Source organism: Mesoplodon densirostris, chromosome 1, assembly GCF_025265405.1.
Source record: "Mesoplodon densirostris isolate mMesDen1 chromosome 1, mMesDen1 primary haplotype, whole genome shotgun sequence".
Taxonomy (NCBI): domain Eukaryota; kingdom Metazoa; phylum Chordata; class Mammalia; order Artiodactyla; family Ziphiidae; genus Mesoplodon; species Mesoplodon densirostris.
The window spans coordinates 223730604-223971786 of record NC_082661.1 but is presented as its reverse complement, the minus strand read 5'-3'; the positions used below and the strand labels follow the sequence as shown (position 1 = coordinate 223971786).

Here is a 241183-nt window from a genome sequence, read left to right as displayed (position 1 = left end):
AGTTTTCTTATTTAACCTCATTGTCATCCTTGCTCCATATGAATCACAGTCATCATCCTTCGTTGCCTTTGTTATGGACACAGGATTCTCACTGCTCTCCTCACCTACAGTCACCCATGCAGGCCCTGGCAGTTTCTGATGTGTACTTTCAATTTCTTTCTAAAACAATGAGAAATTTAAGTGACAAATTTGAGATCACTTATAGGATTCAAATGCAACATAAATTATATCTACTTTAAAAGAGTGACCTTCCAGGGAAGCTAACCCACGGGTGGCAGGGACCTTTCTCACCTTCTCTTAACAGAGTGATGGCCTTGTCAAGAGTTCTGGGTTCTGTACTAGGCATCACTTAGTTGTGTGAGAAGTTCACCAGTCAGAGGCAGTGAGCATTTCTTTTTTAAATGGTTTATTTAGTTTCTAGGCTAGAAGTTCCCAAGTTTTTCACAGCCCATATTGTCTTTTTACCCATCTTGACTGAAGTGGAAGGAGGATTTTTTTTCAGTTGTGGTAATTGATATGATGGGGTTGAGTAGCAAGTTATGCTCACATTTAACACTGGTATAAATGAAATATAGTAATGTGTCATTTTCTGTAGCTGGTAGTTTATTTTCAGCTCTACCAAGAATGGGCTAATGCATATGTACAGAAAAGAAGATGTATGTTTGGTGATATGTACACAGGGAACAGATAGATGCTCATAGCTGATAAAATGGCTGTGAAAACTTATAAGGTACCTTTTCATTTTTCACTTCTTTCTGGCATTGTCTACATGCAGGCATTGAGCACATTTTTGTTCTCTCATAATTCCAATATGGTTGTGCAACTATCAAGCTTCAAACCACGTTCCATGTGAATATGATAGGACATAGAGGTTTTGATTCGAAGCCACTCCTTTTTGATTTGGGGAACACAGTCCTCCCCTGATCTTCTCTCTCCGTATCATTGGTCAGACTTCTATCACATGGCCATTCTAAGGAAAGGCACAAGCAAACATGTGAGAAGATAGTTGTGAATGGCTGATGTTACCTGAACTCTTTCACAGAGCCTGACCCAAAGGATATTACAAATGGCTAAAATGTTTGAATTCAGGATTGTGTGGCTGGTGCCCAAAGGAGTGCTTTGTAGGGGACTTCGGCTTCATTTGGGCCAATTCCCTTTCTCTGTTGTGTGTGAGTCCTGATATCACCCCTTGAAGGGTCATCAACTGACAGGAGAAGTTATGAATGATATTGATGATGATGACGATGACTTGCATTTCTTTGAACTTGTTAAGAATAAAATAGTTTCTAGTATAATTGTCCCAGAAAACTGTGTTTATGTTAAAATGCTTTTTGTTTTATTTTATAAAATAGGCAGGGAAGTGACTAAGTGGGTTAAAAGAATATGAACTCTGGAAGTTAAGTTTCTGTTAGGCGGGCTTAGGAAAGACAGTGAGGGAAATACCCCAGAGACAGGGAGAGCAGGGCAGGGAGCCAGCACCTTCCCCAGCCCCGCCCAGATCCACCCCCTCGGGAGGCCAGTCCCCACCCTGGGTCCTCCCCTCCCTGCACAGGTTACGGGAGATCAGTGTTGGGTTGGCTGCTCCTCCCACGTCTCAGGGGAAGATGCTCACATTTTGCTGAAACCCTAAAGCAGGTGTGTGAGAGCAAAGACCTGTATGTTTTAGAGTTCTTTTTTTTTTAATTGAAGTGTAGTTGATTTACAGTGTCGTCTTAATTTCTCATTAAATCCTGCACTTCATGAGCCATCCCATCCAGCACGCTGCTTCCATTCCTGTAGATACAGTATTTGGTCAAGTTCAAAACTGTAAATAAACGTGTATGTTGTGAAATGATTACCACATTCAAGCGAATGAACATATCTGTCATCTCATTTTTTGCATCTTTTTCTGGTGAGAACACTTCAGATACACTCTCTTAGCAAATCTCAAGTATAATATACCCTATAACTGGCTGTTTCACCAGGCTGTACTTAGAGCTCCAGACTTCATTCATCCTGCATAACCGAATTTTTGTACCATTTCCCCAACGTCTCCCATCTCCCCCACAGCAAGTTCCAGAAAGTCAAGATTCAGCTCTGTCTTATGAGTTAGTCTTTAGTAGATTCCACATATAATTGAGATAATACAGTATCTTCCTTTCTGTGTTGGCTTGTTCCCCTTAGCATAATGGCCTTCAGGTTCATTCATGTTGTCCCAAATGGAAGGATGTGCTTTTTTTAAAAGGCTGAAAAATATTCATTTGTATATATCACATTTTCTTTATCTATTTATGCTACACACCAGGGAAACAATAATAGGACTGTACCTCAAATTTCCAGATGCCTAAATTAAATACAAAAACAAAAATTGGTAACATCAAATTTTAGTGAGAATGGGAAGGAATTAAAATTACCATGTATTGCTGATGGGAATATAAAAAATACATCCAGTTAGGAAAACTGATTGGCTTTTACTTATAAACTTAAAACTTTACCATATTTGAAAAAAAAGTGAAAATATACATAAAACAATGAAAACTCTCTGAACTTCTAAGATACCCTTCCTTTCTATATTCCTCCAGCCATCTATAGGTAGCTTCTAGTGTAGGCAAACATTTTTTAGAAAAGCAATGATAGGGGACTTACCTGGTGGTGCAGTGATTAAGAATCCGCCTGCTGGGCCTCCCTGGTGGCGCAGTGGTTGAGAGTCCGCCTGCCGATGCAGGGGATACGGGTTCGTGCCCCGGTCTGGGAGGATCCCATATGCCGCGGAGCGGCTGGGCCCGTGAGCCATGGCCGCTGGGCCTGCGCGTCCGGAGCCTGTGCTCCGCAATGGGAGAGGCCACAACAGTGAGAGGCCCGCATACCGCAAAAAAAAAAAAAAAAAAAAGAATCCGCCTGCCAATGCAGGGGACATGGGTTTGAGCCCTGGTCCGGGAAGATCCTCCATGCCGCGGAGCAACTAAGCCCGTGCGCCACAACTACTGAGCCCACGTGCCACAATTACTGAAGCCCGTGCGCCTAGAGCCTGTGCTCCGCAACAAGAGAAGCCACGGCAATGAGAAGCCCATGCACCACTACAAAGAGTACTCCTACTCGCCACAACTAGAGAAAGCCCGCGTGCAGCAACGAAGACCCAAGGCAGCCAAAAATAAATAAATTAATTTAAAAAAATCAATGATAGGGAAACAGAAGAAGAGACAGAAAGGTGAGTCCCAGTATCTACATCCTCATGGTTATTATGAGATTCTTAGTGCCCAAATCCCAGGGTTTTATAAAGATTAACTCCAATAATAGCTGTGAAGTTTCCAAAACACTGCACTGTAACCTACTTGTAAACACACAGTAGATGCTCAGTACATTGCACTAGTGACTGTATACATGCTGGGTTCCGAATAGAGATTTACTCAGGTGTTGCAGCCTTTATTAGCCTTCTGTAAACCTTAAAGTGCCAGCCAAACATGTGATCCTTCCAAACCATGATGGTGGTCTTTGGTGGAACCAACAGTCGTTGTCTTGAGATAAGGTGGTTGGGGTTAGGGGCTGAGGTGTGGTGTGCCTGCTTTCTCTCGTGCTACTAAAAACAGGTCTGGGGGAGCAGCATCAGCACAAAGATAAAACCTGACAAAGATGCCAAGTCATGTGCCCCACTCCAAACCTGCAGAATCACAAATCTTGCATCGGCGCTGGAATGCTTTATGCATATTAAAGTTTGGGAGGAAAGATTTACATAAGTGCTTTATCACTCTAGGCTTACAATGAAGATGATGTGGTGAGTTCTAATTACTATCACCTGTGACTTCCTTCGCAGATTCTGCCTGAGAGCACATTTAAAAAAATATGAAATGTAGTTCACCTACAATATTATATTTGATTCTGATGTACAACATAGTTTTAGGTGAACAGCAAAATTTATATAGATTACAAATAAATCTGTGTTTTTGTTTTGGTTTTTTGCGGTACGAGGGCCTCTCACTGTTGTGGCCTCTCCTGGCTCCGGACCCGCAGGCTCAGTGGCCATGGCTCACGGGCCCAGCCGCTCCGCGGCATGTGGGATCTTCCCAGACCAGGGCACGAACCCGTGTCCCCTGCATCGGCAGGCGGACTCTCAACCACTGCGTCACCAGGGAAGCCCTCAAATGTAGTTTTTTACACATGGAAATTGCATAGCAAGGAGGATATACTTGGAACTGATGATGTTACATCTGGAGGTAAAATTTTATTGCTTCTGGGGGGTGGTTAATGAATGGACATTTTTACTTGATTTTATTGTTTAAATATTTTATAATTTCGTATTTTATAATGTTTATTATTTCATACTTAAATTTGTTCCTATGCCTAGTAGTTTTCTATCACTGCTATAACGTATGACCACACAATTAGTAGTTTCAAAAACACTCTACACTTCATAAGTTAGAAATCCAGTGGTCTTGGCTGGTCTTTCTGTTTAGGGTCTTACAAGGTCAAATATCAGGGTTGCATGAGGCATAGGATCTTATCTGCAGCTTCCAGGGGAGTGTCCACTTCCAGGACCATTCAGGTGCTAGGCAGAATCCACTTCATTCTGGTGGTGTCCATGTGACCCCTCCATGGTCATACCTGCATCTGGTTTCCCTAAAGGAGAGAAGAAGTATTGTGTCATTGCTTTCCTCATTTGCTTTTCTAATCCTTTACTGTGTGTTCAGTTGAAGGGATCATCGCACGTATTTTATGTAAGTAAGGTTATTACCTCAAGGTCTCAAACTAGAAACTATTCACAAGTAGGTTATGATTTGAATGCAAATCATGGAATTAGTGAAGAGCAGAAAGAATCAGTGACCCTCCATCCACCCACTGCACCTACCATCCCCCCACCTCCATCCCTTGACTCCATCATCCTCTGTTCCTCACTGTGACCTCAGTCTCTCCGCCTGTGTGACCTTTAGATATCTCTAGAACTAAGTCTTCCCCTTCTAGGCTTCTTTATTGCCCTCCCACGTCCATCCTGTGCATTTTCGACCTCCATCCCCATGAAAACTCTATCCCCCAGGATTCCAGGCTCTCAGCCCAACCTTCCTTCCCTTTATGGCTCCCAAGCCTTTTATCCTTCGTATCCTCCTTCTCCCTTGCCCTTTATCCTCCCCTCATTCCAATGACTTCAGCCCATATCTCGTGTCCTGTATGTCTAATGCCCTCAGAGGATCCAGTCATCAGTTATCAAATGTCCTTAGTTTCCTCATGACCCTGCACCCATTTTCCCCAACCCTATAATTCCTGACTCTGCAATTTCCTCTGCAATTTTCTGGAATAGTTTGAGAAGAATAGGTGTAAACTGTTGTCTAAATGTTCGGCAGAATTCATTTGTGAGGCCATCTGCTCCTGGACTTTTGTTCATTGGAAAATTCTTTTTTTTTTTATAACTGATTCAATTTGATTACTGGTAATTCATCTGATTATATTTTCTATTTCTTCCTCATTCGGTCTTGGGAGATTGTACATTTCTAGGAATTTGTCCATTTCTTCTAGGTTGTCCATTTTATTAGCATATAATTGTTCATAGCAGTCACATTCTCATTGGTACTTCTCGGTGTCATTTGTACATTCCCCTTTTTCATAAATGATTTTATTGATTTGGGCGCTCTCTTTTTTTGTTCGTTTTTATGAGTCTGGCTAAATTTTGTTTATCTTTTCAAAGAACCAGCTCTTAGTTTCATTGGTCTTTTCTATTGATTTTTTTTTAAGGTATGAACATTTTAAAATTAATTAATTAATTTTTATTTTTGGTTGTGTTGGGTCTTCATTGCTGCATGCAGGTTTTCTTTAGTTGTGCCTAGCAGGGGCTACTCTTCATTGCAGTGCGTGGTCTTCTCATTGTGGTGGCTTTTCTTGTTGTGGAGCACGGGCTTTAGGTGTGCAGGCTCAGTAGCTGTGGCCCGTGGGCTCTAGAGCATAGGCTCAGTAGTTGTGGCGCACGGGCTTAGTTGCTCCGTGGCATGTGGGATCTTCCTGGACGAGGGCTCGAATCTGTGTCTCCTGCACTGGCAGGCGGATTTTTAACCACTGCGCCACCAGGGAAGCCCTCTGTTGATTTTTAGTCTCTATTTTACTTAGTTCTGTTCTAATCTTTATGATTTAAAAAAAATTTTTACTAACTGAGCTTTGTTCTTCTTTTTCTAGCTCCTCTGGGTGGAAGGTTAGGTTGTACAGTTCAGATTTTTCTTGGTTCCTATGATAAGTTTGTATCATTGTAAACTTCTCCTTTAGAACTGCTTTTGTTGCATCCTGTAGGTACGGATTGTGTTTTCACTTTCACTTGTCTCTAGGTATTTTTTTTTTCCTCTTTGATTTCTTCAGTGATCCATTGGTTGTTTAGTAGCATATTGTTTAGCCTCTACGTGTTTGTGGGGGGTTTTTCAGTTATTTTCTTATAGTCAGTTTGTAGTTTCATAGCACTGTGTTTGGAAAATATACCTGATATGATTTCAATTTTCTTAAATTTACTGAGGGTTGTTTTGAGGCCTAGCATGTGATCTATCCTGGAGAAAGTTCCATGTACACTTGAAAAGGAAGTGTATTCTGATGCTTTTGGAAGGAATGTGCCACATACGTATATCTCCATCCATCTGGTCTAATGTGTCATTTAAGGCCAGAGTTTCCTTATTGATTTTCTGCCTGGATGACCTGTTCATTGTTATAAGTGGAGTTTTAAAGTTCCCTATTTTTATTGTGTTACTGTCAATTTCTCTCTTTATGTCAGTTAATATTTTCTTTATGTGTTTACGTGCTCCTATATTGGGTGCATCAATACTTACAGTTGTTATATCTTCTTCTTTTATTGATCACTTGATCATTATGCAGTGTCCTTCTTTATCTCTTGTAACAGTCCTTATTTTAAATCTAATTTGTCTGGGAGTTCCCTAGTGGTCCAGTGGCTAGGACTTGGCTTTCACTGCCATGGCCTGGGTTCAATCCCTGGTCAGTTGGGGAACTAAGATCCCACAAGCTTTGCAGCCAAAAAAAAAAAAAACCAGGCTCTTTTAAAAATCACTAAAATCTTGAAGACATTGGTATGTGGAGCATGAAACACTTATTGGGGTATACTAAAAGATCTGAAAAACTAAAACTGGAACTACCGTATGACCCAGTGATTCCACTCCTGGGTGTATATCCAAAAATACCCCCAAAACACTATTTCAAAAAGATGTACCCCAATGTTCATAGCAGTACTATTTACAATTGCCATGATATAAGAGCAACCTCAGTGTCCATGAACAGATGAATGGATAAAGAAGATGTGGTGTGTGTATGTATGTATGTGTATATATATATATATATATATATATATATATATATATATATATATACACATACATACACACAGTAAGTCCCCTACATACAATCCTTCAAGTTTCAAAGATGCGAACATGCATCTCGTTTCAGAAAGGAACCGGAACCTGTGCCATCAATGTCAGGAGCGAGTGAAATTGCCGCTTGCCCTCCGTCTCCTGTTGCTGACGATCCTTCAGCTCTACCATCTCCCACCTCCCTCCCTCCTCCAGTCAGTAACTCTTCCTGCCTGTTCACTTGATGCCAACCCCTGATGCCAGCTGTTGTACTGTACTACTGTACTTTCCAAGGTACTGTACTGTAAGATTAAAAATGTTTTATTTTTTGTGTTTGTTTTTTATGTGTTTTTATGAAAAGTATTATAAACCTATTACAGTGCAGTACTATATAGCTATTGTGTTCGTTGGGTACCTAGGCTAACTTTGCTGGACTTACAAACAAATTGGACTTACAAACGTGCTCTTGGAACAGAATTTGTTTGTCTGTAGGGGCTTACTATATATACAACACCATGCTACTCAGCTATGAAAAAATAAAATTTTGCCATTTGCAGCAACATGGTTGGACTTGGAGGACATTATGCTAAGTGAAATAAGTCAGAGAAAGGAAAATACTGTATGATATGATTTATATGTGGAATCTAAAAAATACAACAAACTAGTGAATATAACAAAAAAGAAGTAAGCTCCCAGATACAGAGAACAAACTAGTGGTTACCAGTGGGGAGGTGGGAGGGGCACTGTAGAGGTTGGGGAGAGGGAAGTAGAAACTTTTGGGTGTAGAACAGGCTCAAGTATGTATTGTACAACATGGGGGAAATAGCCAATATTTTATAATGAATGTAAATGGAAAGTAACCTTTAAAAATTATATTAAAAATTGAAAAAATTTTTAAAATAAAATAAAGTTTTCCAAAGATTCAGTATTCTCAAAGAATATTCGAAAAGTAGATATGCATTTCTCTAATTTTTACCTTAATGAATGCACTTTAAAGATGTGAGAAAGTATAAATACGTGACGGGGGTGGGGGGAGAACTGTGGTACCACAATTTATAACACACACACATAGACACACGCAATCAACAAAACATTCTGATCTGTTGATGCAGTTATAATGTGCTTTATTAACATAGATCACGACATCCTTTGTGAATCATCAAATATGCATTCATGGCATCATTTTCAAAGGCTTCTTCAACACAAAATGTTAATCCAGCCTCCACTGCTGCCCTTGATTTGTTTTCAGAGATTTGTTTTCAATCTGTGATGCAAACAACTCCGTGCTCTGAATCTTTTGGGGCATGGAGTCTCAGCTCCCCTGAGGACAGGTGGTCATGCCCTCCTCCCGAGTACTTCTGCTGGTCAAGTGGGCCCTGAGAGGAGAGGGGGCTAAAGGACCTGAGGACTACAGGTATCTTTGGGTAGATTTCTAAGGGCCACCCTCACACAACCCTAAACCCACCATGTGATTCCCACCAACCCAGCAGCGTGTTCCCTAGGCAACAGCAAGGCCATACCTATTCCAGAAGGAGCTCAGCCCCTAGGAATCAGGCCCAGGGAAACTACACTTTTGGAAGTTCTTACCCCAAACCTTCACGCTACTCAGTGGTCTCAGGTGTGCTGTGCCAGATAGCTCTAGCTCAGTGCTACTGAATACAGTTCTGACAGAGTAACATCGGCACCAACAGAAAGCTTGTTACAGATGTCATTTCATGAGCCTCACAGGAGAATCATCATTAAGAGTGGGGCCTGGGTTCCCCCCAAATTTGTAAGCACTTTAAAGCTTTGGAAGAAATGTTTGCTACGTGGCTCCCATGCAGTTTCTCATTAGTATTACATGATGCGTATTTAGCAATAACATCACCTGTGCCCTCCCCACAGAGTCTATTGATCTGGGTGGGAGCATCTGCGTTGTTTTAACTCCAGGTGATTCTAAGGTGAGGCCCGGTTTAAGCACGAGGGCTGCTTGGGTACCTTGATGAGAGTTGCTTCCAGTCTTTGGTCCTTTGGCCTCTGGGGAGGTATCGGTGTCTGCTCAAATGGGATTGGAAGGGGCAGGGCTGTGTGGCCCCCTTGCTCTGTGCTGTAGCAGGGTTTCTGGGCATCTGTGTGAGGGGAGAGCACGTGTAGACAGGAAAGAAAAAGCTCACAGTTTGGTCTCCACGCAGGAGCTCCTTGTTCCTGAATCTCTCTTTTTCTGAAGGTTGGCATTTCAGCGTTTCAAGGCCTTTTGCCCGTGGGTATGGTGGGAACAGGTGAAGGAGCTGTGCTGATGCCGTTGAAGGCATATTCTCAAGATGCTGATGTGATTCCTCAACATGATATCAATGAGAAAATGACCAAGAGCAGGAGGAAGAAGAGGACGAAGTGGCAGTTTCTCAGGTAAATGTCCTGTCCTGGGTCAGAGGCTGTGTCTGCTTTTCCTCCTGAAATCTCATGGATTGGGAACCTGCAAACCTTTCATTTTCTACTTCTGACATTCCTCCCTAGCAAGGTTGTTTTCAACTACTTGTGTTTTTTCCTTCTTATGATCGTCAAAGTCAGCTCTTCAGGGTATTTCTCCCCTGTGTTCCAGAGCCTTTTCCCCATTGTCTGCATCCAGGCTCCCTATAGAGCACAGAGAATTCTCACCATGAATTAATAAACTTCAACTATCGAAATTCCTGTTCCTTTTGTGAAAGATCAACGTGGGAAGGCATTAGTATCCAAACTTCCCTATGGGATAATTTCAGACGTTGAGATATTAGTGAAGAAAGGGAAATGGAAGGATTAATGTACATCTGAATGCAACATCAACTTATCACAACAGGATTAAGAAAATGCACTTTTAAATGGGATGGCATTAGTGGTCCCGATAACTCAAAGTTCTGAAAAAGAAAGTAATTAGGAGAGATTTATAAAGACTATTTAAATACAGCATTAGAGTCAGAACATGGGAGGTGTATGTGGACTGAAATTTGCTTAAAACTGACATTTTTTTCATGATAGATTCAGATTATGATTTTCTTATATATTTTGCCCAGAACACCAAGGCAGTGATAATGTTTTGTGTGCTTCAGTCACCTGATAATTATTTGTCCCATTACACCTGATATTCACTGGTTCAGGTGCTTTCTGCAAGATTCCTTTGCTATGAAGCTCATATGTTTCTTGTATCTTTAGTAGGGATTTGGTGTGATTCACTGAGAAATGTGCATAAGCCATCATGGTAGATCTGGAAACTTGAATTTCTTCTTAGTTTTCCTTTGCTTGTAGCTTGCTTTGAAAAATAAACCTTAATAAACCTTTGTTTATTAAAGACATTGGTTTTTCAAGTGGAGTCTGTAGTCAGTCAAGCCTTGCTCTTGTAAGTTTCCATTATAGTACACACTCATGCAACAGATATATGGTTCTTTATCACTTCTTTGTATTTTGAAAAAAGTTTACAAGAATCATCTTATTAATGTATGCTCAGTTGTGTTAAATTTCTGAAATATAGCCCAACTCAAATGATAAATATTTTCAGACATCAAAGATTCAGAACCAATAGCTCTAACTTATTGTATATCGTTGAGTGTATGTCTCCCCAAGTGAGTTTATAAAATACGAAGTGTATCATCCACAAATAGATTGGTAAAATTTACCCATTTAAAAATAATTAGTATTAATTCTTCTTTAAAAGTCTGGTAGGATTCACCAGTGAAGCCATCTAGTCCTGGTATTTTCTTGTTGGGAGGTTTTTGAGAACTTATTCAATGTCCTTAATAGTAATTTTGTCTGTTTGCGATTGTTTTATTTCTTTGTGATTCAGTCTTTTTATTTTGTATTTTTTAACTTTTTCTTTGGCCCATTGATTCCTTAGGATCGTGTTTAATTTCCACATATTTGTATATTTTCCAGACTCTGTCCTGTTGCTTATTTCTGGTTTCTTACCATTGGGTTGAAAAAATACTTAGTAAGTGAAGTAAATCAGAAAGAGAAAGACATATCATATGTTATCTCTTATGTGGAATCTAAAATATGACACAAATGAACTTATCTATGAAACAGAAACAGAATCACGGACATAGAGAACTGACTGGTGGTTGCAAAGGGGGAGGGGTATGTGGGGCAGATGGAGTGGGAGGTTGGATTTAGCAGATGTAAGATTTTATATATAGAATAGATAAAACAACAAGGTCCTACTGTATAGCACAGAGAACTATATTCAGTATCGTATGATAAACCATAATGGAAAAGAATATTAAAAATATAAAAATATTAAGAATGTATGTATGTGTGTGTGTGTGTATATATATATATATATATATATATATATATATGTAACTGAATCCCTAAAAAAATACTTAATATGATATCAGTCTTCTTAAATTTGCTAAGAGTTGTTTAGTGACCCATCACATGATCTGTCCTGGAGAATGTTCAATGTGCAGTTGAGAATAATACGTATTCTGCTACTGTTAGATGAACTGCTCTGTTTTTGTCTGTTAAGTCCATTTTGTCTAATGTATAGTTCAAGGTCAGTACTTGCTTACTGATATTCTTTCTGGATGACCAGTTCATTGTTGAAAGTTGGGTATTAAGAATCCCTACACTTTTTTTTGTACTGTCTGTTTCTCTCTTCAATCTGTTAGTATTTGCTTAATACATTAAGGTCCTCCACTGTTGGGTGCATATTTATTTGAGTGTTGTCTTCTTGATGAATTGACAACATAATCATTATATAATGACCTTAAATTTTTTCTTGTTGCAGCTTTTGCCTTAAAGTCTATTTTGTCTGGTATTTTGTCTGGTGTAACTCTAGCTACCACTGCTTTCTTTTGGTTTCCACATGTATGGAATATCTTCTACTAAAGCTTCACTTTGAGCCAATATGTGTTTTTAACACTGAAGTGAGTCTCTGATAGGCACCATACAATTTGATCTTGTATTTTTAACTATCTAGCCACTCTATGACTTTTGACTAGAGAATTTAATATATCTATGTTTATAGTAATTATTGATAGGTAAGGACTTACCAAGGCCATCTTATTGTTTCCTGGATGTTTTGTTGTTTCTTCTTCCTTTTTTCCTCTTTGGTGCCTTTCTTTGTGAATTAGTGATACTCTGTAGTGGTATGTGATGATTTCCTTCTCTTTATATTTTCTGAATCTACTGTAGGTTTTTGCTTTGTGATTCCAAGAGGCTCACGGAAAACGTCTTGTAGATACAACAGTCTATTTTATGTTGATAACAATTTAACTTCCATCAGATACAAAAAATCTACTCTTTTACTCCCGTCCGTGAATTTTTGTATATGGTATTACAATTTACCTCTTTGTATACTGTCTACACATTAAAATTATTATAGCTGCACTTATTTTTAATAATCTAATTCTTTAACCTTTATATACTAAATTTAAGTGTTTAACACGCCACCATATCACACTATTAAAGTATTCTTACCTAACTATATACTTACAAGTCTATTGTGTATCCTCATATGTTTTCATGGTCCTATTTAGTGTCCTTCTATTTTAGCTTGACGAACTCTTTTACAATTTCTTCTAAGACAGATCTAGTGATGATGAACTCCCTCAGCTTTTGTTTTTTGAAAAGAGTTTTTAATCTCTTCATTTAAGGAGGATAGTTATGATGGATAGAATATTCTTGGTTGGCAGGGGTTTTTTTATTTGTTTTTTTAATTGAGCAATTTGAAAATATCATCCCACTCTCTCCTGGCCTGTGAGGTTTCTGCTGAGAAATCAAATTTTAATCTTATGAAGGTTCTCTTGTAAGTTATAAGCCTCTCTCCTCCTGATGCTTTTAAGATTCTTTGTTTTTGATAGTTGACAATTTTACTAAAATGTGTTTTGGAGAAGAATTTTTTTTATTTTGAGTTAAGTTTGTCTAGTACCCTATGAGCTTCATGAACTTAGATATCCAAATCTATTCCCTGACTTGGAAAGTTCTCAGCCACTATTTATTTAAATAAGCCTTCTGTCTATATCTTTTCCTTCTAAGACTCCATAATTTACAGGATGCTTCTTTTGATGGTATCTATAGATCACATAGTCATTCTTCACTCTTTTTATCTTTGCTGTCCTCTGAGTGTATACTTTCAACTTACTGTCTGCTAACTCATGGAAAATTTCTTCTGCTTGATCTGTTTTGATATTGATGATGCTTATTGCATTTTTTTCTTGTAATATATTGAACACATAATATTATTTGAATTTAAGGTATACAGCATGGTGATTTGATACATTTACATATTATACTATGATTGCCATTGTAGCAATATTTATCACCTCTGTCATGTTACATAATAATTATTTCTTTTTTTAAAATTTTTATTGTAGTATAGTTGCTTTACAATGTTGTGTTAGTTTCTGCTGTACAGCAAAGTGAATCAGCTATACGTATACATATATCCCCTCCTTTTGGGGTTTCCTTCCCATTTAGGTCACCACAGAGCATTGAGTAGAGTTCCCTGTTCTATACAGTAGGTTCTCATTAGTTATCTATTTTATACATAGTAGTGTATATATGTCAATCCCAATCTCCCAATTCATTCCACCCCCCCTTTTTCCCCTGTAGTGTCCATACATTTGTTCTCCAAGTCTGTGTCTCCATTTCTGCTTTGCAAACCAGTTCATCTGTACCATTTTTCTAGGTTCCACATATATGTGTTAATATACCATATTTGTTTTTCTCTTTCTGACTTACTTCACTCTGTATGACTATCTCTGGGTCCATTCACGTCTCTGCAAATGGCAAAATTTCATTCCGTCTTATGGCTGAGTAATATTCCATTGTATATACGTACCAGGCCTTCTTTATCTATCCCTCTGTTGATGGACATTTAGGTTGCTTCCATGTCCTGGCTACTTTAAATAGTGCTGCAATGAACATTGGAGTGCATGTATCTTTTTTAATTATAGTTTTCTCAGGGTGTATGCCCAGGAGTGGGATTACTATGTCATATGGTAGTTCTATTTTTAGTTTTTTAAGGAACCTCCATACTGTTCTCCATAATGACTGTATCAATTTACATTCCCACCAACAGTGTGAGAGGGTTCTCTTTTCTCCACACCCTCTCCAACATTTATTGTTTGTAGATTTGTTTGTTTGTTTTGGCTGTGCTGGGTCTTCCTTGTGGCATGCGGGCTCTTCTTTGCAGTGAGTGGGCTCTCTAGTTGTAGCATGCAGGCTCTAGAGCAGGGGTCCCCAACCCCCAGGCTGCACTGATCCACAGCCTGTTAGGAACCAGGCTGCACAGCAAGAGGTGAGCAGCGGGCAAGCAAGCAAAGCTTCATCTGCTGCTCCCCATTGTTCCCCATCACTCGCATTACCACCAGAACCATCCCCCCCTCCCCCCGTCCATGGAAAAATTGTCTTCCACAAAACCACTCCCTTGTGCGAAAAAGGTTGGGGACTGCTGCTCTAGAGCACGAGTGCTCAGTAGTTGTGCTGCGTAGGCTTAGTTGTGGTATGTGGGATCTTAGTTCCTCAACCAGGGATTGAACCCGGCCCCCTGCATTGGGAGCATGGAGTCTTAACCACCGAACCACCAGGGAAGTCTCTGTTTGTAGATTTTTTTGTTGATGGCCATTCTGACCGGTGTGAGGTAATAGCTCATTGTAGTTTTGATTTGCATTTCTCTAATAATTAGTGATGTTGAGCATCTTTTCATGTGCCTCTTGGCCATCTGTATGTCTTGGGAGAAATGTCTATTTAGGTCTTCCATCCATTTTTTGATTGGGTTGTTAGTTTTTTTTGCTATTGAGCTGCATGAGCTGTTTGTATATTTTGGAGATTAATCCCTTGCCAGTTGCTTTGCAAATATTTTCTCCCATTCTGAGGGTTGTCTTTTCATCTTGTTTATGGTTTCCTTTGCTGTGCAAAAGCTTTTAAGTTTCATTAGGTCCCATTTTTAAATTTTTGCTTTTATTTTCATTATGAGGTGGGTCAAAAAAGATCTTGCTGCAATTTATGTCAAAGAGTGTTCTGCCTATGTTTTCCTCTGAGAGTTTTATAGTGTCTGACCTTACATTTAGGTCTTTACTTTTTTTTTTTTTTTAATTTGGCTGCACTGGGTCTTAGTTGCTGCATGTGGGATCTTCATTATGGCATGAGGGATCTTCATTGCATCATGTGGGATCTTTAGTTGCGACATGCAGGATATTTAGTTGCGGCATGTGGGATCTTTAGTTGTGACATTCGGTCTCTTAGTTGTGTCATGCAGGATCTAGTTCCTTGACCCGTAATCGAACCCAGGGCCCCTGTATCGGGAATGCAGGTTCTTAACCACTGGACTGCCAGGGAAGTCCCTTACATTTAGGTCTTTAATCCATTTTGAGTTTATTTTTGTGTATGGTGTTAGGGAGTGTTCTAATTTCATTATTTTACATGTAGCTGTCCAGTTTTCCCAGCACTCCTTATTGAAGAGGCTATCATTTCCATTGTATATTCTTGCCTGCTCTGTCATAGATTAGGTGACCACAGGTGTGTGGGTTTACCTCTGGGCTTCCTATCCTGTTCCATTGATCTATATTTCTGTTTTTGTGCCCATACCATACTGTCTTGATTACTGTAGCTTTGTAGTATAATCTGAAGTCAGGGAGCCTGATTCCTTCAGCTCCATTTTTCTTTCTCAAGATTGCTTCTGTGGGGACTTCCCTGGTGGCACAGTGGTTAAGAATCCACCTGCCACTGCAGGGGATACGGGTTCGAGCCCTGGTCTGGGAAGATCCCACATGCTGTGGAGCAACTAAGCCCATGTGCCACAACTACTGAGCCTGCTCTCTAGAGCCCCTGAGCCACAACTACTGAAGCCTCAGTGCATAGAACCTGTGCTCCACAACAGGAGAAGCCACTGCAATGAGAAGCCTGCACACCACAATGAAGAGTAGCCCCTGCTTGCCACAACTAGAAAAAGCCCACACACAGCAACGAAGACCCAACACAGCCAAAAATAAATAAATAAATTAATTAAAAGAAAAGATTGCTTTGGATATTTGGGGTCTTTTGTGTTTCCATACAAATTGTAAAATTTTTTGTTCTGATTCTGTGGAAAATGCCATTGGTAATTTGATAAGGATTACATTGAATCTGTAGATTGCTTTGTGTGGTATAGTCATTTTCACAATATTGATTCTTCCAATCCAAGAACATGGTATATCTCTCCATATATTTTTATCATCTTTGATTTCTTTCATCAGTATATTATAGTTTTCTGAGTACAGGTCTTTTGCCTCCTCAGGTAGGTTTATTCCTAGGTATTTTATTCTTTTTGTTGCAATGGTAAATGGGATTGTTTCCTTAATTTCTGTTTCTGATCTTTCATTGTTAGTGTATAGGAATGCAAGAGATTTCTGTGTATTGATTTTGTATCCTGCAACTTTACCAAATTCATTGATCAGCTCTACTAGTTTTCTGGTGGCATCTTTAGGATTTTCTATGTATAGTATCTTGTCATCTGCAAACAGTGACAGTTTTACTTCTTCTTTGCCATTTTGGATTCCTTTTATTTCTTTTTCTTCTCTGATTGCTAGGACTCCCAAAACTATGTTGAATAATAGCAGAGAGTAGACATCCTTGTCTTATTCCTGATCTTAGAGGAAATGCTTTCAGTGTTTCACCATTGAGAATGATGTTTGCTGTGGGTTTGTCATATATGGCCTTTATTATGTTGAGGTAGGTTCCCTCTGTGCCCACTTTCTGGAGAGTTTCTATCATAAATGGGTGTTGAATTTTGGCAAAAGCTTTTTCTGCATCTATTGAGATGATCATATGGTTTTTATTCTTCAGTTTGTTAATATGATGTATCACATAGATTGATTGATTTGCATATATTGAAGAATCCTTGCATCCCTGGGATAAATCCCACTTGATTGTGGTATATGATCATTTTAATGTGTTGTTGGATTCTGTTTGCTAGTATTTTGTTGAGGATTTTTGCATTTGTGTTCATCAGTGACATCGCTCTGTAATTTTCTTTTCTTGTAGTATCTTTGTCTGGTTTTGGTATCAGGGTGATGGTGGCCTCGTAGAATGAGCTTGGTAGTGTTCCTCCCTCTGCGATTTTTGGATGAGTTTGAGAAAGATGGGTGTTAGCTCTTCTCTAAATGTTTGATAGAATTCGCCTGTGAAGCCATCTGGTCCCGGACTTTTGTTTGCTAGAAGATTTTAAATTGCTGTTTGAATTTCATTACTTGTGATTGGTCTGTTCATATTTTCTATTCTTCCTGGTTCAGTCTTGGAAGGTTGTACCTTTCTAAGAATTTGTTCATTTCTTCCAGGTTGTCCATTTTATTGGCATATAGTTGCTTATAGTAGTCTCTTGTGATCCTTTGTATTTCTGCAGTGTCAGTTGTAACTTCTTTTTCATTTCTACTTTTATTGATTTGAGTCCTCTCCCAGTTTTTCTTGATGAGTCTGGCTAGAGGTTTATCAATTTTGTTTATCTTCTCAAGAACCAGCTTTTAGTTTCATTGATCTGTGGTATTGTTTTCTTTGTTTCTGTTTCATTTATTTCTGCTTTGATTTTTATGATTTCTTTCCTTCTACTAGCTTTGGGTTTTTGTTTGTTCTTCTTTCTCTAGTTGCTTTTGGTGTAAGGTTAGGCTGTTTATTTGAGATTTATCTTGTTTCTTGAGGTAGGATTGTATTGCTTTACACTTCCTTCTTAGAACTGCTTTTGCTGCATCCCATAGGTTTTGAGTCATCATGTTTTCGTTGTCATTTGTTTCTAGGTATTTTCTGATTTCCTCTTTGATTTCTTCAATGATCTCTTGGTTGTTTAGTAGCATATTGTTTAGCCTCCATGTGTTTTGTTTTTCATAGTTCTTTTTTCTTTTTTCCTGAAATACATTTCTAACTCATAGTGTTGTGGTCACAAAAGATGCTTGATACTATTTCAATTTTCTAATCATTGTTTCTTTATTGTGGTTGGAAAAATTAAGATCTAGTCTATTAGTAAATTAGTTAAAAGTTTGTACCCTTAAACATCTCTCTTACTCCCCACATCTCAGCCCCCTGATAACCAACATTCTTATGAGTTTGGCTTTTTTTTTTTTTTGGATTTTACGTACCAGTGATATCAGGTAGTATTTGTCTTTCTCTTTTTGATTTATCTCAGCATAATGTACCCAAGGCCATCAATGTTGAGAATGGTAGAATTTCCTTCTTTCTAATGGTTTAATAATATTCATTGTGTGTATGTATATATAGATAAATATATAGATGTAAATATCACATCTTTCTTATCCATTCATCTGTTGATAAGAACCTAGGTTGATTCCATATCTTGGCTATTGTGGGTAATGTCGCAGTAAATATGGGAGTGCATATATCTTTTCAAGTTAGTGCTTTTATTTTCTTTGAATAAATACCAGAAAGTGGAATTGCTGAATCATATAATAGATCTATTTTTACTTTTTTGAGAAACCTTCATATTGTTTTCCATAGTGGCTGCAAAAATTATATCCCCACTAACAGTTCCCATGTTCCCTTTTGTCCACATCCTCACCAATGCTTATCTCTTGTCTTTTTGATGATAGCCGTTCTAACGGGTGTAAGATAATGTTTTATTGTGGTTTTGATTTGCATTGTACTGATGATTACTCATGTTGAGCACATTTTCATATGTCTATTGGCCATTTGTATGTCTTTTTTGGAAAAACAAAATCTATTTCCTTTACCCATCTGTACGTTGGATTATTTGGTATCTTGTGGCATTTTATGAGGTTTTCTAAATGTACTTTGATTGTATGCCCCTTTATTGAATATATAGTTTGCATTTTTTCCCATTTGGTAGGTTGACTTTTCATTTTGTTCATTGTTTATTTTGTTGCACAGAAGCTTTTAAGTTTGATTTATTCTCAGTTGTTGATTTCTGCTTTTGTTGTTTGTGCTTTTAGTGTCATATCCAAAAAAAAAAAAAAAAGTCACATCATCAAAACCAATGTGGAGGAGTTTCTTACCTTTTCTTTTAGGACTTTTATGGTATCAAGTCTTAGGTTCAAGTCTTTGATCCATCCTGTGTTAATTATTGTGAGTTGTTTTATATAGGGGTCCAATTTTATTTTTGCTTACATTTATCCAGGTTTTCCAACACCATCTATGGAAGACACTAATATTTCCCCATGGTTGTTCTTGGTTACCTTGTCAAAAATTAGTTAGTGGTGTTCAATGTAGAGACTTTTCACCAACTTTACTAAATTTATTACTAAGTATCGTATTATTTTTGATGCTATTGTAAATCAGATAGTTTATTTTTTCAGATGTTTTACTACTTGTGTGTAGAAATACAACTGATGATGTATGTTGATTTTATATTCAGCAATTTTACCTACTTTGTTGATTAGTTACAACATTTTGGGACTCCTTTGGATTTTTTATATACAAAATCATACCATCTTCAATGAGAATTTTCTTCCTTTCTGATTTGGGTGCCTTTCTTTGTCTTTCCTGATTGCCCCAGCTAATACTTCCAGTACTATATTGAATAAGAGTGATTCAGTGGACATCACTGTCTTGTTCTTGTTCTTAGAAGAATAGCTTTTACCTTATTACCATCAAGTATGATGTTAGCTGTGGGCTTGTTATGTATGGCCTTAATTATGTGGAGGTATGTTCCCCCTATACTCAATCTGTTCAGAGTTTTTAATCATAAAAGAATTGCATTTTGTCCAGTACTTTTTCAGCATCTACTGAAATGATCATGTGATTTTTATTTTTACTCTATTAATGTGGTGTATCCTACATATTTGTTTGTGTACCATTGAATCATTTGTTTGTGTACCATTTAACTATTCTTATATCCCAGTGATAAATCCCATTTGGTCCCAGTGGATAATCCCTTTCAGGTATTGTTGAATTTGATTTGCTCATATTTTGTTCAGAATTTTTACATCTATATTAATCAGTTTTATTGGCCTCCAGTTTTCTTTTCTTGTAGAGTCTTTATCTGGCTTTGGTGTCCTGGAAATCCTTGCCTCATAGAACAAGTTTGGAAGTATTCCTTAGTCTTTCATTTTATGGAAGAGTTTGAGAATTACTGGTGTTAATTCTTCATAGGTTTGGTAGAATTCACCAATAAATTCATCTGGTCCTTGAGTTTTCTGTGTTGGGAGCTTTTTTGATTACTGATTCAATCCCTTATCATTGGTCTGTTCAGATTTTCTTTTTTTTTTTTAACATCTTTACTGGAGTATAATAGCTTTACATTGTTATTCACATTTTCTATTTCTTCCAGATTCAGTCTTTGTACGTAGTGGGTTTCTAGGAAGTATCAGTTTCTTCCTGAGTATCTAATTTGTTGGCATACAATTGTTCATAGTATTCTCTTATCATCCTATGTATTTCTGTAGTATGAGTTGTAATGTCTCCTCTCTCATTTCTAATTTTGAGTCTTCTATTTTCCTAGTCTAGCTAAAAGTTTGAAAATTTTGTTTTTGAAAATCCAGCCTTTAGTTTATTGATCCTTTCTATTGATTTTCTTGTATATGTTTTATTTATTTCCACTCTAGTCTTTATGATATCCTAACCTCTGCCAACTTTGGAATAAATTTCTTTTTCTACTTCCTTGAGGTGTAGAGTTAGATGGAGAGATTTCTAATTTCTTGTCGTATGCACTCATCACTATAAACTTTCCTCTTTGAACTTCTTTTGCAGCATCCAATAGGTTTTGGTATGTTGTGTTTCCATTTTCATTGGTTTTGAGATTTTTTTTTTTTTCGGTACATGGGCCTCTCACTGTCATGGCCTCTCCCGCTGTGGAGCACAGGCTCCGGATGCGCAGGCTCAGTGGCCATGGCTCACGGACCCAGCTGCTCCGCGGCATGTGGGATCCTCCCAGACCGGGGCACGAACCCGCGTCCCCTGCATCGGCAGGCGGATTCTCAACCACTGCGCCACCAGGGAAGCCCTGGTTTTGAGATTTAAAAAAAATTCTCTTGGCTTTCTTTTTTGACCCACTGATTTTTCAGAAGTGTACTGTTTAGTTTCCACATATTTTTAGATTTTCCATATATGCTCTTGTTGATTTCTAGTTTTATATCATTGTGTTCAGATATTTGGTATAATTTTGATCTTCTTAAATTTGCTAAGACATGTTTGTGTCCTATCATATGATCTTTCCTGGAGTATGTTTCATGTGCACCTGAGAACAAGTTGTTGGATAGAATGTTCTGTATATGCCTGTTAAGTCCATTTGATGTAAGGTATAGACCAGTGTTTTCTTGTTGATTTACTCTATGGGTGATCTATCCATTGCTGAGAGGGTATTGAAGTCCCCTACTATTATTGTATTGTCTATTTCTTTCTTCAGATCTGTCTTTGCTTAATATATTTAGGTGCTTTGATGTTAGGTGTGTATATATTTACAACTGTTATATCTTCTTGATATATCGACACTTGTGTCATTATATAATGACCTTTCTTGTGTCTTGTTATGGTTTTTGGCTTAAAGTCTGTTTTGTCTGATGTAAGTATGGCTACCTCCACATTATTTGTCTTCCACTTGCATGGAATATAATCATCCATCTCTTTACCTTGACCCTAAGTGCGTCTTTAAAGCTTAGGGGACTTCCCCTGGAAATGAGGGGATTTCCCTGGTGGTGAAGTGGTTAAGAATCCGTCTGCCAATGCAGGGGACACGGGTTTGAGCCCTGGTCCAGGAAGATCCCACATGCCGCAGAGCTACTAAGCCCATAAGCCACAAATATTGAAGCCCGTGCACCTAGAGCCCGTGCTCCACAACAAGAGAAGCCACTGCAATGAGAAGCCTGTACACTGCAGTGAAGAGTAGCCCCCACTCACCACAACTAGAGAAAGTCACGCAGCAATGAAGACCCAATGCAGACAAAAAATAAACAAATAATTTTTTTTTAAGCTGAAATGAGTGTCTTATATGCAGAATATAATTGGGCCTTATATTTTTTTTATCCAGCCAGCCGCTCTATGGCTTTGATTTGTGAATGCAATCCATTTACATTTAAAGTGATTTTTGATATGTAAGGACTTATTACTGCCATCTTATTAATTACTTTCCGATTGTTTTGTAACTCCATTGTTTCTTTTTCCTCTCTGTGTCTGTCTACCTTTGTAAATTGGTGGTTTACCATGTCAGTATGCTGTGTTTAATTTTTTAATGTTTGTGATTCTACTAAAGATCTTTGCTTTGTGGTTACCATGAGGCATACATAAAACATTTCATAGTTAAAACAGTACATTTTATGCTAATAGCAACTTATCTTTGTACGCCTATAAGTGTTTCATTCTTTTATTCTTCTCCTTTCATATTTTTATGTCATGATGTACTTCATTTTATCTGCATATTTGTTAAAACACTATCATAGCTATAAATTTTTCTATTAATTTTTTCATTTCATTCATTTCAGCTCCAGACTTTTTTTTGGTTCTTTTTTTACAATTTTTGTCTGTTGTATTTTTCTTTTCTTCATGTTTTTTCTGATTCCATTGAATTGTCTTTCTGTCTTTCCTTGTAGTTCACTGAGCTTTCTTATAACAGTTTTTTCATTATTTATTAGGTAGATTGTAGATTTCTAAGTCTTTGGGATTGATAACTGAAAGACTGGCAATCTTTTAATGTCATTAGATTACTTTCATTTTTTAAAAATATTCTTGGGGGTTTCTTCTGCTATTTTCACTTCTGAAGTAGTAGCCACCTCCTCCAGCATTTACTAATTGTCTTCACGAGAGAAACACTTTCTGTCAGCCCTCTAGAGATTCTGAGGCTTTCTCAGACCTTTATGGATAAACCTGTTTCATGGTTCCTATCACATCTTTGGCAGAATTCTTGAGCTTATATGCTGTCTTTTGACCTTGCAACACAATAGGCTGGGTACTGACAGCCCCTCTTTTCTTCTCCTAAGGGTGGTGCTAATACAGAAATTTATGGTCTATCTCTGGCCTGCAGATGTGAGCCATCTACCTGTGTGTGTTCTCAAGCTGTGTGCCAAATCTTACCCTCAGTGCCTTGATTGGGACCACACATGCTGAACTGACCACAGTGTGAGGATTTGTGTTGGTACAATTTACAGAGGACCAAGGGTGCCCATTGGCTAGTTGGGAGGATCTATGGGTGAGGCGTCCCTATTGGCTCATGGATGGGCTTTTTGATGGAGTCTGTAATACAGCTAGTAGACTCTGCAGCACATTAATGCCTTACCAGAATCCTATCTGCAACGTCTTCCCAACCCCCAGTCATGCAGCTCATGATTCAGCACTCTGGAAGGGGCAAGAAAATAACAGGCCTTTTTGGCAGCATCCCACACAGTTGGAGAAGCTTCATGCTCACTCATATGCTTTCACTTGCCCCTGCAGGGGAAATCATGGGCCAGGAAGATCTCTCTTGGCCCTAAATTGTGCAATCTTGGTGGAGGCATGATATTGGTAAAGTGAAACTATTCCCTTTACTTTGTCCAATGTATCCAAACTCATATATATATAAATATGTATTATTTTTTCCCCTTCCAACATTGCGCTAGTACTTCTCTACTAGAAACCTGGATATCCACAAAGCCTCTTTTATTCATGAGTGATGGATTAAAATAGTATTTTCCGGGTTCCCCTGGGCTTTATCCAAGAGTAGCCAGTTAACAGATGACCGCCAAGTCCAGAGCTGGGACTGAGGTCTCTATGCCTATTACCCTGTACACAGATGGATGAGATTCCTCCTGGTCCCCTTGATGTATGGTGCTGTATTCTATACCTCCCACAAAGACACTTGTCTGTGAATGAAGCCAAGTTGTTGTTGAAGGGGGACATGAGGCACATGTTATTCAAACTTAATGCTGAGGGAGCTCCTCCCTGAAATATATTCAAGTCAAATTGGGTAACTCAACCTGAGCTTCCTTTACTTTGCTTTTATCTTTTCATTGGTCTTGAGACCTCAACCAGGAGGCCATCTGGAGTCTTCCTCACTCAGGGAAGAAATCGAGAGAGAGAGAGAGAGAAGCTTCCCTGAGACAGATTCTCACATGGAAAAATGATTCGGTTCTTTGCCCCTCCTAATACAATCCCATTCTCTAATGAAACCACCCTCACTTTCTTGACCCAGGTCAGAGTTTCTTCCCATGTTGGATAAAGACCAAAACAAGTCAGGGAACTGTTATCCTTGCTCTTCACCTGTAGGAGTTCTCAGACTTTGCCTCACATCATTGTTACTTGGAAAACATTTTAAAATTCCCATGCCTAGGACTTAAAAGGATTCAGTAAAGTAGTATTTCTGGGCATCAGTATTTTTTAAAGATCGCCATGTTATTCAAATTTGCTGTCAAAGTGAGAATAAGGACACTTGCCCTACATACTAAAAAAAAAAAAAAAATGCATGTGAGTCACCTGAAAATATTGTTAAAATGCTGTTTCTGTTTCAGGAGCCCTGAGTTATGCCTAAAAGTCTGAAATCTAAACACAGTTCAGGGACGTAGACTACACTGAGACTACTAAGGTCCTCTTTTATACTCAAGTAAATAAAACTTGGTGACAAAAGGAAAAAAAAACCTTACAAGAGATGACTGGAAGTGAAAATATCTGTACAATATATCACATTGGGAGGATCTCATTATCATGAAGAAACTAAATATCATTTTCAATGATTTTTAATAACCAAAATTTACAAGATGAAGACCATATCCTCCATTATGGTTTTAAGTAGGACTTTCCCTCCTAGACAAAACTTCTACGTTCAGGAAAGCCTCAGCTTAAAAAATGCAGACCTTTTCATCCCTACATAGGTGTCTATTTTATCCAGTTTCCCAAATTCCACTCACTTGCACACTGAAGACAAATCAATGTTAATTAATAGCTTCCTACTGACATTATAACTTAATATTTTCCTATGTGTTGACTCAGTTTCTTATTAATTTACTAATATTTTCCTTTATTTTGCTTTCAGTTATATTGAGATATAATTGACATACAGTACTGTAGAAATGGTGGGTGTACAGCATAATGACATATTGTAAAATGATTAGCAAACAATTAAAATTTTTAAAAATTTACTAAATACTTCATATGACAGTTTGGTAACCTCCATTTAAAACATAAGTTAAATTTACACAATTCATAACATTACATGAAATGGGCTGTGCAAGTCTCAATATTATCTGGTGTTCTGAAATTTGTACATAAACCACAGCTGGGGAAGTGCTAATTCATGAGACAAATTCTGCTCCTTTCTTCTTTCTTTTACTCTAGTAGTCGCCTCTGAGCCGTGTTAGCCTGGAGGCTGAGTCTTCCGTGCCTTGGGGCACGGCGGGTCAGTCCCCTCAGAGGAGACCAGAAGGTCCTCCTGGAGAACATGGACTGGGACATGGGTCAGTATCACCCAGGTTCCTCTAAGAGGTGAAACATCTGACTTGTAGGAGAAGGCTTCTTAGGAGGATGAAATGAAAGGTGTTCTGAACCTGGGGCCCTCCCCGCATCCCTTGTCCCATCATGAAGACAATTCTGAGGGGTTGGTCTGGAACATGCATAGATGGTGGAGGTTGGGGGACAGTGCAGGCCTGGATTGAGCTCAGGTGAGGTGAGTTCCGTAGAGGCTGGGAGTCAATGCTTAGCATTGGGGCAGGTGTCCTTATGGTCATTTGGTGTGCCTGTGTGAATCCAAGTCCAGTTGTACTGGGAAGAGGATAAAGGCTGTGGATAATTCCACAGATCAGGTCTCTGAGTATCCTCAGAGGATAAAAGGGACCCGAGTCTTACTTTTTTGTGAGGAGGGAGTAGGTAGGAGGGGAAGATCTAGCAAAATTGGATGGAGACCCAGGCAGATCTCTTGCCTGCTGCCTGAGTTTGGAGTCCTGATCACATTTATGTTTGACATTCTCTGGTCTGCACGTTGAGTCTACACTTCAGTGCTTTGTGGTTGGTGACATGGTCCAGACCAAATGTCTTGGTGGCTAGCTAGGGAACATCATAGGAGAAGCTCCCAGGCCTGTTGTCTGTCAGCTTGGCAATGATGTTTGAGCATTGGCCAATGTGCTTGGGTGAGGTTGTGAGGTTTAACGATATCCTCATCCTGTCCTTTAACTGGTCCACACGTTGAGAGCAAAGAGCTCAGTACAGAGCTCTTGATGTAAGGCTGTGCATGGCAGATGGCCCTCATATCAAGTGTCTTGAGTGATGGATGACCTGTGAAAACAAGTTCCTTGACAAATTTTTTAGTGACTGTGTGCACATTAATTGGCTTGGAAGGATGTGGGAGAAGACACCACAAATACAAAGTATATTTGAATTGCCTCTCAATCAAGAGAAAAAATAGAAGCAACCAATTGAAAATATTTGGAACCTATGAAATTAAATTTCACAGTAAAAGAATTAAAAATGATCATTTTACATATGAAGAGGACACAAGCTCAATGATGGTCAGGGGAAAATACATTACAATGCCAATGTTGTAATAGTTTTTCCCCCCATTATATTGGAAACGTAAAGTGCCTTTGTAGTGTCTCTTGTCAACATCAGTGGAAACAAGCCCCTTGATATACTCTTGCAGGTGGTATACATGACTAACGTCCTTTTTAAGTCAGTTTGTCCCCTCTTTTGCTTCCTCAAGTTCTTGGTTTTAGGGGTGCTGTGGGGCTGAAGTTTGTGTGATGACCTTGATATTTCTTGTGTCCTTGGGCCTCTGGTCAGTCTCCTTCAGGCATTGATCATTTGATTTCCTGAAGTAGAAGAAAAAAGGCAAAAAAAATCATATAGAGATTGAATCAAGATGGTGGAATAGAAGGACACAGTGTTCATCTCCTCCCATGAATATGTCAGAAAAAATCTGCATGTGGAACAGTCCTCACAGAATACCTACCGAACGCTAGCCGAAGATCTCAGACACCCAGAAGTGCAAGAAAGGTCTCCATGTAATGAGATAGGATGAAAGAAAAAAAGAAGAAAACCTGCACCCCTGGGAGGAAGCTGTGAAAGAGGAAAGGTTCCCTCACCCTGGGAAGCCCCTTCACCAGTGAGGAGATCATCTGGGGCAGAAAAGGAGCTTCAGAGGGTTGGAGGAGAGCACAGCAGCCAGTTTGCAGCAGACAAAACAGAGACCTGCACAGAGGATCTGTGCTACCTTGTGCAGTTCCCAGCCCAAGAAGTGTGCCTACTGGTATGTGGGGTGGGGCTGGGTGTTAAAACGGGGGCTTCAGAGGAAAAACCAGGGGAGAGGACTGGGGTTGGCTGCATGGAGACAGCCTGAAGGGGCTGGAGTGTGGTACTGGCCCAACCTGGGTGTATGCAGAAGAAGCACAGGCCGGCCATAGACGCAAAACACCATTGTTGAGGGGCGGGTGAAGGGAGGGGCAGAGCTGCTATAGCAGCCTCCTTCTTGGTGCCACCTCTATGAGCTCTGGGAGCTCACAAGCAACTCTTATGAAAGTGGCTATTGAGGGAACATATCTCAACATACTAAAAGCTGTTTCTGACAAACCTACAGCCTATATGATACATAATGGTGAAAAGCACTTAGCCTTCTGGAACACAGACAAGGATGCCCACTCTCACCACTTTAAGTCAACATAATATTGGAAGTCTATCTGTACCAATCAGATAAGAAAGAGAAAGAAAATGTATCCAAATTGTGAGGGAAGAGGTAAAATTGTCATTATATGCAGATGACATGATACTATATATAGAAAACCCTAAAGACTCCACATACGAGCTACTAGAACTGATAAACAGATTCAGCAAGGTAGCAGGATACAAGATTAACGTACAGAAATCAGTTGCATGTGTTTATGTTAAAAATGAAATATCAGAAAGGAAATGGAAAAAAACAATCCCTTTTAAAATTGCATCCAAAAAACTAAAATACTTAGGAATAAACCTGACCAAGATAGTGAAAGACTTGTATGCTGAGAACTATAAAACATTAATAAAGGAAAGTGAAGATGACTCAAAGAAATGGAAAGATATCCCATTGGACTGGAATTATTAATATTGATAAAATGGCCATAGTACCCAAAGCAATCTACAGATTTAATGCCAACCCTATCAAATCACCCATGACATTTTCTACAGAACTAGAATAATTCTAAAATTTATATGGAACTACAAATGACCCAGAATTGCAAAAGCAATCCTGAGGAAAAAGAACAAAGCAGGAGGCATAACCCTTCCAGACTTCAGACAATACTACAAAAGCTACAGTAATCAAAACAGCATGGTATTGGCACAGAAACAGACATATGAATCAATGAAACAGAGCCCAGAAATAAACCCACACACCAATTGTCAATTAATCTTTGACAAAGGAGGCAAGAATATACAATGGAGAAAAGACAGTCTCTTCAGTAAGTGGTGTTGGGAATGTTGAACAGCTGCATGTAAATCATTGAAGTTAGAACACATCCTCACACCATGCACAAAAATAAACTCAAAATGGCTTAAAGACTTAATATATAACACATAACACCATAAAACTTGTAGAAGAGAACATAGGCAAAACATTCTCTGACATAAATCATACCAACATTTTTTTATGTCAGTCTCCCAAGGCAATAGAAATAAAAGCAAAAGTAAACAAATGGGGCCTATTCAAACTTACAAGTTTTTGCACAGCAAAGGAAACCGTAAAAAAAATGAAAAGACAACCTACTGAATGGGAGAAACTATTTGCAGATGATGCAACCAACAAGGGCTTAACTTCCAAAATATACAAACAGCTCATACAACTCAATCACACACACAAAAAAAATTAAAAAAAATGGGCAGAAGACCTAAATAAACATATCCCCAAAGAAGACATACAGATGGCCAAAAGGCACATGGAAAGATGCTCACCATCACTAATTATTAGATAAATGCAAATCAAAACTGCAATGAGGTATCACCTTAAACTGGTCAGAATGGCCATCATTAAAAAAGTCTACAAATAATAAATGATGGAGAGGGTGTGGAGAAAAGGGAACCCTTCTACAGTTGGTGGGAATGTAAATTGGTGCAGCCACTATGGAAAACAGTATAGAGGTTCCTCAAAAAACTAAAAGTATAGTTGCCATATGATCCAGCCATCCCTCTCCTGGACATATATCTGGAGAAAACTATAATTCGAAAAGATGGATCTCCTGGGTGGAGGGCTAGATAGTCTGGTGGGACAATCCTTCATCCCATCATCAGTGCCTGCAACCTCTGCTCCTTCACCTACTCCTGCTGTGGTCAGCAGTGGTCTGAATGACCTATTTGACCTCTCCATGAGGATAGGCATGGTTCCTGGTGGATATGTGGCTCCAAAGACTGTCTGGCTGCCTGCAGTAAAGGCTAAAGGCTTGGAGATTTCGGGAATATTTACTCACCGCCAAGGGCACATCTATAGGGAAATGACCTTCACCAACAAAGCTCTGCAGCACATGACAGACTTTGCAATTCAGTTTAACAATCATAGGTTTGGTGTCATCCCCAGCACTCCTCTGGCCATCCCTACACCACTGATACCAAACCAGAGCATTGATGGCTCCCTGCCTCTCAACATCTTGGGCCCATTCATGAAGACAGAACCTCTGAACAACCTGCAGGTGGCTGTGAAAAACAACACTGATGTCTTCTTCAGCTGCCTCATCCCACTCAACGTGCTTTTTGGTAGAAGACAGCAAAATGGAGTGCCAGGTCTTCCTTGCAACATGGATATTCCCAATGAAAATGAACTTCAGTTTCAGATTAAGGGATGTCATTTAAATGCTGACACTGTTTTCAGCAAGTTGCAAAATAACAATGTTGATACTATTGCCAAGATGAATGTGGAAGGGCAGGACATTCTGTATCAATCCCTGAAGCTCACTAATGGCATTTGGATTTTGGCCAAGCTCTGTAGCCCAGCCAGGAAACCCCAGTTACACGCTGTCACTAAGTGCAGAGCTCCTGACGTCTCCCAGTACATCTTTCAGGTCTACAACAGCGTTTTGAAAAACTAATAGACTGGTCCGGTGCCCTCCAGCTACCGTCATTGGTGCAAGCCAAGAACTCTTAACTGGAAGAAATTGTATTGCCATGTACAATCTGAAGCCAAAAATACTGAGGTCAAGCACCAAGGTAGTGACTAGTCTAATCTGTACTAACATTAGGGCACAATCTGTTGGATAGTTTTAGCTTCTTGTGAACATTTGTAACCACTGCTTCAATCACTTCCCACCTCTTGCCACCTGCTGCTATATGTCCTTACTTGTGGGCTTCTCCATCCTGTGCCAGTGGCTGGCATTTTTGACTGTCATTTGATATTTTGTAATCAAGAGCTCACTTCAAAGGCAGAAAAAGACAAATATTAAAGCAAAGCAAAGTGTCATTGAAAATAAAATCAGGTTATTTGTTGTTTTTTTCCTACTCAGTTGTTTGAGCATATTATGTATTTATATATTAGATATGTTTTTCAAATATTTCTTCCCATTTTGTAGGTACACTCTTCTCTCTGTAAATTGTTTCCTTTGCTGTTCAAACCTTTATAGTTTTTTTAAAAATAATTTCCCTGGAAACTATGCAATCTTTTTTTTTAAATTAATTTATTTTATTTATTTATTTTTGGCTGCATTGGGTCTTCGTTGCTGGGCACAGGCTTTCTCTAGCTGCGGCGAGCAGGGGCTTCTCACTGCGGTGGCTTCTCTTGCTGTGGAGCACAGGCTCTAGGCACACGGGCTTCAGTAGCTGCAGTGTGTGGGCTCAGAAGTTGTGGCTCGCGGGCTCTAGAGCACAGGCTCAGTAGTTGTGGCTCACATGCTTAGTTGCTCCGTAGCATGTGGGATCTTCCCAGCCCAGTGCTCAAACCCGTGTCCCCTGCATTGGCAGGTGGATTTTTTTTTAACATCTTTATTGGAGTATAATTGCTTTACAGTGGTGTGTTAGTTTCTGCTTTATAACAAAGTGAATCAGCTATACATATACATATATCCCCATATCTCCTCCCTCTTGTGTCTCCCTCCCACCCACCCTATCCCATCCCTCTAGGTGGACACAAAGCACCGAGCTGATCTCCCTGTGTTATGTGGCTGCTTCCCACTAGCTATCTGTTTTACATTTGGTAGTGTATATATGTCCATGCCACTCTCTCACTTCATCCCAGCTTACCCTTCCTCCTCCTCATGTCCTCAAGTCCGTTCTCTATGTCTGCATCTTTACTCCTATCCTGCCCCTAGGTTCTTCAGAATGTTGTTTTTTTAGATTCCATATATATATGTTAGCATATGGTATTTGTTTTTCTCTTTCTGACTTACTTCACTCTGTATGACAGACTCTAGGTCCATCCACCTCACTGCAAATAACTCAATTTCGTTTCTTTTTATGGCTGAGTAATATTCCATTGTATATATGTGCCACATCTTCTTCATCCAGTCATCTGTTGGTGGACACTTAGGTTGCTTCCATGTGGCAGGAGGATTCTTAACCACTGAGCCACCAGGGAAGTCCAAACCTTTATAGTTTAATGCAATCTATTTTTTTTTTTTTTTTTTGCGGTACGCGGGCCTCTCACTGTTGTGGCCTCTCCCGTTGCGGAGCACAGGCTGCGGACGCACAGGCCCAGCAGCCATGGCTCACGGGCCCAGCCGCTCCACTGCACGTGGGATCTTCCCGGACCAGGGCACGAACCTGTGTCCCCTGCATCGGCAGGCGGACTCTCAACCACTGCGCCACCAGGGAAGCCCAATGCAATCTATTATTCAATTTTCTTTTTTTTGCTTTTGTTGCCTGTGTTTTTGGGGTCATATCCAAAAATACATTGCCCATACATAGCACTGTAAAGAAGTTTTTTTCCCCTATATCTTCTTCTATTAATTTTACAGTTTCAGATCTTATATTTAATTCTCTAAACCACTTTGAATTAATTTTTGTATATAGTGTGAGATATGGGTCTAATTTCTTCCCTATGCTTGTGAATATTCAGTTTCCCACTAAATTACTGAAGAGAGGATCATTTCCTCATTGTATATTCCCAGCACTTTTGTCAAAGATCAATGGGTTGTAAATATGTGGATTTATTTCTGAGGTCTGTATTGCGTTCTGTTGTTCTATATGTCTGTTTTTATACTACTACCATACTGCTTTGATTATTGTGCTTTGTAGTATGGTTAGAAATTATGAAGCATGATGCCTTCAGCTTTGCTCTTTGTGCTCAAGATTGCTTTGGATATTTTGGGTCTTTTAAGGTTCCATATGAATTTTAAGATTTCTTTTTCAAATAGAAAAATTTCTTTTTCAAATAGAAAAATTTCAAATAGAAAAATTCTGGGGAAAATGTCTTCAGAATTTTGACATGAATTTTATTAACTCTGTAGATTGCTTTGGATAGTATGGACATTTTAACAGTATTAATTTATTCAATCCATTAACATGGGCGATCTTTCCACTTTTTTGCATCTTCTTCAAATTCTTTCATCAATATTTTATAGTTTTCAGTGTACGGGTCTTTCACATTCTTGGTTAACTTTATTCATAAGTATTTTATTCTTTTGGGTGCTACTGTAAATGGGACTTGTTTAACCTTTTCTGATGGTTTCTGTTGTTAGTGTATAGAGCCACAAATGATTTTTGTATGTTGATTTTGTATCCTGCAGCTTTATTTATTAGTTTGAACAGTTTTTTGGAGGTGGCATGTTTAGGGTTTTGTAGATATAAAAACATGTCATCTGCAAACAGAGAGAATTTAGCTTTAATTTTATGATTAGGATTTACTTTCTTTACTTTTCTTGCCTACTTGTTCTGGTTAGGAATTCCAGTTCTATGTTGAATAGAAGAGGCAAGAATAGGTAACCATGTCTTGGTCCAAAACTTAGAAGAAATGCTTTCATGATTCATAATTCAATATACTGTTAGCTTTGGCTTGTCATATGACTTTTAATGTGTTGAGGTATATTCCTTCTATAACTAATTTCTTGACAGTAATTTTCATGAAATGAAGTTGGATTTTGTCAAATAATTTTTCTGTATCTATTAATATGACCATATTTTCCCTTTATTCTCTTAATGTGATGTAACACATTTATTGATTTGCATATATTGAGCCATCCTGCATCCGGGCATAAATCCCACTTGATCATGGTGAATGATCCTTTTAATGTGCTGTTGAACTTAATTTGCCAGTATTTTGAGTATATTTCATCTATGTTTTTCAGGGATATTGATCCATACTTTTCTCCTAATGCCCTCATCTGGTTTTGATATTGGAGTAATGCCTCATAAGATGGTTTGAAAGTGTTCCCTTCTCTTTAAATTTTTGGAAGTATTTAAGAAGTCTTCGCTTTAATTTCTCTTTAAATATTTGGCATAATTCACCAGTAAAACCACCTGGTCCTGGGATTTTATTTATTGAGAGGTTTTTCAGTACTGTTTCATTCTCTTTACTCATTACTGGTCTGTTCATATGTTCTATTTCTTAACTACTTAGTCTTGGTAGGTTGTATGATTCTAGGAGTTTGTCCATTTTTTTCTATGTAATTCAAGTTGTTTGCATATGATTGTTAATACTTAGTAGTCTCTTATAGTCCTTTGTATTTCTGTGGCATCAGTGTAATGGCTTTATATATATATATTATGTATGTATATATATTCTCTCTTTTTCTTAGTTATTCTAACAGTTTGTCAATTTTATCTTTTCCCAAAAAAACTCCTTAATATTATTATCTTTCTACTATATATATGGTCTTTATTACTTTATTTTTATTTATTTATTTATTTTTTGCGGTACGCGGGCCTCTCACTGTCGTGGCCTCTCCCATTGCGGAGCACAGGCTCCGGACGCGCAAGCTCAGCGGCCATGGCTCACGGACCCAGCCGCTCTGCGGCATGTGGGATCTTCCCGGACCAGGGCACAAACCCGTGTCCCCCGCATCGGCAGGCGGACTCTCAACCACTGCGCCACCAGGGAAGCCCTATTACTTTAAAAAAAAAAATTATTGGAGTATAGTTCATTTACAATGTTGTGTTAGTTTCATGTGTACAGTAAAGTGAATCAGTTATACATATATATATATATATTCTTTTTAATATTCTTTTCCCATATAGGTCATTACAGAATAACGAGTAGAGTTCCCTGTGCTATGCAGTAGGTCCTTCTATTACTTTTATAACTGCTAATCCTTATTATTTATTTCATTCTGCCAATATTGGGCTTAGTTTGTTCTTTTTATAGTTCCTCTTGTTGTAAAGTTAGGTTCTTTAGTTGAGATTTTTTTTCAGAGACAAAAGATTTTATTACTTATGGCACAGCAAGCATGAGCATAATATTGTATTGGGTCTCCCTCCCCCACCAGTTCCAACAGGGATGACACAGAGGGATCCAGTTGGGTGTTCTGTGTACTCAGTTGTGTTACATTGATGAACTCCACTGAGTTTGAGGACTCCATTGCTTTTAAAATGAGAGGTTAGCAAGCTTACTCCTTGTCTGAGGTAGACACATTACCTCACTCCTCAAGACTGTTTGTTACAAACACACTCCCAAGAAATGGCTCAGTTAAAATGCTGTCAGGCATGCATTCCTTTTCTTTTTTTTTTAAATTGAAGAATAGTTGACATACAATAGTATGTTAGTTTTGGATGTACAACATAATGATTCAGCATTTAAGTTTATTACAAAATAATCACCATGATGAGTTTAGTAACCACCTGTCCCCATCCACAGTGATTGCAGTATCATGAACCATATTCTTTATTCTGTATATTAAATTCTTGTCAATTTTTACTTTATAACTGGACTTTTGTACTTATTATGCCCCTTCACCTGTCTTGTCCAACACCCACTCACCTCCCCTCTTGCAACCACCAATTTTTTAACTCTGTCTGTAAGACTGGTTTTGTTGTGTTTGTTTTGTTTTTAGATTACACATATAAGTGAGATCATATGGTATTTGTCTTTTTCTATGTGACTTACTTCACTTAACATAATACTCTCTAAGTCCATTCATGTTGTCGCAAATGGCAAGATTTCATCTTTTTATGACTGAGTAATATGTATAATAATATATGTATCTATATGTGTGTATGTATATGTGTGTATGTGTATATGTGTATCTATGTGTGTACATAGATATGTATAGGTGTACATAAATATGTATATGTGTGTATATATATGTATTTCACTTTTTTATCAGTTTATCATTGAACATTTAGGTTGCTACCATACATTGGCTATTGTAAGTTATGTTGCAATGAACATAGTGCATATATATATATATGAACAATGTGCATATATCTCTTTAAATTAGTTTTTTGCTTGGTTTTGTTTTCTTTGGATAAATAACCAAGAGTGGAATTCCTAAATCATATGGTAGCTTTATTTTTTTTTAAGTTTTCAGAGCCCTCCATAATGTTTTCAATAGTGGCTGCACTGATTTACATTCTTAGCAACAATGCAGGTGAGTTTTTTCTCCATATCCTCAGCAACACTTAATTGTTGTCATATTGATGATAGCCATTCTGACAACTGTAAGGTGATATCTTGTTGTGGTTTTGATTTGTGTTACCCTGATGATTAGTGATGTTGAGCATGTTTCCATGTGCCCTTTGGCCATCTTTTTTTTTTTTCTTGCAAAATGTGTATTCAGCTCCTCTACCCAATTATTATTATTATTATTATTATTATTATTATTATTATTATTATTATTATTATTATTGCGGTATGTGGGCCTCTCACTGCTGTGGCCTCTCCCGTTGCGGAGCACAGGCTCCAGACGCGCAGGCTCAGTGGCCATGGCTCGCGGGCCCAGCTGCTCCGCGGCATGTGGGATCTTCCTGGACCGGGGCACAAACCCGTGTCCCCTGCATCAGCAGGCAGACTCTCAACCACTGTGCCACCAGGGAAGCCCTATTCTTCTTAATATTGAATTTCAGCTTCATACCTTGTGGTTGGAAAAGTTACTTGATACGATTTCAGTCTTCTTGGATTTTTGAAGACTTCTTTTGTGGCTTAACATTTGATCTATCCTAGGAAATGTTCTATATGTACTTAAGAAGAATGGAAATTTTGCTGCTGTGAGTGGCATGTATTATATATGTCTGTTAGGTTCACTTGATATCAAGTGTGTGTTCAAGTTCAATGTTTTCTGATTGATAATCTGTCCGGATGATCTATACAGTGTTGAAAGTTGGATATTGACATTTCTTACCATTATTTCATTTCTGCACATTTTCCCCTTTATATGTATTAATATTTTCTTTATATGTTTAGAGGCTCCAATGCTGGATACATACATATTTATAATTGTCATAATTTCTTGATGAATTAATCACTTTATCATTATATGATAACCTTTGTTTCTGTGAGAGGTTTGACTTAAAGTCTTTTTTGCCTGATAATAGACTAGTCAGGTAATTGTCATTTGCATGAAATATCTTTTTTCCAGTCATTCAGTTTTATCCTACGTATGGCCTTAAAGTTCACACGAATCTCTTGTACACAGTATATAATTGATTTTTTTTAATCCACTCAGCCACTGTATGGATTTTTTAAATTGAAGTATAGTTGATTTACAATATTACATTAGTCTCAGGGGTATAACATATTGATTTAATATTTTTATAGATTATGCTCCATTTAAAGATATTACAAAATAATGGCTATATTTCCCTGGGTTGTACAATATATCCTAATTTGTTTATTTTCTACATAGGGATATTGGATTAAGAGAAACAAACTACTAACATTCCCTCCCCCCTTCACTCTCCCCACCAGTAACCACTAATTCTCTGAGTCTATTCCTATTTTGTTGTATACATTGTTTTCTTGCATTTCTTAGATTCAACATACAAGGGAGAACATAGAGCATTTGTCTCTAACTTATTTCACTAGATATAATACATTCTAGGCCCATCCATGTTGTTGCAAGTGACAGAATTTGATTCTATTTAATGGCTGAGTAATAGTCTATTGTGTATACATCTTCTTTACCCATTCATCTGTTGATAGACATTTAGTTTGCTTCCATATTGTGGCAATTGGAAATAATGCTACTATGAACATTGGGGTGCATGTATCCTGTCAGATTGGTGTTTTCATTTTCTTTGGACAAATACCCAGCAGTGTAATTGTTGGCAAATATGATAGTTCTAGTTTTTTCAGGACCTCCATATTGTTTTCATAATGGGTGTACCAATTTACAATCCTACCAACAGTGTACTAGGGTTCCCTTTTCTCCATATCCTCAATAACATTTGTTATTTGTAGACTTTTGGATAATAGCCATTTTGACAGGTGTGACGTGATGTCTCGTGGGTTTCTTTTTTTGCCATTCAATAAAATTTTGTTTACAAAAGAAGATGGTGGGCTGGATGTGATCTGACGGTTTAGTGTGCTAATGCCTGGTACAGATTAATTTGAGGAGAATAAATACCTTTACCATGTTAATTATTACTTATTTTTTCAGGTTGACATTTAATGACCTGTAATAGATTTTTAAAATTTTTTCCTGAAAGGATATTTGAAGTCTGTGAGTCTCTTTCTGTTTTGTAAATTAGTTCATTTCTATCATTTTTTAGATGCCACATAAAAGTGATATCGTATGATATTTGTCTTTCTCTATCTGACTTAGTATTATCATCTCTAGTTCCATCCACGTTACTGCAAATGGCATTATTTCATTATTTTTTTATGGCTGAGTAATATTCAGCTGTCTGTATGTACCACTTCTTTAGCCATTCATCTGTCAATGGACACTTTGGTTGATTCCATGTCTTGGCTATTGTAAATAGTGCTGCAGTGAACGTTGGGGACCATGTGTCTTTTCGAATTCTGGTTTTCTCCCGATATACACCCAGGAGTGGGACTGCCAGATCATATACTAGCTCTATTTTTAGTTTTTTAAGGAACCTCCATACTCTTCTTGGTAGTGGCTGTTACCAGGTTACATTCCACTAACAGCATAGGAAGGTACCCTTTTCTCCAGGTCCTCTGCAGCATTTTTTGTTTGTAGACTTTTTGATGATGGCCATTCTGACTGGTGGGAGATGATAACTCGTTGTAGTTTTGATTTGCGTGTCTCTAATAATTAGTGATGTTGAACATCTTTTCATGTGCTTTTTTAAAAAAAAAAACAGTGTGAGTAAAATTTACCTCATGAAATTGGCCTCCTGAAAGTCTGCCCTGTTTTGAATTGTTTTTCCATTACCTACCCCAGGACATTTATTGGGGGCCCCTGTCATTTACAACCCTGAAGTCTTTGTGAATATTAAAGGACCCAAAAACACTGGTTTTAAACTTGCTGTTACAGTAAATGGCCACAAGGTGGAAGGATTTCTTCATACCCAACTCTGGTTCCTGGGGCACAAGGACCACAGTGAAACTTGAGTTCCTGGGTTATAAAATAGAGTGGAATGTGCCAGAAAAAAACACCCCAAATCTTGTCTCATTACTTCTTGTTTTTTTATATATTTAGTTTTTATTTTTATTGGAGTAAAGTTTATTTACAATGCTGTGTTTTGTAGATGTACAGCAAGTTGATTCAGTTATACATATACATATATCCATTCTTTTTCAGATTGTGTACCCATATAGGATATTACAGTGTTGAGCAGAGTTCCCTGATCTATAGTTAGTCCCTGGTAATTATCTATTTGATTTGTATTAGTGTGTATATGTTAATCCCAACCTCCTAATTTATTCCTTCCCCCCACCAGTCCGCTTTGTTAACTGTAAGTTTGTTTTCTAAGTCTTTGAGTCTGCTTCTCTTTTGCAAATTAGTTCCTTTTTTATCACTTACTAGATTCCACCTATAAGTGATATCATATGATATTTGTCTTTCTCTGACTTCACTTCGTATGATCATCTCTAGGTTGACCCGTGTTGCTGCAAATGGCAGTATTTCATTATTTTTTTATGGCTGAATAATATTCTATTGTGCCCATGCGCCACTTCTTCTTTAGCCATTCATCTGTTGATGAACATTTTGGTTGCTTCCATGTCTTGGCTATTGTAAATAGTGTCGCAGTGAAAGTCGGGGAGCAAGTGTCTTTTCAAATTCTGGTTTTCTCTGGCTATATGCGCAGGAGTGGGACTGCCAGATCATAGGTAGCTCAATTTTTAGCTTGTTAAGGAACCTCCATAGTGGCTGTGACCAGTTTACCTTCCCACCAACAGCATAGGAGGTTCCCTATCCAGCATTTATTGTTTGCAGACTTTTTGATGATGGCCATTCTGACAGGTGCAATGTGATACCTCCTTGTAGTTTTGACGTACATGTCTCTCATAATTAGTGATGTTTAGCGTCTTTGAACTTTTTTTTAACAGTGTGAGTAATATTTACCTGTTGAAATTGGCTTCCTCAAAGTCTGTCCTCTTTTGAATTGATTTTCGATTGCCTACGCCAAGACATTTCTTCCGGGCAAGTTCATTTACAGCCCCACAGTACTTGTGAGTATTACATGCCCAGAAGCGCCGGTTTTAACTTGCTGTTATAGAAAACGGCCACAAGGCGGCAGCATTTCTTCATGACCAACTCTGGTTACTCAGGCAACCAGAGCTTTAGTGGGATTCATGTTCCTGGGTTGTAAATTAGAGTCAACTATACCAGAACAAACACCCAAAAGCTTGCGTCTCATTACTTATTTTTTAATTTTAATTTTTATTTTTTGTTGGACTAATGTTGATTTACAATGTTGTGTTCCTTGTAGGTGAACATCAACTTCTTCAGTTCTACATATATATATGTCTATTCATTTTTTTTTTTTTTTTTTTGCTGTACGCGGGCCTCTCACTGTTGTGGCCTCTCCCGTTGCGGAGCACAGGCTCCGGACGCGCAGGCTCAGCGGCCATGGCTCACGGGCCCAGCCGCTCCGCGGCATATGGGATCCTCCCAGACCGGGGCACGAACCCGTATCCCCTGCATCGGCAGGCGGACTCTCAACCACTGCGCCACCAGGGAGGCCCATGTCTATTCATTTTTGAATTCTTATCCCACATAGGTTTTTACAGAATGTTGAGCAGAGTTCCCTGTGCTATACAGCAGTTCTTTTTGATTACCTATTTTATATGTCTTAGTATGTATATTTAATCCCAACCACCTAATTTATCCCTTTACCCCACCTTTCTTCTTTGGTAAACATAAATATGTTTTCAAAGTCTGTGATCTGTCTTTTGTAAATCAGCTCATTGGTATTAATTTTTAGATTCCACCTATAAGTGATATCATATGATATCTGTCTTTCTCTATCTGACTTACTTCACACAGATGGACCTAGGGATGATTATACTATGTTGCTGCAAATGGCATTATTTCAGTCTATTTTATGGCTGAGTAATATTCTATAGTCTTTATGTACCACTTCTTTATTGATTCATCTGTCGATGGACATTTTGGTTTTTTCCATGCCTTGGCTGTTGTAACTAGTGTGGCAGTGAACGTTGGGGTGCATGTTTTTCGAATTCTGGTTTTCTCCAGGTATACGCCCAGGAGTGGGACTGCCGGATCATATGGTAGCTCTATTTTTAGCTTGTTAAGGAACCTTCATACTGTTCTCCACAGTGGCTGTGACCAGTTTACAGTCCCACCAACAGTGTAGGAGGCTTGCCTTTTCTCCACACCCTTGCCAGCATTTACAGTACGTAGACATTTTGATGGTGGTCATTCTGGCTGGCGCAAGGTGATACCTCGTTGAGATTTCAATTTGCGTGTCTCTAATGATTAGCTATGTGGAAGAAATTTTCACATGCTTTTTTTTTTTTTTTAAATGGTGAGAGTAAAATTTACCTATTGAAATTGGCATCTTGAAAGGCTGCCCTCTTTGACTTCTTTTTCAATTACCTACCCCAGGACATTTCTTGAGGGCAGGTGTCATTATAGCCCTGGAGTGCTTGTGAGTATGAAGTGCCCAAATGACCTGGTTTTTAACTTGCTGTTAAAGAAAATGACCACAGCGTGGTGGAAGGATTTCTTCATGCCCAACACTGGTTACTGGGGCAACCAGAGCCTTAGTTGCACTCCTCTGTGCGTTGTAAATTACAGGGGAATTAACCAGAACATACACCCAAATGCCTGTGATAATCGCTTCTTGTTTTTTTTAAATTTAATTTTTGTTTTTTTCCTGGAGTAAAGTTTAATTACAATGTTGTGATTTGTAGGTGTACAGCAAGTTGATTCAGTTATACATATACATTTATCTATTCTTTTTCGGATTCTGTTTCCAATAGGTTAGTAAAGAGTATCGAGTAGAATTCCCTGAACTATACAGTTGGTCCCTGTTGATTAGCTATTTCATTTGTATTAGTGTGTTTACGTACATCTCAACCTCCTAATTTATCCCTTCCCCCCAACATTCTCCTTTGGTAACCATAAGTTGTTTTTCTAAATCTGTGTCTGTTTCTCTTTTACAAATTAGTTCCTTGGTATCACTTATTTGATTCCACTACTAAGTGATATCATATGACGTTTTTTTGTCTCTATGTGACTTACTTCACTTAGTGTGATCATCTCTAGGTCTATCCACGTTGCTGCTAATGGCATTATTTCATTCTTTTTTATGGTGAATAATATTCATTTGTCTCTATGTACCACTTCTTCTTTATCGATTCATCTGTTGATGGACATTTTGGTTGATTCCATGCCTTGGCTGTTGTAACTAGTGTGGCAGTGAACGTTGGGGTGCATGTTTGTTTTTCAAATTCTGGTTTTCTCCTGATACACGCCCAGGAGTGGGACTGCCGGATCATATGGTAGTTCTATTTTTAGCTTGTTAAGGAACCGCCATACTGTTCTCCCTAGTGGCTGTGACCCGTTTACATTCCCACCAACAGTGTAGGAGGGCTCCCTTTTCTCCACTCCCTCGCTAGCATTTACAGTTTGTAGACTTTTTGGTGATGGCATTCTAGCTGGTGCAGGGTGATACCTCTTTGTAGTTTTGATTTGCACATCTCTAATAACTAACTTTGAGTCTGTTTCTCTCTTGAAATTAGTTCATTGGTATCACTTTCTAGAGTCCACCTATAAGGGATATCATATGATATTTGTCTTGCTTTGTTTGACTTACTTCACTTAGTATGATCGTCTGAGATCCATCTGTATTGCTGCAAATGGCATGATTTCCTTCATTTTTATGGCTGAATAATATTCTGTTGTGTCTGTGTACCAGTTCTTCTCTATCCATTCATCTGTTGATGGACATTTTGGTTGATTCCATGTCTTGGCTATTGTAAATAGTGCTACAGTGAATGTTGGGGTGAAAGTTTTTCAAATTCTGGTTTTTGCCGTTTATATGCCCAGGTGCGGGACAATGGAATGTTCTCAGCCATTAAAAAAAAATGAAATAATGCCAGTTGAAGCAACACGGGCAGACTTAGGGGTGATCATACTAAGTGAAGTAAGTCAGAAAGGAAAGAGAAATATTACATGATGTGACTTAAGGGTGGAAACCAGACATTAATACAAAGGAACCAATTTACAAAACATAAACAGCCTCACAGGCTTAGAAAACAAACGTATGGATACCAAAGTGGAAAGGTGGTGGAAAGGGACAAATGAGGTATAGCATGTTCCCCATAATATATGTGAAATCGATAATCCACAAAGACCTACTGTATGCCACAGGAAACGCTACCCAACACTCTTTAATAAACTATGTGGGAAAATAATCAGAAAGAAAAACAAGATATATTTCTATGTAACACTGAATCAACTTGCTGAACACCTAAAACAACACAACATTGTTAATCAATCTACTCCAATATAAAATAAAACAAATTAAAAAACGAAATGCCTCCTACGTCCCTCTCAGGCCTTGGTGACCTGCGCTTGTGTCGCATCTCTAGACTCTCAGCCGGCTTGGGTCCCAAGGATGGACTGACCTGGGACAGAGGGACCTGGGACAAAGGGACCTGGGAAGGATGGTGCAGCAAATGAGCCCTCCTTGGACCTGTAGTGCCTAGTCCCGACTGCATGGGACCACAATCTCCAGATCCAGGTGGGCACTCCTACCCCTAAACCAAGCCCAGTGCCCCCAAAGGACGGTGGACTCTCTGGGCTGGAAGAGCTCTGAAAAGTCAGCTGGTCTCCAGATCTCCTGCTGGTGAGTTTCCCGCCTCTAGCCTCCTCCCTTACAGTCTCCCCACCTCCAGAGGACAGCTCCCTCTGCAGTATGGTGTCCCAAGGGTTGGAATTTCCCCGGGGGTGAAGTGTAAGGGCAAAGAATTAATGAGACGCAACCTCTTAGGTTGTTTTTCTTTCTCTCTTTTTTTTTTCTTTTTCTTTTTCTTTTTCTTTTTTTTTTTTTTTTTTTTTGGCCACGTGGCATGGGCAATCCAATTTCCCAGACCAGAAATTGAATCCGAGTCCCTATACTGGAAGATCAGAATGTTAACCACTGGACCGCCAGGGACGTCTCCTTGGTTGATTGTTCAGCCCCATACCACTCGAATTTACACCCAGAAATACAACTTTCTCTCAGGTTCTTGTTGCGAGAATAACCAGCTTTGGGGATGAAGAAATCCTGCCACCTTGTGGCCAATACCGCAACGACAGCTTTAAAACCAGGGCTTATGAGCACTTGATAGTCACAAAGCCTGGGGGGCTGTAAATGACACCTGCCCTCAAGAAATGTCCTTGGGTAGGAAATGGAAAAAGAATTTAAAACTCTGACGACCGTGAAGAAGCCAATTTAAAGAGGTAACTTGTACACACACCAATAAAAAAAAAAAAGCACAAGTCAAGGTGCTCAGCATCCCTACTTATCAGAGAAATGGATATCAAAACTACAAGGAGGTATCACCTCGGACCAATCACAACGGCCATCATCAAAAAGTCTACAAACAATAAGATCCGGAGAGAGCATGGAGAAAAGGGAACCTGCCTACGCTGCTGGTGGAAATGGGAACTGGTAACTGCCACGTTAAACAACAGTATGGAGGTTCCTGAAAAAATTAATAATAAAGAGACCAGATGATCCAGCAATCCCACTCCTTTGGAGATATCCAGAGAAAACCAACATTCGAAAACACCCACGTACCCCAACGGCCATAGCATCCGTATGTTCAATGGCCAAGACATGGAAGCAAAGAAAATGTTCACAGACCAATGAATGGACAAAGAAGATGGAGTACATATAGACAATGGAATATTGCTCAGCCATAAAAATTGAAATAATGCCACTTGCAGCAACACGGATGGACTTAGAAGTGATCATACTAAGTGAAGTAAGTCAGAAAGGAAAGAAAAATATCACATGATATCACTTATAGGTCTAATTCAAACACTGATACAAAGGAATCAATTTATAAAACAAATCCGGCTCATAGACTTAGAAAACAAACATGTGTTCACCAAAGGGGAAAGGTAGCAGAAAGGGACAAATGAGAAGGTGGGATAAGCATATATGCCGGAATAGATATGAAATTAATGATCAACCAGAACCTACTGTTTAGCACAGGGAACTCTACCCAACACTCTTTAATAACCTATATTGAGAAGAACAGGAAAAAAGAACATATATATGTCTATGTGCAACTGAATCAACCTGTTGAACACCTAAAACAACACAATATGATAAATCAACTAAATTGCAATATAAAATAAAAACTAAATTTAAAACAATGCCTCGTGTGTTCCCCTCAGGCCTCAGTGACCCGGGCTGCTGTGCCATCCCTAGAAGATGAGCCGGCTTGGGTCCCAAGGCTGGACTGACCTGGGACAGAGGGACCTGGGAAGGATGGTGCAGCAACTGAGCCCTCCTTGGACCTGTAGTGCCTGGTCCCCACTGCATGGGACCACCATCTCCAGATCCAGGTGGGCACTCCTACCCCTAACGAAGCCCCATCCCCCCCAAAGGACGGTGGACTCTCTGGGCTGGAAGAGCTCTGAAAAGTTACCTGGTCTCCAGGTCTCCTGCTGGTAAGGTTCCCACCTCAAGCCTCCTTCCTTACAGTGTCCCCACCTCCAGAGGACAGCTCCCTCTGCAGAGTGGTTTTCCAGGAGTTGGGATTTGTCTGGGGGCGAAGCGTGAGGTTGAAGTAATGAGACAGAACTATTTGGTGGTTCGTTTTTTTTTTTTCTTTTTGAACTCCATGTCCTTCTATTCCACTGTCTTGTTTCAATGTGTATATGATTTTTTTTGCCTTTTTTCTTCTACTTCAGGAAATCAAGTTATCAATGCCTGAAGGAGATTGACCAGAGATGGAAGGACATAGCAAATTTCCAGATCATCAGACAGACATCAGCATCACAGAACCCCTAAAGTCCAGAACGTGTAGAAGCAAAAGAGGGGACAACCTGCCTCAAAAGGGACATTAGTCATGTACACTCCCTGCAAGAGTACATCAAAGGGCTTGTTTCCACTGATGTTGACAAGAGACACTACAAAGGCACTTTACGTTTTCTATATAAGAGAAGAAAAATTATTACCTTGGCTTTGTAATTTATTTCCCCCGACCATCACTGAGGTTGGGTGCCTCTTCATATGTAAAATGATCATTTTTCTTTTACAGTGAAATTTAATTTCATAGGTTCCAAATATTTATGTTTGCTTCTATTTTTTTCTCTTGATTGAGAGGCAATTAAAATATACTTTATATTTGTGGTGTCTTCTCCCACATCCTTCCAAGCCAATTACTGTGCACACAGTCACTAAAAAATTTGTCAAGGAACTTGTTTTCACAGGTCATCCATCACTCAAGACACTTGATATGAGGGCCATCTGCCATGCACAGCCTTACATCAAGAGCTCTGTACTGAGCTCTTTGCTCTCAACTTGTGGACCAGTTAAAGAACAGGATGAGGATATCATTATTACCTCACAACCTCACCCAAGCCCACTGGTCAATGCTCAAACATCATTGCCAAGCTGACAAACAACAGGCCTGGGAGCTTCTCCTATGATGTTCCCCAGCTTGCCACCAAGACATTTGGTCTGGACCATGTCACCAACCACAGAGCACTGAAGTGTAGACTCAATGTGCAGACCAGAGAATGTCAAACACAAATGTGATCAGGACTCCAAACTCAGGCAGCAGGCAAGAGATCTGCCTGGGTCTCCATCCTGTTTTGCTAGATCTTCCCCTCCTACCTACCCCCTCCTCACAAAAAAGTAAGACTCAGGTCCCTTTTATCCTCTGAGGATACTCAGAGAACTGATCTGTGGAATTATCCACAGCCTTTATCCTCTTCCCAGTACAACTGGACTTGGATTCACACAGGCACACCAAATGACCATAAGGACACCTGCCCCAATGCTAAGCATTGACTCCCAGCCTCTACACAACTCACCTCACCTAAGCTCAATCCAGGCCTGCACTGTCCCCCAACCTCCACCATCTATGCATGTTCCAGACCAACCCCTCAGAATTGTCTTCATGATGGGACAAGGGATGTGGGGAGGGCCCCAGGTTCAGAACACCTTTCATTTCATCCTCCTAAGAAGCCTTCTCCTACAAGTCAGATGTTTCACCTCTTAGAGGAACCTGGGTGATACTGACCCATGTCCCAGTCCATGTTCTCCAGGAGGACCTTCTGGTCTCCTCTGAGGGGAGTGACCCGCCGTGCCCCAAGGCACGGAAGACTCAGCCTCCAGGCTAACACGGCTCAGAGGCGACTACTGGAGTAAAAGAAAGAAGAAAGCAGAATTTGTCTCATGAATTAGCACTTCCCCAGCTGTGGTTTATGTACAAATTTCAGAACACCAGATAATATTGAGACTTGCACAGCCCATTTCTTGTAATGTTATGAATTGTGTAAATTTAACTTATGTTTTAAATGGAGGTTACCAAACTGTCATATGAAGTATTTAGTAAATTTTTAAAAATTTTAATTGTTTGCTAATCATTTTACAATATGTCATTATGCTGTGCACCCACCATTTCTACAGTACTGTATGTCAATTATATCTCAATAGAACTGAAAGCAAAATAAAGGAAAATATTAGTAAATTAATAAGAAACTGAGTCAACACATAGGAAAATATTAAGTTATAATGTCAGTAGGAAGCTATTAATTAACATTGATTTGTCTTCAGTGTGCAAGTGACTGGAATTTGGGAAACTGGATAAAATAGACACCTATGTAGGGATGAAAAGGTCTGCATATTTTAAGCTGAGGCTTTCCTGAACGTAGAAGTTTTGTCTACGAGGGAGAGTCCTACTTAAAACCATAATGGAGGATATGGTCTTCATCTTGTAAATTTTGGTTATTAAAAATCATTGGAGGGCTTCCCTGGTGGCGCAGTGGTTGAGAGTCCGCCTGCCAATGCAGGGGACACGGGTTCGTGCCCCGGTTTGGGAGGATCCCGCATGCCGCGGAGTGGCTGGGTCCGTGGGCCATGGCCGCTGAGCCTGCGTGTCCGAAAAAAAAAAAAAAAAAAAAAAAAAAAAAAAAAAATCATTGGAAATGATATTTAGTTTCTTCATGATAATGAGATCCTCCCAATGTGATATATTGTACAGATATTTTCACTTCCAGTCATCTCTTGTAAGGTTTTTTTTTCTTTTGTCACCAAGTTTTATTTACTTGAGTATAAAAGAGGACCTTAGTAGTCTCAGTGTAGTCTACGTCCCTGAACTGTGTTTAGATTTCAGACTTTTAGGCATAACTCAGGGCTCCTGAAACAGAAACAGCATTTTAACAATATTTTCAGGTGACTCACATGCATTTTTTTTTTTTTTTACTATGTAGGGCAAGTGTCCTTATTCTCACTTTGACAGCAAATTTGAATAACATGGTGATCTTTAAAAAATACTGATGCCCAGAAACTACTTTACTGAATCCTTTTAAGTCCTAGGCATGGGAATTTTAAAATGTTTTCCAAGTAACAATGATGTGAGGCAAAGTCTGAGAACTCCTACAGGTGAAGAGCAAGGATAACTGTTCCCTGTCTTTTTCTGGTCATTTTCCAGCATGGGAAGAAACTCTGAACTGGGTCAAGAAAGTGTGGGTCATTTTATAGAGAATGGGATGCTATTAGGAGGGGCAAAGAACTGAATCATTTTTCCATGTGAGAATCTATCTCAGGGAAGCTTCTCCCTCTCTCTCTCGCTCTCGCTCGCTCGCTCTCGGATTTCTTCTCTTAGTGAGGAAGACTCCAGATGGCCTCCTGGTTGAGGTCTCAAGACCAATGAAAAGATAAAAGCAAAGTAAAGGAAGCTCACGTTGAGTTACCCAACTTGACTTGAATATATTTCAGGGAGGAGTTCCCTCAGCATTAAGTTTGAATAACATGTGCCTCATGTCCCCCTTCAACAACAACTTGGCTTCATTCACAGACAAGTGTCTTTGTGCGAGGTGTAGAATACAGCACCATACATCAAGGGGACCAGGAGGAATCTCACCCATCCGTGCACAGGGTAATAGGCATAGAGACCTCAGTCCCAGCTCTGGACTTGGCGGTCATCTGTTAACTGGCTCCTCTTGGATAAAGCCCAGGGGCACCTGGAAAATACTATTTTAATCCATCACTCATGAATAAAAGAGGTTTTGTGGATATGCAGGTTTCTAGTAGAGAAGTACTAGCACAATGTTGGAGAAAAAAAATGTATGAGTTTGGATGCATTGGACAAAGTAAAGGGAATAGTTTCACTTTACCAACATCATGCCTCCACCAAGATTACAATTTAGGGCCAAGAGAGATCTTCCTGGCCCATGATTTCCCCTGCAGGGGCAAGTGAAAGCATGTGAGTGAGCATGAAGCTTCTCCGACTGTGTGGGATGCTGCCATAAAAGGCCTGTTATTTTCTTGCCCCTCCCAGAGTGCTGAATCATGAGCTGCATGACTGGGGGTGGGGAAGACGTAGCAGATAGGATTCTGGTAAGGCATTAATGTGCTGCAGAGTCTACTAGCTGTATTACAGACTCCATCAAAAAGCCCATCCATGAGCCAATAGGGACGCCTCACCCATAGATCCTCCCAACTGGCCAATGGGCACCCTTGGTCCTCTGTAAATTGTACCAACACAAATCCTCACACTGTGGTCAGTTCAGCATGTATGCTCCCAACTAAAGTACTGAGGGCAAGCTTTGGCACAGAGTTTGAGAACACACACAGAAAGCTGGCTCACATCTGCAGGCCAGAGACAGACCATAAATTTCTGTATTAGCACCACCCTTAGGAGAATAAAAGAGGGGCTGTCAGCACCCAGACTATTGTGTTGCAAGATCAAAAGATGGCCTATAAGCTTAAGAATTCTGCCATGCGAATTCCCTGGCAGTCCAATGCTTAGGACTCTGTGCTTTCACTGCTAAGGCTGTGGGTTCATTCCCTGGTCAGGGAACTAAGATCCCTCGAGTTGTGAAAAGCAGCAAAAAAAAAAAAAAAAAAAAAAAAAAAAGACAGAAAAAGAATTCTGCCAAAAGCTGTAACAAGAAGCATGAAACAGGTTTATCCATAAAGGTTTGAGAAAGCCTCAGGATCTCTAATTCTAGAGGGCTGACAGAAGGTGTTTCTCTCCTGCAGACAATTAGTAAAAGCTGGAGCAGTTGGCTGCTACTTCAGAAGTGAAGATATCAGCACAAAACTGCAGGAACATTAAAAGAAAAAAATCAAAGTAATCTAACACCACTAAAGGATTACGAAAATCTTCGAGTTATCAATCCCAAATACTTAGAAATCTGCAATCTACCTAATAAATAATTTAAAAATATTGTTATAAGAAACCTCACTGACCTACAAGGAAAGACAGAAAAAAAAAATTCAATGAAATCAGAAAAAACATGAAGAAAAGAAAAATATAACAGACAAAAATTGTAAAAACAAAACCAAAAAACATCCTGGAGCTGAAATAAATGAAATGAAAAATGCAATAGAAAAATCTATAGTTACAATAGCTTTTTAACAAATATGCAGAATAAAATGAAGTATATTGTAACATAAAAAATATAACAGGAGAAGAATAAAAGAATGGAACTTTTATAGGCATACAAAGATAAGTTTCTGTTAGCATAAAATGGACTTTTTAAACTATGAGATGTTTTATGAATGCCTCATGGTAATCACAAAGCAAAAATCTTTAGTAGAATCACAAACATTAAGAAAGGAAACACAGCAACATGGTAAAGCACCAATTTACAAAGGTAGACACAGAGGGGAAAAGGAAACAATGGAGTTACAAAAAAATCAGAAAGCAATTAATAAGATGGCAGTAATAAGTCCTTACATATCAAAAATCACTCTAAATGTAAATGGATTGAATTCACAAATCAAAGCTATAGAGTGGCTGGCTGGCTAAAAATGTATAGGGCCCAATTATGTTCTTTATATAAGACATTAATTTCAGCTTTAAAGGCACACATAGGCTCAAGGTAAAGAGATGGATGATGATATTCCATGCAAGTAGAAGCCAAATAATGTGGAGCTAGCCATACTCATATCAGACAAAACAGACTTTAAGCCAAAAACAATGACAAGACACAAAGAAGGTCATTTTATAATGATACAAGGGTCAATAAATCAAGAAGCTATAAATATACACAGCCAACATCAGAGTACCTAAATATATTAAGCAAATACAGATCTGAAGGGAAAAATAGACAATATATTAATAGTAGGGGACTTCAATACTCCACTCTCAGCGATGGATAGATCATGCATATAGTAAATCAACAAGAAAACACTGGTCTATATACTACATCAAATGGACTTCACAGGCGTATATAGAACATTACATCCAACAACTTATGCTCAAGTGCACATGGAACATACTCCAGGATAGATCATATGATAGGACACAAACATGTCTTAGCAAATTTAAGAAGATCAAAATTATACCAACTATGTGGACACAATGATAGAAAACTAGAAATCAACAAGACAATATCTGGAAAATCTACAAATATGTGAAAACTAAACAGCACACTTCCAAAAAATAAAGTAGGTCAAAAAAGAAAGCCAAAGGAAATTTTTTTAAAATCTCAAAACCAGGGCTTCCCTGGTGGCACAGTGGTTGAGAGTCTGCCTGCCAATGCAGGGGACACGGGTTCGTGCCTCGGTCCAGGAAGATCCCACATGCCACGGAGCGGCTGGGCCTGTGAGCCATGGCCACTGAGCCTGCGCGTCCAGAGCCTGTGCTCCGCCATGGGAGAGGCCACAACAGTGAGAGGCCCGCATAGCGCAAAAAAAAAAAAATCTTAAAACCAATGAAAATGGAAACAACTTACCAAAACCTATTGGATGCTGCAAAAGCAGTTCATCAAGGAAAGTTTATAGTGATAAGTGCATACGACAAGAAATTAGAAAGCTCTCAAACATCTAACTCTACACCTCAAGGAAGTAGAAAAAGAAGAAATTTATTCCCACGTTGGCAGAGGGAAGGATATCACAAAGACTAGAGTGGAAATAAATAAATCATATACAAGAAAATCAATAGAAAGGATCAACAAACTAAAAGCTGGATTTTCAAAAATATAAAATTCACAAACTTTTAGCTAGACTAGGAGAATAGAGAGAAGACACAAAATTAGAAATGAAAGAGCAGACACTACAACTGATACTACAGAAATACATAGGATCACAAGAGACTATTATGAACAATTGTATGCCAAAAAATTAGATACTAAGGAAGAAACTGATACTTCCTAGAAATTCACTACCTACAAAGACTGAATCAGGAAGAAATAGAAAATCTGAACAGACCAATAACAAGGGATTGAATCAGCAATCAAAAAATTCCCAACACAGAAAACTCAAGGACCAGATGACTTTATTGGTGAATTCTATCAAACCTATTAAGAAGAATTAATGCCAATGATTCTCAAAATTTCCAAAAAATTGAAGAGAAAGGAATACTTCTATGAGGCCAGCATTTCCATGACACCAAAGCCAGACAATGAGTCTACAAGAAAACTAGAGGCCAATAAAACTGATTAATATAGATGCAAAACTTCTGAACAAAATGTTAGCAAATTCAACAATACATTAAAAGGAGTATACACTGGGGCCAAGTGGGATTTATCACTGAGAGGTAAGAATGGTTCAACATACACAAATAAATATGTGGGGTACACCACATTAATAGAGTAAAAATAAAAATCATAATCATTTCAATAGATGCCAAAAAAGCATTGGACAAAATGCAGTTCTTTTATGATGAAAAACTCTGAATAGATTGATTATAGGGGGAACACACCTCCACATAATTAAGGCCATACAAAACAAGCCCACAGCTAACATCATACTTGATGGTAAAAAGGTAAAAGCTATTCTGCCAAGATCAAGAACCAGACAGTGATGCCCACTTAATCACTCCTATTCAGTATAGTACTGGAAGTATTAGCTGGGGCAATCAGGAAAGACAAAGAAAGGCACCCAAATCAGAAAGGAAGAACAAAAATTCTCATTATTTGAAGTTGGTATGATTTTGTATATAAAAAAATCCCAAGGAATCCCAAAATGTTGTAACTAATCAACAAAGTAGGTAAAACTGCAGTATATAAAATCAACATACATCATCAGTTGTATTTCTACACACAAGTAGTGAAACATCTGAAAAAATAAACTAATTTACAATAGCATCAAAAATAAGATACTTAGGAAAAAAGTTAACAAAGTTGGTGAAAAGTCTCTACTTATGAACACTATAAGACATTGATAAAATAAACTGAAGACACTAACAAATGGGAAGATAGCCTATGTTCATTGATCAGAGGAATTTCTAAGATTGAAAAGTACTTATCTCAATGCCTGCCATTGGTAGATTCAAATAAATCTCTTTTAAAAATCCAATGGTCCATCCACCTCACTACAAATAACTCAATTTTGTTTCTTTTTATGGCTAAGTAATATTCCATTGTATGTATGTGCCACATCTTCTTTATCCAGTCATCTGTCGATGGACACTTAGGTTGCTTCCATGTCCTGGCTATTGTAAATAGAGCTACAGTCAGAAAGAGAAAAACAAATACCATATGCTAACACATATATATGGAATCTTAAAAAAAAATGGTTCTGAAGAACCTAGGGGCAGGTATTTATCCTGTTGTGGTATTTATCCATCAACAGATGAATGGATAAGAAAGATGTGATAGCTATACCTATATATACATACACGCAATGAATATTATTCAGCCATTAGAAAGAAGGAAATTCTACCATTTTTTACTTTGATGTACCTTGGGTAAATTATGCTGAGATAAGTCAAAAAGAGAAAGACAAATACTATGTGATATCATTTATATGTAAAATAAAATTTTTTAAAAAGCCAAACTCATAAAAACAAAGAGTAGAATGTTGGTTACCAGGGCCTGAGGTGTGGGGAATAGGAGAGATGTTGTTTAAGGGTACAAACATTAACTAATAGTAAATAATTCTTAAAGATCTGATGTATAGTGAACATAAACAATGGTATCATATTATGATCAAACTTGCTAATAGACCAGATCTTAATTTTTCCAAACACAATAAGGAAATAATGATTATGTGACACGATAGCGGTGATAACTACTGCTACAATGGCAATCATAGTATAATATGTAAATGTATTAAATCACCATGCTGTACACCTTAAATTCAAATAATATTATATGTTCAATATATTACAAGAAAAATAGAAGAAACACAATAAGCATCATCAATATCTAACCAGATCAAGAGGGCTTCCCTGGTGGTGCAGTGGTTAAGAATCCGCCTGCCAAGGCAGGGGACACGGGTTCGAGCCCTAGTCCAGGAAGATCCCACATGCTGCGGAGCAACTAAGCCCGTGTGCCACAACTGCTGAGCCTGTCCTCTAGAGCCCACGAGCCACAACTACTGAAGCCCACGCACCTAGAGCCCGTGCTCTGCAACAAGAGAAGCCACCGCAATGAGAAGCCCGCGCACTGCAACGAAGAGTAGCCCCTGCTCGCCGCAACTAGAGAAAAGCCCGCGCGTGACAGTGAAGACCCAATGCAGCCAAAGATAAATGGATAAATTTGAAAATAAACAGATCAAGCAGAAGAAATTTTCTGTGAGTTAGAAGACAGTAAGTTGAAAATATACACTCAGAGGAGAGCAAAGATAAAAAGAGTTGGGCTTCCCAGGTGGCGCAGTGGTTGAGAGTCTGCCTGCCAATGCAGGGGACACGGGTTCGTGCCCTGGTCTGGGAAGATCCCGCATGCCGCGGAGCGGCTGGGCCCGTGAGCCATGGCCGCTGAGCCTGCGCGTCCAGAGCCTGTGCTCCGCAACAGGAGAGGCCACAGCAGTGAGAGGCCTGCGTACTGCAAAAAAAAAAAGGACACCAAATACTACCATGAAAATACACCACCGCAGAGTTGTAAATGTAAGTACACAGTTAAGGTAAGAATACTTTAATAATGTGATATGGTGGTGTGTTAACCAGTTAACTTTAGTATAAAGGTTAAAAGATGAGATTATTAAAATAACTGCAGGTATAAAAATTTTAATGTATAAACAATATTCAAAGAGGTAAATTGTAATACCATATACAAAAATTCACAGAGGGGAGTAAAAGAGTAGGTATTTTTGGATGTGATGGAAGTTAAATTGTTATCAATATAAAATAGACTGTTGTATCTATAAGACATTTTCTGTGAGCCTCATGGAACCACAAAGCAAAAACCTACAGTAGATTCAGAAAATATAAAGAGAAGGAAATCATAACATACCACTGCAGAGTATCACTAATTCACAAAGAAAGGCAACAAAAGAGGAAAAAAGGAACAAGAAACAACAAAGCATCCAGGAAACAATAAGATGGCCTTGGTAAGTCCTTACCTATCAATAATTACTGTAATCATAAATATATTAAATTCTCTAGTCAAAAGTCATAGAGTGGCTAGATAGATAAAAATACAAGATCAGCCTATATGGGAAAAGAATCTTTAAAAAAAGTGGATATATGTATATGAATAACTGATTCACTTTGCTGTACACCTGAAACTAACACAACATTGTAAATCAACTATACTCCATAAAATTTAGGAAAAAAAAATACAAGATCAAACTATATACTGCCTATCAGAGACTCACTTCAGTGTAAAAAACACAAATTAGGCTCAGAGTGAAGCTTTAGAACAAGATATTCCATACAAGTGGAAACCAAAAGAAAGCAGTGGTAGCTAGAGTTACACCAGACAAAACACCAGACAAAATAGACTTTAAGGCAAAAGCTGCAACAAGAAAAAATTTAAGGTCATTATATAATGATTATGTTGTTAATTCATCAAGAAGACAACACTCAAATAAATATGCACCCAACAGTGGAGGACCTTAATGTATTAAGCAAATACTAACAGATTGAAGAGAGAAATAGACAATACAAAAACAGTGTAGGGGTCCTTAATACCCACCATTCAACAATGAATATCTATATCTACAGAAGTATTGAACTTGAATAATACATTAGACCAAATGGACTTAACAGACAAAAACAGAACAGTCCATCCAACAGCAGCAGAATACATGTTCTTCTCTACTGCACATTGAACATTCTCTAGGACAGATCATGTGATGGGTCACTAAACAACTCTTAGCAAATTTAAGAAGACTGATATCATACTAAGCATTTTTTTTAGTGATTCAGTTATATATACATATATATATATATACACATTCTTTTTTTAATATTTTTATATTTTTTAATATTCTTTTCCATTATGGTTTATCATACGATACTGAATATAGTTCTCTGTGCTATACAGTTGGACCTTGTTGCTTTATCCATTCTATATATAAAATCTTACATCTGCTAAATCCAACCTCCCACTCCATCTGTCCCACAAACCCCTCCCCCTTGGCAACCGCCTGTGAGTTCTCTATGTTTGTGATTCTGTTTCTGTTTCATAGATAGGTTCATTTATGTCATATTTTAGATTCCACATAGAAGTAATATCATATAGTATTTGCCTTCCTCTTTCTGACTTACTTCACTTACATAGTATTTTTCAACCACAATGGTAAGAAACCAGAAATGAACAACAGGACAGAGTCTGGAAAATTTACAAATATATGGAAATTAAACATTAAGAATCAGTGAGGGCTTCCCTCACAACAGTGAGAGGCCCGCATACTGAAAAATAAAAATAAAAAAAATAAAGAGACTGAATAATGAAGAAAGAAAACAATCTCAACAGACCAAATTACTGTTAAGGAGTTCTCAAAAACCTCCCAACAAAAAAATATCAAGACTAGACGGCTTCACTGGTGAATTCTACCAAACTTTTAAAGAAGAATTAATATGAATTACTTTTAACTGGATAAATCTTATGAATCTATTTGTGGATGATACAATTTGCATTTTATAAATACACTAGGGGAGACACAATGATATAAAGGATGTTAGAGCTATTGGTTCTGAATCTTTGACGTCTTTGAAGATATTTATCATTTGAGTTGGGCTATGTTTCAGAAATTTAACACAACTGAGCATACGTTAATAATATGGTCCTTGTAAACCTTTTGGAAAATGCAAAGAAGTGATAAAGAACCGTATGTCTGTTGCGTGAGTGTGGAGTATCATGGAAACTTACAAGAACAAGCCTTGACTGATTACAGACTCCACTTGAAAAACCAATATCATTAATAAACAAAGATGGCAATGTTCACTTTCTAAAGCAAACTACAAGCAAAGGAAAACTAAAAAGAAATGGGAGTTTCAAGGTTTACCATGATGGTTTATGCACATTTTTCAGTGAGTCACACCAAACCCTTACTAAAGATAAAACATATAAACTTCATAGAGGAAGCTTGCAGAAAGTACCAGGTAAACATCAGGTGTAATGGGACAAATGATTATCAGGTGACTGAAGCACACAAAACATTATCACTGCCTTGGTGTTCTGGGCAAAATACATAAGAAAATCATAATCTGAATCTATCATGAAAAAAATGTCAGTTTTAAGCAAATTTCAGTCCACATACACCTCCCATGTTCTGACTCTAATACTGTATTTAAATAGTCTTTATAAATCTCTCCTAATTACTTTCCTTTTCAGAACTTTGAGTTATCGGGACCACTAATACCATCCCATTTAAAAGTGCATTTTCTTAATCCTGTTGTGATAAGTTGATGTTGCATTCAGATGTACATTAATCCTTCCATTTCCCTTTCTTCACTAATATCTCAACGTCTGAAATTATCCCATAGGGAAGTTTGGATACTAATGCCTTCCCACGTTGATCTTTCACAAAAGGAACAGGAATTTCGATAGTTGAAGTTTATTAATTCATGGTGAGAATTCTCTGTGCTCTATAGGGAGCCTGGATGCAGACAAGGGGGAAAAGGCTCTGGAACACAGGGGAGAAATACCCTGAAGAGCTGACTTTGACGATCATAAGAAGGAAAAACACAAGTAGTTGAAAACAACCTTGCTAGGGAGGAACGTCAGAAGTAGAAAATGAAAGGTTTGCAGGTTCCCAATCCATGAGATTTCAGGAGGAAAAGCAGACACAGCCTCTGACCCAGGGCAGGACATTTACCTGAGAAACTGCCACTTGGTCCTCTTCTTCCTCCTGCTCTTGGTCATTTTCTCATTGATATCATGTTGAGGAATCACATCAGCATCTTGAGAATATGCCTTCAACGGCATCAGCACAGCTCCTTCACCTGTTCCCACCATACCCACGGGCAAAAGGCCTTGAAACGCTGAAATGCCAACCTTCAGAAAAAGAGAGATTCAGGAACAAGGAGCTCCTGCGTGGAGACCAAACTGTGAGCTTTTTCTTTCCTGTCTACACGTGCTCTCCCCTCACACAGATGCCCAGAAACCCTGCTACAGCACAGAGCAAGGGGGCCACACAGCCCTGCCCCTTCCAATCCCATGTAGAGCAGACACCGATACCTCCCCAGAGGCCAAAGGACCAAAGACTGGAAGCAACTCTCATCAAGGTACCCAAGCAGCCCTTGTGCTTAAACCGGGCCTCACCTTAGAATCACCTGGAGTTAAAACAACGCAGATGCTCCCACCCAGATCAATAGACTCTGTGGGGAGGGCACAGGTGATGTTATTGCTAAATACGCATCATGTAATACTAATGAGAAACTGCATGGGAGCCACGTAGCAAACATTTCTTCCAAAGCTTTAAAGTGCTTACAAATTTGGAGGGAACCCAGGCCCCACTCTTAATGATGATTCTCCTGTGAGGCTCATGAAATGACACCTGTAATAAGCTTTCTGTTGGTGCCGATGTTACTCTGTCAGACCCGTATTCAGTAGCACTGAGCTAGGGCTATCTGGCATAGCACACCTGAGACCACTGAGTAGCGTGAAGGTTTGGGGTAAGAACTTCCAAAAGTGTAGTTTCCCTGGGCCTGATTCCTAGGGGCTGAGCTCCTTCTGGAATAGGTATGGCCTTGCTGTTGCCTAGGGGACATGCTGCTGGGTTGGTGGGAATCACATGGTGGGTTTAGGGTTGTGTGAGGGTGGCCCTTAGAAATCTACCCAAAGATACCCGTAGTCCTCAGGTCCTTTAGCCCCCTCTCCTCTCAGGGCCCACTTGACCAGCAGAAGTACTCGGGAGGAGGGCATGACCACCTGTCCTCAGGGGAGCTGAGACTCCATGCCCCAAAAGATTCAGAGCACGGAGTTGTTTGCATCACAGATTGAAAACAAATCTCTGAAAACAAATCAAGGGCAGCAGTGGAGGCTGGATTAACATTTTGTGTTGAAGAAGCCTTTGAAAATGATGCCATGAATGCATATTTGATGATTCACAAAGGATGTCGTGATCTATGTTAACAAAGCACATTATAACTGAATCAACAGATCAGAATTTTTTGTTGATTGTGTGTGTGTCTATATGTGTGTGTTATAAATTGTGGTGCCACAGTTTGTTCTCCCCCCACCCCCGTCACATATTTATACTTTCTCACATCTTTAAAGTGCATTCATTAAGGTAAAAATTAGAGAAATGCATATCCATTTTTCAAATATTCTTTGAGAATATTGAATCTTTTAAATTTTTTATTTTATTTTAAAAATTTTTTAATCCAATTTTTAAAGGTTACTTTCCATTTACATTCATTATAAAATATTGGCTATTTCCCCATGTTGTACAATACATCCTTGAGCCTGTCCTGCACCCAAGAGTTTCTACCTCCCTCTCCCCAACCCCTATAGTACCACTCCTACCTCCCCACTGGTTTGTTCTCTGCATCTGTGAGTCTGATTTTTTTTTTATTGTTATATTCACTAGTTTGTTGCATTTTTAGATTCCACATATAAGTGATATTATACAGTATTTTCCTTTCTCTGTCTGACTTATTTCACTTAGCATAATGTCCTCCAAGTCCATCCATGTTGCTGCAAATGGCAAAATTTCATATTTTCATAGCTGAGTAACATTTTTTTTATATCTATATATACACACACCACCTGTTCTTTATCCATTCATTGGTTGATGGACCCTGAGGTTGCTCTTATATCATGGCAATTGTAAATAGTGCTGCTATGAACATTGGTGTACATGTATCTTTTTGCAAGAGTGTTTGGGGTATTTTTGGATATCTACCCAGGAGTGGAATCACTGGGTCATATGGTAGTTCCATTTTCAGTTTTTCAAATCTTTTAGTATATCCCAATAAGTGTTTCATGCTCCACATACCAATGTTTTTAACCTTTAGTGATTTTTTAAATTGCCTTTTTTTTTTTTTTGGCTGTTCAGTTTGCGGGATCTCAGTTCCCCAGTCAGGGACTGAACCTGGGCTGGCAGTGAAATCCGAGTCCTAACCACTGGACCACCAGGGAACTTCCAGACAAATTAGAGTTTAAAATAAGGAGTGTTACAAGAGATAAAGAAGGACACTACATAATGATCAAGGGATCAATCCAAGAAGAAGATATCACAATGGTAAGTATTTATGCACCCAATATAGGAGCACATAAATAGATAAAGCAAATATTAATTGACATACAGGGAGAAATTGACAGTAACACAATAAAAGTAGGGAACTTTAAAACCCCACTTATAACAATGAACAAGTCATCCAGACAGAAGATCAATAAGGAAACTCTGGCCTTAAATGACACATTAGACCAGATGGATGGAGATATATATATATGGGGGGGGGCACATTCCATGCAAAATCATCAGAATACACTTCCTTTTCAAGTGCACATGGAAATTTCTCCAGGATAGATTACATGCTAGACCTCAAAACAACTCTCAGTAAATTTAAGAAAATTGAAATCATATCAAGTATATTTTCCAAACACAGTGCTATGAGACTACAAATTGACTATAAGAAAATAACTGCAAAAACCCCCACAAACACGTAGAGGCTAAACAATATGCTACTAAACAACCAATGGATCACTGAAGAAACCAAAGAGGAAATTAAAAAGTACCTGGAGACACATGAAAATGAAAACACAATAATCCAAATCTACAGGACGCAGCAAAAGCAGTTCTAAAGGGGAAGTTTACAGTGATACAAACTTATCATAGGAAACAAGAAAAATCTCAACTATACAATCTAACCTTACACCCAAAGGAGCTAGAAAAAGAACAAAGCTCAAAGTTAGTAAAAAATGTTTTTTAAAAAAATCATAAAGATTAGAACAGAAATAAATAAAATAGAGACTAAAAATCAATAGAAAAGATCAATGAAACTAAGAGCTGGTTCTTTGGAAAGGTAAATAAAATTTAGTCAGACTCATAAAAAAAAAAAAAACAGAGAGGGCCCAAATCAATAAATTCAGATATGAAAAAGGGAAGGTACAAATGACTCCGAGAAGTACCAATGAGAATGAGGCTACTATGAACAATTATATGCTAATAAAATGGACAACCTAGAAGAAATGGACAAATTCCTAGAAATGCACAATCTCCCAAGACTGAAAGAGGAAGAAATATAGAAAATATAATTAGATGAATTACCAATAATGAAATTGAATGAGTTATTAAAAAAAAAAAGAAAAACTTCCAGCAAACAGAAGTCCAGAAGCAGATGGCATCACAAATGAATTCTGCCGAACATTTAGACAACAGTTTACACCTATTCTTCTCAAACTATTCCAGAAAATGGCAGAGGAAATTGCAGAGTCAGGAATTATAGGGTTGGGGAAAATGGGTGCAGGGTCATGAGGAAACTAAGGACATTTGATAACTGACGACTGGATCCTCTGAGGGCATTAGACATACAGGGCACGAGATATGGGCTGAAGTCATTGGAATGAGGGGAGGATAAAGGGCAAGGGAGAAGGAGGATATGAAGGATAAAAGGCTTGGGAGCCATAAAGGGAAGCAAGGTTGGGCTGAGAGCCTGGAATCCTGGGGGATAGAGTTTTCATGGGGATGGAGGTCGAAAATGCACAGGATGGACGTGGGAGGGCAATAAAGAAGCCTAGAAGGGGAAGACTTAGTTCTAGAGATATCTAAAGGTCACACAGGTGGAGAGACTGAGGTCACAGTGAGGAACAGAACATGATGGAGTCAAGGGATGGAGGTGGGGGGATGGTAGGTGCAGTGGGTGGATGGAGGGTCACTGATTCTTTCTCCTCTTCACTAATTCCATGATTTGCATTCAAATCATAACCTACTTGTGAATAGTTTCTAGTTTGAGACCTCGAGGTAATAACCTTACTTACGTAAAATACGTGCGATGATCCCTTCAACCGAACACACAGTAAAGGATTAGAGAAGCAAATGAGGAAAGCAATGACACAATACTTCTTCTCTCCTTTAGGGACACCGGATGCAGGTGTGACCATGGAGGGGTCACATGGACATCACCAGAATGAAGTGGATTCTGCCTAGCACCTGAATGGTCCTGGAAGTGGATTTTCCCCTGGAAGCTGCAGATAAGATCCTATGCCTCATACAACCCTGATATTTGACCTTGTAAGACCCTAAACAGAAAGACCAGCCAAGACCACTGGATTTCTAACGTATGAAGTGTAGAGTGTTTTTGAAACTACTAATTGTGTGGTCATACGTTATAGCAGTGATAGAAAACTACTAGGCATAGGAACAAATTTAAGTATGAAATAATAAACATTATAAAATACGAAATTATAAAATATTTAAACAATAAAATCAAGTAAAAATGTCCATTCATTAACCACCCCCCAGAAGCAATAAAATTTTATCTCCAGATATAACATCATCAGTTCCAAGTATATGCTCCTTGCTATGCAATTTCCAAGTGTAAAAACCATCTGAGTGTGTATAATACACATCTGCACGTACACAAACAATAAAATATTATGTACATGGTTCAATATTGACATACATATTGTCAAATCAAACTTCCTGTCAATCAAATTGCCTTCCTTAACCAATGACATATGAAGGTGATATTTTCACACAAGTAGAAATGGATTTCCCGCATTCCCAAACACACAACATCATGCTCCATGGTAATTATGAATAAACAGGCTTTACTGAAACACTCCCTATTTATACATGTACATGGTTACACGTATTTTTCTCCTGCTGTCACAGAATGTGGATCTTTGATTTCTACACATGTGGCTTATCTGGGTGGTTCTGGGACATGAAACTGTTGCACCAACATGGCTGTGCATTTCCACATTAGGTGGACAATTGCTAAATTACCTTGAAAATGGATGAAAAGTATAATATCCCACCTACTGCATTTCCAGTGTTCAAGTAATTAAACAAGGAGGCCATTAGGCTGAGGTGACTCTCATGCTTTGGTGGCCTATTGAAGCAAAACTTAATCCAGAGTCGAGGCACATTAATCTGAGAAAATAAATTAAGAACAATCAACCACACACAGCCAACGAGGCTTTCCAACACCAAGATGACTGGTTAAGATACAATCAACTATTACCCTTGCTTTGATTTGGTATCTTCTCTAGAAAAGCCTCTCCCCTAGTGTCTGCAGATAAATTGCTGCAAACCACCTATGATTTGAGGCTGCTGGAACTGAATAGAGGTATGCTCAAATTAACCCTTGAAAATTGGAATGTGCATAAATTAATACTTTAACACACAGCGCCCCATTTCATTTTGAGCACTTTCCTCACCTAGTCCCTAAACAACTCACTGGGGTGCAGCGCAGCCTGAGGACTCGGTGTGAAGCCCCTCCCCACTTCTCCCTGCCCGCACTCACTCATGTTGGCAGCACACCAGCACAGCTAGGCCCTCACTTGACCAGACTTCACCCTTGATAGTTAACACCACACCACCTGCGCTGTCAGAGTCTGCCACCACGTGCTGAGCAGGGCACAGAGGACTTCTGGCACACACCAGCCCCTCCCAGGGCCAAAACACCCAGTCACAGGCTCCTGCCTTCACCAGCCAGGGGCTCAAGATCACCAGTCTTAAATCCCATTTTGATGAGGCCCACACACCTCAGTTCGCAGTCCAGGCAAGCTGGTACCACAGTGTGTAGCACAGACCAGTTCTCCCTCTGCCCTGTGCTGTGACCCCCGGGGTTTGTGCCGTTGTTGTTGTTTTGTTTGTTGTTTTGGCCGCACCGCACGGCACACGGAACTTCCGCGACCAGGGATCGAACCCGGGCCCCTACAGTGGAAGCGAGGAGTCTTAACCACTAGACCACCAGGCACATCCACCCCTGGGTTTTTGACAACCCTTCCCTTTTTTTGCCTTTTCTTTAACCCAAACTTTCACTCAGGCACACACAGGGAATGCAGGGGAAACTCATAAGGCCTTGGGTCTAGTACTTCTAACAATGCATATGACCCAAGAGCAGTCTGGAATCAGGCCCTGGCCACCCAGAATCGCCCTGAGAAATACAAACGCAAAAGGCACCCACCAGTCCCACCTCTAGAGCAGCCCATCTGATGCCGCAGATTCCCGTTACATACTTCAGGCTTAACATTGCGGGCACAGCTCTGCCGCTCCAGAATTTCCATCCAGAATATAGTCCCTCTTCCAAAATCACACTTGCAGAGCTTAATAGGAAATGTCAACTCAGATTCCGTTTAAAATGACCACTTAAACAACCAAAAAAAAACAAAAAACAAAAAGTCCTGCAATGGTTCCGCCCGCATTCCTCTGTCATCCTTTTCAGAGCAGCTCAGAGACCAGAGTTCCTGGGAACGCTGCCACATTTGTGAATGGATCTGGCATTCACAGCTTTTGATGCTCAGACTCAGAAAAAGGAGAGCAAAGAACTTGAAATGTGGTGGGTGGATTTTATCTTTATCATCTGGATAATGAAAGAGAAGAGACGATAACCTCTACTCCCAGGAAGGCACGCCCGACATCTAAATCCTCCTGGGAAAGATGAACATAGAATACCCAGTTCCCAGCAGATGACAGTCACCTCTCACAGTGGGAGGATCTTAGCACAGTGTCTTGAACACAGTGCGTCCTCTCCTACCTGTGAACCTGCAGTAGGTCCTCATGACACATTCCTTTCAAGAACGGATACATGTTGTTTCCCCATCATAGTCTTGTTCAGACCCCACTGCTTCCTCTAGTCCCCGCTCAATTTGAAAGTGGTGAGCAGAGAATGTCATCTTTTCCGAAGTTGTTAGTGGTCTTCCCTGGGAACAAGCAGTGTTTGTGTTCGGTTAGGGTGGTTGTGTATACGGCACTCAGGCGCCCTTCTCGATTTCTCTAGATTGATGCTGCCGGAAATGAGGTCTGGGGGAAGCAACTTCAGTGGCCACTCAAACTGCAAATTCATGACCTTCATCCAGACTTGGAGAGTCGTAATATCTGAGTGGGGGGCCCCAGTGTCTGTTTTTAAAGGGATCCCTAATTGATTTGTAGAGACAGGAAATTCTGATGAGCAATGTTCACCAAAGTCATTTTCAGCCTTGACTCCCCTTTGGGATCATTCATGTATTTTTTTAGAACTGCCATCCCCTGTGTCCCACCCCCATAGATTCTGTCAGTTGGTCTTCGACGGGGCCCAAGATCAATGCTATCTTAATGAAGTGGCCCAGGTTATTCTATCGTGAGGCCAGGGTAAACGCTGTGAGGCTCCCAGGTTTATTTCTGAGGACCTAGTACAGGGTCTGGTCCATGGGGAAACCTGCTCTACATAGATTTGAATCTCACATTCCCAATGTTGTAGTGGAACGTGTAGGTGTCTCTAGCAGACAAGTGCTTCCAGAAATAAGGAAGGAGAAACTCACATAAACTCCATAAGAGAACTCTGTATGTGCACAGATTTTCCCAGGCCCCCATAAGCAATGGAAGAAGCGTCAGAACATACAGACCCCCACTGGCCATGGGGAGGCCTTTGGCTCTCACTCTGATTGCCATGGAAGATCACTGGAGCAAAAGGAAAATCCTTAGAGGATTTAGGAGCATGATACGAGTGGAGCAGGTCAGGTACCCCTGTGACAGCAAGAGACAGAACCTAGGCTTCTCAACATAATTTCCATTGAAGCAGAACTTCCCAAACAACATTTTAAAGCCCAGCTTCCCCCTCCACCTTTGGACATCACCCCTGCAATATCTGCTTTATTCATTCCCACCTACCTGGGTGTGTGACAGTTGTCTCCTCTTCTTTACATCTCAGGGCTCTTTCCTTTGTCCCCAAAAGGCGACCAGGTTCAGCTTAGAGACAGCAAGACCTGTTTATTAAAAAAGGAACATGACTCATCCCAGGGATTCTACAATTTCCCATCCAGTCCTGTGTTCAGTAGAGAAGATAGGACATTATAAGTTATAGAAAATTATTTCACCAAATAGTTTCCTGACAGCCCCTTTAAAACACTTAGGAAGCATTTCTAATTTGCAGATCCTTAATTCTACTTCCAAGTACTACTCAATCAAAAATAAGGAATGGATATCCGATTTTAAGATGTGGGCAACAATATCTTATTTCATTTTAAATATCTAGAATGATTACTGATCTAAAGTGAAAGATGTGGATCAACTCAAGAAGTGAGAAGGACAAGATGAAACACTGTGAAGGTTTTTTTTGCAGCAGCAAACCTCTATTTCCTTGAAATGACTTCATTTCTCATTTGTACTGATTATATTATAGCATTTGAGGAGACTTGCACATACACTATAGGACTCCTGTTTTCTTTTCCTGGAGATGCAAAAAGCAATAAACAAGAGAAGAACTGTGACATGACTGTGGAACGAAATGGAAATTTACAGAACATTCATTAACAAAAGCCTGAACAAAGGTGAACCTTCACTTTGCAAAGTCACTTACCAGTAAAGGGAAATGAAGTAGACAGGAGGAGTATTCACGAGATGGTGGTTTATGCAACTCTCAGTAACTCCCTCCAAGACCCTATTAAGGATAATTGGAAAATTAGTAACTTTTCAGTCCAGGAATCTGGCAGATAGCCCCTGAATCAAGCGAGCAAAATTAGCATCAGCTGTAATGGGACAAATTGGTATCAGCTGACCAATGCACACGGACTAAGGAAAAGGATTCTTTTCTCTCCACCTCCAAGGAGCTGAGCAGAGGGTCCTCCTCTGATGCCTCCTCTTCCTTCCATGACCTCACAACAGCCCTATAGAAATCCCCAAAGTGATACAGAGGTGTTGCTTCTTCATCTTCTGCCGCCAGACAGGGCCAGGCTGGATAGGAATGCATCACTGTGTCTTAGCTTAGACCACACCCAGGTGGATAATCCAAATCCGTGTGTCCAAGGCTCTGAGCCTAGGATATCCCATGGTATCCTAACCCAAAGTCCTAACATAATGAAGTGAGTAAAGAATGTGGATTTGGAACTGAACCTGAGTCCTGGCTTGTGCACTTCCTAGGTGTGGGATCTTGGGTAAGTGAGGTCATATCTCCAAGTCTCGTGTGCCTCAGCTGTGAGATGGGGCAATGACCCCTGCCCACAGGGGTCAGAAGAATTGGATGAGTGAGTCGAGGCCCTGGCAAGTGACGTCTGGACAGCACCAGTCAGCATGACAAATGTCTGTGATGTACTGGTTTGGGGACCTCCTGAAAGGAGGAGGCTGACCCCTGCCAGCCTCTAGGATAACTGGGGATGGCCAGTGAGGGTCCTCTGCAGCCGCGATACACGCTCTGCTTATGCTCTCGGGAGCCTGTTGTGCAGTCTCTGTCCCCCTCCTCCTTTGGGATCTGCTCCTGGACAGGGAAGGAATCTGATGCCACACAGGCTCTGGGTGGGTCCAGAGGGCTTTTCTCCAAACCAAGTGCATGAGCTTCATCGAGTGACCTCATCACTGTCACTTAGGCTCTGAGGAGGTTATTTTTGTTCACTCTTGGTTCCAGGCTGGTGTCTGAATAGAGGCGTTGTTTTCACGGAGTCCAAGCTCACGCTGCTCACGACAGGCCGATGAATCAGGGACGAGGTGTTGAGGCAAGGAAAGCCGGCAGACCGAGAAGACGGCAGACTAGTGTCTCTGAAAAACCATCTTATCAGGGTTTGGATGCCAGTTTCTTTTACAGCACAGAGACGGGGAGGAGATGAGGAAGTGAAGTAAAAAGGCCATAACGTTTGCAAATATCCTCTGGAATGGCCAGCCTCCATGAGGGCATGTGTTAATTTCTTCTTTCTTGCAACCATCCACAGGTGGGCGGGGTCAGATTGTCTCCCTGTGAGCCGAACAGAGGCACTTTAGTTTACCCTTCAGGCAGAGGGACAGGGTTCCCCGGAGGCAGGCCATTGTGTATGATTACAATAACAAAAGCGACAAATCGCAAAGGTTAAAGTCAGAGAAACAGATGGAACATGGAGTCCTGATCTAGCTCTTGTCTGTTATACGGTGAGGGTGAGCCTGCTTCCCATCATGAGGATGACGCCCAGGAGACATTGTACTGGACAATAACACTGTTTTCTCATTCCTGTCTCTGCAGAGTAACCGAACAGTACACAGGATCCAGGAGTTCATGGGGTACCACGTGAATGGTGATATGGACCAGGCCCCCAATTCTCATAACTACGTGTTTATGCCCGAGGCTACCGCAGGGCCAGCGTGGAAGGCTGATCTTGGAGATTTCTTGGGAATGGAGATCTTGGAGGGGCGGCTCAAGACCGAGATCCGGCTGTACTTCTAAAGCTGAGGTCCGTCCCTCTGGTTGTGTGCAGTGCACAGCAGATGCTCGCAGCAGGTGAAAGGGGAAATGAGGGTCCATCTCTGCTCCAGACACGCAGCTCCTGGACCTCTGCTTGGCACACGGTCCTTCCTCAATGAAACTTCGATGAAGAAATGAGTTGCTCCAGTCTCTGCAGTCCTGGCTGTCCTTGCCTGTGCTGTGTCACCTTGGTGGTATCTAGTGTGGTGCCCCAAGGACAATGGTGCTTCAAGGACAAAGGACGACCCGGCCTGAAAAACTTTCAGCGTTACACCCCCTCCTGGACTCTTTTTTTTTTTTGCGGTCCGCGGGCCTCTCACTGTCGTGGCCTCTCCCGTTGCGGAGCACAGGCTCCGGACGCGCAGGCTCAGCGGCCATGGCTCACGGGCCCAGCCGCTCCACGGCATGTGGGATCCTCCCGGACTGGGGCACGAACCCGTGTCCCCTGCATCGGCAGGCGGACTCTCAACCACTGCGCCACCAGGGAGGCCCACCCTCCTGGACTCTTAATCGTCTACAGAGGGAAGCCCGCAGCAGGGTGTCCGGTAGGGCCTCCTGGTGGGGCACACAGCTGCCAGGAACCAACTAGTCATTTTGCCGCAGCCCCTGCGGCCCCTTATCTGCCCCCTTACGCCCTGAGCATCTCAAAGGCAGGACTAACTGTGCCTCAGCCACGCTGCTGTTCCCAGAGACCCACCAGGGCTGGCACACTCCAAAGTAAGTGTCTGCAGAATGAGAAGAAGGAGGAAAAGGCAGAGGCAGCGGCCAAATACCACCTTTGTACCTGATAAAGTGGGTGTTGCAGACTGGCTCTATCCTGCAGCCCGGTGGCTTCCTAACACTGACCTCTAGCACCTCACTCCGCCTGTCACAGAAGCGGGGGGCCTCCCCTGCAGCAGTGGAGCCTTCCCTACAGACCTGTGTGTGTGGCCAAGCCCAGTGAGAGCACATCTCATGGAAGCAGCTTGTACCAAAGAGGAGGAGAAAGGGGCTGGGTCAAACAAGTCCTTCCTCCTAGAGAGAAGTGAGCTGGGGCCTGCTAAGGGGAGCAGCGGTGGATGGCATGAGGGTCCCTGCCTCCCCAGACCATTATAATCCCAGTTACAGCATCCTCCCCCTCCTCACCATAATCATCTCCACCACCTGCATCACCATCATCATCCTTTTCAGGATGCCAGAAAGCCTGGCCTGTTTCTAGACCTGCACTCCTTAGCCACCTTGCTAGGAAGGCAGAGAACAGATTTGGCAAACCTCTTATGCTGCTGTAACAAGCGGCCCAACTCATGATCCTAACACAGCACAAGGTCACTTTGCCCCTAGGCCATGTATCCAGTGGAGGTCGGCAGAGAGGCCCTTCTCATTTGGTCACCAGGGACCCAGCAGATGGACGCTGTATTTCAACACATGCTTCCTCATCTCAGAGGCAGGAAAAAGCTTCCGTGGGACAAGACACAACACCTTTGTTCATGGTGGCTTGGCCTCAGGGTTCAGAGGCCACACCACCCTTCACAGGGGCCCAGGCAGAGAGAATATTCCAGAGAACTGGCAGGTTGGAGGACAGGACCAATGATGACCACAGCAGTGAAGCAGGACAAAGACCTTCCAGACCTCGGAATCGGCCGCTGTGTGGGTGCTGGGGGACGCTACCATGGGCTGGACCTGGGCTGAATCCCCCCTCGTCCTTCTGTTGCACAGCAGCTGTGTGTCCTGGGACAAGAGCCTGCCCGTCTCTGAGCCTTAGTTCTCTTGTCTGTCAAGTGGGGGCCATGTTAGCTGCTTCCTAGGGAGGTTGAGGATGTGGAATGGAGGTGAGTGTAAAGTGCCTGGCACAGACAGGGGTCCTCACTGCCACCTTCCTCCTGTCCCTAAGGCCATCAAGACGAGGCCAAGGCAGACGCCCGCTGTGTCCTGCTGCGGCTCCACCACCTGTAAGAGGTGGGCGAGAATCCAGTCCTGTCTGAGCCTGTGACGCTGAGCAGGTAACCTGCCCCACGCCGTGTGCTACCCCGAGATCACTGAATCAGGCCCCGAGGGCACATGCACGCTGCGTGAGGCAAAGCCCAAGTGTGATAGTCCTGACACACAGACACCACCGTGGCAACGAGATGCTTCAGGACAGTCGTGAAAAGGAACGAGTTTCGGTCTCTGGGGGGCCTGAGGGCACCCCTCTTCCTCCCTCTTCATGGTCTTCTGGATTTTTCGGTTAGTACAACATGCATGTATTTTGTTTGTTTCTCATTTATTCCTGTGGCAAATCTTTTTACACGACACAAATGGTATGTGGGTGATCAAAAACAAAAACAAAAAAACCCACAGACTTCCTAGTGGGTGATCCGTCACACAGTCCAGGGGGCGAGTCTGGGCATCTCCTCTGGGCATCCAGGGCCTCCTGAGCTGTGGGCCTCAGTCTCATCACCTATAAATGGGGAGGTGAGAGTCTTGGCCCGCAGGGATGCTGAGAGGCTCAGGTGGGATGATGTCCACACAGGTGCTGGCACCGAGGGGGCTGACGGATGTCATCGCCCCAGACCCTGACCCTTGTCCTCCCTCCCTTCCTGGCCCGGACATCGCCCTCTGACCACCGGTAACAGGTGAGGCTCTTGCTGCCCAGCCTGACCACGCCCTTTCCCCAGATGATATGTGGAGACACCTCATTTCTCCCCTGTTTGCCTTCTTTGTGAGCCTATGAGCTCTTTATTCATCTCTTGTTTACAGAGAATTTCTGTAAATCTCCCTGTTGTTGCTTTGGACTCATTGACACCTGTGTCCTCAATGGAATCTGGGAGAATCCTAGTAACCCAACCCAGAGGCTTCCCTGTGGTGCCTTCCCGATGCCCCCCTTTCACAGTTCTCACCACCACGGAGGCAGGTGGGGAGACGTTCTCTTTCCTCACCGGATCCCAACCCGCTGTCATCAGGGAGCAGTCACCTTCATCTTCCCACCTGGGCTTCATCAGTGCACTGGCTTTATTTCTTTCTCCTTGTCACCTCTTGCTCACAAGCTGGCACTGGCCTCACGAGATGTAAAGGCAGAAGGGGAGAGGGGAGCAGCACACAGAGCCTTGACCTCCGCGCTTTCTCCTTCCACCAGCACAGGGAAGCTCCTGGAGAACAATCCCCAGCCCTCCGATCAGCAGACTGACCTTTCCTTACCAGGGCCAGAGTGGTTCACCTGCTTCCCCTCTCTGCCCATTTCACAGATGAAGAAACTGAGCCTGGGTGAAATCAACATGACTGTCAGAGGGAGGCAACAGAGCATTGTACAAAGACTGTGGAAACGGGGCACGCTTGGATTTCCCTTTCGAGCCGTGGGTCATTAAGAGATGTCCTTTCCCTTCCATGCCTCAGTTTCTCTATGTGTCCAGTGCAGCTGGGGGGTGGGGGGGTGCAGGATGTGTGCCTCCTCATTGTAGAGAATACTCTGCACACACCCGGGCACATCATGGCCCTTCCTAAAGTGGCAAGTCTTCAGGCTCCAAGTCCAGCGCATCCTGCATCCCGCCCACTGCCCTGACATAGGGGTGAGGAGTGCCCTGGTGGTGGGTGGATGGTGGCTCTCACTGTGTGCCTGTCAGACTTGAATCATGCAGCTCAGCCGAGCATCAAGCCAGAGTCTTGCTGCCAGGTTTTATTTGTTGGGGGCTGTGCTTGGCACTGCAGGACAGCCTTGTCCTCATCTGTTTCAGGCAGCCCCTCATCTGTGGGTGGCCGGGTCGATTTTCCACCAGGATGGTATGGCAGGGCTGCCGCGAACGTGGGACAGAGAGATCTTGTCCAACAGGAGGGGTGGACGGTGACACGCACGGACAGACCTGCTCTTTGCCTGGGGCTTGTAGACCCATCACCTGGGTCTCTGCCTCGTCGTCACATGGCATTCTCCCTGGGTCTCAAATCTCCTTCTCCTTCCTCTTGTAACGACCTCACCCCAAGATCCGTAACTTAATTACCTCTCACAGATCTCCTTCACAGGTTTCAGGGTTTGGCCCGAATGCATCTTTTTGGAGGGCCGCCACTGACCCTGCAGGAGGATCCGACACCAGCTGCCAGTCTCCCCGTTCGGCTTAAGACTGCACAGCTGGCTCAGAGCTGGGGCCTGAGCCAGGTCTCGAAGATTTGGGAGTCCCGGCTCCTTTCCACTCCCATCAGCCACCTCCTTAGCCTAAGGAAAGGGCATGTGATGTGCTGGGAAAGAAGCCGGGCAAAGGGCTGTGGGAGGGTGTCTGTAGGGGGATCTGTGCTGAGCTAAAGCTGGAGGCGCCTCCGGAACACCCAGAGGAGGGCGGCGCCTGGGACAGTCGGTGTACCAGAGCCCAGCCTGCAGGGCCGGAGTGACAGGGAGCCTTGGGCAGTCTGCGGGCTGAGGGCAGGGCCGAGGGCTGATCAGGACTTTCCATCCAGGTGCTCCAGGTGAGGGGAGACGCCTGGGGGAGACAGGCTGCAGCGGAGATAGGAAGCCAGGGAGCATGAGGCAAGGCTGAATTCCAGGGTCGGGGCGAGGTCAGCAGCTGAGGTGCCCTCCAGGGAGGGAGGGAGGACAGGCTGGCGAGGCCCAGGTTTGTTCTGGGCAGGTTAAGTCCATGCCCGTTGGCTGTAGGTTTAGGAGGGAGTGGAAGACCAGGGGCCAATAAATCACCTGTTTGCCAGGCTTGGAGCCAATTAAATGGCAGACACAAAAAGGGGGCAGACGGGACATCAAAATAGCAGCCTTGGGCCTCCCTGGTGGCGCAGTGGTTGAGAGTCCGCCTGCCGATGCAGGGGATACGGGTTCGTGCCCCGGTCTGGGAGGATCCCATATGCCGCGGAGCGGCTGGGCCCGTGAGCCATGGCCGCTGGGCCTGCACATCCGGAGCCTGTGCTCCGCAACGGGAGAGGCCACAACAGTGAGAGGCCCACATAACGCAAAAAGGAAAAAAAAAAAAAAAAAAAAATAGCAGCCTTGTGACCAAGGAAACTGACAATGGAAAATGTGGTTTATGTCTGAGGACAAGCGGCTCCCCAGACTGAGCCCCAGAATGGGCCGGACTCACCCCAAGCCCGGGCAGCCCTGGACCGCAGGCATCCCCACTGTGCCGGGACCCCCAGGGCAGGGAGGGCCAGAGGCGCCGTCGTGCCAGGAGCGCAGCAACTGCGATCCGAACACCGTCTGCCTGGTTTTCACACCCACGTCTTTTCCCTCCTTCCCAAACCAGGGATGCCTGCTGAAATGACAAAGGAAGGCAGGGAGCATAGGGAGGGATGCGTCTCTGCAGGAGGACTTCCCAGGTAGCCTGCGAGGTAACACCTCCTCTCTCCTACTTCCTAGTGATGCAGAACCTGTTTCCTCGTCTGCTAAATGGGGATGATATGTACTCAGAGACTGGTCGTAACAGCAGCGCCTAACACATAAGCAGGGCTTTCTATGTGCTGGTGTTTTCCCTCGTCACATGTACTCTTCACATGATCCCTGGGAAGTAGTCACTCTCGTTACCATGTCACGGAAGAGACGGCGAGATTCAGAGAGGTTAAGTAAGTTGCCCGGGCTCACCCAGCTGCCAGGTTGCCTAGCCTGGCTTTGGATGACATGACATGGGCTGCTTCTAGGGTACCTGCTGCGTGGAGATCAGGTGAGCTGTGTTTGCGGCATGGTGCCTGTCACACAGGGCAGGTGCCCGGCAGTGGTCCCTGGGGGTGGGCGTCATCAGGGAGGGCCAATCCCACCCCCGACCCAGAGGGTCTGCCCACCTGCCAGGTGAGCCACCTGGTGGCCTTGCTGGGGAGGAGGGTGGGTATCCACATGGTGCTCTCTTTCTGGCCGCCAGGTCCTGGTGAAGGGGAAAGCCCACCAGGTCGTTTTCCGGGAGTGGGGGGAACTGTGGAGGAACCAGCTGCGGCAGAGCTTTTTAAAGAAAACTGTGCTTATCTATAAATAGCCCCTGACTCGCTCCAAGTTGCTGACGCCTGTGGGATGGCGAGATAGGTAGCGCCCTGCCTGTGCACTGCGCACCACGACTGTTGGGTGACTGTACAGTGGAAGGGAACCCGGGCCCGTCTGGGGCAGGATCTCATGAACCAGAGACATCTTCCACGGAAACTCAAGGGCCAGCAATGTCGCCAGAGGTTCCTTTTGTCCCGTAAGGACTTCTACAAACAGGATCACCTATTATCACCATCGTGTCATAAAAGAAACACTCTGTTAATGCCCAAAAAAGAAGAAACTGCATAATCTTAGAATGAAGGGCCGGTCAGGAAATTGAGTACATGTTTTAATGGAAAATTCAGCGCAGGGTCCTAGCTGTTCTGATTTTAGCAGAAGCTGATGAAAACAGTGATGGACCACACGTGCCCCTGGGGCCTGGTGGTGGGGAGTCCCAGACCCTAAAGCTTTGAGGTGCTGACCACACCTGGGGCGGAAGGGTGGACAGGTGGACAGATGGCCCGAGATCGGGAGGCTGGGCATTATGCTGGGTCCCGTGGGTGTGGGGTGAAGAGGATAACTAGCCCCCCTCTGAGATGCAGCTGGCGTATCTGCAAGTAGGGATGCTGACTCCCACCTCGCAGGCTGGTACTGAGAGTAAGACAAGGCAATGGATGAGAATTTGCAGTAGCTCTGTTGTCCGGACAAGAAGTCCTTGTCATGATCCTCTTTGCAGGTTGCACAGTTAGGGTGGTCCTGGGGCCCCTGGAGTTGCCTGGGTCAGGGTTCTGGGGATGCACTGGAGTTAGTGGGCAGCTGGGAGCAAGCAGAAGTGTGGCCTTAGGAGGCCTGCCAGAAAAAGAAATTACCAATGCTGATATGAGTTGAATGGAGTCCCCTCAAAATATATGTTGAAGTCCTAACCCCTGGTGCCTTGGAATGTGACCTCATTTTTATTTATTTCTTTCTTTATTGGCTGTGTTGGGTCTTCGTTGCTGCACGCAGGCTTTCCCTAGTTGCGGCGAGCGGGGGCTCCTCTTCGTGTGGTGCGCAGGCTTCTCGTTGCGGTGGCTTCTCTTGTTGCAGAGCACGGGCTCTAGGCGCCCGGGCTTCAGTAGTTGCGGTACGTGAGCTCTGTAGTTGTGGCTTACAGGCTCTAGAGCGCAGGCTCAGTAGTTGTGGCGCACGGGCTTCGTTGCTCCGCGGCGTGTGGGATCTTCCCGGACCAGGGCTTGAACCCGTGTCCCCTGCATCGGCAGGTGGATTCTTAACGACTCTGCCACCAGGGAAGCCCCGTGACCTCATTTTGTAATATAGGGTCCTTGCATATATAATTCGTTAAGATGCAGTCATACTGGATTAGGGTGAGCCCCGATCCCATAGGACTGGTGTCCTGGTAAGAACAGACACGCATGCAGACGGCCATGTGACAACAGAGCCAGCAGCCGCAGTGCTGCAGCTACAAGTCGAGGAAGCCAGGGGTGGCCAAGGGGCAGAGGCCACGAAGGACCCCCCGACACCTCTACTTCAGACTGCCAGCCTCTAGAATTTCGTGGCAGTACTCCGTTACGGCAGCCTTGGAAACTGACACAAATGCCTAACGCAGGTAGGGCACAGGGTGGGAGCTTGATAAATGTTTGCTGAAGGAATGATGTTTATTGAGTGCCTGTTGTATAGCAGGCAAGGAGCTGAGGATTTGCCGAGAGCTGAACTTTCCCGTGTGTTTACTCCGTGCCGTGTGCTCCTGTGAGCACGATAGGGTACTCATTCGTTGATGCACAGGACAATGCTTTGAGGAGAGTACTACTGCTGTTCTCATTTTATGCAGGAGAAAACCAAGACACGGAGTGACAAGCCACTTGCTAGGGTCCTGTAAGGTGCTCTAAGTCCAGAGCCCTGGCTGGTCAGCACTGCAATACTGCCCCCCTGCTGATGGCACGGTATACAGTAGGTGCTCAATAGATGCTGACTACCCCCTACATGTTCACTGCTTTTCCCCAGCTGTGCTGAGAAGGTTCTGGGATTCTATGACAGTCCTGGGTTTTTAAACAAGAGAAGGATTTTCTTTCCTACCTCAGGCTGCCAGAGCCTCTGGTTTGCTGGTTGAGATACACTGAATAAGGGCTGATTCGATTCTCTCTTTAAAATTGTCACTTCCTCCAAGAGGCCTTCCCTGACCAGCCCTCATCTCTATTAGCACCCTGTTGTAGATTGAATTATGTCCCCCCAAAAAGATATGTGAAGGTCCTAACCCCTGGTATCTGTGAATATGACCTAATTTGGAAATAGGGTCTTTGCCAATGCAAGCAAATTAAGAAAAGGTCATGTTAGATTAGGGTGGGCCCTAATGTGACATGATGGGTGTCCTTATAAGAAGAGGCACAGAGGGCTTCCCTGGTGGCACACTGGTTAAGGACCCACCTGGCAATGCAGGGGACACGGGTTCGATCCCTGGTCCAGGAAGATCCCACATGCTGCGGAGCAACTAATCCTGTGCGCCACAACTACTGAGCCTGAGCTCTAGAACCGGTGAGCCACAACCCCTGAAGCCCGGGCACCTAGAGCCCATGCTCTGCAACAAGAGAAGCCACCACAATGAGAAGCCTGTGCACTGCAACAAAGAATAGCCCCTGCTCGCCGCAACTAGAGGAAGCCAGCGTGCAGCAACAAAGACCCAATACAGCCAAAACAAATATATAAATAAGTAAAATAAATAAATAAAAAGAAGGAGAAGAGGCACAGAGATACACAAGGAAAACGCCATGTAATGAAGGAAGCAGAGATTATGGTGATGCATTTACGAGCCAAGGAATGCCAAGGATTGCTAATCAGCACCAGAGCTAGAGGGAGGCCTGGAAGAGACCTTCCCTGGGCCTCCAGAGAGAGTGTAGCCCTGCGAGCACCTTGATTTCACACTTCCGGCCTCTAGAACTAAGAGAGGCCCTATTTCTCTTGTTTTAAGCCGCCCAGTTTGTTATACTTTGTTCCAGCAGCCCCAGGAAATGAACATATACCCCAAGCTTTGCCACCAGCTGACTGCACTCCTCCTCTTCTAAACTCCCCGCCACGTTCTTCCAGCATGTTCTAGAACTCAGGTATCTGAACTTCCCCCATTTAAGAGTTCAGATGACATGACCATTCTCCCCTCTGTGCATTACATCTCTGTGTATGCAGGGCAAGGAGGTGCAGTTCTAGAAACATCAAGGGCGCTGGAGTCAGCCAGTAGCGGATTAAATGCTCAGCTCTGCCCCTTACCGAGCTAAGAACTTGGGCCCACCGGGCAACACCTCAAGCCTCCTCTTCCAGAAAAGTGGCCACGATGGCACTGCCTTGAGAGATGGGAGGACGAAGTGGGACAGATGTGCGAACACCTGGAGAGTACCTGATTCTACCTGGTCCTCAACAAACGTTTCTTGAATTGAAATGAATACAATAAGAACCCCCCAGTGGGGCGGTTCATTCAATAGATGAAATTAAATTTCTGTTAATATCATAGGCTCACAAAATTGAAAAGATTAATTGCACAATAGTTTCACCTGCAGTTTAGATACATGGGAAAAGAATAACAATTATACCAGGTTTTGTACTTTCTAAAAAGAAAAAAATGTCAAAGGGAGGTAAGTTATTTTTTCCCTCCATAAAATTAATTCACTGCTCATTAACATGGCTCTGCTTTTGTATTCTTCAGCTTCCTAAATATAAAAGGCCTGATTCATACACCCCATTTGAACACTTTTAGAAAGCCTCAAAATTAGTGTTGATTTAATTTATTTTCACCAGAGATTTGCAAAATATTTGCCTATTTTGAACCGTAGGTGATTCATTCGGGGAGAGAATAGGTGGTGTCTGCAGAGCGGGTGCTCCCCGATGCACAAAACCGAGCAAGCGGGGAGGAGATGGGGGTTGGCAGGGACCCTTCCCCAGCCACCCGCCTCTAGGTGCACCCTTCCCGCCCCGCCAGGGGCTTCTCCTGTGTGCAACCTTCCCCTGAGTCTGCATCACCCAGAGAAGAAAGCTGAAGCTCCCTGGCTTGGTTGGGATGCCCTTCGTGAACTAGCCCAGGCTTGTCACACAAGGCACCTGTCCCCTCATGCTCACCTGCCTCACTCCAGCCCGCCACCTAGTGGCTCAGGGCCGCACAAACAGGCATCCGTCTGCGCAGCCTGGTTACCAAAGCCCCTCCCTCCAAGTTCCTGTGGAGCCTCCCATTTCCTAGGAAGGCATTCATTTGCTCACCCCTCACCCTCCTTCCCAGCTCGGGAGGGTTCCTCTGGGCTGACACAGCCTCCCCTCTTCCTGCTGCTCCACAGCTCCTGGAAGGCAAAAACCCTTCGGACAGACCCCATCCCAATCCAGTGCCTGTTCGTCCCATTGAATTGAAAAACAAGGCCTAGGGCTTTCCTAGTGGCGCAGTGGTTGGGAGTCCGCCTGCCGATGCAGGGGATACGGGTTCGTGCCCCGGTCTGGGAGGATCCCACATGCCACGGAGCGGCTGGGCCCGTGAGCCATGGCCGCTGAGCCTGTGCGTCCGGAGCCTGTGCTCCGCAACGGGAGAGGCCACAGCGGTGAGAGGCCTGCGTACCGCAAAAACAAACAAACAAACAAACAAAAAACCAAGGCCTCCAGTAACACAATCAATTCATTAATATCTGAGGTCCTCGAAATTGAGCATATTTTTGAGTGGAAGTTTCTTAAATGTTTGTGAATGAATGAATGAGTTAGTGGGTGAGTGACTGAATCAGGTGTTCTCCTTTGGAAGATTTTTCTAGCCCTAAGATGTAATCAAATTATATTAGCTGCAGCAAGTCTTTTTAAAACCCTCACATTGAGAGCAAATTTAATTATATGATTTTAAAAATTCCCCAAGACGCAATAAAGTGCAGTGAAGTCCTTTCCATAACCCTGATATGACCAGCTAATGCTGTTAAATCAGAATTTTATAAGTGTGGTTATATTGGATCTGATTTCACTGAATTTTATCATAAGATGATACATTTGTTTTGAACCGAATGGAATGGAACTGAAATCTACAGTTCTTAGGCACTTACCATTCGTCAAGCATCAGGCTGGGCACTTTTATATACATTCCATCATTGTATGGAACGCTGGGCCCAGGTGATGCTTCATCCTGAGTGTTTTCTTCATTAGTCATCACCACCATCCTCAGCAGCAGCATCCCCATCATTACCAACATCACCATCATCACCTGCACCACCATCATTACCAACATCACCATCATCACTAGCATTATCACCACCACCATTACCTGTCACCACCATAATCAACACCCATACACCTCACACACACCCCATAAAACAGACACAGTTATTATCTCAATTTTTAATAGATGAGGAAACTACTATTAGGATAAACTCAGGGATTTTCTCAAATACCCAGCTCATGAGTGAAAGAGCTGAAAATCAAATCAGATGCTTAGTCTCATTCATTCATTCAGCAAACACTCTCTGAGAGGGTCTCCTAGTATCAGGCACCAATCCAGGGGCTGAGAGGTACAGAGCTAAGAAGACAGAGGCAGATTTACATTCCACAGTGCACATGTATGTGTGTGTTGGGGCCGATGCCTGTGTGTGCCTGCATGTGCATGTATGTGTATGTGCCTGCCTTCAAGCAAGCATGGGTGTGTACATCCGAGCGAGGCAAAGACATAGACAATGAAGAAGTAAACAAATAAACGAACAAAGACAATTTCAGAGAGATACAAGTGCTGTGATTCAATTAAAGCAGGGTGACACGACAAAGGTGACGGGGCGGGGCTACTTGAGACTGGCTGGTCAGGGAATACCTGTGTAGGTGACATTTGAATGGAGACTGGAAAGACAAGAAGGGGTTGATCTGTTGGTGGAATTCCAGGGAGAGGGAAGAGCAAGTGTCAAAACCCCACACCAGCCACAAGCCAGCCATGTTCGGAAGAGAAAGAGGCTAGTGAGTCTCCAGGGTCCTGAGCAGGGGAGAGAGTGGGGAGGAAGCCTGGGATGAGGGGCAAGGCCAGGCCCTGTGGGTAAGGGGTGGAGTTTGGGTTTATTCTGTGTGCAGTGGGAAGGGTTTTAAGTAGGTCAATGGCATGGTCTTTCTTGTGTGTTAAAAGGCCATTCATGCTGCTGTGTAGACAGAATTGAAGGAGAGCAGGATTAAAGATGGGGAGACCAGTCTGAAGGAGCCTGTGGTCATCCAGGCAAGAGACGGTCGTTGTCCAGACTGTGGTGATGACCATGGAAGTGGGGGAATAGAAGCATTTGAGATCCATTGGGGAAACGGAGTCAACAAGAAAAACTGATCAGTTAGACACGGGGGTGCAAGAAAGAAGGCTAAAGACCCTGATGAGAGCGAACACTTACCCAGGCCAGACGCCGTTCAGGTGTGCTGTTGGAATAGAAGAAAAGAGAAGGAAGGTATCGCTGTTGGCACTGTGGAAACCACAGGAGGAACTGAGGCATGGAGAGCTCAGCTCACACAGGTAGAAGGGAGCAGAGACAGATTCCAGGGCGGGTGGAAAAGTGAGTGCAGGGTAGCCTTGTTCACACCTGATGGCTGTGAGTTCCTGGCAGAGGTGACTTCATCAGATCAGAGGTCGGCGGGTCCCTTGAATGCAATTGGAATTTGTGTGGTTGGATTTCTGGGTAGATTTACTGAACGTGCCATTTCCTCTGGTGTAAAGGTTTATCTCCCATTTACTTATGCCACAGTCTGAATTGGGTTTTTTTCATTGCACTCACTGATTTCTAAATGACATTTCAACGTTCCCTCTTGAATATCTCTTGTGTTTTCAGCTCACAAATCCTTGACACACTGCTCTAGCCCTGTCTTTGGATTGTTACGGGAAAAACAGAGATGCAGACTAAGTCACCGTCTCTCAAGAAGGTCTCCTGTTTGAACCCTTTGTTTTCAAAGTTAGAGTGTTGCAGCTTTGTAATTGTCCTTTCTCAACCACAGGAAGCCCAGTTTCACCTAGCTTCCTGTCTGAAAAGTTCGAGGTGTTTTCAACATTGTGGTTAAAACAATGGTTGGATTATCCTTCTTAAGAATTGAATACTACATTGTCATTGTTTTCACACCCTGACGTTCACTCTACCTTTGAGTCAGGTCTTTCAGTGTCATTGAATTTTCAGAGCTGAAATGTACTTCAGCAACTATGATCAACCCTACCTTGTGATAGATGAGGAAACTGTGTTCTAAGCAAGGAAAGTGATTTGCCCAGAGAATGAGGGCTGATCTTGAACAGGACCAGTTTAGGATAGGACATGGGGAGTGGGATAGATGGGCCTTACTTAGTGTATCAGGTAGATATCACTGTGTAACAAACCACCCCAGAATCTAGAGGTTGAAAACAACAACCATTTATTTGTTCATGATTCTGCAATCTGGGCAGGTCTCAGCTGGGTGATTCTTCTGCTGGTCAACCTGGGGTTGCTCAGTGACCTCCAGCAGTCATGTGGATGCTGACTGGGATTCAAGATAACCCCAGCCAGGATGGTTAGAACAGCTGGAGGCAGACTGGGCTGCTCTCTTTCCAAGGGAGAGTCCAGCAAGGCAGCCAGCCCTCTTTGTATGGTGGCTCAGAGATGAAAAATGGCAGAGATGATACCTTCAAGGCCTCATGAGTCACCCTGGGCTACTTCTTCCTCTTCCTATTGGCCAAGGCAAGGTACAGGCCAGCGCAGATTCAAATAGAGGGGAAATGAACTCCACCTCTTGGCAGAAGGAGTGGCAAAGCCACAGTACAACAGGACATGCAGAGTGGGAGTGCTCCTTCAAAACCTTCTGCAGCTAAAACAAGCAGGTGGCCTGAGAGTTGGTCCCAAATGAGGCAAGCTCAGAGAAATTCAATGCCTTCTAGCCTTTAGTAGAACATAGTTCAGCCCTCCTGTGAAACTGTTACAACATCAACATTTGCTCCCAGCCTTGGTGTCCCAAAGTTGTACATGGTCAGAGATAGAAAGGTCCCCAGCATCAGCCATGCCGGTGTGCTTTACGTTACAGCTGAGGAAACTGAGGCCCAGGCCTTGTCCCTGAGCTTCTTGGCTTCCATCCCCATCTGTGGTGACTTGATAGTGTCTTAGATGTCTACACCAGGCATTGTAATCTTAAATGACCACAGTGGAACTCTTTTTTTTTTTTTTTTTTTTCGGTATGCAGGCCTCTCACTGTTGTGGCCTCTCCCATTGCGGAGCACAGGCTCCGGACGTGCAGGCTCAGCAGCCATGGCTCACGGGACGAGCTGCTCCGCGGTTTGTGGGATCTTCCCAGACCGGGGCACGAACCCGTGTCCCCTGCATCGGCAGGCGGACTCTCAACCACTGCGCCACCAGGGAAGCCCCACAGTGGAACTCTTGATTCTTCTGCCCAGCCCTCTTTCTCACCAGCATCCCCTCTCCCCTGGCTGGTCTTTTCCTCAGGCCCCAGACCTCAAGCCCCAGACTCAGGAGTCCACCTTGGTCCTCTTCTTTCTTCTCCTACATCCAGCTCACCAGCAGGTTTATCAGCCCAACCACTGGAATATGTTCTGAATCAGTCCACACCTTCCGTCTTCATTGACATCGGCACCTCTTGTCTGAACAAATTCAGCATTCTCCTAATCTGTCTGTCATGCATGGTCCACACAAGAGCCAGCATGGTCTGTTGAAAATGTGAATCCGATCATGAGAAACATTTAGAATGAAGTTCAAGTCCTTACCACAGTCTGCCAGGCCCTCTGACCTGACCTCCTCCCCTCCTCCCGCCTCTTTTCCTATTTCTCTCATGCCCACTCACTGTGTGCTGGGAACCCTGGCCTCCTCTCTCTTCCTCGAGTCTCCCAGCTCTTTCCTGTCTATGGTAGAGTCTCCAGGATGGCCACCATCAGCTCTTCTCTCCCTGAACGTAGGGCTGCTCCTTGCATCAGATGTGGAGCCTGGTTCCATCTCCTGGAACCTGAGCTGGCTGTGGTGTCTTCCTTAGCATCAGTCCCTGCAGTGGAAATGATGTTCTAGGACTTCTGAAGCTGCATCATAAGAAGCCATGTAGCTTCTGTCTGGGTGTTTCAAGTTTGCTCTTGAGATGTCCACCCTGGGGGAAACTGGCCATCATGCTGTGAGAATCTCAAGCCTCATGGAGAGGCCATGTGTGGGTGCTCTTGTCGACCAGCCCAGCTGAACTCCCAGCTGACAACCAGCATCAACCACCAGGCATGGGAAAGTGCCATCCTGGACATCTGGCCACACCAAGCCTTCACATGGCTGCAGCCCCAGCTTCTCTCTGCAGCCTTCATGAGGAAAGTCAAGAGGAGCAGCTCGGCTAAGCCCAGTCAGTCTAAGAACCAGGGAAGGTGAAAAGACACTGCTATTTAAGGAAGAGTTTGTTATGCAACAGCAGCTGACTGGAACACTTACCCAAGGTCTTCCCTTTTCTGTCTCCATGTCTGAAAATTCTTTCCTCAGATCTTTCACAATTGACCCCTTCTCCTCAATCATCTCTTCAAAGGTCACTTCTCAAAGGCCTCATCAGTTCTGTGTGCTGGTTGCCTCAGTAGCTGCCTTGTGCTCTTAGTTCGTGGGAACAGGATCTGGTGTGGACATTGGTGGAGCTGTGTTACAGGTGGGGTTTTTGTCAGCGGCTTGTCTTCTGCCTAAATGCCAAAGTCATAACACAGAGATCCATGTCAACATCTGAAATAAAAAAAATTTATTAAGGTATAATTTCATGCAGTAAAGTGTATCCTGAGCATACAATTTGATGAGTTTTGACAAATGTGTAACCTTTACCCAAATCAGCTATTGGACACCCCATCACCTCAAAAAGATCCCTGGCTCCCCTGTCCAGTCAACTGTCCTGTTCTTGAGACTTCGGTTGTTATTACTTTAAATTTCCTCCTCTGTTCTTCAGATTGGGTAAATTCTATCGACCTCTCTCCAAGTTCACTGAGTTTTTCTTCTCGGATTTGTACTGCTTTTAGTACATCTAGTGAATTTTTTATTCCAGGTGCAATATTTTTCAGATCTAGATTTCCCATTTAGTTCATTTAGTAGTTTCTATTTTTCTGCTGAGATTATCTTTTAATTCACTAAGAACTTATTTTCCTTTACATCCTCGAGCACAGTGATAACAACTCTTTTAAAATTATCAGCTGCAAATTCCAACATTTGAGGTTAGTCCCAGTTGATTCCTATGTTTCTTCTTAGGTCAAGTGATTTTGGTTTGTACCCTGAACTTTGTGAGCAAAACGTTGTAGACACTCTGGATTCTATTATGTTACACCTAAGAGTGTTGTCTTTTTTGGTTTTATAGATAGTTAACTTCTGAATTCAAACAGTAAATGTGTCCCTTGCAGAGCGGAGCAGCTAAGATCTCAGTTTAGTTCTTCTAAGCTTGTCAGAGCTGTTTGGTATCTGCCCTGTGAAGCTGCCTTCTCCTGCAGGGAGGAGGGGGGAAACACTGGGAGACCCAGAAGAGGGACTGGACAGGTGTAGGGGCCAAGGGGCCAAGGGGCTGGGGAGGAAGGAAGGGAGGGCCCTGTGCCCGTGTGACAGGGGAAGCTCCAGGGCTCACTGGTTCCAGTGCTGAGAAGCTCTGAAGGCAGGAGTGTCATTCTGACGTGGAAAGAAGCACTCTGCCCCATTCGTCCTCTCCCCAGAAATCCACCACACCCCACTCTGCTCATCCCACTGCTCAGGCAGCCCTTCAGATCAGAAAGGACAGAGATGGTCCCTAGCCATCTCCTTTCCAGACCAAATCCCTCTTGATTTCTGGTTTAGATTTAGGGGCACCTGCTACAATACCATCCCCGTGAAGATAGATAATGAGGTCCCTCCCAGGATGGGGAAAGATGACAAAAGTAACCAAGGCTCAGGGAAGAGACCTTTCCCTTGTTGGTAACTGTTGGAGACACCTTGTGTCCCCCCACTGGCCCTCGCACAGCCTGGGAGCATCTTGGGCTCCACAGGTGACTCTTGCACAAGAGAATGAGCCATCTGCTTGGGTGGCTTCTGCTGCCCTGGTTCCCCAGGCTCTGCACAGTCATGTGCTCCTCCGCCTTGGAACGAACACTGAGGGTGTCACCTCTCACAGCCCCCCTGGCAAACTGCTGTCCCTCGTTAATATTCCACAGCACACCCAGTGAACATTTCCACCTCACTTTTTTAAAAAATCCTTGGCACTTTTAGTTTCTATTTTTATATTTTTAAAATTAAGAATTATTTGACACCTACAAATAGATATACCATAATGCTGTGTAGATCATGGAGCAGAACAGTAAGTAAGAACAGCTGTGGGGCTTCCCTGGTGGCACAGTGGTTGGGAATCCGACTGCCAGTGCAGGGGACACGGGTTCAAGCCCTGGTCCGGGAAGATCCCACATGCTGCGGAGCAACTAAGCATGTGCACCGCGACTATCGAGCCCGCGTGCCACAACTGGTGAAGACCGTGTGCCTAGAGCCCGTGCTCCGCAACAAGAGAAGCCACCGCAATGAGAAGCCCGCGCACCGCAACGAAGAGTAGCCCCCGCTCGCCACAGCTACAGAAAGCCTGCGTGCAGCAACGAAGACCCAACATAGCCAAAAATAAATAAATTAAATAAATTAAAAAAATAATAATAATAATAAAATTAAATTAAAACAGCTGTGAACCCTACCCTGAGCCTAGAACATACTGTTCTATGTGCTCCTTCCTGCCCAAACCCTCCCCCTCCCCCTCCACAAAAGTAACCACTCTCCTGAATGGTATCTCTATCATCACCTTGTTTCTTTACAGTTTCATCACAAAGCTGTAGCCCTAAACCATCTAGTGCTTAGCTGAGCCTGGCTTTTTTTTTTTTTTTTTTTTTTTTTGCGGTTCGCGGGCCTCTCACTGTTGTGGCCTCTCCCGTTGAGGAGCACAGGCTCCGGACGCGCAGGCTCAGTGGCCATGGCTCACAGGCCCAGCCGCTCTGCGGCATGTGGGATCTTCCCGGACCGGGGCACGAACCCGTGACCCCTGCATCGGCAGGCGGACTCTCAACCACTGCGCCACCAGGGAAGCCCAAGGAATGAGAGGTCTTTGAAGGCAGGGACCAGGCCTTAGTCCTCTCTGCCTGTAGAGGTCTAGCATGAGGGATGTGCTCTGTAACTGTTTGTTGAATGACTGAGTGATTGAACGAACAAATGAGTGAATGCAGGACAGACGTCATTGTGAGGGTACCCAGGGGAGGGACTGCACATCCATACCGATCCACCCAGGGTGCCATGTGGACAGGCTATTTGGGGACCTGCAGTAAGGACCGTGTGTCCAGACACTCTGCAGGGTCGATCCAGGTCCCCTGGTTGCATGAAGTGGAAGCATGCGGGCTGGACAGACAGTCCTGGTCCCATTCCTGGGCAATGGCCAGAGTTCAGAGAAAGCACAAAAGATCCCTGCTGCAAAATCAGACAGGGCATAAGATAGTTTAAAAATATACCAACCCGGGCGCTCTATGAAGCCAGTGGTGGAGAGGTGGGTGCAGAAGAGGCATGGGGGCAAATGAACATGTTTGGGTTTAAAAAAAGCCGAAGCATCTAACAGCCGGGGAGGTTGGCTTTAACATTCCAGCATGTTCTGTTGATTTATGGCTGTTGCTAGGTAACAGAGTACACTGAGGCGGGTGTGATTTTCAAGCTGCAGCTCCTGACCAAAGAAAAAACCATTAATCGGGCTGGGGGCTGGGAGAGAGTGTAAATGCAGCCCAGAGGACAGGAACGGTTAGCAGCAATTAGAGCAAAGCCAAGGGTATCCAACCCTCCATGTCTGCAATCCTTCCCGGGTGCCTTCAGCTGCGAGGGTGGAGAGCCAGTTGCTGACATGGCTTCTCCTTCAGACACCAGCGTGAATTTCTCTCTTATTTTGCAGTAAATCGATTTAGTACGTGTCCGATTTCTAACACAGCACTGCTAGTGTGCAAAACGTATGAAGTGTGTCATCTTGATGGTCAGGATTCATTGTCTTCACTTAGGTTACAGAGGGCTCCAGCCTCTCAACAGCTCTGTTCACTTTCTGAGCACTCACTGATACTTCTGTGTACCCTGCTGGGGTTCCAGGGTGAATGAGACAAAAGTCTCCACCTGGTGAAGCTGACATTCGGAGTAGGGGTTGGGGGGAACAGATACTAAATAATAGTCACACTTAACAAGCAAAGTGTATTTTATGCTACAAAGTAAAAAAAGCAAAGCCAAGTAAAGGGGTCCAGGAGTAGGGGTGAGTGTCTTGGTGGAGGTTGCAGTCGTAAATAGGAGAATCCTGGTTGGTCTCGTTGAGAAAATATTTGAGCAAAGTCTTAAAGAAAGTGAGAGACTAAGCCTTGGAGATAAAGGAAGAACAAGCCAGGTGAAGGGATAATCCAGCAGGTGCAAAGGCCCTGAGGCAGGTTGGAGAAACAGCAGGGAGGCCAGTGTGTCTAGAGTGGAGTGAGGTGGGAGGAGTGGGGAGAGGGAAGCAGATCAAGTGGGGTTCTCAGGCCACTGGGGGGACATCGTGGCAGGAAGAGGGGGGCACTTGGTGGGGAGGGGAAACCGCAGTTCACTGGACCATTCTGCCAGGTCCTGTGCTGGGGGTTTGTGCACCTGAGAGGGGTGAGACTCACTTATCTAGTTCATGGACAAGCAGGCTGAGGCCCCTGGGGAAGGGCCAGCAGGAGGTCCAAGCTGCTGAGTGGCGGAGACTGAATCTGGGCCTTTACCTGCTGGCTCCTTCCCTGCCTTTTCCTCCCACAAACTCCTACTTATTCTTCAATCCGCAGCTCAAATGTTCACTCCCTCTGAAGCTTTTGCTGAGCCCATCTGCACTCCTTGTGTCTGGTGTCTCTGCAGCCCCAGGACCTGCCCCCCGACCCCACTTATATGAGGGCTTCGGATCCCTCTTCTGGACCACGGGCCCTCCAGGGCCTGTCCCCAGGCTGATTTACACCTGGTCCCCAGAGCTCACTCAGCAAGTGGTTATTGAACAAATGAATGGAGGGAAGGGGACAGGGAGAGAGGGAGCAGGTAGAGAGGGTGGATGGACGTGTGCGGAGCAGCCTGTGAGAGAGAGAGAGAGAGAGAGACAAGTGACGTACGGGGCAGAGGGCGGTTAGCTGGGAGGACCGTACACTGCAGTTCGTGTCTCGCCCACACTCACACGCTCTTTGCAGGCCCATGTGTGTCCCGTGACTCCAGGATTCCATCTTGCAGATGGCAGGTGCTGGTCCCAGTCCTGGGGAACTGGGCTATATCCCATGATACATACATATGTACATACATACATACATCTTCACTGTGTACACTGGTAGCTGCCCCTGGGCCCCTGGTACAGACCCCTGCATGCCCCCCTTGTCTCTCTACCCCACCCCTATCACCAGTACAGGGACTTCCCAGGGGCCTGGAGGAAGCTGGGCTGAAGGACAGGACAACACGGCCTCCAAGAAGCTGGGATGCGCCTTCTGGGGTCTCAGCCCAGCTCCAGCTCCTCTGGCTGCATCCTCTGTGACTCAGAGCCCCCTTCAGTCTCTGCTGGGAGGGGGGATTGCAGCAAATGTGTAGGACTTGGCACCTGGACGATGGTGACCGTGGGGAAGTAGGAGAAGAAGGAACTCTACCTTTGTTCATTCATTCATTTGTTCATTCATTCACTCAGTCACCCTCTCAGAAACTACTGCGCACTTACTATGGCCTAGTACTGTTTTAGCTGTGAAGCCCTGTGCTCATGAAGTGTATGTTCTAGAGACACAGATGGAGAGTGAATAAACAAACAAGGAAATGATATTAGGTCAACTATGTTATTCTAAATGATCACATAATGCTAAGTGCTGTGAGAAGAATGGAGCAGGGAAGGAATCAGAGAGTGACAGAGTTGCCATTTGCAATGGCGTCACATCCAGGAAGGCCTATCTGAGAAGGGGATATTTGAACAAGGACCAGAGGAAGAGAAGGAGCCTAGGGAGAGCCTGAATCTGCCCGGGGAACTCATGGCTGTGTGGACGCTCCACTTCCTCAGCTGCACAGAGGCTCCCGTGACACCCACCTGGTCAATTGCCAGCAAAGCACCCAGCGCCATGCCTGGCACACAGTAGGTGCTCATCATACGGCAGAAAGGACCGCTGTGAGAGCCTCCAGTTCTGGGAGGCTCTTATCCCTCTGGATCCCTGGGTGGGAGCGGCTCATGCAGCGCCCCAGCCTCAGCGACCACTCGGTGCTCCTCTCATGCTGGTCCCAGGTCAGAATCCCGAGCCCGAAATCCAGTCCCAGATCCGGGGCCCATGCCCTGCACACAGGCCTCCCTGCCGCGGGGGCCCGTCTTGCTCCTTGTGTCCATGTTTCAGAGTCTCCCAAATGCACTGGGCCCTCTCGGTGATGTGGCTGAGTGTGAGGTCCTGGCAATCAGAGCCTGGAAAGCATGTGGGTGCAGGCAGTCTACCTGGGAGGGGATCCCAGGGCTCATCGCTTGCTCCCTGCTGTGGGGAAAGGGGGCTCCGGTCCACTGAGATGTGGAAGGAAGGTTCTGGAACGGATCCCTGAAGGAGAGGGGTAGCAGCAGTTCTCCAGGGACTCTTCTTCCAAATAAGTCGGGGTGCTCAGGTGGCACTGACTCCCCGCACTCCAGGCTGCGTGGGCTCAAGACCCAGGGGTGTCAGTGAAGGCCTGGGAGCAGAACTCAGCAGGACGCCAGAGTGCTAGAGGGGACCTGGCAGCTGGGCGAGTCGGAGCCTGGCCAATGGTCCACCGCAGCTGCGGCTAGAACCAGAGGACGGCTGAGGCTGTCGTGGTGTCTTTCCCAGCCCCAGTCTCATTCTTCAGCACCACGACCCTGGGCAGGCCAAAGGTGGGACCTCCCTGGCCTCAGGGACTAGTCCAGGAGTGGGCAGGTGTCCAGGCTGGGGTCTGTGACTGCAGAGAGTGGGGACGGCTTTCCTGCTCCAGCAGAGATGCTGTGAGATGTGAGCTGCTGCTAGCCGTGGTCTCCCCACACCCAGAGAAGTCTGCCTGTAGCAGGTGGAGAACGAAGCCAGCCCCTGGGAGAAACAGAGAGGAGAGGCACATGAGGTCCGATGAAGTTCAAGCTCCAGGGGCCATGTGTCCCCCAGGTTGGGTCTGCTTTCTGAAGCTTGGATTCATGTCCCCTTTTTGCTAAGCCAGTTTGGACCGCCTTTCTGTCACTTGCAACCCGAGGGTGCTGGCCAACGCTTCCCATCATCCCTGGCACCATTGGGCTCTCAAGGACCCTAGTTCTCAGGCTCTGTAGCAAGGCTAGTAGGTAGATCCCAGCCACAGTGACAGATCCCCCAACTCCAGCCCTGCTCCGTGACAGGCCCAGCTGCCCTCCTGTATGAATCAGTTGCCTCTGCCTTGGATCTCCAAGGCCCTCTGGGTTCTGACAGCCCCATTGGACTTGCCTCTCTGGTTCCCTGAGGGATGCTTGGGATGGTCCTGCCACCCAGCATGGCCCCTGGCTTGACCCACCAAGACATCTGAGCCGGCCCTGCACCATCGGCCCATGGCAAAAACTTTGGGGGGCAGCCTGCACCACTCCTTATGGGAGCCACTGTGGTGGGAGGGAAAGAGAGGGGCTGGTCATCTGCATTGCCGACAGGCTTCCCCAATCAACCATTTGTTCATTAATCCATCCAACAAGTACTGCATAAGCTTCTACTTCCTGCCAGGCACCGGGGGTGGGGGTGGGGGGGGGGATGGGGCGTGGTAGGTGGGTGGGAACACAGCACTGAACACACAAGCAAAAGTCCCTGCAACCGTGGAGCTGACATTCTCCAAGGCTGAAATGGGGGAAGCAGGGGAAACAAACAACACTAAGATAAGTTGTTAAAAGATATGTTATGTTAGTGATAATTACTAAAGAGTTAAAAAGTAAAGCAGAGAAGGGGGTATGAAATGATGGGGCTAAGCCTGCAATTCTAGATGGGGTGGTACCCGTTTTTTTAGCATAGGGAGAGGTTGGAACCCAGTGCTAGAGCCAGGCTGCCGGGCTTCACCTCCCATCTGCTGCTCATGAGTGATCTGACAGAGATTACTCAACTGCTCTAAGCCTCAATTTTCCCATCTGTGAAATGGAGATACTAATAATGCCTACCCATTGAGGTGTTGGAGGTGGAGTGAAGTAATGCATTTAGAGCATTTGCACAGTGCATGCCATGTGAGTGGTTCCCCAATCTTACCTTCTCTTCGTGGCCTGAGATGTGTAGATTCCCTCATGCTCTGTGTCCAGGAATGTTACGCTCAGCAGCAGTGAGCAGCATGGTCCTCATTTTTGAGGTTTAAATGCTAATGTGTTCTGTGATCATCTGGATGGCTCTCGTCCATCTGTCCATCTGGTTCCCCGTGAATCTGTCCCTCGAGTTCACTTGAGACCTTGAAGTCAGGAATGTGTGTTAGTCATTGGTCTCTGCTCCAATGTCCATTGCAGGCCTGATACTTAATGGTGATCAATAATTTCTAATTAAATTAATGGATGGTGAATAAATGCTGTAAGGACTCAGCAATGACTTCAAGCATTGAAGTAATCAATGAAGGCTTCATGGAAGAAGTGTCATGAGAGGGTGGCTTGGAACTGCCAGTGGGAAAGAAGAACCCCGTCTCACTGTGGAAGGCTGGGTCCTGCAGTCTCCCCTTGAAAGATGAATATGTGTCCCCAGATGAGGGTCTGGCTCTGGGCTGCTGCACCGATCTCCTGGGAGCCCGCCCTCAGGAGACTTGGAGTCTTCTTCCCTGGTACCGCCAGGCCTGGGTGAGACATGGGGCTGAGCATGGGACCTTCAGGACCCTCTCGCAATGTCTGGTCAGAGGGGTGGCCGAGTGGAGGCTGCACACTCAGCTGGCAGTGCTGTGAATTATTGATCACCAGAGAGTAATGTATAGGCAAGGTCATTTCCCTCCTAGGCCAAACTGCTCCATCGTGCTTAATTGCCTGTTTTCCAAATTTCCCTAGGGCTGGCCTGGTGTGTGGATTAGTTCTGTGCCCATTTATTTTGCTTGAATCCAGTCTGTGGGGTAAAACGGGATGCCGTCCATTTCTCTTTGGTATTAAGTTTGAAAGCTGTGGATGGGATTAATTCGGGTGCTTAAATGGGGGGAGGGACTCTTGATTTACCTGGTACTGCAAAGAGGTGTTGCTCTGAGCACCCCATCCCCTGAAGGCTTGACTTCCTTGTTTGAGTGGTGGGCTGGCAGAATCTGAGAAATGAGGGGCAATCTACACTCCCTGAGCACCTGTGATATACCAGGCTCTATGTATATCAGCTGCTTTAATCCTCACTGAGATATCCAGATAAAATAAATATAATACACCAAAGTGGGGAACCAGATGAAGAAACGGGTTTTCAAAGAAAAATGTTAAGAGCGGGTTGCAAGGATTCTTCCACCCCTTCCTGACAGGGTAGGGTGGTGGGTAATGACGGGAAGTCATGAGGAGTGTTGCTCTGGAGGGGGCTGTGCTGAGGCTCCTATCACTGCTAAGTGGGAGGAAGAGGAGGTACCTGCCCATTCTCTGTAGCCAAGTGTGGATGGATGACTCAAAGCTTAAAATGTACCTGATGGGTTTCCAGCCAAGAAAGAATAACAGGGACCAGATTTACCTTCCCTCCCCAAACAACTGAAAAACAAGATAAAACATCGGAAACAGTGGTTTTCAAGAGACTGGACAACAGGCAGTAAAGGACAGTGATCACTGAGAAATGAAAACACACAAGGAGAGCCCATGATTGCTCCAGTTTATGCCTTGAGAGTTTCCTGGCCATGTGTCAGGGAGACATTGTCCAAGCTGAGTCTGGTAAAATCCCCAAGCTGAGGAAACTGGGCTGAGATTCTGGGGAAATCAAGGAAGCTAGAGTACCCAGGGCAGAATAATGTAGAGGAGAGAGCTACAAAGAGAGTTCTAGAGGTATGAAGAGGTCCAGCATGAGCACTCAGCTCAGAACTGTTCAGCCCATACACGGGAGGAAAGAACCAAAGTCAGGGAAAGAACCACCCAAAAGGACCAGAGGGAACAGCGTTTCGAGCACACACAGATTTGGGAAGAGTGCCTGCTGGAAAAATTCACATTTCACAGGGCATTGGGCAGCCTTCTCAGGCAAGTCTTGGAGAATAATTTGTCCCAGATTGAGAACTGGTCCAAATGTGCTTAGCAAATCACCAAAGTAAGACTTGAAAGGATCAAACTGTTTCTGAGTTAACAACAAGCCAGAAAAAAGCTCAAGAATAGCTATAGAACTACAGACATACCCAGCATCCCACAAGGTAAAAGTCTGACATTCAGTAAAAAAATTACCTATAATGGAAAAGAATCTAAAAAAGAATATATATATATACACACACATATATATATATGAATCACTTTGCTATACACCTAAAACTAGCACAACATTGTAAATCAACTATATTTCAAAAAAAATTGTTTTCAAAATTAAAAAAATAAAAGACAGAAAACAATGTAAAAATTACCAGCCACGCCAAGAAGCAGGAAAATATAACCCATAATGAGGAGAAAAGTCAGTAAGCTGAAGCTGATCCAGAATTGACACAGATGTTAGAATCAGCAGACAAAGATGCCAAACCAGTCATTATAACTCTATTCCATTTGTTCAAAAAGTTACAGGAAAGATGGAACATACAATAAATATAGGTTGGATATAAAAAATATTTGGTTTAGGATATAAAAAATCCTAAACCAAACTATTGCAGATGAAAACTACAATGTCTAAGATGCAAAACACAACAGATGGGATTAACAGCAGGGTAGACATTGCAGAAGAACAGATTAGTTAACTTGAAGACAGCAACAGAAACTATCCAAAAAGAAACATAGTGAATAAAAAAACAAAAATAATAATTTAAAAGAGAGACAGAGCCTTGGTGAGCTGTGAGACAACTTCAAGATGCTTAACATATGGAGTCCCTGAAATAGTGAACAGGGAGGAATAGAAAAATATCTGAAGAAATAATGACCAAAAACTTTCCAAGTTTGATGAAAACTATACACTTACAAATACAAGAGTGTCAATGAACCCAAGCACAACAAAAATGAAGAAAACCCACACTAAGACATATTATAAGTAAATTGCTCAACATCAATAATAAAGATAAAATCTTAAAAGTAGCTGGAAAGGATGGGGGTGGGGAAAAGAACATGTTACATACAGAGGAACATAGATAAGGATTACAGTAGATTTCTTGTAGAAAACAATGCAAGTGAGAAGGCAGTGGAGCAACATCTCTAAAGTACTGAATAAGAAAAAATATGTACTGTCAACCTAGAGTCCATATCCAGAAAAAAAAAGTCGTTCAAGAATAAAAGCAAAATAAAGGCTTCTCACGCCTATGAAAACTAAAAGAATTCACCTCTACTAGATCCTAAATATAATATGTTAAAGGATGTCCTTCAAACAGAAGGAAAGTGATACTAGATAAAATATGGATATACACAAAGGATTGAAGAGCATTACCATCAGACGTGGTAACTGCACAAGTAAATATATAGTATTTTCCCTTATTATTTTAGTCTCTTTAAAATATAATTGGCTCTTGAAACAAAAATAATGACAACAGAGTGTGTGGTTTATACAGCACAACGTGTCACAATCTGTGATATGTCACTAAAATAATACTTAGAGGGAAATTTATAGCACTAAACATCTATATTGGAAAAAAAGAAAGTTCTCAAATCAATTATCCTAGGCTCCACCTTAAAAAACTAGTAAAAAAGAGCAACTTAAACCCAAAGTAAGAAGAAGAAAGGAAATCATAAGGATCAGAAGAGAAATTAACAAAATATAGAACAAAAATAATAGGGAAAATTCATGAAGTCAAAAGCTGTTTCTTTGAGCTTTTGTATCAATAAAATTGACAAACCTCTTGCCAGACTTACGAGGACAACAAGAGAGAAGACAGTATTACCAGTAGCAGGAATGAGAGGGTGACATCGCTACAGATCCTACAGATATTAAAAGAATAATAAGGGAATATTATGAACACCTTTTTGCTAATAAATTCAGTGACTTAGATGGAATGGATAAATTCATTGAGAGACAAACTACCAAAGCTTACTGTAGAAGAAGATATCCTGAGTAGTCCTATAAGTATTAAAAGAAATTGAATTGATAATTTAGAACCTTTCCACAAAGAAAACTCCAGGCCCAGTCACTGATGACTTCTATGAAATATTTAATGAGTAAATAATGCCAATACTACACAATCTCTTCCAGAAGATTGAAGAAAGGGGAACCCTTCCCAAATCACTCTGTGAGGCAGCCTGACCCTGGTATCAAAACCAGACAAGGACATTTTGAGAAAAGAAAACTACAAACCAATATCAATATCCCTCATGAACATCAACACGAAAATTCTTCACAAATCTAATCCAATAACAGGGGAAAATGATAATACATCATGACTGAGTGGGTTTATCCCAGGCGTGCCAGCTGGGTTTAACATTTGAAAATTGATCAATGTAATTCATCATATTAACAATAAAAAATCCAAACTTTACAATCATCTAAACAGACACACAAAAAGCATTTGGCAGTACCCAACCTCTATTCCTGATTTAAAAAAAAAAATCTCTCAACAAACTACAAATAGAAGTGAACTTCCTTAATTTGATAAAGAACATCTCTGAAAAACCCACAGACTTAATGGTCTTAAATATGGAATACTTTCCCACAAGACAGGGGACAAGGCAAGGACAGCCACTTGTACCATGACTATTCAACATTGTACTAGAGGTTAGAGTCAGTGCAATAAGGCAAGAAAGAGAAATAAAAGGCATTCAGATTAGAAAGAAGGAAGTAAAACTGCCTTTATTCACAGATGACATGATTGTCTAAGTAAAAATCCAATGAGATCTACAAAAAACTACCAGAATTAATAATAAATTTAACAAATTTGCAGGATATAAGATCAATCAGTCTAAAATTTAAAGATATCACTTACAATATGAAGTATGGAGAAATAAATCTAACAGATGTGAAAAACCTATGCACTGAAAATTATAAAACACGAGATAAATTAAAGAAAACCTAAATAAAGAGAAAGTGTTCTATCGGTTGGAAGACTCAATATTGCTAACATCTCAATGCTCCTCAAGTTGATCTATAGACTCAACACAGTGCAAATTAAATCTCAGTAAGCTTTTTTTTTAAACTGACAAACTGATTCTAGAATTCACATGGAAATGCAAAGGATCTAAGATAGTCAAAACAACTTTGAAAGAAAAGAACAAATTTGGAAGACTAATATGATCTAATTTCAAGAACTTATTATAAAGTTTCAGTAATTGATATTGGTATTGGTTGTATTATGTCAAGGTAAACAAATAGATCAATGGAACAGAATAGAGAACCCAGAAATAGACCCACACATTTATGGCAGCTGATACAGCTGAAAGTTTCAGTAATTGATATTGGTATTGGTTGTATTATGTCAAGGTAAACAAATAGATCAATGGAACAGAATAGAGAACCCAGAAATAGACCCACACATTTATGGCAGCTGATACAGCTGATTTCGAACAAAAATAAAAAGGTAGTTCAGTGGAGAATAAACAGACAATTGGTGCTAAAACAATTGTGTGTGTGTAAAAGTGAACTTCTATACTTCAAAAAAAATGAAACTTGTCTCGCATCATACACAAGAATTAATTCAAAATGAACCATAGACCAAAACGGAAAACCCAAACCTATAAAATTTCTAGGAAAAATTAACAGACTTTTCTTAAAAAAACAGATTGCAAATATTTTAGGCTGGTGGACATTATGGCCTCCATTGCAACTATACAACTCTGCAATTATGGTGCGAAAGTGGCCATAGAAAATGCATAAATGAATGAGTATGGCTACGTGTCAGTAAAACTTTATGACTATGTTGAGTCCACTCTGGGAACGCAAGAATGGTTTAAAGATAAACCATTAATTTAACTCACTCCGTTAATAGGTTAAAAGGAAAAAGCCAGATAATCATATCAATAGATACAGCAAAACAAAGTAACTAGCCAAACAAAAACACCCCACATTAGACAAATTTTGATAGTAGTTCTTGATAAGCTCTCCCAGAAAACTAGGAAGGGTGAGAAAGAGCACCTGTCAAAACCCAACAGCAAACATTTTTTCATGTGGAAATGTAAAAGCATTGCTAGACCAAAGACAAAGATGCCTTCTGTCACCACTGCTATTCAACTCTACCTTATACTGGAACCAACTGAGCCAGACATAAAATGGGGAAAGATTGGCAAGAAAAGGTCCAAATTGTCTTTAATTGCAGACATGATTGTCTACATAGAAAATCCAAGGTAATCTCTCAAACTATTTAAAACCATATAACAGTTCAACATAACTGCTGGGTACAAGACAGCACGCTAAAGTCAATAGCATTTCTCCTGAACAGGAATACAATTTAGAACATATAAGAGAGGCAAACTCCATTCACAAAGGCAGTAAAATCTATAGGGTACCTAAGATGAAATCTAAGAACAGATGTACAAGCCCTATATGGAAGCAGTATAGCAGCACGGGTCAGAGAAGAGCCTCCAACTCAGAATGCCTGGTTCTACATTATAGCCCTACTGCTAATTGGCTTGGGTAAATTACTTGACCACTCTCTGCCTCAGTTTCCCCATTTGTAAAGGGAGACAATAATATGTACCTCTCTGGGAAGATTAACTGAGTTAAATATAAGCATTTAGAAGAGTAATTGGCACATATAAATATATAAATGTTTGCTATTATTGTTGGGAAGAAAATTACAACACAATTGAACATGAAGGAATATCTGAATAAATATAGAGATAGATCATGCCCATGGATGGGACAATTCTGCATTAGAAAAATATCATTTCCCCCTGGTTAAATTTATAAATTCTTTGCTGTTTCAATGAAAATGACAACGGGCTTTTTAATGGGATCTGATCAACTGAAAATTTATATAGGAAAGCAAAGGTCCAAGAATAGTCAAGACAATTTTGAGAAAAACAAAGACTATACCATTTGATCTACTTGATACTGACTTATTATAAAACTATAATATCTAAGGCACATGGGCCAAATAAAAAGACCAATGGAATAGAATAGAGAGTTCAGAAATAGACCCACACCTATACAGGAACTTGGTATAGACGAGAGCTGGCATTATAATCAGAGGGAGAAAGATGGATTAGTCAATAAATGATTTGGATATTAGGTACTTCATGTGGAAAAAAAGTGTATAATTAGATCCCTACCTCACCCCAAACAGACCATTATGCTATAGATGGGCTAAATGTAAATATAAAAGAAAGACATTCTATAGCTCACCTTCATAACTCAGCAGGTAGAGAAGTATTTACTGAAGAGGACACAAAAGGCAAAATACTTAAAAGAAAATATTGATAAACTTCACTACATCAAAATCAGCAACTTCTGAAGGAAAACAATACCTTAAACAAATTTAAGAGAAAAGCAACAAATTAGAAGAGAATGTTTGCAACACACATGATGAGACAGAGGATAGGTAGTAAAATTATATAAGAAGCTCCAGGAAATCAGTAAGAAAAAAGCCAAAGGGGCAAGGGAAGATCAGGCAGTTCTTAGAAGAGGAAATGGAGATTCTCAGCCTCACTAGTAATCAGGAAATGCAAATTAGACAACCATCACCTATCAGCTCACCCACCAACTTGAGGTGCATTTACTCAGTTTCAAGTGCTGCTCAAAATTCGATACACTGCTGTAGGAGTGTAAATTGTTTCTTGCTGTGGTAACATGTAGGAAGTTAAATATATACATATACCATAACCCTGCCTCCAGGTGTCCATGGTTGTTATGAGGAACCAGGTAAAATGATGTCACTGTATTGTCGTTTGAAATTCCTACAGGTTGGAAACAACCTAAATATCCATCCAAGTGGGTGGAGAGGATGGGAGAAATAATAAATTAATTGCCGTCACTGCTCATAAGTGTTTAACAACCTACTATCTAAGGGAAAAAGCCTGAATCTGTAGCATTTGCTGATTTCCGGGCTGTAAATAACTCCCACCAGGGCTGATTCCTAGTTACCACCATGACATCACTGAACACAGAGTCTGGAAGAGAAACACACAATCCGTTCCTGCAAGAAGGTTCTTGGGGCAGGCTCCGGCACACCATTGTTTGTTTTCTCCTAGCATTCGAGATCAATAAAGAAACTAGGTAGAGCTGAAAAAATAAGGCTTAGAGAAAAAGCAATTTGCAATATGGTGCGATCAATGTGATAATGTTTGTATAAATGTTAAAATTACACAAAATGATATAATGCATGTACATGTGTTAAAGAACAGAGCATGGATGAGAAGAAAACATAAATTTGGGGGCGGAATTTGGAAAGAGAATGGGAGGATTAAGACTAGGAAGGGATGCAAAAGAGCTTCAATATCTCTAATTTTATTTCTTACATTAAAAGATTCTGACATATTAGATGTCAGAATCTCTCTTTTTTTTTTTTTGGATGCATTGGGTGTTCGTCGTTCTGCGCAGGCTTTCTCTAGTTGTGGCAAGCGGGGGCTACTCTTTGTTGTGGTGCGCAGACTTCTCATTGTGGTGGCTTCTTTTGTTGCAGAGCATGGGCTCTAGGACGCACAGGCTTCAGTAGTTGTGGTGCGCGGGCTCAGTAGTTGTGGCTCACGGACTCTAGATTGCAGGCTCAGTAGTTGTGGCGCACGGGCTTAGTTGCTCCGCAGCATGTGGGATCTTCCCAGACCAGGGCTCGAACCCGTGTCTCCTGCATTGGCAGGTGGATTCTTAACCACTGCACCACCAGGGAAGCCCAGATGTCAGAATCTTAATACTGATTCCTTTGAATTGATATTCAAAAGGTGGGGGATTGTAATAATATACTCTAGTCTCTGTTTATTTATATCTCATTAAAATAAATACAATACAAAAAATAAAGTATGATCATGATTGTGTAAAAACAAAACTCTGTCTCGAAAGGCCCCAGAATCAGACACTCCAACAGGTTTTCGGTAATTATGTTTGGATTCAGGACGACACTCTTTCTCTTTTCCTTTCTTTCCACATTTTCTGTCATGAGTGTTACTTTTGCAGTGGCAGAAAATCACTAAACTTTGTGTGGCAAGATGACAGCCCTGGGTCCTTCCCTGGTGACATCGCTCTTTGATGGGTCGTAGCACATTTCAGCGTTCTTAGACATTCTCTATCCAGAGGCACTGTGACCTAGGCTAACGTGGGTGGCTGGGTTTTTGTCTAGCCTTTCACTGGAGAAAAATCCATCTGGGTACTGCTTCAGGCCACCTCTCCAGGGAAAACAGATAGTTCCCAGTGGCGAAAAGAACCAAGAGACCACCCTGAACTCCCTGTGGGACCTGGGTAGTCACAGAGGGGAAAGGTGGCAGAGAGGTAGTTTCATTAGTACCAGCAAGTATGGGCTTGACTGTACAAGATTTGTATTCCCACAGACCTGGGTACATCTCAGCTCGGCCACTTACTAGTGGGTGACTTCGGAAGTGACTGGGTGCCTGTTTATTCATTTATAAAATGAGTACTGTTGTAGATTCTGCTATAGTGCAAAATATTTGTAGTCCCTCCTTGGGGGAGGATTGTACTTATATGTGCCATTGAGGTCATGTGGTCATGTGACCGATCGTGTCCCTCCCTGCCCTTTGAACTCATGAGTCGTGGTTATGTGACTTACTTGGGCCAATGAAGTTGTAAGAGTGAGCTCATTACACTCATCTCTTGTTCACCTCTATCATGACCCCAGCAATGCCCAAATGTGGGGCTGCTTGGTCAGCCTGGCTCCCAGAGTAAGGATGCCAACGATCAGAGCTGCAGCCAACTTGTGATGGGTATGTGGCATGAGTGAGAAGTAGATTCTATAAGGCACTGCCTTTCCAAGGGTCATGCCTTGCTGCAATACAACCTAGTCCATTCTGGCTGATACAGAGTCCTCATGTTTTTTTTTTGGGGGGGGGGCGGTTTGCGGTACACGGGCCTCTCACTGTTGTGGCCTCTCCCGTTGCGGAGCACAGGCTCCGGACGCGCAGCCTCAGCGGCCATGGCTCACGGGCCCAGCCGCTCCACGGCATGTGGGATCTTCCCGGACCGGGACACGAACCCGTGTCCCTTGCATCGGCAGGCGGACTCTCAACCACTGCGCCACCAGGGAAGCCCCCAGAGTCCTCATGTTCTGAAGACAGCACGAGATAACACCTGTAAAGTGTTTAACTACAACCAGCTGGCCTACAGGGGTGGAGCCGTCGGGATAAGTGAGGTTATGTTACAGTAGCAAATAACCCACAAATCTCAGTGACCAAACACAGCACATGTTTATTTCTCACTCACACTACACATTTAATGTGGTCCCTGTTCTTTGTAATCATTCAAAGGCAAAGCCATGATCAAGATAAAGATCATGGCTTTATCTTGACATTTGCTTTTTCAAGACCCTAAGTCAGGAGGAAAAAAAAAATCTGGCAAACCACACTCAGGCTTTTAAAGTTCTAACTCAGAAGAGACACCAGTCACTTTCTTTACATTTCGCCACACCTTCTTATGACTATGCCTAATTTTTGAGGGGACAGGAAGTGCAAATCTATCCAGTACACAGGAGGAGGTGGGAAGCAGGACATGTGAGGTCAGCACGAAGACCTCCCTGTGGCCATTCGATGAATGGTAGCTGCTGTTAGAGTTACTGTTCGTGATGACATTTAGGTTGATTCCAAATGGAGACCAATGGATGTGGGAATGGCATTCTAGGTAGGGGACAAGCATGTGCAAATGCACAGAGTCTTGAAAGGGCCAGGCTTGATCAGAAAATTGCAGAACAGGTCGAGCATATAGGGAATTGGCTAGAGATGCAGTTTGGGACCACATTACAAAGACCTTAGAATTTAGACTTTAGCGTGTAGAAGCTGGGAGCCTTGAAACATTTTAAGCAGGAAAGTGAACAGTCAGCTTTCAGTCCACATGAGGGAGGGGTGACCCCCTGAATGCTGGTGGGGCGGTGAGGCCGGCATGAGAAGGGGGAGGGCTTGGGAGCTCTGACAGCAAGTCAGCAGGACTGAAAGATGGACAGGCTGTGAAGGCGTAAGGGTGAGGGGTCGAGGAGGACTCCAGCTCATCCTGAGTGGGAAGGAGGGCGAGGGCCAGTCTCGGTTTCTGGAGAGGATGCCCAGTGCAGTGCTGGAGGTGGTGAGTAGCTAAAATCACAGACAACGGTAATATCTTGTTTGACAAGGTTGTGGAGCAACAGGAACTCCCTTACATTATCTCTTTGGTAAATTCTTTGATATCAGTTACTAAAGCTCCACATTCACAGATCCCAACATCTGGCAATTTCCTAATGAGCATAATCGCCCAACGGAAGTAAGTCCAGGCAGACCTTTATTCATCATAACCTCCAACTGAAAACAAGCTAAGCCCCCATCACAAGGAGGGTACATTGCAGTGTATCTGTACAATGGAATACTATAAAACAGTGGAAAATGAATAAACTACAGCTGCATGGATATAATAATGAGTGAAACTCAGAAACAGAATGTTGAGCAGAAGAAACCAGATAGAAAAACATTCCCACTCTATGATCCTACACAAAGACACCCACCAGCAAAATGATAGTGTTAGAAGTCGAGATGGGGATTATCTTTGGGGTGGAGAGAGTGGGTCGTGAGGGAGGCCTTATGAGGATGGCAGTGGCCTCTTTTCCTGATGTAGGTGGTAGTTACACAATTTCACTTTCTCAGAGAGGTCCTCTCCACTCACCCTTTATAAAATAGACTCCGCCATCCATCTCCATCCCTGCACCCTGCTTTCTCTTCTCACTCATCATGACCCCCATGTTATACGTTCACATTGTCTTGTTGACCTCGCCCCACTAATAGGTCAACCCCATGGGAGCAGAGAGTTTGGTCTGTTCTGTTCTCATTACCCCTGTGCTGGAAACGGGCCTGCACATAGTAGATGCTCAACAAATAGTCATCGTCAATGAAAGACAAGGGAGGAGGCCGTACAGAGAGAGAGGTTGGGGTCAGGAGAACAGAGGGGCAGGATGTGCCGAGGGGCAGGGATGCCTACAGATATAGGAGAGGAAGCAGTGGATGGCATGAGGTTGAGTGGGGTGGAGGTGGGCGCGAGCAGGAGGATGAGGGAGGGGCCTTGGCTCTGACGTAGGGGTGCTTCAGGAGAATGGAAGAGACAGTCCAGAGGAGCCCTGAGGGAGTCAGAGGAGACTGCATGGGGGTGCAAGGGGCTGAAGCTGAGCCTTGGGGCCCAGCAAGGTTCAAGACCACCAACTCCCGGGTCCCCAGCCTGGCTTACAGGCTGACGAAAGGGGTGGATCCTTGTGTTTGGTCAGGGCAAGGCCCTTTTCACTGTGATCCAGGGCATCCTGGAAGACAGGGTGGGTATTTCAGCGGGACTGACAGATGGGGAGGCTGGGGGTGAGGGGGTCTCCGCAAGATCAGAGAGGCGAGGGTCAGCACGATGATGATAATGGCTAACATTCCAGAGCCCCAATGAGGCCAGGTCCCTGCTAAGCATGAACTGGGCACACCAGCCCTGTGATCACGTCCATTTAACTGGCAAGGCAGTGCTTGCCTAGGGCCCCTTCACTGTTAGGACTTGAACCCAAACTGTCCAGTTTCCAGTATCTGAGGTTGCAACCACTTGCTATATGAGCTGGAGAGGTGAGTGGGGAACAGAGAGTGGGATGCTGAGTTCTGTTGTTAGGTGCGGGGCACTTGAGCAGATCAGGCTGGTGGGTGATGAGAACTGGATGTCAGCCTCTTTCATGTCCTGAGGGTCCTTGCATTTACCTGGTCTTTGAACTGGATCTGCACGCCTGTGCTATGAGGTGGACGTTGTGAGAAAGCTGAGGTGGGCACAGGTGCGGGACCTGCCCCGGGTCACTCAGCAACCAGGTGGTGGCGCTGGCAGGACCCCAGGCCCTTCCTGGGTCCTGCCCTTTCACTTATGCCCTCCAGGGTGCTGGGGCGGGGGTGGGGGGGTGGGGGAACCTTTCACCTCCTTATAGGTTCATTCTGGGCATTTCTACGGAATAAAAGCTCATATCTAGCTTCAGAAACTCCCTCTCACCTCCCAGCAAGAAACCTCAGGTGGCTTCCACCTTCCCCAGTCTCTCCCATAACCCCATCCTCCTACCCCAGCCCCTTCTGGACTCTCCTGTCCCCACTGCAGTTTGGGGAGATGCCTGGAGTCCCCAGAAAGCCAGTTGAGAAGAGGAAAGCATCACAGAATTGCAGGAGTGAGAGATACCAGCGGCACCTCCCTCCTGTGGCTTGAACCACCCCCCAATCTCAGGCCAAGGGCCCCTTCAGCTTTGCTACCCCTTGGAGGCAGTCTGCACCTTTCCTACTCTCCCTTTCCAAACTGGTTTTGCTGAGCACCTAGGAAGGCCTCCTGGTGTGTGTGGGGGGGCGGGGGGGGTGTTATCCATACCCAACACCTCTGACACACCCATTGGGGGCTGGGCTCCCTGCAGGGCGCTCAGTTCATCAGGCATAGGGGTCAGCTTGGAGGAGGTGGCAGCTCGCCAGAAGAGGGAACAAATAGCTTTTGAGCGCCTGCTCTATGTGAAGCACTGTGTAGGATGCGAGGGGGGGGCGGGTACACTTATGACTAAGGGAAGGGAGGGGGTAGGTTCCTGCCTGGCAGAGGGAGGAGGGACCCGCACTTCTCAGCCTGTTTTTGGAGCATACCCAGCACTGTTCCTCCACTTTATCTCACCAGTAAGTAGAGAGGTGAGCATGAGAAGAGATCTCGGCGCTCTGCCTGGAGGAGGCCTACTACCTCCAGCCATCTCATCCAGAGTTTTGCCTTCTTTGTAGGGTGCTGATTCTCCCCGCCCGCCCCCCCCAGTCCGCCCCCTAGCTTCTTCCCACGGGTCCAGTTTTGCGCTCAGGAGGTTCCTGGGAATGCGTCTGCCTACCCTCTTTTACCAATGGACGGGGGCTCTTGTCCCTACTCCCCACCCCGGTCTTCCGCGGCTGTGAAGTCTCCCATTCTCCAGATGCGCCTTCAGCCGCGCCCCGCTCCCTTCCCTGTTCTTCTGGTCGCCGCGGCCCTCGGCCTTGTGAGGCTGCCCACCTGTCCTCCCCTTTTCTAATCTCCCCACCCATGGGCCGTCTCTTACACAACTGGAGTACCTGGGCACGCAAAGTGACCCTCATAAGGCTCAGCTGACCGTGTGCCCCCCAAGCTGGCCATCTCCTTCCTCCCTCCCCCGCTGGCAGACCCAGGGACCAAAGGTGCCCACCCGCGAGGCCGGGAGCGCGGAGACGCAGCCTTTGCCGGGGCGCCGCCGCACCTGCAGGGTGCCGGGCTGCCCGCGCGCGCGGCGGGCTGAGCGGGCCGTGGGGGCGGAGGAGCGGGCGGCGCGAGGGAGGGGCCTGCGACAGTGGCGGCGGCGGCGGCGGCCCCAGCCCTAGCAGCCTGGCTCGGCCTCGGCTCGGTCGGCGCAGCGCCGCGCGCGTCCCCTCCCGCCGCCGCCGCCGCCGCCGCCGCAGCCAGGCGCACAGGCACCAGGCCTCCGCCGCCGGGCGCACCGACGCAGCGCGCACCGCCGGCCGGGATGCGCTCCCGGGCCCCGGCCCGCCCCCACCCGCGGCCGCCGCCCGCCCGCCGCGCTCAAGCCTGACCGCGGCGCCCGTCCCGGCCGCCCTCGCCCGTCCCCGGCTGCCCCCGGTCGCGATGCCCGCCCCCCGGGGCCCCGGTGGCCCGCGCCCCTGCTAGGCTGCGGCGGCATGGCCCGCGCGCCCGGCGCGACCTCTGCGGATTGCATCGGTGTGCGGCGGCGGGGCATGCCCAGGGCACCGGGCACGGCCTTCAATGGGCGAGGACACGGACACGCGGAAAATTAACCACAGCTTCCTGCGGGACCACAGCTATGTGACTGAAGGTAACGTACGTGTTGTCTGAGGCCCCCTCCGGCCGGCCGCGGCGTGGGGATGCCGTCGCACCGAATGCCCTCCGAAGGTTTGGACCGCGCGCTGTGTGTCGTGTCCCCCCACCCTACCCTACCCTACCCCGCCCCGGGTCCGGGAGGGAGGGAGCCCGAGGGCGCCGGCCTCCGCTGCCCCGCAGCCCGAGAGCGCAGCGCCCTCCTCCGCGCCGCCCTCCGGCAGGCAGCTTTCCGCCCCCAGGCCTGGTGGCATCCTGAAGCGGCCCTGGCCCTCATTTTTAAAAAGGCCACCTCTGCGGCTAATCTGGTGAAGAAATACCGGGGAAATTTAGTGGCTTAGAATACTGGGTTTGCCCTGCCCAGAGCCCGCAGAATTTTCTAGGCTGCCCACTCCCTGGAGACGAAGTGGGACCCGGGGTGGGGGTGGGGGGGAAATCCATAGCCAGATTCCCCTAGAGGCTCGCGGTCTTCGGCCCCTCCCTGTGCCTCCAGAAGCAGGGCCCCTTAGTGGGTGGGAGAAGGTGTCTGGTTTGGGGTTCATCTTTTATTCCTGGCGAGTTGAACTAAGACAGGAACAGCTGGCCCTAAACTGTCAGAATTTTCCCCCAAAGTGGGACATGCCACCCCAAACAGGCCCTGCATTTGAAATCCCCTAAATTGGCCCTACAGCCCAAGCCCAACCGCCACTCCGAGGCTGGTGGGATCTCGAGGGTCAGCGGCCCTCTCTTATAAGCCTGTAACTTCCAAGGGTCTCTCTGCTCCACCTTGCCCAGGGAACGGTGGGGACAGCTCCCGGGCCGCAGCCGGGGGCCCGCGGAGTGGAGCCTCCATTGAGGATGGGGAGAGCTAGCCGCGGGGTGTCAGCATGCAGCGGTGGGGACACTTGTGCTGGAGACCTTCCCGGGTTAAGGGGCCGTCTGTACCTTCCCTGGGGGCTGCTGGACTGGCTGCAGAAGTGTTTGTGGGTTTTTAGCAAGAGGTCCCCTGGTGGGTGCCTCGGTGGGAGGGGCCCTGGGCATTGCGTGCCGCGGGACTGGTGCGCGTGGGAGCCTGTGTCAGGAACCCGTGTGGGCTCGGAGCGGTGACTCGACTCCAGGGTGCTGTCCGCCGCGCTGATGCCTGGCTCCGCCGGAAATGAGGCTGAGGAGCCCGTAGCCCGAGCCCTGCGGAGGCCTGGGGAGCACTGGGCCAGCGCCGCGGGGTGGCCTCCTGGGCGTCCTGGCCCAGGGGAGCCGAGGCTCGGTGTGTAACCTGGGCGGAGATGTGCTGAAGAGCGGCGCTCCCCGCTCCCCGGAGGAGAAGTGCTGAGTCACGCTTTGCTGATGGGTGTGTGTAGGGAGAGGGGGCAGGGCTGCTCAGGCTCTGCCCCAGGCTAGGGGTTTCGGGGTGGGGGGTGTCCCCAGGCACCTGAAAGCGGTCTTTTGTCGCCTGCCTTGGAGAGGCTGAGGAAGGATCAGCGTGTTTCCTGGGTGTTCTTTCTGCTGGCAGCTTGCTGAGAGGCAGAGGTAAAAGGCTGCTGGGCTGCTGGCAGGTGCCCCAGTGGTCTGGCCGGAGCCAGGAGAGAGAGGGGATCTTGGCAGGTCATTCTGGTCTGGTTTTCTGGAGGAAGCCTCCGTTTTCCCTCCTCTACATTGAGGATGATGGGACAGGGCACTGGGCTCCGTGATTTAAAGTATTTAAAAAGCACTGCCTGACTCATAGTGGACATTTGCAAACCCTAATTCCTTCTTTATTCTGTCTCCCCCTGTTTCTCTCACAAATTCACCAGCTCTTAGAAGGGAGGAGCAAGGGAGAAGTGCATAGTTATCACAGTAAGAAGTGATGGTTTTAATTCTTCATTCATACAACGCATATTTACCGAGTACCTACTATGTTCTGGTCAGTTTTAGCCCTGGGGACTGGACACAGGGACTGCCCGTGGGCAGCCTGTATTCTAGAAAGGAACGCCATTATGTGGATGGATCTCTTTTCCCTATCTGTGAAATGGGAGTGAATAATACCATTCTGCCTAGACGTATTAAGGTTTCTGTGAGGGTCAGATAAGATGGTGGATGAAAGAGCCGCCTCGGAACTACAAATTGTGAACTGGCAGCCCAAGTATGTGGAGGACCCGTTACATGCTGAGGCCTCACAGGAGCTCCACACACCCCGCATCCCTATTTTATAGATGAAGAAACTGAGGCGTGGCTTTTGTCCATGTCCCAGATTGAATGCCAGAGTGTGGAAGGCACAGAGCTCAGGTCCTAGGGAACCTAGGAACAAGATCTGAAGTTCCCACCCTTGAGAAAGCAATAGCAATAATTATTAGAATTATGTGAGATTTCTGGCCTCCCTGCATGAAAACAGACTTTCACACTGTTGCATCTTGCCTGCATTTTGGGCTCAGAGCACAGAGTATGTTACAGATTTGGATGTCAGACAGACTTGTATTCAAATCCTTCTTCTGACTCTTCAGGTGCTGTGCAACCTCGGACAAGTTACTAAATGTTTCTGAGCTTCACTTTCTCCCTTTAAAGGGAGGAGTAATAGTGACTCATCTTACAGGGCTGTTGGAATGATCAGTGGTTTTGCTAATTTAGGAAGCACCTGGCACAGTGTTTGGCCTGTTGGAAGCACTTAATAAATGGCACTGTTATCATTTAAAAGTCTTGTTCCTGGAGGAGCTTCACAAGCAAATAATGGATGCTGGGAGTTTGTAAACGAGCCAGGTGTACAAATTCCTGTTCCACCTGGTCACTTGGTCACAAACACTCACAATACCCCAGTGGCTCTGATCTACTTCCTGTTCCTTAAGCAGGAAGTTTTTTCTTTCTCTTGGGGTATTTGCACTGGCTACGTCCACTACCTGGAACACCCACTTCCTGCTCTTCCTTCTCATCCTTTAGGTCTCAAGTTAAATGTCATCTTCACCAGTGTGAGTCTTGCTTGAGTTCCTCAATTTCTTCTTGTAAAATCTCAAATACCTTGGGGAGAGTTTAGGTTTTGTTAGTCATTCACACCTTAGTGTGAATTAGAGCAGCTTTTCCCCCTCTAACTCTTAGCTCAGCTCAGCTGATTGAGGGCTGTTGTGATCATAAGGCATGAGTGCATGTCACTGTGGGGCACAGAGAACTTGGCAAGGATGGGTGAGTGTTGGGGAGAACAGTACAGTTGACAGTGGACAGTGGAAGGACCTGAGCCCTAGAGAAAGGGGCCCCAGGGATAGGAGAATGCCAAGGAGTCTCTGTTTAGGCTTTTCTCAGGAGCCAGATATGGCTCTAGGAAGGACTCTTCCTGGCTGTGTTCTCTTGCTGCAGCCCCAGGACTCAGCTTTAAGGTGGTTAAATAGACATTTTTAGGCTAGATTGAATCTACAAAATACATTCATCCTCCTTCATGCAGTAGCAGTTACCAAGCACATCCTTTTCTGAGTCTGGCCCTGGGCAGGCAGTGATGGACCAGTGTACTCCCATCCCCCTTGCAGTGACTGGTCCCAGAATGGATGTGGGAGTCCTTTCTGGAGGTTGAGTGGAGAGTAGAGAGAGCTGCAGGAAGCTGGTCCCTCTCTTGTGATGGAACACAGAAGCCTCCATCGCTGCTGGCGGCCGCCTTGAGACCATGGAGGGAGCCAGTCTGAAGCCAACAACACCGTTGCTGGCAGAGCAGACAGTGAGTGAGAACTGGGGACGTTGGTGACATCTGTGACTCCTGGATTAACCAGGCCTGATGTCCACCCCACCTCTGGGCTTCCAGTTCCGTGAGCTGTTACATTTACTCATTGTTTCAAACTTTCAACCATGTCTCTGTTACTTGCAGCCAGCAGTACCCCGACTCGTACAGCCTTTACTGACGGTCTGGAAAACAGAAAGGCTGCCCTGTCACTCATGAACAAGATGCGAGATACATAAGACCAGGAGGGATGCTGATTTGTTTGCTTTCTGTTTTAGAAATCCTCTCTGATTTCTTTCATGTGCTCAAGTCCAAGTTGCAGAGTTCTGATTTCCCCTCCTCGCATTTCCAGCCAGATGAGGTATCCCAAGATCTGGTGTCAGGAGATCTGCATTCCTGGTGGGGTCTGGAGACCTGCCTTCCCAGTGGGGTCTGCTCTGGGTCTGTAATCTTGGGCAGGTTTCTCTGAGCCTTAGTTTCTTCTCCAGGTTGCTCCTTAGATCACTTGAAACCAGGGACGTGCAGTTATTTGATGCCGTAGCATCTTCTCTGTGGACTCCCCACCGTGCTTCGTGAATGGAATATGTTCAGTGAACTCATGGCATTAAATGGCTTGGTGTGTGTGATTGTGCCCAGCCCAGGGCCTGGGGCACAGTCAGTACTTAATAAATATTGTCCATAAAAAACTATGTCTGTTCTTTAGGGGTTAGAGCTAGACTAGCCCTTAGAACTGTCATCAGACTGGCTAACCTAATTCCATCTCCAGCCCCAGAGAAATTGTGCTGAGAGGGGAGGTTACGTCTGGCAGTGACCTGAGCCAGCCCAGAAGGAGAGCGGAGAGCCAGCCTTTGATTTTTGAAATCTTTGTTCCTTTTGCTTCCACTTAGGACCACCCCTTCCATAAGTTTGCCTGGGTTTTCACGAGCTCATGTTGTCTCCACTTCAGGGAAGGAGGCTGCAGTGGGACACCGGTGGCTGTCCCCCAGTAAGTCACATCACCTCTCTGAGCCTCAGTTTCCCTGCATTGCTTCCTGCCCTGGGTTTTCACAAGGTTCTGAGGATCAAAGACCATGTGGACTCCAAAGGTCCACCCTTGGGAAGGGGTTATTTTTATCAGTTTCCCTAAACTGTCAAGGAAGCCAGACCTCACTTAAAGGTTGGTGCAGTCAGCAAGTAGGGGTTTTCTCATTTTCTTGCTGCAAGATGGAAATCAAATGCTAATAAAATGTTTCCGCATCATCTCCTGGTTTTTACTTGCTACAGTTTTTGGGTTTTATCCTTAAAGTCAGCAGAGCTAAGGGATGTTTCTCTAAGGTGTTTAGGTCTTGACACCTGAAGTGTAGCTGTATGAAATACTGGGGCTTAAAGGGGAGGATTACAGAGTAACAATGCAGATGAAGAGGAAAGACCAGCCTCTAGATACATGTTGTTAGCCATTTGCCACAGCTCCTGCCCATCTTTTTTAAATGCCCATGTCTGTTTTTAATAAAAGCTTCAATCTCTCCATATAAACCATTTGGAAGGGTACTTTTAAGTGTGAGGTTATAAGAATTTTCCAGTGCTTTGCTGCAGAGCTGGTGTCCTGAGTGTGCAACCCGTGTAGGTCCCATATTCGGAAGGACCAAGAACCCTGCGCTTGGTTTAATTCTCTGCTGTCCCCATCTTGAAATTTTTAATAATTGTATCTTTGAACCCGTGTTTTGTAAGTGACATCTGATGGGACAATGGAGCACACCTGTGAACAGAAGTGACACATGCAACAAGCAATTCCACTGTTCCTGGTGTGGCTTCCGTAACATGCTTACTTTGTGTCACTTTAAGTGTCACGGAGCTCCCCAGCGTCCTGGGGCCACCAGAATTCTGCGCATAGGCACCGATCAGCATGTCTGTGGTTGCGTAAACAGGGGCACTGACAGCTTGAGAGGCCACGCTTTCCCTTTGAATCAGAACTTGTTTTGAAGGCAGAGAGGAGGCAGTGACATTCTAAGAAGCATAAGGACCAACGAACCCTATCATATCCTTTGTTACTCGTGTGACATCCTTGGGCTAGCTAATCATCGCTTCTGAAAATGATGGCACCAAAAGAAAGGGAAAGATGGACAACCATAGTTCCTGTTCCCTTCAACCGTCATTCATCGAGGGTGGAGGTGTGTGCCTAGAACATGCAAGCGTCCAAAGGTGAAATAAAAGGTGCAGTGTTGGGCTTCCCTGGTGGCGCAGTGGTTGAGAGTCCGCCTGCCGATGCTGGGGACACGGGTTCGTGCCCAGGTCCGGGAAGATCCCGCATGCCGCGGAGCGGCCGGGCCCGTGAGCCATGGCCGCTGAGCCTGCGCGTCCGGAGCCTGTGCTCCGCAACGGGAGAGGCCACAACAGTGAGAGGCCCGCGTACCGCAAAAAAAAAAAAAAAAGTGCAGTGTTCCCACAGCTCTGGTAAGAACAAGCTACGTATGTAGGAGCTACCAGATACGAATTGTGTGATACGGGGATTCTGCATTCGAGTTCAGTGCTCTTCTATTTGCATTTAAAGCTGGAATTACACAACAGAATGAGCGATACAATTCATGCTAATAATTTAAACTTTTTTTTTTCAATTGTCATTAAATAGCAAATAACTAAGACAAGTCATGGGAAAAAATGAGAAACCTTTATATTTTTGTACCTTTAATGATACTTTTCCCTGCTTTTTATCCTCTGCATTTTCATTTTGTACTGGGCTCCACAAATGCTATAGTTGGCCCTATTTTGCTGTAGGGAGGAGGCTGGAATTCCTGGGATGGTGGAATCCTTGGCCCCGCCTCTCACCCCCTTGGCTTTTGTGATTGGTGGAACTGGTGAGAACCTGTCACTCATTGGACAATTTTTCTCTGTTGGGCGGGGCTGTAGTATTGAAGGTCTCTGCTTCACCCCTACCCATGGGGCCCCAAGATGAAGCCTATGTTTCCCTCATTTCAGAGTCCAGCCAGACCTATCTCTCCCCACAGGCCCAAGAGGAGGGGCAGTGGAGTAGGGTTCTCTAGCTCATTCCCCACCGCGAGTTTACCGTTAAGAAAGAAGAATTTTTTTGATTTCCTTCTTGTCCGTCTTCCCTGTGTGTTCTCAAGTCCTAGCAGGGAAGGGGTGTGTAACTGGTTACCTCGGCCCCGCCCCCGAATTCCATCATTTTATTGGCTGCACACTCTTCCTGTGATAGATGTCATAGTTCCACTCTTCACCCCCGATAACTAGGTTGCTTATTTTCTTTTATAACTAACACTGAGGGAAGGAATGCGTGTAGGAAGTGTGTAGGAAGACACCCTATTCCCATCCCTCCCTGCAGATCTGGAATGATTTTCTTCAGAGAGAGTCCTGCACATGCAATTTTACGTAAAAATTATGAACGTGTTTAGCGTTCTTGACACACATTGACAAATTATTCTCCAGAAAGTTTCTCTATTTTACCTCATGCTGATCAGCATTAGGTATTCTAATTTGTTTGACCTTCGCACATATCACAGATGAAAAATATTTGTTTAAATTCATGTCTGAATACCAATGAGGTTGAACATTTTTTCCCCTTTTGTTCAACAGACATTTACTGATCCTCCTTCAGTGCCAGGGGGAGGTTAGATGCCAGACGTACAACCTTGAAGAACAAAGTCATCCATGCATTCGTTCATTCAACAAACATTTCTGGAGCACCCACTACGTGCTAGGCAGAAAAGAAGCCCATGTCTCTGGGCAGAGAGAGTGAAGTGGGGGTGAGAGGAAGGAGGGAAGAGAGCTGAGGCCAGAGCCCCAAGGTTCACCATCATCTAAGGGACAGAGAACGAGAATTCTTGGTGGCCACCCAGGTGGGAGATAAAACAGGAAGGCTCTGGAGTCACAGAACCAAGAGAATCCTGGAAGGGAAGGGAGAGAGAGGGGGCTGGCAGGAAGAAAGCTGGATCACCCAGCCTTAAATGCTGCCAAGCAGCCAGGACAACGTTGGGAGCATCTCTCAGGTGCCCACACCCACCCAGCCCCTGGTTCCCTTGCATTCTATTTGGTGATGCCATCTCTCCATGAGCCTTTATAGTCTGCACCCGTAGTTCTCCCCGTTGGCACGCAGAATAGGTCGCTCTCTGTGACCTGCCTTCCAGGATGGCTGCTCACACACCTGACACCCGCGCCCCAGTCTTCCTGCCCTGGGACAAATGCTCCAGGTCCCAGAAGGCACCATTTCTAGAGCTCCACGCTCCTGGTTTCATTTTGTGGACACAGGCCAGGCTGTGTCTTTGAAACATGGGCCCATCTCTCCCAGCATCTTGGATGCCAGTGAGAGAGTGGGCTGCCTCAGGATGGAGTCTGGAGTTGCTGAAGCAATCTGCCAGCCCCACAGCACCCTGGGGTGTCCTGTTAATTAACCTTGGTCTCCTCACCAGTCAGCCCTTGTGCAAAATTACTCATCTGGTCTTCAGCATTAAATAATTATGAAGCGAACATAATAGCCATTATTAGGATTGACCATTTACTGATGCCAGATGTGATACTGAGTGCCTCATATTATTGGATCCTCACAAACCCCGGTGTGTGTGTGCATGTGTGTGTGTTTTACCCCATTTTAATTTTTATTTATTTATTTATTTTTGGCTGCGTTGGGCCTGTTGCTGCGCACGGGCTTTCTCTAGTTGTGGCTCGCGGGCTCTAGAGCGCAGGCTCAGCAGCCGTGGCGCACGGGCTCAGTTGCTCCGCGGCATGCGGGATCTTCCCGGACCAGGGCTCGAACCCGTGTCCCCTGCACTGGCAGGCGGACTCCCAACCACTGCGCCACCAGGGAAGCCCATGTTTTACCCCATTTTACAATGGAGAAAACTGAGGCTTGGGCACTTGCCCGGGGTCACGTGGTTTGTAAGGGGCAGAGCTGGGGCTTGAATGCCGGCCATCTGCCTGCAAACGCATCCTCCTAACCTCCACGCTGCCTGGTTGGACCCACAGGGAAGGGACTGGTGGCCCATTCACTCCTGGCTCTGCACCCAGCTTCAGAGGGTCTCTCAATTTGAACCCAGGACTGCCTGGCACGGTGCTCACGCTGGGCACGTAGCAGGCCTGCATCTCTCCTAGCCGCATGTGGTGAAGGTAATCCACATGGGTCAGTGGAAGAAGGGGTCCCCTCCACTGCGTCAGTGGGGGGATGATCACAGTTCTGTAGCGGACAGGGGCTTTGGCACTAAAGCGAGTGGCAGTCACAGGGTCGGGGGTGATGGCGTGCTGGGACGCAGGTTTCTGGCGCATTCCAGGCAGAAAGAATAGCGTGTGCAGAGTTACACGTGCTTGTCCCTTGACAGCGTCTAGGCTCCTCTACCTGAGCCCAGGTTGTAGTTGCCAGCCTGCCTGGGGACCAGGGCCCACCTGGGGCCTCTGTGCTGCCCAGGATGGCATTGCCTCCTTGCACAGTGGGATCCATTGTCCTCCAGAACCCTGGGCTGAATGGCACATTGAGGCAGAACAAAGGCTGCTCAGAGGTTCCGGCTGCCCCAAGCAGGGATGGGATCTCCAACTGCAGACCAGGGCCTCCTCTGAACCAGCCTGGCCTCCTGCGGCCTCCCGCCCCCACGCCCTGCAGAGGGTGCAGCCCTGACCCCTGGGGCTGCCAGCCCTGCGCTCCGCTCCTGGGCACGGCTGTGAGCCTTTGGCTGGTTCTTCAGCCTCTGAACCAGTCTCCTCACCCCTAAAGGGGAGGGAGAACTACTGGCCACCTGGGCTTTTTGTATGAAGTGCAATAATGTGCGTATTGCACTTACATCTCAATAAAAGGGAGCTACTTGTGTTGTCATTATCAGCTTTTGAATTTCCTTTTATAAATTCAATAAAGTTTTATTGAAAACTTTCAAATATGTACAAAAGTAGAGAAGATCGTATGTTGAATTGCTCCTCATCCATCCCCTCGCTTTTCAGCTGCTCTCAAGATCTTGCTGTACTTTCTTCATTTACTTTCCCATCCTTTTGGCTTAAGAATATTTAAGTAAATTCAAGGCTCCTGTCATTTCACCCCTACGTCAGCAGGCATCTCTGAAAGGTGGGGGCATGTCTTGCATAACCAAGTACCTACTATCTCACCGAACAAAATGAGTACGAATTTCTTTCCATCTAAATTCTGGTCCATCTTAGTAAGTCAACTATACTTCAGTAAAAAATAAACAAACAGGTTGATTGATTCTGGTTCACCTTAGCAATGTCTCCAGTTATCTCAAAAATGTCTTTTTATAGTTGGTTGGTTTGACCCAGGATCTAAAGTCCTGCATCTGCATTTGCCTGTTCTGTCTCTTAAGTCTTTTCTGTTGGAGATCAGTCCTCCATCCTGACTTGATAAAGACATTCGTTACTGTTTCCTAAGGATTACAGTTTCACCCCCACAGTCCGTAATCCCTTTCTGAATCCCAGTTGCCTGACGGGACCGGATGCTGACAGGTGTTTGCCTGGATCCTGGGAATCCCCTGGGTGTGCCCCTCTCTTTTAAGGACCCCTCCTCATCACTGATCAGCCGAGAGATCCTGGGCAGGTTGTTCAGCAGGGCACACCATCTCCACCAAGAGCTACCCAAGTTGCAGACTCATGAGCAAAATAAATGGTTTCTGTTTGAAGACATTGAGTTATAAGGTTATTTGTTACACAGCGATAGGTAACTGGAATGGTCATAGATCCCTGAAATTGAATTCCCAGTACTGCCCGGCTCCTTCTGAGGCCCCTTGTCCAGCTGCTGTGCTCTCTCCTAGATTCTGTGGCTCCCTCAAGACCTTCCAGTAACTTCCTTCTTGCTTATGTTAGCCTGAGTCAATTTCTATTCCTTATAACTAAAGAACCTTAATTCCCAGTCACAGCCAGGAGGGGTGACTCAGCTCAGATCATAAGACAGGACTGGAACCTGGCCTTTCTGAAACATTGGACCCGGAGTCCTGCCTCATGAAACATCAGCGGATATATATCTTGGACATGCCTGTTTCCTCTGAACACAGCTCAGCACCTGGTACCACCTGGTGCCCACTAGGTGCTGGATAAATGTGTGTTTGAATGACTGAGTGAACAAATGGCATGTCTTCACATCTGACCCCAGAGTAGTCCAGTTTTTTTTCCAAATGCCACGCCTCCACCTGGCGATCTTCACTTTGCACAGTTCCAATGTGTACGGATTTCAGTCACCACAGTTTTGTTCAGTAATGCTAGTCCCCCAATCACATAGCCCAGATTTCAGCTACCACAAAATGGTAACTGTGAGTAATTGCATAAAGTAGAAACTTCGCCACTCACTCTGCAGCCCACAGATCACTAAGTAAATAACAGATGAGTATTGTGATCTGAGACCAAGTCACTTCTTTCAGTGTCTGTCTCTGGTTGGTCCCTGTGTATCTGTTGGTTCACACATAGGCAGCAGAGCATGTGGTGATGTTGCCTCCTTGTTTCCTGGTGATAAACCCACATGACATTTTACAAAAATGCATAGTCGAAAGAGGAAATTTGGCCCACAAAGATGACGCTCAGCAAAAAAAAAAAAAAAAAAAAAAGAAGAAGAAAAATAATAATGCTGGCAGAGAAATTTGGATTGGATGTAAATGGAGTTATAGAGGAAACTGCTGATCCTGGGAATGTTGAAGCTGTGACCATTCGAGACTCTTATATGCAGCCAGGGGAACTAAGTAACTAAGTCAAGGTGAACTTACTGACATAAATTAGAGAAGTGCCTGTGACAGAAAAAATGAAGATGTCCCAGGGGAGGTGACGCTGGCAGCACACTTCATGTGAAAGGAACGCCTGAAGATATTTCACAGTGTTGAACGTGCAGAGGATAGAATCTTGGAAGCGGATCTAAACTTAGAAAGGCAGTTCTTCAAGGCATGGAAAAGATGCTTGCCCAGCATCGCAAGTTATCCAACAAGCGGAGGAAGCCAGCACTGTTGAAAGTAGTCTGGATACATTTTTTACAAAGAAATAAAACACTTGAATTCTCAATGTTTCTAATGTTTTACATGACTGTGTACTAAATAAAATATTAGTTTTACTCTTTTTTATTACCCTATACATTTATAACCATCAGTAAGAGAGTTTTTAATGTCTTTAGAAAGTTTTTTTTTAAGATCGTGGAACTTTTGTAATTTCCACATTGATTATTAAGATCACTTTGTGTGTTTCAGCTTGCACGGTCATTTTTAGGGTTCCACACAGTTGTGTAAAGTGAGGTCTCCCTGAACTCATGCCAAATGGGCAGTGTCTATCCTGTGTGGCCCTTCCACATGTCAAGGGCATGGTGATGTTAAACCATGGCTGGAGGATTGGAGTCAGTATCCTCCTTATTGAAAGCAGCAGCTCAAGACTATTAAATAACTCAAATTCCTCACTGTAAAAATGGTTAGGCAGCCAGTAGATCACTGGGAGAGAGGCACTTCCGTCCACTGGGGGTTTTTTTTGGTTTTTTTTTTTTTGCGGTACGCGGGCCTCTCACTGTTGTGGCCTCTCCCGTTGCGGAGCGCAGGCTCCGGACGCGCAGGCTCAGCGGCCATGGCTCACAGGCCCAGCCGCTCCGCGGCATGTGGGAGCTTCCCAGACCGGGGCACGAACCCGTGTCCCCTGCATCGGCAGGCGGACTCTCAACCACTGCGCCACCAGGGAAGGCCCCGTCCACTGTTCTCACTGTGCAGATCGCTAGCCAGCCTGTCTGCTTCTGGAACAATCCATCATGGAATGAACTGGCTGAAGGAGTCAAGGGCTGAGCGATAGTGGTTCCTACACCAGCTTTCAATGTGAAAGGTGATAAAAAAAAAAAAAAAAAACAACCTGAATATTTTCCCCAAGGAGAAGTAAGGCTCTTTACTGAAGCTGTGAAAATATAATCCATCATCATAAGATGTCCCATATTGTCATACTCTGGGGGCTAAGGTGCATGTACGTTAAGATGCTCCTTGCAAGATTTTAATTTTCTTTATTTTATCTCATTGCAGGAACATTTGAAAATGCAGAAAGTAGAATAAAGAGGGGGAAAAAATAATATCCTTGACTCCATTGCCCCAGAAACATTGTTCCAATTTTGCTATATTTCTTTCTTACTGCCCCCTGTAGATTGTAATATAAATGTAATATAAATACAGTTGTTTCTTTTAAAATATTTAACGTGCTGAAACATTCCCCTCTATTATTACAGACTCTGAGTAAACAGTTTTTAATGGCTGCCGAATAGTCCATCATGTAGATTTAATTACTTATTCAGTAACTATGTAGGCTTCATCCATCAGACTGGGGCTTGCTGCCTACAGTGGGTATGTGGGTGGGGAAGGAGGTTACAGGAACGAGGAGGAATAGGGCACACCTCCTCCCTTGAGAACCTCTGGAACCAAGGAGACGTGAACAGGTGATTGTAATGCAGTGTGATGGGAGGTGGGATGCAGTGGGGTCCTGGCGCAGCCTGGGGGCAGATGGGCGGAGAGGCTGCGTCCAAAGCAGAGGAGTGGCTTGTCCAGCAGGGTAGTAGCGCGTAGGGGAGAAGGCATCCCAGGCAGTAGGGGTGTTATGGACAGAAGCTCACAGGTGAGAAACAGTGTGGCTCTAGGGTCCCCAGAGCATTAACCTGTGGGTCTTGGAGCTCCTGGGCAGTCGTGGTGGATGAACAGACAAAGGGACCTTGGTAATCTGTCCAGGCAGAGAAGAAAGAGGGAACCGAGAGTGACCAGAGGTCTCTGGGAGATTAGAGAGTGAAGTGGGGGAGTGAGGGTCAGAGGGGGATGAGAGCATTTCCAGGAGAGGCGAGAAAGCCCCCAGTGAGGCACCCAGAGCCGGCAGTGGAAGGGGATGGAGGTGAAGGCGGTGGGAAGGAGAGGTTGTCGAGGCGAGGCTGGGGCAGCATGCATGGTGGAGAAAGGAGGGTTGAGCCTCCTCTCATCGTCTCTGGTCGATGCCAGCGTGTTCCCAAGGCTGGTAGGTGCGGATGACAGTGCGTAGAGGGTGGAGAGACCGCCCACTCTCGGACACTCATATCCCAATTTGGGTGTTTTAAATTAAGATGTGATGAGCATCCTTGAGAATGTACATTTTTTTCTGTATTTCAGGTTATTCCTATCTCTGGCTATCTGGGAATGCAATTTCTTCATGAAAACGTAGGAGTGTTTTTAAAGGGCTTGAATAAGGATTTGAATATCATGTCTACTAAACTAAAAATAAAATGTATCAAAATTTTTCCCGTGGGTGATCTTTAAGAGAGTCAGTCCACATGTATAATGCAGCTCTGGAGTAATCTGTGGATTACAGCAAACCCATCCGTCTTTGTCTCTCTTGCTTTAAAAAAAAAAAAAAAAAGGATCAATTTCAGCTCCAGTACATAGTGACTTATGGCTGTGATCATTGTCTCTTGATGTGTGTCTGATGGGTGATGGGGCTTTGGCTGCACAGGAGAGGAATTGTGCTGTGACCCTTTTCCAGCGTGTACAGGTATTTCGTCTTCATGGTAGAATAGTAATGGTGATGGCCATGACGAGGGAAGCTGCCATTTCTTGACTGCACCGATGTCATGAGACATATGTTTATGATCTCATCGGAACTTTATACCCACTATGGGAGGTGGTGGGAATGACCCCCTTTTATATTCCAGGAAACGAGCCCCAGAGAGGTCAGGTCGCACACCTAAAGTCACACGGTGGTGTCATGGTTACTACTACTACACAACAAATCGTTCTGAATCTTAGTGGCTTAAGACAACAGCGGTTTTATTATGTGCCCTGGATTCTGTAAGTCAGGAATTTGGGCAGATCTATTCTACATGGCAACTGCTGCGTCTTCCTTCTAGGCTGCTGGGCAGGCTGCTCTGGGGGCAGGAGGGTCCAAGACGGTTTCGCTCACGTGTTCCGTGTGTGGTCGGGCTGGTTCCCTGAGGACCATAGACGTGGCCTCTCCAGCATGGCGGTCTCAGGGCACTGGGACTCCTTGGGTGGCAGCTGGCTTTGCCAAATCAGGTGTCCCAGGATCCAGGTGCGAGACCTGACTTGCTGACCTCCTCGGAGTCTCCCATCACCAGTTGTGTGACTTTAATTCAGTCAAATCACAGGCTGGCCCGGGTTGGAGGGGAGTTAGATTCTGCCTTTGGATTCGGGACAGGCCAGGTCACACTGTGGAGAACAGATGGGATGGGAGACAGTGCTGGGACCCGCTTTGGGAAGCAGTCTGCTGCAGACAGCCGGCTGAGCCAAAATCCGTACTGGGATGTGTCTGACCTTGAAGGTGCTGCACCTCCCTTGTCTTCCTGACCAGTAACAGGATGCAGAGGTCTTGTCCTCCAGACCATTTCTCTGTTCAAAAATGTGAAAAGCATCCCATACTTTTGCCTATTTAAATACAGAATTTGTGACAATGTGGATCAACCTTGAGGTCATTATGCTAAGTGAAGTCATACCATATGATCTCACTTATATGTGGAATCTAAAAAAGCCAAACTCAGAGAAACAGGGGCTAGAATGGTGGTTGCCAGGGGCTGGGAGTGGAGGAAATGGGGAGATGTTGGTTAAAGGGTCCAGTTATAAGATGGATAAGTTCTGGGGATCTAATGTATAATCTATAGATTATATAGTATATAATCTATAGTATAATCTGTAGCATGGTGACTATAGTTAATAATACTATATTATATATTTGAAAGTTGCTAAGAAGGTAGATCTTAAATGTTCTTACCACAAAAAGAAATGGTAATAATGTGCTGGGATGGTGATTCAGCTAACAACACGGTGGTGATCATTTTGTAACCTATAAGTATATTAAATCAACACACTGTATACCTTAAACTTATTCACTGTTATTTGTAAATTACATCTCGATAAAGTTGGAAAAAATAAATACAGAAAACAAGAGGTGAGTAAAAGCTTTTTTTAGGAGGTAGACTAGATTCCCACAGACCCGCCTCCCTGTGTGCAGCAGGCAGAAGTTATTGATAAAATGGGGGTCAGGTCGGGGTGCACCCTGTCGGTCACTGCCCCACCCCGGCCCTTCCCCGCTGCAGGTGTGCTGTGCTATGCGATGCCCACATCTGGGATGATGGCCTTGGGTGGGGCTGCGCTTTCCTTCTTGGCAGCGCCCTGTCATGGGGGGAAGACTGCAGAAGGGAACAGGTGAGCTGGCTGGGTTTTCTGCTCAGCTTGACTCTAAGGACACACCGACCTCCTGGATCATCTTATTTGCCCAGCCTCGAGGAAGCAGTTTTATTGGAAACTGTTACAGCCTGGTGACCTGTCCCAGACATGGCCCACGTGGCATCCACCCAATGGGTAATGGGGACCATTGTCTGAGTGCATGTGATGGAAGGGAAGGAAGCCACCCTGCCATTTAGTGAGAGTGCGTACGTGCCTGCCTCAGGCTGGGTGAGCAGTGTCCAGGCATTGTCCCTGGGGCAGGCACTGTCATTTCCCAGATGGGGAGCTGGGAGCTCAGGGAGGAGAAGGGACATGCCGAGTCTAGGGCTCTCTTCCTGTCTTGTTCTGAATGAGAGGTGGGTTAGCATCATCTTAAAATCATCCCTGTGTGTCCCAGGCAATGATCTCTCCCCTCCAGGCCCTTCTCCTCTGGGGGTGGGGAGGGGACATTGGGCCACATTAGAGGCTCCCACCAAGCTCTCAGCCTCAGAGTAAGTGTGTGGTGGGATCCCTTTTCCTCTGGGTGTCGGCAAAGCTAATGGAAAGAATCTCTGTCCACAGAGACAGGGTGCAGGTCACAGGACAGGCGGGCACCTTGGTTTGGCTGCCGTGTGTGGGCTCAGCCTGCCCGCTCGGACCCTGGCCAAACAGAGACCCCAGCAGTCAAGATTCACATCTTTTTTTTTTTTTTTTTCGTGGTACGCGGGCCTCTCACTGTTGTGGCCTCTTCCCGTTGCAGAGCACAGGCTCCGGACGCGCAGGCCCAGTGGCCATGGCTCATGGGACCAGCCGCTCCGCGGCATGTGGGATCCTCCCAGACCGGGGCACGAACCCGTGTCCCCTGCATCGGCAGGCGGACTCTCAACCACTGCGCCACCAGGGAAGCCCAAGATTCACATCTTTAATTAAAAAAAAAAATAGCTCTATTAAGGTATAATTCACATACCATGCAATTCAACCATTTAAAGTGTGGGCTTTTTTATATATTACTCAATTTTTTAGAAATTGTAGTAAAACATATGTAACACAAAATTTGCCATTTTAACCATTTTTAAGTGTACAATTCAAGGGCACTAATTACATCCATAATATCATGCAGCCATCACCACTGTCTATCTCCAAAATGCTTTTATTACTCAAACAAAAATTCCGCCCCCATTAAACAGTAACCCCCCTGCCTCCGCCCTGGTAACCTCTGAGCTGTTCTCTGTCTCCATGAATTTGCCTCTTCTAGGGCCGCATATAAGTGCAATCGTACATTATTTGTCCTTTGTACCTGGCTTGTTTCATTGAGCAGAATGTCTTCTAGATTCATCCATGTTGTGCAGTTGAGAAGGGAGCGTAGATCTTTGAAAGCCCGAGCTTCTCTGGGGACAAAACTCAATCATGAAGATGGCTTGGGCTTCCCTGGTGGCACAGTGGTTGAGAGTCCGCCCGCGGATGCAGGGGACACGGGTTCGTGCCCCGGTCCGGGAAGATCCCACATGCCGCGGAGCGGCTGGGCCCGTGAGCCATGGCCGCTGAGCCTGCGCGTCCGGAGCCTGTGCTCCGCAACGGGAGAGGCCACAACAGTGAGAGGCCCGCGTACCGCCAAAAAAAAAAAGAAGATGGCTTGTTCTGCGGGAGGGAGAGGTGGGGAGGAGGGACCCCACCGTGCACCAGCCACAGCCCCGTCACACACGGCATCCTCCTGAGTGGACAGCTCCCCAAAGGCCCTCCTCTGCCCCAGGCAGGGGACACGGTGGGGACCGATCCACCACCCACCCCTGCCAACCACTGCATCTTCTTGTTGCGCCTCATCTCACTGAATTGTGAAGAGCCCTAGAGGAGGGGGTGTTTCTGTCCATTTTACAGATGAGGGAACTGAGGGTCCCGGAAGTTAAGACCTCCCTCGGCCAGGAGGCGGCAGAGCTGGGGTACACTGGGGCTGGTTCCCGATGCCGCGGGCACTCCGATGCCTTCGAACTCCACTCCTTCCCTTTGGGGGCCCCTCCCCCCCGTGCTTTGTCCCTGGTGCGTGTACATCTGTAGAGCGGACGGGCACCGAGGGACTCAGGTACCCACTGCCCATGCACAGTTGACCTGCCTTGGCCCCCCTCATGCCTCCATATCTTCAGCTCTAAATCGGGGCCAGAGGACTCTTGGGGTCTCCTCAAGGGTGGTCTGAGATAACATGTTATGTGCACCTGATACCCAGAAAGGTCCCATCAGGTGTTTATCTTTCTGCTGAGCAGTGGGACCACAGAAGGAGGGAGCCACACCCAACACATCCACGCCTATCAGCATCCCAGGAAAGGATGCTCCAGGGTCGCTCCAAAGGCCTTGACCCTTGACTCTGACCCACCACAATCCCAGTCCTACCTTTTAACCAAGCGAGAGTGACCTGCAGCGTGGCCACGAGGAGCTGGAGCCGGGCATGGGGGGCAGCCCATACAGGTGGTGGGCGGCAAGCCTGCCGGGGTGGCACCCTGGACACCTGAGCCCCTCAGTCTCCTGCAGTCCTGTGGTGTTCTGAGTGGGTCCTGATCTGTGCTGGGCCAGAGGGTGAATTGGATCTCCAGGAGAGCTTTGGGCCAGGACATCCGGCAGGACAGCAGGGCCCCAAGGACCCACATGGCTTTATGCCAAGGACTCAGTTGATAACTTTGCTTCCAAATGCTTTGGAGCATTTGTTGGAGCTGGGAGCCCCTGTGGTCAACCCTGTGAACCCCAGGCGTGCCTTGTTCTGGCATCTTCCCTACGAGTGACCCAATTTTCATTACTCCAAAGTGGGACACTTTTCTGGCTACAAGTGCTTGTCCATATGGGGACAGTGGGACGGCAGGTGATAAATTGGGACAATGGCTGAAAACTGTGGGGTTGGACTTGTATCCTTGTAAGGGGCTGTGCAGCATGGTGACAGGTGACGACGCTGGGCCTAGAGACCCCTGCACAGGCCCAGGCTGTGCTGCTGATTGGCTGTGTGACCCCGGGGGGAGCCGCAAGCCTCCCTGGGCCTCAGTTTCCTCATTTGTGGAATGAAGACTCTACATTGAGGGCATAGATGCCAGTGTGTTCTCTGAAGCAGGGGCATGTGTTGAAGGAGGTGGCATGTGGGTATGAGGCACACGCTTGCGAGCAGGGTCCCCTGCAGACCCAGGGAAATGATCCAGGGGGACTTAGATGGGACGAAGGGGAAACGGGATGTGCCCCAGGAGCTGGGAAGTGAGGAAGAGCCGGCTGCACCCTAGGAGTTGAACTTCCATGTTCATACGTTGGGGATCTGACTGGCGGATGGATCTGATCGGGGGACACGCACGTCATTCTGAAGGGACACATGGCCCACGGGCCAGCAGGAGGTGGCTCGATCCATTTCTGTATCTAAGGAAGGCACAAGTCTGGTTTTGCAACAAGCAGAGAGGGATCTGGTCCCCCCTGTCTCCCATCTAGGCTGCTGGGGACCCCACTCCCCAGCCCTCGTTCTGGGGGGAGGGCTCTTCCGGGCCCCCTCTACCCTCACTTGGCTACTGCTGGGCAGTGGGGATGGGGAGTTTACTCTGAGTTGTGGGTTTAGGACGAGTTGTGACATGAAGTATGGGCCTGGGTTGGGTCAGCGCTGCCTGCGCTGGGTGAGGCCCTTTCTGGGCTCTGGGAGAACAGGTCCCACTGGGGTTTGCATGTGCACCCCGTATGCCTGATGTAGGCCTGATTCTACATACCTGACTCTTCTCTCCCCCTCGAGGCGTGTCACACTTGGACAGGAACAGGGGTGCCATTTACTGGGTCCCCAAAGCAATCCAACCTAGTCCCTCAGAGGACTGGGGGTGGAGGGGGAGGGGGAGGGTACTTAGTACAGTTGATGGGGCGCAAAGGAGAGAACATCCTTTGTCCTCCTTCAGCCTGGCCACCCCAAACCTGGCTGCACGGGAGAGCTGGCACCGTGGGAGGTGGCCGAGAATTAATTATGCTTCGGCTTTGTAAACAGGCAGCTATAAAAACCTATCAGCAGTGGAGCACCTTCTCCGTAAAACAGGCTCAGCTGGATTTATAACCTGAGGCCTCTTCTCCAGGGCTGCGCACAGAGAAGGAACAAAGGCCACGGCCCCCGCCAGCTGGCCTGCCCCCTCCCACTCTCCCTGCCCCTTCCCTGACTACTCAGAGATCCGATACTGTCCATTGCAGAGGGCACGGAAATCCAGGAAATGGAAGAGAAGGCACATTTGCTGTTAATGTTTTAGATGGAATGCATCACAATAAAAAGTTGGATTTAGTTGGAGAGCATGGGATGTTTAGGAGAGGAAATATCCAGAACAGGAAAACTTAGTCATGCTGAGAAGGCTGGTCGTATAGGAAGGGAAAGAGACCGACAGGTTTGAGAGAATTTACAGCAGATGTTCAGGAACCTTTGTTCGTGGATTCACCCAGACAGCCCACAATTTATTAAGCACATACTATGTGTCAGGCGCTTTGCTGGGAGTGGGGAATATGGCCGTGGACATGACTGACAAGGTCCATGCCCTGAGGAGTCCCTAGAACAGACCAGATGGACAAGGGGTCAGTGACGGGACAGTGACGGGGAGGAACCTAGGGACTGGGCCACCGCCCAGAGTGGGGCCCGGGTGGTGGGAAGTCAGGGAAGGCTTCCTGGAAGAAGTGAATTCATTCAGTGCATATTTATCAGTGCCTGCTTTGCACCGGCATTGAGATTGGTGTTGGGGATACAGGAGATACAGGACCCCGAGCAAGTTCTAGGATCTAAAGGAGGAGCACGAGTCGGAGGAGAGGGGAAGAAGGTACCAGAGAGTGAGGAGGGACCAGTCAGTGTGAAGGCGGAGGTGGTGACAAGCCTCGTTCAAGCCCACCCGGGATGTGGAATTGTCTCTAACTGACAGACAAGGAAATGGAGGTGAGGGCTTCACAGCTCCTAAGTGAGTGGGCTGGGATTTGAAGCCAGGTCTTCGGATGTCAAATCAGCCCTCACTTAGGTCTGCACGGACCTCCTTACACTGAGGGCTCGGGGATGGGTACCGTGTCCAGGACGGCACATGGGTTCGTTGGCCGGCTCTGCCATCAGCCTTCCTTCGTTATTGGCTGGGCTGCTGAAGGGCCGGAATTCCCTGAGCTGACCCACTGTGCAGATCATCTGGCGTTTCCTTCCAGCGCTTGGCAAGTGTTGAGAGTGCAGCTGAGCCATTGCTTGATCTTTCTTGGACCCAGATGAAGAACTGGGTAGCCATTCACCTGTCCTTTGTTTAGCTTAAAAATGGGGATGTTGATGCAGGCAAGGGGAAGCCAGTGTTTGTGGAATAGGTGCTAGACACTGGCCAGAGGTACCCCGATGCTTATCTCAACAGGCCTCTGCAGTGGGTGCTGGTACCACCCACCCTCATCCCGTAGATAAAAAAAACCAAGGCTCAGAGAGGTCAGGCTCCTTGCCCAGGGTGGCACAGCCAGCAGGGTGGTGGAATTGGGATTCAGCCTCAGCCTTGCCTGACTCCGAAGCGAATGCTATTTCCACCAAACCCTGCACCTCCCAGAGCTAATTTTGCTGCTGCAGGAAACTCCACCCCCCAGAGCGATCTAGGACAGGCAATGCGATGAAAGAAAATTAAGAGGGCATCCCACAGAAACTCGGCTCAGAAGTTCCCATGGCAGCCTCTGTGGGCAGATTGGGATCGGCCTCTTTTCAGTCCTCACTGGCCCTGGGAGCCCCATTCCCACGTCCAGGACTGGCCGTTTCTCTGGAAATCATAGCCCACCGGCATTTGGCGTCTGGTGAAAGGAGAAGAGAAAATTCTGGCTTCTCAGACCAGGGCCTGTGGGGGACGTCATCCATTTCCAGAACTCTCAGGCCGGGGCTGGAGGGGGCCTGCACGTGCTGCCCTGGTGACATGGATTTCCAGGACTTAGAGATTCTCCCCCCTGCTGAATATATTGCTGTCCTGCCTGTTTTGTGCACAGGGCCCAGACGGAGAACTGGGTAGCCAGAGGAAGACCTCCTGCCATGCATGGAGCGGTGGACATCGTGACCCCGGAGCCCTGACCCATGGAGTTGGGAGCCAGCTGAGGGACACGGGGTCGGGGAAGGGTCTGCAGGGTCGCGATGCTTCCTGTCCGTATGGCTCTATATTTTCCTTTCTCTCAAAGACATATTTCATGGAATTTTATTAGCCATAGCTTTTTTTTTTTTTTTTTTTTCTTTTTGCGGTATGTGGGCCTCTCACTGTTGTGGCCTCTCCCGTTGCGGAGCACAGGCTCCGGATGCGCAGGCCCAGCGGCCATGGCTCACGGGCCCAGCCGCTCCGCGGCATATGGGATCCTCCCAGACCGGGGCACGAACCCGTATCCCCTGCATCGGCAGGCAGACTCTCAACCACTTGCGCCACCAGGGAGGCCCTAGCCATAGCTTTTATAGTCATTAAAAAAATCAAACTCGTTTTATTATTAAAAATCAAAGTCATGTATTCATATGGCAACAAATATTTAGAGTAGCAGAGTGGTATAACGTGGCAATACAGTTCTTCCTGAATTGGCACATGGCGTTTGCACCGTTCTCTTTAACAGCTGCAGAGATTTCATTGTGGGAATGGAGCACAGTTGATTAAATAGTCACCTAGAGAGAGACTTTAGGTTGTGTCTAGTTTTTTGTTGTTGTTTTTCCTCTTTCACATGATACTGCAAATTAACACCCATGCTGTGTATCTGAGGATTCATTCCCACAAGTGGGTACTGGAGGGTCAAAAGGTACATGTATTTTTATTCTGATTAATGTCACCAAGATTGCAGTGCCTGTCTCCCCAGTCCTCACCTGCAGAAAGCCTTTCTTTCTGAAACAGTCTCGGGACCTCCTCTGTGCCCCCGGCGAAGTCCCTGGCTGCCCATGTGGAAAGACGCTGAGCCGAACATTGTGCCCCGTCCCTGCCCTCAGGTGTCCTCGGTCACAAGAGCTGGCCAGGTTCTGCAGGAACACCTCTTAGGGATGGCGGTTGGCTAGTAAGGCCGAGCGTGGGGACATCTGCAGGGGCCGCGAGGGGCTCCCTGCTGGAAGGATCGTCGTCATGGACATTTCAGCCGTCTGCCAGGATCAGCAGTGGCCCCCCACCCCAGATTTAGCAGGACCTTTTGGGTTAACCAGTGAACAGCCTTCCCTTGCTGATGCAGGTGCTTCTTAGTGGAGCACGGCCCTTTGGGGTCACGGCCATTGCTTTGTGGTCCCTTTGCTTGTCTGGGACGATGGGCCAGCCAGCACAGATGAAAAGGGCTTGGAAGTGGCAGTTCTCCAGGAGTTCTGCTCCAGGACTTCTGGCTAAAGGCCCTGGGGAGGGTCACTTGGCTTCCACAGCCCCAGCTTGCCCCTCCCTGGGAGGGAGGAGTGGGCCCTGGGACCAGGGGGAGGGACGGGGTGATTCAGACACGAGGAGACAGAGACATGGAGTGGCACGCTCGGAGGGCCTCGCCCTGAGGGTCCCGTTGGACCCGGGCCTGAGCCTTCATCTCCACAGCTCGGTGGGCTGGGCCGACCCAGGCAGGGCACGGCGGTCCCGGAACCGCTGTTAAGAGGGCTGCCTACAAGGTCAGGTGACCTGGGCCTAGGGCCTGGCCGGCCACCCGTCTCTGTGTGACCTCTGGGGCCTCAGCAAAGCAGGGATAACAGATCTCACGTTAGAGGGTGGCTGTGAGAACTACGTGGGAAACAGTGGAAAGGGCTTCGGAGGTGTCTGGTGCAAAGTGCCCGGTGTTTGCAGGAAAGACTTCTCAGGAGCTGGCGGTCTTTGGAGACCCCGCTGAGGAGAAGTGTTCTTCTCATGTGACTGTGCGTGACGGCCCACTGCATCCCACAGGGCGTGCAAGGAGCCGGCCACTCTCCTGCCCCCAGGAGGGCTCGACAGGTATTTGCTGCATGAACCAGAGAACCTTTCCGTAATATTTTAGGATTATTAGACGAACGCATACAGAAGCCAGTGTGAGGAGAGGGAACCAGTGATTTCGGAGCTGCAGGGGATGTGGGTGCTTCTGTATCCCTCTGCTGTTACCCGAGGCACTTGAGAAAAGGGGACTCTAAGTTCAGGGGCTTGTCCAGGTCACGCTGCTGGATTTGACCCCAGGCTATGTCCCTGCAAACCTGGGCCTTCCTGGGCCGGTGTGAGCCTTCTCCAAGGGAGACAGATGGACACTGTTTTAGATGCAATTGCCAGTCTTCTCCTTGTCCTTCAGTTGCCAAGGAAACGGTCTTGGTGCCCCCATTGAGGCGGGAGTGAAGGCCAAGTCTTCTCCGAGGCCCTGGTCGTCTCCACTGGTGAGAGTGGGTAGGTGGCGTGGGGCTGGGCCTTGACATTTCCATGGCATCCTGAGCGCCAGTGAGCGCCTGCCTCCCTCCGTCGCATTTATCCTGAGCTCTTCTGCAGAGAAGAACAGCAGCCGTTATGGGGTTATTTCAAGGGGATTCCCATGGAAACGGAGAGTGGAAGGAGGCTCCTCTGAAGGCTTGTGCAGTGGGAGTTGCCACGGCTGCGTGTCCCCCCACCGAAGGGTGTAGGCGCCTCTGCCGGGACCTTCTCTGCGCCCCCCTGCATGCTCGCCTCGGCCAGCAAGGGTGAGCCCAGCCAGCACTGCCCACCCAGGCCTCCAAGGCTCCTTCACATGAGACCCCAGCCAGCTCCCAGGGACCTCAGGACCTGGCCTTTGCCTGCAGCTCCCTTTTCTCCAGCGGGTCTTGAGCTGCAGCCAGCAGCTTCCCAGCGTTCCCTTGGCAGGGCCTCTGTGCTTTGAGCCCGTTAACCAGCCATTGCCTGGAGAAGTCTGTACACCCCTTGGTTTCCTCCTGCAGCCCTCATGCATTCATCCACTCACTCCTTTATCCAGCAGATTTGTTTTTGCACCAGAGAACCCTTTGCTCAATGAAAGAGTGCTGACGCGGACTGCGTAACCTCTCTGAGCCTCACTTTTCTCATCTGATTCATGGGAACATGGGTGCCTGCCCTGCTTGCCTCATAGATGACTGGTAAGGGGCAATGAGAAGGTGGGCTGTAGGAGGGGAGTGCTGTGCAGGTGTCATCAATATTTCCATGGCCACGGGGTCGTGGCTGATGGACAAAGCTCCTGGAGGCAGGGAGACCCCTGGGAAGTGCGTCGGGGTCTCAGACCCCTGCACAAGAGCCCTCAGGATGGTGAGACTCTCATAAGCCCCTGCGTGGGCACAGCGTGCAACGGGCTTCCCACCTGTAGTTTTCATTGATCCTTGCACCAGTCCCGTGAGGTGGGTGGTGTTAATTTCCATTTTACAGATGAGGAAACTGAGGCTCAGGGAGGCAACATAATCTTTGCTCACACCTGGGACTCAAGCCCGGGTCTGACTCCAACTCCACCGCTCTTTGCAAGGGTCCAGTGCCTCCCAGTGGCCTGGTTGCCAGTTCTGCAGTGGAGGTGGGTTAAGACCACACTGGGGGGAATACGAGTCTCAGCATGTGCTTAGAAAGGTCTCTTGTGCCACTTGGATTAGGGATGTTTAGAACCTTGTTTTTCTAAAACTTTACCATCCCCGCAGCCTATTTACAAAGCTCTGCTTTTGTGGGAGATGAGAGCGGTCGCTTCACTTGTTCTTGGAACATTTGGTTAACAAGTGTACAGGCTGAACTTCCTCTGACAGTCTGTCCTTTTACAAACTTAGGTAATTAAATTCCCCTAAATTGGTTCCGGTTGGATTAAAGAAGCGCACAGTTGCTGACGCAGACATGCACATCATCTCGGCGTGTCCTATCTTACCTAGGGAGCAAACACAAGAATCTGGAATATTCTTTTTTTTTTTTTTTTTTTTTTTTTTTCTTTTTTTGCGGTATGCGGGCCTCTCACTGTTGTGGCCTCTCCCGTTGCGGAGCACAGGCTCCGGACGCGCAGGCCCAGCGGCCATGGCCCACGGGCCCAGCCGCTCCGCGGCACATGGGATCCTCCCAGACCAGGGCACGAACCCGTATCCCCTGCATCGGCAGGCGGACTCCCAACCACTGCGCCACCAGGGAGGCCCTGGAATATTCTTAGGTGTTACAGAGAGATTACTAGGAGTCACCCTGAAAAGGCTTGGGGAGAGGTTTTTGGTGCTGCTGGGCAAGGGGTGTGAAGGTGCCGCACAGAAATGACCCTTGCAGCCTACTTATCGGCTTAGCGGACGTTTTCTGACCTCTGCAGGATTGTCATCCGTGTCGAGTAGAAACTGCTGAGTGCAAAATCATCTGCCCAGCTAGTCATCGCTTGGAAACATGGAGACGTTTTGTCTTTTTGCACCATGGTTCTCCTTCCATATGCAGCTTCCTTGTAGTCAAAGAAATTAAGAAACTAAGCCTCCAGCCCGATTAGCAGCCTCTGAAATGCAGAATCACTGGCTTTTCTGATCCGGTGTTTGGGTCCCAAACTCCATCGTAGGCAAAGAGCACAGGCAGTTAAAATATGCAGCCGGGCGTGGTGGCTTGCACTGCTGTTGGGTTGGGCGGACTCTATACCGGCCTCATCACACCGCCTTCAAGCCTGCGTGGGCCGAGCTAGGCAGCCGGGTAGGATGCACCCAGGAGCCATCTGTTTGCAGCCCTTGGACCAGATGGTCTGCAAGGACTCCTGGGAGGTGGAGTGGGGAAGGAATACATTTACTGAGCACCCAGAATCTTCCAGAGCCTCTTTATAGCCCTACAAGCTGGGCATTGCCATGCTGTTTATACAGACCAGGAACATGAGGCTCAGAGCGGCTGAGTCACTGGTGAAGGTCCCACAGCTAGGAAGTGGCAGGATGGGATTTGAACTCCGGGCTTCCTGACCTCTTAGCTCATGTTCTTTCCATCAGGCTGCTGCCCTGGTGGCACAGTGGTTGAGAGTCCGCCTGCCGATGCGGGGGACACGGGTTCGTGCCCCGGTCCGGGAGGATCCCACATGCTGCAGAGCGGCTGGGCCCATGAGCCATGGCTGCTGGGCCTGCGCGTCCGGAGCCTGTGCTCTGCAACGGGAGAGGCCACAACAGTGAGAGGCCCACGTACCGCAAAAAAAAAAAAAAAAAAAAAAAAGTGCCGCCGCAGTGACTTGTGGGAAATATCCATAAATAGAGAGTGACTCACACAAGAGTAAGGTGGCTCCTCTCAAGGCGCCTGATGACCCCCAGGTCCCGGGGTGCCCTTGGGCTTGTGCATGCCAGTTTGAACTACTTCCTGCAGCAGTACTGGTCAGCCAGGAGGGCAGGTTTGGTCGGGAGGGCACCCTGTGTGAGTGTCACAAGATGCCTTTGCTTATAAAAACCTTTGTAATAAAATCAGTAGAAGGTGGAGAAGCCAAATTCAGTTTTGAGAGATGGCACTGGTCCTGTTAATGCTGATCCGGCTGGAGTATAGAATTAGTCCTGGCAGCTGTCAGGTGCATGGCTGGGGTCATCGTGAGAGTGGGGCCGAGGAGGAGAGAGGGAGGGACCTCATCTCTGCTGGAAGTTTAAAAAGTTGGGGCCACCATAGGGCTTTGTTCTCCAGGATCCCTGGGGGGAAAACAGGGATTCCGACAATGTATGGAAATGGATGGTGGATGACGGTAAGCAGGCAGGGGGGCCGTCAAGCACAGTGTGATTTAGGATGTGGGCTTCAGAGCCCAGCAGACCGTGGCCCTGGGCAAGTCTTGAGAAATCTCTGAGCCTCAGTCTCCTTGCTGGGATAGAAATAACATAGGTGCCTCCCTTGGGCGAATTCTGGGGACCCAGAATGCGTCACGGAGAGCCCTGGGCCCAGCCGTGCAGCCAGCAGCTGCTCCATGCTGGGGCAGCGGTAGGATCCTAGACTCTGGAGTCAGACAGACCGCGTGCATTCAAAGCCCCACCCCTCTTATAGCTGTGTGGCCTGGCGTGAGTTCGCTTAATCATTCTGTGCCTCCATTTCTTCATCTGTAAAATGGGGATAATTAAACTGTACTCAGGCCCTAGGGTTGTTGGAAGCTTAAAGGAGCTAATTCACATAAAACACTTAGTGAGTGCCTGGGACACAGCCAGTGCTCGGTTTATCTTGGCGGCTCTGATCGTTGCCGTGGTCATAATCATCGTCACCGCATCCTCTCCGCTGGGGCCGTGCTGTTTGTGGTGCACAGTGGGGCCTGATGCCGCCTGAACGAAATTGAACCGAATGGTCAGCAGAGCGTCACGAGCATGGATCGGTGGCCCGCTTCCTGGTGTGGGTTCCGGAGTGTCCACGTAGGTTGGTCCTGAGCCCGAGCCTCTGCCCGCTCGCCCACCTTCCTGCCAAGAGCAGGCAGAAGCGGATGCTCTCCCGTCCCACCACCCCAGGCAGGAGAGTCATCTGCAGTGTGATGCTTGGAGGGGGGCACAGGCCCTCTGCTGGGGGCGGGGAGGGGGGCAGGTGGCCGGGAGTGGCAGGCCAGCTGCTGGGACCCAGTGAGAGAGATGGCATGTTAGTCTGGTGGCCTCCTGGCCCTGGGTCCACCTGAGCCGCTCCAGTTTCATCGCTTGCCAAGATGCCACGTGTCACAGCCTTCTGAGTCAAATCAGAACGTGACAGCCTGAGCTCGGCCGCTCAAGGAACAGGATGAATCCGAGAGTGAGGTGTCATCTTGGCCAACTGGCTTCTCCCACCCACAGTGTTTGCCTCAGACGGGCTGTGTACTGGGTCTGCCCAGGTGGTTGGGTGCCTTCTGCCATGGGCTGTGAGTTGTGCAGGAGGAAATAGAGTGGAGAGGGAAGAAACCACACTTGGCTGAGCGCTGTGAGCACCAGGCATTTTTTTCCGGTAGTGCTAGGAGCGTCTGTGTCCCCGAGTTGCAGATGAAGGTATTGAGACTCAGGGGCTGGGTCCTTGCACAGAGGCGTGGTGCCAGGTGGAGTCATGATCTCTCCTGGGTGTGAGGGCCCCATCCCCTCTCTTTCCACAGCACCACCCCTTATGACAGATGCCGGTCACCTCTGAGGTCCCTTTCCTCCTCTCTGAGGTGGTAACCAGGGGAGCGGAGGCCCGGCCGAGGAAGGGAGGTCTAGGCTGGGGCGAGGGGCAGGGACCCGGGTGTGCTGAGTGGGTAACACAGCTGCAGAGCAGAAGGTGATGCCCCGACCGTGAGCCAGGCAGGCGTGCCTGGGAGGGCGCTCCAGGAGGAGGTCACAGCCTGAACAAAGGCCAGGCAGTGAGAAAGTGTGTGTGGGGGGGGACGGCAGACCATTCAGTAAGCAGGGTTGTAAAGTGCAGGGTGGGAGTCGAGGTGCAGGTTGTGGGGGCTTCGAAGGGCGGGCTGAGGGGCTGGATTTCCCCTGCAGGCAGCGGGGCCAGGCAGGGCTTTGAGCTGAGCAAGAGACCGGAGTTGGGTTGAGAAGGACCACGGCGGTCGTCAGTGTGGAGAGGGGCTTGAAGGTGAGGAGATCAGAGGTGGAGGCTGTGGCCGAGGGTGTCCAGCCTCTGCCCGTGTACCCTCAGACCCCGGCACTGTTTTCACGCAAAGGGCCCCCAAAGTTGCTTTCTCTTCCAGGAGCCTGCCCCTGGGTCTCCCTCAGGCAGCTGGATTCCCCCTTTGCCTACGCGCCGGGGAGCCAGAAGCTCCCGGGGATCTCTGTCTCCCAAGGGGCAGCCCTCACCCAGTGCCTGGCAGGTGTGGTGGTACAAATACCCCAGCCCCCTCTCTCCTGATCTGGACACTCTGATGGTGACCTACACGGTCCCTAGAGCTCCCCACAAGATTGAGCCGAAGTCGCCCTCCTTGGGACTTTTCTTGGTCTCACTCCCCTCTTGTCCTCCTTTTCGTCCTGGTCACATTCCCCACACCCTTCCTGGTTTTTCCTGGGAACACGTCCTCGCAAATCCTTGCCTCAGGTCTGCGTCTGGACCCAAGCTAATACAGGACAGCAAAGAGGGCCAACTTCTTGCTCGTTCAGAAGGAAGTTCACGGACACATCAAGAGACAGGACCCAGGAAATGGCTATCAGCTGTGCCAGGAGGCTCGGAGGCCATGCCAGGTGGGGAGGGAAGTGCTGGGGCCATGGGCTGGACCCGAGGCCGGGAGTCAGCACCATGGACAGAGCCAGGAAATGCCCGTGGTGTTGCTCAGCACCGTGGTCAGCTCCAGGGAAGCCCCACCCGCTGGCTACTACCTAGGGTCTCTCCATTGGCTGGGCCCCAGAGACCACAGTGGGGTTTAAAGAATCGAGCGGGTTACATCCAGCCTGTTTCCCATCCCTGAAAGCCAGGTCATCTTCTGGTCAGTACCATGGTGCCCAGGGCCTTGGGCCTCCCTTAAGAGAGTTGCTGATCCACTCTCCCTGCAAATCCTTGGCCCAGAGGGACAGGAGCTGACAGGACTCTGGGTTTCCCTGTTTCTGCTTTCCTGTTTATAGGATTGAGATTCTGGCTTGAGCTTGCCAGGACATAGGACTGATTGTTTAGGCCTGAAGTTCTAAAGGTAGGTACCCTTTTCTAAGATCTTCCCAGAAAATGAATCCATGGGGCATTTGCTCACCTGTCCATCTGTCCATCCAACTTGTGTTGCTTTCCAATTTTTGGCTGACCCCCTGCTAGGCACTGGGGACCTAGAGATCGCTAGGTCCCTGTAGTCATGCCCTGGGGAGGTACCTGTAGAGAGAAGGAGAGTTGGACAAAGAGACAACTACTGTGTCATCTTGGCAATTTCTAGGAAGGAGGAGGCCATGGGGCTGTGAGACCTCTGTGTAGTGATGGGGGGAGGGACAGTGGTGGGGCAGTGGTCCTTTAGCTGGTCAGAGATCAGTAAGAGTTTTCCAGACAGTGAAGTAAAAATAGAGGGCAGGCCGGGTGGAGGTGTTGGCCCCTAAGAAGTGTGAGATGGCACAAGGAACAGCAGATAGCAAGGTGTGCTTTAAGCTCAGGCTGGCCAGGATGGGGCTAGAAGTCTGGATTTGGCTAGTACGGACTCTGAGAAGTGTGTGAAGGCACTTGGACCTGACCATGGAGGTAACCTGGAGGGAAGAGTGGACAAGATGGGGGAGTCTGGAGGCAGGAGGGCAGTGGGGAGACTTACAGATTTTCCAGGGGAGGGGAGTGGGTCCAGGGCCTGGTTGTGACCAGAAGTGTCCATCAGCCCAGATCATGTCTCCCTCATTTAGAAGAAAATGAGAAGAAAGATACTTTTCATCTCTGCTCTTCTGGAATGGAAATGAGCTATTTTGAATCATGCTAAAGTTAGAGTTCTAATTTTCCTTTTAATCCATGTCTCATTTAGAGCATTAGAAACTGGAAAAGCAGCCCTGTATGAATGCAGTGCCATAAATCAGTGCACGTCACGAACTGCAGAACAAGTCATTTCGACAAGGGTGCACACCCTTGCATTTATAATAAATCTAATTCTTTATGTTTTTAGGCTTCAGACTAGAGTAATTAGTCATTTCTGCTGATCCTGGCAAACCAATGCTTGTGCGGGGTTAATGGAAAGCAAATTCGTTTGAACTGCCTTTGCTGTGGCCATGCATGTCACCATGGGCTCTTCTGCCTGTTTCTAGAGAGGAAGCATCCTATTTATTTCACTCTTACCTTTTCTTTTTGGCAATCATAGTAACAAACACCATTTATTGAGTTCTCACCACCTCCCTGGCACTGTTCAGGGATTCAGTGTGAAAGGGTCCCTTGTCCACAAGTAATCTGCCCTGTGTGTTCTGAGGTCCTCTGACTGAGCACGTCACATGCTATGTTTTCTCTGTGCCCACATCACGCCATGTCAGGTTCCTACCCCCTAAACTATAGTGAATCAGGGCTTACCTGTATACCACTCATATATTCACTTCATACTTTTCTTTAAAAATTGGCCCCTATCATAAATGGAAGCCAGCAGATCGGGCCAAAAACGAAAAGTAACTATGAAGATAAGTGCAGGTGTTTCTGCCCAAGTAGGATATACGCATTCCCGAGAAACCTCTTAATCTGCAAAATTGCATGCTTACCCCCATCCAGGCTGATGGACAGAATAAAGCTGGGGCAGACCACCGGAAACCCGTGCAGCTTCTAACCAGAAACCTAACAAAAATAGTAACAATCCTATAAACATCTAGCACGGTTCTAAAAAAATAGTTAAATTCCTAATAAATATTCCAGCAATTATACAACTTTATCTTGAAAAAAAGGCAAGGGTCGTGTGATGGAAAAGGCTATCAAGAAGGGAGCTGAAGTACAGACGGAAACAAGTCCCAAGTACAGAAGAGGGAATGGCCCACCAAACACTTCCAGACTGAGCCATAGGAAGAAGTGCAGTGAACGGCATGGTTTCCTGTGCTGGGTTCCTCTGCAGCTGCTAGGTTCAACCCTTGTGTGTTTCACGTTCAGCTGCTTCCACTGGCTGGCACAAAACATTAACACGCGGAGACAAATTGTGTTTGAACCAATCCGACTTTCTCGTTAAACGGACAGCATTCTCCTGTTTGCGAATCATGTATGACCTGACTTGCTTTGCAAAAGCAGTGGTTGTAGCAGAACGGGCTGTTCAGTGGCAAGCAGCCTGATTCAGTGCGGGCTAGAGATGGCTGTGACAGAGCTGTGACTTGGGACTTTTAACCCAGTTCCTGGGACGAAAAAGGACAGGAGAGAGAGGTTTTATGGGATTTCTGGCCCAGATCCATGAACTGCAGTCTGTTTGCCTTCCAGAAAACCTCGTGAAACTGCAGCTAAGCCATCCGCAGAACTATTTGGTCCAGAAGCTTGAAAGAAGAAAAATTAGCCCAAAATGTCTATACCCTCCCTGCCAAAGGTCCATGGTTCTGTTATGGTGGGAAAACTTACTTATAGAGACAGGAGACCCCGGTTCACGTACACAAAAGTGAAGGCAGTTTGTCTGTATGGGGTGGTCGTGAGGATTCAGTGAACACGGTGTGAAGGACAGACAGTGGAGGTGGGGTCAGTGGCATTGAAGTGGTGAACGAGATGCTCTCATGACTCGAGTGACACCACCTGTTGTTTCCATAGCAGGGTGGGAGAGGATGGCACACACCACTGGCCGCCGCGCCTTTCTCTGCACGAAGTTCCAGGGCCTATTTATGAGTCTTTACAAGTACATTTCAGTAAACACACAGAAGGCAGATGGCAGGGGACACAACTCCTTCTGCTTCTCCTCTTTGCCACAATAGAGGCCAGTTTTGAAGAAAGGGCCCCAGCAGACTTATAAGTGACAGAGTCCTGGATGAGGGGATGTCTGATGAGAGCTCTGTTCCCAGCTTCCTCTGGCTCTGGTCGAGTCCCACTCCTCTCTGAGCCTCAGTTCCCCATCTTTAAAAGAAAGGGTTTGTGCCAGATGGACCCAAGAGGTTTTTTCAAGCCTTATGTCTCAGTTCTCCTATTGCCAGCAGAGTACAGGAATGGCTTAAGCGAGAGATATAATTTACTTCTGAGCAATTCCAGTTGCATTTCTTAACAGCCAAGTCTAGCACTTCCCTGGCTTTTTTTGAGGAAATAGAGCAAGATGCTTGTCCTCCACCTTGGTGACCACTAAACTGGGATGTCCCAAGAAACCAGGAAGGGCATGTCAATGAGCAAAGTACAAAATGTGTAAGGGAAACAGTGCAACGTGATGCCGGGAGAGGCAAGGTGACATCCAGGCCTCGGAGTGGTGGGGACTGTAGCATGGGGGCGAGCATAGCCTTGTGGGACTCTAGAGTGGTCAGCTCTCACAATTTCTGAAAAGAAATAAGAAATTTGGGTTTGTATATCAAATCTTTCCATTTTTAAATGTTCCCTGAGAAGCTTTTAAGCATTCAGGTGTGGGCTGAGTCACCAAAAGACAACTTGGGCATTTGCACTCTGCTTTGTAGTCTAGAGAGAGGTTGGTAAACTGTGGCCCACAGGACTGCCTCCTGTTTCTGTGAATGAAGTTCGAAGGGGACACAGCCACACCGATTGGTTCAGAGATTGTCTGTGGATACTTTCATGATGTAGCGGCAGAACTGAGTCGTTGCGACAGAGACAGTGCAGTCTGTGAAGCCTGAAATGTTTACTGTCTGGTCCTTTATAGAAAACGTGTGCTGATCCCGGTCTATATTATAGAGTTTTTATGGGACAAGGGAAATATTCTGGATTTAGAGCCCGGATGACCCAAGTTCAAAGCCTGGCTCAGGGAATTCCAGTTGTAAAATGACAGAGTAAAGACAGCATTTCCCTTTTCTCCTTTTGGAAATTATCCTGAAGCAACAGGTGGAAATGCAAATGCCATCTTTGATGAAACCAGAGCATCTGGAAACTCATACATGGGGAAGTCCAGTAAAAGTCAAAAATGGATGCAGGAGGGGTCCAGAGGGAGAGAAAATTCACAGCTGCAGAAGAGCTCAGACAGAGCAGGTGAGCTGAACGCTCTGCACCCCGTGTTGTGCACACAGAGGGCAAAACCTGCAGCCCCTTTTGTGGAGCAGGACTGAGTGCATCTGCTGGCATGGGAGAACCCCCCCCCCCATATCTAGGGTTTTGTTTCTAATTGAGGTATAGTAGACATACAGCATTTTATTAGTTTATGACACAATGATTCAATATTTGTGTACTTTGGGAAATGATCACCACAGTAAGCCTAGTTAACGTCTGTCACCACACAGTTACAACTTTTTTGTGTGTTGAGAACTTTTAAGAACTACCCTTGGGGCTTCCCTGGTGGCGCAGTGGTTGAGAATCCGCCTGCCAATTCAGGGGACACAGTTCGAGCCCTGGTCCGGGAAGATCCCACATGCAGCAGAGCAACTAAGCCCGAGCACCACAACTACTGAGCCTGTGCTCTAGAGCCCACGAGCCACAACGAGAGAAGCCACCGCAACGAGAAGCCCGCGCACTGCAACGAAGAGTAGCCCCCGCTCGCCGCAACTAGAGAAAGCCCGCACGCAGCAACGAAGACCCAACACAGCCAAAAATAAATAAATAAATAAATTTATATAAAACAAGAACTACCCTCTTAGCAAATTTCAAGTATACAATACAGAATTATTAACTATCGTCACCATTCTGTACATTGCATCCCCGTGACTTATTTATTTTATAGCTGGAGGTTTGTACCTTTGAACCACTTCATCCATTTTGCCTACCCTCAAACCTCTGTCTCTGGCAACCACCAGTCTGTTCTCTGTATCTCTCAGTTTTTTGTTTTTTTCGGTTCCACATATAAGTGAGATCATGAGGTGTTTGTCTTTCTCTGTCTGACTTATTTCACTCAGTTTAATGCCCACAAGGTCCATCCATGCTGTCAAAGATGACAAGATTTCCTTCTTTTTATGGCTGAATAATATTCCATTGTATCTCTCTCCATACACGCACACACACACACACATGTAGGTACACACACACACACACACACATATATATATATCACATCTTCCTTATCCATTCATCCATCAGATCTAGTTTTAAACAAAGTAAAAGCAGAGAAGTCTGAACATGGTCTCACATGGACAAACCATAGTTTCTAGAAGCATCTCCTGGGGAGACAGGGTAGGGAAAAGAGGCTCTATGTGGGGTACAGACCTGCAGCCTCTGTTCCTTGCCCAGAAAAAAAGTAAAGGCTGAAAGAACTAATCCTCACACCCTAGATCATAAGAGCTGTCTCACGTTTTGGACTATCTTACATGTGAATCTTGTGTAAACTGATGGCTCAGGAAGAACGCACCTCATACAAAGGTGAGTCATAATCTGTAAGAACTGGCACAGGCTCTATATTAAGTTACCATAAAAAACCAAGAAAGTAACAGGTGAAGAATATGCATAAGAAAAATATTGCCACAATACGGATGAACATTTCAACTGTACATAATGTCTTGAATTAATGAAGACATGCTGGAGGCAATCCCACCTATAAAACAAAAGTACAAAGTTGAGATACAAGAACACAGGAGAGATGGCAATGTGACAGAAGAGGATGAAACCTGATACAGCAGAGCTCAGTGAAATAGATGGGCTGAAAAAGAAGCCCAACAACAAGGGAAGCCCACAGTGGAATTACCACAGCAGGAAATGCAGGAAACACAGCGAGAGATCTGGAAGAGCGGGTGTTGGTAAAAGCAAGGCAAATTCATGTAAATAAAGAAGGGATAAAGGAGTAGAAAAACAGTGATACAGACGGCAGAAGGGGATGCAACATCCACATAATTGGTGTCCCTGAAGATGAGAAGGGAAATAATTAAATTTTACAATATCTATACAACTCAAGAAAACTTTCCATACATAAGGTGTGAATTTATGGATTGACAAAGAATATAGTAAGTGACTGAGGATATACTGATATGGTAAGGTCAACACAAAGATATATGACAGAGAAAGGACTAATTTCCTTATAAATCAAAAAGAACCCCTCCCAAAACTTCAATAGAAAATAAAGGATATGAGAAGACTGTTCAAATCAAAGGAAATATAGATATCTTTTACATGAAAAGATGTACTCAATCTCACACATCATAAGAAAATTGCAAGTTAACATGAGATACCAACTTCATCTATCATATAGACAAGGTCCAAGGTATCTGATAATATACCATGGTGGTGAGGGTGTAAGGCAAGCAGGAACTCTCAGGAACTTTTGACTCAAAAATTTCCCTTCTAACCGTTATCTAATAGAGATACTCACACAAGTGAGAAATGACATTTGTCCATGAGATTCATCGTAGCATTGATGGTAATGCAAAAGGATGGAAGTAGCCGTAATGACTGTCAATAGGGAACTAGTTAAATCAATTATTCCAGAGTATGATAACATACAGCAATGAAAAGAATGAAACACATTGATGTACGCTGATACAGAACAATGTGTAAGATTCTTAGGTGAGTTGAGCAGGGTGCAGAAGTGTGGGTGATGTATGACACTGTTCATGATTAAAATATGGTATCTTATGATTGTTTGTGCACAGAGTATTCCTAATAGGATAACGCACTTGAAACTGTTAACAGTGGTTGCCATTAGGCAGAGGAGCTGGGTACAGAGGGAGAAGGGTGTTAGGGAAGCTCATTTTCACCGTTAGTTTTGTTGTACCCTTTGCATAACCAAAGGCTACACAGCTTAGGGAGCTTCTGACCCTAAGCTGTTTGAGTCCAAATGCTGGCTGGTCCACGTACTAGATATAACCTTGGGAAAGTTACTTCACCTCTGAGGATCTCAGATATGTATAAGGGAGTTAACGATAGTCCCTACTGCTATGGACTGAATGTTTGTGTCCTCCCTAGATATATATGTTGAATCCTGACTCCCAAGGTGAAGATATTAGGAGGTAGGGCCTTTGGGAGTTGATGAGGTCATGAGGGGAGAACCCTGATGACTGAGACCAGCGTCTTGTCCAAGAGACCTCAGTGAGCTAGCTTGTCCTTCCCGCCATGGGAAGTTATAGTGAAAAGACAGCTGTCCATGAGGATGTGGGCCCTCACCACACATTGAATGTGCTGGCACCATGGTCTTGGACTTCCCAGCCTGTAGAATTGCAAGAAAGAAATGTTAGTTGTTTATAAGCCACCCAGTCTAAGGTATTTTTGTTATAGCATCTCAAATGGGCTAAGACACTACCCCATCAGGTTGTTGAGGATTAAGTGAGTTTATTCAAGTGAAATAATTAAGACAGAACCTGGCAGTAACAAGTATAGTCAAATTAGCTATTCTATTACCGTGTCCGTGGTTGAACCCAGGGTCTGGATTTGGAGCCCATATACCTCTTGGCCCAGTGGAGATGGCTGACCTTCCAACAGATCAGCCACAGCCAGGCAGTAAGAGGTCTGGAGAGGGGTGCTGAGGAGGGGACAACCAGCTCATCCTGAGGGACATAGCCCAGGAAGGCCATCTTGCTGGGTCTTAATAAATGAACGGGAAGATGGGGCAATACCATTTCACACCCCTCAGATCTGCAAAGAGACCTTGAAGTCTCGTAATACCAGGTGTAGGATGGGGGTGGAGAAATGGAGGGTCACATACACTGCCATCGGAAACATATATGAGAGCAAACCACTTGGAAAGGAATTTGCCAACATGTAGAAATGTGAACGATGTCCCAGGCCTACAGCCCAGCTCGTCCCTTTCTGGGTAAATAGGATAGAAAAACTCTTGCAGCTACACACATAGAAATCCATTCAACAGTATTCTAAAATCCAAAAAGCTCCAAAAGGCAAAAGATATTTTATAACTTGTTTGGCAGGAAAACATGACTTAAATTGATGTCTTAAATTGATTTAGAGTCTTTATTTATCTTTTTAGTGTAGATTTCCATGTGTTTTGCTACCAAAATAGAAGTGCGTTTGAGTATGGAGTGCTGGCACACCCCAGATCCTCCCAGGGTGTGATTGTGGTATACAGAAGGCAGGGCTGGGAGCTGCTCTGACTTGTGCTCGGCAAGGTCCCTGGAGGATGGCTCAGAGCAGACAAGTGTGGAAGGGGAGTGGGGAGACCAGAAGGGCCAGTTGGTTTTTGTTTTGTTTTGTTTTTTTAAATTTAATGGCTGCATTGGGTCTTGGTTGCTGCGCGCGGGCTTTCTCTAGTTGCGGCGAGCGGGAGCTACTCTTCCTTGCGGTGCACAGGCTTCTCATTACGGTGGCTTCTCTTGTTGCAGAGCACGGGCTCTAGGCTCACAGGCTTCAGTAGTTGTGGCTCGTGGGTTCTAGAGCGCAGGCTCAGTAGTCATGGCACATGGGCTTAGTTGCTCTGCGGCGTGTGGGATCTTCCCAGACCAGGGATCGAACCCGTGTCCCCTGCATTGGCAGGCAGATTCTCAACCACTGCGCCACCAGGGAAGCCCCCAGAAGGGCTAGTTAAACACTGGCCCGTCCTCCACCCCAAGACTGCACAGCTGGACAGTGTCAGGGGCACACTTGAGATCTTGGGGCTCCAGGCTCTCTCAGCGGCTTCCCCAGAAGCTGACCCTGAGATGAGGATGGGAGCGCAAGTGATCTGCTAAGGAAGTGTCGCCAGGGGAGACCAGGCAGGAGCGAGCAGTGGGAGACAGGATGGGGGAGGGTATGGCTGCATGTGAAGGGAGTTTCAGCTTGATCTCCGCAGATGTGCCCTGAGCTTGTCCACACTGGGGGTCAGGAGGCCACACTGCTGTGGGCCTGGAGTGTGGAGGCCTCTGGAAGCCGCTGAGGCCCTGCCTTATTTTACCCGGGAGGTGGGCTTCATCCAGGGGCATTCTAGGAGGCTCATACTAGCTATTGAGAGCCAACTGCGAAAGCTTTGATTCTGTGAGCTGGTCATCATCTGGCTGGTAGTTTGAAATTGGCTATGGTGGGAATATTCACGCCATGGACGTGGGCAGATGCTACAATTCAGGGCCCAGCCAGTTGTTAAACATTTGCCAGCGCACTCCTGGCTGCCTTTCAGACCTTCCCCTCCCTCAGAATTCCTCTCCCCCTTTGCTAGATTGTGCTGACTCCTGGCCTTGAAGGACGAAGAGTATCTGTGGTCTAGAATCTCAGGCACCCTTCCCCCATGAGTGGACTCCCTTAAGGCCACTCTTCTCAAAGTAGGGCAAGTGGCCGGGTGCCCAGCTATAACATCCTCCGCTTCTAATATTTACATGAAATAAAACAGTGATAAGTATCTGCAGAGTTGTAATTTGGTGAAAGAAGGAATGAATAGATTACAAAATTGACCTGAATTTTCTAAATGAACATAAAGACATTTTATAGTGGCCAATGGCCGCTCTTTTTCCATCCCCATCTGCAGGAGATTCACTGTGAAGTTAGGAGTGCTCAGTATAATGGGGAATCCCTGGCTTTGGGCCTTTTCTCACACTGAGACTTTGAAAACCGTTCTCCCAAGCATCCTGGGGGCAGGGGTTGTCACATATGGGATTCACCTCTCTCTTCCAGGACCTGTGGGCCCCTTTGGCATTTCACTGATACAGGGCAGTAGGGGTGGAGCAGAGAAAGCATGGCCTTAGGAGCCAGACCACTGGTGCGGGCTCTGTGACCTCAGGGAACTTGCTTCACCTCTCTGGGCCTCAGCTTCCTTCTGGGAAATCTGGATGATCCTCATGGACCCCCAGGGTTCAAGGGAGTCAGGTGAGACAGTGCAGGTGGCTGCCATGAAGCACTGTACCCATCAAGGATATAGTTGTGGCAACTTTCATTGATTCTGGTGCGGGGGAAAATGCAGCTTCTCATGGAAAAGGACACAGACTCACACGGCCACTTCTTGGGAAATTCACATCCCCAAGTTTGATCTTGGCCCAGATACAAGGTGGTACGACCACCTAGGCCCTGGGTAGCATCCTAAGATTATGAAGGATACTGGAGGATACAGGTGGGGGTCAGGCTCCTGTGGATGCAATATATGACCTCAGGCAAGGCATTTGGCTTCTCTGGGCTTCTGCGTGGAGCAGGCCGCCTCCACAGAGGGTCCTCAGACCTTCTCGGATGCAGTGGAGGTACAGCTGGCCCTTATTCCATGCCCTGCTCTTCAAGGGCCATCCCGCACTCTCAGACCCTTTCTTCCTGGCTGTGCCTGGGCATTTGTTTATCTCCCACCAGCGAACTCCGTTCGATCAAGAATTGATGTCCACTGTGTCAAAACACAATAAAGCTTCAAGGAGCTAGTTAAACAGTATGAGGCGGGTCATAAATTTGGCTTTTCATTCCTGTCAGAGCTTTCTTATTACAGAAAGCGAGAAGCCAGACAGAGCAGCGTGGTATATTCTGCAGTGTGTTTGATTTAGAGCAATGGTCAGGCCTGCCGAGCACCTCATGCTGTTTGTAACTTCAGACTCTCAGCTGTAATTCTTATCGACGGTGTGGGAATTTATCATCATTCTCAACTGCTTACTTTTAAGTTTCTTTTTAAAATGTGTTGCTGATTTCTTTAATGATTTTTCTTCTTTGCCGTCTTCAGTTAAAACCCATCTTAGTGAGGCTTTTGATCTTCGTTATTGTCTTCCTACCAGGTGCTGGGGCCTGAGATTTACTGTTAATTGGCCATTGATTATCTGATTTGAGCCACACGTTAATTATTTTAAGGGATGTGAAAAATTAGCTTAGAAATGAAAATGAAAATGGGGTGCTTAAGTTAGAAAAAAGGTAATGTCGTGGTCAGAAATTAAGGCTGCTGGGCTTCCCTGGTGGCGCAGTGGTTGAGAGTCCGCCTGCCGATGCAGGGGACACAGGTTCGTGCCCCGGTCCGGGAGGATCCCACATGCCGCGGAGCGGCTGGGCCCGTGAGCCATGGCCGCTGAGCCTGCGCGTCCGGAGCCTGTGCTCCGCAACGGGAGAGGCCACAACAGTGAGAGGCCTGCATACCGTAAAAAAAAAAAAAAAAAAAAAAAAATTAAGGCTGCTTCTGTGCTGTTCTGTGGCTTAAAACAAGGGTGACAACAGCAGCCTGTGAGCCAAATCTGGCTCACCACCTGTTTTTGTAAATAAAGTTTTATTGGAACCCAGCCATGCCTGTTCATTTACATATTGTCTGCAGCTGTTTTTTCACTACAAGGGGGAGCTGAGAAGTTGCAACAGAGGCCGTATGGTCTGCAAACCTTACATATCCACTATCTGCCTTTTATAGAAAGACTGCCAATTGCAATGATTAATCTTGTCTGTCAACTTGGCTGGGCTGTGATGCCCAGTTATTCGGTGAAGCATTATTCTGGATGTTTCTGTGAGAGTGTTTTTGGGTGAGATTATCATTTAACTCAGTAGACTTTGAGTAAAGCAGATTATCCTTCCTAATGTGGATGGGCCTCGTCCAATCAGCTGATAGCCTGAATAGAAGGAAGACTAACCTCCTCTGGGCAGAGGGGAGTTCTGCAGCAAATGCATTTGGACTCAAACTGCAGCATCAAGGCTTTCTGGGTGTCCAGCCTGCTGGCCGACCCTGCAGATTTTGGACTTTTCAGCCTCCATAATCATGTTAGCCAATTCCTTAAAATAAATCTCTCTCTATATATATTTATAAACATTCCATTTGTTCTATTTCTTTGGAGAAACAAAAACAAACGTCGGTTCTGTTTTTTCTGACTAATACACCTAGTATTTGAGGTCAGATGATCTGTAGTTGAGAACTACGCAGGGCCTAGGAGTCAGGCAGACCTGTGTTCGAATCCCATCTCTGTCACTTCCTGGCTGCAACTCTGAGCTGATCCCTTCACCTCTCAGGGCTCTGTTCCTGTATCTATAAATTGCAACCAAATACCACCCACTCTTCAGGGCTGTTGTTCGTGACTGACACGTTTAACAAGGGGCCCAGCGCCTGCTAGGTGCTAAGTTCCCATCATTGTCAATTACTGTGAATGAATGGTCTGGCTTATTCATCAGTCTCTTGTGCATTTGGCCCAAATGAGTCATCCCTTCAGGCCTCCTAAGCTCCAGCTGCCCTGACAAGATGTGGTTTCTGAACCAGAAAAATGGTGGCCCTGACCCTTGTCAGCAGTCACAGGTGGCTCTGTGACATTGGTCTCTTCCCTGTCCCCGAATCCCCTCAAGAGAACCAAATAAGCCCCTGGACTGTGCGGTCACCCAGGCCCAGTGGGAACCCATGGCTTGGTTGCAAATGACAGCACCAAGGACACGGTTGTTGAGTTAGTTGGGAGGAATTGTCCTGCTAGGATCTCCCAGGCTTCATCTGAGCACCGAGGTGCTGAACTTTGAGACTTTGTTCTCCAGCTCAGTTCTTTCATTCATTCAACAAACATTTATTGAGTACTCGCTGTGTGCCAGACACTGTTCTAGGCATCAGGCATACAGCAAGGGCCCACCAGACTGGTCCTGGCCCTCCAGGCTCCAGGGGTGCAAAGCCTAAGTGCCAGGGCTTAGAGTGTTACCCTCACCCACTTTGGCACACGTTGACACAGACTGTTTCCAGGTCAGATTTTCTCCTCTTGGACTGCAGTTCTGCTCTGTCCCTGCTGGAGGTGAAGGTGCAGGTCAAGGTGGAACAGACCTACCAGTGTGAGCCCCACCCTACGAGTCATCTCCCTGTGGCGGCAGCTTAGTACCGGACCACAAACCACCCACCCCTGCAGACGCACCCTCTGTGGTGTGTGCCAGGTTCCAGCTCACTTTCAGACCCATGGAAAAGATTATTAAAGTTAGCTTTTGAAACTGGCTTCTCCCCCTTGGGGCTCTCAGGGACAGTGCAGCCCGCAAAGCTGGGTGAGCAGGAATCGCTCAAGTGTCGTGCTTGGTAGTCACTGTTGGACCAAAACTGGGCCCAACCCAGCCGTGTGGGTCTCATGAGCAAAGAGCAGGGCTCTGGGCCAAAGAGGGTAGTGGGAGGGACCTGCAGTGAGGTAGGCGAGATGCAGGCTTGCAGTCAGGGCTGGGCATAAATCCCACTCTGCCAGCTGACCGCTGGATGATTTTGGGCAGGTGGGCCAGCCTCTTGGGGCTTGTCCCTCTTTATATAAAACTAGGAGGCTGAACGCAATTTCTCGATGGTGCATCCTGCATCCACTTTCCAGGATGCTGTTACAACACTGCTCCATGATAGTTCATTCTGTGTCTTCTAACCCTGACACTGAGTGTTTCGGAACGTTGGCAGGGTGCACGGATTAAAGTGGGAGCGTTGCAGGCTTTGAGGGATGATACTGTCCTCATGTCTGAAACATAAAGACCACCCTTGTTGTGCAGGTATAAATGGCTGCAGCAAACGTTTGCATGCTTCCCTGAGCAGACTGAGCAGGCCACCGCCAGTCTGGGTCCCAAACCCTTTGAGGACATCTGTCTGGCCTGGCCTGAGGTCACAAGCACTAGGGCAGGGCCCCTTCTTGTGTCTCTCCATCCCAGTCCTCAGCCTGGAGCCTGGCACGCAGTAAGCAAGCAGGAGGTGCTTGCAGAGAATGCACATGTGAATAGAAGGATTCTTGTGGTGGGGATTTTTTTGCAGCTGACCATGGAAGTAAGCTGGACCCCAAGGCCACCTTCCCACCCCTCCCTGCCTGCTGCTGCCAGGTGATTAGCGTGTACTGCAAGGGCTGCAGGCTCCTGGCCACTGTCTGATCCAAGTAGCTGCTTCCTGACACTCCCAGACTGGGCAAAGAGACCCAGTTGCTCCCCAGGACTGAGCCAGTCAAGAGGGGAGGCGATTGGAGTGGCCCTGTGGGCGCCATAGCAACAACTGGGTGCCGACTGGGTCCTTGGATCCGAGACGCAAGGGCAGCAGGGCCTGTCTCTGGCAGACGGCACATCCCATCCCCACCCGACCCGGTCCTGATGGGCTACAGAGCTCCCCAAGGTGTGCCCAAGTGTTGATTCTGGGGCCTTGTCCTCTGGGCACACCCACTTGCCTGAGCAGATGCTTCCCCACTATCTCAGTCTGCTCGGGCTGCTATAACAAAGTACCATAGCCTGGGTGGCTCAACAACAGACATTGATTTCTCACAGTGCCAGAGGCTGGAAGGCCAAGATCAAGGTGCCAGCAGATTCGATTCCTGGTTAGAACCCACTTCCTGGCTTGCAGACAGCCACCTTCTCACTGTGTCCTCACATTACCACTGGAGAGAGAGGAAGCAAGCTCTCCTGTCTCTTCTTATAAGGGCACTAATCCCTCACGAGGGCTCCACCCCCATGACCTAACACCCCCCAAAGACCCCACCTCTAAATACCATCCCATTGGAGGTTAGAGCTTCAACATGTGAATTTAGGGGGACCCAAATATTCAGTCCACAGTCCCCAGGTTCCAAAGGTAGAGTGGATTCACAAACACCCAGCTTGTGCTACTTTGCTGGGGACGGGGAGGGACGTGCTCTCCCAAGGGTCCTCTGTGTGCCGAGTGAGAAATCCCAGCTGCTCAGGCTGCCCTGTCCTCTGCTCCCGCAGAAAGGCAGAGGGGCTCGCTTTTGCTCAGAAACCAAAAGCCACATGTTCACACCTGGGCAGGTGGCAGAGGAGAACATAGTGCTCCTGAGTCTCTGCTTCTGCACATGTGCTCTGAGCCCCACGGAGCTGAGAGCGGGCTGCTTCAGGGAGAGATGGCAGGAACCCCCAGGCTTCAGGCTGCACCTCTGTAAGACCCGGCTGACCCCAGGTCCTCACCAGACTCCCGGGCAGGGGCTGGCATGACCCGATCTCCAGGTGACGCCGCTGCCCCCAGATGGTTTAGATCAGAGAGGTTATGCATGTGTCAGGAACACACAGCAACACGAAGAGCTGAGTGTGGCCAGCATCAGGCTCCTGAGCCTGTTCTTAATTTGTGGAATGGATGTCACCGAGTGCCTGCCCTGGGGGCTGGCTGTCTCCTGGGAGGGGCGGACAGTGAAGGGATCTTTAGGGAGCAGCTCGGGCTGCTGTAGGGACCCAGCAGTAAAGGCCCTTGTCCCTCATGCAGCCTCTCCCACGGGGCACTCAGCACTGCCACTTTCTTCCTCTCATCCTCACGACAAGCCCACATGAATGAGGATAAGAACAACAAATGCTTTCTTGGTACCTTTTGGGTACCAGGCTCAGGCTGAGTTCTTTGTCCGTATAAACCAATTATTCCTCAAGACAATCCTAAAGGTGGAGGAGACTCTTGTATCCCTATTTTACAAAGGAGGGAACTGGGACACAGAGAGGCCACCTAACTTTCCCAAGACCACACAGCTAGGCAGTGGTGGAGTCAGGATTTGAACCTGAAAGTCTGGCTCCAGGGTGTTTGGTTGGCCATGTACAGGTGAAGAAACAAGAGTCTCCAAGGTGAGGTCCTCGTGCCAGCTCTCGTGGGAGGTGTGGGAGCTGGTCCCATACAGTTCCAAACACAGGGATGTGGTCCTATCCCCACACCTTTGCACCCCTAGCCCTCTGCCTACACTGTCAAACCCCATGAGCAGTGAGGAACCTGCAGCAGGGCCTGCTCTGAGGAGGCCGTTCCTGGTCTCGTGCAGGTGCACCTCACCGGCACCGCCTACCTGTTCGGGCTCTGTCTCCCCCCCTAGAGTGAAACTTCCTAAGGGCAGAGACCATGTGTTGCGTGCTTACTAGACTACCCCCAGGGATAGCGCAGGGCCTGGCACGCAGTGGGGCTCCATGGATATCTCTGGAAGGACTGAGTGCTGGGTGAGGGCGCTGCAGTCCCTTCCATGCAGGGCCGTGGCAGAGAGCGAGTGTCCGACAGGCCTGGGACAGATGAGGAACACAGGTGGTTCCCTGGATTAGAGATGGTGCATGTAAAATGAACACTGTGTGGCTGGCACTTAGTAGGTGCTCGGTGGTAGTTTTTATTTTAAAAACTCCAGTCAAGCAAGTGTGACATTTCTTGAGGCCCTACTATGTGCTGGAGCCTTTGCATTTGTTACTGTGTTAAGACAGCATTGTGTCCTCCCAAATTTATATGACAAAGTCCTAACCCCCAGCACCTCAGAATGTGACTGCATTTGGAGATGGACCTTTAAAGAGGTGATTAAGGTAAAATGCGGTCACTAGGGTGGGTCCTAATCCAATCTAACTGGGATCTTTATAAGAAGAGGAGATTAGGACACAGATACACACAGAGGGACGACCACTTGGGAACACAGAAGGCGGTCACCTACAAGCCAAGGAGAGAGGCCTCGGAAGAAATCAGCCCTGCCGACACCTTGATCTTGGACTTCTAACATCCAGAACTTGAGAGAATGAGAGAATAAGCGCCTAATTTACTTCTTTAAGCTCTGGGAGTATTTTTCCCATTTTTACAAATGAGGATACTTAGGCTCAGAGAGGTCACAGTACTTGCTGGTAGGTGTTGGTGCTGACATTTGAACCCTGGTCCACTTGTCTTTCTCCAAGGCTGGTTCAGGCCAAGTGGGTGCTAAGCTCAGAGGTGGCCGTTGAAATCTCAGTGTCGTTATTGGCTGGTTGCAAAGTCACAGCGACATGAGGGTGTAGGAGCCCCATCAGCCTCCCAGACTTAGGTCTCAGTTTCCCCTTTGGGCCTGTGCCTCTTCAGGGTTGTAAAATATTTGTGAGACACAGGTTTTACCACTCAATCCTCTACCGAGTTGAAAAAAAAAAAAAGAATTCCACCAATGCCGCATCAGGGCTGTAATCTCAGGGGCAGGACTCAATTTATGCAGCCTGAAGCTGTTCCTGAAACATGAGGAATTCTGGGTTTTTTTCTCCCTTCAAGCTGACTCAGCACCCTGCATTTAGCTCAGCACATGGAGGGCATCTGCTTATGGGGAGGTGAAGTAAAATGAAGGTCTTTCTGTAGACTGTCTGTACCTGGCCTGTTCACCACGCCCTTTTACACCCCGTCTTTCATTTGATGCCATGATCCCTGTAAGTGGACGGGGAAGGACTGTAATTTTTCATCCTCCGGGTCTCAGCAGGTGTGGAGGAGCTACCGGCAAGCCAGGCGGCTCCCTCCCTGGGCAGCCCTGTGCCAGGAGCCCTCTCCTTACTCTCAGCCCCCTCCCCTTGGAAGTCACCTCGCTGGTTTGCAGTTTGTGGCCCATCTGCCTGTGAGCCATGCCAGCCAGGTCTGCGGCAGCCAGTGGGGACCTGGCACAAAGCAGGTGACACTACTCAGAGCTGTTTGTCACGGTGATCCACAAACACTTACAAAGCACTTAGGTGCCAATTGGGGTGCTCTGAACTGCCAGGAACGGGACCGGCCTGGTCTCCATCTGGGGCTTGAAGACTCCGCGAGAACTGGAAAACCAGAATTTTAAATGGCAGCCTGGGAAGCAAAGAAACAGGAAGCACGTGACTGCCTTTCAGTGGGGCCAACCAGCCGCTCGACCCCACATCTGCCTCCACGGCCACTGAGTCCCGGATGGAGTCGAAGACTGATTCTCCCTCGGCAGCATTCTTGCCTGAGTCCAGGGGAGTATCTGATTGGCCCACGTCGGTCAGGTGCTAGCCAGGAAGCACTGTGATTGGCTGATCCCAGGTCACATGCCCTGTATGGGGGTGGGCCGAGGGAAGGGTCTGACACCTTCGTTTCTGTGGACCGTATGCAGTGAAGATTCGCCCCAAGTAACAAGAGGCGGCACGCAGACCAGTTAGACGGAGGATGGAAGCCCACCACTCCCACTGCATGCCCCCCAGTGCGTTTGGGGTGAAGGGAGACAGGAGGAGGTCAGACTTTAGATAGAGCCGTGCTCTTTCACGCGGTGCTGACGTGGGGTCGTGCTTCCTGCCTTTGATCCCAGTGGTCCCTCTGCCTGGAAGACCCTTTACACTTTTAAGAGCCCAGCCCCTGCACCCCCCCCTCCAGGAAGCCCTCCCCAAGCCCACCAAGGAGAACCAACTGCCCCCCCACTGCGGGCAGCAGCAGCCTCTCTCCCAAGGCTGGTTGGTGGGCTGGGAAAAGCGGGGGCTTCATAAACATGCTGGACATTCACCTAAAATATCCCATCAGTAACATTCAGCACATATTTAATGAGCATTTAAGAGTGCAAGCACAGTCCTGGCACCTGGCATCAGATACTCATTTGCATCACCATTGTCAGGGTTTGCACCGAATGGCCATGCCATCTCATGTTTACCAACTCTCTCTTCTCAGGCATTAGGTTTCTGTTTTACTCTGTTTAATACCATCTGCAAGGTCCCAGAATCCATCACTTCCGTCAGCATGCCCTGCAGTAGACTGAAGAGCACGGTCATGCAGTCAGGGGTGACCATGTCCCCAGCAGGTCACCAGCCACCAGCAGGTCCCTTTCTGGACCTGAGCAGGTGGGAGTGAGAGGTGGGTGATGGGAAGCAGTGAGGGGCCTACCCCTGGGGTTCACAGGCAGGGGTGTGGCTGAAGCTTTGTAGAAAAAGTACATTGGTCCCCGGTACCAGAAGCCACATGGGCAGCTCCGAATCCCAGCTGGGCCTTGTGAGAGCCTTGCTGCCTGCTCAGTGGATGGGAGGGAGGGGATGCTCTTGATTCAAGCACAGCGAATGAGCTTATCCTCCCCTTTACTGCCGGTGGTAAGTTCTCATGGAAGGAGACATTGGCAGTGGGGCTTCGCAAGAAACAAGCCATTTGTCGTGGCCACGTGCCAGCCTGCATGTCGTCGCACAGCCTGTCCTTGGGAAGTCTTGCCCGCCTGTCATGTGGAATAGAGCATCTGTGTGCCTGCCTGTGTGTGTGTGTGTGTGTGTGTGTGTGTGTAGGACAGAAGTGTCCTTACCCCTGATGATACAGTTCCCCAGAGGAGGCAGTATTAATGGGTGGAAAAAATTGGAAGCTCTAGACTATGGTGGGTTGGATATTGTCTCCCAAAATTCATGTCTACCCAGAACCTCAGACTATGACCTTGTTTGGAAATAGGATCTTTGCAGATGTAATTACTTAAGTTAAGATGAGGTCATACTGGATTAGGGAGGACCCTAAATCCAATGACTGGTGTCCTTGTGTGAGGAGGAGGGAGAATGTCATGTGAAGACAGAAGCAGAGTCTTGAGTGACGCGTCTGTAGACCAAGGAACACCAAGGGTTGCCTGCAAACACCAAAATCTGAGAGAGGCAAGGAACGGCTTCCCCCTCAGAGCCTCTAGAAGGGGCCCACCCTCCTGACACCTTGACTTTGAACTTCTGGCCTCCAGACTCTGAGACAATACATTTCTATCGTTTCTGGCCTCTCCATTTGTAGTGGGAAAGGAAATGAAGACGCAGCCCCAGCCCCTAACTTTCTGACTCCAGTTTTCTTCATCTGCAAAGTGAGGTATTGAACTAAAGCAGGGTCAACACACCTTTTCTGTAAATGGCCAGATAGTAAATATTTTCGACTTCGCAGGCCTAAAATACAGTGTCTGTTGCATATTTTTCTTTGGTTTGTTGTCATTGTCTGTTGTTTGTCTTATTGTACAGTCCTTTAAAAATTCAAAAAACATCCTTGATCCTGGGCTGGATTTGGTCCACGGGCTACAGTTTGCCAGCCTGGAACTCCAGGCCTTAATTCTGCCTGTAGGGAGACCCAGTCCGTCATCAGGCTACATGGTCATGTATTCTGCTGTTGGGCCATGTGCCGATGAAGAAGGAGCCAGTCTGGAGCCCCCAGGGGTCAGTTTTCAGAACTGTCTGTGGGAATAATGACTGGTTTTCCCGAAGGAAGGCCACAGGGGACGGTGCTGGGCAGGGACATGCCTCCCTGTGTCCATCCCAGTGCTTGTCTCTCTTGTTCAACTTCACTCCCTGGTGCTGGGCACAGGGCCTGGCATATCGGGAGCTCAGGGGAGATTTGTTTGAATCTTCTGGAAGCCCTCTCTGGTCTGGGTACTTGTCCAAGTTCCCTCTTGAATAGCAGTGACTTCCCTGGTGTCATTGTCCCTTTGGGAGGACAGGTGCTCTTGCTGAGTCACCTCTGTACAGTGTTTGATGGCAAAGGAGTGAAGAGTCAGCCAAAGTGAGGTACATCTGACAGGATCGTCCGGGCCAGTGGGGCGATTGGAGCCCCACTCAACCCTAGCACAGCCAGAAGCCCAGTCGAGGAGATGCAGAATGTAGAGAAGAGGGAAATGATCTCTAAAAGCAGCACGAGCTGATGTTGGGAGCACGGAGTTTGGAGTTAGACGCGAATTTGAACGCTGGCTTTGCTGCTCGGCAGCTATGTGACTGTGAGTGAATGTCTTAACCTTGCTGGGCTTCAGCCTCCTCTCCAGGAGAGTACGACAAGCCCTCCCTGTCATGTCTATCCCGAGGACGGGGTGAGGTGTGCACAGCATAAAGCAGCCTGGCCCACAGGGAGCCTGCTCTGAGCGACAGCTCTGTTGTTAGGTGGCTCTGACTGAATAAGTCTTGCATTTTTGTCAAGCCCTCTCTTCCTCCAGAGTGGGTTTGTGTCCCCTACCCCCCTTGGCTCCTTCCCATCCTGCCTCTGTCCAAGGATTGCCATGCCACCTCATGGTACAGATGAAGAAACAGGCTCAGCAAGGGAGGTGCCTTACCCAAGGCTACAAGGCAAGGCAAGTGGCTGAATGGGGACCCGGCCCGGTCTTCCTCCTGCCTCCTTCTCCCCCGTCCGAGTTACTGCCTGCTCAAGGCATTGTCTGAGCTGTGGACGGTCAGGCACATGGGCCAGAGCTAAGGGAAAACTCCATCCTCTCAGATCGTTGGACTGAACAGCAGAAATCTGCGGGGAAGGCTGCCATTTGAGGCATGGTGACCCCACCGAGCACCCCCATGGTGGCTACTCCAGGCACCCACCCTCCCCTCCCCGTGCATGCACACACAGCCCAGGTTCCATCCTTAGTTAGATTCTCCTGCCTTAATCAGACTCTGTCCTGAGAAGGCCTGTTGCTTGCCCTCAACTAGAAGCATCTTTGAATTATTGCTGCAAGGCTGAAGCCATGGACTGGGGGTCTCTGGGGCCTCCCCTACCTGAGAGCCTCTGCAGGAGAATGTGTTTACCCAGAAGCTAGAGCAGCAACCAGAGGGAACCAGGCAGGCTGGGCCCTGGAAATGAACCCACTTGAGTTGCCCTTGGGATTCTAGGGGCCCCGAGCTCAGCATGTTGCAGGGAGGGGAATGGGCACTCCCAGGAACACCAAACCCAGGCCACAGAGAGGGAGAGGAACCAGGAGCCCCAGGAAGGGTGGTGCTTTCTAGCAGAAGATTCCCCAGGAGGCCTGAAGCCTGGGTCAACAAGCAGTAGAACTGGGGGAAGGGCCGCGCCCTTGATGAATGTAACCCAGAGAAGGATCCAGGTGAAAATCTAGTCCATGGGGGCTAAGGATCTCTATACTCTTCTTGTTTTCTCTCTTGTTTTCTCAGAAGCAGCATCACCACCACCCTCGTCCCGTCCCCTTTCACTTAGTCCCTCCCCCTCCTCGTCCTTTATGATGTCCTTACAGGGTGCCCCATGGAGACATTGGCCAAAGGGGGCAGCACGGAGAAGCACAGTATCACTCCTGGCACCTTGTTGTGGACCCTGGAGGACCTGGCTTAGGTGTGCTGGCCAAATGGACTTCCTGCTGCTGAAGCCCAGAATTCACTGGCACACCCACACATCTCTGGGTTCTGGCCGCGTGCAGGGGCTGAGCAGAGCAGGCTCCCCACGGGCACTGGGCCCCCAGGGAGGGGAAAGGGGGGCCACGCCCCTCACACCCAGCCCTCCTTCCAGATGCACTGATCAGAGTGGGTCACCCTCCCTCCCAGGGAGGGGAGAGGCCAGGCGCTTGCGGTGGAGGACACAGCAGGAGTCAGGAGGAAGTGTCTTTTGCTCCCCCGACCCTGTCAAATGGTCCCAACCATCCTGCAGGGTGGTGACAGTGTGGCCCAGTGGTTGGAGCCAAAGTCTTGAGAAACAGAAGGATCTGGATGCAGAGCCTGGCTCTGCTATTAGGCATCTGTGCAGCCGGAGGGCGTGTTGGCAGCCCAGGACTGGCCAGAGGGTCAGTGGAACTGGAGCAGAGGTGAGGGAAGGCAGAGTGGGATGACAAGAGAGAAGCCTGGACCTGGTGACCAGCCTGGCCAGGGCTCCCACTTCGTCCTGGAGAGAGCAGCTGCTCGGCTGTTTTGGAAGATCAGTCTGAAGAGGGGTTGGGGTGGGCGAGACTGGAGGCAGTGGTGGGAAGTGCTAAGCTGGGCCAAGGCTGGAGGTCCCAGAGGAGCATGACAAGGGACATCAAGATGACAGAACAGACAGGCTGTGCTGCTGGATTGGCTGTGGCATTTTTTCGGGTGGTAGAGGCGGACACTCTGGCTTCCATTCTTGGGAGCTGGATGACTTTGTCAAGTTGTGTGACTGCTCTGAACCTCAGTTTTCTCATCTGTGAAATGGGGGGACTCCCCACTGTGTGGTTGTTGTGTGCATGTAAAGCACGCAGCCTGGGGCTGGGCATACAGTTTGGGGAAAGTAGCTCGGCTATGATTGAACCCAGCACCCCAGCAGACAGCAGCTCAGACCATTGTCTGCCCCGGTCCTCGTGGCACTGTCCAAAGTAACACTGGATAAATCCCTAGAACACCCTCAGTTTCTTCATCTGTAAAATGCGAATTCAATGAACACTTCCTGGTGTTGCCATGGTGATTGCGAGAGGAACAGCGGGTGTGCAACGCATGGAGATGCTCAGTCCACATGGCTGCTGTGATCATTATTCATTTTTTATTGGCCTGGACCCCTGGAGAGCTCCTTTACTGAGCTGGGCTGGCGGATGTGGCCCAACCCCAAGTCTGCTTTCACCAGTCTGATGTAGGGCCTGTCACACCCACTGCCACCAGCAGGAAAGGCTAAGGGAAAAATAAGGAACCCGTGACTGACCTTCCTTATATTTAATGAACACTTAAGTAGCCCTTACTGGAGAACAGACTTGTGGTTGCCAAGGGGGAGAGGGGTGGGGGATGGAAGGATTGGGAGTTTAGGATTAACAGATGCAAACTATTATATATAGGATGGATAAACAACGAGGTCCTACTGCATAGCACAGGGAACTGTATTCAATATCCTGTAATAAACCATAATGGAAAAGAATTTTAAAAAGAATGTATATAGGGGCTTTCCTGGTGGCGCAGTGGTTGAGAGTCCGCTTGCTGATGCAGGGGACGCGGGTTCGTGCCCCGGTCTGGGAAGATCCCACATGCCGCGGAGTGGCTGGGCCCGTGAGCCATGGCCGCTGAGCCTGTGCATCTGGAGCCTGTGCTCCGCAACGGGAGAGGCCACAACAGTGAGAGGCCCGTGTACCGCAAAAAAAAAAAAGAATGTGTATATATATATATATATATATATATATATATATATATATATCTGAATCACTGTTGTATAGCTGAAATCAACACAACACTGTAAATCAACTATACTTCAATAAAATTTTAAAAATAAATAAATAGCCCTTACTGTTTGCTAGGCACTGTTCTAAGTCATTTTCAACTATTAACTCATTTCATCCTCAAAACAATCCCTTGAGATGTTATTATCCCCATTTCTCAGATGAAGAAACTGAGGCATCATGAATATTAAGTAACAGAGGTAAGTGGCAGAGCCACCAGGATAGAAGGCTGTTGGGAAAGTCCAGGTGGAGAAGAGACACAAACTTGAAAATTTACAAGTGTGTGGTTGGTTTGGGGAGAAACACAATTTGTGTGGAGCAGAGGGAGAGCATAAGGAGGAAAGACGGAAGAAGGTTGAAAGGGTCCGGGAGAAGGGAACCTCCTTCACGATCCTCTTTGCTGTGTGCCAGGCCCCAGGCCGGAGCATCACGCCATCAGCACTAATCTTCACACCAGCACTGGAGGTAGGCACAGGCAGCTGGGCTGGAATCCCGGCCCTACCACTTGCTGGCTCTTTGACTGTGGGCACCTTACTTGCCCCTTTCTGACCCTCAGTCTCCTCATCATTAAAATGGGAGTAAATAATAGTCCCAACTCCACAGGGCCATCGTGTGGATGAAATAATCAGCGTACAGGAATGACTTTGATCGTGCGCATTTCTAAAAAAGAGCGACTCGTGCAGACTCACTCGGGTGGTAAGTGGCCGGGCCGGGTTTCATCCTCACCTGTCCACACACCAGCCAGGATGGTCACCTCCATGGCCCGTTCCTTTCCATGCCAGACACACTCCTGACACAGCACCAGCGTGCCCCGCCCCCCATTATGTTTCTGATATCTTACCTTCCACCTAAATGTGAACTCAAATCCCAGACCCCCCAGCCGGTTCCTGAGCTCTCTCCTCTGCCCTACAGCATCTCCCTCTAGTGAACACCCCCCATTATTGTCACTACCGCTGCTTCCGGAGTTGGGGTGAGGTCTCCTCCTTCGCGGTGGGTGGCCAGGGCACACCCGGAGCGGAGGGTTAATTAAATCGTGCAGCGAGGTTTGTAGAACACGGGATGCTTCATTAGGCCCTGCGTGAACAAGCACGCCCAGCCCGCTCCCGGCTCATGTGCAGCTGTAATTACAGCTTACACGTGGCTTCATTAGCTCCGTGAGGCCGCCAGGCGGGCTCCTGCCTTTGGGCCCCATAGAAAGTGGCCCTGTGGCTCAGAAGCCCAGCTCTAAGCAGGCATATCCATCTCTTGCCAGCTTGCTAGTGGTGCGGAGCTGGGGCCCTCTGTTTAATTAAGGGCGTCCGAAGGACACATGTCAGGTTTAGGTGGTGATGCAAGGCTGGCTCCTTTCTATAAACTGTGCTTCCTGAGAGAAGATTTCCCCAAACTCTGAAACCAGAGAAGGCTTTAGGTGGAGGTGAAAACGGAGGTTTTATCAAACAACTGCCAAATGAAAGACGGGAAGGGCATTTCAGGTCCCTCTGCTCTGAGCTAGGGGACTGCGTACCTGGCACTCACTGGCCAGTTTTCCAGGAAGCTCACTGAGGCCACATCGGATGGGGGCTTCATGGTGAGGGTGCCCTGGGATCCTCCTGGGGCCTCCGAAACAGCGACACCCCCGGCTGGCTCTGCCCTGCTGAATTGGACCCAAGGCAGCCACCCCCGGTCTGCTCCTGGTCTGCCTCCTCAGTAGGTAGGCCCCTCTACCCACTGGCCTCTGGAACCTTTGCCCTTGGGACTTCTCCCAGTGTGACCCACAGACCTTGAGCAGACGCACTCGGGGGCTTGTTTAAAACACAGATTCCCAGGCCCCACCCGGGCTTCCTGGGGCAGGACCCCAGAATCTGAATTCTTAACAAGCACTGATGTAATTGCCATGCCCTGCTCTAGACTATAGCCATCCCTTGGTATCTACAGGGGGGTTGGTTCCAGGGCCCATGAGGTCCAAACTCAGCTGATGATCCCTGATATAAAATGGCCAAGTATTTGCTTATAACCTATACACATCCTCCTGTATACTTTAAAGTTGTCTAGATTACTTGAAATAGCTAATATAATATAAATGCTATGTACATAGTTGCCAAGCTCGGGGAAAATTCAAGTCTTGCTTTTGGGAACTTTCTGGATTTTTTTTTCAAATATTTTTTCAGATATTTTTCAAATACCTGAGGATGCAGAACCCACTGAGGACCAGCTCTATGTGCGTTTCTCTGTGGCCTCAGCCTGCAGGTCCTGCAACCCCTAGGAATCCTTCCATTTCCTGAGCTCACCGCTCACACCTGGTCTGGGTTCCACTCTGGAGAGAAACGTGATTGGCTCAGCTCTCTGGGCAGCCTGGTGGTTGGCTGCCTGTAAAGGGGGATGTCTACCTCTTGATCCAATCAGCTGAGGTCAGTGTGAGGGTGTGGTCATATGGTAAAGAGCCCTGTTGCTGCTGATGCCAGTTGGTGGACAGGGGTTAGGGGCAGCAATGAAGTCACTGCTGCTGTTAGTTTATCAGCTTATCTAACATTTGACCCCTTTGGGGTTCCTAGTCTTTTCCGCCATTTAAGTGTTTTTTGTTTGTTTGTTTGTTTGTTTGCGGTACGCGGGCCTCTCACTGTTGTGGCCTCTCCCGTTGCGGAGCACAGGCTCCGGACGCGCAGGCTCAGCAGCCATGGCTCACGGGCCCAGCCGCTCTGCGGCATGTGGGATCTTCCCGGACCGGGGCATGAACCCGTGTCCCCTGCATCGGCAGGTGGACTCTCAACCACTGTGCCACCAGGGAAGCCCCCATTTAAGTGTTTTTTTTAACCAACCTAATGACACACGCAATTTTTTAGTTCCCAATAATTCTTAAATTTTCACCATACTCTAAATCAACACTGAGCAATAGAAATGTAACAGGAGCCACCTGTGTAAATTGTAATGTTCCAGTAGCCACATTACACAAGTAAAAAGAAATAGGTGCAATTAGTTTTAATAGTTTACCTACATATCCAAAATATGACCAATATGTAATCCATATAGACATTGTTAATGAGATAGTTCACATTCTGTCTTTCATACTAAATCTTGAAATCTGGTGTGTACTTTACACTGACAGCACATCTCAGTTCAGGCTGGCCACATTTCAAGGGCTCAGTGGCCAGATGTGGCTGGTGGCCACTGTATTGGACAGTGCAGCTCTGAATGATGACCTTGCTTTATATCCTTTTGAATGTATTTCTACCCCTTTTGAATAGTTAAAAATAGCTTAGGAACTTTACAGCCCATTGTTTAAGAGTATTTGACTTTAAAATGTTGGCTTTCCAACAGGAAGTGCTCGTAAAATCTGCTGGAGTCTTGGAGGATTAAGTCCATTCATCCTGACTCACTGTGTCCTGTTTATGTTGGGTCCTTGCTGACAGGCCAGGTAGCCCATCATCAGTGTCCATTTCTGATCAGTGAATGTATTTGTTTTCTGGGGCTGCCATAACTTGTTACCACAAACTCAAGGGCTTAAAACAACATAAATTTAGTTCTCAGAGTTCTGCAGCCCATAAGTCTGAGATGAACTTGTCGGGAAGGCTGTATTCCCCCCTAGCCTCTAGGGAAGAATCCTTGCTTCTTCCAGCTTCTGGAGGCTGCCCGCATTACTTGGCTTATGGCCACAGTGCTCCAATTTCTGCTTCCTTATCGCGTGGCCTCCTCCTCTTGTCAGTGTGTCTCTCCTCTGTGTGTCTCTCTCTTTTTTAAAAATTTATTTATTTATTTTTGGCCATGTTGGGTCTTTGTTTCTGTGCACGGACTTTCTCTAGTTGCGGCGAGCGGGGGCTGCTCTCCGTCGCGGTGCACCCGCTTCTCATTGTGGTGGCTTCTCTTGTTGCAGAGCATGGGCTCTAGGCGTGCGGGCTTCAGTCGTTGTGACACGCAGGCTCAGTAGTTGTGGCGCACGGGCTTAGTTGCTCCGCGGCATGTGGGATCTTCCCAGACCAGGGCTCAAACCCGTGTCACCTGCATTGGCGGGCGGATTCTCAACCACTGTGCCACCAGGGAAGCCCTGTGTTCTCTTATAAGGACACTTGTCACAGGATTTAGGGTCCACTCAGATAGTCCTGGATGATCTCATTTTGAAACCCTTAACTTTATTACATCTGCAAAGACCTTTACAAGTAAGGTCACGTTTACAGGTTATGAGAATTAGAATGTGGACACATCTTTTGCGGGGCCACCTTTCAACCCACCACAGTGAAACACTAATGTGTGACAGTAAGAATGAAGAAGCAAGGAGGCCGAGACAGCGTTTTATTTTTCTAAGCTGTGAAATACATACAATAATAGTGGGCTATGAAAGCCAGCTGTATTTGGCATCATTTCCCATGTAATGGGATGTGCTGGCCCACATGGTCTGGGGTTTAGATCACTTTGGGCCAGGACTGGATGGGGGTTAATTTGATAAACAGGTATGTCAGATGGATTCAGGAAAGCAAATTGAAAGACAGCAGAAAGGCAAGAATGTATTAAATTGTTCAAAAGTAGATAGGGTGATGCTTGTAACATGCTCTGAATAAGGCCAGGCTCAGCACCAGCACTTTATAAATGCTAAATTTCATCCTCATAATTGTAATTATCATTATTATATATTTATATCCATATCATATACCTCTGTATTATTAATGAGGCCGATAATAGGTAAAATAAAGGAAAAAGAGACCCCTGCAAGGATACAAAACAAAGAATTGAGCTGAATCCGTAAGTCATCAAATGGGTTTTATGACAAAAACCTTTGTTTATGAGCTCTCCCTGCTACTCACTGATGCCATTACCCATGGTCATGCTTGTTCATGGCTTGCTTTATAGTCCCATCCTTCTTTTATATGATCATCAGGATGGCACTAATTTGGGTTTGCAAATGAGGTTTTCTTGATGCTCTCATGTCAGCATCTGGATTCAAGACGGGCTACTTCCCAGACCCGGACCCTCCAGTGTGGCCCCGGGAGCAAGCCCGGCCCCTCCCCCTTTCTAATCGCCCCCAGGAGCCTGGAGGATTTGCTAATGGGCTCGGGAAGCCATAAACAGTAATGAAAGTGCTTGTATTATGGCTGGCATGGGGTTGCCCTGGGGGTACCATCCCCGTCATTAAATTGGGGATCCTCCTGCCTTTGAGAAGGTTTATCCTCCCTGTGGCATTCATTCATCCTTTCATTCCCCCTCCCAGCCCCTTCATTTGTTCATTCATGTATCCATCCATTCGTTTGTTCAGAAAACCACTGTCCAGTGCCTGTTTAGAGCCAGTTTGGAGCGCTGTGCTTCCATTCCCCGCAGGCAGGATGGGAGGTGGCCAGGCTGCGGAAGGGCCGTGGGAGTGCCCTGACCCGGCTGTTCTACTCAGGAGCCTCTGGACCATGGGAAGTTCCTTTCACCCTTCTCTCTTGGCTTCCTCATCTATAAAATAGAGAGACTAGTGTAATAGTAGCTACCTTACGGAGTGGCTTACGGAACTTAGAGGAGGTAGTGGATGTAATGTGCTGTCTGTCACAGGGCAGTGACAGCCAGAACCCCTAACCCTTATGTAGCACTGCTTTTGTGCCAGATACTCTTCTGAATGCTGTTCATCTATTAACTCATCTCATTCTCCCGGGAGCACTCCTCTGCTTGCCTCTTGGCTTGCGTGGGACCCCACTCTCCTGGGCTGCCCACCCCATGTCAGAATCTCCACTGCAATCGGCCGGTGCCCTGAATCCACCTCGCTTTTCCATACTCCCTGCTTTCGTGCCCGCTGCAGACCCTCGCTCCCCGTGTGCTCCCGCCTCCCCCGGGGAGCCTGTTAAATACAGCTTCCTGAGCTCCACCCCAGTCCTCCCCCCAACTCAGAAAGGTCATCCCTCCAAGTCGCAGCTCCTTTGTCTCTAGGATGACAAGCTGACAGCTTGGATGGCTCACAGTTGATGTTCCAAATGTTCAACTAAACACCCTCAGAGAACGCACCTTGAATCTGCAAAGCGCCATGCAGAGGGACAAGTTCAGGGGCATCCCCTCCCTGTGGGCCTCGGTGGCTCTGGTCGGATGGGGTGGAAGGATCTACATGTAGCTGCTTTCCCGGCTCTGGAAGAGCAAGTTCACGTGCATTTGTACGGCACCTTCTGTATGCCAGCTCCTTGCTGGGCCTGGGGAGCCTTGGTGCCCTGGAGGAACTTGAACTTCAGGGAGATTAAGGCACCTTCAGCCTGGCCTTGGATGGGGACCCCTACCCCACCGAAGACCCACAGGAGCTTTCCAGAGGCCCATTAGGTGCCCAGCACTCTCCCACTAGCAACTCCACCTCTTGGTTAAGGAAGGAAATCCCCACAAGTCCTCTCCCAGGGACACCAATTCCTCAGAGTGGACAAAGTCTGATAGCCTCCGGGAGGAAGCAGGGACCCGGGACACCACAGTTGGTTTCTAGTCCCAGCTCTGCCAGGTATGAGTTACTTGATCTCTCTGAGCCTCAGCTTCCCCATCTGAGAAGTGGGTATAATAATAATCTACTTTATAGGAGGTGGGGGAGGGTCAGTGAGGCAAAGCCTGACATGCAGTGAAAGCTGATTAACCTTAGTAACCATGTTAACCAGAGACAATGAGCAGCCGGGGGGTGGGGGGTGGGGCGCAGGTGGGGGATGACTAACTTCCAGGAAGACGGCAGCGGGCCTGCCTGCTTCTGGTATGTAGCAGTGGTCCGTGATGGTCAGCCGACTGGAACTCAGTTGAAAGACACGAGGAAGGGCAGGTTCAAGGGGGGCCCTGTGAGACCTGGCTGGGGGCAGCTGCAGAAGCCAAAGCTCCAACCAGCATCTGCATGGGACATGTGACCTGGGAGTCCTCCGGGTGGGCCTAGGGGCCCAGTTCTCAGGGCGGTTCTAGCCTTGGGCCAGCTGTGAACCTGGGCAAGTCCCTCCACACTCTGGGTCTCCCTTTCCTCATCTTTACAATGGGAGCCTCCGTGCCAGGCCCCCAACCCCCTCCTGGGCTGTCATGAGAAACACACGGCTGGGGAGGCACATACCTGAGTATCCCGAGCAAGGTGTGCCCCCAAGGGCTTCAGTTTGCACTCAGAAATCGCAGGCTCTGCTTTTCCCGGCTCAGTGATTCTCACCAAAGGGGGCTGACCTGGAGCGATTCTCATGGGAGGTCCATCCCCTGTGTCCCCTCCCTGCCCTCCTCCCACCCTGTTGGAATCACGCCAAGGATACAACTTAGAATAGGTTGTATCCCTGATAGGGATGCCACATGCGGCAAATAAAAGGACAGACTGCACAGTTAAATCTGATTTCAGGAAACGATTTTTTTTTTAGGATAAGTATGTCCCGTACAATATTTTGGATATACTTATACTGAAAAATGATGCTCTCATATTCAATTTTAACTGGGTGTCCTGACCTGTTCTGGCAGCTCTAGTCCCTAGATACACTGGGAAGTGGTAGAGCTGCAGAACTTCTGATTTCCTGATCCAGCCGCCACTGCCCGCTTGACAGACGACCAAGCACCAGCGCCAGGGTCAAACAGCGAGGTGGTGGCCAGCTGGGAGGGGGCTGGGCCCCTGACCTCCACCCAGTGCTTCTCTTCCACTGTGACGGTGATGGGGGTGCAGTGATGCAGTACAGCCCCTCAGATAAAAGGTGGTGGTTGTAGTTTTAAGCCCCCAGAACCAGAGGAAAAGGTTCTGAGCTGAGAGAGCATCAGCTGCTGCCTGAATAATGACTGTGATGCTTCTAGGAACTGGGAGCCCAGCAGCCTCACCTCCCACCCGCGTTTCTCATAAACTTCACACACTCGGCAACAGAGCTGCGGTTTAAGCGCCATCTCATTTCTGCCTTTTTTTTTTTTTTAATCACATGAAACATTGGGGAGGGGGAGGGGAACAGAGCGGGAGGACGCACCAGAGTTCTTCTTTTTCTCGTCTCCGGACCAATTCCTGACGTGGGCTTTGCCCCGGCGATGCTGGGACCCCGCCTTTTTTTAATGCATTGCACTGTGAGCGACATCCCGGCGGATTTAATCATCCCGCAGATGTGGGGATGCGCCTTCCTGCCGAGAGCGGTAATTGAAGTCCTCAAACTGCTCTGCGGTTCTAATTAGCCCAAAGCGGCTCCTTCTGGCCTTGGTAGAATTTACAGCGCCTCCTCCTCCTGGTTTACCAGCCGGTCCTAGAACGTGCGTGTTAGACAAGAGACAGCAAGAGGACACACAGATTTCCTTGATGGGCTGGTCACCGCAGTGGGCCATTCGGGGCCTTGCAGACGGGTGGTATTTGAGGCCCCGTCTGCCTCTCTGCCCCACGGCCATCGTCCGTAGGACGGGTGCTCCAGCCGTGCACACGCACGCCCCTTCCCGCCGGAATGCCTCCCCACCAGCAGTGACCTGTCAGGACTCAGCTTGGGCACCTCCTTCTCCAGGAAGCCATCCCAACACGGAAGCACTGGCCACTCCACGTGGTGCTTCTTTACCGCCCTGACCCCCCATGAGACTGGGAGCTCCTGAGGGCAGGGGCCTCGGCGTCCAATTCACCCTTGGCCTGGTGTGGTGGCACAGCCCATGTCTGCTGAAATGGAAGGCAGGAGAAAGGAAACAAGGAAAAGGAGAGGAGAGAAGGAAGGAATGGAGGGCGGGCAGGCAGCGTTTTAGCCATTCTGCAGAGGAGAAGACCAGGGACGTGTGACTGGGAAGTCGCAGAACCAAGCACCCCACCTGCTAGTTCATCATGTTTTCCATCTTGGGTCTAAAGGAGCAAGGATGAGTTTCTCTTTGATTTGATGAAACAGGAACAGCTTTTGTGAGAAGCCACAGGTAAAGCAGAAAGCACAGAGGCTTCAAATGAGGCAGGTGTGGGGGTGCAAAGCCCAGCTGTACCTGCTGCAGGACCTCGGGCGGGCACTTCAGCCTTCCAGCATGGGTCTCCTCAGCCGTAAAGTCGAGACCATAAGCCTCACCTCCCTGGTTGCTCGGTGGACCCGAGGGGATAAGAGCAGCAACATCTGCTTCCCACATGTTACTACTTATCCTCCAGCAGCCCCGTGAGTTACTCGATACCCTCATATCATTAATCCCAATGTGTAGAGGAGGAAGCCAGGGCACAGAGAGATTAAATAACTAGCCCAAAGTCACACAGCTCCTGAGTGTCAGAACCAGGGTTGGAACCTGGGTCCCCAGGCTCTGATATTGGTGCCTTTGACTGTTCTGCTCCACTGCCTGAGGTGTGTAAGCTTCTAGGACCGCGTCAGGCATACAGTAGGTACTTAAGTGGCAGCCACTATTATCATCCCCAGCACCCTCTTCAGCACTGTTGTCCCCCACCGTGGTGTTCAGGTGGGAAATGCCCCCTCATGGACTCTGCTGTTTGAGCTTGTGACTTTCCTCCGTGGGTTGACTGCCAGCGCACCTGGAGCTGATCTGTGGTCACCGCTCCACGGTTGTGGCCCCCCGGAGCCACTTGAATAAAGTCACGATGTCAGAGGGCTCTCGGGCTCACAGTCCTGCAGAGGAGAATGGAGTCCTCAAGCCCAACTCCAAGGGGATCTCAGGCTCGGATGCACCAGAGCTTAGGGCTTTGCATGTGTTGAGCCCCAGGCTGCTGTTCCACACTTTGGCCTTGCCCTTGGTCTCTGGGAGGTTGGATAGCTGCAGCTTTTCATCCATGAGCTGTCTTGGATCAGAGGTCCTAGGTTTATGAAGATCACCCTCATAGCCAATGCGTGAAACAACTTACAGGATAAGCACGTGTAAAAATACTTAACTGTGGAGATGAGGGAGGCAGCCTAAGACCGCTCCTGGAAGTACACAGAAGCACCTTCGTTAAGCATTGCTACAGTGTCCATTTGTGGGGTTGCTTCATAAAACTGCGTCCTTACCATCAACAGAGCCTCGGAGATGGAGAGAAAAGTCTCCATCGGATTTTTCTAGAAGTGCAGGCAAGCTGAATAATTTCTAACAAGGTTAATAATTCAAATGTTAGATACAATTTCAGACTTACTCCCATAATGCAGAAGTTTTCTCTGTGGTGATGATATTTATCTTTGGCCCAATACCAATTTTATTTTATTTTATTTTTTTCAAATACCAATTTTAGTACCAGTCATATGCCATTTGGCCAAAATGTGCATTGGAAACGTGTATACTTTTTTTTTTTTTTTTTTTTTTTTTGGCTGCGTTGGGTCTTCGTTGCTGTGCACGGGCTTTCTCTAGTTGCGGTGAGCAGGGCCTACTCTTTGTTGCGGTGCGCGGGCTTCTCATTGCGGTCGTTTCTCTTGTTGTGGAGCACGAGCTCTAGGCGCACAGGCTTCAGTAGTTGCAGCGTGTGGTGTCTAGGGCGTGGGCTCAGTAGTTGTGGCACACGGGCTTAGTTGCTCCACAGCATGTGGACCTTCCTGGAGCAGGGATCGAACCCGTGTCCCCTGCACTGGCAGGCAGATTCTTAACCACTGCACAACCAGGGAAGCCCAAGGAAACACGTATACTTTTGACAGAGTGTCTATGTGGGTTGAGACCCTTTTTCCCCTTGAGATGTTCTCTTGGCCCCTTCCGGCTCAGACTCCTTCACACACACCCTTGACTGTAACAACCCCGTGAGCAGAGGCAGCGAGTTATCCGAGACATGGGAGCCACGAGCTGCCAGTGGGATGCTGGCTCATCATCACGCCCCACTGACTCACCTTAACTTCTCCTTTAGGCTCTGGGCATTTTGTGACAAATGGTACCATCCTAGGAGCATGGGAGAGTCCTCCATGGGCCAGGAGCTCTAAGCACTAAGGAATGTTGCTCAGATCAATAGATACATTAATAGATCAAATACCCAAATTGCCCAGCTACTTTTAGGGCAGTGATTGTCAAACATTTTGATGTTAGGATCCTCTTAAACTCTTAAAAATTATTTCGGATCCCAAAGAGCTTCTGTGTGTGTCGGTTGTATCCATTGATATCTACCATATTAGAAATTAAGGCTGAAACATTTAGAAGTATTTATATATTAATTCATTTAAACATAGAAATAACAAACCATCACATAACATAAATAATATTTTTTCTGAAAATAACTATGTTTTCCAAAACAAAAAAAAATTAGTGAGTGATTTGTAAATCTCTTTAAAGTCTGGCTTAATAAAGGACAGCTGGATTCTCACATCAGCTTCTGCATTCAGTCTGTTGTGATATTTTGTTTGGTGGAAATGTGGTTTCCGCCACACAGATACATCACATGGATACGTCGTTGGAAAAGAAGGGCCCCAAGAACACCCAGGGGTCCTTGGACCACAGTCTAAGAACTGCTGATTTAGGTGATTGATGAGACTCAAGATGAAGGTGGAAGAGAAAGCATGTGATCCCCAGGTCACTTCCTGCATTGACAAGGAAACTGCATCTTAGGGCTCTGACAGCATCCAGCCTGGAGCTGGACCAAAAGAGAAATAACAGCGGTGACTGGCTTGACTTCAGGTCCCCAGCCAAGACCCTTTGGCTCAACCTGTCCCCAGCAGTTTTATCCAGCTACAGATATTGTCTGAAGCTTCTATCATGCCCCTGGACTGGACATTTCTGGAAGAAGCCTGCATCTGACCCCATATCAGCTGCCCACTGATTTTCAAGCTTCTTTGCTGTGTTGCGTGGTCACCCCACCCCCTAATGCCACATCAAAATGGTCCTGACTTTGCCTTTTCTCGCTGTTCCAAGCCTCGGCATGTGAGCGGGCTTTGTCCTTGGAGGAAGGCAACCTTGGATTTCTCCCAGGGTCAGCTCAGGCTGCCCACGCTGGCTTCTGGCTTCCGGTCGGCCACTGCCGCACGAGCTGTGCGCACTTGGAAAGGCGGGGCAATTATTAATTCATTCAACATGCAATTAATGAGATTCTACCATGTCCCTGGCACAATCCATTTCTCATGCCCAGGCCAGTGTGGGTCAGACTTCCTGGGACAAATCTAGATGAATTAGCAGCTTGATAAATATGAATGATCTCAGTTGATGAAAAATGCACCAAATGATTATTTCCCTTGATATAATTACTCGGGTGGTCGCCTTGCCCATGGAGCCTGTAGGGTGTTAAGTCAGCAGTTTGCTGGAGGCTTCCGAAGAGTAGGTGGCCGCTGCTGCTGTTTTTTCCCCTTTACTGCAAACAAAGACTTTTAAAAAATGTTATTATGAGGCTTCCCTGGTGGCTCAGTGGTTAAGAATCTGCCTGCCAATGCAGAGGACATGGGTTCGAGCCCTGGTCCGGGAAGATCCCACATGCCATGGAGCACCTAAGCCCGTGCGCCACAACTACTGAGCCTGCGCTCTAGAGCCTACAAGCCACAACTACTGAAGCCCACACATCTAGAGCCTGTGCTCCGCAACAAGAGAAGCCACCACAATGAGAAGCCCACACATCGCAATAAAGAGTAGCCTTCACTCGCCACAACTAGAGAAAGCCTGCGCGCAGCAACGAAGACCCAAGATAGCCAAAAATAAAATAATTAATTAATTAGTTAGTTAATTAACTAAAAACATGTTCTTATATGCGATAAACTGCATCTACTTAAAGTGTAGAGTCCCATAGTTTTGACAGCTGTATATGCTTGTGAGACCACCACCAGAATTAAGAATCAGAGCATTTTCCATCAGCCCCCCAAATTTCCTTGTTCCATTGTGTGGTCCATCCCTGACTACATTCTGTGTCCTGGTGACCACTGATTGGCCTGCTGACAGTATATATTAGTTTGCACTTTCTAGAATTTCTTGTAAATAGAATAATACAGGGCACACTCTGCCTGGCTTCTTTTACTCCACATAATCATTTTGACGTTCATCCCATTGTTGTATGTAACAATAGTTTGTTCTTTTTTATTCCTGAGTAGTCTTTCATGGTTTGGATCTATCATAATTTGTCCATTCCCCTGTTGATGGATATTTGGATGGTTTCCAGTTTTGAGCAACTGTGGGTGAAGCTGCTGGGAACAGGTGTGTACAAGTCTTTGGGTGTTCGTGGGCTTTCGTTACTCCTAATGGGAAGAAATGGCTGGGACATATGATAGGCATATGCTTAACTGTAAAAAGCTGCCAAGCTGGGCTTCCCTGGTGGCGCAGTGGTTGAGAGTCCGCCTGCCGATGCAGGGGACACGGGTTCGTGCCCCGGTCCGGGAAGGTCCCACATGCCGCGGAGCGGCTGGACCCGTGAGCCATGGCCGCTGAGCCTGCGCATCCGGAGCCTGTGCTCCGCAACGGGAGAGGCCACAACAGTGAGAGGCCTGCGTACCGCAAAAAAAAAAAAAAAAAAAAAGCTGCCAAGCTGTTTCCCAAAGGGATGATATGGTTGTGCGTTCCCACCAGCAGTGAAGGAGATTTCTGGTTGTGCCACATCTTCACCAACTTGATATTATCAGTCTTTTAAATCTTAGCCATTCTGATGGGTATCTCACTGAGATTTTAATTTGCATTTCCCTGGTGACTAATGATCTTTTGAGCATCTTTTCATGTGTTTTTGGATCATTCATATGTTTTGCTTTGAGAGGTGTCTGTCCAAATCTTTTGCCTGTTTTTAGTTAGGTGGTTTGTGTTCTTATTATTGAGTTGTATGAGGTCTGTATACATTCTGGATACAAGTGATTTGTCAGATGTATGGATTGCAAATGTTTTCTCTCATTCCGTGCCTTGCCTTTTTATTTTCATAACAGTTTCTTACAATGAGCAAAAGTTTTGAATTTTGATAAAGTCCAATTTACCCATTTTTTCTTTTGTTGTTGATGCTTTTTATGTCTTGTCTAAGAAATCAAAGTTGCAATGATCTTCTTTGATATTTTCTTCGAGAAGTTATTTAGCTTTAGCTTTTATACTTAGGTCTCATTTCAGCAATTATATTTTGAGCCTTTTCCACATAATTTTATATATGGTGTAAGGTAAGGGCAGATGTTAATTTTCTTTCCCATTTTATCTATTTATTGAAAAGACCGTCCTTTCCTCATTGCTTGGGTGCTTTTAACAAAAACCAACTGACCACAGATTGGAGGGTCTCTTTCTGGATTCTCTGTTCAGTTGATCTATGTGTCTATCCTTTTCCTATACCACACTGGCTTGATTCCTATAGCTTTATAGTACATCTTTGAATCAGGTTGGCTAGGTCCTCCAACTTTGTTCCTTTTTTGTAAAATTGTTTTGCGAGTCTATGTCCTGTTCTAATACGAACACATATTCACTCGATTAATCCTTACAACCCTCTGAAGCAGTATTAGTTAATGAGTATCGAACCCATTTTACAGGAGAGGGAAACTGAGGCTCAGAGGGGATGAGTAGCTTTCCTAGGTAACAGAGGTGGAAGTGAGGTTTGAACCTGGAGTGTCTGGCTGCAGCATCCTGCTCCTAATCACTAGGCAGTCCTGCCCTCTCTTTTGGGTTGTGCCCATTCCCTGTACAGACCTCCACCCCAGCACCTGGGCGGCTGGAAGGAGTTTATCAGTTTCCTTTTCCATCTCCCTGTAAGCCGCAGGCTCCATGAAGACAGAGACTGTCTGGATATCCATCACTGTGACCCAGCCCTGGGGGACCTGATGCAGAGCGGACATTTGGTGAATGCTGGGTGAATGAATGGATGAGTGTGCGGACACCAGTCAGCTCTGGCTGGAGGGCCAGGTCCCCGCCAGCCCAAAACCTCAGCTGGGAGCTACTGTGCAGATGAAGAAGTAGAGGCAGAATGCTATGGCCTGGGCTGGCAGCAGGGATGGGGAGGCTGCAGCTTTCCTAGGGACACAAGGATCACCAGGTGTAGGGCTGAACCCCACCTCCAGGTCGCCCCGCACCTGCTGTTGAGACAGAGATGCTTAATATGCTTCTAGGAGGGGAGAGGGGAGGGTGGAGGAGGCGGGGAGGATCTAGGCCTGCAGGCACCTCCTCCTGGCCGGTGGCCGGTGCAGAGTAGACTGGGGTGGGCAGGGGCTCTGGGAAGCTGCAGGAACAGGTTTCCCTCCAAGAGGGGCAGGTTGAGGGGAGGGGCAGCTGGAATTGGATGCTGCTGTGCCCACCATGCTCCATGCCCGCCTCCTCTGGCTCCCATATACCCTCCCCCTCCTCCTCCCGCCCAAGCCAGCGAGGTCGGTGGAGGGGGGAGGAGACCCACGGGGCACCCGGCTGTCACCGAGGCCCGGTTCCCTCACTCTGCGCCCACAGCCTCAGACTCGCACAGCACTGAGAACATCACCCGGATTTTTTTCCCAGGCAGTACACTTCTGTTTTCTGAAGCTGGGCCCCGGCATTTCCCATGGGGGTGATGGTTGTTCGCAGCTACGGGGGAGCAGTGGGTGGTGTACGGGGGCGTCTGGTCCTGGCATCCGTGATGCAAGGGATGGGGAGGGTCCTGCTGACGGAGACATGGGGTTTCCAGGGGCACGCTGCCCTCGGGGTGCCAGCCGTGGGGCTCCAGGAAGAGTCTCGCTCAGAATCCAAAGACTGGGACTTAGCCCTGAATCAGGTTGTCTCTGCCAGTGTGGACTTGGGGCCTCACTTCACCCAGGGTGTGTCAGGGCCATCTCAGCTCAGGAACTATGTGAGCTGGTTGTTCAAGTTTTAGGAATTTCGTGAGCCGGTTGTTAAACCGTGGGTGGCTTGAAGACCACAGACTCAGCCACGACTCCAAGTTTTCTCCTCCACCCCACCCCGCAGAGCCAGTGGTCAGTGTTCCCCAGCACACCGGAACCTTAGTTTCGCCATCTGGAAGTGGGGTCACAACCTGTAACTGAGGTCCTGGGTGTGGGGTGCTTGAGATGGAGCGTGAAGCCACATAGAAGGCCGGTTACCACGCTGGCCGACAGCAGTCATCCACGCAGCAGTTGCTGAATAACATGCTGGGAGTTTGTGTCTCCAGGAAAAACCCAGGAAGGGAGCCCCAGAACCCACAGCAGATGGGGCAGAGGAGGGCGCCAGACCTGCCCGGCCCCTCAAGTCCTGCCTGCGGGTGCCTCAGTTTGCTCATCTTTATAACGGATGCGGGCATCCCTGGGTGGGAAGGGGTGTTGGTGTGGTCGGGTGCAGGGCACCAGGCACGAGACGTGGCCTGGGAGGTCGTGGCACCCTCACATCCCGTGGAGGTGCACCTGGTGAAGGCACCTGGGGCCGGCCTGACCCACTTCACCGTGTTAGGAGCACAGGCCCTGGGGTCCACCTGGTGCAGAGAAGCCACCTGTTCCCAGCAGGAGGACAAGTTCAACCCTCAGAGCCTCAGTTTCCCCACGTGGAAATGGCAGAATGCCACAAACTCCTCGGTCTGCCGCGGGCTAATGCACATGGTGGGTGAGGGTCCTAGCTGGTGCCCAGTGAATGTGACCTCCCCAGGACCCAGCTCCCACCAGGCGGTCAGTGTGTAACCAGGACGGGAACACTTCCAAAGCCACTCCTTGTCCACTGCCCGGTGATCCAAGTGGAGCGGCTGTGCTAACGGCCTCGAGGCTGGAGAAGGGAGCCGCAGGAGAGCTGGGACTCTTTCTGCCAGGGAGCTAGGCAGCGAGCCTGGTGGCCTGAGGAGCTCCCACCAGCAAAGTGGGTCCCTTGGAGATGACAGCACCAAAGCCAGTGGGCCTGCTGTGTGCCGAGTTCCATGCTGAGCCTCCACCCACAGCATCTCATTTCAGATGCACCCTTGTGCCCATTTTACAGGTGAGGAAACCAAGCCTCCAGAGGTTGCGCTAACAGTGGTCTGCAGCCAGTGCAGAGCTGGAGCGCCCCTGCCCATCTGCCTGTCAGGCCCATCCCAGGCTGTTCCAGCCCCTCTCAGGGGGGTGCCTCAGCCACACCTTAACAGGATGGACTGTCACCCTCTACCAGACTGTCACCCAGAGGCTGGGACACGGGGTCTTTCAAGAGGACGGGGGAGGTGTGCAGCAACATGGATGGACCTAGAGATGATCATACTAAGAGAGGTAGATCAGACAGAGAAAGACAAATATCATATGATATCACTTACATGTGGAATCTAAAAAATGATACAAGTGAACTTACTTACAAAACAAGAAAGAGACTCACAGACATAGAAAACAAACTTATGGTTACCAAAGGGGAAGTGGAGGGGGATAAATGAGGAGTGTGGGATTAACAGGTACACACTACTGTATATAAAATAGGTAAACGACAAGGTCCTACTGTGTAGCACAGAGAGCTATACTCAATATAAAATATATATATAATTTTTTATATACGTATAACTGAATCACTTTGTTGTACACCTGAAACTAACACGACATTGTAAATCAACTCTACTTCAATTAAAACAAAAATTTTTTTTTAAAAATAGGAAGGAGGAGGAAGAGCAGGCTGGTTGTCTCCCCCAGGACACGGGACAGACTGGTGGGCCTGGGAAGGGCTGCGAGGTGCCCATTAGGCCGCCTCTCAGTTCCCGCGCCTAGCATTAGGGCTCAGTAAATACTTCTCGAATAAATAAATGGCCCCGCTGGGGTGCCTAAAGGGTGAGGGTCGTGTTGGGAGTGGAGAGACAGAGGGCTGGCGAGGGCCCCGGGGAGCCACATAGGGCTCTAGGGAGGGCTGGGGTACCATGAGTTTTCAGCTTCAGCAATGTCCCTCTGGTCACCGGGCGGCCTAGGCCAGGATGAAGGCAGGAAACCCAAAGGGGAGGCGGCCGCCGTTGTCCAGGAGAGAAGTGGCGATGGCCCAGGCCAGGGCAGAGGCAGGAGAGGCAGACAGAGGACCCAGCCGGCTCTGCCAAGCATGACCTCAGCACCCAGCTCAGCGCCTGAGCCCTGTCCGCCTACCTGGCGCAGACACGGGCCTGGCGAGAGGACAGATGGACACACTGATGTGACGGAGCCTGAAGGGTGTTCTTGTCACAGTGGCATTTGGCCCCTCTTGCCCGCCTGCCGGCTGGGGCCTGAGGAACTGATACAGAAAGGACGGGGCCCTCGGGAGCCAGGCACTGGGAGGGCAGGAGCGAGCCCCGGCCAGCTGGCCCGGCCCAGACTCAAGCAATCAGTCTAGATCAGCATCAGGCCTCCATCCTCCTCCTCACGTTGGGTTCCCCGCCCTGGCACGGGACAGCGTATTACAGTGTACAGAGCCCTCCAGCACGGGCGGCGCTTACCCTCACCACTGCACAAACCGGAAAACTGAAGGATGAAAAGACAGCCAGAACCTGGTGGGATTCAGAGCCAGGCTCCCCGCAACAGCAAATTCCCCATATCTTAAACCTCTCTCTTTCTCTCTCTCATTTATTAATTCTTCCCCGCCCCACTTTCTTTTAAAATCCAGACAGTTCTCTGATTTGGTTTGCATGTGTAATAATAATATACTACTAATTGCAGCTAGTGATTTTTAAGCAGCTTCTTGTTGCCTCATTAAATCCTCCCAATCAACCCTGAGATGACAGTATTATACCCATTTTAGAGATCAGAAAACTGAGGCTCAGAGAATGTCTGTAACTTGCTGAGAATCAGGTAGCCCCACTAAAGTGAGCGCTCTCACTCCCAAACCTCTTAGCACTTTACCAGTGGCTCTCAAACCTCAGTGCATCACTGAAGAACCCATCAAAATGCAGATTCCAGGGGCCAGCAATGCTGATCCGTGGGTCTGAGCAGGGCCCTGGGAATCTTCATCTTTAGGAGAGAAGCCCAGGCAGTTGTGCTGTGGGGCTTTCAGGAGCTTGTGCTGAAAGCAAGCAGGCTAGGAGCAGGTGGTCTTCTCTCTGTCCCTTTCACCTTGACCCTGTCCCGAGGCCAGCTGCTGGCCTCAGGCCACCTGGCTGCTTTGAGGGGCCGGGAGGGCCATGCTTCAGTCTGATCTGGGGAGTCATCCCTGCTGTGAGCACAATCCAACCTGGCCTAGCATCAAACCCAGCAGGCTGACCAGGTCTTGCTGACCACAGGCCAATGCACAGCTGCCCTGCACCCCTGCCAAGCCCATCTGCCTCTGCGCCAGTCAGGCCAACAGCTACTTAGCAGGGGCCCGTCTGGGCTGGCGGGGAGGAGCTGGCAGCCGCAGTCCGTGGCCTCCCTCACATCCTGACCCTCCTGGAGCACCCAGTGTAGGGGCAGCGCCGTCCCACCCTTACTCTGGCTCCTGCAGCAGCCCCTCAGCCTGCAGAGCTGGGAGCAGCCATGGGTCAGGGCTCTGGGGACACAGGGCCATTCATAGGTGCCCAACCTCCTTCAAGCCCTCTTCTGGGGCCTGCCTTCAAAACCATCATGATCACAGTGGAATACTATTCAACCATGAAAAGGACTGAAGTCCTGGTTCACACGGCAACATGGGTAGACCTTGGAAACGTGATGCTGAGTGAAAGAAGCCAGACACAAAAGGCCACACACTGTGTGGCTCCATTTATGTGAAATGTCCTTAAAGACAGAAAGCAGATGAGTGTTTGCCAGAGGCTGGGGGGAGGAGGGAAAGGGGAATGACTGCTGCTCAAAGGTATGGGGTTCCTGTTTGGGGTGCTGGGAATGTTCTTGAATAGATAGTGATGATGGGTGCATAACACACTGAATATACTAAAAGCCCCTTAAGTATATACATTTTGAAATGGCGAATTTTATGTTACCTGAATTGCATCTCAGTTTTTTACATGGTAAAATACAAGCAACGACAATAAAACCATCGTGTTGCCAACGCCTTTCTTAATAGACGAGGAACCAGAGTGAGGCCCAGAGAGAGGAACTGCGTTAGGCAAGTGAGTGGCGGGGCTGACACGGAGGCCCCTGCCACCCCCCACGTGCCTGGTGAGCCTCTGCTTCTCTGGTGTTTACTTAACAAACCCTTTCCAACCGTCGCCCACGTGCCAGGCTCTGGACAGGGCACAGAAGGGAAGAGCCCATCTATGTTAGCGAGGGATACACATGAGGATAGGAGTGTCGTTAAACCCAAGTTGGATCATGACTGCCCAGCTCAAAATGCTGTGTGGTTCCTCTTTCACTTAAATAAAATCCTAAGTTCTTCTTTGCAAGGTCCAGGGACCTGGCGCAGCCCCCCTCTCTGAGCTCATGTCCTGCCCCGTCACCATCACACCCTGCCCGCCTTGCTGAACTGCAACAGACCAATCTCTCTCCTACCTCAGGGCTTTTGTACGTGCTGTCCCCCCAGATGTCTGTGTGGCTTCCTCTCTTGCTTCCTGCAGGTCTCTGCTCAAATGCTCCTCTTCCAGGAAGTCTCCCCTGACCTCCCCAGCTAAAACAGCACCTCCAACCCTCCCATCCCTTATCATACTTTAGCTTTTATCTTAGCTCTTATCTCCTTCCCAGAAAAGTCATATATATAGGAAAATTTGCTTATTGTCTGTTTTCTCCACTAGAGAGTGAGCTTCTTGTGGGGTGTGTACACTGCTGAGTTCCCAGCATTTGCAACAGTGCTTGGGATACAGTAGGTCCTCAATTAATTTTTTAAATTAAACTTCTTATTGTGATAAAATATACATAACATAAAATTTACCACTTTATTTTTAGGTGTACAATTCAGTGGCATTAATTAGAGTCACAGTGCTGTGCAACCGTCACCACGATCCATTTCCAAAACTTTTTCATCATCTCACACAGAAGCTCTGTACTTTTCTTTTTTCTTTTTTTCTTTTTTTTTTGCGGTACACGGGCCTCTCACTGTTGTGGCCTCTCCCGTTGCGGAGCACAGGCTCCGGACGCGCAGGCTCAGCGGCCATGGCTCACAGGCCCAGCTGCTCCGCGGCATGTGGGATCTTCCTGGACCAGGGCACGAACCCGTGTCCCCTGCATTGGCAGGCAGACTCTCAACCACTGCACCACCAGGGAAGCCCTGTACTTTTCTTTTTTTTTTTTTTTTATTGAGTCTTTTATCCAAAGTCCACATTAAAAACATCCCACTCTAGCCAACATTTTCCCTTTAAACTATAACTTAAACCACAGCTCCCATTAATCTTCTTTTGAATAATAAATAGACAGTGAGCAGATTTACTGAGTGCCTGCCACATGCTAGGTGATATGTGGGTAAACCTTCCAGCAGCCTTGGAGGGTGTGTATGACCATCTCTCTTTCACAGACAATCAAATCGATTCAGAGAGGTGAAGTGCCTTGTCCAAGGTCATGCAGCTACTAAGAGTGCGATCTGAACACAGATCTTCCCCCTTACCAGGCAGTGCCAGAACCATGGAATAGCCACACTTTAAGGACTGAACTTCAACCAGCCACAGACCCTCTGGCTGTTCCGTACCCAGGCTTCCCTCTGCTACTCCTCTCCCCAAAGGTCATTATTTGAGCCAAATATTCCCAAGCATCCTCAGCTCTGGCTGACTGACTATATTTTATATATATATATACATATATACATATATATATTATGGGAACCATAATTCAAGGTTCCAACATTCCATTTCACCTGGAGCTCTTGGAGCAGGTGCCGGGATAACGGAATTGTTTCTTTCAGCCTTTAAGATTAATCAATACTAGGCCCAGTTTAAATGTTTGCATAACTTGTCATCCACTGGGTCTCCTGTTTGGGTGCACTTTCCTTTTAAAAAGCTAGCTTGGGGGCTTCCCTGGTGGCGCAGTGGTTGAGAGTCCGCCTGCCGATGCAGGGGACACGGGTTCGTGCCCCGGTCCGGGAAGATCCCACATGCCACGGAGCAACTAAGCCCGTGAGCCATGGCCGCTGGGCCTGCGCGTCCGGAGCCTGTGCTCCGCAACGGGAGAGGGCGCAACAGGAGAGGGCGCAACAGTGAAAGGCCTGCGTACCGCAAAAAAAAAAAAAAAAAAAAAAAAAGCTCGCTTGATGGGGTACTGTTGGATCCAGGACTCACCCAGATGGCCCTGTGGGACATGGAGAGGATGAGATGAGGCACCGTGGACAAGTTCCCAGCACAGTGCTTGGCCCTCAGGTTCTTGGTCTGTGTTCCCATTGCCTCTCGTCCTCAGAAAAAGAGGAGGTGACCTGCCCCGAGTCACCAGTCAGAAGGAGGTGGATCAGGGACTAGATCTTGGGTGCAGGGTGGAGGTCCCATCCGTGAGCTGGGACCATGGCTCCTGTGTGATTACAGGGGGCAGCGTGGCCAGCTCCATCCCCCACCTGTGGGCACCTGAGGCTCGACACCCCTTTCCTGCCCTAACGCGAGAGCTCCGGCCCCTCACAGGCAGAGCCGGGGTCTTGGGCCTCCAGGGTGCATGGGTGGGAGGTGGAGGGCGCTACCTGCCCCACACAAACCCTCCCAAACCTCCCACCAGCCCCTTCACATCTACCTCCATCCAGGTGACCCAGGCACTGTCCAGGGAGACTTGCTTTGGCCCGGCCACAGCATCCCAGCTGTCCCCACCCCGCCTCTGACCCCGGCCCGGGAGCTGCCCTCACCGTCCACCAAGTTCAGGCTGCAGGAGGGAACTTCTCACCAGACCTGCTTGGGGATCGGGGACTCAGGCAGGTCCACGCCTTTCCCATCACCCTCGGAGAGCTAAGTGGCCCCCATCCAGCGCCGAATGTCTGGTCCCAGCTAACGGTCCAGACTCCGAACCAGACGTGGCCTTTCTCCTTCTGCACCTCCACAGCAGGACCTGTTTGTGCTGGAGGCCGACGGTGGGGAAGGGGACAGGGTCCTGCAGCTTCTCGCTCACCACTGGCCGCGAGCCTGCCGGTGGCTCTGCCTGCTCTGGGAGGGCCTGGCGGGGGGATATAGCTGCCCGCTTCTCTCACAGGTCCTGCATTGGGTGGTCTGGAAATTTCCTGCCAAGCTACCTCTTGCAGAGACCTGGACCTGGGCAGTCAGAGCTGTATGTCCAGTGGTTTTCCTTGGCCCCTGGGCACAGTGGCCTCCCTCTGCCGCTTTCTCTTTGCCCACGGGGGAGCCAGCAGGCAGGACTAAGTGACAGAAGCCAGCTGGCTCTCTCCTGTCCCCAGGAAGCACGTGGATAAAGCCATTGGTCCTTCCACGTCCCCGGCAGAGTCAGAGTCCAGACCCTAGACCCCTTTTGCTCTCCGAGTCTCAGGCTGGGGTCTCCTACCTTCAGGAAACATACTTTGGACTCTGCGAGGGTCTCGCTAGGCTTGGGGAGGGAAGGTGGCACCCTCCCCCATTCCCCCCAAAAGGTGTAAGTGGAAACTCTCCCTCAGCATCTGCTTTCTCCCAGGAAATGTCTTCACCAATCCCCAGCCATCTCTCTTTTTTTTTCTAATTTATTTATTTTATTTATATTTATTTTTGGCTGCATTGAGTCTTCGTTGCTGCGCTTTGGGGGCCACTCTTCGTTGCAGTGCACATGCTTCTCATTGCGGTGGCTTCTCTTGTTGCGGAGCACGGGCTCTGGGCATGTGGGCTTCAGTAGTTGTGGCTTATGGGCTCTAGAGCACAGGCTCAGTAGTTGTGGCGCACAGGCTTATGTGCTCCGCAGCATGTGGGATCTTCCCAGACCAGGGCCCAAACCCGTGTCCCCTGCATTGGCAGGTGGATTCTTAACCACTGCGCCACCAGGGAAGCCCCCCAGCCATCTCTGATTCCTTTAAATGTCTTGAGAAGCACCAGCCTGGGGGTCAAGTTCAAGGAGTAAATCCCAGCCCTGCACACACCAGCTGGGCAGCTTTTGGCAACTTATTAATCCTCTCTGTGCCTCAGTTTCTTCACCTGTACAATGCAAAGAGCACTCGGGTGGCTTCAGCAACACAAGCTGAGACCAGAAGAGTGATTAGGGTTGCCGGGGTGAGCCGTGGAGGGGCAATGCTGCCGTCAGAGCACAGCGTATACAAGGCACCTTGGTTGGGTGGGGATGGGGTGGGGTGTGGGTGTGAGTCCTACTGAAAAACTAGGCTACAGTCAAGAGCTTTTTCTGATCAGGAACGTCTTTCCTTTGAAATGACTTCCCCGCCTCCAGAAAAGGGTGATCTCCGAAGCAGAGCTGGGGGGAATGGCCACGCTCTCCCCAGCAGCCCGTCTGTCTCAGCCAGCTCCTGCTGCGTAACAGACCCCAGGGCTCAGCGGCTTCAACAACAAGCGTGCGCTTCCGCCCCTTAGTCTTTAAGTCGACTGCACGTCTCCTCGTGTGTTGGCAGTGCTCATTCTCATGTGTACGGTAGCTATGGGTCAGGAGGTATCTCTGCTGGGCTTGCTGCCATGTTCGGGGGTGGACTGGCTGTGGGCTGGCCTAGCATGGCCTCAGCTGCACTGGCTCGCCCACATGGCCTCTCGTCGTCATCCGGCAGGCTCGCTTGGGGTTGTTTCCGTGGCAGAGCAGGGGTCCCAGAGAGAGTGGAAACTGAAGGCCTCTTGAGGCCCAGGCTTGGACCGGCACCCCCTAACTTCCTCTGCATTCTGTTGGCCAAAGCAAGTCACAAGCCAGTGCAGAGTCAAGGATGGGCGAACAGTCTCTGTCGCTGGACGGGAAGAGACCCCGAATCACATTGTATAAGATGTGGATACAGGAAGCCACTGATGGGGCATCTATGTTGAGTCTGCCACCTTTCCTTGTTCTGCAAGACCCCACTCCTGTTTTACTGTTTCCAGGAGGCCCTCTTGGACCTCACCTCTCCCCATCCTGAAGTGGTCACTTCCCCTGGCCACCTCTTCACCTCCTGTGCATCTCCCTGGACCCAGAGCAGCCCTTGAGAACAGGCTCCTTATCCCCAGGGTCCAGCCTGGCCCCTCCTCGCATGCCTGGCCCCTTCTCTGCAAACCCAGAGAAGATGCTGGGTAAGCTTGCTCACAGAGCGCCTGCGCACGGAGCCTCCTTCCTCTCACCGAGCTCTTTCATCCAGCAGCAGACAGAGCCTGTTTCCTCTCCCACCTCCCTCCTCATCAGCCCTGATGCCTCTGACAATACTAATTAAATGCAGCAATCCCATCAGAAGGCTCAAGCTGGGCTTTCTGAGGGTCCTCACTATGCCGTGAGCTGTGATGCTGATGGAGCATTAATGGTGGCGACGGTACTTACAGTGATGAATGGTGAGATGGGCCGGGGGTGGGTGGGGGGGCGTCTCCCTGATGAGCAGCTTAATCTCCTCCTCGAATGTGCAGACCTCTGCCCCAACTTCCAGGGAGATTTCCAGTCCACGGAATCACTTGAATTTCACATAAACCCTAGGAGAACTGTGACCAGGCAGGGATGACAGTTCCTATTTTATGGCTGAAGACAGTTAGGGCTCAGAGAGAGTGTGATTTGGATGAGGTCACACAGCTAATATGTACCGAGGCTGGGACTGGAATACCTTCCTCTTGATGAAAAAGACACAAGGGGCACCTGTGAGATCCAAGGGCTGATCCTCCCCACATGATGCCAGGAGGAGCCGCGGCCCAGGGCGCAGCCTGGGTCTCCAGAGCGTTGCCCAGCCTCTCCTTTCTGCTCTGTCCTCTCCGTATGTTGGCTTGGGAAGCTGTAACAAACTACTCAGTGGCTTAAAACCACAGAGGTTTCTTCCCTCGAAGTTCTGGAGGCTGCAAGTCTGAAGTCAAGGTACCCAGCAGGGTCATGCTTGCTCTGAAGGCTCCAGGGAAGGATCTGTCACAGGCCTCTTCCAGCTTCTGGGGGTGGTCAGCAATCCTTGATATTCCTCGGCCTGTAGACACATCACTGCAATCTCTGCTGCATTGTCACATGGCCTTCCCCCCGTGTGTCTGCGTGGCCCTGTGTCTTTACATGGCCTTCTTCTCAGGACACCAGTCGTTGATTTAGGGCCCATATAATCCAGTAGGACCACATCTTAACTCGATCGTCTGCAAAGACCCTATTTCCAAATAAGGTCACGGTGACAGGTACCAGGGGTTAGGAAATCCACATACCTTTGGGGGACTCAATTCAACCCACAGCGTGGTCTTCGCCCATCTCTGGCTCTGGCTCTCGCTGTGCACCTGTCACTGGGCTGGTCTCTTGGGACACCAGCCCTGACTTCCTCCTGAGCCCATGCTGGCCCACAGTGTGGCTTTCTAGCTCCCAAACCAGTTGGCTCTGGGCTTGCACGGATAGGGCTGCGCCATACCCAGTCCCAGGGGGTTGACTGCTGCTTCTTGGTCCAGCGGTCCAAGCTGCCTCTTCCAACTCTGCCTTGCCATTTGGGGGACTCCCAGAGCTGCAGCAGAAAGAAAAGGGGACCTCACAAGTAGAAGGGCACCTTGGGTTTTCATGGGGCTGCCATCACCCACAACAGGGGGACTTGGAGCACCCACCAGTCATACGTGGGCTTGGCGGACCTCTCCCAGTGGCTGAGTTGTGAGCCTGAGCCTGAGGCATTAGCTGTCTGGCAACTCGGCCCTGTGGTGCAGGGGCCGGGACCTGCCAGGGGAATACACTGCAAAAGCCCTGCCCTGAATGGGACTTTGGGCCAGTACCTCACCTCTTGACCAAGTTCCTTATCTGTAAAGAGAGAGTGGTGGTCGGGCAGTGGGCTTGTCCTGAGATTCAGTCGCTGGTCCGTGGAGAGCTTTCACCACAATGTCTTTATGTGCCCTTTATCCGTGAAGTATAATTCCACTGGATACAGAAGTCTGGGTTTACAGGTTTTTACATTTTCCTTCAACACTTTAAAAGCCTTCGGGATTCTGTTATTTCTGATGAGAAATCAGCAGTTATCTGAGTCTTGGTGCCTCTGAATATAATATGTGGTTTGTGTTCTACCTGCTTACAAAATTTCATTTTTGTTTTGGTTTTCAGCAGTTTGACGGTTAGGTGTGATTTCTTGGTATTTTTCCTACTTGGAGTGAGCTGAGCTTCCTAAATTTGTAAATTAAAGTCTTTTACCATATTGGGGCATTTTCCAGTCATTATTTCAAGCCTTTCTTCTACTCTATTCTCTCCTCTCCTTCTGGAACTCCAAGTACACATAGACATTTGATGTTCTCCGGCAGATCCCCGAGGAGCTGTGCTTTATCTTTTTTAATTTATTTTCTCTCTGTCCTTCAGGTTGCATGATTTCTATCGATATATCTTCACGTTGACTAACTCTTCTGTCATCTCAAATTTCCTGTTAAGCAATTCAGTGATTTTCATATGTGGTATTTTTCAGTTATAGATTGTCCATTTAGCTATTTTTAAAGTAGTTTCTATTTCTCTGTTGAAATTTCCTTTCTTTTCATGCCGTGAGAACAAATTTTCCTTTATATCCTTGGACACAGTTATAATAGCTACTTTAAAAATCTTCATTTGCTAATCCCAGTATCCAGGGAACTTCAGGGTCTCTTTCCTTGATAGCCTTTTTATTCAGTGTGAGTGATATTTCCCTATTTCTTTGTATATCTTCGTATAATTTTGGAGAATATCCTGGGTGTTGAGAATGACAATACCGTAGAGACTCTAGATGTTCAGTATGTCGCTCCAAAGAGTGTTTTTGTTTTGTTTGGCATTTGTAAGCAGTTAACTTGGTTGAACTCAGCTTCGAACTCTGTCCCAGTACAAATCCTGGTTCATGTCTTTTAACCTTAACAGCTCTGCCTGGAGTCTATCGTGTGTACGTGTGCAGTTTGCAGCCAGCTAAAGACTGGGGCAGAGTTTATGTGTTGCATTTGGGGACTGCTCTTTAGACCCCATTTCCAGGATTAAATACCTCATTTTGCAGCTACTAGGATTTCCCCCGCTTCTGTCTTCTGGTTTATAGAGCCTAAAAGTATGACTTTCTATCTGAGTTTCAGTAGCCACGTGGCACAGGGCCTGGGACCTGTCCTCAGGCTAAAAGCCATGAAAATAAGAAGCTCACCCAGTGCTGCCTCTTCTTCCAGTTGCTGGCTCCCCTGCAGGGCCTGACATCTAAGGAGGGGCACATAGTGGGCATGAGACCACAGTTGTAGGAGAGACAACTGTACCAGGAGTCAGGAGGGCTCTCCAGGAGGGCTTCCTGGGGGAGGTGGTATTGAGGATGGAGATGTGTCAAACATTCCAAACTGAGAGCATGGACTTTCCAATTGCATGATTTTACTGATGACAACTTCCAGCTCTCAGGGGAGGTAACTTTTCCTAAGGCAAGCTCTAGAAGACACTTACTGTAACAGTGAATGGATGTTAAATATCCACCAGCCCCTTCCTGGGACGGAGGAAGCAGTGCCCTGGCCTGAGGTCTGTAGTTGCTCTGTAGATGTTTGCAGAAGGGGACTGGAGGGGCTGGTGGTCAGGACTCCCAAACCTGTACAGTGAGGTTGAATCTCAGATTTATCTGGCACATTTCTGAGCTGGCAGCTGCCACTTCTGTGGAGGCCAGAAGCAAAGATGAGAAAGAGCTTTGACTTTCTGTCTGGTAAATTCTGGTCATTCATCATTCCTTGGTGTTACGGTCCTTCAGCCCTCCCAAAGCCTCTCACCTCCAACATCTCTCTTGAGTTTCTAATCACGGGAAGACTGTACTATAGCCATGCTACAGATGACAACACTGAGTCTCAGAGCAGTGAGGTAGCCCACCCAAGGTCACTTAGCCCAGGCGTTGAAGCCAGGACTCCAGCCCAGGACTTCAGATTGGTCCGTGAACAGCTCAGGGGGTTGTCACTGTGGATGGGCCTCCATCCATCTCCTCAGTTGCCAATAGAAATGATAGTCATATCTCCCTCAGGGGCTGGCATGAGGTTCAAAGGAGGCAGCGGATATAAAACTGACATATAAATTGTAAATTGCCTGCAGATGTTATTGTCTGTTACTGTGGTAGCTGCCCAGCATTTATGGACCACATTTGCTCTGGATACCAGTGGTTACATTGGCGTTTTAATTTAATAGCATTGTTATTTTTCCATCATAAAAATAATATATACTATGCATATGTCCAAACACATTAAATTGCATACAGTAAAAATGTGCATTTTTGTGTATATCAATTACACCTCAGTAAAGCTATTAAGAAATATACATTCATTACAGAAGATCTAGAAAACATGGAAACATAGAAAGAGAAGGAAAAAAATATTTTCTTTCAACCGCCCTAAAGCAATCTCTGTTTAACGTGGCAGAAAAGTCTCTTCCAGCTTGTCTTCCCTCTGCCCAGTTTGTTTGCTGTTTAACACGGCTGTGATCACTGGTCTATATAATTAGAGACATTTTACATGCAGTTTTATATCCTGCTCTTCCCCCGCTAAGGGCGTGCTGACATGAAACAGCAAGAACCAGAGCCACGTGCAGGAACCCGGCACTGCTGGGCTGTGCCGCGGGCTGTGGCCCTCCTGTGCCCCTGGGCCAGGCAGGCTGCCCACACAGGGACGAGTGTCAGGCAGCCGGGCCAATTCCACACTCAGCGAGCATCTCCGGGATCCCAAAGAGCGGCTCTCCTTGGTTTTTTTCCCCTTTATTTTTAAGTTTAATGAAACGTGCTCTTATCCTGAGCAGTGAGTACATCCAGCCCATTATCCTGCTTCTGAGCCACCTTCCCTCTGTCTTCTTTCCTTTCGCCGTCAGAGCTGGCATTTACTTGCGGCTCAGAGGCCAGTGCGGGTCAGGAGCTGCCTCTGAAGGCACGTGATTGGGAAAGGAAAAGGCATGTATGGAATAGGAAACAGGACTGGGAAAACCACTCGAGGCTGAGAGAGCAGTTCTTGAGACAAAAGGTAGCTGGTATTTTGAGCATCAGCAAGGAGCCTGAGTCGGAGTGGGAGGGCAAGGCTGAGAGTAGTAGGAATTGGGGTAGGGGTCCGTCACCTTTCATTGAGTTAAAACACGGGGCATTCAACATTACCATTTTCTGTCACGCATCTGCCAACCCCGCCGATCTAGGTTTGGTTGGACTGGGTGACCAGGCAGCTCAGCTGGGCGGCTTTGCTGCGGGCCTGGGCAGGTCCTCCTCCGGGGCCGCGGCAGAAGCGCAGGACGGCGGCTTGTCTGCTGGCGTCCCGCAGGCCAAAGCCCATCACAGGGCACGGTACCCGGCCCAGGGTGGGAGGCAATGCCAAGTGCCAGGGGCAAGTGAGAGACAGGGTGAAGGTTTGGGCTCCTGACGTGGCCTGCCTGGGGGGCCACAGGTCACTCAAGGTATCTAACTCTGAAGACCTTCGCTTTTCCTCTATCGGTGGGGTCCGAGAATGCTCCCTCTGGCTGCTCTGGGGAGGCCAGCTTGGGTCTGGGCCAGGAAAAATGGAGGGGATCGGATGGGAGACCGTTGCCGTCCTCTAGGCGAGAGGCGGGAGAAGTGGTGGAGTCTGGATGTATCTTGAAGGCTGAGACAATAGGACTGGATGTGGAGGGTGAGAGAGAGAGGGGAGAGTCACGGTGACCCAAAGGCTCGGGCCCGAGCCAGCGGGAGGATGGAACTGCCTTCATTTGAGGCAGGGAAGGATGCAGAGGAGGGGGTTTGAGCAGAAATACCCCAGGAGTCGGGGTGCGGGAGGGGTGAGCCATCATCCGGGCGGCTGGAAGGAGGACACAGTATGAGAAGCTGCCTGGGGCTGCCGGGAGGAGTAGTCAGATCTGTGGTTTGTCTGAAAGTAGATCCATTGTGCTGAAGTTTTGGTGCCTACAGGGTCCAGGCCAGGAATGTGAAGGTTACGGGGGTGCCATCCATGGGGAGCTCAGTGGAGGCAGGGAGGGGTACAGCTGGTCTCTGTGGCCCCCAGAGTTGGGCTAGTGAGTGTCAGATTTGCATCCCAGTCACCTGGTCAGCACACGAGGAAACCCCCAGACTGCTTCAGGAGAAAGGGGAGCAGGAAGGAAGGAAAGACACCCATGAACGGGTCTCTGTCCCATGGCCAGCGGGGAGAGGGCAGGGCCCCTGGTCAGTGCTCCTGCTCTCCGATGGGGGCCCTGGGGCTGGGCGAGCAGCTCTGGCCACCTGCACAGCACTGGGTCCTAATGAGCCACATCCTCCTGTCTCTGTTCCACCACAGCCGATATCATCTCTACCGTCGAGTTCAACCACACGGGGGAGCTGCTGGCCACCGGCGACAAGGGTGGCCGGGTCGTCATCTTCCAGCGGGAACCGGAGGTGCGGCGGGGCCTGGGGGGAGGGGGGACTGCGCTCAGCCCGGGCTTTAACCCGCAGGGGGCCTCTCGGCATCCCGCGGGGACGCCTGGGCTGGATGAAAGGGCTCCGCGGCACGCAGGGACGGGACCGGGCAGGCCCAGGGAAGGGAGTCCACCGGGTCGACTCACAGCACCGTATCCTGAGCCCCCTCTGCTGAGTGGAAGTTTGCTGATTGGTCACTGTGTCCTAGACCCTGGAGAAACAGACATCTGATTAAACTGCCCTCCGCCTCGGTGAGCTGGTGCCGTCCGGCCAGAGCCGGGTGGAGCGGAGCACGGACCCTTCCGCAGCTGTGGGTGGACCTCTGTCTGGGGTGGGCGCTTTTGCTCAGCCCCGGGCCTTGCCCCAGTGAGGTCTGCTGTCTGGAACAGCCTACCCGAGGCAAGGTTTCTGAACCACTGGAAGAACCTGGTGATTAAAAGGCCCCATTTGTTGAGCACCTACTACATGCAGACTGCTCACTCCGTTCTCCACGTGCTTTTCCCAGTTACTCTTCACTGCCCACCTCTGAGGGTGGGGACGGATACCCCGTTTCAGAGATGAGGACGCCTGCACAGTCACCCAGCTAGTGAGCAAAGGCCAGGGATGGAAACCGGGACGGGGTGTGGTCTATCACTCACACACCACCCTGCCTTTCAGGGCTGGGATTAGGTGCTGAAGACAGGATCTAAGGTGACACCAAGGTGGGGGGAGGAGAGGAAGGGGGGAGGGAAGGCGGAGGGAGGATAGGGGAAGCAGGACGAGGAACAGAAGGAGAAGGAGGGGGCAGGAGGGGAGGATGCAGGGGGGAGAGGAGCTGCAGTATCGTCCTCCCCCCCCCAGTTCCTCAGCATCCTCCCCACAGCTGGTGTCCCCTGAGCTCTGACGTCACCTGTGTTCACTCCCATAACCCTCCCTCATGACAACCCTCTGGTGCCTTTAGGTGCTATTGTCATCCTCGTTTTACACATGAGGAGATCAGAGCTCAGAGGGTTGCTATAACTTACCAAGAACACACAGCCAGAAAGCAGGTAGCTGAGAAATTGGTTATCTAATGAGCCCAGTACTGTGGCTGGAGCACTTTGATTCACGAGAAGGACCAGAGGTTCCCACTGGGGATTGCAAAGCCACGTCTTCTTTTTGCCAAACTGCATTAAGAAATTAAATTGGTAGATGCACAAGTTTCTCAGTTTTGAATATGTCTCCTTTAATTTTTTTCTTAATTCTGGTCCCACTGACCTTCTCCCTAGCCAGTGCTTACAGGAGATGAAGTCAATTAGAGGCAAAAATATTGAAGAACTTTAAAGCTTTCCAAAAGCACAACGGGAAAAGAAATACATAAATAGATACTTTTGAAAAACCAACAGAAAACTTGAAATTGTGCTTGGCTGACTACCTTTGTTTTGCTCCCAGGCAGTTTTAGTTGTAGTTTCATGTTGTCATATAGACTTGAACTGCCTACCAGGAAGTGGTCTGGTCCCTGGTACCTGCGATGGACTCACCACCTCACTGTTTTGGGGGCTCCACCAAGAGGTCCTTACTATAATGAGCTTGGCTGCCTCAACCAGAAGGGGACCCGCTCAGGAAAGCTGGGGGGAGGATACCCTATCCCAGTCTATCCCGATGTCTGTCTGACATTGCAGGGTGTCTGGCCCCAATGTTAAATCTGCTCCAAAATGCGTTCATTCCTCGAGTCAGACCCAAGTTGCACAGAAGGATGTGGGAGCAGATCAGAGCCTTGGCCTTGGTGCCAGACAGACCTCAGTGGAGTGAGTGACAGCACTCTGTGGACATGTGGCTTTGTGGGGGAGGGGGGTCGACTCACCTCTGAGCCTCCGCTTGCTCATCTGTAAAGTGGGGGGAGTCATGGAGCCCATCACAGAGGGGCGTCGAGGATAAATTGAGAAAGCACTTAGCTCAGTGTCCTGTGTACAGTAGGTGCTCAGTAAACATGAGCTGGCGTGGTCACCCTTGTTCTTGCTTACTGGACGGAGGAGGTGATGGAGCTTGGCCATGGCTGCACAGCAAGGTACTGGCCACTTAAAAAGCAGAGAGTTTTCTTGGACCCTTGCTTGGATGCCCGGTCGCCATGGCTGTTCCAGGCCCTGCGTGGGTTTGACCGGTCCCGTCCCTGTCCCAGTGCCGGCTTCCACCCCGCCCCACCATCCTGGAGCTCAGGGTCTGGTTTCCTTGCAGAGTAAAAATGCGCCGCACAGTCAGGGCGAGTACGACGTCTACAGCACTTTCCAGAGCCACGAGCCGGAGTTCGACTATCTCAAGAGTCTGGAGATAGAGGAGAAGATCAACAAGATCAAGTGGCTCCCCCAGCAGAATGCCGCCCACTCCCTGCTGTCCACCAACGGTGAGGCAGCCCGGCCGGTGTGGGCGTGTGCGTGTGCGTGCACGTGTGCGTAGGCATGCGTGCTCTTGTTCACACGTACTGTAGCAATTTGTCATCAAATGCCATTTTCCACCTCACTTACATTGTTGAACATTTTCCTAGGTCTTTCTGGGTCTTTAGAACTCCTGAAAAATAGTATTTTTGAACAGCGGGTAAATTCCATGCAGTGAATACACTTGCTCACCCTCTCCTGGTGGTCGGATGGGGGCTTATTGCCTCTGCTGTAAATAGCAGCTCCTTGAGCATGTCCGTGAATACTTTAATTTGAGGACGGACAAAGGAGGCCAGGTCAAGGAAAACAATCAACACTCAATTCAGACTTGCCTCTTTGTCCACAACCCCCCAGAGTGGAGGGTGTCACTGGATGATCTGGGGTCCTCAGTGGATGGTACAGGAGGAGCACTGGTTGCCTGGCCGCTGGCCATCTGGCTCTGGGAGACGGTACGCATCCCCAAGGAGGCCCCCAAGGAGGCTCCCGGCCAGACCCCTGCTTTGCTGTGGTCCACTCAGAGGCTGTGGTTCCTGGAGCCATCTTGCCTCTGCCGGCAGTGGGCCTGGAGCCAGAGGCCCCGCTTCCCGCCTTCACGTCCACCTGCTCATCCTCCTTCACCTCTCAGCCCCATCATAAAAGGCGCCTGGGGTGGGAGCCAGGAGGGTCCTGGCTTCTGTCCCAGACTGGGGACCTTGGGGAGTGGCCTTGCTTCTCTGAGCCTCAGTTTCCTCACCTGTGCTCCCTCTGGAGTTGCAACAAGGGTGGAGGGAGGTGTTGCCCACCCAGCACCCCAAGACCAGCCAGTACTGCTCCAGGGTGGATGAGTCTTATAAGATGATGCCACCTGCCTTCCCAAGGGAGTCAGACTCCTTAGGGCGGTCTTTACGGCACCCCTGAAGCTGGTCAGACTCGAGCCACCAACCCACCTCTGTGCCCGAAGGCCGGCTCTCCCTGCCTCCACCTGGCCAACACCCCGCCTCATCCCTTAGGCCTCCGCTGGGTGTCAGCTCCCACTGAGCTTTCCCTGACCGCTCCGCAGAGCAAGGTGTCCCTCTCGTGGGCCTTCCCACCCCTGCTTGCCCTCTGGAGCTCCTGCCATTCTGATTGTCTGTGTCCCCTGAGGGGTGCCTGGCACGGAGTCATGTTCAGCAAACCCCGTCTCAGAGGCAGAGGGGCCCTTCCCAGGTGCTGGAACAGAGGCAGTGGGAGGTCCCCCACCACCAGAATAGGTCACCCGGGGCAGGAGCCCCTAATGCAGTTAACACCCTGGCCCTGCCACTTCCTCTTCTTGCCTCATAGGGTTTTGGGGAAGATGGAAGAAAATAACATCATAACGAGCTTAGAACAGGGCCGGCAACTGAGCCTCGTTCACGTGCTGCTTTTTTCTTTTTAATCATTTAACAGAGAGTGTCATTCTCTGCCTGCCTCTTTGGAGGAAAGGTCAGCTTCAGGAATTTCCTAACACCCACACCCTCAAAGCTTCCCACCCCCGGTTTTGAATCCCAGCTCCACCCTTTCCTGGTAGCCTGTCCCTGGGCACCTGTCAAGTGTTTAATTGATAGCAGTTTTCTCCCCTTCCTCCTCAGGAGCATGGAAGTGATTGTTTTGGCTGCTGTGCTACTCAGGGTTCTCAGAGAAACAGAACTAATAGGATGGGTGTATGTGTGTGTGTGTGTGTGTGAGTGTAGACAGAGATATGGATATAGATGTAGACTTAGATATAGATATAGAAGGAGAGGTTTATTTTCAGGAATTGGTGCGCCTGATTGTGGAGGCTGGCAAGTCCAAAATCCGCAGGGTGGGCTGGAGACCTAGCAAAGGGCTGATGCTGCAGTCTGAAGGCCATCTGCTGGCAGAGCTCCCTCTTCCTCAGGGGACCTTGGTCTTTTTTCTCTAAAGCTTTCAGCTGATTGGAGGAGGCCCACCCACATTGTGGAGGATAATCTGCTTTAGTCCATGGATTTAAATGTTAATCCCATCTAAAAAAATACCTTCCGAGTGACATCCACACATTTGACCAAATATCTGAGTAGCGTAGCTTAGCCACGTTGACATCGAAAACGAACCATCACAGCTGGTAAAGGTTACTGTTTTGATGTTCTTGGCAGGATTCCAGAGAAGTGAGGTTTCCAGAGAGCTGAGTTTCTGGATGGGCGGGATGCATCTCAGGAAATAGGATGCCAATGAAGGGTAAAAAACAGGAAGCTTCGTTAGTACAGTTTTTGCAGAAATTAGTTGAAAGACTGATAACTGCCCTTGAAAGGGTCATGCCCTTTGACCTTTGGGATCAATTGTGAAGAGCTCGAGCATGACGACAAACGTTCCCTTTGCAAAGATGTTCGTTGCATCAGTTGACGGAAGGAGTCAAATTAGAAAGAAACTTCATGTCCAAGAACAGGATAAGATTAAGTAACTTGTGGGTTGATGCACCCTTATCTAGCAGGCTCAGTGGGTACTCCATTCTCCATGTGGTGTTCACCGTGTGTCTTGTTTCACTTTGTTCTATTTTTAAAGATAAAACTATCAAACTATGGAAGATTACTGAACGTGATAAGAGGCCCGAGGGTTATAACCTGAAAGATGAGGAGGGGAAGCTTAAAGACCTGTCCACGGTGACGTCACTGCAGGTAAGATGTGGCCCACGGACGGTTCCGGCAAGCCCAGAGCAGTTTGTGCTTTGTTTATTACACAGCAAGGATCTCAGGACTGGAAGGGCCATGGCGATCTGAACCACAGTCAGGTTCCGATCCAGAACTTAATAAGCCAGGCGGCTTACTTGCTGGGTGGCCACCCTCACTTTCCTGCTCTGTGCCTCAGTTTCCTCCCCAGCAAGGCAGAGAGGATCATCTTTCTTCCGGAAGTCTCGTGAGGTTGAGGCGAGGTGATGCGTGTCCATGAAGCCCTTTTCAGCTGCACCCGAGGCTGGACAGTATGTTCTCGAATCCCTTGTTATACAAATAGGGAAACTGGAGGCCCAGAGAGTCTCCCAGAGCGGCTCAGATGAGCAAGTGGCAGAGCCAGGAGGAGGACCTGTGAGCGGAGTGTTGTGGGTTCCCAGCCCTTTGCCGAGGGTCAGAGGGACACCCAGAACTTGTGATTCTTGCAGCCTTTATGAAGGCTCAGTGCACAGATTGCCCTGATGTAAGAGCGGCCTGGAAGTTTGAGTGGCAGAGCCGTGTGAAGGCAAACTTTTTCTCCCAACGCAATGAAAAGCAAAAGGACTCATGTGTCTTCAGCGGGGAGGCTGGGAGATATGAAAGAGTTCTGGAGTCACAGGACCCGGGTTCAAATCCTGCCTCCCCCGCATCCTGGTGGTGTGACCCTGGGTGGGGCTCTGGGCCACCAGGAGCCTCTGATTCCTCATCTGGAACAAGAACAGACACGTGAGCATGTGTCTCCCAAGCACTCTGGCTATAAAATCATTCAGTCCTCAGCAGGATCCTATAGTGGGTATGTGATTGTCATCCCCATTTTACAGATGAGGAAACTGAGAGCTGGCTCCAAACCCAGGGAAGTCTAGCTCCACAGTCAGCATCAGCATCCAGTCTCCTCCGTGAAGTGGAAGTGAAGTTCCTGCCTCCCAGGGGAGCCATGGGGATGGTTAGCGGCTTCTTGCAGGAAGCACACTGAGGCCGCCTTGTCCGTCCCTGGCTTCCAGAACCGTGCCTGGAGGAGGATGGGTGCTTTCAGCCACCCATGTGTTTGCTGGAGGTGATGCCAGATTTATTCATTCAGCCGCACTTACTGAGCACCTGCTGTGTGCCGCCCAGCCCTGCTCTGGGCACCTGGAGGCCACAGTGAATGAAGAGTCTGAGGGCATGGGCTTCCCTAGTGGCGCAGTGGTTGAGAGTCCGCCTGCGAATGCAGGGCACACGGGTTCGTGCCCTGGTCCGGGAAGATCCCACATGCCGCGGAGCGGCTGGGCCCGTGAGCCATGGCCGCTGAGCCTGCGCGTCCGGAGCCTGTGCTCTGCAACGGGAGAGGCCGCAACAGTGAGAGGCCCGTGGACCGCAAAAAAAAAAAAAAAAAAGAGTCTGAGGGCAGATCTGGTCTAAGCCTGGGACAGGCCCTGCTCAGGGAGGGGGCCTCAGAGTCCCAAGACTGAACGAGGATGAGCGTCGGGAGGTGACTGCGCTCTTCAGCAGATTTGAAAGGTCTGAGTTCACATCACGTGGAATGCCGTCTCCCTGGGTTCCTACCGTGGCTGCGTTTGCTGCTCCGAGCGGGCAGTGGTGCTGCCTGGTGCCACGGTGGTGCTAAGGCCCCTCCAGGCTCCCAAACTGCTCACAGACCCACCCACCGCTGGTCAGATGGCTGTGGCCATTTCCCTGCTCTGTGCCTCAGTTTCCTCACCAGCAAACAGGAGATAACGACTTGTTTTTTCTGCAATGGCTTAGCAAGCGCCCCGCACTCAGCACCCAGCCGACTGTCATAAATATGAAATGGCAATCGATGTTGTTCCCAGAAGGAGGAATAAATGTTTAAACACATTGGCCTCTCAATGACTGGCAAATTGCACAAATAAATTCTGAGAAAGCAGGGAAGCCCATTAGCTTTGACATTGAATAACGGGAGTGAGGGTGCCCCCCCGCTCCCCCCACCTCCAAGCCCAGAGAAAGTTTATGAGGGTTTCATCTGGTGGGAGGAGGCAGTTATCACCTCTTGACTGGCCTGGCATTTGTGGCAGGGCCAGTGGCCCACGGGAATCTTGTTTATTTCCCACCCAGCCTCTGAGGTTTTTCTCTGTATGTCACACACATCCCGAAATGGCACTTAACTGTAAACTAAGGCTGGAGGAGAAGAAAGGGGGAAAGAACGTGGGTGCCTGGGTCTTTCCTCATCCAGCCTCTCACCTTGTCTCCTCCCCAGTTCACCCAAGACCTAGCACAGGGCCTCTGGGATCCCAGAGCTGAGCTGAGATTGAGTGCCTACCCCCAAAGTGTACCCAGGCCCCCAAGGAAATAGACATGGAGTCACCCCCACACTGGAAGTCAGCTCTGTGACACAGGGACACACAGGAATGCCTTTCTCTACCTTGTTTATCTGGTGAACTCCTATTCATTCTTTAAAACCCTATTAGCCTCCACCTCTGAAAGTCTTTCCTACACGAGCCAGGTGAATCCTTATCCTTCTCTGTCCCCTCTAGCCTTTTGCATCCCACACTGCTCTGTCCTTAGTGTTCATGTGTCTGTCCTCCTGCCCTTCACCTTGACTACACTGTGCCTTCTGGAAGAGCGCGGGTGTGGGGAAAGTTTTATTCATGAAACCTCCAAACCTTCAGGGCAGGTTTCTCTTCCCTCTTCCTCTCCTCTCTTTGCTTTCTGGCTTTGAAATATGGTCTGGGGATGGCGGTGCATGGCTGGAACACGGGGTGAACAGTTCCAAGGCTGCCAGGGGAAGACAACGTTGCCGGAAGGAGCGGGGAGCAGACTGAGATGCTGAGACTTTGCTAGGCCAGCGACACCCTGACCTTCTCCAGGAGCAGGTGTGGCTTGAGAGAGACTCCAGGGATCCCCAGGGCAGGTGGTGGCCATGCCCTGAGGGAAGGGAAGGCAAGATTCGGAGCAGACGTAGAATATCTGACACCAGCGGACATGCGGAAGGCCCCATAGAGGGGCCCAGACACACCAACACTGACACGCGGGCAGACAGTCCCGAAGCGCAGACTCAACACAAGAACCACCCAGAGCCAGGTGAGCATGCACACCGATACTGTATACACACACATGCACACTCGGGTACATGCATGTGCACACTGACACACTCATGCATGCACACCCAGGCTCACACACCCACACAGGCTCACACTGGGCGCCCTGGTACATGAGAACATCTCATGGCGGCTGCAGAGCTGCCTTTGTACCAAAAGGAACGCTTAGTGCTTGCCCACCCCCACTGCAGCACCAAACCTGTCACCTCCCGTCTCAGCTGTCCCCCAGGGAGGGACACAGCTCATTTGTTCATTGACTCACCCATTCACTCATTCACCTGAAGACCTGTCTGTGCTGGGCCCTGGGCTGAGTACCAGAGATACAGAGATGAACACAAGAAGACACACAGCGCCCCTAAATGCTGCCCAGTCCATTGGGGAAACAAACAAGAAGACAACAACTTACCACGTGGTCAAGGCTGTAATGAGGGCTTACAGGGCCGTGGGAGCCCCAGGGAGCCCCAGGCCCAGCCTAAGAGTAGGTGGGTTTGGGGGAGGTCCCCTGGCAGAAGGAGATTCTCTAGGGTCCCACGTCAGCCTGTTTTAGCCCCTCCCTGTATGTCACCTCCTGGTCACCCAGCCAGGCACCAGCCCCTGCTGCCCTGTCACCCCGTCCCCTCACCTGTTTTATTTTTCTTTAGAGCACCTACTGCTTCCTGAAACCGCACACGCACACACACACACACACACACGTGTATCAGCCTACTGTCTTCTCTCCCACGTGAGTGCAAGCAGTGGGTCCCCCATCACCTGCTGCCACCCAATTCTGGCTGGATTCATGCCATTCTACCTGGTGCTTGCTGCCCGGGGCTCAGGAGCCCTGCAGTTAGCTGACAAAGGTCTGCATCCCCCCTTCACCGGAATCTGCTCTCTTCCTCACTCCGAGGATGGCCTTGCTGCCTCTCTCCTGGGCACAACTCCCACTGCCCAGGCAGCACCCCCCCCTTCCCCCTCCCCCATCCAGGGCCCACTCTGGAAACTGGCCGTGTGAGCCCTGGCTCAGCCACCCCTAGTCACCTCCCGAGGAGGGGGAGGGGGGCGCTGTGGACCGAGTGATGTTCCAGGCGCACTTGACCTGCATCAACTCATGGAATCCTCACTGAAGCCCTGAGCAGGCACCAGCATTACCCAGTTTACAGATAAGGAAACTGAGGCCCAGAGGGGTGAAGGCCGCAATGGAGGTAACCCTAGTAAGCGGCCGGGCAGGGTTGAAGCCGAAGTCAGGTTTCAGGTCTACACCTTTGCACCGTGATGCCCTGGGGGCAGTCACAGCTGGCTTCTGGTCCTGGCTCTGTCATTTCCTGCCTCTGTGACTTAGGAAGCCCAGTTCATCTTGGCATCCAGTCTTCTCATCGGTCACATGGGGATGGCAATGCCAGCCCTCGTTTTCTGGGGCCAGCCCAGGGAGAGATCAATGATGCCTTGTCTGTGTGTCTGTACCTTTGAAGACCTTACAGTTTACTGGAACCGGGAGTCGTGCCCAGAACACCCCGCAGAGCCCTGATAGCAGTGTGTGCAGCGTGCTGGAGGTCAGCGGGGGTGTGGCAGGCTGTACATCCAAAGGGCTGTTAACTCCAGATCTTGCAGGAGGAGTTGGGGTTCACTAGGTGTCCAAAGGGGGTGAGCATTCCAGGCAGAGGGTGCAGAGAGAAGCAAAGCCATGCTATCTGACACTGTCTCTGGGAGTTTGTACGAGTTCCACTAACACCAGCGGCTGTAACAGCCCCAGGGCAGAGTACACAGAAATGTATTTCTCACTCAGGGAAAGCTGCGGTATAGGCATCCTGGATGGCACACGGCTCTCCTGCAGGGACACAGGCTCTTTCCATCCCGTGTGCCTCCATCCCTAAAGCCTGGATCCTCACCTCTGGCTGTGGAAAGGGAAGGGAGCGGAGAAGGCACAGCTGCCTCTTAACCTTAAGCCTTGGCCCCCAAGTGCTGGACATCAGTGTGCTCACACCCCATTGGTCAGAAGAGTCATGTGGCCGCACCCAGCTGCAAGGGCAGCTGGGAAATGTAGTCCCTGCCTGGGCAGCCACTTCCCCGTGACAAGGGGACACAAATGTTTGGTGGAAAATCTGGCTCTGCCACAGTACCTTCTCCTTCCATTTTAGAAATGAGGAAATTGGGGTGCAGAGGGGTTCAGCCATTCATTCAAAGTCACGCAGCAGGTTCAGAACCAATCCCAGGAGGCCAAGCAAAGGAGACAGGCTTCCCTGCCGGGCTGGTGCTGAAGGACGTGGCCACGTGGCATTGCTTACTTCTGACACGGGCAGGGTGGACACCCACTGGTGCGCTTCAGGCCTCTCCTGGCCTCTCCTGGCCTCTCCTTTTGATCACATGGCCCTGGACGTTTCCTGCCAGCACCCCTCCTCCATCACCTCTCCCCCTGCTCTGACCGCCCCTCCTCCTCCGCAGGTGCCCGTGCTGAAGCCTATGGATCTGATGGTGGAGGTGAGCCCCCGGAGGGTCTTCGCCAATGGCCACACCTACCACATCAACTCCATCTCCGTCAACAGCGACTGCGAGACCTACATGTCCGCGGACGACCTGCGCATCAACCTCTGGCACCTGGCCATCACCGACCGGAGCTTCAGTATCCTTTCCTGCCGCGGCCCCACCGTTGACGCCGCGGGCCGGGTGGCTCCCGGGTGGGACGTCAGTTGGCCTGCTGTAAGCCAGCTGGCTTGGGAGCTTCTGCTTTGTTCAGCCTCTTCAGCAGGGTGCCTTCTGGCTCACAGTGTGTGAATGAGGCCGAGGTTTGGAATCATGAGTTTATGAAAACTTTACAACTGTGGCTGCTGAGGGTTACATTTGACCCCTCGCCTCCTCCAGGGTGGCCATTATCCCGTCATCTGGGGGCCTCACCGGGGACCATGGCGGGGATGGAGTCCTGGGTCAGCCCTCCTGGGCAAGGGGTGGCCGACCACCCTGAGACAGTCGGCTGAAGTCTTCTCTGGACCTTCCTCCCTGGGCCTGAGGCAGGTGCATCAGTGTTTGATGAACAACCTTGGGGTCCCGCCCAGGGCTTAGAGGGACAACTGGGGTGTCATAAGCCCAGCTGGATGGGGTCAAGGTAGGCAGCCCTGCTTGGTGGCCCCCTGTGTCTGGGCAATAGGATTATAGGATGGACTCCAGCCCCCACTGACTGGTGAAGAAAGAACATGGGCCTGAAGAGGGGCCCAGGCTGAGGCTTGGCCCAATGAGGGCTACAGTGGACAGAGCAGGCAGGTTACTACCTACAGGTGTCACTACTCTACAGACAAATAGCAACAACAACAATAATAATAATAGTAATAAGGCCCAGTGAGGCTCTGTGCCTGATAAACACGTGTTAATGTGAACTCAATTCATCCTCACAGTAATTCTGGAAGGTAGGTTCTTTACGACGAGGAAACTGAGTCACAGAGAGCCCGGGCTCACTTGCTTAAAGCTCACAGCAGCCAGTGGAAAGCTGGGTTCAAACCCAGGCCCTCCGGCCCCAATCAAGTCCTCATTTCCAGCCTTTCCACCCAACTGCCCTTTGTGAAGGATGCTGCCCAGACGTGGGGTGGAGGAAGGTGGGATGACCCCCCGCCAAGAGCTGTCTCTGACTGTCCACTTGGTGCTGGGTGCCAGGTGGCCCTGGACACCCAGAGCTGAGACCATACAGCTGCCACGAGAAGCTCCCGGCACAGGGGGTCGTGCCTGCTGTGCTGCCCTCTCACAGGCCAGGATCGGGCTGTGTCCCTTGGAGCAGAAGCCAGAACTGGGGGTAGGGAGTGGGGCAGAGAAGGGAGCAGTCGGGGGCGGGGGGTTGGAGGAGAGAAGGAGTGACAAACGGCTTCTGGGGGGCCGAGAGCCAGAAACTGGCCAGAGACCACAGGGCAGGGATACCTCGGAGCTGGGAGGGCTGAGAGCAAGCATCTGATGTTCCCTGAGCCCAGCAAGAGGGTGCGGGGCAAACGCCTGGGCTTCGGAGGAGCCACTGGGAGTCTCTGGAAGTCTGCTTCTGCCACCTTAAGCTCTGTGACCTTGGCGAGTCACTGCACCCCTCTTGAGCCTCGGTCTCCTCACTAACCCTTCCCGCATAGGACAGCAGCGTTCAGCGAGCCCCTGTGAGACACCCAACACCAAACCGGTGCTTAAAGCGTGTCAGGAAACAGGAACTGCTTAGTGCTCAGGGCCCGGAAGGCAGAAGTGGATTGGGATGGACGGGAAGGTTCCAGGAGGAGCTGGGGCTGGAGCTGCTCTGAGGGGTGGGAGCTCAGTCTGGCTGCATGGAGAGGGCCGGGCTCGGCTGGTCCTCTGCTGGACCCTCCATTCAGGCACAGACCCCAGCAGGCCCCACCCCTGTCCTTGGTGCTTAGACACCAGCTAGTCAGGGGTCAGAACACCCCTCTCCAGCTGGCTCACACCAAACAGACATTTACTGACTTATGGAACCGAGAGAGCTGCAGGTACAGATGGATCCAGGGGCTCAGACAGTGTCCTGGGATGGCTGTCTCTGCTTCTTGCTTCTGATCTCTGCTCTGGCTTCAGCCTCCACATGGTGGTGACTTGACACCAGCAGTTCAGACCCCGCCCTCCCAGAGTAAAGTCCAGGAGAAAAGAGACCCGCTGTCTCTGAACTGTCCCACCAAGTCCTCAGGTGGCACCCCATGGGCTCTGCCTGGGCCTCAGGGGCACCCCTGAACCCATTTCTGTTGGGGGTGCGATGCTCTGGTTGGCCAGGACCCTCCCTGGCGCCGGAAGGGTCAGCCCACCTCCAGCAGTGTCTGAATCTGGGAAGGGTGGTCTCCTTGGGAGAAGCACTGCTCCAGGAGCTGGGGGCCCCTCGTGGTGGGCAGCACAGATAGACATCCACTCAGAAGCTGACGTGCTTCCCAGCAGAATACAATGAGGAGTCACACAGGAGCTCCAGGTCTGCAAACGGGGCACGTGTGGGACTCACGGGCCTGCGGCTAGCCGTCCTCAGCTTCCTGCACAGCACTCTACAGCTTACAGAGCAGCTTGCCATTCACAATCTCTCTTGGCGCTCACAGTGGCATGAAAGCTGCCAATCAGTGGCAATGTTGGCATCACCCAACTTTATGGATGAGGAAATGCAGGCTTGGGGAAACCGGGGTTTGGCCCAAAGTCCCCCTGCCAGGGACAGAGTCCTGGGGCCTGGCCCAGTGCTCCTTGCCTTGCCCTCGGGCTGCAGCCTTGGGACAGCGGCACCCACCCTCCCGGAGCCTGGGTTTCCTTATCCTAGGACTAGGGTGGGGACCGTAAGCCCTGACCAATTTATCTCCCTGGGCTATTATAAGGATTCAATGACACCGTGAATGCTGAGGCCCTTTAAAAATTGCAAAGCCCTGCAGCTGTGTAAGGGATTGTTTAATTTCCTTCATTTAACCATCAATTCCTCTTCTGTCCCGGGCTCCATGCTGAGCCCGGGGGACACAGGGACACATAAAAGAAACTCAGCTTCCTCCTCAAGGGCCTCATGCACTGCTGGGAGACCCAGCCCTGACCTGGGTGGTACCACCTGACCTGGGTGGTACCAGCGGTGCCTTCCTTGCTGTAACTCAGGTCTACACACTGTGCCTGGGGCTACCTGGGAGGACTGAGGAGGAGGCAGGGTTAGGATGCTCCCTGTGGCTTGAGGAGGCTACCGACGACGGGCGCAGGGTGCGCGGGGGTGACATGATGAGGCAGGAAGGTGGGAGGTGGCCAGGACAGCTGCAGCGGGCCTGGCTGATGGTGTCAGTGGGGGACTTACTCCTGGGGACCACGATCTCCAAACATCGATCGTTTGCAAACCTCCTTTGCAAGTATTACCACATCTGTACACCGTGCGTTCTTTCATTTACTTTTCCAATCTTTTTCTAATTTTTATTAATTTTCTTTAAATCAAGTAGCTTTAATTTTGCCTAAATAAATGCATTTTGAAAGGGACTTTAATTTTACTACCATAAATGAAAGTGAAACGTATCACGTACCATAAATAGGAGGTAGCTATAGAGATAAATGCCGTGAAAAAAAAAGGGAATAAAATCCATCTTCAGCCCTGTCCAGTAGAACTTTCTGTGATGCTGGAAAAGTTCTCTATTTGCACTGTGCGGTATGGTAGCTTCCAGTCACGTGTGCCTATGGAGTACCTAAAACGTGGCTAGGGTGACTGAGGAACAGAAGCATTTATTTCATATAGTCTGAATGAATTCACATTTCGAGTTAAATAGCCACATGTGCAGACTCCGTAAATGCTGCGTGTTAGACCCCCAGGCTAGTTCTTTCTGTCAGACGTGGGGATGAGGAAGTACTTCAGGTGTTAGAGATATGATCCCGCAAACAGAGACCTTCTCCCTCGTTCAGCAAAAGCACTAGAAAGTATCAGTAACTGAAAGCCTTGCCTGGTGTCTGAGTCTGTGTTCTGAAGACTGTCCAACTCCCTATAACTGCTGTCAGGTCATAAGAAGCTATCGATGCACCGTAAGCAGGGGAGCAGCACTGGCCACCTTGCAGGGGGCCCCCTGGGGCTGTGGGTGTATGTTGTGGGTGGACTGGATTCCAGCGGATGAGTCTGGAAGCCAGGAGACCGAGTAGATCCAGGGAGACGTGGAGATGGGTAGCGTGGAGCGTGGCCATGGGCAAGAAGCCGGGAGGTAGAGTGATAGTTAAAATATAGACTTTGTAGATACGGGGCTGTATCGTAACTGGCTTTTGGACTAAGGTGGCCAGAGGACATTGGAACAGGTTAGTTGTTATTAAGAAAAGAGGACTCATCCGTCCCAGGACTGCAGGCAGACCCGCCCACTCATTGCTGTCAGCTTCACCTCCTAACACAGATTGTGCCCTGTCCACACATTGGAGGGCACACCATTCACCAGTATATTTAGTGAGCACCTACTATGTGCCAGGCCCTGTGCCCAGTGCTTGAATTAAAGAGACAAAGATCCATGCCCTCCTGGAACGGACATATAATTTAATGTTGATAAACCATTAGTATAATAAACAAGCAAAATATCCAGTACATGAGCAAGCGATAAGTGCTATGGGGAATGAGTGGGACCAGTGAGCACAGTAGTGTGAGTTTCTCTCCAGCCACGTTTTTGTTTCATGGCTGCAGGGGCAGAGTAGGTGGAAAGGGAGCCAGGGTAGTGGGGCTGATGGCCTATGCAAGGGAGTGGAAATAATGGTTGGCTCCAGAATCTAAGCCAGGTGAGGAGGTGACAGCTAGTGACAAGAGGGGAGCATCAGTGGATTGGGCATCCCCGTGGGATGCCAGAGGGGCTTCTCTGGCTGCAGATCTTGCCACATAACTCTGTTAAGCCTGTGGGTAGCCTTTAATTTTGTGAAAATGAATTGTTAGTTGATCAAAATATACAAATGTTTTGGCCCTTAGAGATAGGGGAGTGTGAGCATTACAGAATGCTGGAGACACCAGGGCCGAGCTCAAGGCAGCCCTTGCCTGTAGAACCTAAGTACCAATTAGGCAGACAGAAGCAGCTGAGTGGAATCTCCAGGGTATGTGGTGGCCGTGGAAATGTCCCTTGATTCGATCAGCTCATTAGGGAATGATGTTGCACGAGGTGCTCCCCATGGCTGGCTGCAGCTTGGCTACCAGAGTGACAAGGCACAGGGACCCAGAGCAGAGACACCTGGCACCGTCCCATGGTGTTCAGCCTCCCCTGGCAAGAAAGGTGTCAGGACTGTGGGTCGTAGGTGTGATGATGGGTCTGATAGCAGCCAAGTAATTAGAAAAGGCGTTTCATTTCCAACGTGGGAGGAGGCCAGAAAGGCAGCTGTGACCCCACGCTGAGCTGGGGAATTGCTCTGAATTTTGAAACACCTTTTGAGCAGGTACCTCCCGGGGGATTCTGGACCTAGGGGTTCACATTCCTTTAACTCTTGCTCTCCAATGTCTTGATTTGCCCTGATGCTGCTGTTCAGTCCTCAAGGCCACTGGGAGTTTTCTGCTATGGGCATTGTTTTCACCAGTAAGAATAGTGATAAAGCTGACTCAGAGGACCTTTCCTCTTCTAATTCTAGACTTGGCTGCTCTGAACAGAGGGAGAGGAGCCTGGTACTTCCTGAGCCTCTGCCGTGTGCCAGGCACATACACGGTGCAGCGCCTTTGTCTGTCACCGAGGCTTCCAGCCTCCTTCCTCTCTCTCACCCACAAAATGGAAAGAGGTGCCAAGCACTTTCCATTCTCCCCCGATGGCTCTGGAATCATGCCCTCCTCTCCACCCTAACCGAGGCCCAGCTCAGGTCGTACCATTCCTGCCTGGACTGTTGCCTGAATCCCACCTTGCCCAGCCAGCTGGCCCTCTACAGAGCTTTGAGAATGGCTCATCAGAGCCTCTGGTCTGACCACATCAGTCCCCTGTGTAGAGCTCTCAGTGGTCCCCAGCAGCATCTGGAGAATGTCCAGATCCCTCAGCCATGCCCGGCAGCTCTTGGTGACCAGCCTTTGCCCACCTCCCCAGAGTCCTGTGCGTCAGGCTTGCCCACACCTTCACGTCACTGGGTTTCCCTTCGTGTTACAGGGGCGGGGGCAGTGCTGTGCCTTCTGCTGATCCTTCTCTGGAGGAGCCTTTCTCCCTCCTGTAGCCTGGCTGGCTCCCGTTTGCCCACATGCATCACTCACAGCCCCCTTTGCCTGGTCACCTCTGCTCTGTCCACTCTGCACCCCTCCCAGGCTGGTCCGAGTCCCTCTGGGCCCACACTCGCTGGTCACAGTGGGCTTTCATCATCTGTTAGTATGAATGCTTCCCCCATTTTCTGCTGAAACCCTTGGAATGAAGAGCCCAGGCTGAGCCCTCTCTGTGTCCCCGCCCATAATGCAGGGCCTGGCACATCGTAGGTGCTTATGAATGGATGTAAATGGTGACTTTGGAGGGAGGAAGTTCACAGTTTCCATCTGGTCTTAGGATATAGATGCCTCCCTGCAAACCTGGGCTCCAAGGTGGGGGGCTCCGAGACCCCAGACACTGAAGAGAAGCGCTCTGGGCTCTGGCAGAATTGGGCACAGATTCATTGCTTCACCTCCTTTGTCATCGATTTCCATGACTGCAAAATGGGCCAAATTCCTTATCCTATGGTTATTTGTAAGGAATAAAGGAATCATTCACATAAAGGGGCCTGGCAGTTGGCCAGTATTATTTTCCCCCTTAGACGATGGCCCCTCAAATACTTAAGACTGTTTCTCATAAATCCCTACATCTTCTTTGGTCATCGAAGCCCTTTTTCCCCAGTGCCATCTCCACATCTGTCTAAACAACCTCCCAGTCCTTTAATGCCAACTTTTTGAGGCCCTTAGGCAGCACTGGGTGATTTTTCTTGAGTTTGAAGCATCTTAAAGGTAACAGATTGCACAGGAGGCCTCAGCTGATGGACCTCTGCTTTATTTTTAGCACCCAGAGACTTCTAAAGATGGTTCAGTTGATTTTTCTCCCCACTGAGCGATTTCTCATGGTGGAAGCTGGCATCACACCAAGCCTTAGCCTGGAACAAATTCCTGATTCCCATTTATGGAGCAGGTGCTGAAGCTAGGCTGGATGTTGAAGCAGTTCCAAATCGTGGTCAGCACTCGGCCACCTGTGGACTGGGCTTATTTTCTGCACAGGGAGCTAAGGAGGGGACCGACCAAGGCCCCTCCATGTGCCAGGCTCTGTGCTGGCCAAAACCCTAGAGCCTGGGCTTCAACCCTGCCTTCAACACTCACTCACACAGCGACTCTGCCAGTCACTCAGGCCTTCTGAGCCTCACTTTTCTCTTCCATTCCAAGGGGTGTGCCTCCTGTGCTGGGGGCTGTGGGAGCAGAATGGCCAGTGAGTATAGGGGCTGATAGGCTGTAAACACAGGACCTATACCAGCCCATGACCACTGTCAAGCACCTTACAGGCTGCCTCTTTTCATCCTCCCACAGATGAGGAAAGTGGGGCGAGTCTGCTTAGAAATGCCCTGAGTCTGAGTCTCCAAAATCGGCTTTTCACCCAGAAAGCATGTTGTTAAACTGTTATCAGCACCGCTGCTTTGGGGGCTCAGCAAGGCCAGGCAGTTGGTTGGGTTGCGCTGCGGCCGAGGGCTCCTGTGCGCTGTCCGTGGTGCTGACTCCATCCGAAACCAGAGCTGCATCCCACCATCACCCTCACCACTTCCCACACCACCTTCTCCTGTTACTGAGCGCTGACTCTGTGCCAGACAGCACTCTGTCACCGTGCACATATTCACCTATTTAATCCTCCCGACATCGCTGTGGAGCAGACAAGATTAACATCCCACTTTTACCGGGGAGTAAACTAAGCCACAGAAAGGTTAAGTAATCTACCCAGAGTCACCCAGCTGGCAAGTGGGTGGGATTCAGACTTGGGGCATCTGGACGCGGAACCCATGCACGTCGCTGTCACGCCACACTGCCCCTCAGTCACGGTGGTAACAGCCTCCAGGACAGCCACCGCTATTGCACGTTTATTGCAGGCGCTGAACTGAACACACTGCACTTACGACACTTGATCCTCACGGCAGCTCGCGTGGGTGGTGCTGTCCTTCTCTGAGAAGCGGGTGCACCTGCCCACGGCCCTCCTAGCCCTCAGTCACTCAGATCGTCCGTCCAGTCCTGTCAATGCAATAACGTTTCTGGCTCTTGTTTTATATCCTAGGGGAAGCAGGTGCTTTTTGCACTGTTGCAGGACAGAGTGGGGATTGATTCGTAACCTAAGTGGCCGGATGCATGGGCTTTGGCAGCTGTCTGATGTTTCTCACATTTCCTCTGGGTGGTGGGACATGCAACTCTATGGCGCTTCCTGTCTCTTCCTGAAAGGCCTCTGTGGCACTTCTGTAACACACTCCTGATTAAACCCCCCTCGACCCCTGACCACAGCCCTGTCAGCTGCCGTCTGTCCCTCCCTCTTGGGGCTCCAGCAGCCTGCCCTCTGCCTGGATAACTCCTACTCACCCTCTGGCCTCAGCTTAATGCCTTTGCCTCAGAGGACCCTTCCCTGACTCTCCAGACCAGTCAGGGCCTTGTTATAACTCTCATCACATGCACCGTGTATGTCTCTCCTGGAGCATCCACCATGGGGCTAATAATCTGGTTTCACTGCTGGGCTGGGGGCCCTGAGAGGTTGGGACAGGGTCTGGTTCGCCCCTTCTCGGTGCCGTGAGACGGTAGCCACCTAGGGGTGTGCCCAAGCTCTGTCCCACCTTGGCTTTCCCCTCCCAACGCTGGGTTGGATACAAGCATGTAATCCAGCACAAACCCTCACTGTCTTTCCAGAGTGTCCTTCCAGGCAACAAACATTATACCTTTGGCACCCTGCTTAATTTCATGTTTGTTTCAGAGGAAGAGAAATACTGATTCTGATTTCACTCACTTTAATTGCTGCTAAAAGTGCCAGCCATGTGCTAGGACCTTTATCTCCTTGATGAAGGAGATGTCATCTCCTTAAATCTTCATTACAGCCCTGCAAAGCAGATGGTATCCACTCATTCTACAGATGAGAAAAGCAGGGCACAGAGAGGCTGAGAAGTTTGCCAGAGGTCACACAGCTGTTATTCAGTGGGGCTAGATTGTCGAGCCCTGGTTTTTGTGACTCAGAAGTCATTTCTTGCCTGTCTAAGCATTTGGGAATCACATAAGCTGGCTTTTGGAAGAGGTGTGCAGTCTGGCTCATCACGCAGAGAAAACACTCCAGGGTTTCAGTGGGCTTGGGCAGTGAGCGGTTACTCAGAACAGCCCTTCTCCCACGGCCCAGCATGGCCCCAGCAACCTGGTTCTTCTCTTTGAGTGAGATTGCACCATCATAGTTAATAAGGTTCTGAGCAGGGAAGGGAAGGAGGCTGTTGTGGGCGGAATTTTGTCCCCCCCAAATCTGTATGTCGAAGCTCTAACCCCCAGCGCCTCAGGATATGACTGTATTTGTAGATGGGTCTTTAAAGAGGTGATTAAGGTAAAATGAGATCATTAGGGTGGGTCCTAATCCAGTATGACTGGTGTCCTTATAAGAAGAGGAGATCAGGACACAGACACATACAGAAGGATGACCACATAAGGACACACGGAGAAGATGGCCACCTGCAAGCCAGTGAGAGAAGCCTCAGAGGGAACCAACCCTGCTGACACTTTGATCTTGCACTTTCAGCCTCCACAACTCTGAGAGAATCATTTCCTATTGTTTAAGCCACCCAACTGTGGCATTTCGCTATGGTGGCCTGAGCAAAGTAAAACAGAGGCACAGGTAGCCAGGAACCTCCAGGAGGATCTGACTTGATGAGGCCGGAGCGTTCACAGTTCATGTTTGTAGCCAGGTCATCTTTTGGAGAAAATTTGCTGAAAAGCAGCAGCTTTGGGCTTCCCTGGTGGCGCAGTGGTTGAGAGTCCGCCTGCCGATGCAGGGGACGCGGGTTCGTGCACCGGTCCGGGAGGATCCCACATGCCGCGGAGCGGCTGGGCCCGTGAGCCATGGCCACTGAGCCTGCGCGTCCGGAGCCTGTGCTCCGCAACGGGAGAGGCCACAGCAGTGAGAGGCCCGCGTACCGCAAAAAAAAAAAAAAAAGCAGCTTTGCTGGCCATGCCCCAGCGAGACTGCCTCCCTGTGCAGGAGGCCTACAGGCCCCTCCACACTAGCGTCCTTGGGGGGCCTGTGTAGGACACCTTGTGCGCTGTGGCCTTTGGCAGAACCGCCTCCATCCTTACTCCGCAGCTGCCTGGTCACCATGGTAACAGCCCCCCCCCCCCAGCATGTGCTCCTACCAGGACATCTGGATAAACCACACTTTGCTCAGTTCAACCAGTGGAGCTCAAGGCCACATCCTTCTCCTCATGGAGCCCACTCTCAACATCCAGCTTGCCCAGGATACAGCCCGTCCAGCGAGCCCCAGCAGCAGGGCCTTTGCAGGTGCTGACCCCGTGGGAGAGCTCCACGCTGTGTGGAGGTGCAGTCACTCCAGAACAGAGCGGGCAGTGGGAGGAACACCGGCTGGGAGTTCGGAAGCCAGGATTCCATCCTTGCTCTGCTTCCGCCGCTGGCCCTGGGCCGGTCACCTCCCCACCCTCATCTCCCTCTCCTCCTTTGTGGGATTGGAGGGTGGGCGGTCCCTTCCGCAGGGACATCCAGGTGCCCGGCCTGAAGGGGGCTGCCCTCAGCAGCCCTCCAAGGGTTTGACTGTGTTTCAGAGCTCAGTAACTTGCTGTGTCTTTACAAGCATTTGTCGTGGCATAGCCGCTAAACCTCGTCACATTAGTTGATACTTGTGTAATTCTTTGGCATTTATGGAGTGCTTTCCATACCTATTTCTCACTGGAGCCCCTCGGTGGATCGAACCAGTGATGTTTATTCATTTCACGTGCCTGACTCATTTTATGGTCAGCGGAGATTTGCCCAGGGGATGAGTGATGGCCCTCGTACCGGTGCCCCTGGGGTAGGTAAGGGAGACCAAGGCCCTGAGAAGTGCACCTCAGACCTCAAAGGAGCGAGGGCCACAGCAGCATAGCCACCTTCTCTCCAAAGTTTCAGGACCCTCCCAGTGGGATCCCACGAGCGGCGTGGCTTCGAACTGATCGGCCATGGTGCCTGGTGCTGATGTCACCCCACTGGTTTCAGGACACCAGGTGATGCTCTTGGCAGCAAGAGATGAAGGAGTTTCTATAAAAATCTCTGCAAACCTGATGACTCTGCAAAGGCTCACCTGGGTTACATTCCTGTGTCCTTGGCAGTAAGAACCACAGACTTCCTTCTGGAATGGAACAGGACAAACCCCTGTTTCTGAGCTTTACTGACCCCCAGGCGTCTTACACACTAGCAATAAAGGGAGGCTTCTGTTACAACAGCAGGATTGCAATCCCTCTTCTAAACCTGGGCTACTTCTAAACCAGTGGGGAGAGGTGGGCGCATGAATCCACCAGTTTCTAAAGCTTGATGGGAACACGGCCACACCCATTCATTTCCATATTGTCTGTGGCTGTTTTTGCATCACAAAAGCGGAGTTCAGCAGCCTGGATGAGCTGAGATCTTGTGGCCTGCTAAACCTAAAATATTTACTCTCTGGCCGTTTACGGAAAATGTCTGCCAACCCCTGGTCTAGAGGGTTACATGTGTGCTTATTCACACTTGGCCACTGAAGGAAAGGGGGACTGGAGCCAGGCAGCTGCCCGAACCAGAGCTATCTTCCCAGGCCCCTGGGTGCCCCAGGGAGGTGGCAACCCCTCCTGCCCACTTGTCCACGCTCCCGTGGCTGTGTTTTTCCTCTCGTGTTCCTCGAGCCTCAGCTCACACTGGTCCAGAGAACTTGAGTGACTGGCCCAAGGGAGGCGCCGCATGGATTAAAGGCAGATTTAAGCCTGGAATCCAGGCTCCCTGGCAGCCAGGCAGCACTTGCCTGCAGTGTTATGCCACCTGCCTTCTTAGGAGTTCACTTACAAAGCACCTACTCCTTGCCAGGCCCTGTCTTCAGCACATCACGTGCACCATCTTAATTAATCCTATCGCTACCCTAGGAGGTAAGGCGTACCATTGACATTTTGAACTTGGGGTAACTGAGGCACAGAGAGGTTTAGAAACTTGCACACACAGCTAGCAAGCAGACAGAGCCTGGATTCAGCCCCAGGCTGTCAGGGGCCAGAGTTCTCGTCCCCGCTCTGCTTTGCCTCCTAAGTCACAGCATACTGCATACTGCGTATTGCAGGTTCTGGAACTCAGCTTAGTTCCAGTCCCAGGCTGGTCCCCCTCTGCCTGGCCCCGAGCAAGTGGCTTCTCTTTGCGGAGCCCCCATTTCCTCCTCCACAGAAAGAGGGGCACCTCACTCACACGTGGAGAGGATTGAACAGACACAGATGTGAATCCATCTGATCAGCCCGCAGGGCATCTCAGGTGGGCACAGGTACCAGTCTGGTATAAACTGGAGCCTGGGGTATAAATGATTTTGCCTGCACCCAGATGAGTGAAACAGATAGGTCAGCCAGTATTTGCAGCCTGAATAGAAGGCCTTCTCTTGTGGGTGGGGAGTAGGGGAACCCAACCCCCATTTTAGGGAGTTCACTCTAGCTGAGACTGGGGGGCTAACCAGAGGCGGGGAGCCCCACTGAGGCTTAGGCAGCCTGGGCTGAGGGCCAGAGCAGAGGGACCTCCAGGTGGACGAGCACAGGACACGGAGGCAGGCTGGATGTGATGGAGGGAGAGGGAGGGATCCAGAAGCTTCCCTGATTCCTGGCTCTGCGTTTCAGGGCTGGGGCTGCTAAAACAGGGAACTGCAGGGAAAGAAGAGGTCTGGAATGGAGGCAGAGGAAGCTGTCCATGATAACTAGCATGACACCCGTGTCTTTTCCCCAGCTTCCAGGAAGCAGATTGGGTGTCTGAGTTCCCAGTGGATGCCATAACTTTCCACAAACTGGGCAACTTAAAACAACAGAAATCTATCATCTCACAGTTCCAGAGGCCTGAAGTTTGCAGCTAAGGTGTTATCAGGGCTGTGTTCCTCTGGAGCCTCCCGGGGAGGCTCCTTCCTTGCCTCTCCTAGCTCCTGCAGCCCAAGGCATCCCCCAGCCTCTGCCTCAGATGCCACATGGCCTTCTCCTCTGGGTGTCTCTGTTTCTCCTTTGGTGTCTCTTATAAAAACACTTGTAATCAGATTTAGGGCCCACCCAGGTGATCTAGGAAGACCCCCATCTTGAGATCCTCAACTTGATCATATCCACAAAGACCCTTTTCCCAAATAAAGTCACATTCACAGTCTCGGGGGGTTAGGATGTGGACATGTATTTGGGTTGGGGGGGCGGGGGGGAGGCACCCTTCAACACACTGCACTGGAGAAAAATACATCGCGCTCAGCCAAGGGGCGTGGACCGTAGCTAGTCTACCTTCTCCCTTCATCCTTTCCACGTGACCTGATCCCCTCTCCACCTACCTGTGTCTGACAAACTTTCCTAGGAGGGAAAATCATTCTTAGCTGCCAAAGTGTGAGTGAAAGTTAAGCAAAAGCCATCAGACACTTGGAGTACACCTAGATGGAAAAATAGAACATGAATAATTCATCCAGCTCTGCCAGGGGGAGGGGGGCTTGCAAATGAGTCTAATTATGCTCCTTCCCAAGAGAGGTCAGTCCTGCCATGAAAAAAGCACTGGCTACACGTGGGATTCATGCAGCTGATTCTGAAGTGGGCATGGGGGAAGCCACCTGTGGGTTAATCCTCGAAATGAAAGGGCGCTCCGGGGTCATACTCAACCCCTGATTTTGCAGATAGGGGAAACCGAGATTTACAGATGGAAGTGATTTCTGCACGTGGAACTGAACATTCCAGAGAGAGGAAAAACCAGACACCTGGCCCAAGGCCCCCAACTTCCAACCCAGCACTGCTCCTGCCAAAGTCCAGGCCACTGTGTACGGTCAAGTGTCTCAAAGTCCACAGGCATGTGGCCACTCAGGTGGGAGTCCCGGAGGAGTGTTTGTGGTGTCTGTTTGGGACGTAATTACCGTGCTCTGGAGGCTTCTCCACACCTACTTCGCTGGTCAGGAGTCCGTCTCCAGGCCCCTGCTCTGTGATGTGGCCATGGGGATTCAGTAGGGACGGCCCCTCTCGATTATTTGGCTCTCACACACCCGATGGCCAGTGCGGAGCTGGGCACCCACAGGAGGGCCTCGTTCTGTGACGAGCGGAGCCAGAGGTCTTGGAGAAGCCATCCCGGGACTGGGTGATGGTGGACCTGCTTGGATGGCTACGCCCTGAAGGACGCTGTGCTGTCCTGGAGGTGCTGGGTCAGGCTGTGGGCCCTGGCACTCAGAGGCACACATTGGCCATGAGTGTGCCGTGTCTTCCTCCCCCAGCATCAGGTGGGAAGGAAGCTCTGTGCTTCACATCATCTTTCCCCAGCACCCACTGTATCCAGTCCTTTGAAACAGCAAGAGAGATTCCCCGAGTGATGCATAGGCTGTAAGAGCTGTGGTCCACGGCTGTTGATGGGACTCAGGGATCGGAGACTCTGTCTCCTCAGCCCATGCACAGGGTCCCCGGTCCACGTGGGTTCCCCCCTCGGCCGGCTCTGTGTAGCCCTGGTTCAGGCATGTTAGCTGTAGAGCCTGCAGACACGACTGAACCCCGCAGACATAGCCATCATGGCCTCGTTCAGAGTTCTAGCAAGTGTTTGCAGAAGCAGGCCAAAGCCGAGCATGGTTGTTGTGAGGCGGTCAGGGGCGGTTAGAGTGCTGCGGGTCACGGGAAACAGGAAGCAGGAAGCACATGCTCTATGATCAAGCAAAAGGCAACACCCGTTTGCTTGGCCTTGGCCCCTGTGTGAGTCTGGGACCAGGGTCTGGGGGCCTGAGAGAGGAGGCTTCACGCCACCACACTGCCCTCTCTCTAGCCAGAGTTCAGACATCATACCTCTGATCCCTTCTCTGTTGGACTGGATTCCAGAACACCTTGAGGCCGGGAAGGAAAGAGTCTGGACACTGACTCAGTCAAGAGGGTTAGGTGATCCTGAAGTAACGATCAGAAAGTCTCCGAGGTGACAAGAGCCTGCTGATTGTGCCGAGGCTCACGGCACAGCACGTGCTGGCTCTCAGACCTTCAGCCTGGAAGGGACAGCATTGCTCGTCACTTCTGCCCTCCATTCACTGGCAAGAGCAACAAGTTACAACGGCCTGAGCCCCCTCAGGCCGCGTGACAGGTCTCCCTGGGATGTTGAGGGAACCACCTACAAAGCAAGGCATCTTTACTCCCTGAGGAGGGTATAACCCTGTGAAACACGATAAAAAAAACCCGTCTCCTGACAAGTGACACAACCAGGACTCAAACCTGACCTGTGTGCCCTAAGGCCTGGCACTTCTGTTTCTCCCAGGCCCTCTTTGGCTTTTGTGTCCCAAGTCCTGTGGGAGAATCTCAGTCCCCGTTTGCAGAACATCTGACAGGTGCTGTACTCATGTGCATCTCTTAAACGACGGCACTTTTTCTCCAGACACCATTTTAAGTTCAGTAGGAAATGAAAGCCGTTCTAAGCAGGCAGAGCCCATGGGAAGTCATCAGCGGGGGCTCAGGCTGAGAAGGATAGGGCTGCAGGCTGATGTTGGTGGAATTCACGTTCCGGAAGTCTTGGCTCTTTTTCTCTCTTAACCTTTAGTCTCACTTTTTCATGATTTAATCTCTGCTTCTTATGGTACCAGAAAACCACAGTTTCCTGGGAAACCAATTCAGGCACTGACGACATAGCTCCTTTTTTCCCTCTCTTTCTATTCTAATGTGATTCTAAGTTTCTGGTTAATGGTGTGCTTCTAACAAGCAAGATTTGAGCATCTGCACAGAGACCCTCCTCTGATTGCACAGATTCAACCATCTTTTCTGATGCTTTCTAAATTCTACTGTTTACAGAAGTCAGAAAATGCCTCTTTCTTACTGAGAGACGAAGCAGCCTGGAGCAGGTGGAGGAGGGGGTGCTGTTAGCAGATGAATGTCAGAGTTTCAATCAGTATTTTCCAGATAATAAAAAATAATAAGAGCAACTGACATTCGTTGAGCTCTGCGATGTGTTAGGCAGTTGCCAAGGGCTTTGCCTCTTCTCATCTTCACAGCAAACCTATGAGGATAGAACTGTTAGCCCATTTTACAGATGAGGAAACTGAGGCACGGGGAGCTGGTTGGATGGTGGGGGGACTCACCCAGGATCACACAGCCAGGAGGTGGCAGAGCTGGCATTCTCTGGATCCAGAGCTCACATGCAAAGAAGAGGGAGGAGGGGGCATTTCCATCAGAGGGAACGGGCTGTGCAGAGCCCCCACGGGGCTGGGGAGACCAGAGACCGAAGGTGTCGCTGTTCGAGAGGAAAGTGCCTTTAGGGCAGAGCGACTAGTAGGATCTGAAGCCAGAAAGGTAGAGAGAGGCCAGGGTATGCCAGGCCTTGGATGCTACAGCAAGGGGTTATGATTTGCTGTTGTAGGCAACAGCGAATGGACAGGAGTCCAGCCTCACCACTTACTGCTGAGTCACCCTGGACAAGTTGTTTACCCTCTCTGGGCTCCAGCATTTCAGCCAGAGATACTTCCTTTCCAGGCGACAAAATTCTTGACGCTAAACAGAAAATGGACTTATTGGGTCCTATATTTAACCGTCCAGGGGTTACCGTTTTCGGGTGAGTCCTCACCCAGGATTCTAAAGGTACTGACACATCTTTCTCTCCATCCACTCCGTCTTTGGGGCGGTCTGCCCCACCCCCAGGCTCCGGGTTTCCCCTTGTCATGGCAGCAGACACAGTCCCTTCCTCTCCACACCACCCAGCCCGCAGAGATGACAGCTGCATCCCAGCGTTCCCAGTATTCCAAGTCTGGAGCCCCTCCCCTGGCACATCTGACGCCATATGCTTATCCCTCGTGGTGACTGTGAGTGGGAATGGAAGGCACAGATTAGAGGTGAAAACCCAGAAAAGCAGAGGACCTTTTCCCCAAAGCAGAGTCTTGATGCTGTGGGCGGAAGGGAGTGGGGGCGGGGCGGGCGGGGGGAGGGGGGCAGGGGGGAGGGCGGGGGGAGGGGAACCAACCGATACCTGTCCACTGAGCTCAGACACGATTCACAGAGTGACGGGGAGAACTGCAGTTGTTCACACCTAGTGTGTCCACAGCCCAGCATGTAGTAGGCACTCAACAAACGCTCCTGGCCTCCTGCTTGGCAACTGAAAGAGGAGGGGCAGAGGGGAGAAGCCTCAAGGGTTGCCCTGCGTGGGGCCGGGCAGCGGATGGGCACTGGCTGGAGGAAGGGCACAGGTCAGGAAGGAGGCGGCAGTCCCGCCTTATGGGGACAGTGGGCGGGCACCCAGAAGGGACAACCAGCAGGCTGTTCGACGACAGTCAGGTCTGCAGCTTGGGGACTGCGTGGCGGGGTGTTTGTCCAGAAGTCTCAGGACCGGAGCCAGCTCAGACGCGGGGTAGGTGGGTGTGCCGAGGAGAGGCGTCGGGAAACCCGAGGGTCTCCGAGCTGGGAAAGGCAGAGCCGCCCCTTCCTTGACTCGGCCACCCAGACATCGTGGACATCAAGCCGGCCAACATGGAGGACCTGACGGAGGTGATCACCGCGTCCGAGTTCCACCCGCACCACTGTAACCTCTTCGTCTACAGCAGCAGCAAGGGCTCCCTGCGCCTCTGCGACATGCGTGCGGCCGCCCTGTGCGACAAGCACTCCAAACGTAAGTGCGCAATGCCCGCCGGGGCCCAGGTGGCGGTAGACGTGGGCGGGGCCGTCCCGGTGCTGGAGCCTGCGGGGTGGGGGCAGGGGGCAGACGTGGCCCCAGCCGGGAGGACGGAGGCTTCAGTTCATCTCTGTATCCACCCCAGTGCCTACAGCAGTGTCCGGAAATACACACTTGTTGAATGAATGAACGAATGAACAAGTGAACAAATGAATGAGTGGTGGCCAGTTGGCCCCTGGAGGGCTTTATGAAAGACTGGGTGAAGGAGGCGGAGGGACAGGGTCACTGTCTTCCCCCCGGGAGCCTGGTTTCCCTGGGCAGCCAGAGAGGGCAGTGCTGCTGCAGCCCCCAGGCACTCGGGCTCAGGACTGTCTGCAGCGATGTGATGTCCAGAAGTGGTGAGTGGTGTAAACAGCCGCCAAGAAAGCAGAGTGTAGGGAGGGTCATGTCAGTGCCACTGACTGAGGAGGTTACAGTGGAACAGTCTCTCTGAGGTGCTGCAGGAGTGCGCCATGCAGATCTCTGGGGGAAGAATCTTCTAGAAGGGGGACACTGCAGGGGCCAAAGCCCCAAGATGGGAAGGCACCAGTGTGGCCAGATGATGATGTCTGTATAATGGAATATTGTTCAGACATTTAAAATATTGACTTAGGAGGTTTTTACTGACGTGGGGGAATGATGTTTAAAGATTCCGTGGGGAAAAAAGCAAGGCAATGGCTACTTCACTGAAAGAATGGAAACAGAAAAGCATGGAAAGAAATACTTCCAGAAATTGTCCCTGAGTGTGTGTGCAGGATGGAATTTAGGGAGAATAGAGATGGTTTTGTGTCCGCCCACGCTGCTTGAATGACGTTCTTCGTGGGCTGGATGTGAGAGTCAGAGCCCCTCTCGGCTTCTGTAACTGTGTTAGCTGGTTCCCTGGGGTCTGAACAAGCAGCCACCCACCAGGGCGGCCACCACTCATACATTTCCCCAGCCCAGGCACACAAGCATAGATTCCAGGCACGTCCTCGTCCTACGCCTGGTGGTGTGGAGCTGCATGTGAATCAGCCCACAAAGTCAAGTACAAGAGCTGTAACTTTATTTTGATGACTCAACTCCATTGAATTTCTCGTCCCCTCTCCTGGGGCCGTGGTCAGTATTAATTAACTACAGGGCCACGGAGGAGTCTGCCTCTCCTGAAGTTCCAGAAGGCTTTGGCACGGCCAAGGTATGAAGGGAGGGACATTGCACCTTCTGACTACCGGGGGCTTTTTCAGTGCCTGGTGACACTGAGGGAAGGAAATTTTTGCATAAATGCAAAAGTTATGCTTTTGGCATAAATGTTCATAGATGAAGTTGGCCTTTAGTTTTCTTTGCCTACACTCTTTGCCCAGTTTTATTAAGATGATTGTTCTCTTGTAAAATGAGCTGGCTGATCTCTCTTTTTTTCCCCTAGAATATTTAGTATCATATATCAGCTTCTTGAAGTCTTAGTAAAACTTAAGTGTAAATCTTTTTTGATTATTGGTTTATATAGGTTTTCTATGAGAGTTAATTTGCATCAAAAATGTATTTTAAATTTTTCTAGAATTTTCTTTTCATTCTCAAACTCAATATTCTGCACTTTCTCATTAATGCCAGTGACAGGATTGTTCATCACTCTTTGTACAATACGTTGCAGCTTCTGTTTTCCTTCCCTCCTTTAATTTGCCATAAGTCGTGAGTCGAGGAGATATCTGCCCTGCTGTCTGCTTTCTCCAGATCGCGTTTGTTCTTAGCCCTCGTCTGGCAAGCAGACGATTGCCAATTAGGTAGTTATTTTTAATCAGAACAAATGGTTGTTATTGGAGCCAGGTCTTTTTATAAAGAGACTTGGAGGTTAGGACCCATTCTTTGCATCTCAGTTCTATCCATATACTTAGTTACTACTCAGAACTCAGGGGATGGCTGATAGAGACACCCCCAGAGATGAATGGTCACAGCATCATTTTCTCAGCAGATAAGACCGTGATTTTCTGTTCTCTGAAGGAAGGGCGTCCCGGATCACAGGTGGATCACGTGTTGACTTCTGCCGTTGGGCAGATGAGGAAACCGAGGTCAGAGAAATGCAGTGGCTTCCCCAGGCTCCTCCCCGTCAAGGGCAGAGCCAGGAAGCACGGGCTGCTGCTACCCAGCCCACAGCGTGTTGTCTTTCTCCAAAGCAGTAGAAATCCTGGTCTTTTGTCTGCTAGTCATTATGATAGGGTAACCATGGAAACGACTGTGCTTGAATCTTCAAAATAGACCGTTATTTCTGCTTTTCACAGCACAGAGTCTGCCAAAAGGGAGGGCTGTGCCGAAGCACGAAGATTCCCTAGAATAGGTGGTAATGACAATAGCTCCCCCTGGTGGAACCCCTATTCTGTGACAGCCCGATGCTGGGTGGGTGAAGCAGGAACCGCAGTTAACATTGGTCAAGGGCTTGCTACACACCAGGTGCTGCTCGAAGTTTACATCTCATTAAGTCCTGAGAGCTACCCTGTGATGGAGGTACTGGATTATTCATTTTATAGATGAGGAAACCGAGTGTATTGGTTTCCTCTGGCTGCTGTAACAAACAGTAGCTGAAAACAACACAGATATATTCTTTTACAGTTCTAGAGGGCAGAGGTCTAAAATTTAGGTGTCGCCAGGCCTGCATTCCTTCTGGAGGCTTCGGGGAAGAATCTGTTTCCTTGTCTTTTCCAGCTTCTAGAGGTCACCCACGATACTTTTCCGTCTTCAAAATGCATCACTCTAGGGCTTCCCTGGTGGCGCAGTGGTTGAGAGTCCGCCTGCCGATGCAGGGAACACGGGTTTGTGCCCCAGTCCGGGAGGATCCCACATGCCGCGGAGCGGCTGGACCCGTGAGCCATGGCCGCTGAGCCTGCGCGTCCGGAGCCTGTGCTCCGCAATGGGAGGGGCCGCAGCGGTGGGAGGCCCGCGTACCGCAAAAAAAAAAAAAAAAAGCATCACTCTAACCCCTGCTTCCATCATGCCATCTCTTCTGCCTTTGACCTTCCTCCTTCTCTCTTATGATTACAGAGGGCCCACCTGGAGAATCCAGGATAATCTCTGCAGCTTGAGACCCTTAACGTAACATCTGCAAAGTCTTGTCACGTGAGGTAGCATGTTCACAGTTTCCAGAGATGAGGATGCGGCCGTCTTTGGGGGCCATTATTGTTTATCACACAGAGGCACAGAGAGGTTAAGACATTTCCCTAAGGTCACACAGCTAGGTGGAACCAGGATAGAGGCTCCCGTAGTCTCATGCCTATCAGCCTGTGTTCTTTCTCACTTAATCTTCACAGAAGCCTTGAGAACAAAGAACTCTTATGGAAACTGTGGGTGAGCCAGGTCCATTTAAAGGGTCTGGGTGGGGTAGACTCCCAGGACTCATCCCTGGTAATGGATCTGGGGTAGAAAGACCAGACTTAGACCCCCTCTGCTGGAGAGGCTCCAGATATCTGGGGGCAGAGCCAGGGTAAAGCCCCCAACAGAGGGCACAGCCAGGGCCCTGTAGCTGGATCCTGAGGCCCGTGTGGCAGGAGCAGAGTCGGGGGGGAGGGGGTGAGGTTAGAGGCGCAGGAGAGAGGAGGCTCCACATGTGGAGAGCAGGGGGTCCACATGCAGAGGATTTACAGACCACGGCGGGGGCTCTGGGTTTACTCTGAAAAGACAGGAGGCACAGGGGGCTTTGCCTGGCTGTGTTTTAATAGGAGCCCCCTGGCTGCTGGGAGGAGGGTGGAAGTGGGGGCCAGCTGGGAGATTAGCCCAGTAACCCAGATGAAAGGTGCCTATGCTCCAAGCGGGGTGGGTGTGGTGAGTGGAGGGGGTTGGGTCCTGCATCCGCACGGAAGGTCGGCTTTGCCCACGGACTGAATGGAGAATGGAGAGTGAGAGAGGGTGAGGGGTGGCCGCAGGCTTTGTTCAGAGGGAGGGCGCCTGCCTTTATGGAGCAAGCAGACGGGTAAGTAAATAGGAGCGTGACAGCGGGCAAGTTTCTGATGGCTTTGCGGCTGCTCTGATGTGGTCAGCTTTAAATGAAGGTGGTCGGAGGAGGCATCTCTGCACCTTGAAGAATGAAAAAGAGTGAGCCTGGGACGAGAGGCGGCAGAGGGGAGGGGGTGAGGGGCGTGCCGCGAGAGGGGCTTGGCTGCAGTGGGGTGAAAGGACAGCTTCACCCCACTGGTACAAAGACAGAGAGGTGGGGGGCAGATCCTGCGGAGCGGGGGGCCACAGTGGGGTGGATGTTATTTTATCCAACGGGGTCCATCACACGGTGCTGAGCAGGGGACAGTTATAAGCAGAGAATGACAGTTGTTAACTCCTCATCAGTGAGAGTTCCTTGTGCCCACCGCCTTAGAGTGACCGCCTGTCCCTGCTCCCGCTGCACGGCCTCAGCCTTCCCGGTGGCAGGGTGGCAGGGGCGGGAAGGTGGCCTCGCAGGAGGCATCTCCCCCAACAGTGGCATCGTGTGGGAGCGACAGGTACCCTGTGATCCGCAACCCCACTGCTTCTCCCTCTGCTGCAGGGACCAACCCCCTTCCTGGAGCCCAAGGTGGGAAGGTGGGACTAGGCTGGATACGTGTGCTCGTCATTCAAGTGGAGGTTCTCGTATGATATCAGAGCAGAGGAGGGACCCGTTGCCAGGGCAGCCAGGAGCAAGGACTGGGCAGGACCCGTCTGGCCTTCAGGCCCGGCTCCTCCTGCGTGCTCCACCTCTGCAGAACTGCAGCCCCGCTTCCGTATGTCCGTGTTTCTCTCCAGGCTTTCACTGCCCTGCGCCACTGTCCCTGAGCGTGTGGCTCAAGCCAGGGCAGTTCTTCCATCAGCCCTGACCTCCCTTCATCCCAGCCCCATCTGATCAATTCTGCCTGCTCCGTTTACCCCCCACTTCCCCACCCATGCCCAGAGAAGACCACCCACGTGCTGACAATGAGGAGTGGCACATAGCTGGTGCCACTGAGAGGGACACAGATCAAAAGCCACGGGCCCCGGAGGCTACTTCTAGCAGATACAGGTTTCCCTGCTGTGCCTGGATATGTAAGTGGCATCATACTAGGTGGGGAGAGAAATATGCTGGGAAAGTCATGGAGAAGAGGCCCCATGGGCAGGCAGCACCAGAAGGTTCTGTCCACTCTGTGAGCAAGACTGGGCTCTGAGCCTGGTTCCAGGCTGGGCAGGGATGCCGGGATGACTGATGACAAAGGCAGAGCCCCCTACCCCAAGAGCTCACAGCTGCATGAGGTGACCAGGCACCCTCACTGATGCCATACAAGAGGACATCCCGGGGCTGTGCAGGCAGCAAGGGTGAGCATTTGATTTCTTTGGAGAACATCTGGGCAAGCTGCACAGAGAACAGGATGTTTGAGTTGGGGTTCTGAAGGATGTACAGGAGTTGGTGAGAAAGACAGAGGCTAAAAATGGGAAAGGAAATTGCAGGGAGAGAAAACAATGTGGAAAATAACTATAAAAACAGTTATGCAGTTTTATCGAACAGCTACTCAAGTCTCTCACTGGGCCAGGTGCTTCTAGGTGTTACCCCTGGAGGTCTAACGATGCTTGTCCTCCAGGTGAGGAAACTTGGGCTCAGAGAGGTTAAGGGGCTTGCCTGAGGTCACCCAGAGCTTGGCTCTGCCCTGCTGCCTGGTATATGGCCCGGCAAGGGTTAGGATAAGGCGAGCGAGATGCCTAAGTCACAACATGGAAGGAGGCATTCATTTAAGGCGACCCCAGAGTGACGTGTTCAGTGTGGTGGCCTAGGGGTCTTGCCTGCCTCACCCTGTTTGAGGCCCTGGGAATTTGGGTACGTGAAGCTGGAGCAGCAGGCCGATTGGGGCCCAGCTAGGAAGGAGCTTGGCAGCTACATGCGGGGTCTTGAACCTTGATGCTGCTGGCACTGGGAACCATGGAGGGCTGTAAGCGGAAGAGGGACACATCAGAGTCATGTGCAAGGCTGGAGAGGAAGGCTGGCCCGCACCTCAGGCTTCACTTCTGTTTCCTTGGATCACGGGGGATTCAGAGCCTCCCCAGGGTCCCTTCACGTCACTTAGGCGAGGGTGGCGGGAAGGGGGCTCCTCTCCCTTCCCCCGTGTGTGACAGCGGTGAAACCCAGAGAGGAGGAAGCGATTGTCAGGGAACCAGCTAGGGCCACGAGAGCCTTAATTATGCAAAGTTATTTAAAAAAAAAAAAAAAGCTCGGACAGAGATTTCTGCTGTTTCGGAGCCCTCCAACTACAAAATAATTAGGGCAGGGGAGAGAGGTGGGATGGAGCCCACCACGAGTGACAGGGGCTCTGGGATGCAATTCTTTGAACCCTTGGCAGCAGTAATTACTGTGAAATGTCCCTAGTGATTCCGTCAATTAGAAGGGAGACCCTCTTATCTCTTATTAATGGCCTGGGGACGTGCAGGTTGTGTTTGGGTGGGGGGGAGGGATTGATACGGAAGATTCTGCAGTCTTTTGACAAAAAATAGTTGTATCAAAAATTTCATGGAAATATTTGACGAGAAAACTAAGAACTTCTAGGTATAACTTTTTTCAGGCTTGTTAATATCCTTCCCACGAATCCTTTTCAGTTCTGGTGCTTTTGTGCTTTAAAAAAGCCATCAGAAGTGCCCAAGTACAGCCAGAACTGAGGTTGCAGTGGGCCGTTTGGTGCTTCTGTTTTCAACTATGGATTAGGTCATCCTCTCAGCCCTTGACCTTTGTGGTTTCCTGCTCCTTAAAGCTAGCAGAAGACGCAGCCCCTGGCTCTGTGACATCCGGTGTGGATGCTCCTCTGTGATTTTGGTCCCCATCTGCCTACCGAAACCCCACAAAGCATGCCAGGAGCTCTGCAGGGTGCAGGGCGGAATGAGCTGGACCAGCCCTAGTGGTTTGGGTGGAGGCTGGAGGAATCCACCGAGGCAGGCGAAGGGTACAAAGTCGGGGTGCAAGAGACAGACCCCACTTTATGCTTTTATATCTTACCTTCTGTCTGACGCCTAGCAGCAGAGATGCTAATTCAGTCGAGGGAGAGTTCCTGCCACGTACCAGGGGGAGTGCTGGGGGCCACCCAGATCCCTGAAGAGAGTTTGAGGTGCATCTTCTTTCAAACCTTCTGGCCCATTTCTCCCAAGTATTAGGTCTATACCCCTGTTCATTTAAAGACAATACAGGGGGGCTTCCCTGGTGGCGCAGTGGTTGGGAGTCCGCCTGCCGATGCAGGGGACACGGGTTCGTGCCCCGGTCCGGGAAGATCCCACATGCCGCGGAGCGGCTGGGCCCGTGAGGCATGGCCACTGAGCCTGCGCGTCTAGAGCCTGTGCTGCGCAACGGGAGAGGCCACAACAGTGAGAGGCCCACGTACCGAAAAAAAAAAAAAAAAAAAAAAAAGACAATACAGAATCTCAGTGCTTTAGTTTAAGTAAGAAATCAAGTATTGAATTTGTCTTTATTCCAGGCATCTGAGAGAAGAGGGAAATGTCATTGATTTAAATTTTTTGGCTTAACAAAGAAAAATTACGAATGTTTATACCTGCAAAAATAAAGGTGTCAGTGTACCAGGGCACAAAACACGATTATGTGAGATGACCAATCAGAATGCAGAGGTTTTAGACGCTAAAGGTGACCCACAAGGAGGTCTCCTCCCCACTGCAGGGAGGGGAATCCTGGAGAAAACCAAATCTTGCCAAGCCCTTCCTCTCTCCGAGCCCTTCTGTGGCTCCCTATTGCCTACAGGATGACACCCTTCCCATGGCTTACAGCCCCTTGCTCTCGCCTTTCTCAGCCTATGTGGCCTTCAGCTCATCCCTGTCTCAGGGCCTTTGCACATGCTATGACTTCTGCCTGGAGTTCTACTCCCTGGTATCTCACTTCATTCATGTCTCTGCTCAGATGTGCTCTTCCATAGACGTCCTGTCTATCCAAATCACCAGCCCCCATTTCTCTCTGTCTCCTCACTTACTTTATCTTTCTTCCATCACGGCCCAGTGGTATCGCATGTCACTGAGTTTTACTGTCTGTCTCTGGGAGGAGAATGTGGGCTCCAGGTTAATGGGGGTGTTGCTCACTGCCGCATTCCAGGGCCTCAAACAGTGCCTGGCTATGGTGGGCGCTCAGTATGGACTGGTTAACTGAGAGGATGAGTGAATGCATGTAGGCATGACCACATGAGATGGTCCACCAGGAACTGTTTCCAGCCACCCTGCCGAGGGGAGCTGGGCAGGAGTTGTATCTCTGGGAAAGGCAGGAGTAGTGTCTACCTTGGACAAGAAGAAGAACGTGTTCCCAGATGGGGGGTAAGGGGCTGGGACAGACCTGGGAAGTGGGATATGGGACTTCCCCACATAGGAGGGGCCAGCAGGAAGGGCACTCCTGTGAGCCTCTGGGGACATGGGATCAGCTCTCTGCTTCCCTGTTTTAAGCCTGGAGCCTTGAGACCAGCAGGCAGGGAAGCCACTCAGCCGGTGCCTGTGGGGACAGCTGGACAGGTTGTCAAATGTTTAAAAGTCCTTCCAGACTGGCTGTAGATGGCTGCCAACCCACCACCCCATCGTCTTCCCTGACCCCCAGGCCCATCCATGGCCCAGGTCCTAAATGGTCAGCAGGGACCCTAATTTCCATCCTGCTGCAGCACCAGGGCCACTGTAGGATCTGATTGTCCAGTGAGGTGGGCAAACTATTGGGACAGCCAACAACAGACATGGAACTTGGAAGAGCTTGTCCTGCTGCATGGGAACCTCCTTGTGTCAGGAAGGCCTGGCTTTGGGGGACAGCAGGGAAGGGATGCTGCTTGGGGAGCCGCTCACTGCCCACTCCGGGACCTCTGGTAAAGGCAGCAAGCTGTTGCCTTCAGGGGTCAGGCAAGCAACTTCCTGTGTGGAGCAGCTGGCCTAAAGTAATAGGAGGTGGGTGGCAGGCAGCAAACGGGACTCAGGCTGCATCCGTGGTGGCGAGGTTTGGTTTTGCTACAACCCACATGGCAGCCAAACAGAACATACCTATGAGTGGGGCTTGGCCATGTGTGCCCAGTGCACCATGAACAGAGGCCCCAGAGCCAGTTAGAACCACAGGCGGTGCCCAGCCTAGTCCAGGACGTGGTCCAGCACCTTCGAGGATGCCCGGACACCTCACAGTCCTGGCATTTGGCATCACCAGCAGGAGGCAGCAGAGAGCAGCAAATTGAGTACAGGTCTGGGTTCAAATCCCTACTCCACCACTTTTTCCAGCTCTGAGGCCGTCCATGCCTCAGTTTTCTTGGCTATAAAATGGGAATATTAGTGGTACCGACCTGATGTTTTTATTGTGGGGTTAGATAAGGTAACACACAGGAAAGGCTCAGCACAGAATCTGGCTTAGAGTCAATGCTCAATAAACACTGTTCCAAGAGCTGGTTCTTCCCTCTTTGGAGGATCCATCTGGGCCTGGGCCTGACCTGTATTTAGTTATAAGTTTGATGAATGAATAAATGACCTACCGCATGAGCCCAGAGTGGAAACGGAGTCATCTGTTGTTTGAACCCCACGGGTGGGAGCGGCCCAGTGACGGTGGTTGTTTTTGTCTCCGCAGTATTTGAAGAGCCTGAGGACCCCAGTAACCGCTCCTTCTTCTCGGAAATTATTTCCTCCGTGTCGGACGTGAAGTTCAGCCACAGCGGCCGGTACATGCTCACCCGCGATTACCTCACAGTCAAGGTCTGGGACCTGAACATGGAGGCGCGGCCCATAGAGACCTACCAGGTGGGCCCTGATGCCTGGAAAACCTCGCAGCCCCTCTGCGGGTGGGAGACCCACAGCCGCCCTTCCCGGTGCTGAGAACTCACACTGAGGGGCTTTCCCAGCTATAGGGCGGCTTTCATAAGCCCATTTTGCAGGTGAAGACACTGAGGCTTGAGAAATCAGGCAGCTCATCCCACATAGCTCAGCCAAGGACAGGAGAACTTGCTCAGCCCTGCCTCACGGGCAGCTGTGTGTCCTCTGCTTGCAGGCTCCTGCCCTGAGGTAGGGCTGTGACTAGGCCTGCAGCCCAAGGTCCAGGGGGCAAAGATGAGCATCAGGCTGGGCTCCGCTTGAGGGTGCAGACGATGGCTTCCCTCCCCTGGAGCCGGCGTCTGCAGTCCTACCATTAACGCAAGCTAAGCATTGCCCTCTCCCAGGGAGCATCCTTAGCTGGTGATACAGCAGTGAAATGGGAGCGTGGTACACTTTTAAATCCTCCGTTCAGGCTTTCTCAGCCAGGCCTACAGGACAAAGCATGGACACCTTCCTGGAAAGTCGTTTATTATTTTTCCGTTAGGATTCATCCATATATATTAGGGACTAGAAAACAAAATTCTTGTGATGTTAAAATTTGGCGGGGACTGGAAAGAAACGGGACTGTTTTAAAGCTGCGCCAGTTATGTCTTTAGCTGGGGCAGTCTGGGAGGCTTCTTGAAGGAGGTGACCTTTGTGCTGGACCTTGTAGGATGAGTAGGATTTGCTTGTGCAGATGTGAGTGGCAAAACAGTACCCCCCCTCCAGAAGACCCAGCCAAACCCTCATGGTGTCACCAAGTATTGGGTGCACACAGAGTGCCACATATATTTTTCACCTGTATTCCTTACTGCCCCTGTGAATGGGTTGATATCGGCCCCACTTGACAGTAAAGGAACCTGGGATGCTGAGAGGTTAGGATATGGGGAGCTGCCTTACAGTTGGGCAGTGACAGATTCGGGGCCCAAATGGGAGCTGCACAGCCCCCCTTTCCTGTCTTCCTTCCCTGCCAAGGCTTGGGGGAGGGCAGTGTCCTGAGAGGCAGAGGGCCCCCACTGGGAAGGGGCACAGAGCTGAGAGGGGAAGACGGGGTACTCAGAGTCTGACCTGGGACACGTGTGCTTCTGGCAGCTCCACGGCCACAGGGACATCTGGGGCGGCTCCGGTGCCCTTGCCCCGCCCCCCAGCTTCCTCGGGATGACGGATTCATGAAAGGGCCCCTTTGTTAGCCACTTGTGTTTACTGCAGGCCTCCAGCTCCCACTGCACTTCCCAGGAAGGGGTCAGCCCCTCCTCTACCCTTGGGAATGGGAGGGTCAGAGATTGGGGCGGGAATGACTTAACCCCTGCTCAGCCCTGTGGGACTGACTGTTCTAGCACCTTCCCAGAGCCTGCCCAGGGACATGACTGTGTCCAACCCTCTGAGGCCCCTCAGCCTTTCATGTCCCTGGTGTCAGCAAAAGCCCCCAGACCCTGAAGCTAGGTGCAGTGTTTAATGTGAGCATTTTGTGGGGAGAGGGTCCAGAGCCTTCAGATTCCCAAAGCACATGAGGACCCAATAAAGCAGGAGAATCACTGCTCTGGAGGACCAGCTCCAAAGCTGGGTGCTTGGCTTCTGGCCCAGCTGACCTATTGATTCTAAAATAGTAATCTTTACATAAAACCAACATAACTAACATTTTTAAGCTGTTAGGTGCTAGAAATTGTGTAAAACAGAATTGTGTTTGGCTGACTTGCAGTACTGAATAGATAGGGGCTTTTCTCCCTTCACAAGAAGCCTGGAGTATCCTAGAATACTTAGTGGCTTTGTGACCTGCTCAGTGTCCCAGTAGCCACTTCTGTGATTTAGTTCACCATCGTTTGAGTGTTGGTTTTCTACCTTCTTCATGTTTGATACCTCATGGTGGCAAAACGGCTGCCACAACTCCAGGAACTATGTTGACCATCCATTCAGGAAAGGAGGAAATGTGAAAGGCTGTGCTGGTTGGATCTGTGGTATGTTTTATTATGAACACAAAAGCTTTCCCAGAACAGTCCTGAGAAGACCTCTTACAACTCATTGGCTAGAACAGGCCCATGACCAGGCTGGAAAAATTAGTAGGTTTATGGCCTCTGTGGTTGAAGAAGACAGGGAGAAAAGGGTAGGGATGGGTGTTGAGTGAGCCTTAGCACGTGCTTCATTGACCTAAGACCTTGGCACACTTTTCCTCTTCTCAGCCTCCCAGCTGTCCTGGGCAGTGGGGACAGTGTTCTCTCTATCCCATTTTATTTGGAGAAAATTGAGTTAAATGGCATATCTGTGGTGGTAGAGTAGCAAGCAGCCGACCTTAGATTGGTCTTTCTTACTCCATAGTCAACATCCTTCCTCACCCTGCCACCAGAGGGCAGGAGGCACTCAGCATGCAGGAGAGAACAGCACGCGTGTTTGGACGAGTGCATCAGTGAGGCTGCCTTGAGTGCAAGGAGCACACACAAACGTGCCAACCTGGAGGGGTGAACACAAGCATCTTAACAATCTGTCTGTGTCCAGGAATGACCTCAGGCACCATCTATCCCTATTCATCTTAGTCGTACACATAATGGGCTGGTGTTTTGTGCCCCACTAGACCCTGGGCTCAGAAGGAGGGAGGAGCCGTGGCCTCACCCTCAAGGGTTCCAGATGACAGGAACACAGTGAACCTGAGCCTGGTGTGGCCATGGGCTAGGAGACCTCTAGCCACAGACACACACCACGTGAGAGGCGCTGAGGGCTTTTGAGAAAGCAGAGTGGAGAAAGGGGAACAGCTGGGGGAGGGCCCTGCTATTTCTTCAGACAGATGGCCCACCTGGCTAAACTCTAGGCTAAACCTAGAGTTTAGCCAGCTCTGAAGCTGGGTTTTTTAAGATGAATAAGAGGTTCCCCGACAGAAAAGGACAAAAAAACCCTTTTTCTTCCCCACCCCTCCCTGCACTTGACCCTTGGTTTGTGGCCAATGTCACTGCCCAGCAGGAGTTGGACACTTTTTTCTCTCCATCCCTCCATAGTTAATCGGGGCCGCAAACACCTACCTGGTGCTTTGCCCCATGGTCGTCGCCCTGAACCCTCATGCTCTTCTCCGGCGGGGGGAAATCTCATGACCCGCTTTTCAGACGGGAAACCTGAGGCTCATAGCAGCTCAGTGACTCCCCTGGGTCACAAAGGGCAGAGCCAGGAGCTCAGGCTTCATGTTACCCACTTACCTGCCCCTTCTGCCACCCAGAGGGCAGGGCCATGTCCCCGAAGAGAGCTAGCACCCAGGAGGCCCCGTGGTTACAGAGCTTGTGGGATGGGGCTACAGTCAGATGGACGCAGGTCATGGGGCATCACCATCTCTCCTGTGGTGTCTGGTGACCCTGGGAGAGGATCCTGGCCTTCCACTTGTACGCTGTGTGACTTTGGGCCAGTTACTTAACCTCTGAGCTTCAGTGCCTCGTCCATAAAACAGGACAGGTGGCGCCTGCCGAGATCACGCTTGAGAGGCCTGTGTGAATTCTCCTTCCCCTTTTCTCCATGATGGTCACCAATGTGCCCACGGTGACTATTGTCCTCAGAGGACATGACCCTATACCAAATAGTCACTTACATTTGACCCCAGAACAGCCCATGAGGTGAGTGCTCTTATCACTTTAAGGATGAATAAACCAAGGCTCAGAGAGGGTGAGGTCACTGTCCAGGGTCACATAGCCAGGGAGGAGCAAAGCCAGGATTTGTTCCCCTTCGGCGTTATTCCCTTTGTCACTGTGACTGTCCCCTCTCTGGCCACAGCTCAGGGGTCGGCCATGTGCCAGGCTATGGACCCTTCCCGATGAGCAAGGCTGAGTTGGGAGTGCCATCCAGACCCCGGAGGGCACAGCCCTGCTCAGTGAGACCCTCCTCGTGGAGCGGGTCCAGGACTGTCGGGGTGCCCCCCTCGACTCACCCCGTCCCCTTCTCTCACCAGGTGCACGATTACCTTCGGAGCAAGCTCTGTTCCCTGTATGAGAACGACTGCATTTTTGACAAGTTCGAATGCGCCTGGAATGGGAGCGACAGGTAACCTCAGACCTTGGACCCCGCCCACCTAACTAGGGACCTTCCACTCCGCAGGGCCGGCTGGTGACCTGGGCGAGATGTGTCAGGGGAACTAACTGTTATCAAGCCTGAGGAATCAAGGTGTTCCAAGGAGGCGCAGTCTTTCTTGTAGCAGGTCCGAGCTCTCAGCTCTCAGATTCAAGGGCAGAAAGGAAACTTCATGTTCTGAAACTATACGTAACGTCCACGTGGAGCCCCGTTCTCCTGAGCGGTAGTGGAAGCATCTTTAGTCAATTCCGGGTCGCTCACCATGCAGCCCCTCCCCCAGGTTGTCAGGACTGAGGGCTGTTCAGGTGCCAGAGCCCCGAGGCGGGGAGGGCTCTAGCCACCGGTCTACACCCGCCTCCACCCTCCTCTACCATCGTGGTTGTAGCTTCAGGCCCACTGGGCTCCGGGGAGCATGGCGGAGCTCCTGCACCTTTTGGGGCTGGGGGCTTCCACAGGTGCAGCCGCCTCTCACAGCCCCACCCACCCGGGAAATGGCTCTGAGCCTGACCTGAGTTCCTGCTTCCCCATCACCTGGCTCAGCCCAGGGCGAGTGTGGACAGGGGAGGCCCAGGGCAGGGACCCAGGTGACCAGACCGTGCAGGGCTGAAAAGCACTCTGGCCAGGATATCGGCCGGTCGCCTGTCACACTTCACAAGCGGAGCGGGTTTGGTGAGCGAGAAGGCGCGGAGGGAGGGCCGGCAGCCTTCGACTCAGGTGCCATCCCGGGGCGCGTCCATCCACGTGGACCCCGTCAGTCCTGCGTGTCCGGCCGCGAGCAGGCTGGGCTGTCCCCGAGTTCTGAGTGTGGCCGGCACTGCCGTGGTCGTGCGAGAGCTTCTGTGCTACCACCCTGTGTGGCTGTGAGCACAGACCCACCGGGACCACCAGGGAAGATGGGTGGGGACCCAAGGGGCGTCGAGCTGCTGTGTCCAGGGGTGGAGGATCCCCTAGAGCTTCTGCCAGCATCCTGGGGCTCACTTGGCCTGAGGAGTCTCCAAGTGGACAGTGCTCTCAGAGGGACCAGTATGGTGGGCCCAGGGGGTCCGCTGAAGGACACTTAGAAGACCAGGTGGAAGCCCTGGCCTGAGACTGGGCTGATGCAGCCGGGTCAGAGGGGACCCACGGCACTCCCTCCAGGGGCCTGCCCCCAGGCTGACACACTGGGGGTTCCCCAGGGATTACCAGCAGTAGGTCTGGGGCTGAGGGGTCTATTAGAATCTCAGAAGATGATAAAAAGGGGATTCCAATACTACTGTATGTGTGTCTGTCTGCCTGTCTGTCTTTCTGTCTTTATGTGTTGGACTCCCAGTGGTTGTGACCACTGCCCGCCTTTCCTTCACATCACCACCAGGGGGCGTCCATGAACGGGGATGCTGGGCTTCCAGAGACTGGAGCCGCCTCCTCTTCCTGGCTTTCGGCCCAGCCTGGAGCTGCTGTCCTGCCTCTCACCCAGCACTTCCTGCCATGCACTTTACATGCCAGCCACCCCAGCCCTGGTAGTCCCTGCCACCTTCCTCCACAACCCACTCTACTCCCACCCCTTGGAACCCTGACCACATTCAAGGCCACCTCCTCCAGGAAGCCCTCAGGGTCCTCTGCATCTTGACACCCCCAGCCTCCTGGGTTTTCCTTCTGTGTCTTTGCATTTATTACATGTTTTCATCTTGCCTCTGTTTGCCTTCCCCACTGGTTGAGGTGCCCCTGGGAGTGGGACTGTAGCTCAGCCCCTCCTGAGCCCCTCACTTGGGGCCTCAGGAGTGTCCAGTCCATGGTTGTTGACCTTCTGGAAGGCATAGGGGTATGCCACCTCCTTCCACTTCAACACAAGCATCCTATGGGCCCAGCAAGCCCCATAGAGGAGGATCCCAAGGTAAATAAAGCCTGGTCCCGGCCTTCCAGGAGCTCAGAGACAAAGGGGAGAAGCAAGTGCTGCCCTCCAGGGCCCCCGCCCTTGAAAACCAAAGCAAACCTTCTGAATCGCTAAGCTCAGCGTTTCTGTCCTTCTCATGTTAATGGGAAGCTTCCAGCATGCCAGTTGTATAGGTAGCAGCACAGAGCGGGGTGGACATCTGATAACCCTCACAGCGCCCCTTACCCAGCTCTAGCAAGACTTAGATGGGCAGCCTGGGGGCGGGGAAAGGGCAGCGGTTTTGGGGTCAGACACCCTCGATTTCCAGACCGTCCTCCACCACTCTCCAACTGCATGCTTGAATAAGCCACCTGACTTCTCTGAGTCTGCTCACCTGGAAAGTAGTTCTAATAAATCATGACTTTCAAGGGCTGCTTTGAGGATAAGATGCTGTGTGTGAAACTCCTGGCAAGGCCATGGCTCCATATTGGCAGCGGATGGTCCGATGATTTGCACACACACTGGTCTGTTGTTTGTCTTGTCTGAAAGAGCCCTGCGGAGCCACCAAGACCCACCTCAAATGCCACCTCTTCTAGGAAGCTCCCCTTGATCTGTTCTGCCTGGGAAGAAGGGATTTGTGTCAACCAAGTATCTTCCAGTTGCAGGAATCAGATAAGCCTAAGCTTGTTCTGAGAAGTTCCAGCAAGGCTACCCCAGGGCTCATGCTGTACCTTTGGGGCCATCTCCTCTCTGTCCACTCCCATCTCTGAGCCTCCCTGCTTCTTCTTAAATACTAGCCTCATCCTCTCCTACTACAGATGGCTCCCCCTTGCTGTTCGGGATAGTGACCCCAAATAGTCCCCCTTCCATTGTCCTCCCAGCCCCCAATCACCCTTCTAGGTATATAGAAAATTTTCATGGAAGGATCTGATTGGCTTTGTTTGGGTCACATGCTCACTTTTGAGCCAATCAGCATGGACATGATTTATTGCATGCCACAGTTGGCCAGCAGGGGGCAGTAGAGCACCATGATTGTTACACTCTCCAGAACCACAAGGATGGGGCAGGAGCCTTTCCCCAGTGGAAAGAAGAGAGCCTGGGGACAAGGGCAGCCAGGACCGTGGTCCCCACGTGCAGATGAGGAAAATGAGGCTGGCAGAGGTGAAGCAACTTGCCTAGATGCAAGCCAGAGCAGGAACTGCCCTTTTCCCTGTTAAAAAGAACCTTCTGGAATGTTAGAGAACACCTAAGAATGGGAGCAGTGGGCCGTTCTGTCCCGGTGTGGTTTGCAGGGTGCTGGAACCTGGTGTTCTGAGGTGAGAGAGACCCCTCCCTGCAGGTGTGGTGGGGCTCCCTCCCCCCCACCCTGAGAGGTGTCAGCTGGATCCCGCAGCCAAATGGAAGGAGCATTAGCAGCTGTGTGGGTTACAAATGACTTTAATGATCTCACTCTCCCTTCCCCTGATGGCTCAGGAGAAGGATGGCTGCTATGTGAAAGCGCCCACTGGGTTCTGCGAACCGTTCCCTAGAGAAATGGGTGGCGAGGGGGCTGCCTTCTCTCTTCTCTCGCCCCTGCTGGCAGGGAGGGAGGGGGCGAGGCCCCCCTGGTCGGGCCCCGTGGCGCGCAGATTCCTTCTCTGGGAATCCGTCACCTCCTCTCTCCTTCTGCTTCCCTAGTCTTGGGCTCCCAGTCAGACAGGTGGGTGGGGCTTCAGGCCACACGGATGGTTAGAATCCAGAAATACCTGTTGGCATTTACTACATAACAGGAGGTGGGATTTACTGAGCTCAGCACCGTTCTAAGTGTTTTACCTTGTTATCTAGTCCATTCTCACCAGGGGCTGGGGTCCTTCACCCCATTTTATAGATGCGAAAACTGCACGGGGAGCTAGGAAGCATGTCAGGGGCAGAGCTGGGATCTGGACCCAGGTGGCTGACCTGACCCAAGCACTGTCCACACTGCATGTGCTTGTGGCGTGTGCCTTTGCCTTTGCCTTTTAGGCCCAGGTAAAGCAGGTGGAGAGAGAAAGGCTTCCTTCCCTGTCTTCCCCAGGTCACCCAGCATCAGGGCCTCCTGCCCGGCTCCTGACCCCAGTCTGAGCTGGTGAGCTCCGCTCCTTCTGCTCCACAGCAGCTGCTCTGGGCCCAGGGAAGGGAGCCTTGGCCCTTGGGACTCTCTGATTCCCCCATCCAACGTGCTGCACCTACCCCCAGGCTGCTGAGCCCACCCAGGGCGGGGCTGGTATGGGTTTTAAGAGCTTCTAGGTGGGTCTGTGCCTCTGCAGGCCACCCTCCTCCTTTGCAGGCTCTGGGAGGACCACCTCATAGGGTGGGGGTGAGGGACATCACAAGGAGAGGGGAGATGAGGGAGGGGTGGAGGAAGGAGAGAATCTACCTTCTCTTGCTGCTGGCTTAGCAGTGTCATCCCAGTGTCACCCAGTGTCCCAGGGCCAGGCAGAGCGGGCGATCAGGAAGGAGCAAAAGCAGGAAGGAGTCCCCTCATCATGAAGCTCGGACCTCCTGCCTCCATCGGCACTGGCCTCCTGTGACTAGGCCCCTGCGCCGGGGGCCCGCCCCGCGACACAGCCTGATGCAGAGCCAGCTGTGAGAGGGACAGGGGGCATCTGGCCTGGTCCCAGGCAGGCCCCCCTCTTGTTGTCTGCTGAGCCAGACAGGCCTGGTAGGCTTGCTGCCCCGAGTCAGGAGGTCAGAGTTCATCCCCACTGGTCACCCACGACCCCCGAGGCCTGAGGAGTCCCTCGGCGGGGCGTGCACATGCATACACACACACAGACACACGCACGCACGCACACGCACTCTGGCAGCTAGCCCAGCGCACCCTCCTCCTCCCTGCCTCGGGCTCCTCCTCGCCCACCTTGCAGAAGGGGCTCCAGGCCTCTGTCCGGCCCTGCGCGCTCACCTGGCCCGTGCTCGCAGCCCCACGGTCTCTCCTGAGCACAAAGACTCGGGCACGGCTTCCCCGTACCCGCAGTGGCCCTTGGTCGCTGCCACCTGCTCACCTGACCTCCTCCCGCCCCTCCAGCCCTGCTGTGTCTGAGAGGCGGGAAGCAGGGCCGCGGAGAGTGCAGACCCGGGGAGTGGTTCCCCGGTGGCACCTCCCAGGCTGGGTGGGAAGGCCAAGGTCAATGTGACGAGCCCCGTCCCTGCAGCACCCCCTGCTCCCCATCCCCCATCCCCTGCCCTTGGGACCCTTGGGCGCTGGCTGGCAGGATGGCCCCTCTGACCCCACCCCCAGCCTCTCGGAGGCCCAACCTCGCCCCGCCCTCCTCCCGTCTTCTGGTCCAAACAAGGGCGACCCTTGGCTGGCTGAGCCGCTGCACTCCGGTGATGACCCGGGCGAGGGTCAACCCCGAGGGGAAGCCGCTGGCACACACAGCAGCCCCAGGGCAGCCCTGAGAGACCTGGCCTTGGGCTCCAGTGACGTTTAGATGCCAGGTCTTCTCTGCTTTGGGGGCATCTTCAATCTTAGCCCCCTCCCTGCTTCCCACATGGGCGGTGGCACTGTCGTGAAGTCTCACGGGCCATAACTTAGGCGACATCAGAGCCAACCCAGCCTTCCCTGGCGTGAGCTGACCTCTGAGGAGAGAAGGGGGGCTTCTTTGGGAAGGAGGGAGCAGAGGGCACTGTCCCCCACCCCCCCACCCCCCGCCAGCAGCGCTGGGGGGCGCCTCACGCCCACCCAGCACCTCCGCAGCATGTCATTTCATCAGCAGCGCTCGGGTCTGTTCACAGCAGTTAAGGTTTCAGAACAGAAGGGACTAGAGCCAGAAAGCCCATTAGAGTTCTCCACCCACCCGCCCTTCACCTCCGGGGATTAGACAAACCCCTTAACAGGCAGAACCCTTTGACTGACACGTGCCACCCCTCCCCAGATAGCATCCGAGAAGCCCCCTCCACTCACCCCTGGCCTGTCCCGTCCCCTGTCCCTGTGCAGGGGGTGGCCGCGCAGCTTGTTTCGTGCCTTCCTAAGTCTTCCGAGGGTGGCTGCGACTGTGTGTGACGCTGCCCCGGCATTCAGTGATCCATTCACTGGTTCATTCATCCATTCATTCGTTCGTCAGATACTTAGTGAGCCCCTAGGGGCAGGTACCTTCTGAACCTGCAGGTCTGGCAGTGAATGAGAGAAGCGTCTGGCCCTTCAGTGCATTTGGTTTACGAAGCATTTACTGAGTCTTTGTCGTCCCCGGGGCATGGGGGCTGGGCGGCTCTGCTTGGTCTGTTCCTGTCAGCTGCTGCCAGGGGTTGTCCTTCTTTCAAGGACCACTTCCCGCATAGGTGGCCAAGCCAGGCCCTGGGGACTCAGACAAGACACACCGGCGCCGGAAGCCCACCCCCCCCCCCACCTCCCCACCTCCCCACCCCGCCTCTGCTGGGGAGGTAGAGGCACAGGCGGGCGCTCCTGGCCCACGGGTGATTAGCACTGCGAGGTGAGCCCGGAGGGGTCCCCACCTGCCCCTCCAGCTCCCATCTCCACCCTCCTCCACAGAGACTATACCTGGAGGCCGACCCCATGGGCTGCATCCACAGGCCTCCGTGCCCACTGGCTTCTGGTCGGGTTTAACCACTGGGGACCCTAGAAGGAGACTGAGGGTGGAGGGAGAGGCCGGAGCGTTTATTCCCTCTTGTTTCCTGTCGTCCTGGCTGACTGTGTCCCTTTGGGCACAGCTCCCTTCAGAGGACAGCCCCCTTCACACAGACCTCTCTGGCTCTGGCTGTTTCTCTCTCTCTCTCTCCTGTGACTCCTCCCTCCCCTCCCCTCTCAGGCCTGGGGGTGGTTTCAAAACCTCCACATGTACCAGTCCCAGGGCACAGCACTTTCCCTCTGTTCCCTTAGAACCTTCCAGAACATTTGCAAACAGTCTTTCTATGGAGCGCCTCTCCTACCACCCAGTTGGCACGTGCCCTCTGCCCCCTGCTGGGGCCCGGGTGGGCCTCACCCCCTTCCGCCTGGACGCCCCTAGAACGTCTGCGGAAGGAGCCTCTTTATGGAAGGGGCTTCCCATCCTCTTTGCCCCCAAACACCTACCCATCCATCTCTGAACACAAGGTCAGGGAGAGCAGTGTGGGTGTCGAGGGGAGGTGGCACCAAGCGCTAACATGCAGCTTGTGGCTCTGGTGGGAGGCTGGCCTCACGGGCACACGGCCATCGCCAGGAACGGCACAGCCTGGGCAGGCAGCTGCTTGTGGGCCGGAACCTAAACGGGGTTCCTGGCCCAGACTTGCCAGGCCCCAAGCCAAGTGAAAGGTCCTTTCTGTGAAGGATCAGAGGTCGGAGGGGCAGACTTCTCAGTGAGAAAGGAAACAAGGTGCCGTATCAATCACATTGGGAGACGATGTCACTCTACCCTCTTCCCTCTGCTGGGGAGACCCCTCTCCTTGAGCAGTTTCAGGAACCAGGCAGCAGAGGGGCCTCCCCAGCCCACATCCAGGCCATCAGCATCTAGAAAGGACCGACATTAAGAGATGGTCCACAGGCGAGGTGACAGGTGACTTGTAATGACAACTTGTCCATCCTCATGTGGGCCCCGGGGAGGTGGGCTTCCCTGGGTCTCCCATGAAGATGCTACAGGCTGGGGCCTCAGGTACCACACTCTCCTGGTGTCAGCCCAGGTTCTCCCACAAGAAGGAAATATGTTACAAGGACATAGGTCACTTTCAGCCTGTGACTCAACATCATTCGGGGAGCCTGAGCATCTGACCCTGCACAGCCCAGCTCATGGGATTACTCCTGTGACTTGGGTGATACTGAAGACATGGCTCATGTGCATGACCCTTGTAAACCGAGGGGTCCTCGTGGCTCATCTTGGAGCAATGACACCGTCAGGAAGCACAGTTCATCTCCTAAAGGGAGGAGGGATTCCAATCTGTCCACTTCTCTCCTGAAGAACATTGAAGGGGACCACTTCCTTACCCTCGGTGTTGTTTTCTGGAATTCACTCCCACCTCCCCAGTTACTTTGTATGCCCTGCCCCCAGCTGCTCCAAAACCCAACCCCTTTCTCCAGGCCCAGGCCCATGTAGGTGGTATTCTTTTCTCTCCCATCTCTTGCTGTGTAGATTAACATCCTTCCTCTGGTCCAACAGGAATCCCTTCTCCTTAGGAGAAGTAGGGAGAAGAGGTGGGGAGTGGATAGACAAACGTAGAATGCTGTTTAGCAGAACGGGGGAGGTCTGTGAACACCTGCACGTTGATGGTGTGCAGACAGTGATCATTTAGTCACTCAACTATTCAGACAACAGGAGGGTCCTGGGTCCCCGTCAGGAGGCCACATCTGGCTGATTCACGGGCCTGCCCTTTGTCAGCGCAGAGTTTGTAGCCCAGTGTCTCCTGTGTTTATTTCCCTTTGCTTCTCTTCTTACTGAAAGTCTAGGGCTCTCTCTTTTGGACTAAAGGGCAAACAAAGTACAAGGGAATATTTTTATGATGTTCGCGGCGGAGCATTAAACGGGTCTCAGTTCCTGGCCCCAAGTCTGTGCTGAGGCAGCCGAGATGTGAGGGAGGACGAGAGACCCTAAGAGAAGGTGGGAGAGAGGCAGGCGTGTGTCCCCACCCACCCCGGGAGGAGGGGCGGGCTTCTCTCTTCTGTTGCCCCGCCTGACGCCGCTCCGTCTCCCACCAGCGTCATCATGACCGGGGCCTACAACAACTTCTTCCGCATGTTTGACCGGAACACCAAGCGGGATGTGACCCTGGAGGCGTCGCGGGAGAGCAGCAAGCCCCGGGCGGTGCTCAAGCCGCGGCGCGTGTGCGTGGGCGGCAAGCGGAGGCGGGACGACATCAGCGTGGACAGCTTGGACTTCACCAAAAAGATCCTGCACACGGCCTGGCACCCGGCCGAGAACATCATCGCCATCGCGGCCACCAACAACCTGTACATCTTCCAGGACAAGGTGAACTCCGACATGCACTAGGCGCCACACGGCCACGCACGGAGCGGCCACCAGGGGGCGCCGGGCCGTCCGTCCAGCATCCCGGGGCCGGACCGCCTTGGCTGGTGATTGTTTGAAAACAGGAAAAAGGATTCACAGTAAACCGACGTGATTGTCGGCCTTGAAGTTCAGTTCTTTCATCCCGTACTTTAACCGCGTGCAGTCGTTCCCACCTTATTAGGATTTTTACCTCTGCGCGTTAATTTTTCACTCCAGAGGTTCTTTTCTGGAGACGCGGGAGCCCCGGAGCCATGTCTCTCTCGCGCCTCACTGGCCCCAGATCAGGGCTCCGGGGACAGAGAACGAAGCTCAGACAAGCCAGCCAGGGATTCTTCTGATGATAAGTGGAGCAATTGCCACTGTTTCAGAGCCGAGGGTCTCACTTTTTTGCTTTTTGGATCGTGAATTCATGCTGAGAATTTGCAAGCTCCTCCTTTAGGTTATTTTAA

The 241183-nt window shown here is 48.6% G+C and overlaps 1 protein-coding gene and 1 pseudogene across 1 annotated transcript; both read left to right on the top strand.

Annotated features, from left to right (window-relative positions):
* Positions 1 to 29341: 29341 nt before the first annotated feature.
* LOC132487253 (AP-2 complex subunit beta-like) lies at positions 29342 to 30193 on the top strand (annotated as a pseudogene).
* A 75538-nt stretch (positions 30194 to 105731) lies between these two features.
* PPP2R2C (protein phosphatase 2 regulatory subunit Bgamma) lies at positions 105732 to 240895 on the top strand. The gene is made up of 9 exons (XM_060095068.1): positions 105732 to 105801; positions 189764 to 189861; positions 192076 to 192241; positions 194787 to 194899; positions 200401 to 200578; positions 217953 to 218117; positions 227677 to 227846; positions 231817 to 231908; positions 240425 to 240895. The coding sequence occupies exons 1-9, from the start codon at positions 105732 to 105734 to the stop codon at positions 240714 to 240716; spliced, it is 1344 nt and encodes a 447-aa protein (XP_059951051.1). The 3' UTR covers positions 240717 to 240895.
* The last annotated feature ends 288 nt before the right edge of the window (positions 240896 to 241183 follow it).

Excerpts from the sequence above, each read along its gene's own strand:
- PPP2R2C (XM_060095068.1), top strand. The coding sequence starts at position 105,732 with ATGGGCGAGGACACGGACACGCGGAAAATTAACCACAGCTTCCTGCGG. Across the intron at positions 194,900-200,400 it reads CCACGGTGACGTCACTGCAG|GTGCCCGTGCTGAAGCCTAT; the intron begins GTAAGATGTGGC and ends CCTCCTCCGCAG. Across the intron at positions 218,118-227,676 it reads GTGCGACAAGCACTCCAAAC|TATTTGAAGAGCCTGAGGAC; the intron begins GTAAGTGCGCAA and ends TTGTCTCCGCAG.